Below are 231,813 nucleotides of genomic sequence, written 5' to 3'. Positions count from 1 at the left end.
AAAGTTGACTTAAGATTATGTATGACTTAAATGATTATATCATTTATACTCTTTATTACAGAAATGCACCATGTTGAACATACAGTATTTAGGCAGTTTGTGAACCCTGTTTTGTTTTCAACAGGTTAATATAACTTTCAAAAAAGTCCAGTACAAACGTTACTGCCACTCATCAACGGCAGCTGTCACAGGTACTGTCGAGAAGAAAAATCTTCCTTAGGCTAAACTCCCATTAACAACGCTCGGTTTGACCTTCATGGCCTTCGTCATGGGTGCAACTGCAACCTCTAAATCAGGACACGGGTTACACCTCTGCATAGCTGATGACGTGTGATGTCTGCGCGAGCATGGTGTGCGGAGGTACGGCAAATAATACAGGTTGACAGGCCGGTAGGACATCCGGATGCAATGATTGGATGAACATTTTTTGTTCCTGAGACTTCCACAGAAGATATATGCAAAAAAAATATATACACCACTTCTATTAATTGCTATCAGAATGTGAAGAGAGTTTCAATCAGTATACCAAAAAGTGTTTATGAAAAAAATTTGCCTACCCTACCTTTAATGAGTATGATAACCTTTATGTATGCGGATTGGATTAGGACCACCCTTGTGAAAAAGAAGTGCGCTTAAATGTTTTGAATGTTTACTTGTACTTCAAATTGTAAAAGTGTATACTTGCACATAATACAACATTAATAAAATATAAGGCCACTTGATTGTGCTTAAATATAGTAGGCTACACTTTCATGACTACATTTCTTAACACACTTAAACTACAAAATTGACACGTACACTCAATCTGAGTACTTCAGCACATCCACATTAAATACAACAAATCACACATTTCATAGTGTTCAACACTGCAGTGTTGCATATGAGATGTATTTTAGTGCACACCTCCACTGAAAATTCTTTGACAAATATAGATATAAATTCCTGCAAGTTTCCTGCATGGTTTTGAACATGTATCAGCATGAATAGTGGTGTCTGCTGCTGCTAACAGTGTGTGGAGGCTTCGGATGAGCGAGGTTGTAAATATTTTTTATTTTTTAGTTGTCTCTCATTGTTTGCATGTCCTCTTCCAAATGTTTCATCTCACTCTTAAATACACATGACAAATTGATTGACAATTTTTTTTCCTCCTCTGTTTTTAGCAATAGAGCCAACTCTTGATCATAATAAAAGCACAAACAAGTACTCATAACATTATTATGACAATGATGACCATAAAACATTTTAGGGAGACAGAGGTATGAGTAGCACATGCAAAAAAATATGAAACCCATTATTATTATTTTTAATAATGATTATTATTGGTTTAAAAGCATAGCGATTAAGACAATTTTTAAATATTTGTTCCAAACTAAAATAAAATATAGAAATTAACAGATTATTCACAATTCGTAAAAATATTAGTATGAGATGCTCTATAAAAGTGAGAATCAGGCAGTAGCTATAAGAACTGAAAGATGGGAATGATAGAAACTCTCAATAGGACAAGGCCAAACTGAACATTGCCATCCTGCTTACCAGTATATACATTTATGCAAGATGAACAACACCAAAACCACGCTTCTCAAGGATTCTTCTTTTATAATATCAGACTATTTCCTTTCATCACCATTATAATTACAAAAAAATTTTTTTTAATAAAACGGCACGTGGCACGTTACCTGAGAATGACCCAAAGTTTCCAGTAATATTCCATTCTCTAAGCAGTGACCTGAGAGGGGTTATAATGTAATTAGAGAGTTTGGTTTGAATAAAGCACCTGAGATTTTAGTATATATTAAGAATATATATGATGATATTCACTCACAGGCCATCCAGAGTTCTGTAGGCTACTGTTGATGCTTATCAGCTAACAGATTGATATTCTGAGATTCATAATGACCTGCCAGAGGGAAGAAACCTGAAATAGACATAATGCAATTTATGTAATACTAAAGATTCAATTTATGTAGCCCAGAAGATTATAATAGCTTGGATTCACCAGTCCATGATCTCACTGCCCTGCACATGACCTAGACGCTATCTGAGCACAAATCATAATGCAAGTTTTTTTTTAAACCACTACATAAATAAATATAAATTAGAACTGTTGAGTCTTGAGAACATACCTTGAATTCATTTTATTTATATATTTATTTTTCATATTTGATTTAAAACTCACTTTCTGGATGCAGTTATTGTGAGTCTTGTCAGCGCAGCCTCCAGCTCAAAAACGAATGAATCATTCCCGTGTCATTAGACTGGTCAGTATTTCACAGGGCTTTATTGATGTATCTACAAGTAAATGTTTTGTAGTGACATCAATACTTACTCTTTCCCCGCTATTGACGGAATTTTCCGTCATTTATGAGACAACACTTCCCTGCCATTGACCGAAATTGCACTGTTATACGGTAGGGGGCGCTATTACGCATCTTTTGAAAGAGTACAGAATTCCCCGATCAAAATACAGGCAAAAGGAGCAGAAACAAGTGATAAAAGTATTAATTTTGCACGTTGTACATTAGAACATTCGATTTTTTGGGAAACGATTAAAAATGTTGGCGGCGGCGGCTGACAATTTATTATTTATTTGTGATGGACATTAAACTATTGCCCGATGTCATGAGTTCTGTCTTGTGTTCCCCTTGTCTTGTGTGAAGTTTTATGTTATTTTCTGGTCTCTGCCATGTTTTGTAGTCCTTTGTAGTTTTTCTTGTTGATTAGTTCATGATTGTTCTCATGTCTTGTTCGCCAATCTCCCCTTGAGTGTATATAATATACCCAAGTGTTTCTCATGTTCTTCTGGTGTTGTCCTTCTATGGATGTTATGTGTGCGTGCTTATTGTCAGTTTTGTTTGCCTTCCTTGCCTGTGTCTGCATTTATCAGTTTTGTCTGGATTTACTTTTAAATTTACCTGGATTATGTTTTGTTTGAATAAATGTTTGCTTCATCTGGATCCAATTATTATTTTTTAAGGCACGTTTATAAAAGCTACTTAAATGTCCTAATTTAACTAAGGCCTAATATAAGCATGTATATGTATTATGCAAAAGCAGCAGTTTTCAGATACCAACACCATTGTAGAAATGCACTTTTCAAAGTCAAGTCAACCATGATTAATTCAGTCCACGAGCAAAGGTGTTCTGCTGGTCTCAACATGTCGACCCCCATGAGGTTACCCGCTCTGTGCAAAGTTTATTTAGCTAATAGCCACGATGACTGAAGCAACCATAACAAGTGAATGTACAAGATTTTAAACATATTTTACAAAAAATATATAGATATTTATGTGTAAAACACTTTCTAATGAGGGTAAAAGTACCATTAACCTTTACAAGGCAAAGTGAAGACAGGTCAGTGGTGTTATATCTCTCTAGCAAGAGTGGAATGAGGCCACAAAGTATGAGAGAACTTCAGTCAAAGCAGAGGATCTGAAAAGTAGATTTAGGGTTGAATCTTATACTAAAGCTCCCGAAAGCAACATGAAAAGGTGATCTTAAGGATATGGGGAGGAAATCCACAACTGAAATGGATATAATGTTTCTGTTTTCTTTTCATAAAGTACAACCTGGAGGACATTTCAATATTTTAATGAACAAAATCATGAACACACACACACAGCTTTTAAAGTTTACCTGCATTACTGAATTGGTGCTAATAATGTTGAAACAGCATGTGTAACATTGCAGATCATGTGAAAATTCACAGGAATAATTCACCGTATAGTAAATAAAAAAGGCAAAAGCAGCTGTGAATATAGGTGACTAAGGCATTCATATCAAGATATGCTGGACTCATTTGCCACTTTCCTTATTCCACATATAAAACAACTCAACGCTATTAGACATTGTAGTTCTACGCAATCTGTTGTCTTACAAAACAAGTCCTGTGAAGACATACACTAAAACAAAAAGCACTTTTCTGAAGCCATCATACAGTTAATAAGCACAATGTGTCAAATGTGACAGGGTGTGAAATTGATTTGACAAGTTAACATGGCATTCAGTGGATGTCTATACTTAAATGCTAAATTATGGTTTAAGGCTGCGTTTCAGTGAAAACATGACATAAAAAACAGGATGTCAGACATCAGAGTTCTTAACAACCAAATTGGGAGAACTGTGTCTATCTTTGGAGGGTAAACAAATGCCCTTTAAATAATTGTGGCATGCTTTAATTATCCAGTAGAGATGTTACAACAGCATCTGGTTGCACAGGAATGTGTGAACCAATGTGAAAATGAACAGTTGTTTCTTCAAGTCTTCACGACGAGATGAACTGAAGGTGGACGGGCGATGATGTCTCACCTCAGCCCTGCAGCAAGTTTTTGCATGGCTGCTTCCCGCTCTTCTGATTTCTGCTGTGAGCGACGCAATATGTTGCGCAGTTCCTCCAGGTGGTCCAGCGTGCCCACGAGCTCACCTCGAACCGTCTTCATCTGACTCTCCAGCAGCTGTGTGCGGTGCAGGGAGTTACGGCGGTCTCGCTTGCTGCGCTGGACCTTCTGCTCCAGATCTGACACTAAGACCAGAGCCAAAACACAACAGTCAGACTCAATACACATTCATTTGTCAAAATGGAAATCATGGATATAGCCTTTATAAAAAGTAGCTACCAAGCTAATAAAAACGTTTTCCCACATTTCCAGGAAGTTTACAATTCAAAATGTCCAGTTTATTAAAGACACCATGAAATCAAAATGGACAGTTCTTATTTTCAATGGAATATCGTCCCCTCCCTCTAGCAGCGACATCTCTTCTCTTCTCTTCTCTTCTCTGGTGATGCGTTTGCTGGCATGAGGGCGGGACAATCTGTCACTCACATGAGATTGACCAATAGCAAACCACAACAATCTAATGATCCAATCAAATCCCTTTCACTCAGATATACGTCACAATAGGGAAGAAAAGACTATTGCGATTTCTGTTTCCTGACGACTTAAAAAAAAAATCATTTTGGTTATACGGATAATAATGGAACATTCCATATTATCATTTTGCAAACATTATGGGAACGTTACTTTTACATGGTCTCAGAGCATTCTGAAACAAGTAGTGTCATTTTAAAAACGTCAAACGGACGTCCAGCTAAACCGTTTCAGGAAAAAAGTTCCATGGAGAATGTATAAATAACGTTTTTGTGCTAAAACATACGTTTGAACAGATATTCTATTAACATTATTGGAACAATGTTTCTACATAACTTTGAGAGACCTTTGTGAGAATGTTAGCCAAAGTTCTGAGAATGTCCGCTGTTAGCTGGGTAGCCTAAGAGTGGAATGCAGTGCAAAAATTGTTTTTAAATAACATACATCTTCTAGTAAAAACATGAAAACATACCTAAAACAATAAGAAGTACATAAGAAGTAAATATTTATATATAATATATAAGACATTAGAATTTAGAACGGTTGTATTATTAATAGAGCATGTTTTGTGTTTTTGTCTTGAGAAAGAAAATGTGTTTAGAAGTTTTGTTTAAAAAGAGAGAAAAAAAAGTCAATTGGATAAGAACAATGAATTCAAGATATATTTTCCAGAAACAGATTATTTAACAATGTTGAAATATTTTAAGAATGTTTAGATATATACAGTATATACATCTAAAATGTTTTAACAGATATTATGTTTTAACGATGTCTACATATTTATACTGTAAAGGTACATTATTTTGACTCAGCAATGCAAGGTTCACATTCAGAGACATTCCATTTGAAGATCATAAACACATACCCATAGTGTCGCCACATGCTTGGCTTTCTGAATGCGTCTCAGTCTTCTTCTCCAGCAGGCCTTTGGTTTCGTGCAGCATCTTCTCCATGTGAGCCAGCTGAGACGCGTTGGCTCCGCTGACCCTGCGGATGAGCAACCGCTCTCTCTCTTTCTCACTCAACTCTTTCTTACACTTACTCATCCTCTCCACAATGCTAATAGAAACAAGAAGAAGACCCCAGATGGATTTAAACGAAATTGTGACCTATATTAAACCTGATTTTCCTGCTACTTAGCACAAACTAATACAAGAAAAACAAAGCTATGCTGTTCAACCGAACACAACCTCGTCATTCTGGTTTCTTTGATAGTTTCCCATTGCATTTTTTTCAAATGCTTGTCTATTTCTCGTCTTTTAGTTAATAAAGTCTTCTGTATCATCCGGTCTGTAACTGTAAGTATCCTCTTGAATAGGAAGGAGAAGATGGTGTTCTTTTATACTTGTTATCAAGATCAAATTTAGCCAGCAGGCAAACAAACAAAGAGTGAACAGAGAGTCATGAGACCAGCCTGATTCACAGCCTTCAGCAACACGGCCTTTTACACTTCACCACACACTGATGGACAATGCAAGGCATTCTGGTTAACTCAACATTAAAAACACTTTTGGTCAACAAATGCTCCTGTTACATGTCAAATGATTGACATGTGATGAAAGAGACTCACTTTCACAGCACTTCTCCATCTACTTTTGAACACATTTCTTCTTCAACCGTTTATTGATCATAAACTACGCACAGAACCTGATTTAAGTGCAACATGTTCCTGGAACAACATTCCAATCAACCAATCAGGTTTTCAACATTCCAATCAACCAGATACGTTTACAGTTAATGTCAAGTTTACTTACAACTGCAGGGTTATGTGCGCATACACCTATCATTTCCCTCTGATTTTAGGGATAACTTATGGATAGGGTTGGGTTTGGGGGTGGGGATATGGTTAGGATTAAATTTTCGGACAGGAATGTTGTTCCAGGATCAACAAATATGCTGACCCAGGAACGCGTCTAATTCGGCAAAATCATGCCTGTCAGACATCAACAGAAGATAACCAGGCCTTTTGTCTGTTCTCAAGAGACTTCAGGAGATAAATCATCATTTAACGAGGAGTTTAAAATGTTTAAAAATACGGTGTGTGTCTCTCACATACAGTTCTTATGAAGATCTGAACAGGACTTTAAGACTCTCTCGTCTACCCGAGGGCACCACAGCACAGAGCACAGCAGCTTTTCATGTCAATATGAACAACAAATAAATGTTCTTAACCATAGGCTATTTATCAAAGAAGCCCTGGCTCTGTCGTGCTTTCTTCTATATTCGACAGTGCAGTCAGTAATAAAACAGTCTTGTGATGAATCACGAACACTGTTGATAGCATGGTCAGCAGGAGACAAAGGATGGGTGTCCTCACATGCTGGGACAAGAATTTCGGGATCTGGGACACCACGAGCACTTTATAGGCTCAATTATGTAAGTAATTGCTGAATAATACAGTTTAATAATTAGATTATGGAGCTCTGCCATACTTTTAGTAATGTGAAAGTTGTTTACTTACTGTGGTGTCAAGTAGACAGGGTTGTTATTGTTAACTAAAACTAAAACAATTTCCGGTAATTGAAATAAAGCCGAAATTAAATAAATATAAATATTAGATGGAAAAACTTGAATGAAAATTAGACACTAAAATGTGAAACAAAATGAAGTAGCATACAAAAATTACTGACATAAAAAAATAATTAAAGCTATGGCCTAGTGAAATATGAATAAAAAAATGACAAAAAAGCGTACACTAAAATTAATCAGAAAATACAGAAATAAAAGCTAACTCAAAATATACTAATATAATACTAAAATCAAGCAAGTGAATATTTGACATTTTTGTTTCGTGAACAAACTGTGAACAATACTGTTTACCTGTTACCACACACACACACACACACACACACACACACACACACACACACACACACACACACACACACACACACACACACACACACACACACACACACACACACACACACACACACACACACACACACACACACACACACACACACACACACACACACACACACACACAGTATTGTTCACATTTTGTTCTTTACACACACACAATACATTTAAATAAATATAAAATAGTCTAATTAATTCAGGCCTCCCAGAGCTTTGGGTTATTCTGACTTCCTGATATGAACTGCAATTGTGTTTGTGCGATTGTGATTTTTGTAACCCAAACACACATTGACATAGATTTACCTTTAAAGCCATAACCATTCAGATTAATTTCCTTATGGATGATGATATTGTTATTGTTGTCCATAAGCTAACCTAAGAAAATGTTGAGAGGGTGAACCAACAAATATGTCTATTGATTCCTTGACTTTTCAGCTGAACACTAGGAGTATTATGCCATCACAAATGAGATCTATGATTAAAGGAAAATATTCACATTTAGACTCAGGGCCTCAGGCTTGTGCTTTCCTGTAAAAAGCTGCCTTTATTTACTCTGATAACATTATAATATCAAGTTCTAGTTAAAACTGACTGCACATACAAGGCAAAATATTTTGAGATGTTGAAAAAAATTGTTAAGGCAAATATATCATCTTGGAGTTTAACATTGACACTGACCAATCTAAACGGTCACGTGTCCAATATGTGAAACTCTCTCCATTGCACATATAACACACCTAATGTCTCATCCTTATCGACATCACAGCTGAAATGTGATTCTTTTGAAAGAACTTGAATGCTTTATAGGCTGGTTTATTATTTTCGCATTATCTGAACTTTCTGAAATGAGGGATAAATAAGGATGTCCACTTTATTCTTCTCAAGACTGCAGCTGCTCCAATCTTCATCCCATCTGACTCAATTCCTCCTGACAGCGAAACAATGTGGACTTCACAAACTTCACATGCAATTAATAAGACAAATGGGTTTAGCCGAACGGCAGCGGGTGTCGCAGTCTTAAAGAGGATTACTGTGTTTTGCAAGAGAACAGATGAGATGGAGATTATGTAACTTGCCCCATCAGACTCCTCAGTTGCTCCTGGTTGCGGCTGCTAAAGGGACGATGTCTCATTGTCATATTAGGGAGGTGTCATTACATTCAATTATAAATCTAAGTTCTAAAGAGAAAGGATCAGCGACACTTTAAATGATCTTGTTGTACAATAAGAACATCCAGTTTTTACACTGAATCCACCGTGAGTGAACGATTGCACTGAGAATAATCTCTGCTATTCTCACTAAAAGTTTGAACACTGCATTCTTATAAAAAGATACCTTGCAAAATAACATGGGATGGTCTCCATGGATCTCCTAACATTATAACTTTGTTTTGAGTCATTACACTAGATTTTGGATAAGCACATGGATTTTTCCCCATTACCAGTGTATAGTCAGAGCATTTCTCTCAAACTATCTGCCACAAGCTGCCATTCTTGTGGTCTTCCTGTATAACTGTTAGTAGTAAAGAACTCCACTAGGTGGAGACAAAGATAGATAAGACCAGATACACTCTAAACAAAAATGGTGCTTAATAGCACTAAAAGTGGTTCATTGGCTTGTAATCAGGAACCACTTTAAGTGCCATATAGCCCCTCACCTTTGTCAAGTGGTGCTATGTAGAACCATAAGAGCACCTTAACCACCCAGAAGAACCGCTGAAGAACCAAACTGGGCTTAACAGGTTCTTAAAATGGCAGTGGTGCTATATAGCACCATAAGCACTGCAAAGAACCCCTGAAGAACCGCTGAAGAAACACTTTTTTTTAGAGTGTAGGTAAGGTCATTTTACAGTTTTTTACAGTCGCTAAGACACATTTCTCAATACTTAGGTCACTTTTTCAAAACTCTTCACACAGTGAGCACAACAGAAGTATATGTGGGCTAAACTGTGGATCATTTATCATTGCTTTGGCACAAAATTCATTCAATGACTACATCTTTCAAATTAAATTAACTCTTTTCTCACTTTGACACAACAACTGCCAAAACTCTGCGTACAGGCGAATTTGCACATGCTTACATACTGATTTCAAAACTGTTAAACTTAAGTTCAAAACAATAACATAATACAAAACTCAATAAGACAGCATTTTGCTAAATTTCTACAGTAATATTGTAATGAAATATATTTTAAATCTAAAAATGAAATGCTATAAAACAATTGGACCAACCACAGCTGATTGTATCTGTATCAGTGGATGGTGTGTATGATTGTATTTTGGAATTACAAAACAGAGAGATGTCCTTGTTTTACAGAAGAAAACATTGAAAACATGATGCTCCTGTTGTTAGTGTTTTTAGGTCGTTGTTTTGTGGGTGACAAATTGTGTTTGTTGGCTGTCAACCTTTGCTAGTGTGTTATGGAAGAATGTGTTGATTTGAGATATGAAGTGATTTTTTTAGTCTGAAGTGGTAGTTTTAGTGCATTTTGAATGTGAAATGAACTGCTGTGCCGAGCTGAAAGTTGGTTAGGAGAACTGTGTGAAGAAGAGTTTTGAAAAAGTGACCTAAGTATTGAGAAATGTGTCCTAGCGACTTTAAAAAAACTGTAATGTTAATCATAAAATGGACCCGTTAAAAACATTGCATGTTTGAAATATAATATAATATCCTGCGCCAGTCGAAAAGTGAATAAGAATGCTTTCTGCAGATTTGTGTCTATTTAAGGATCTACCTGAAGCTTGTCCAGTGTTTTTGCAGATTTATGCACATTTAGCCAAAAGCACATTAACAAATGAGACATTCCAGCCAGTCTAACTCTGACCCGATTATGAGTAATTAACCGTGTAGTCGCACAACCTGTTATGTTTCATTTATTGTTATTCGTCACCTGAGCCAGATTTTTAGTTGACGTCGTACTTCTTTCCAAAATTAAGTGAACACGAATTGCACACGAAAAAAATAAATAGGCCTACAAATAAAATAAGAATTGCACACTTTCCCACACTCATTTGAGTGAACTTAATATTTAATACATATTTAACTATACAAAATGTGTGCTGGTCATTTTAGGAGGGCCTGATGCATATTCTTCTCAAGACACTTTTACTTTTGCAAGGACACAGAATGATTCTCCCTTCAGCGCTTCATCTGTCACAGTCAGCTAATCGGAGCAATGGAGAACAGACTCATCTTTTTTTGTCCTCAAAGTCCAGTGTCCTGATTTAGCCTAACTATCCAAGAGATACAGAAATACACCAGCCTTAAAATGACATTTTCATGTTCAAAGTGACAAGGTAAGGTTTTGAAGCATTGTTAGAAGACAATATCTAAGGGTATAAGTATAGCACAGTGTAGTATTATAAAAAATTTCAGGCATTTTTGTCAAATCCAAATCATGTATTGGCTGTTTTAATTTCTGCTTTTATTTGCCGTCACAGAATAATGTAACTGCAGATTTATTTCCAACTCTTCCTGTAAGGTACAATTTATTTTTGATTCAATAAATGATGTAAAAAATAAAATGGGTTATAAATACATTAAACAATATAAGTTATAATCCATAACTCAAAATGTCATTGTCATACTCTTTTAAATGAGTGGTTATAGTAGATGTATGTGTAATCACAGCTTTTTACCATTTGCACTCGAAATTCGTTTTAATGTACTCTCAGGATGTTGGGGTCTGCAGTGTTGGGGGGGGGGGGGGGGGGGGATTTAAGGTATTTTAAAAAATTTATATAAATAAATATATACAAAATAAAAATATACTGAAAAAAATAATATCTAATATATATATGATTTTTAAAGAAAAAACAACAACTTTTATGTAAAAGTAATTCACTTTAAAAATATGGAGAGAACATGGACAATGTGCCATGGTTTGATTGCTGCCATCAACTGGAGAACAGATACTTAAAAAATTAAAATTACATGAAATTTCAAAACAGATGCTTTAAATCATTACTCAATGGTTCATTTGCCATTTCCTCATGGGTATAACGTTTATTCATTTAGATTTATGTTTAGACATTCTAAAATAATTATTATAACAATAAAAAAAGCTTTTTTATCAATTATAATTTTTGCAATAATGAGACATTATTTCAGTCAAACCTGAACGTGTTATGTGTTATACTTGTTTATGTTGTGTGTATATTTGCATTTGTTCTTCATTGTGGATGTGTTGTGGTGTCACTCCATGTCACATGTGGATGTGATAGGGTTGCCACTTCACTTCTGTGTATTTGTGTTGTGGCTGATTTAGTTTTTTCTGTATTTGACAAAATAGTATCGTGTTTTTCTTCTTTTCCCCATTCATCCTATTTAAAAATAGATATAATTTTTTTTTTTATATATAAATGTAAAAAAAAACTTAAATCCCCCAACACTATACACATGTAGAGTGAAAACATTAATAATAAGTGAGTGATATTACATTTGTTCTGAAAAAAAAAAAATACATTAGTATGTTACAACATCACATTTTATTGTCTGGAGTCTTGAGAGAACCCGAACATCCTGAGAGGGACTAACATCAGGCTAACATACAACCAGATATCATTCCAATTCATTTGTTTGTTTGTAGCAAAGGTCATTTGGGGTCAAAAAGTCCCAGAATAATGGATCTAATTTACTTTGATTTATTGCATGATTATTTATAAAAAATGTCACCATTTAAATAGACTAAATTATTGTTTTTCTATTCAAAACAATATTATAGGCAGATAAAATTATTAAAATGTATCAATCTATATACCTTACAAAGAAAAAAGCAACAAAATTCAAACAACACGGCTTTTATTGTTTTAAAACAACAAATGTAAACCAGAACCACTTACGTACTCTCTACACTCTGTTCAAAACATTTTAGAAGCGTCATCATTCAGAGACAAAAAGAGCAACAAGAAAATGCATTTTTTGGTATTCTACAAAGATTCGAGCAACACCCATCAAGTAAACAATACAACTTATAAAATCGCCCACATGCAAAACAACTGCACTGAGGTCATTATTCCAGTCCTTCGTATAGTACCTGTACAATGAGTACAAAATGCCATGTAACTTCGCTCAACTTAAGCTGCAACTGATCTGTCTTTCTCCCCAAAACAAATAAGAAGCACAGAAAGGAGGAAAGGATGCCATAATCCAAAGAGTCCTATCAAAACATTGGCTGTATTCCAGTCCAGGATGCCATCAGTGATGCGTTTCCAGCTCTACAATAGTCCACTCGCCCTGTGGAGAGGCAGCGTCCTCGGGGGAGAAACTGGTCACAGTGATGCTGGTGGTGGAGTCCTCCAGTGGAGAAATAAGCTCGGCCCAGCGCTTAAACGTGTCCTTCTCGTGATACAAGTAGTCCTGTTCATTCAAGCAGTCTCGAGACAAGGACAGCGTCTGCTTTATCAGGTACTGTGCAAGGTTTAAATCCTCTGGGACTGAGTTTATGATGCCCAGATTGGACTCTTGGTCAGACAGTAGCTGTCGAAGCAGACTCCAGTCTTTCTCTGCGAACTTTCCGACTTCATTGTCCACTGTCTCTACTTCTTTACCATTCCAATGTGACTCCTCCTGTTGGGGATCATTGCTCTTGTCTGCATCCATTCTTTGTTCGAGGGCTTCTCCCAGGTCCATCTCGTAAATGGGGGACAGGGCTTTAGACGACCGCCGGTCATGTGTGCAGGTTTGATCCAATGTGTCACAACCATCAATGTCCCCTAAAAATAATTGACAATACTGCACAATGACCAAGTGTTTTATCCGTATGTGGGCTTTAAAAACAAAAAAACCCAACATTTTCTTGAAGACATGCGTTGTTTCTAGCTCCACATGATGTACAGAATCACCCCTAGTGCAACTGTGTCCTCCATGATGCAGTTAAGACGAGCTTGAAGTATGAATCATTTTAAAGACTAAATAGATGAAAAAATATATTCTGTCTTAGGCAGTAATAACTTTTTAATTGTCATCAATCAAGATTTGATTCAATGACGCATGCATTACAATTAAGCAGATGTGCAAATCCAAAGTTTTCCATGGAGCAACTCTTGACTTTCCATGAAGTTTCCATGTTATCCATGGAACAACTTCTGAATTTAGGATAAGGATGGACAGATGCCATAAAGGTGATGCACAGAGGAAAACCTACACTGAATGTGTCTCTTTTGTTCACAAGTGCTATAACAGTAAAAGGCATGTTTTTGCCAGTCACTGCATCTCCAGCATAACTTATGTTTTGTTCACACACAAAATATATGGATTCTCTGGTTCTGATCAAACTGAGCATTTTCTCTTAAATATACACATTGAAACGTAAGCAAGCACGAGAGCTTTTTAGATTGTTTCTTAATTTTTAACTTAAAGCTACACTGAAAATATGAGGGACATGCTGGCAAAAGAGTGCTTATTGCTTTACTCGGCAAACTCAAGATATGCTTCTTGTCAAGAAAAACTCAAGCAAAACCATTAACAGTGATTGGAATCATTATACAAGTGTGAAAAAAGAGAGACACAAGGAGGACCGTTTTAGATTTGTTTTCTTTAAAAACACAACATACAGAAAAACGACTAATTCTACAGAAACACACTGAATAAAATGAAATCTACAATGTAAAAATCTAGAGTTGAGAAAATGGTTAACTACTACAGAACTACAAATGGCTTGATATATTGTGAATGAGAAATAAAAGAAAAAAAAATAGCACACACGAAGATGGATACAAACATAGATGGGATTTGAACAAAATCAATAAAGTCTAGCATTAGCATGCAAGATTCCCTGGTTTGGATGACTAAACAGACAGAGTCTTGAAAAGTAAGACAGCAACACTCAACATCAATATTGAGTATAAAAAACATCTAGATCTAACACATTCAAAGCATCATGACCTCTATAAGGTGTGGTCCTTTATGGGCAGTATTAAAAGGAAGCTTAGCTCACTGTATGTTTGTGCATCTATATATATATATATTTATATATTTAAAGGCCAAGTCACATGGTGCTTGTCTTTTGCATAAATATCTCTTATGGAAAAGTCAACGTATAAAGGACTTGGCCTATGAGGAAGAAGCTTACTATTCAGCATGGATAATAACAAACAAACAAAAATGATTGAGGACTTGGGTGCCTATATATTAAGTGCAATAGTACAACTGAGACTTCCCAGCCACACCACATAACAGATGTTCTACACCACAAGCATATCGATATATTACTGTAAAAATTAAGCTTGTAAACTTGTTTGTTGAGTTCCTATAGCGCCTCAGAGAAGGCATTTTAGTTGTGTTTATAGCTTTTTGAAGTATTAGATAGCAAACAATAGACAATTAAAGAAAAGGATTACATGAAGGGAAGAGGGGAGGCAGTAGTGTGCTACTTTCTAAATCAATGAACTATCAGGATTTACCCCACTGGATTTACCTCACTGAAAAATAATTGTCTGAAAATTTGAGTTGAATGTGTCAGGATGGGAAACTGAGTGGATGTTTCTGAGACTGCAGTCAGGGGGGATGGGCTCTAACATTATACATTACCTGCTGGAGAGTGTGCAGGTGAGCTCACATTCAGCTGCGGCTCAGGTAAGTCTAGCCGCAAGTCAGCTTTCCTGCTGTCTATATGTTTGGTCTGGAGATTGCCATACTGTTCTGCCAGCCGGAGGTCCAGGTGACTAGGACGCTCCTGAGCAGGAACGTCACTGGTGTCTTTATCTTGCACAGGGGCATCTGATTGATTGTATGCACAATTCTCCTGTGGAGATCCCCGGACCTCTGTCAGGAATACCACAGGTTTGGGCTCCTTTTCCTTTTCTTGGTGGTTAGATATCACTGTGTTTGTGGATTGCAGGGAGCAATAGTCTGTCTGAGAATTGTGAGATTCACTGTCAAAGACATCACCTGTCGAAGTCTGGGTACCTCCTTCTTCGCATCCAAGCTCCTCACACTCATCCACCGAGAGCAAAACAGAGCGACGGAAGTTAGAAGCTGACTGGTACTCTGGTTGCTCATTCTCTTGGTCCGCAGCATCTTCAAATGCGAGGTTGACAATACCTTGGAACTGTGGAGGTGGCTCGTTTATTGGGGGAGCCATTCCTCTCGGTAGCACCTCAACTTCCGATCTTTCATCTTCAGTCTCTTCCTCTTCTTCTTCCTCCTCCTCCTCTTCTTCTTCTTCTTCCTCAGTGGAGAATAGTTGGTGGTTCTGTACACTCTTCAAGTTTTTTAATGCGGAATCCATTTCACATGGTTCCTCCTCCACTGGCACTTCATCTTTTCTAATCCACGATCGTGGTCTTTGACGCCCTACCTCATCTTCACTTGTAGTCTCTGCCTCCCGTCCTCTGAGCCGTACCTCCACACGCAGTCCAGCCCCGCTTTCGTAGATCTTGAGCTCCTCAGGTGTGCTGGTGTCACTGCTGCTGCGGCCTAGAAAGTCAGAGCAACGCATGGTCCCACACTTTGAATTGCCACGCTCATGAGAGCAACAGTCATCATCCTGTGAGCCTCCAGCATCATAATCCTCCGACCGTGGCTTTATGTCATCAGAAGAAGTGGTGGCACTGCCAGTCTCTGACTCTGGGCTAACCTGGGGATGAAGCCCATTCCAAGAGTCCTCTTGGGGTGTCTCAATGCTCCCTAGACTGAGAGGTGTATCAGGAGGGAAATCCTTTGAGGAGTTCATGGAATTGAGGCCCCGGTCTGATCCAGTGACATGGGGTGGAACGGCATGAGCTGTGGCCAGTTTACTCCCGCTCACCTCACTCTGTTCAGAAGTATATGTATGCATGTCTGGAGTTCGAGTCTTCATCTCTGTGTTATGTAATTTACTCACTGGATCACTGTTTTTCTCCATATCATGAACCTTAGTGGAAGTTGCTGATATACACTTGGGAACCACTTCTGGCTGGTCTAGTATAGCCTGGCTGACTAGTGAATGCTGCTCTATGGACGAAGGAACTTTGGAACTCTCTAGACAAGATGCAACTACTTCCTTGCTTCTTGTCTTACCTTCGGTAGAAGCTGGATTCTTCTGAGTAACCTTTTTTAAGTGTTTGGGGCTAGATATTGAATCTTTCACAGCAGTGCCTGGTTTTTTAGAGACAGTAGGAGTTGAGTTTTTGACTGCTCCAAATGATTTAAGAGATGATTTTGTTGAAAGTGTTTCTGGAGCCTTCTGTTTAAGTCCCGTTTTGTTTGGGGTAGCAAGCGACTGCTTAGAGGAAGACGTGGAAGCTTTAATGCTCTGCCTTGACTCAGAGATGGCCTTTGTTGTCTTCTTAATAGTTGAAGGTTTGGATATATCTTTCTCTACCTCTTTTCTTGGGGAGGCAGGCTTTTTAGAGCTAAGGGCTGAACCAGGTCTAGATGAAGCTGTTTAAAAGAGGGAACAGAAAAGACTCTCATTAGTGTAATAACAGTTTACCATTAGATCCATTCTGAAACCGGACTGTTTCTTACCATGGTTCTCTGAAAGGCCTGACACAGTGCTCTTGCTCTTTGGATCTGAGCGGGATGCAGGAATTACAGGTACTGCACGGCTAGTTGTGGAAGGTTTAGTCTTGCTTAATTTATTAGTGGGGCTGTAGCAAAAAAATGAAGGACCAAAGTTTGACTATCAACTGGAAGAAATAGACATAGTAAAAAAGTCTAAGGATCGCAGGCTGGTTGCGTTCATAGAACAACTCACCTGCTAGTCTTTTCAGTGTCTGTTTTTTGGGCAGGTTTGGTCAGAGGAGATTTTGTTGTTGCCTTGGCTTGAAGTTTTGACCTGAGACCTACAATGTAAAAGGATTATTCAGTCTTTATAACAACGCAAACATGTTTTTATAAATGACATTGCATAATGACGACATAGAATGTAGTTATTTAAAAACAATTCCAAGCACATCATATAAAACATTTGTGTGTATATTTTAAATGTATAGCCTATTAATCTAATTAAACGGATCATTATCATTTACAATCCTGTTCTCAACACGGTCTACTCAAGAAAATGTATTGTGTTTATTTCAAATGTATTAAGTTTTGATATTTGTTGTACCTCATAGTACACTGGCATATCCTGCAGTATCCCTGTGGTATCTAAACCCACATTCCTTAAGAACTGTGAGCAAGGTAACAGGCATGTGCAATTTTAGAAGTGCTAAGCAGCTTAATGACAAGCTAACTCTGACATACCCTGCTAAAACCTACTCTGCTGAGCACAGACTCTCTGACTCACAGGGGAGTCAGTACCAGGCAAACACTAGCTAATAAGCAAAGAAAAGGGGCGAAATACTGGATTTCAAGATTCAGAACTATAGTACATTCCTTCTCTCTCTATCCTTCCTTTCCCATTCTAATTTTCTAACTTTTATTAAAACTCAGAAGCACACATACATACTGTAGATTTTACTTACAGTGACAGACGCTTCTTGACTTCCATGGACCTAAAGCTCTGGTTTGCTTATTTAATAATAGTGCTGTTTTTAGGGCTGATTTTCTGCTTAGACAATTTTACTAAATCTGACTTTGCTGGAAGCAAAGCCAAAAACATTTTTTGCTGGAAGCCTCCACTTTTCACAGTAAAAAAAGGGACTGGCTCGAGATGAAGTAGAGTATCGAAAGGGACGTGTGTGGTGTGAAGGTAAATTCACCTGTTGGTGTACTGTGGCCATTGTTGCGAGGACTCCCAATGCTGTTGTCTGGTGAGGTGCTGCCAGAGTTAGATGGAGTATTCTGAGCATTGCTGGCTGATTCCTGAGGCAGATCTTTCCCTGACATAGTGTTCTTCTGCAATTTTCCTCCTTTAGCATGGCCTGTTGAGAGATCAGACCCAGCAGAGGAAGACTTTGGCCTTGCTCCTGGGTTTGGCTTCCTGTCCAGCACCGTCTTCCCTGCAGGTGAACCACGGGCACCTGAAGTGGAGGAATTCTCCCGTGGAGCACTACCACTAGTGCCATTCAATACTGGTTTAACAGTAGATGAAGTCTTGGTTTTAGCTGGCGTGTGAGTTGGCTTAACTTTATCATTCTTGCTTCCAAGTGAGGTGTTGTTACTAGATTTTGTTTTCCCAGAAGGAACCGTGTGAGCTGTTGGCCCTAGAGCATCAGACTTCATGGTGCCTGATGCTGCAGCTACAGATCTTGCAGGGGAAGCACGTGGACCCTGTGATGCCTTAATGGGACGATGAGTAGAGCTATCACATGGAGATGAAGTGGCCGAGAGGCATTTCGTAGGTTTCTGTTGCAGTGAGAAATATGGAAAAGAGAATGAAAGACTATGATGGCTTTGTAAAATATTAATCAGATCAGCAACCCATTTGATGGTAATCTCAGACATATAGGAACAAAGCACTATACCACGACCTTTGGATTAAAAGGCTAAAAAGCATATACTTGCAAGTCAAAGAAAATCATAACTGAAGGACAGCTGTTTCCTTAGCCCAATGTCTTTATATCCATCTCACTTAGGTCATATATACATATTTTATTTTATTGTAGCTCAATAATAAGACCAAAAAACAGATATTCACATCCTCTCAAAGACCACAAATCTCAAATCCAATCCAACTATGTTTTCAGGATCAGTAATTCTGCAGCACAGATTCCCTGAATCAACCGTAAGGTGTGTAGGTGAGCTCACATTCATCTGCGTCTCAGGTAAGTCCAGCCGCGCTCATCTAACACCCATTTAATGTCAGTTCAATCAGCTTGTCTATCAGTAAAAGAAAACCTTACAAAATCAGAACTCACAGCAGAGCCTATGCCAGTAAATCACATTATGGTGGTCAACCGATATTGTTTTTTTTAATGGCTGATGCTGATACAGATATCTAGAAAGTAGGTTGGCTGAAATAATACGAATTAATACACATTACAATCTGTCTTTAGCCAGACATTTCTCACAGTTTCACCAAAATAAGTAACAGAATAAAAGATCACCTGAGAGCTGGTGAGCACAGGTTTTTTTCCAAGCCTTCTGCAGTCACCTTTATCAAGAGCAGCTGAGAGGGTTGGAGGAGGGAGGAAGAAAATAAAAACTAATTTTAGATTACAGACAGCTTCAGTTTAATTAGAACATCCACTCCTGCATAATCAACATTTGCCAAACATTTCCTCAATCAGACACACACATACTTGCACACTTACAATCAGTCACAACCCCAATCAGTAAAATAGGCAGTGCAGCTCTGCGGAGAGCCACTGATTTCCTGCCCCTTCATCTCAGATAGACAGCGCAGATCTAGCCTTTGATCATCTCACTGCATCCTTAATATCATCATAAAAAAACTAAGATCTAGCCTTTCTTCCCAGCAATACAACTGAGCTCTGATTTCACTGCTGTCATGCCAGAAAACAATCCAAATCATGGATCAAATATCTCCTGTGAAGGAATGCAGCTTGAGTGTTTGTGTTCGTTGTTGCACAGCGAATGCTTTGCGTATGAGGCACCACATTTGCATATGTGGTGGAATCTTTAGAAAGCAGAATGTAAGCATAATCTTGACACCCAAAGCAATGCATCATTTATTGACGAGATCACAATATTTACAACACAAATCACATTTATTAACAACACAAAATCCATTGTATCTAATTGTGGACCCCATTCCCCAGCCCCCTCTGTAAATAATGTTTTGATGTGTTTGGAGTCTTCTAGCCTTAATGGTCAAAGCATCACAGGATCATATTAAAAAGATCCGTTCTGATGGCTGTGTTGATGGACTGACAGGAGCTGGAGGTTATCCAGCAGGGTTTCTCTCACCAGCACTGGCGTCCCACTATCCATGCAAAGGAGGGCTCTTCATCACTGCACTGGACCATTAAAATAAATAAATAAAATAACACCCCCTATTCCTCCTCCTCACAAGCGCAGTCTGCCTTATGTTCTTCTCTCTCCTCTGATTTATTCTGTACTTCTCTTCCCACATTATTTACATTTAATTTCCATTCCTCTTTCTGTTGCTATTGCTAAAGTCTTACCTTTTCTCATTCGCCTCCTTACCTGCAAGTATTTGTTCCCGATATCTGGGTTGTAGAGTGTCCCATCCTTGAGTGTGCCGCACTGCAAAGAAGGACTGAAACAGGAAGGTCCAGAGCCTCGTGCGCAGCAAACACAGCTCACGCCTGAATGGCTACCAGAGGGACAGAAGGAGTGAGAGAGGGTGAGCGAGTCAGTCAGAGAAAGAGAGAGAGCGAAGGAGGGAGGGTGGGTACAACAGCAGGAGAAGAGAAGCGAATCAGCAGCTGCTTCAAAGGCTGGTTGTCTTAGCAACGATTGCCGTTGCCTCCCTCTACCGTTAACAGGATCCTCTCCAGCTAAATGGATGATGTCACTAGCAGAGGCTTGTGTTCACGCCTTCTGCATCGAATGTTCATTAAAAAAAAAAGAACCTCTGTATTTTTCAGATCCTGCCTCAGTCTTTCCATCCGCAATTCATTTCTCCCCCTGCCCCTCCCTGCTTCCCGCTATAATGGACATAGAGCCAGATTAGACATGGCCACACCCATGACTCTTGGTCTTTCTCAGACTAATCCATTCTGCTATTTCCCCTGGGATATGAATTAAATCACAAAGAGACAGGAAGCGACAGTGATGGCCAGAGAGAAATAAAGAAAAACATCAAATGACAGAGTGAGACCATGAGCATGCATGAGAGGTGAGGTTGTTTACTATGAGCTTTTCTATTTGTAGTGTCACTTTACAGTAATCCGGCCCAGGCCTGGCCGCGTACATTATAGTGAGTTTAAATCCCAGGATCAGATGAAGCACTTTGTACATTAAAAAACATGGGAAAGTGCTCAGCAGACCTATTGCTGCAGGCATGCTTGATGAAGCATATGGGATCTATTCATCAAGTATATTAATAACTTCAACACTGCTTCAGTTAAAATATTCAGATAAACATGTACATTGTAATGCATATATTTATTAGTGCATGTTATCCCAACTTAAAAAAGTTCTAGTATCTAGTATGAAAAATTAATAACTGAAACGGCTGTTCTTTTCAGTCAATGTCACAAATCCTTCTTACTTTTACAACAACTTAAATCCAAACATCCAACCACAATTCTGGTATGTAACACGCAATGGACAGAAGTGCCACCATACTTTGAATGTCCTGTTTCAATAGGAAATTAGATTATAGAAGTAAAAACGTATGTACATATTGTAATTCCAGAAGTAAATCCAAAAGTAAACATCTTTGTATATGCAAATCCATACAAGATTAATTATAATTATGTATTCCTCACATTTACTTTATATATTGACCATAATACAACAGACAGTTTTGATCCTGGATTGTTTAAAGTCCCCCTGTGGTGAAAATCAAGTTGTTGTCTTCCTGCTTCGGGACTACAGGTGAAAATTAGCATTTATGCTATAACCTGGCTCATTTACAGTCTGTACAGAAATGTTAGATTGTTCATTAATGTGCACTGTCCCGAATAAAAAAAAAATAAAAATAAAAAAATCAAGCTTTTAAATGTTGTTTATATGTCTATGTGGTGTTTTTAATATGCTTAAGACAAATGTGTAAATTCATAAGTCAACACCATTGCTGAGTATTTTCTACTTAAAACTGCAGTGAACCAAAGTTTTTCCTCAAAAACGCGGGTACAACTACCTTGCAACCAATCATGTCAACTTGTGATCATCAAAAAGTGGATCTCTGAGCTGGTGTGAGTGAGTGGAGGCGGGGCTAATTTGCACATTCATATAACTGCGTATATACTAAATAAGGCAAGGGTGTGTAGAGTTACATCCAAGCTATTTTAAGGCATGACAAATTTGTTTGAGGAAAAAAACGTTTTAAATATGTCATTTTGGTGATCAAAGATTAGTTTTAAAGGGATGGTAAAATGCCCTTTTCACAAGATTTAAAATAAATCTCTGATGTCCCTAGAGTGTGTGTGTGTGTGTGTTTGAAGTTTTAGCTCAAAATACCTCACAGATATTTTTATATAGCATGTTAAAGTTGTCACTTTTTGAGGGTTAGCAAAAACTAACCGTTTTGTGTCCGGCCCTTTAAATGCAAATTAGCTGCTCCCAACACAGAGGGTGGAGTTTCAAGAGCTCCTGTGTGTTAGCAGCTCGATTACCTCACGCAGACACACACTAAAATGACAGAAACTGTTCTGCCTTTTATGTTTAAACGGAGTCAGACAATGATGGAGAGACTCAAGAAGAAGTGACAACAAGTAGAATGCAACAGGACGTCTCTGAATGGTTAGTTGGTGAATTTATGTTGCTGATGTGGCGTTAACTATCTTCAATTAGCATATTCTGTCATGGCAATCTATAAATCGCTTGTATAGGAACTGTTGTAAGATGCACACAGAGTGACTTTCTATTGCATGTGAAAAGACAGATGATACAGTTTGAGCTGACTCACAAATGTGCTGGACTACAACAACTCTCCCTCTTCTCAACATGGACTGCGTGTTCCCGGGGGCGGGGTTTATGTAAATTTAAAGGGGGTCACACACCGGACGAGAAGCGCAGTGCAGCGTCTAGGACAACTCGAGGTATCGCACACCGGACGCGCACTTTCTCAGTTTATGGCCAGCAATATTGTTATGTTTAAGTACATTATGGAATTAAGATAATGTTTGTACTATGTTATGATTGTACTGTACAATTAAATGCAATCGTTGCTAAGTCTGCAGTCTGAACACTTTATCTCAGAGCGTCCGTTAACTGAATTAATTGAGCATATCACCTGAAAATACGATAACATCAGCCATTTTCATTCAAGCAGCGGATTTCTGTAAATGAATGTAAAACTAAATGTATATTGCAGCACAGGGTGAAGTCTATGTATACTACATTAACGACGATTTGAGAAATAAATGTAAATTTAATATACAACTATGTAAATGGCGCTCTGGCGCAGCAGGATTTTGAACACGGTCCTGACTCCTGAGCCGTTGCTGAGTGCCGCGGACAGACGTCGAATGGCGCCGCCGGTGTGTGTACACACATAGAGAATAATCTGTTCGAATTTTAAAAACGTGGCGCGACTCGGCGCTGTGCTTCTCGTCCGGTGTGCGACCTCCTTTAGGGTTGGTGATGTCACTAACCCGTGATGAATGTCGTGTAATCCCTACCAGCCGTTTGTTGTAGTCCTTAAAAAACTATTTCTTTAAAAGCAAATATCTCCCTTTGCTTTGAACTTTGAGCGTTGTAACTTTGCAGATGTTGTTTATGCTCAAACAGCAACATTACACACTAACTAAAGTTAGAAAAGTGAAATCATACTCAACCACCCCTTTAAGGGATACAATTATTGACTACAGGGGGACTTTAATAAAATAAATGTTTGAATGAAAACTATGTAACCATGTTATAAAATAATGCATCCAGGACTGTGGTATATTTTTTATATAGTCAAGGCTGAAGTGGTTGCAGGTACTCCTCTGAACATAAGCATACATGTAATTTTCGGATCAGATTTGAGCTTCGGGTGGGTCCAAATAGTTTAACTTTTGCGGTTAGACCGTATGCGACTGTTTTAACCTAATGTGATGTATTTGAATCTAAACTATAAAAGCAAGGTGAAAAGTTCCAATATATTTTGCACTAAAACGTTATTCTTTAAACATTATGAATAATTATATCCAAAATAATTATTTTATATATATTTTTTTTAACATATCAGTTATTTGCGTTGTGGGGATATAATCATACATTCAGTATCATTGGAAAAGTTGCCAAAATGCAACAATCGTATGTGATTGTCAGAGATTATGGAAAGATAGCTTAACAATTTCCTTTAGCTGTGTGACTGCATTTACAATATAGTCATGGTGTGTTTGTTTAGATAAATATAATGTATCAATATCCATCTAAAGTCCGATGGAGAAATATAATATAATTAATAATATTATAATATATTGTATCACTTTTTATAATTACCGGTAATATAAACAATTTATTATTAAAATAAATATGATAAATCACACTAAATGAATGTGTTAAACTGACCTCAACTTTGTTGCACTGATTGAATTAAAAGGCTCAGTTAAGATTAGTTGAAATAAATGATTAATTTACTAAATGATGTGTAATGAAATGCTGGCTTTTAGTGTCCTGGTTTGTTTACCTCCACTTCCTCCTGATTGGCTTGGTCTTCTGTGATAATGTCTACCTCACTCGGGTCACCACTCAGCCGATTGACAGCAGTAAAGAGGTCACAGCAGTTCTCCACAGTAAGACCCTCCCGCACAGCAAAGCACACCTTCCTCAGTATAGTGGGGTCACGTGTAAACTCCTCTCTCTGAAACAGTACACGTCTGACGGTCATAGCTGACAAGACATCTTATATCTTACGTCTAAACTTCATCGATTGGTCGTACCCTTCGGAGATCGTGGAAGGCAGCGGTGTGTGTGACCTGGGCCAGGTGTGTGACAATCATCTGCAGACACTCCTCTTGCAGTTCGCTGGCCAGACTCAGCACCTGCTTGGCCCATTTCACCTCCGGCAGGCTACCGATCAGCTGCTCGCAGCCACACAGCACAGATACGACACTCTGCACTGTCTGAAAATCAGAAACACACACTCTCATTCATAGATCCATCTTCCATAGTTCTTCTGACACATAGTGGCAGCACTGTTAGTGACTGCAAATTTTCGAGTGGAATCCAATATGCCTCAGCGGTGGTTTACACCAAGGCTGGAAGTCAGGCGAGGGAAAACCCAATGTTACAACTACACTTGGCAGCCGCTGAAGGTCTAGGTCTGTGTGAGTGAGTGAGAAATTTAGGGGACTGCCAGACTATGGATGAAGTTAATGAAGTTAAGTTAATGAGCTGTTTGAGGCTTTGCCACGCACACGCACACACACGCGCACACACACACACTAGTCAATGGCCCAGCAGCAGAAAGACAGTGAACAAAAATAGTTGTCCATGTTGTTTCCCATGAGGAAACCGGCATACAGTATAAAAATACTAAAGTATTGTCTTAATGCAAAAAAAGTAATTGTGAGAAATAGTTTTACAGTAAGATTAGTGGGTCAGAAAATATTATTAGCTCAAAATATAAACAAAGTCAAAGGGAAGTCCCCACCAAAATAGAAAACATATTTTACACACCATGTTTTTGCTGACTGTATTAAGGCAATCTTTCTGTAGTTCTGGAGGGAGGAGGGCAAAATTCCTTTCGGACCAGCACTTCACGAAATGCTCAGCAACCCATCTGTGGATTGAAACGCACATCCATGAGTGTACGCTGTTTTCATTCTTTCTTTAAAATCCTTTACTAATAAGCAAAAGTCAAAAAATGATTTCCTAGCAATTCCTACTGACATACAAATGCAGTTATAAGAAAAAACAACACGTCTTCTCCTTTTTGGAGTGTATCAGCATAAATGTGTGTCAGTATAACAAAGAGCAGCCCAAATATTGATAAATATTCATGCTAAAAATATGTGTGCAACAAAATAATTGTTATTTTTGGACTAAATATCCAAATGATCTAGGTTAGTAACACAAGGACAGTAGAGGTTCAACTGATGCTCTGAACGGAAAGCAGCAGTATATCTTATACCATCAGATCCTGATGCGTGATTCTTCACCCTCCTACCCGCAGCCGAGGCGGTGGCAAAACATCAGAGAAACAACACACACACACACACACAGTCTCTCTCTTTCTGTCTCTGAGGCACTGGAAAAATCCCAACCTACATTCACACGCCTCCCTGAGCTGGTTTACCGCAGTGCACTGAGTTTAGAGCAAACTGAATTAAATGACAGAGTTGGGTAATTAAGTAAGGGTGATGGTACGAAATGATTAAAGGTCAAAGATTTCTTTTTTTCCCTGCTATTCACGTTGTCAATCAAAGAATCTTTGGACATCTAGTCATTCATTTTTTACATCTATCTGTGTTACCAGTACAAAATTAGAGAAAAATAGAGGAACGATTGTATTGGAAATATTTTATTTCATTCAAAACAATCTTTTTTGCATTGCCTAGAGGTCCTTTCACACCAAATGTGAAACGAACAAATTGTTGACGAACAGTCTAATATACCAAGAGCGATGTCAATATTTGTTGGTACAATACAGGGTGCAAATACTTTTCAGTTGGTCTGCCATGCGGCAATCACAAACAGCTCTGCTAGAGAAATATAGGATGCAAAATAATATTTACTTACTTTTGTGAAGAAACCCTTTATGAAACTTTAATGATTGAAAGAAATCAATTTAAATCCACACTTGGTAAAGATGTTCATAAAGAGTTGGTGGAAATTTTTGTAAAATAGATTTTCTTTGCTGGTTTGCAAAATTTTGTTTCACATCATTTTTGAGGTATTGAGAAAAACAGAAATGATTCTGTGCGAGTGAGCATAAACAGCATAATCTGCTTCTGTCTGGTGTAGCACATTTATTTTACTGACAGTCAAATAAATTGCTTGACCCAACCCTTGCAAGTTTTTGTTTTGATCAGTTTTTTAGGGCCGTCAATATGAACGCGCTAACGCATGTGATAATTTTTTTCCAGTTTAACACGTTAAAAATATTTAACGCAATTAACACACCATCCGTTTTTCCATCATCCTAGCGTGGTCATGTTACATAACATGACCACGCTCTTATTCATGCAAATGCTTTTAAATCATTCAAGCACGATAAGACATAAAAGAGAACTCAGTGCGGTACAGCGCGCCAGCCCTATTGAGATTTCTTTAGCGCCTGGACAGACAAAAAACACACAAAATAAGTCGAGTATTCTTGTAAGCACACCCTTAAATCAGTTAAATAAAGTCTTAAATGGACGTAAAGAGTTATGAGAAAATAGGACGTGTCAGCTCCACGTCTTGTGCGTCAGGTCTTAAAGTGACATCAGCCTAATAAACCTGCTGTAGGCTGTCATTAATGTTAATCAAAGAACAAAAGAAAATCACTCACTGCTCTTAACTGTATAACTTTAGTAGCTTTAAGATAAATTATGCAGTGAAAACTATGAAGTGTTTGATAACTTTATTCAATTTCTGGATATTTCCTACCTGTTAGATCAAATATTTGAAATATACTGTATGTTGTTTCTACATTAATTCGGAGATTAAATGTGAAATTATTACAATATAAAAATATATGAAAAAAAACGTTAATATTAGGTGTGATTAATCACGATTAATTACAGAAATATTTATGATTAAGGAGTTAATTTTTTTTTTATCGCTTGACAGCAATCTTTTTCTTTCCTTATAAGTTAACTGTATGTGTTAACAAACAATCTGGTGTTCAAGATTATATTCAAGTCTATATTCAAGATTATTTGTCTTTGGTATTTAAAGGCAGTTGGCCTTCAGTATATTGTTTGACGACAAAATCCACCCACTCAACAAAAATTTAACTTTGCTTTTTGATGCAAATGCTCGTCCACTCCGGTCAAATGTTTGTTTCCTTTTTCTTTTCTTTTTTGTCAAACAATTATGCCAAATATTAACATTTGATGTGCAACTGAAAAGATCTCAAAAATGGGTTTGTTTTAAATGTTGAATACATATCTGCAAAACTGATTGCATCCACATTTGGACAGAAGCATAACCTCAGGAATAGAAAGCATTTTGGAACATGTATTATTTATTGATTTATTTAGTCATTTATTATTTAGTGATTCATTTGCACTGTTCAGTATGCATATGACAGTAGATGGAGGAAATAACTCTAAAGGGGCAATGCAATCAGAACAGTCATTTTAAAAACCATCATTAAAAGCAGAAGCATCCATACGTGCAGAAAATGCCTCACCTCACACAGGAGCTGTAGAGATCGTGCAGGCCTATAGAGTGGGTAATGGCAAGGCACTCCAGTATGGATCTCTGAACTCCATCAACAGGCTGCAGAAAATGAGAAGAGGGATATTCACACCTCATCTCACTGTCTTTAGTGGTTCAATAGCCTGGAACTCTAATTTACAGTATAGAGTTAAGCTACCTTTTCGGTTTCGCGTATCTACCCCGAAGTGATACAAATCTGTATCAAAAAAAGGCCAGACAAGTAGTTTGTTAAGGCTTGGTTTATAGGGAATTACAAACCTGCGCACATGTATTCAAATGCGCATAACTATAGAATTGATTCTTAATGCGCACGTGAGCGCCATCAGCGTTTCTCACAGGTTCGCGTTTAAAGTCTGTGTAGAGAGAACGGTGTCGTCTTAGCGGCCTCTAATTTAATAACTAATGATCCTTGCGACGGAAGTGAAACAATCACAACTAACTTTAGCTGGAAAATATCTTTATTCAAGAACCGCTATAAAGCCAAAACAATCTGTTACCAAAGGGATAGTTCACTTTAAAATGAAAATTATGTCATACTCACCCTCAAGTTGTTTCAAACCTGTATGAATTTCTTTCTTCTGCTGAACACAAAGGAAGGTATTTTGAATAATGTCAGTAACCAAACAGTTAACTGTTCCCATTGACTGCCATAGTAGGAAAAAAAAAATACTATGGCAGTCAATGGGACCAGTTAACTGTCCAGTTACCGACATTCTTCAAAATATCTTCGTTTGTGTTCAGCAGAAGAAAGAAATTCATACAGGTTTGAAACAACTTGAGGGTGATTATATGATGACATCATTTTCATTTTAAAGTGAACTATCCCTTTAAATGATCCGTTTATTACTGTAAAGCCGCTTTGAAACAATCTACATTGTTAAAAGCGCTATATAAATGAAGATGACGAGACTTGACTACCTAAACTTGTTGAGTTTACTTTCATTTTATACAACTGAAATCACTCTTAATCTGAACAACTTCCTGAAAGCTACAATTTGCTAACTTTTTTGGATAACACAGATTATTTATACAAAAGTTACCATCGCAAAGCACCTGATTACCAGAGTAAATAATGGAGAAGTACCTCTTTATGGGTTATTTATAAATTATTCATAATAAGATGAAATTAAAGCCATTGGTACTCTTTGTATAATGAAATTGCATGGTCATGGTATATGTATATATATATATATATATATATATATATACATACATACATATATATACACGCAAATATATATATATATATATATTAAAGAATGCATTTAATGCTTTGAAATAAACTGAATAAATTAATCATTTTATTCAGTAAGGGCACATTAAACTTTAAAAGTGACAGTTAAGACTATTCACGTTGTAAAGACAGTTAAGACCGTAAGTAATTAAAAAAAAATGCTGCTCTTTTGAAATTTCTATTCATCAAAAAATACTGACAGTTTCACAGTTTCCACGTAAATATTAGCAGCAATGTTTAAACTGTTTAAACATTGATAATAATAACAACTGTAGGACGAGCACATTAAGGATTTTAGAAGTGTGACACTTAAGACAGGAGTAATGGATGTTGAAAATTCAGCTTTATCATCCTAGGCATAAAATACATTTGACTGAAATAGATTCAATGAATAAAACAGTTGTTTTAAATTGTAGAAATATTTAACAACATTACTGATTTTACTGTATTTTGGATCAAATACAGGCAGCCTTGGTGAACATAAGAGACTTCTTTCTAAAAAAATCTTAGCGACCCCAAATTTTTTAACCGTAGTGTGTAAATCTGTCAAAAGTACTATTCATTTCTTTAGGGGGAAAACTAATTCCTCAGCATACCTTGAATCTTTCCTACACTTAAACAGATGCTAATTATTTTGAAAGAAGAGGGGGAGTGAACGGATTCCTCTTTCATCTCTGTGTACAGTAGGATGAAATTACAGGCTGAAAGGACACAAACTGGACTGGTCTCAAAGCATTTTTGAAAGGTGGGAGTAAGAATGAGAGACTCAAAGCACAAACAAAACAGCCCTTCACGAATTGCAAGAGGGATGTCAAACACAACGCTTCCTGACTTCCTCTGCCTCCCACTACTGCTTTTGTATCAGAGAGCGCATGTTCGCGACGATCTGCAGTTACTGTGTAAACATGAGTTGAGTCTGCTGCAGTACTTCAGTACAGTAGTTCTCTATAGTAATTCTAATGGCGCTTTTCCATTACCAGTATCAGCTCGACTCGCCTCGGCTCGTGTTTCGCTCCGTTTTCCATTGCAGATAGTACCTTCACAATAGTACCTGGTCGTCATAGCGACGCGACACACCCCCGCTACCCACACACACAGGACAATGGAGGAATTCGAGTGTGTGCTGTTTTACATAATATTAGTAATGGGTATATCACGCAATCTCTGGCAAAACTATTTAAAAATGCCGGGGTTATTCAGGATACTCCGTCTGGCGCGTGCAATGATGACGCAGTGAATGACAATTCTCTCTGACCAATCAGCCGTCTGCCGTGTTTCACGTCATATTTTAGTATCGCCTCAGCTCGCTTAGAACCTCGCTGAAGGTGATACGAAAAAAAGTACCTGGAAGCAGGTACCGGTACAACTTTTACACAGTGGAAAACCAAACAAAGGCGAGTCGAGGCGAGGCGAGCTGGTACTGTGTAGTGGAAAAGCGCCATAAGAGAAGTAGAAAAATGCCTGACAAAAAAAGATGTTACACCTGCATCTGAGGAACTTAAATGGGAGGATTCTTCTTTTGGCGCAACACCAGAAGGATAGGGCCATGTATTTTGGCTGACAAATTAAATGCTCTACAAAAGCTGAACCAATGCCCAGACTTTACTCGCTCACAAATACAAATCACATAATGTTTCCCTAAAGGGTAATAAACGACAAGATGATAGTACTATTGGCACAATCTGACAACAGACTCACTGTTTAACAGGACTATTTACACTCCACACCACAAATAGACTGAATGTGTAAGCCGTGACTCCTCCCTCTGCTCTTACCTTGGGAAAAAAGCGGCAGTAGTCCCGAGTCAGGACCATCTCGGCCACATCTTTTAGCCCCTCCAGGCCCAACATGTCTGCTGCTAACACAACCTGACTAAGATCAGAGACAAACATACACACATCTTGACCTGACAAAGATATTGGATTTTTGTATTTATCACATTGGAAGATAGGAAATGTCACTACAGAGCGTGCTTACCTGACATTTGTTCCTGGTGGGAAGTCTAGGATGGCACCGTACATGAAATGAAGCAGAATCTCCATCTCATCTGGACCCAGACTGATTGATGGACAAAACAAAAAACAGACACACATTATTTTGACAAAATACAAACTCAGTCCACAGTTAAAATCAGTCCAATGGCGAAACAGAATGTCACGGGCGGGTGATGATGCACATCACATCCGGAAAGCACATCCGGAATGACCGGCGTTAGCTTCTGTGCCTCAGCAAGCGCTCTGTGTTGAAACTGTGCGTCTTATTTAGTGTTGTCTGTCCCGATATAGTTCAGAATCATTATTTCTCGCTTGGCACTCTTTGAGGAGGGTGTTCAGGCTTGCGTTCCCCATGGTTCTGGCCCTACTGCTGCTGAGGCAGCGCGGCGATTGAGATTGTGGGGTTCGCAGATGGATCTCGCGAAGGGGCTAGAGACGGGCTCCGCCTTTTCTCTGCCTTTAACTGAGGGATCCAGCGCTCTCTTGCTGGGATCGGAAGCCTGTGCTGTGGCTTCTTGTTCTTCTTTTTTTTAAGGCTTTCTGACCCCAAGACTCAACTAATCTCTGTAATTCTCCATCTGTGATCTTTGGAGAGTCTTTGGCCTCCAGGGATCCAGCGCTCTCTTGCTGGGATCAGAAGCCTGTGATGTGGCTTCTTCCACCTGGGGAGAGAGCCAGGTTCTTCCACCTGGGGAGAGAGCCAGGTTCTTCAGCTGTCCAGGAGTTGGATGTGCTGAGCATCGAAGCGGGGGATTTTGAGAACTCGTCATCTCTATCCCCCGAGTAATGACCGATGCCGTAGCTAAATTAAACCGAGAATTGGTCGACCGAGAAGCAAGGCGCTCATCCTAGAAACAAACTGGATGAGCGTGTCTGCACATGACATGTACTTGTAAGCATGGCAGTTTGGGTATTATCGTTCCCAGAGCGAGTGTCAATAATATGAGGCAGCCCAAGTTCACTCGAAAGGGAACATCTTAGGTTACGACTGTAACCCTTGTTCCCAGAGAAGGGAACAAGACGCTGCATCGCCCTGCCATACTTGCTGCATCCCTGTGATTGACTTGCTTTGGCTCTTTTGAAGCTAACGCCGGTCATACTGGATAAGCTTTTATGCTTTCCTAATCATGACGTCACCCGCCTGTGACATTCTGTTTCGTCATTGGACTGATTTCACACATGCTTCAGACTTCAGACAAATGCTTAATGTCCCAGACGCAATAACAAAGAAGCGTCCCGAAAGCGTCAATACTATGACGCAGCGTCTCGTTCCCTTCTCAGGGAACAAGGGTAACAGTCGTAACCCAAACGTTTTACAGAACCAAAATCTGATGTGGTTGTTTTTGAATCACAACTGATTCATCCATAATCATTTGAGCTGTTAGTCGCTGTGAGCTGTTAGTGCCTTTGTTGCATACTAGTATGTTCATGTTTGGGGGGAGGAGCAATGAAGGGAGGGGTGTGTTTCTTTTGGGGAGAGTTGTGTTTGTTTGAGAGTTGATTTTCAAATATCAACAGTGTTTCTCATAAATCGTTTACTGTACCTTTAATGCGTTTACATGGTAACATTACTTAATACAACATTTTTATAGCATTTATCTAGCTTTGTTAAAAGTGCTGTATGTAACTTTTTTACTCTACTAAAGCATAAAAATACCATAATATGTTTGCAGATATTTAGGAAACATGCTAAGTTCTCATACTCTTTACAGCCTATTATTTTACACGTCCGAGGTTGTTAGTCGGGTTTTGTTTTGGTCTGTGTGATCATGCCCACTGCCTGTTCACCAAATAGTATTTCAACACCCCGGGATGCCAGTTGGCAGGAAACACAGCGTATCGCAGCCTTGGAAACGAGCAAACAAACTGGCCAGAGATTGCAGATTCCACACAACCTAAAAAAGCCTAGGTATCCATCTAAAAATCTCTATGAACGACAGCATATTAAAACGCGGATAAATCAACTCATTAACATACAATCTCGAAGTCTCCTCGGTTTTCGTCGTCAATTGTGCTCGTTCTGTTGCGTGTCCTAAAACTGGCAACTCTCATGAGCGTCGAGTCTGAGGAGGAGGGGGCGGGGGAAACAACGGTCTCTGATATTTAGAATTAGGACTGCAGTACCTATTTCGACCACTAGGTCATTCTTACATACAGCACCTTTAATGTCAAATTAAAAAATTATATTGAAATGTTACAAATAACATTAACTAAGATTAATAAATACCACTATGTGTTTTTGAAAATTTGCTGTGATAGACCCCATGAAATTATTTACAGAACATCATTTTCAGTTCTGTGTTGACATAATTTCTATTGAAAAACAAAGTTTAGGTGGACATAGTCTAGTTTATGTCGATGCCTGGCAAAACAAAGACAATTTAGATTCAATAATTGGCACTACCTACTCTTCACCTACACTTGTAGAACAGCCAGAATCAAAGATCAAACTATGAGAAAAAGATCCAAAGATGTAGGCCTAAATTTTCTAATAAAGAATGAATTATCAAAATAAAAAAAACTATCAAATTTAATAAAATAAAAGGGCATTTACGTTTTGTCTCACAGAGGTCAGAAAAATCAGCATCAGGTATTTTATTCTTCTCAATATTGTGTTTTGACAATAGTATAGTAAAAGCTAAATGCGGTTTTAGAATAGACAGACTGGTGTACCCTCAGTGCAAGAGGGAGTGCTACCGCAGGTCCTTCCTTCCAACAGCAGTTAGACTCTTTAATTGCAGAAACAACACTATGTAACACTTATTATATCTATTACTTCTATCTAGTATTTTTATACAATGTGTTTTTCCGTACTTTTTTTTTTTTTTTTTTTTTGGAGCTGCTGTAATAAGGGAATTTCCCCAGTGTGGGATTAATAAAATCTACTTACTTATGTCTATTTTTGATACAAATCATGGATTGAACTGCCCAGCATGAGACACTACACACAGTATCCTGGTTTTCCCAGACACAGACTGAGCAATGAATAATTTATTGCTGGTGGCTGGAATATCCTCCTCCGGGAGAAGGTCTGACTAAGAACTCACGCTGAACTCTGCGACAAGTCAGATCACACACATGACCTATTAACTTAACACACAGAGTATGGATTTTTAAAGGACATGGACTGCAAGCACAAGGGCCACAAAATATTATTAAAAGAAATATATATGTGACCCTTGATCACAAATCCAGTCACAAGGGCAATTTTTTTATAGAGATGTATACATATTTACGGTAGGAAGTTTACAAAATATCTTTATGGAACATGATCTTTACTTAATATCCTAATGATTTTTGGCATAAAAGAAAAATCGATCCGTTTGACCCATACAATGTATTGTTGGCTATTGCCACAAATACCCGTGCGACTTGTGACTGGTTTTGTGATCCAGGGTCACATATGAACTATATATCTTGTTAAATTAAAGCCCTGCTTTGTCATCTAAAATGCAGGAAGTCCCAGGCTCTCAGAGATAGGCTCTTACTAAAAAAAAATTCTTTTACTTCAATGAAAGGTTAGATTTTTGTGAATTGTTTTAATTAAAGATCAAAAGGATAAACAATGCCGAGTTATTTTTACAGTCATCTTTGATCATATTTACCAGGGGTGCCAATAATTCTGACCACAACTGTACACATATACCCGGAACCGGTAAAAGAGGAAACAGCAAGAGCTACATAGAGTTTAAGATAATGACTGGCTTGCTGTACATTATCCTTTACATACCTTTGAATGATGACAAAAACTAAACATGACTGAGTTTTTGATACTTGTATTTGTACTGTGTTTGTGTATGTGTGTTGTCTTTGGAGGCTAGATGATGAGTTGCAGTGATTTGTCCCGTTTTGATGGTTATACGGCATAACCTACCCCTGCAGAGTGATACACTGACGCAAACTCTCCATCCAACTGCCACACAACATCGCTCGGAAATACTGCGAGCGTGCGCACAGAATTGCCCTGTGGGAAAGGAAAAAAACATACACACAGACAATGTCAGTATCCCCTATCACTCACACACGCTTCACGCCACATTACCCAGGATCGATATTTGTAAAACACCCACAGGAAAACTGTGTGTGCGTGCTTGTGTGTGTTATTCACTGCATGATATGTTTGGGGATGTAGAAAAAAAGAATATAAAGAGGACTTTGAAATGGAGGGAGAAAGATGTAATGGTTTGTTGAATATTTTAGAAGATGGTGATGACTGTGGGTCTGACTCAAACCTAGTGAGCTGATTACCTTCACAGACACATCCCGATGTTCCAAGTTCTTAGAAAAGTACTCTTTGTAATGGCAATTGTCTTCTGTAGAGCTGATGTATAGCTGAATTGAATTTGTTTCATAATTGATGAACTCTGCAACACCAGCACTGTTATTGAACACTGAACTGACTTGAGCTGAATAATGACACTATTGCTGTCTGTAAAGCTGCTTACAGCTGAATTTAGCGTATTGCATAATTGAATATACTTTTTAGTTATTTAACTAAATTGAATAAATCAACAGTGAACTAATTTAGCTGAAAATTGACACTATTGTATTTTTAGAACTGCTTTCCAGCTAAAATTGTATTTGTTTCATAATTAAAGAAATTCAAGAAGTTTGCAACATTAACACTGTTATTTTCTTATTACTGTGAAGCTGCTTTGAGAAAATCTATATTGTATGACGTGCCATATAAATAAATTTGACTTGACTAATCATGTGGATTTCATTTGGGTTTGAAAAACTTACTGTTTATCATGTTATTGTCATAATTAAACAGTTTTAAATGTTGCTATCATGACATCTAGTATGGTACAATGTTAATGTATGGTCTTGGAGGATCAGATCTGATGGTATGCTGCTGCAGAGCAAGTATGGAGACTTGCTACTGCCAAAACATTCAGACGCTGCTGTGAGCATGTAGCACATACTGATAGCATACACGAAATTACCCATAGCAGATCTACACAGGTGGAGGGACTATATATATATACGATTGGTGTAACGGTTCGCAAAATTCACGGTTCGGTTCGATACGACACAGTGGTGTCACAGTTCGGTATGTTTTCGATACAGTAAAAAGAAAGAAATGCCAGAGAAATTTCCTTGATTTTGAATTCATAAAAAAAATTATAATAATAAATAAGGGTGAGTTTTCCTACATCTTGAAACTTTTAGTTCTATAAATGGGGGTAATCTTTGAAGGATGAACAAATAATGTTTTGGTCATCACATTAAAAATAACATTATATGATAATATTTGAGTTTTGAAGTGCTGGAAAAAGATGTGTGAAGTACCTGAAAGCATTTCACTATTCCTGCCAAACTTCCATGGTTACAGTTTGTGTTACTACATTAAATCGATGGTGAATGTTGCTGATTTGTGGACTTAAAGCCTATAACTAGTTCATTCAAGGCACAATGTTTCTCCTGGTTTCCACGTCAGCGCTGTTTGATCTAATAGAGATCTACGGTTAATAACAGAGAAATTTGAATGCTTCTCACTAGATCTCGCAGCGATGCTACTTCTGTGGCGAATTCCAATGCTTTCAAACGCGCTGCACTGATACTGGTCCAAACTGATAAACGGTCCGTAAAGCACAAAATAATGAGTAGCGCAGTTTCGTTCCAAAACTTGGGCAACGTTGTGGTGTCAGCGCAACTACTAACAAAATTTTGGTCGCACCGAATCGTTCGGTTTGTAATGCGTAACGAACCGAAAGTCTCGTACTGAACGGTTCAATACGAATACGTGTATCGTTACAGCCCTAAATATATAAATATAATATGCATTTAAGAGGATCTTCAAGTCATGTTGATTATAAAATAAACTTGTATGTACTTTTGAACAAATGAAAAGAACCGGATAAAAAAAAAATTTGAATAGCATAAAAGCATAAAAATAGCATAAAGGCATAAAGAGGCAACAGGCTTGTGCTAGCAAACTACATGTCCCATTATTCTCCGAGGCAAAACAAGAATGATAAATTACATAGATAACATATAAATGACACACTAAATGCACATCCTTTGCTCTTAATTTGTTGCACCAAATCATAATTACGATTTCCGAAGCCACAAATAAAACCTTCCCTGAAGGCAGCATTAGACACAGCTGGTGACACTTCATATGATCTACAGTCTTACGCTCTCTTATGTCCCTCATCTTCTCCCTCTCAGTCCTCCCTTATCTCTCTCAACCAACAGCCCCATTATTCTCTATCTGCCATAAACATTCGCTATAAATAGATTCTTATTTTACAACGCGTCACTTCTGGTCTCCTCTCAGAACAAACTGACTGAGGGAGGCTAAGAATAACGCTTACAAAAAAAATGGTATAACATTATTATTCGGAAAGATCTGCATGCCCCTGCTAATAGGGGTCTTATACAGTAAGGGCCTTTTTTGTCATGGTCAATTTTGTAGCCACTTTCACATGACGGCAGTGACGGATCTATTTCAGAGGAAGCATCTCCATTTGTAGAGCATTTCGTTCATGTGTCATACAGTCCACATACATGCACTCCATTCAATTGATTTTCCGCAGCTTTTCCATTTCCATTGAAATTATAAACTTGACATATATGCTATTTTCGGTTCTATATTTTGGTTACATTAAGACAGCCTAAACGTCTAACATTCAAAGAGGAAATACCACAGATCCAACAATTCATATTTTATACAGTATTCAACTGATGATGACACACATTTATCGACTGACCTACAAAAGTCAGGGACTGTCAGCAGCTGTGGATGATGTTGTACAATTAAATATGTCACAAGTTTATTTATTAAGCACTTTAACTAGCTAATAGGATTTATTTCTCACTCTAAAATATATTTAAGTTGCTTTATGTTGAAATATAGCAATTCAATTTGCCATAGAAGTTGTTCAAATTAATTTTGCAGTTCTAATTGTACTGTTATCATTTCAGTTTCCAGTCATAAAAATCCATATTAATAAATTATCTATTTTAAACCGGGATTTTAAATGATAATATTCATAAGCTAGCCATGTGTGAAGTCATAACTAGCACACCTGTGCCAATGACCAGTGCTGTTCTGGTGTGTGTATATCCTGCAGTGAGACTGACAGATCTGCAGCAGTCACCTCAAGCCTGACATACTGATCAGGACTGCAGATGTCTCTCTCTCTCTCTCCATCCATACAACCTAAACCCGCAGAGATGCAGCTCCTGGATGATGATGACGATGGAGAGCCTGTTGCTATAGTAACAGGTCATGGCAACTGCTCTAACCTCTGCAGCACCAAACAAAGGTGCTAACTAGATAATGAATGACAGAAAACTACACAAATACAACAATGCTGTAATTCATCTTCATAACACGATCGTACATCGCTAATATCATCAGGAATCACTACAAATTGGTGTGTTGTATGCAAAATATCATGTTTGGTATTTTGGTTTTCAATGTCAGATTATATTCAGTTAGTTTCTCTCGGATTAGCTTTGATTTTGCTGTTTCACGTAGGAGAAACTGTAATTCTGCCACCTCCTGGGAATTTATGATACAGCAACTTTAGCTGGTTCCACTTACAGTAAGCCAGACCTTCCAGAACTGAATATCAGAGATGCACAGTACCATATATCGGCTGATACTGGGCATTTTTTAACTTTTTAATTGGTATCAAGCTATATTGCAGGGGTGTCCAAACTCGGTCCAGTAGAGCTCCAACTTGCGAGTAAACGAGTAAATGGCCATTTATCTCGTGGATGGACATTAGCGGAAGATAGTGATTACAGTTTATAAAGTTATAATTATGGATATTTTTCTTACAAAAATTGCTTCGCTTCAGAAGCTCTTTATCAAGGAGCTGTATGGATTACTTTTATGATGGATGAAATCAGTTTTTTGGGCTTCAAAAAATAAAAAAATTGGTACCATTCACTCCCATTACAAGGCCAGGAAGAGCAAGGATATTTTTAGTATAACTCCGATTGTGTTTGGCTGAAAAGAAGAAAGTCATATTCACCTAGGATGGCTTGAGTACAATCCTTGAGTACAATCATTATGGAATAATTTTCCTTTTTGGGTGAACTAATACTTTAACATATCGGAGATAATTTTTATTTTAGCACATCTCTATTTAAAATACAAAAGTACTTTGTAATTCTTTTTAGTTTGTTATAGTATGAGTTTAGCGTGGGACTACCCAACAGTAGACCGCAGTAGGGATGTGCTGCTAGTAGCGTAACAATAGATTTTTGTTACTGTTCATCTATTTTTTTTATGTTTTCATTAAAAAAAATTGTTGACAAGTGTCTTCATGCGGGTGTTGAATCTCTGCATAAAGTACTGTAATATCACTGGGTTTGAATGAAAAACCATAGTGTGTTGAATTTTCACACAGAAACAGTGAAACTGAAAGAGTGAAAGAGAAAGAGAATGTCATGGTTGAACAGCTGGTTAAATGATACATTCAGAATTAGTGAAAATCCATGTCATAGAGACCAAATGTCTAAGACCACTACAGTGAAAATACTTCTATTTTGCATTATTTCCATTCTTTTCAAATGTAAATCTTTTTAGACAGGCATATTCTCTTTAGTTTTTCATTTTTAAAGGATGCATTGAGTGTTTTATTGTTGATTTTGTAAGGTGACCTTGAGTGTTGAGAAAGGCGCCTATAAATAAAATACATTATTACTATTATAATTAAATGAAAATTTCAATTGTCAGGATTTTAATTTTTTACATGTATTTAGAATGTATGACTATTTGGTATGTATCACTTTTGCTTTATTGACAGCAGCACTCAAGCTGCATGAACGCCACAAGTTTGGGTAAAACCTGATGATCATGTTATTCAATATAGCCTAATTTGAGAATGTTTCAAGAAGCATCTTGTGGTTCAATGGTAAAAATGAAAAAAAAAAAAAAAAACGAGTTGCCATGGTCAATGGTCACACATTTGCTTATTTGATTACTATGAAAGAATTTTTAACTCTTAAAAATCGCTTCATGATTTTACATCACAAGTTTTAATTTGTCCAAAATCCTAGAACTGTTTATTTCCTTGTTTAATTTAGCTGTCACCCCCCTTTTTGAGAATGGACATTAAAGGAGAACTCCAGCGCAAAATGAACCTTTGGTCTAATTACACATTGTTACCTAGTCAACCGTTATCTGAGATTTGTTTTCATGATTATCGAATGTAAATAGTTTTATCTCTAAAAACAGTTTAGCCTATAACGCTAGTATAACGCTAGTATATGGGGCATGGAGTAATGACAAATACAAATTGCGTGTTAATACCACTAACAAGGCTCAAAATAGCCCCACACTAACACGGTAGCATAATGAGGGTCCCTACATGCAAACCGAAGCATTGAGAACTTTGACAGTGTCCAGACAGTTTAATAAGAAGATATTTTATACATACAGTCAACTTCACGTATACAAGCAGAAGCCATCTTTGAAAAACAGACTCGATCAGTCGATCAACGAAACGCCGATCCAAATGCGCTGAACTGTGTAGAATCTCATATGGTCCAGCGCATTTGGATCGGCGTTTCGTTGATCGACTGATAGAGTCTGTTTTTCAAAAATGGCTTCTGCTTGTATACGTGAAGTTGACTGTATGTATAAAATATCTTCTTATTAAACTGTCTGGACACTTACACAGTTCTCAATGCTTCGGTTTGAAGGTAGGGACCCTCATTATGCTACCGTGTTAGTGTGGGGCTATTTTGAGCCTTGTTAGTGGTATTAACAAGCGATTTGTATTTGTCATTACTCCATGCCCCATATACTAGCGTTATACTAGCGTTATAGGCTAAACTGTTTTTAGAGATAAACCTATTTACATTCGATAATCATGAAAACAAATCTCAGATAACGGTTGACTAGGTAACAATGTGTAATTAGACCAAAGGTTCATTTTGCGCAGGAGTTCTCCTTTAAAATGCACTATTCAAGCTTAAATGGCTGTAATTCAAGAATGCTAAGTTTGGTCTTGTTTTAAAGGGAAAAAAATCCAGATTATTTCTGAAGTGAAAGCACTTAAAAAAATTTAAGTATGAAAAAGTTATGGAAGTTTAAATTTACATTAAATCAAATATAATTTATTTAATATTTTTCTTTTATATAAAATATATATTTTACAAAATATTTTTTACTATAAAATTACTATAAAATCAAAGCCATAAATCTAACCAAGTTGTGTTCCAAATTTGAAGTTGATATCATAAAAATTGAAGTTCCCATGAGATTTTGTTGAGGCGTAATACCAAAAATAGCCTCCGGTTGTCATTGAATTCCATTGAATTTAACTGTATGCATTCTGCCATAAAAATTTTTATACATTTCTGTCCAAATATCACTTCTGTCACAAAATATGGAACCTTGAGACTCAGACCTTTCTGACAATATATAATATTGTAATATTATTTTATCATTTTTTTTAGTGACAAATACTAGATTATATGTTTTATTATTAATTTTTAGCATGAAAACCAACATTTCAATTATTAAAAGTGTGTGCGTCTACTTTTTGTGACAAAGGTCAGAACTCCTGTTATGATGTCGATTTTTTTGAGGTGCGCTCTTGTCATAAATTCATCTATTACTGTTCCTGCCTAATTTGTAACAGAAAACAGTGCTGAAATATCTATTAAGGAGTCTTAGACCTTTCCAACGATATATAGTTTGTCATGATTAATTAAGGATTTAATTGTAATATAGTGAGGTAAACGTAGGCGTCCCGTATACGGGACGGTGACAGCTTAATAGAAAAACATACAACATTTTCAAAATGTTCTGCAACTTCTGAACCCCGCTACATAAACGATTTAAAGGGGTCATGACATGGTTTTTTTTATTTTATTATTATGTTCCCTTAGGTGCAATTATAGTATTACTATAGTTTTTTTTACAAAAAACTTTTAAAATGTAGTGATTTATGACCTTTTCCCACCCTGTTTCTCATCCTCAGAGTCAAACAGTCTGTTTTGGGGGTGTTTCCCCTTTAAGAGTTCAGTGTTAACGCCCACTGTTATGATTGGCTAACGTCAGTGCCTATGCATCAATTATTAACGCCCCCAGCCAGAACATTGCGGATTCAGCGTATTTAAAAAGTAGTTTAAAGTTTTAAATACATTACTTACAGTTTGCGTCGTCGTTGTTGAGGCCAGAATAGTCGACACGGACTTATCTTTGAGCAACAGCAAAGCCAGCATCATTTTGGGATTTGTTCTTCAGAACAAACGCTTAAATTAACACTGCCGTGACTGAGAGACGTCCGCAAAAAATAAAGTGCATCCATTTTTCCCTGACGACTGGATCTTTCGCAGCGTATTCACAGATGTTGTTTGTCCACAGCCAGGAACAGCACATCTGTGGCATCGTAATTTCCCTGTACACAGACCCACTCGCTGTCCGTCGACTGAACACTTGAGAGGCGCGCAGCGCGCGGGCGCGACAATGATACGAAATGAGCGTAGTTGTCTTGCGCTTAAAGCGTAGTTGTCTTTTGCCGGAGGCGGTCATATGCAAACGCTGGTACGTCACTTCGTACCGTGACGTCACTTCTTACCATGGATCCAGAACGAGCTGTATTTAGAGCTTGATTAAATAAATGATTCGTTTATAATGGGGAGGAAGTCTTAAGCTATGAAACTTGCAGGACGTTTTAATGGTACAAAGACCTCTTATATACCAAAAGATCAAGGCAAATTTGGTTTCTCATGTCATGACCCCTTTAAGAAAAGCGAGACATGGGCACATTGGTAAATGTATGCAAAAGCTGCAGAAAGCTGGTCATGATGATTTTACCTGTGTGCTGAGAAGACTCGATCTGCCACCTGAATGCTGATGTCAGACATATCAGCCATGTGATACAGAGCCAAAAGATCTGCCCCAAGCCCAGATGCTGACTCGAAATTCTCTGAACCTGACAAACGAAGAGAAATTAAGCAGAATGAGTAACAAAGCCACAACGTGTAATCGTGTGGCTATTACTATGCATAAAAAGAGAGCAGCACTAATGCAGCTCCAGTAAAGAACAGGAAGATTTCTGCATAGATCTGCAGAGAAACAAATCAGTAAAATGTAACTGTTGTCCTTACCTGAGTCAGAGCTGACCTGAGAGTCAACATCAGGGCAGATTTCAGCAGTGCCGTTCACTACCGGCGTATGGCCGTTGTGTATATTTAAGGCAGTACTTTCCTTTGCAAGGCACTTGTCATCTGAGTACACGTTTCTGTTATAGCAAGAACAACATGTAACATTTTCGAAACACGTAGCTCAACTCTTTTACAGTTACAACATTGATCCATGGTTTTATTTTACATTTTGATGAACATTTTTAAAAAACAGCTTTAGCTTAACTGCAATAATAATACTGCTTAAGTTGGTTGTGAAGAGTAATACAGAAATGGCATTATGTACTGTATGATGTCCTTGAGGGCTGCAGGTTCAATCCCCTGCAGGTGTATGACAGGTGTGGTTGGTTGGGTTCCCAGCAGGAGGTGAGGAGCTCGGGCCAGCAGCACCGCTCTGTGGGCCTTCAGCCGAACAACAGAACCCACACACAGAGTGACGTCAGTCTCCTGCTCCTCCTGCAGCAGCCTGTTGCACAAACAGATCACAATTATTGCAGGAGGGGTGTGTGTGTGTGTGTGTGTGTGTGTGTGTGTGTGTGTGTGAGACCCTGGATCACAAAACCAGTCATAAGTAGCACGGTTATATTTGTGGCAGTAGCCAACAATACATTGTATGGGTCAAAATGATCTTTAATGCCAAACATCATTATATTAAGTAAAGATCATGTTCCATGAAGATATTTTGTAAATTTCCTACCATAAATACATAAAACATTTATTTTTGTGAGTGAATGCAGCACAATCGCTGGATAAATGGACAACTTTAAAAGCGATTTTCTCGCCAAATACTGTCCTATCCTAACAAACTGGAAAGCTTATTTATTCAGCTTTCAGATTATGTATAGCCTAAATCTCAATTTCAAAAAAATGTACCCCTGTGACTGGTTATGTGGTCCAGGTTCACATATATTAAAAAATATGTGGTAGTGGACTCTAGTGGCTGAAGATCTGAGATGGAAACTAAAAGGACTGAACCCCAGAAAGACTAATGCCGACTAACATTTTTCCCCCCTAAATATACATGCATTGCTTTTCTAAGGGATAAAAAAGGTAATCCTATGATAATGTGTAAAATAAGAAATAAAGTCACACTATGATATATAGAGTCGCTATATCTAGTCTCTCTCAATTAATAAATAAAAAAATAAGAGATAAAGTCACAATTGTGAGATATAAATCCGCAATTACCTTTTCATTATTTATTATTATTTATTTTTTTACACTTCTCATAATTGCAATGTCAGTGACGTTATCTCTTTTAAACGTTTTAAACGTTCTATCTCAGTTAGCAAAATATTTTACTGAAACAGGCTTTCAGCGTTAAAACAGGCTGACTTACTATACAATAAAAACACACAGCATCACTAATGTGTCTCAAGAGAATACAAGAACTATCACTAAAGCATCACTGAGGCACCACATTTAAAAAGAGACTCTTTACTGATGGACCACTTCCTCCAACTTCACATCCACATCAACATCACTGTCAGCATCATTTTGGCATCTTCTGCTGCAGTGCGCTGAATCTGGGTGACCCAGAATCCTCTGTTGCCCTAGGCCTTTGTGCCGGACATTGGTGTGAGAAGTCCTCTATTCTCCGATGTGAGCACAGAGAGATGAAGAAGTGGGAGAAAGAGAGTTGCATTTCCTTCCTAAATAAAACTGTGGTGAGGACCATCAGTAATAACTACAGTTCCCGTGATGCCACAAGCTTCAGATGGCAGAAGTGCACAGTACACTACAGGTTGGAATGAAAAGGAGGACATAACCTTTTAAAAGTTTAGTTAATATGTTTGCTTTCTTCTTTCAAGACTAGTAGTGCATTAAGTACCGGTAGACCTCATCTCGCAAAACAACAATATCAGGGATGCATTACAGTTCTGGGCGATACTGATTCAATATCGATTAGTCGATAATAATTTTCATGTTATGGGCAATATTTAATAAATGGACAATATTACAGTTTAAATACTAATTTTGTCTAAATAAATAAAAAATAAAACACTGAAAAAAAAATCTAAAAATCAATTCCAATTGAATTTAGGCATCACAGCATATTAATGTGGCGTATCAAAAAATTATAATTCTGAGATTCGCTTAAAATTACAATTCAACAATTATTACAAATAATAAAAATTTTAGTGGTTTTAAAGAATAACTTAAATGAGTGCCAAATGGCGGAAAAAGTAAATCTAAAAATAGAGAATAAATGAGAATGCACAAATAAATCCAATGCTGACAAAATAAACTGTAATATCAGATGTTTGTGCCAATATATTGTGCATCCATAAACAAAATAACTATTTTTCTAGATAAATTTTTCTTTTTAGATTCTGACAGCAGTTTTGATCAATGCTATAAACAGAATTATCCATTTCTTTTAAAAAATGTTTAAAATATTTTTGTTAAAAAATAAAAATGTATTTTTATTTAATTCACACTTTGGAATGGTAGCGTATGTTCACATAAAGCAAATGATCAGAGTTTGCATACAGTATGAAATCAGCAAAGGGAGTGGCATAAGCTGTGCAAACATTAAAGCAGGTCGGCGTGATTTGACTACACTGGTGCGTCATATAACAACAGTGATGCTCTATGCTACTATGAGCGGTTCATACAAGTTTTGAAAAAGCATAACAAATGTCTTTCATGTTGAAGGTGATAATTACCGGTTCAGGTCTCCTGACAAAGCGTTTGCCAGTCGCTTCTTCAGCTGGTTTCTGCATTTGCGCTCTTTAGCTTGGAACTCCCTGGCAGCCTCGGTGGATGACATGTTATTGCCAAACTGCTGAGCACAAACGTCAGCACATTTCTGTCATGACGAACATCTAATGAGAGAAATAAGAAACACAATTCAGTCTCCTAACCACATCTTCACTATCTTTTTTTCCTACAACAAAATAAATGAGGGACGCTTTTGTCTAAAGTGTCCTAGTGCACTACACTTACAACAATAACAATGTTCATGGTAATAGCCTATAATAATAAAAAAACCTAGCCCCATATAGGATAAAACAAAAGATATTACCAATGTTCCAATGTGGAAAAAATATCTATGAAATAAATAAATCAAATAAACAACTATTGCAAGTAAGCCGAGAAACAATATTAACACTGAATAATTTTTTATTTTAATGTTGAATACTGTAAAAGTAAATGTAACCGACATCAAACAACATGTTTGGATGCAGTCAATATATGGGTTTTCTGAAGCTAATATTAAGAAGCAGAATGGGGTATGGTATAAATATGGACATTTTAATTTGCATGTTCTCCTAAACCCAATCATATTTAATTGTTTATTATTTATGTGGACAATTAGGTGTGCATGTGCAAAAGACATGCTATGCCCAATATTTCTGTCATTATATTAAGTTTTCCAGATAGGGTTGAGGTATGGTTATTATGATAATAAGAAGTGAAAGGGTTGCACAATACATGGGAATATATATATATATATATAGTGGGGAGAACAAGTATTTGATACACTGCCGATTTTGCAGATTTTCCCACTTACAAAGCATGTAGAGGTCTGTAATTTTTATCATAGTACACTTTAACTGTGAGTGACGGAATCTAAAACAAAAATCCAGAAGATCACATTGTATGATTTTTAAGTACCGGTAATAATTAATTTGCATTTTATTGCATGACATAAGTATTTGATACATCAGAAAAGCAGAATTGAATATTTGGTACAGAAACCTTTGTTTGCAATTACAGAGATCATACGTTTCCTGTAGTTCTTGATCAGGTTTGCACACACTGCAGGGATTTTGGCCCACTCCTCCACACAGACCTTCTCCAGATCCTTCAGGTTTCGGGGCTGTCGCTGGGCAATACAGACTTTCAGCTCCCTCCAAACATTTTTAGTTGCCCTGGCTGTGTGTTTCGGGTCGTTGTCATGCTTGGAAGACCCAGTCACGACCCATCTTCAATGCTCTTACTGAGGGAAGGATGTTGTTGGCCAAGATCTCGCGATACATGGCCCCATCCATCCTCCCCTCAATACGGTGAAGTTGTCCTGTCCCCTTTGCAGAAAAGCATCCCCAAAGAATGATGTTTCCACCTCCATGCTTCACGGTTGGGATGGTGTTCTTGGGGTTGTACTCATCCTTCTTCTTCCTCCAAACAGGGCGAGTGGAGTTTAGACCAAAAAGCTCTATTTTTGTCTCATCAGACCACATGACCTTCTCCCATTCCTCCTCTGGATCATCCAGATGGTCATTGGCAAACTTCAGAGGGGCCTGGACATGCACTGGCTTGAGTAGGGGAACCTTGCGTGCGCTGCAGGATTTTAATCAATGACAGCGTAGTGTGTTACTAATGGTTTTCTTTGAGACTGTGGTCCCAGCTCTCTTCAGGTCATTGACCAGGTCCTGCCTTGTAGTTCCGGGCTGATCCCTCACCTTCCTCGTGATCATTGATGCCCCACGAGATCTTGCATGGTGCCCCAGACCGAGGGAGATTGACCGTCATCTTGAACTTCTTCCATTTTCGAATAATTGCGCCAATAGTTGTTGCCTTCTCACCAAGCTGCTTGCCTATTGTCCTGTAACCCATCCCAGCCTTGTGCAGGTCTACAATTTTATACCTGATGTCCTTACACAGCTCTCTGGTCTTGGCCATTGTGGAGACGTTGGAGTCTGTTTGATTGTGTGAGTGGACAGGTGTCTTTAATACAGGTAACGAGTGGAGAACAGGAGGGCTTCTTAAAGAAAAACTAACAGGTCTGTGAGAGCCAGAATTCTTTCTGGTTGGTAGGTGATCAAATACTTATGTCATGCAATAAAATGCAAATTAATTATTTAAAAATCATACAATGTTATTTTCTGGATTTTTGTTTTAGATTCCGTCTCTCACATTTGAAGTGTACCCATGATAAAAATTACAGACCCCTACATGCTTTGTAAGTAGGAAAACCTGCAAAATCAGCAGTGTATCAAATACTTGTTCTCCCCACTGTGTGTGTGTGTGTGTGTGTGTATATTATATATATATATATATATATATATATATATATATATATATATATATATATATATATATATATATATATATATATATATAGGAAAACGCTTAATACGCTTAATTATCCATTGACAGGGCTTTTAGATTTAGAACTGACACATGGGTTTTGTTTGAACGCCTACACCTTCAGATCCCGTCAGATCTTTGACCACCAAGTCAAACATGGATCATAAGCTGTGAGTATGCACAATTATAATCAAGTAAATTATTGGTTATTAAAGGTTAGGCTTAACTGACGTAAAGTCACGATATATAATAAAGCGTAGCGATGGACAAATCTAATCTGTTAGCATGATTAGCATTCACACCTTTGAGTTTTCATATAACGTTAGAGAACTATCAAAACAAGCGTGCTTTCATAAACCAGTCATAAAATAATAATATTTACACAAAATCACTTCATCTATCACATCCCGTGTGCTAAATGTTTAAATAAAGGGTGTGGGTGTGTATTTAATGATCCATCCCAGACTGCTAGCCATTAGCCTATAAACTGTCATTAACCACAAAGAGATGAACTTCGCTATGAATAATATAAATATGATCTGAATTTTCCTACAAGAAAAAATAATATTCATATCGCGCTGGAGAAGATAAAACTATCAGACCACTCACTGAGGCACAATGACATTTCAAAAGCATCATGAGAATGTCGTGTTGTCAATGACAACTGGATGACACTTACCTCACACTTTATCAAACTGAACAACGCGTCATCCTCACAGTTAAACATCCGCATCTGCACTTAAACGTTCACAAATGATTCTGATAGCGAAAGTAAATTTGAACCGTACATTGAAAGCAGACACTACCTTTACAATTTACACGAGGAGTGCTGTCTGGGAGTTTGGAGTATTTCTGACTTTGTTATGCTGCCCTCATGCGGTGCAGATGTGAAATGTAGCCTATGGCATGCAAAGTAGGTGAAGGTTGTGTGAGGTTATTAGATGTGTGCCAGTCAACTGTATTACATTATAGAATGCAACTTTTCAAGAAACAAAGCAAATTATAAGTTAAAAAATATCTAGGCTATGGAGAAATCTAGACCTAGTCTTAAATCAAAATGGACTATCTTAAAGTTGGACTATTGGAGTATTTATAAATTATTTATCCGAGCACATATTAAAATTAATGTACCCTAATCTTAATCTTAAAGTCCCCCTGTGGTAAAAATCTAAATTTTAATGTTGTTTTATGTCTATGTGGTGTTTTTAATATGCTTTAAGACAAACCATGTGCAAATTTACAAGTCAACACCATTGCAATGCTGGGTATTTATTTTCTCTTTAAAACTAGTGAACCAAAGACAGTCTCAAAAATGCGGTTTGAAATCACTGCTGTTTCTGACGTCACAAACTACCTTGTAACCAATCACGTCAACGTGTGATCATCAACAAATGGATCTCTGAGCTGGTGTGAGTAAGTGGAAGCAGGGCTAATTTGCATATTCATAGAACCGAGTATATGCTAAATGAGGCAATAGTGTAGAGTTACATTCTAGCTATTTTAAAGCATGAAGAATTTTTTTTTTCAAGGAAAAAACGTTTAGGCCTAAATAGGCCTATGCCATTTTGGTGATCAAAGATGAGTTCTAAGGGATACAATTATTGACAGGGGGACTTTACCTAAAACATTCCCTGATATGCTTGCAACGACATCTCCTCTCTTCTCAGATGACGTGTTTACCGGCACAAAGAAGGGGCAAGCTGTCACTCAGATCGCAGCAAAAACACAACGATCCAATCAGTTATCGATGGACAAAATCAAATCCCGCCTTATATATGTATATAGGCCTATATATATATATATTTTGCCTTATATTTTTATAATCCGAGAAGCCGTTTCACTTGGATACGTCACCAGGGCTCTCAAGTTTTATCAAAAGTTTGGAGTGAGAAGTGGATCTGTTAGGGGAGAGCCACCAAAATATTTGCAGCAGCAGCCCCTCGGCCCCACCAAATTCGCTTAGATTTTTGCTTACAGTTAAATTTTCAATTTTGCCTATTGTTCATAATTGACCAGCACAAATGGAAATTATAACAATTGGTAAATCTGATATGTGTGTGTGTGTGTGTGTGTGTGTGTGTGTGTGTGTGTGTGTGTGTGTGTGTGTACACATCTAGCTTATGAATGGTGTTTTGTGTTGTAAGTGTTTGTTGCACATTTTGATGGCAGGGGTAGGGGGCTCCCACTTAAGGCACTGTGGCTCAAGGCCAGCCATTTTCACAGTCATGATGGATGATAGCGCTCCATCCAGAGCCAAACTAACGTTACTCCTAGTTTTGGTTTTGATCAAACCCACCATGGAGAACACTCTCTCTGCATCTGCATGTGAGTGGGGAAGAACTAAAACCATTTTGACAAACGGAGACAGGCTAAGACAGCCTTCCAAATCTGCTCAAACCGGTCACCTTTAAAGGGGTCATTATATATACTATAGGCAGATAACTTCCCTCCGTTTGCCCGCGCCTCGTCCATTAAAGGCACACTATGTAAGAATTGTACCTTAATTTAACAGCTTCAAAATTGGAAATTCCTGTTAATAAAGTATCTGGTAAGAATATATTCTATATTAACAATGCATTAAATTACATTACACATTAAAAAATAAACCACAATAAATAAAACAAATTAAGTGATGTCTCATGTCTCAAGTCAAGTGAACTACGGGTCATTGGACAGGCGTCCAATTGCAACTGACTTCCGGAAAAGGGGAAGTAACCAATGACATTTGATTTGAGGTTATTAAAACAGTAAGTCCCGCCCCTCGACTGCAAAAAATAAAAGTATTGTATCTCTTATTTTTTTATTTAATAATGTAGATTGACCAATCACAGCGCAGCCAAGAACGAGCTCCCACAGAGGTCAGACACTTTTTCACAGCGCTCCATTGACTTTAACACAGGCGTCTCATATTTTTGGTCTCGGTAGGCTATTACCGTCGTAGTTTTATCAAAAATATGGTTAAACGTTGTGCCTGGGGCATTTGTAACATAGATACACGTTTCCCAGAGAGGTTGGAGGGGGGTGTCCGTTTTTTTCCCTTTTACAGTTTTATTCAGAAAATTAAACACTGCCTTCAACTAAGATATGCTATGCTATGTTTACTAGGACCTCTATTAGAAATCTGTTTATATTATATCTAAAAATAAAATGTAAATTTAAAATGTAAAAAAAAAAAGTGTCAAAAGTAATAATAAAGAAAATGTGACATTTTATACAATTGGTAGATGATTTATTTAGTAGAGACTGTGCACGAATTTGAATAAACTGGAAGTGCTTGGCTGCTAACTTTGGTCTGGCAATATGAGTAGAGTTTATTGCATTACCCTACTAACTTGGACTGAAAACATGGTTGAGTGTGTTATGTTTAATGGGATTTGTTGGATAAACCTATTACAGAATAAGAATGATTTTTTTAAAACATCCTTAAATAAATGCAATATAAAAGTGTCGTTTTTGGATTAAACTGTGTGGACGTCCTCTCAGTCAGCAAAACCCCTCAAGGATCAACAAGCACACTTTTGTGTGCTCTAATAAATTTAGCTTTTAACCTTACTGTGAAGTTATGCTAGTTAGACAGTTTTATGTTGTTTTAGGTTATGATTTCAGTTCTCTACCCTAATTATTGATACGCTAGCACACGCTGCTAATAAATACAACTTTATACTCACATAGTCCGTTTGCTTTGTAATAACGATTATAGAAGTGAATAGAGTTGTTTTAATGTGATTCGCAAGTGTTTCAATGTGATTCGCAAGTGTTTCAATGTGATTCGCAAGTGTTTCAATGTGTTTCACAAGTGTTTCAATGTGATTCGCAAGTGTTTCAATGTGATTCGCAAGTGTTTCAATGTGATTCGCAAGTGTTTTAATGTGATTCGCAAGTGTTTCAATGTGATTCGCAAGTGTTTCAATGTGATTCGCAAGTGTTTCAATGTGTTTCACAAGTGTTTCAATGTGTTTCGCAAGTGTTTCAATGTGATTCGCAAGTGTTTCAATGTGATTCGCAAGTGTTTCAATGGGATTCACAAGTGTTTCAATGTGATTCGCAAGTGTTTCAATGTGTTTCACAAGTGTTTCAATGTGATTCACAAGTGTTTCAATGTGATTCACAAGTGTTTCAGTGTGTTTCCCAAGTGTTTCACATGTCTTGACAAGTCGAATGTGAACGCGCAAGTGTTTCAATGTGTTTCGTCCCATCCGGCCTCACATACTCCTTTCCCACAGGGAGCACCCATGCACATCAGGTCCCCACACTCGTTCCTTCCCTTATCCCACAGGGAATACCCGTGTCCACCTCCTTTCCACAGGAAACACCTGTGCCCCCGTTTTCTCCACAGGGAGCACCCATGCCCAGTTGAATAGGAGGAGGGGCTGCGGCAATGGAGCAAAGGAGCTGTGGTTATTTCCTCCCATCTCTTGTTTTTACTTTAGTTGGTAACACTTTATATCGATGGTCCGCTTTAGACATTCTACTAACTTTGCAACTACATGTCAACTTCTACTTACACCTAACACTAACCTAGTCTAAAACGTCTAAAGTTGAGCATCAAAAAAATAAAGTGTGTAACCCTTTAGTTTTATTCAGAAAATTAAACACTGCCTCAACTAAGATAGGCCTATGCTATGTTTACTAGGACCTCTATTAGAAATCTGTTTATATTATATCTAAAAAATTAAATGTAAATTTAAAATGTAAAAAAAAAAGTGTCAAAAGTAATAATAAAGAAAATGTGACATTTTATACTTAGTAGATGATTTATTTAGTAGAGACTGTGCACGAATTTGATTAAACTGCTTGGCTGCTAACTTTGGTCTGGCAATATGAGTAGAGTTTATTGCATTACCCTAACTTAGACTGAAAACATGGTTGAGTGTGTTATGTTTAATGGGATTTGTTGGATAAACCAATTACAGAATAAGAATGATTTTTTTTAAACATCCTTAAATAAATGCAATATACTTACTGACCACATTCCAATGTTATAAGCAGCATTAAACTAAAAAAGGGAGGTTCTGCCCTCCTTTTTTAAATTTCTCTTATTTTAAATCATTTTAAATACTTTTGAAACAAGGATGTCTGTATAGTGACAAATATGTTTAGTGAAATATTCAACATCTTAAAATATGCTGCATCTTGTTGAATATATACATATTGCACATTACATATAAAGTAATACCCCACTGAAAACTTCACACCTTTTATTTTTGGTTTAATGCCATCAACAAATATTGTTGTTTAACAAAATATTAAATAATAATAAAAAAGTTTGATCAACTTAAATTAATAATATCAGAATTGTATCATTATTGAAAGATTACTTTTGAAATATTGCTTTATTGAAAATATTTACTACTAAATAAACAAAGTGTCAATTTAAGAACAAAGCCTTAAAAAAATTATAATGATTGCTATGTAATTGACCAAGGCGGTACTAAGTATGAAATATTAATTTAAAATGTAATTAAAGTGTCTATGAATTCTGGAAATGCTCTCTGAAAATTTGGTAGATGCAGTTACAGATTATTCTGGCAAGACTTTTTGACTCCACAATAATTATTTCCGCAATCCTACACCTACATTTGTAGATATTTCTTATCAATAACCAAAGGTAACAGAGTTCAAGTGAGTAAGTTTCCACTATAGGCCTATTTATTTGCTTATAAAATCAAAATGTCACAGAGCTGGTTCTATTGTCTCAGATGCAGTGTTTAGGAAGAGATACAAAAAAAGTGCACAATATTGAAACATCACTTTGTTTTATCATACAGGAGGATCAAAATAATGACATTCTCAAACGTTTAAGCCAAATATTGTCAAAAATACAAAAAAGAAGAGGAACAATATTTTCCACTAAGACGACACTACCTGATAGAGATGTGGAGGGGTTTAGGACTCCCTTAAGACTGTGTTACGTGTTAGAGAGTATCAAAACTGATGATACGAATGGCTGACAACCTCACTGCTCGGTCTCAAAAAGACATGGCACAACTTTTACGCTGCAAAATGGTATGTTGAAAGGCACCACACTTTACAACTTACAGATATTTTGCAACACACTTTTTAAACACTGTCACCAAGAAACCTTAAGGCGAATGTCATGTGCAAACTTGAGAAAAAAATAGATTAAACGTACTACTCTCTACGTAACCCCTCCAATTAAAATGTGCTTTTGTTCTTTTCCGCTTCACTGAAGTTCGATTTGTTTCTATATCTTAATTGTATCAAATTTAAAACGAGGATTGCATTAATCATTACATTGGTTTTTGTTCACAGGCATTTCCCTGGTCCCCCTCTTCAGACAAGCTCAGAGGGCGAAGGACCCTATTATAAGTTCCTGTAGTTTTTCCGGCCTTCTCCCTCCTTAATGAAAGTCCATATGAGTGTATTGACGATGTCGGGCTGGTCTTGTTGCAGCCAGTGACTGGCTCCAGAGATGATGTTGAGACGGAAATGGTTTCTGATGTACAGGCGGCAGGCCTCGGCCATGTCCTGCTCCAGGAAGGCATCTCTCTCTCCCCACAGCAGCAATACAGGAGACTTCACCTCACTCTGACTCAGTGGGAGGACACTGCCGAATACAAATAACACAAAAATTAGGACTGTCAATTGATTCAAAATGTTAAATGATATGATGATTCAATAATCGATAACATTTTACAACAAGGTCTCGTTAATGTTAGTTAATGCATTTATTAACATCAATATTTTTGCTACAGTATTTATTAATATGTGTTAACTGTTCATTGATAGTTCATGTTAGCTCGGGTCCATTAAATAATATAAACAAATACAACTTAATGAATTACTAAATGCTGAAATTAACATGCTAATTAACATGCTTAATATTTGTAAAAGGAGCCATTCCAAGGCACTGAGCTGCTAGCATGTAGTGTTACTGCCACACTTCACTCTTCACTCTGTCCCGCACACAGCCACTAGATGATGCTGATCGTTTTTTCAGTGCTGTCGGAAGCAATTAATGCATTAAATGAATGTATTTGAGAATGCAGCATTTTGCAGTTTGTTTAGTAATTGTTTAATGCCATTTGATGACTCACATGGGCCATACTTCTCAGAAAATATGGAAATCCATGAATATGAAATAATCACATTCCTCAAAATGTCACACCTTTTTATTTTAGTTTCAAATTATGTTTAACAAAATATGTATAATAACATATAATAACATATTTTTAATAAATAATCATAATAATAATAAAGTGACAAACAGAAAAAGCTTCTGACAAGGTTCATCATTTTTGTCTACCAATACAAACTGGCTCTGACATAAGGATGACGAAAGCGATGAACAACAACACTAGGTAAGTTTATTGAGGCAGCAGGAACAGACACAGCAGAAGGTAAGTCATGACATTGGTAAATGACAAGTCTTCTCTTTGATGGCAGGAGGAGGGTGACCCACACACACTTAGGGATCAGACGAGAAGAGAAGACCAGACGACTTCGATGACTAGACGATGACTAAGATGACTTGAAGGCTTGAGGATAAAACTAGATGCTTACGATTGTTATCCAAAGTTAAGTAATCCAGGTAAGTGAGTCCGTGTTTTCTTGACGAGGCCAGACAACTTGTGATGGTGTGTGTGTGCTATAGTGCTTATGATGAGGGCTGATGAGTGACAGGTGTGTGTGGTTAAGTGCCAAGGAGGCCCAGGCGTAGCCAAAGATCCGGGGTGACACAGATGGACTGGAAGGCCGAGGAGTACCCACAGGCTCGTGGGACCAAGGTGGAGACGGGGGCTTGGCAGACCGGGGTTGAGCCAGTGGGAGTGATGACAACGTGGAGCAGAGGGAAAGAAGAGCCCGATGGAGCCGAAGGGGTGGAGTGATGAGGTGTAGCCGGAGGATCGGAAGTCCATGGCACAACCGGGGTGATGACTGACCAAGGCGGAGCCGGAGGGACCCTGGCAGAGCCTGAAGGATGACGGACCATGGTGGAGCAGAGGGAGCGTTGAGCCAAGGTGGAGCTGATGGGTCGGAAGGGCGAGGTGGAGCCGGGAGCTCGGAGGCTAGAGGTGGAGCTGGAGCTGAGGGATTCATGCACCAAGGCGGAGCTGATGACTGGGAAGCCCAAGGAGGATCCGAGCAACACGTCGGAAACACCGGAGGAGCCACAGGACTGAAAGGAGACAGCAGAGGCAAGGCAGAAGAACTGGATGGTTTTGCCAGAGGAGGAGAGAGTGGGATGCTGAGTTGGACCATCTATGGCTAAAGAGTCTTGGTGCAGACTTGACTCAATGGCCACAAAGACCACTTGGAACTGGGCTTAACCAACAATGACAAACACTACTTTGATCCAGACGGAACCAAAGTGGAAACAAGGCTTGTATGTATCAGGGAATCTCAGGGAACGAGGAGGAATATACTTCAGGTGTAGGCAAATGAGTGGAATGATTTCCAACTCCACCAGCACTCTCTGAGGGGTGAACATCGATACCAGCTCACACACCTGTCGTCAGACATGGCAGGGTTCGGATCTGGGTTTGCGGTGGGCTCTGGCTTGTGGTTCATGTACATGGTGAGTCCAGGTAAGGGCTCCAGGACAAACACTGGCTCAGGCTCGAGCTCCAGGACGGATGTTGTGGCCAGCTCATAAACCTGGACAGACTCGACAGGCTCAGGCTTTAGGCCCTTAGTGGGCTTTGGCACTGGCTCTGGGTTTGTTGTTGCGGACATGAGGATGAGTGAGGACATAGGGAGGAGTTCTGAGAGTATATAAGACGAGAGTGATACAGGTTGAAGCACGTGGCGATGAACACTACGCACGGCACTATGCCCAGACAGTCACTGGATACAAGCTGTTTTTCAAGTGTTGTTTTTGTTGTCTTTGATCTAATGCATATATTGTTGACTTCTCCCTTTAAGGGAGAAGTTTGTGAAGTTGTCTTGGTTTTGGTTTGGTCAATTTGATCTCATTTGTATTTTTCTCTTTGTTTGAATGTTAGGAAATGGGAGTTTGTGTGCATTCATTATTTTTGATCTATAATAAATGTTATTGGCTAGATTGCGTCTCATTTAATGTGTCCTTTTTAAGTTGCTTACCCCCAAGTGTTTTATTGGGGATTCGTAACAACTCTGATTGTGTTTGGCTTACAGAAGAAAGTCATATACACCTAGGATGGCTTGAGGGTGTATAAATTATTGGATAATTTTCAGATGACAGAATGATCATAGGGAAAGCAGTCTGTAACATATACAAATTTCAGTAAACATGCAATTGTTATATGTATGGTCTGTCTCCTATGTTTTCATTGTGTTTTTGGTTTAGTCCCGTGACCTAGTTTTCCCCGCTCTGTTTAATTAGTTATGTCATTAACCTTTGCACTGTTAATTTACTAATTAGGTTCCTTCGTTTGCTCTGTATACTTAAACCATCAGCTCTCCCTTAGTCTCTGCCCGTTCTCATTAATGTTTGTGTGGTTTTCCCCTGGTTTCTGAGTGTTTGTGATTAAAGTCTGTTTCCTGCAAGTTTCTCATATACCAAGTTACGTAACAGAAATATTACATTTGACAAATATCAGTGCCATTTTAAGATTTGTCTATATCTGAGGTTTTCAAACTTTTTGATGGTATGGATCCACATACATGATGATTCCCTTGCAAGAGACCCCTTTCCTAAAATATGAAGGCCGCTAGAATATGTATAAAGACCTATTTGTACTATGTGAGAAAAAGTGTGCTATTATGCTAAATTAAATAATTAGCTTTTATATTATTACTGCACTGAAGTCAAAGCAAAATATTATCTGACTTTATCTTGTATCTTTTTTTCTACGCTCTATAAGATGTATTGTAAGGTTTCCATATATCTTCAATTCAGCTAAATATTTGTATATTGTTTTTCATACTAAATATCATTCCACATTGACAGTCCTAATAATGTTTCCACTGACTTCCTAGAACCCTGCGGCTTTCTGACAGCCCTAAAAACGCACCATGGACACACCAGCTGGTTAAAGAGGTAAAGACATGTTTAAAGGTTTGGACACCTTAGGCTCCTCTCCTCAGTTCTCTGAAATGGACTTAAAAGTTTCTGGTTTCCGTAGAAACTGTTATGTCAGCGCCCTCCTACACACACACCCACCTGCCCACCTAAACACCCACTCGCACACACAAACACAGTCAGCGCAGCTCTGCCCTGAGACATAATCAAAGTGTGCTTCAGGAGCAGATGGAGGGCTCAGTCATGCGTGCACGTCTCACATGTTTCAAACACATGCACTCCGCAAGCAGATTAAAGCAAGAGTATATCCACAAATTTCAGAGGTATATTAAAATGAACTGAAACACCAATGTTGATCGTTTAGTACGCTCAGAGATGCACCCAGCAGTTGATCTGTATCTGATATGAACTCAATATGAATGAATATCATTACTAGATCAGCAGTGAGTTAATGGCTGCTCATGCACAGATCAGAGAGCATGAAATCAATCTCTTGACAGGGATACATGCACTTATGAAATGAGTTCCCATTCTGTCCACCTAAATCACGATGATACCGATTTCTTTTATGTCTATAACATTTTGAAATAATTATATAATCTTTTTTCTTTATAAGCAAGAAAACAATGATGTTATAGGAATTACTGCTGCAATAGCTGGAAAAAAAAAACAGCTACTCAAGCTACTACAGTTAAAAAGTTGCTAAGTAAATAATATTATTTAAAAAACAAAACAAATATGCATTTCAGGCACTAGAGGGCGATATTTTCTGACAGTAACTAAGCAGCATTTTTTGCGTGTTAAGATACCAACAAACCTAAACTGGTTCTACCAGACTCTCGTACATTTCATTTGTACAGAGAGTCTGGCCCCTCTCTATTGACAAGCGTTAACTTCCTTGAAGGTGGGTACTCTGTTAAAGTTTAAAACTATTGGATCTGCCCAGATCCACTCTGGATCTACAGTAACCAATAGCTAACGTTTGGTCGTGACGTATATGTCAACTCAAACTAGCGCACTATCCTCAACGTCATCGTTCTCAGCCACTCCCTCTGTTCGCTGATTGGACCGGTTAAAAATTGACTGGGGAAAACCCAAGAATATACTACAATCCCAGACGTAGTTCTGAAGGAAAATGAAAATTGAGCGAAAGTACGTAGGAGGGCGGAGCCAGGCTACAACAAACCAGTTAAAAGACATAATTTGTTATACGATTTTTAAAATAAGAAACACAAGTACCTGAAGACATTTCTGAAGTAGTTGAGGGCCCCTGTGAGGGCCCCTGGCTGTGAGAGGGCATACAGGTATGCTTCAAGGTCTTCTGTGGTGAGCCAGCGCCCTTTACAACTGATGCCTGTGCTGCGGCTGGTGAATAGATTCTTCAGCGCCTGTAAATCCACATTAGCAAGCAATGAGAATGAAGTCACATAATTTGGTCTCACTTTATATGAGGTGTCTTTAAAATCCCATGAACCGGAAGTAACAAACGACTTTCTCCAGTGTTGTGACGTATTTCTAACGGTTTGAGGGGAGTTGCAACGCCCTCGCGGTCACGGCATAGCACATGACAGGAAGAGAAGAGAAGTCGTTTCGAGGGGGGAAGGAGGGATAACGTATTTGATTAAAGATTATAAGGGTACATGAATTCTTAAAAATTAATGAAGTGGACAGATAAATCATTTATAATAAACACTACAATATTACATATAAAAATACGAATTGTAAAATTTGATTTCATGGCGACTTTAACTACTGTGTACTTACAGGGTTTGGATAACAAAACTGAAAGACCTGGTTTTAGACCACAATCATTTATTAGTTTATTATTATTCATTTTGCAGCCAACGCAGCATGAATTCATCTTGTAAATGACAGATACAAGTCCTGCACAGTGGCCAGAGCGATTTTTAGCCATTCCTGTGGGTCACTACGTGATGCTGGTGGAGGAAAACGTTTCCTTACTTGCTCATCCAAAACAAGCCAAAGTGTTAGTTAAAGAGCTAATACATAATGACTGAGCTGTGTGTGTTGAAGACAGATGGATAAACTTGGCCTACTGATTTACTCTGTATTAGTTATTCTGACAAACAAATTTACATGCTGGACCGAAAAGCTGTTCAGTTATGAAGAATCATCCAGAATGATGGGTAATTAAAACAATAGAGATCAACCCACACTCTAGAAATTTAGCATTTCTAATACATAGTTCCCATATGAAATTGTCAAATCAGTCCAGAAATTCAGAATCTATTGTTTGCTGTACATTCATTTATTACAGTAAGGTTTATCAAGTAACAAAAGTATATACAACTATTTTGAGTCACTAAGATTTTTTAGTAGTCTCTTATGCCCACCAAGGGTGTTATTTGCTTTATTTGTTCAAACACATAGTGTTTTAATAATTTTATGTTTTCTATTTGCATATATTTTGCAGCTAAATTTGTTCATGTGACACCAAAACAGCCATTACTCAAGTCTTCAGTGTCACACGACCCTTCCGAAATCATTCTAAAATGCTGATTTGCTGTTTAAGAAATATTTTTTCATTATTATCACATTTAAAAATGTTTTGCTGCTTAATATTTTTGTGAAAACCGAGATAAAAAAATGTTCAGGATTATTTGCTGAAAGTACAATAGAACAGATCATTTATTTGACTTTTTTTTGTAACAATGTCTTTACTGTAACTTTAAATCAATTTAATGCATATGCATATTTACTGAATAGTATGCTATTAATTTCTAAAAAAAAAAAAAAAACGTACTGACCCTAACGTTTAAACAGTATTGTATTCTGTCAAGCTCACCTTGAAATCGTTGATGGAGAGCATTAGCTCTGGAAAATGTGGCAACTGGAAGAAAAAGTAGTAACTTGACTTGAGCATCTGGCTGGGGTGACGAAGGGCATAATCTGGACAGAGAAGGGAGAAAATTAAGAAAAAGTACTTGCGTTACCAGTTTCAGTTCCCATTGACTTGTCCATACAGTGGAATTCAATGGAAACCAAAACTGTTTGGATACCAACATTCTTCAAAATATCTTCTTTTGTGTCTTGCAGAAAATAAAAAAAGTCACAGGTTTGGAACAACATAAGTGTGAGTAAATGATACCAGATTTTTCTGGTGGAGTATCCCTTTAACTCTCCATTGTACAGGGTGGCCACAGGCTAGAGACCCGCACTCCCGCGGGACAAGGTTTGATAAGCTGGAGGAGGCAGGAAGACACTTCTGTGTGGGAAGCGGGAAGCGCGGGTCTCTACCTCACAAATCCTTTTTTTAAGCACATGAGTCTTATATAAAATGGCAATGAAATGGTTTTGGATTTAGATTTTAAATGAGTAAAGAGATTTTTTGGTCACACTACATCCTGGCAGTCGTTTTAAAATAATTTAAAATCTGGCATGGTGCACTGCATGGAGGACACACATTTTTACTCCGGAGAACTGCTCTCAGAGAAGCAAATTGCATTGATTTTTCAGCCATCATAAAATACGCTTCACTTTTGTTAGTAGATAAACCTAATTAAGTCTATTACATTATCTACGTGCTAAAAATATGTTATATAGATAATATCTACCTTTTAAGTATTTCAATTGTTTTTAATTGCAAAATGAGCTAGGAGCCAATTTTGTTTAATTCTGTCATGTTGCAGGTAGTTTTTATTATCAGTCTTTGATTTTTTTTCCACAGTGTTGTATCTAGGCAACATACCTTTTGATTTCAGTAATGAGACCCAGTTTATGTAAGAAAATTGAATCAAACGTGCTTCATAACGTGCATTACAGGGTTGAGATTGAAGACACGCATTTAGAGGAGATACATTTCAAAATAACAAGAAAATCAAAAGGTGTATTCGTGTATGTGTTACTCTACGCAGGTACTGAGTGTTATTATAAGAGGGTCCCGTGTCTCTGCCAAAAGCCAGCCTGTAATTACCTCCTCCTCCAGGCTGGAGTGCACAAGACAGATGGAGGGCAAAGCCCCATGATTCCCTGGGCAAAACCACAATATTTCATTGTGAATGATGCAGGGTCATACTAATGAGCCCTTAAAACAAAGCAGAGCCTCTGGAACTGGCACATTTGAACAGGAAGTCTGTTTGTCTGGTGTATAGGGCTCTTACCAGTGAACACACAGGGGTGCGGACTGTTCAGCACTATGAGTTTTGTCACCATTTCAGGATAGTGAATTGCACAGAGCCATGCGATGATGCCGCCCCAGTCATGCCCCACGAGAAAACATCTGTTGTATCCTGAGGAGAGGATCAGAAGGAGGAAGCTGACATGTTTGTGTTTGTTGTGCATGCCTCATAATTAACAGGAAAAGTGAGAGACAGGATGGGAAATGATAGCGAAAACAGGGGGAATAGGATTGAGATGACTCAAGCCAAACTCAAACTCATATTTTCCAAATAAGCACCATAACCATTTTATTGTGAAATAAAATTGATATTTGGGATTTAAGTTAAAACAGTTCTACTTCAGAGTTTATTTATAATTGGTATTCAGTGACATTTAATATGATTTCATATATTTCATGAAATGCAGGGATTAGAAAAAGACCATTTTTGTTGCCAAGAATTAAGCATTGAACCATGACTTATTAATAGGATCGGGAAATTACACAAGCTAAACTCAAACTCATATTTTCCAATTGAGCACCATAGCATAATGTCTAACCACTAGGCCACAGTTCCAACCTAAAATTGTGTCCTCTAATTTGAAAGCCCAAAATGATGTGAAATTAGGAATTCGTTCCTGCATCTTATTAATTCCTGTACAATTGTATTATTAATTTGTTTCCTTGTTTTAGCTAAAACATGGTTATGTTTTAAAGGATGGGGAATGGTAGGGAATGAATACAATGTGGCCACGATTGACCTGAAAAGAGGGAACAAATTATTAAAACATGAATTACTTTTTACCCACATGTCATATGGGGTTCCATAATTTTGAACTTAAAAATAAACATTTTAATTTACATTCAGCATTTAATTTTAAGCTGGAACTGTGGCTTAGACACATTGCACAATGGTGCTCATTCGGACAATAGTTTCAGTTTGTGTAATTTGTCGTGGACAAATTCTTAAATCATAGCCACAATATCTTGTATCCCCCAACCCCCGCATTTCGTGTGTGAGGATCTGTAGATTAGAATATAAATGAAATCATATAAAATATGGCACAGAAAGCCAATTAATTAAAATCTAGAAATCTAGAAATATTTATTATTTTTTATGAAACAATATAACAAAACAATAATTATGTTGGGCCTAATGTTTTACTTAGCAATACTGTTTACACTGTCCTCTTTTTTGCAATAATATCACGTTGCAGTTCATTTAGTGTCATATCAAGGACTGACTAAGGATGAATGACAGCATTGCTGTGAGCCAGGGTGAAAGTTTCCACCGTCTGCAATATAGTGATTCCAATGTCAAGGAGCTGAGACCCTGGAGCAAGACATCATCATGCATCCTAATAACGTGCCGTTGACGGCCTGTCATAATACACCACCAATCCGCTTGCACACATGCCGCTGTGTGCAAGCAGACAGATGAATTTAACTTTGACATACAGTGTTCATCCACAATTCTCCTTGAGTCACACTGTAACGTAGCTCAACTAATTCTGTATTTGAAATCTAGAGACAGTTAATTAGACTTCACGTTAAGCAGCCTAAACTGACAATACGCATCTAAAAAGCCAAGGACATCTGTGAACGGGTCACCTTCGCATTACAGACTATTGGGAAGAGCGCTGCATTAGCATTCACCACTACAGCAGCCTTATCAGAACCTCTAGACAGGCTGGAATGTGAAATGGAAATGGGACTGGGATAATGGAGGCCGTCTGTTCTTACCCAGATACTCCACAATGTCCTTGATGTCGGTGACAAGGTAGTCCAGTCGGTAGCTCTCAGCGGAGGAGGGCAGGTCAGACTCCCCGTAGCCTCGCATATCCACGGCAACGACACGGAACTCGCTCTTAAATTCCCTCAGCTGGTGACGCCAGGAGAACCTGGAGAAACATGGGGACATTTTAGTTTTGTATGATTTCTACAAGTTACACAAGCATATAGTTTGCTATTCAATTTAGATCAAAAGGTGGAGATGTCTGAACACTCACTCTCTCTTTTCTACATTCTTTATTTTTTTTTGTTAAATCCATAAGATAGTATAGAGCAGGGATTTTCAAAGTGGGTCCCAGGGAGTCACAATGGGGAGCTGGGGAGTCCATGGAAAAGTAAGAAAAGAAAAAAAAGAAAGAAAAATTAGTGAATGAATGAATGAATGAATAAACGAATGAATAAACGAATAATCACAATTATTTTACTGTAGTCAGTTTCATATTTCAGTTTTATTCACTACCATTCAAAAGTCTGGCGTCAGAAAAAAAGAAAAAAAAGGAATTAATACTTTTTTTATATGAGGATGCACTAAATTGATCTAAAGTGACAGTAAAAACTATGTTTAATGTTTAAAAAACACTTCTACTTTTCTGTTCATAAAAAAAAAGCGACAACTATTTTCAACATTGGTTACTGTAATAAGAAATGTTTCTTGAGCAATAAATCAGCATATTAGAATGATTTCTGAGGGATCATGTGACACTGTAATGATGCTGAAAATTCAGCTTTGCATCACAGAAAAAAAAATACATTTTTAAAATATTTCAAATATATTAAAATTGACAGTTACAGTTGTTTTAATTATATTTTACAATATTACAGCTTTTACTGTATACCTGCATAGCATAAGAGACTTATTTGAAAAATGTTTTTACACATTTTACAGAAAACATTTTACAACTTTTAAACAGTTGTGCACATGTAACAAGTCTCTAATAACGGGTTAAAAAATACAGTGTAAACCTAATAAGAAGTAAATATTTAATTACAGGTATAAAATAATATTTCTAATATTTTACTTTCCCCTCCCCCATAGTATTAATGTAAATATAGCTCATAAACGTAAATACAACTGCCTTTATATTTTAGAGGATCTTGCAAGTTCTGTGCAAAAGACAAGGTGGTGTCAGACAGACAGACGAATGATAAAGTTCAAACGCAAGTCTTTAATCGTAATCCACAGCATAAAAACAGGAAGTTGCTGATGCCTACAAGACCAGACACCAAACACAGGAGAAGGCTGAACTTATGTGCTGTCAAACGAGGTAATTAATGTAACGCAGCTGAACTAAACAAATAATGACATTAGTGACCATGAAAACAGAGGAGAAATGGGAAAAGAACAATGGAACACAGGAAACTCATGAATACAAGTCCATGAAAACGAAACTAAGGACAAACACAACTGAATATTTGTAACAGGAGGTAGGGAACTACTATAGACTGACCAGATTTCTGCCACATTTTTTTTAAACCTACGATAATAGTACAAATTAAAATTATGCGTGTTGAAATCCACTTGGGCCAAGAATCTGAAGGAGCAGAGGCTATAGCACTTTAACTGAAATGGCTTGTTAAAAAGCTAATTTATGGAGTGAAAGTACCCTGAAATTAGTTTGACCACACTGGCAGCACTCCCTAAGGGTATTTGTCTTAAAGATGGAGAAGAAAGAGGGAGAGAGAGAGAGAAAGTTGAGTAAAAAGAAGAAGGAAGCCTACAATTCTGACGAGTCAGGAGACACACACAGACACACACACACACACACACACACACACACACACACACACACACACACACACACACACACACACACACACACACACACACACACACACACACACACACACACAATAATAAGCAATTTTGAATGCAGCAAACTAAAGTGGAGTAGATGTCAGAAAAAAGGGCGTCCTCCAGGTCTCCTCTACTCGTCCAAGAGTTCATCACTGATTCTGGAGCAGTAGAATGGCTAGTGAAGCAGAAAGGAGCCATGCCACATTAATTAGGCACAGTCCTGTCCTGTCTGGCAGCTCACTCAGACGACAGCTTCACTGGTCCCAAGATAGTCTGTATGTCACGGCACTCCATATCACAATATATCAGCCGTTTTACATTTCATAACAATAGTACAGCACACCTCGGAATCTCAATAGATTATTAATAGCATTAGGTTGATATTTTTAGACATTGTGTCTTAAAAAGAGAGAAGTTTGTGTTGAAAGGAAAGGTTTGTGTCTCAGATTTATTATCTCTGACTCCATGTGTATAATGTGGACTGATTCCACAACAACATATTTCCGTTCTGTGTCTGGCAGCATCCCAGTAGAGAAGTGTTTCCCTCGTGTGTGTGTGTGTGTGTGTGCGAGTGTGTTTTGAGTCTCACCAAAACTCAGGGAATCCATGCAGAAACAGCATAAGTGGCTTTCCTCGTTCTCCGGCAGCAACATAGTGAAATCTGAGCCCAGACTCCTAAAACCATACAGAGACCACAGGCAGTTATTCTTCACCGTTCAACGGAGGATTTCATAAAAGCTGCCCGGTTTCTTTAATCACTCGGGCCTGTCCATCCTGATGGAAAATCCATTCTCACATCACTCTCTGCTTTATAGAGCCATAAAATGTATCAGGAGAGAGGGAGCGTTGTCCGCAGGCTTCAGCTAATATTAAAGCTATATCTTCCATTGACATTTATGAGAAAATTCATACCCTGTTAAATGACAGCCTGCATCAAATTGCATGTGAAAGTATCCCCGGGTTGTGTGGCTATTTAAAGAGGACGTTGTTAGCAGGGCAAAATGTTCCTTTTGAAAACAAACAAGTTGTGTGTTCCTGTAGAAAACAACCCAATACCTGATAACTATGTAAAGTTCTTGTTTTTTAACTCTATGGGAAAATAACTTATTATTTTCCAGCACATTTGGATATTACTTATTTAAGGTCAGTTATTATTTTACTTGCAAGAGTTTTTTATACCAAATCCCTCAGAAGTTGCAGGGACCGTTTTACAATACTTTTTTAACAAAAAGGGTTACACATACTTGAAAAACTTGAAGAGGTTGGATGCCGCTTTCTAGAGAAAGGTATATAGAATTAAAATAACATTTGAAAGCTATAAAGCTCTGCAGGTATATACATCACAGATATCTTGAGACTGCGTAATGAAATGTTTTCAGCACCACTTGGGTGGACAGCAAAGTCCAGGCAATGACTGTTATTTTGTGGGAAATTGATCACACTGCTGTCCACCCAAATGGTGCTGAATTTATGTTCACTGATGGTCACTGCTTTCTTCCAGGAGAAAACCCATTAGGACAAAAATCACAAATGCAATCTCTTTAAATGGATTTCTTATGAAAAATATGAACATTATATCACCATACCCTCATGGCACTCCAAACCGGCATTACTTTTTTTTCTGCAGAACACAAAATAAGATTTTTTTTAGTTACCATAAACTTCCATTGTATGGACAAAAGTCATACAGTTTTGGAATTACATGAGGGTGAGTATGACAGAATTTTCATTTTGTGTGATTATATCACTTTAATGTCTCAAATGTTTCTCAATGAGATTAAAAGCAGTTAAAATTCTGAAAACTCGTAATTTCACACATCTTCTCAACAATTTTAACATTGTTCTCAACAATGTCTCAAACTGTAGGTTTGGCAAGATACAAAATCTGCAAATATGTTCTGAATACACAAATATTTGTCATCAACTGTATCATCAAGGTGATTTTTTCTTGTTCATATTCTCTTACTGTGCGAATGAGACAATAAAGTTAATATTTTTTAAAGAAATATAACTGAGGAGGACTTTGCAACAGAGCAATAACAAATCTTATGGGAAGCACCGAAGGGCAAAGTTACACATTCTTACATATAGACTACTGTCATGCATCCATCTTACACCGATGCTTAACGAAATCTCTTACCTTGATTCTAACATAACAGTGGGTTCCCAAGGACGTGTCATTCAGGCACGCGGGGGGTGTCTCACGAACCGTCCACTGAAAGGTTGTTGACGGTCGTAGGATGATATTCCAGCCAAGTTTGAGCAGCGCTACGCCCGTGCATAGCGCGCAATATCCATAGATGAGAGACCAGTATCCCATAACTCTGATCTTCAGCGTCAGCGCGACTGTCAACAACAGCAAGTTATGAAGCAGTCTCGCCATCTTTACATTACTGCAGGGAAACGCTTGTTGATCACGGCTTCTATTGATTTGTTTACTCTGCCTGTGTTTCAAAAACGACGTGCATCGTAATATCTGTCGCACCGTCACGAGCGCATCCTGACAGGGGAGGATCCCTGATTCCCTGTGTAGACGGTACGGAGACGTCGCGCTTACGTGACAGGAGAGATGGTCAGTCAGTCCCGAAGGTGTTTGCACCTCGGACTAAACCATTACACCCCATATACACTGACAAACAAAACTAGAAGGTTCCCATAATAGTCAACGCAGCAACCTGGGCCCACCTCGCGCTCAAGCGCGAGCTCATGACTGTCCGCGCGCAGAGTTCTCTGGACTCTAGCGAACGCGCGGTAATAATGAGCAGAAGCTTCGTCAATCATGGGGGAGAGATCTCATTTTAGTCGCGCTCGCAGTGTTAACGAGGTTTACCTCTCTTTCTATATTTTACCTAGAATACAAAAGTAGACAGTGCCAGCCTCATCATGATGCATAGAAATAACGATGGTTTGAGACCAATTTAAGGTCCGCCTAGACTAGAGCATATTTATTCTTGGTCTTACTAAATAAGATGTATGGACACAAAGTTGTAGGCTACAATCTTACTTTTCTGCTGTTGACTTACAGTTACGAAACAAAATATCGTTAAAGACAAGGACAGTCCAAATATGAACATTTTATTAATTAGGCTACTGGTTGATGATTATTTATATGAACTGGATGGAACCTGATACGGAAAAGGAACCAAAGTTATGCAGTGAAACACTTGGATAAATGTTTATATTTCTAATATTTCGAAATTTCATAGGCCTATACCATTTTTTGTGTGATTTTAGGCTATCTTATATATTTTTTATGTAATAGAATCCAAGGAAATCATTATTAGTTAGAACAATATTCTCTAAAAATAGTTTTGTTTGGAATACGTTTTAAAATAAACCTGGGGAATCTCTTAATTGCTTTTCACGTTGTGACAACAGATTGTCAAACCAAAGTTAATTTCCATGTTAAAAAATATCAGTAAAAACAGTAATATAGTGAAATATAAAAATGTAAAATAACTTTTCTATTTTAATACATTACAAAATGTAATTTATTCCTGTGATGACAAGCTGAATTTTACTCCAGTGTCACGTGATCCTTCAAAAAACATTATAACATGGTGATTTGCTCAGGGAACATTTCTTCTAATTAACCAATGTTGATAAAACAGCTTTTCTGCTTTACTATTTGTTGCAGAAACTGTAATCCCTTTTTCTCAGGATCATTTGATGAATAAAAAGTTCAGAAGAACAGCATTGATATGATATATTCACGTTTTTTATAACATAAATGTCATCACTGTCATTTACATATGTCCTTGCAGAATAGTAGTATTAATTTCCTAAACTTTTGAACAGTATAGTGATTATATGATGAGGACGAATATGTACTGGGAAACAAGAATGATCCAAATATAAATATTTCTCATAATTATATTAATAATTGTAATATAATTATGAAAACATAATTTGTATATAATTATAAATGACCACAACACAAATTGTAATGAAAATACTTATTTTTCTTTTATTGATTTAACTTTTAGAATGTGATTTCTTTGAAATAATGTCCCTCGCTAGCCTCAGCATGGTGGTGTAATGAATAAAGTGCTTGGGATGAAAACTGTCACAACCATCATAGTCAGAGAAATGATTTTGAACATGTTTTCAGTGCAGTTACAATCACCAGATCACACATCGGAATCAACATGGCTCTGGAGAACCCACTAACTTTAGGCACAGAGAACTGCCTATCATCTTCAAGAGAGAAACATATGGCACTGCACTTCCAAGTGGATACAAATAGAAATACAGGAAGTGCAATAACTCCTCTAAATAAGTCTGATTCGTCTAAGATAGACACCTGAAATAATAATAAAAAAAATTGTCCCCCAGTAAAAAAACGCTAAATATTTATACACACATGCTTACATTACATTTCTGACACTACAGAAATATTTTTATATATATATATATAAAACTTAAACAGGACAAGTTGAACGCAGCCAGCACATTTTCTGTTTAAATTGCTGCATTAAGTCAAATATATGAAATACTAGCTATAGGATAAACAGGACGGGGCCCAGCACAGGAATATCCTTTACAGTTCTGACAACAGCTAGCGCAAGACGACCAGCTATGCAATATTCATACAGCAGAAGGGGTGATGGAATGTGTCAAAGATTCAGATGGCAATAATAATCAATAGAAGTAAACATTCTTCTTTATAAACAAAAATACAGCATAACAAAAACTGTTGTGAAACGTCAAGACGTGTTTCTCTTTCAAAACTGCCTCAGACAATCAGCAGCGTTTCAGTGCAGGCATTTCTGGATCCAAGCATCAAACTTATCGAAATATTTAAAAAAAAAAAAAAACCTCAAAAAATATACACAACACTGTTAATGGTGCAAATATTGGTCTTACAACATTGTACACTGTCCACTACTGTATTCTTATTTTTACAAGAGCTAATTTAGTACAAATGTCAAGTGATGCAGCTGTATTGCAGTATTTTTTGCCTGTCAAAACACCAAGACCCGTTTCAGTCACCAGGACTCATGGAGCAAGTATGAAGGGAAAAGACGGCCTGCACTGTTCACTGAACAGAAGCGCAACACAAACAAGCACATGTTTTATTTGTTTATATCTCAGTCCAAGTTCTTCTCAAAGGTGGCCATTATGTCACTCTGCATGGTCATGTCAATGACTCCTGACATCTAGAGAAAGAACATTAAAAAGATAAGTATGTGTCAATAAAACGTCATCATAAAACATATTGTTAATAACCATTTCTGTTACTGCATAACATTCATTATTAATCATAGTGATAAACGACTTTTAATCATATAGTAATAACAACAGCAACAATGTTTTTAAATAGTTATGAATAATAATCTGGTTAAGAAAACAAATAAAATCCCTGAAGATATATTACAAAAAGGTTAATTAGTTAACTAACTTAGTCAAACTAAGAATGAACAATACTTTTTCAGCATTTATTAATATTAGTTCATATTCATTTCAACATTTACTATACGTTATTAAAATCAAAGGTTGTATTTGTTAGCATTAGTTAATGCACTGTGAATTAACATGAACCGCTGTATTTTTATTAACTAACATTTACTAATGAACCTTATTGTAAACTATATTACTTAATATAATTAAGCGTTGTTTGTTGTAATTAATAATACCAATAATCATAATGCAGTTATAATGGGATTTTGGCAATATTATTATAAGATACAAACAGGTACTATTTTAAAAGTTTAATCTGAAATCAGTATCTCTCTCTTATCTCCATAATTATTTATGTGGTGAAATGCTGTGTAATAAGCTGTATGACTGTAAACCGTATCTCTTAAATGTCCGTCTAGTTTGAACTTGCCGCGCTGCAACTGCTCTCTCCGCGGAAGCTTTACGTTTAAAGACCTAATAAAACATTTCAACTCAAGTAAATAATTAGACAAGAAATACTGATCCTTGTACAAGTAGCCGTGTAATAAGCGGGATAATGTACATCCAGCCGGTTGTGATCTCAGAATAAACCCCGACAGGGTGATGAGGACCCCGACGCGAAGCTTTTATAAGCTACAGTACATGTCAAATCTTCTAAAGGAGAAAAACAATTCTCAACTAATACTGTAAACTATACAGGGAGTCAGTTGGTACTACATAATAATATTGAACGATTTGTATACAAACACAATTTTTTTCATAATAATAAGTTACTAACTTTAGAATGACATAATAATGTTTCCACTCCAATTAGTTTTTTTTTTAAAAATAAACATTTAAAGTCCCCCTGTAGTCAATAATTGTATCTCTTAAAACTCCTCTGATCACCAAAATTACAAAATTCTTAAAATAGCTTGAATGTAACGCTACACCCTTGCCTCATTTAGTATTATGCGGTTCTATGAATATGCAAATTAACCCCTCCTCCACTCACTTACACCAGCTCAGAGATTTGGTTTGATTGGTTACAAGTTTGTGACGTCAGAAACACCAGTGAATTCAAACCACATTTTTGAGACTGTCTTTGGTTCACTGCAGTTTTAAGAAAAACATACTCAGCAATGGTCTTGACTTATGAATTCACACATGGTTTGTCTTAAAGCATTAAAAACACCACATAGACAAATAAACAACATTAACCACTTTTTTTTCACCACAGGGGGACTTTAAATGGTGGCTGTCATAAAAACTGGACAGATTTATTCAAAAATATTAAATATTGAAAAACAGTCAAAATATATATATGTAATAAGGTGCATACATTTTGCAAAATGCTCCTCTCTAGAGTTTATTTTTGTAGCTGACTAACATGTTCATGGTCACTGAATGGCTTTTCGGAGTTAAACATAACATTATTATTATTATAAATAATACTAATAAAAAAACATAACATTAATAATCAAAACAAACAATAAAGGACAATTCTTTGATTCATAAAATATTTGAATCACTATTTGGATTAAATATTTTCAAATAGTTTAAATATTTTAACATTTTGAATTGAATATATAAATACTTAGTGTGTGAAGTACTTACGGCCTCTCTTCTGCGGCGTTCCTGCTCTCTCCTGCGGGCCTTCTCTCGTTCTCTGTCTACAGAGCTCTGCGGAAGAGAGCAGGGCTCAGGCGCTTTGGGGGGATCCAAGATGGCTGCCATCAGAGGCAGCTCTGCTGACTCCACTTCTGGCTTTGAGGGCTGGCAGTCTAGCTTAGTCTTTTGGAGCTGCTGCGTCAGACTAGAAATCATTAAAAGGCCACATTGTCAGCTAGTTCAGTGAGAACAGTCGTACAATAATCAAATGTGGGCTATGGGGATACGAGTGTAAATTAATAATAGAAATTAAATTTTGAATGCATATTACGCAAACTCGCTAGGTTTTGAAACAGAGCCATGGGAAGCTGTGGTCAGCTGGAATCATGTCTCCAGCCAGCCAGGCAGAGATTGAAATTTACATAACACAACTTTATACACTGTGTTGCCTGAAAACTAAGATTCTGTTAATACCTGCTTTTGTCTGTGCCGCTCTTCTCTCGACCAGCCTCCAGCTGCAGTTTTCGAGCTCTCTCTCGTTCCTCTTTTTCAATGGCAACTTTGCGAAACTGCTGGAAACTTTCCTTTGATGATTTGATGGGGCAAGGAGTTTGAGTAGCCATCTTACCCAGGCTTGTCCAGGAGTCGGCATGCTTTAGGACAATATCCTTGAACGCATATGAATAGGTCCAGGTTATCAGAGAGAACTGAAGATTGAGTGCATATTTAGCTTGGTACCCATGTAAAGCATCTGTACCTTTTTAGGCAGGGAGGATTTGGCATCTTGAATAGACTTGCATAGTTCACTGGAATCGTGTTTCGCTCCTAGAAAATGTGACAATAACTCATTTTCAAGAAACCATTGAGAAAAAGGAAAAGAGAAAGGACTCCGGAGGAAAACGGCAGAGGAAATGCTGACCGTGCATTTTGTGCAGCTGAACAGAGGGCTCTTCCAGTGTCTCAGGGCTGCTCTGCTCATCCCTCACATTTGTTAACGGACTCTCGTGCAGAGGTGACAACAATGTACATTGCTGCAGAGAGAAAGACAAAAAGTCATTTGTGGTTGAACATGATTTTTCAGTAGAACCGCAGCATACCATGAGTGTATATTAGCACTGTTTGTTGTTTTCTTTTGGGATCTGATCAGCGTTTGAACCCAGAAATGGTGACGAATCTTAACCAGATTGTTCTAATGAGAATAGAGAAGGCCAAACCACAGCTATGCACCTTAATTTGCAACAGTGTATGTGTAAGATTATATTAGCGGCTACAGACAAATATCTAGAAGAATAACAAAATGTAGTAAATGGTAAAACTATTTGCTACAAACCAGTGTGTTTATAATTATGACAATACATCCAAATTAGGGGTGTAACAGTTCACAAAATTGAATATAATACAAGAATTACCAGTTTGCAATTACAAGCAGCATATATATATATAAAAATTTTTTTTACAGCTAAATATAACTGAAAGCGTATGCCACCGGAAGCCTCGCACATTCAAGTTACAAATGGCCGCACCCACTCTTACGTTACAAACAAAGTGGATAACGATAACAACAGAGTAATGATATCGCTGGAATCACATTTAGAATAATAAAAAAAACACGCTGTTAATAACAATTACAGATACCGGTAATCAGAATAAACCTGACCCAAAAAAGCTTGAGCGTCCATTGGCGTGGATGCTAATATAGGGCTCTGGATAAGCACCGCCCATTTAGACAGGTGGACTCCTCCTAACTGACACAGTGATCAACCACATTTTTTATTGTTAGGTCATATTTATTGGTAGGTATATCAGAAATAGATAAAAAGATAGACAGCGCTGCACCATTATTTGAGCTACCACTGTTGCACAACAGTCAAACAAATATTCTACAGGCTTTGAATGTAGTCAGAATTTATTTTTTTATTTTATTTAACCTTTATTTAACCAGGTTAGTCTCATTGAGATATAGAATCTCTTTTTCAAGAGAGACCTGGCCAAGATAGCAGAACAAATTAGATCACACAATCACAAAACAAACACAAAAAGGGCAAAGACTACTCAAGTACATTTCAAAATAAAAGTGCCATTACTTAAAACATTTGCACATGTGGATGGACTCATGTTCTATAGATTTAACATAACGTTTAAAATCATTCAATGAAACTAGACACTGTAGTTTAAGTGTTTTCTGTAGGTCATTCCAAGTCGAAGGTCCAAAAAACATGAAAGCCTTTTTGAAAAACTCTGTCCGGGCTTGAGGTACATTCAATGAGAGAATTTTCTGGGACCGTAAACCATAAGTACTCTGTGTAAAAGAAAGAAATTCGGATATGTAGCATGGTAGTCTGCCTATGATGCCCTTATAAATAAAAATATAAAGGTGAGTAAGCCGGCGATTTGACAGAGAGGGCAAATTCACTGTGGAGTAAAGTGTACAGTGATGAGTGAGGGGTCTGCAATTTGAAATAAACCTTAAAGCTCCATGAAACACAGCATCCAACATCTGAAGACACTTTGATGGGGCATTCATATACAACAGATCACCATAGTCAATCATTGAGAGAAATGTGGCCTCGACTATCCTTTTTCTGGCAGAATAAGTAAAACAAGATTTGTTCCTAAAGAAAAAACCTAGCTTCAATTTCAACTTTTTCACTAAATTCTGTATATGAAGCTTAAAAGAAAGATGATCATCAATTAAAAATCCTAAATATTTATAAGATGAAACTACCTCAATTGTTTTACCCTGATAAGTAACAATATTTAGATCCAACTCATTTTTCCTTGAGTTTGAAAAGACCATTACTTTGGTCTTCTCTGCATTAAGCACAAGCTTTAAATGATAAAGCTGTGCTTGCACTCTATCAAAAGCAGTTTGCAAGCATTCATAGGCCTTCCTAATGGTAGCTGCACAACAATAAATGACTGTATCATCTGCATAAAAATGGAAAGATGCATGTTGGACATTTTCCCCAAGACAGTTTATATAAATAGTAAATAAAAGTGGCCCAAGAATGGAGCCCTGCGGGACCCCTTTACAGATTGATACATATTTTGACGTTAGGCCATCAACTTGTGTAGCTTGAGTCCTATCAGCGAGGTAGTTGATAAACCAGCCCACAGAGTGCTGAGACATACCTATACTGATCAGTCTCTGAACTAGTATACTATGGTCAACAGTGTCAAATGCTTTGGACAAATCAATGAACATAGACACACAGTGTTTCTTATCATCAAGCGCTTTGACTATATCATTAATTACTTTTATAGCAGCAGTGGTAGTGCTGTGTTTTTTCCTAAAACCAGATTGATGCTTAGATAAAACTGATTGAGCATTTAAATAATCTTTCACTTGTTCACCAACCAAAGATTCCAACACTTTGGCCAAAGCTGAAAGTTTGGAAATGGGTCTGTAATTATTTGGCAAAGTAGGGTCACCTCCTTTCAAAAGTGGTAAAACATAAGCAGACTTCCATACCTTGGGAATTTTGTTCGTGACCAGTGAAAGATTAAAAAGATGAGTCAGAGGTTCAGCTAGTATATCTGCAGCCAATTTCAAAAAGAAAGGTTCTAAGTGATCAGGGCCCGCAGGTTTTCGAGGATTCAATTGTTTCAGGGCTTTATGAACATCAGCAACAGAGAAGGAGCTAAAACTGAAAGTTTTGTCGGCAGTAATAAAGGTGTCATTTAAAGACTCTGACACTATAGGGGCAACAGAATTAAACAAAAATCCAGATGATATGAAATGCTCATTAAAACAATTTAACATTTCTACTTTGTCAGATATAGATGCACCATTCTTAACTAGAGACAATGGAAAGCCTGTTGGTTTAGTTGATGAAGATAATGACTTAATAGTTTTCCAGAATTTTTTGGGGTTATTTAGATTCTCTGTGGTTTCAGATAAATAAAATTCAGCTTTAGCTTTTCTGAAAAGTGAAGTGAATCTGTTTCGCAACCGTCTGAACACAACCCAGTCAGCATCAGTATCCGAACTCCTTGCTTTTGCCCAGGCTACATTTCTTTCGTGGAGCAAATTAGAAATCTCAGGAGTAAACCAGGGATTGTCCCGACCCTTAATTCTAAATTTACGAATAGGTGCATGTCTGTTCAGAATATCAAGAAAACTGTTTTGAAAAAAAGTCAGGGCTAATTCCACATCATCAATCAAGGCAATTCTACTCCAGTCAAAATAAAATAAATCATATAAAAAACCCTGCTCAACAAACATTTTCATATTTCGCCTTTCAACAATACGAGGTGCAGACTTGGGCACCTTAGTATCTCTAACAGCAGCAATCACACAGTGATCACTCACATCATTAGCAAAAACACCTATTGCAGAGTACTTAAAAGGGACATTGGTCAGGATTAAATCAATGAGTGATGATTTCTCCGGACATTTAGGATTTGGCCGAGTAGGAGTGTTAATTAATTGAGTCAAATTTAAACTGTCACACTGCTCTTTAAAAGCATCCGATATCGGCCTTAGCCAGTCCCAGTTCAAATCACCAACAACAATAGTGTCATTACAAATAACTTGACTTAACAAATTTGATAATGTAGATGAAGAGTCATTTGACGCAGACGGAGTTCTATAACAACCAACCAACCTGGTTTGGTGGTCTTTTGAGACTTCAAGGTTCAAGGCCAAAAACTCAAATTGTTTACACACCGATTTTGAGAGCACTAAACTAGAATTAAATTTGCATTTGATATAAATAGCAACACCTCCCCCTCTTTTTGGGCGATCTGAACGATACACATTATAACCATCGATGCCAATATCTTTATCAAGGACAGATTTAGTCAGCCAGGTTTCAGATAAAACAACAATGTCAGCATCAGTTGACTTGACCCATAAATTGACCATATCCAGTTTGGACATTAAACTCCGAACATTGAGATGAATAATACCCAGGCCAGACCTTGATTTAAAATCTTCAGGTGTATCACATATCGTAAGGCTATCAGGGCCAGGATTAGGCTGAACATTTCCAGAGATTAGTAATAAAATAATAACAAGGAGTCTGGACTTAGCTGATTTGCAGCAGAAAGTCCCAGATCTAGAATTTAATGATATAAAAAAAGCAGGAAGTGAGTCTGCAGAGACAATAAACCAATCCTTCAAAATGGAGAGGCAGTGAACGTGGAGTAGATTTGTAGCCTTATAAACAAACATAAATGAATGACTTGGCCCCTGTGATTTAAATTGGACCGTGGAAAAGATTTCAGGCCTTGAGACTACATAAGGGAACTCCATTTGGATGGACTCATTTTCTGACTGTAAATGGACAACCCCACTATTAAGGGGAATCAGAAAGATAAACAAGACTAAATAAAACTTCATTTTTAAAAACACTAGACAGACAGCTTTATATAACAAAAGGTAAAATAGAAAAAAGTTAAAAAGTAGTTAACAGAAGACCGTTAAGTTGAAACAACAACTTAACGAATTCCTATGCAACCCTCCAAAAGCAGTAAGACTGGACTTACTCTTTTTATTAACATCTGGGCAGGCAGCAGATTTTCATTAGCTCTTGACAATTTTTCAAGTCATTTTAATAGGGCTGTAACGATTTACGATATTAAACCGAAATCGCGACACTCAGATCCACGAACCTGTGTAGCGGTATGAGAAGGCAGATCGCGATCGACACACCCCTTCCCAGACTTATCTTTCTCGTCCAGAATAGATCCTAGGGCTGTGACGGGGTCTTTTACATATTAGGTATGGGAATTTCAAGCAAAAATAATATTCGAAGATTGCTGGGTATCATTTGATTATTATTCAAAAATCGCACCTCTCCCCACACGCACACACGCGCGAGCGAGCACACACACAAGCAAACACTAGAGCAAGTGAGCAAAGCGCGCGGTGTTTGCTTGTATGTGTGTGTGTGTGGCACCGGCACGCGCGTGAACTGGAGCTCACCTCGAATCGAAACTTAGAAAGCTTGAAATACTTTTACTTGATTTAACGTTAATTCAAAACATAAAGAAATGGCGGCTTAGGCTAATTCGTAGGAAGTGTGCATTTCTCTATATAGGCGCGTTCACTTTGTGGCAAGCGTTATTCCTGCGCTTGAGATGCGGGTCATGCGGAATAGGCAATATATTATTAGTGGTTTACAGCACAGACAGTAAGCCTCGGTTACCTCAGAATAATTTTTAACATGCTCGAGCTCGAATCATCTCCACAATGGAGTATAGTTCTGTTTGTTTTTCAAAAGTATTTTGTTACAAGAAAACAGAGTTATAGCTTTAGCTATTTATTTATTTATTTGGCTTTTAAAATCCTCCCTCCTCACAAGAATCGCGGTTTGTATCAAATCGTGGGTCAGAAATCGGGATACGAACCGAATCGTGGGTTTGCTGTATCGTTACAGCCCTACATTTTAACCATTATCAGAAACAAAGCCTCAGTCTTTAAAGTCTCCGCCGTTGACTGTGGGATACAAGGAACAATGCTTTGACCGCTTCTTTTCTCAGCTACACCAATTACTTTGAATAATCATACAATTGCAGATGACCTTTTCGATTTCTTCTATTACCGTCACCTGTCTAGTCCGTTCCCTTCATCAAACCATGTAAAAATGTTACAGTCAGCCACTCCTCATGGGCCCTATAAATGTCAGCTAGCTTGAAAACAACATTATATTACCAAAAGCCTGACACATCTTGGTCACATATTAGGTAGTGACATAGTTATAGCTATAAGCCCCAAAAAGATTTGGTTTACAGTGAATTGAACAGCTAAGAGGCGTTGTTAGGTACAGCGCAAAGTATTCTGAACGCTGTAAACCACGGCTTTAGAGGACTTATTGCTGTTATTAAACTGATACATAACTGCCAAAGTTTCATAAAATGAACGCATCGCAGCAACAACAACACACTAAAAATATTGATAACATAATTCTTTTGCCAAGCAATGTTTAGCAGAATGGCTGCCAAGGAAAACACAGACACAGCACAACTCCGTTTTTTTAGAGGTGCCGACAACAAGGATTTAAAACTGAGCCAGAAATGGCCTTTATCTCGCTCAACAGGTAAGATATACATCTATCATTTTATTGAATGTCAGTGTTGCCTTTATGTTATTTATTGAAACAGTTTTCAAGAAGTCAAAACAGTGGAGGGCAGTTAACTGCTGAAAATAAATGTACTCATTTTCCTCATGTCCTTATAGAAAGGAACAAGTTTTGACTTGATAACTTTTACTCTGATAAAATGTTTGCTGGTAACCAAATACGCCACAAGTCATAATTCAAGCTGTAGGGCTTGAGACAAATCCCAATTTACATAATTACCATCAAAGGTTGTGTAGCGTACCTTTAAGAAAGTGTCTGCAACAAACCACTATATTTTAAAGACCCTTTTCCTTTAATGACAATAACCTAATTTAACTAAATGAATGAGAAACTGTACAAAATAGTGTCTCTCCATATGGATATGTTCAGCAGAAAGAGAATTACCTCGAACAGAGAGCTGGAGGTAGGCTGGGATCCTGTGACAGGCATGGCTGCAGGAGGTGAGGTCAGTGGTGACAGAAGAGGAAGGATGTCTGCAAGATTGAGAAGGAGAGATAAACCGAGAGAGAGAGATGAGAGTTTACCTTGAATGGTATCCTGTTTTATACGTACATTCAAGCGGAGACAGCAATGACATGCAGCTTGGGAGAGAAAAACTAAATCGATGACAAGACTCGGCGACAAACCACCAGTTAAAGACGAACATACAATGCTAACCTACAATGGAAGGGGAAAGTTGCAGATGTACATTGTTAACAGAGCGAGGGAAGAGAGAGTGAGGGACGGCGATCGGCGGGGTCGAGTCGACACATCAAGCGACCTCTTACCTTCCTGCTCAGACTTATGTGGAGGCTTCTCTGCAGCAGAAGGTGATGGGGGGCCAACCTGAGATACCTGCGGGTCAAGGGGACTGAGCGTGGGACTACAGGGGAACAATGGGTCTGGAAGGAGTGTGGCGGGTGGGTGTGGGGTGATGTAAACGTGGGAAACTTTGGGTGGGGTGGATGTGTTGTCTTTACAGGGGGAGGTGGCGGAAATGTTGCGTAAAGGGCTGAGAGCCTGGTCGGGAGGTGGGCTGAGCGGTATGTGGGCAGTGCAGGTTTTACGAGGTAGCGGGGCAGCTTTGCCACTAGGTCTGGATGGCTGAGGTGGCAGCCGGCTGTGTAACGCTGTTGTGGAAGCAGAGGGATGGACAGAAAGGTGTTAAACTGATAAATCACAGTTGCAGATATCAATCTGGTCTCCAAATGCAGTTTTAGATTTAGACGAGGCATTAAAAAAAAAGAAACCGTTTTCATTTTTGGAGGTCATTTCATTCTTTTTGTGCAGTGTGGCCACAGAAAACACATTAACATGAACTGAAGTGTGAACAAAGGCACTGAGCCAAACCTGGGAATGCTGTGATGGTGTCCTCGGCAGGATGATTAGCTTGCTGTGACGCAAGCAGGTCTTTGGAGTCTGCCTCTGAGACTAGTGACGCTAGGCGAGACTGGCACGTCACGACTGAGGCAGAAAAAGAGTCCTTTACCTCAGCAACGGCCTGCCGCATTGCCTGTTTGGGGAGGGGGACAATGGGGCAATATTTCACACAGGAAAAATCTGGCCCTACATGAAGTGAAATGCTCCATGTGCCATCATCAAAGATTAAATGAGTGGGAGTAGGCCATTTAATAATGGTTGTGGACTCTTTGTTGGCTTGTGTGTTTTATTTTTTTTACCTTGTTTTTATTTTTGTTGGCATGACCAGGGGCTTTGCTTTGCTTCCTCTTAGCTTTCTTTTCTGTAAGACACGCACAATGCACACTGAGGTCATTTCACTTCAGTCGTGGCTGAGGGAAAGGCCAACCCCATCCCATGGGCATTTCTGCTGATTTACCCAGTTTGTCTGAGCTCCACTAATAAAAAATAAACTATGCATATTAAGTGCTATAAGTGTCAATCACTGAAATAATAATAAATACAAATGATAATCAACAAGTTTAATTTCAAGTGGTTGAAATTTGGCTATTTTCAAGTGAAATGTGCACAAAGTGTGAGAAGTGTTTTGTGGCGGGAGCAAAAGTGGAATAAAAATGTGAAATGACAAAAGGGGAAGAAATCACAACACTAATCTTAATATACAACAGTTGTCTAGAAAAATGCGTTTTATTTAAATCTCTGGGTGTCGAACACCAAGCTCAATGGGAAAGCTTTATACCCGTTTAGGTAAATAAAATGCACACATCTACAAAATATGCAATAGATTTAAAACAAGACAAGTGGTTGCTTATGACAAGCTCGTTTTGGTCCTAGATTCATGTTCCAACTATAGTTTACAATCCAAGTACCTCACATACAACATATTGACGTATGCTTTTACAATCTATTGTAGATTATCATTACATATACATCTCTGCATAACCTATCACACAAGTACAAAAGGTGAAATTACAACGCAATGGAATCACATAATAATGAATGAGTGCAGCAGTTTAAAACAGACCAGCTGTACCTCTTAGCCGGGACAATAGCATGGCACAAACTACTGTGCCCTCAGCTATGTTTGATGAAGGTCTGAATTGAAAACTGGCCTTTCTTCTAAGTGTTTTTAACCTAAATGCTAAATCAACTTCAGGAAAATGCCACACTAAGATCCAACTGGTCTCGATCTTAAACTACAGCACCAACATAAATAAGTGATTGTGATGAAAACAAGAACAAAACATCAAACACAGGAAAACAACAAATAAATAATAGCACCCAAATAAAAAACAACTGAAAGAGTGAGGGACCCCTTACGTGACTAATAATTTTATCATTATTTGGAGCCAAAAGTGCACAATTTTATGAAAAAAAAAGAAAAAAAGAGATGGGACAAGTAGTGAAAAAAGGAACAAACACCAATTTTTTTTAATTGAGTAGGAAAAAAAAAAAAACGTTTCATGTACTTTGTTGTCCAGTAGTGAAATAAATTGAAGAGTTTATAACAATAGGGATGTCCAAGTAAGCTTTACAATTTTTGGTTTGTTTTCTGCATCAGTGGCCAGATAGATAGCGGGGGGCACAGACTGGCCTGAGAGACAGTGAGTGAATAAAAGGGTTGGTGGGTAGGTGTGAAGCAGCTAACCTGAATCAGAGTCACAGCTATCAGAGGAGCTAGAGTCACTACTACTGCTGTCAGAGCTGGACGAGCTGCTGCTGCTTTCACTCAGACGAGACGGACGGCTCGTGTCTCTAAACTCACCTTCCGCTTCAACTGCACAGAGAAAGAAAAATACATGTTTATATTTGCATTTATACAATTAAATTTTTATTAAAAAATAAATACATATATACAGCTCTGGAAAAAATTAAGAGACCACTGCAAAATTATCAGTTTATCTGGGTTTATTATTTATAGATATGTGTTTGGGTAAAATGAAAATTTTAGTTTTTTCTCCCAAATCTAAATATTGTAATTTAGAGCATTTATTTGCAGAAACTGACAACTGGTCAAAATAACAAAAAAGATGCAGTGTTGTCAGACCTCGAATAATGGAAAGAAAAAAAGTTCATATTCATTTTCAAACGACACAATACTAATGTTTTAATTTAGGAAGGGTTCAGAAATCAATATTTGGTGGAATAACCCTGATTTTCAATCACAGCTTTTATGCGTCTTCACAAAGACAAATCTGCCCGATCGCAGCCTTGCTGAAGCACCCCCAGATTACAAATAAGAACAAATAAGGTCTGACAACACCTGACCAGTTATTTTGACCAGTTGTCGTTTTCTGCAAATAAAAGCTCTAAATGACAATATTTTTCTTTGGAATTTGGGAGAAATGTTGTCAGTAGTTTATAAAATAAAACTAAAATGATAAAATTTTACCCAAAAACACACACACATACATAAATACACACACATATATATATATAGTAAACTGAGAATTTTGCAGTGGTCTCTTAATTTTTTCCAGAGCTATATATATATATATATATATATATTTTAAAATAAATATACTCACTTTTGGCCTTTTTATTGGAGTTTGGTTCTCCAGTTGTGTGTTGCAGCTCTTTATCCATTTCCTTGATTTTAGACTTCTTTTGTGACTTCGTTTCTACAAATGTAAATAGATTACCCAATAAATTTAAGCTACACTTTTTCACTTTACACAAATAAATTTGTATTTCTTGAAGTCTGTTTTACAGTGTGTTTTTTTATGTACAACCAAATTAGAAATGAAGAGCATAAGGCACTGCTGCTCTACAAAATTGTAAAACAGGGTTACAGGGTTGTAACCTTGTCTTTTCAAATAATGAGAAGGAAAATAAACCAATAAATAAATAGAAATTATCTAGAGTAAGTGCCCGTTTTGTACAGAAAAATAGCCCTCGTTGTGCAAATTCAGAATACATGGAGGCCAAAACGGTTCAACAAAGATTTCTGGGTTTGTTTTCTTATAATGATTACTTTTTTTTTTTGTATTCCTCAGAACGCATATTTTACATTTGCATGCGTTTAGTCATAACAGGCTTTTAGTACTACTACTCACATAATTTCATTTACATAGATTTCCATAAAATATGTGCCAGCATATTAAAGCTGTTAATTATAATGACTGAATATTACTCACTGTCTGTTTCTTTCGGTTTCTTCCGAAGGCAAGTAACAACGTAGCACTCAAGAGCTCGAAGAGTTGAAGGTTTAAGAGTCTCAAAGTCGATCTCAATCTCCTCAGGGTCAGTGTCCCTGAGCAGGGGTTCTCGAGCCTTGATGATGTTCACTATTTTGCCAAGCTTGTCCCCAGGAAGCTTGTTAATGTCTAGACTCAGTTGCCGTTTCTCCTCATAAGACATGGGTACTGTGTTCATCTCTTCTTCGGAGTCACATGCTTTACTCTCCTTCCGCCTGAGAACAGAGTTTACATAATTTTGATTTCTCTGAGAAAATGAGTAAAACATTTTTTTAATGCCATACATTATTTTTAGTGTGGAGACAGCCAGGAAAGATATGCGCACTAACACACAAAAATAAAACATATTCTTACCCAGATGACTTGCTGCTGTTTGACCTTTTCTGTATTTTTGCAGATTTCTTCGTTTCTTCACCTTTTCGCTTACTGGACTCTCTCTCTTTCTTCCTTTTCTTCTTGGACTTTTCCCTTTTCTTTGGCTTCAAGAGAGGTGTTTGGGTCAGTAACTGCAGCTGCTCTCGTACTGCTTTCAGCTGGAGAGTAAAAACCGAAATGGCATAAAGAATAAATTTGCCCAATCTATAGTTCAAAACCCTGCAACCTACCTCTCACTGCCTACAGTACAAATGCATCCAAACCATCATGAAACTTCATAACTGACTAATTTTGAATGCTCACATTGGCATATAAGTTTCTATATAACTTTCTAAATTCTATACGAATACTAAATTTCAACCGTGTTTGACATTAACAGCACAATAGCTAAGCTAACCGCACAAAACTGTAATAAGCATAATGCACAGAAGGGGTGTATGTGCACGACATCACGATTTTAGATTGTGAACAATGTCTTCACGATCTGCTTCTGTAGCATGATACTAACAGTCTCTCTTCAGGGCACATTCTATCAGCTGCAGTTCTTTGCCATCACAAAAGTTTATTAATTGCATGCGTTTAACCTGCCAGTTATACCCTCAAATGACGTTACTCGCACACTGTTCTGCAATGGATCATAAAACTTACGCTTCGTATCATATTACGGTTTTTGAGTCAAGGATTGGATAATTTTACGGATCAGCAAAAAGAAAAGATAAAGTGTTTTAATTCTACAATATATGGTGTAAAAACGTCTGAGTGCTGCCCTCTTCAGGTTGAACGGTGGCTACTGCAGTTGAATTTTCCTATTGGATGTTGTGGTACCAGCTCACCACGCCCTTGCCTACAGAGACAGGTCTCAGTTGCACCCCAGTTGTGGTGTAACAATTTAATCGATACAGTAGTTACTTTCAAAAAGTGATGCTCTATTTTGATCATAATTTAGACCGTTTATGCAGTAAAACTGCATACACGTCTATGAAGTTTCATTTTTACATTTGCTTTTTTTCTCTTAATTTCTTGCTTGAATGCTACTATTAAATAGATCTACAGCAGCTGAAAAAAAGTAAAGCACGGTTTGTTTCATTTGTATCTTGTATTTTACTTATTATTTGTATCTTTGATCTTATTTTTAATAACAAAGATAAAATATCAAGTGAAATAAGATTTTGACCCAGCCCTACTTTTGCCTAAATAGTCTATCATTGTTTTTTCTTCTATATTTTGTTCACTTGTAAGGATAAATTTTAGCTTTACATAAAAGCTTATGCTTGCTATTGAGTCTGGGATGCGGATCCGTCTCTCATCTCTGTGCACCTCGGTGTCGGACAAAGAAAAGAAGAGAGGTATATATTTAGCATTTAACAGCAGCGGTGATGATGAGGTGAGCGCCCTAAACGCGTGGCAGCGATCAAATGGACAGGGTGCCGCTGTCAAGAGGGAAGATAGACACTCAGCAAATCATGCCAGTTTTTTTTCTTACCTCGGTTGTTTTGTCATAAGTTATGCTGCCATATTACTCCATTAATTGATACTATAAATATATTTCCAGGCTTATGAAATCTGTACACGCTGCCACAATGTTTTCATTGCCTGCTTGATCAGCCCTTTATTCTAATGGTCTCTCTACGTAGCGGTTTATAAGGCAGCTGACATTTTAGAAGTTTATTTCCTTTGTCGGCAAAAGCTACTTGTGTCAGAGAGAGATAGACTTTCTGGTGGTCAATAAAGAAGGAAATGGATTTAATTACAATGGCGAATCCATCATGGCGGAGAAAATCCCAGTTTAGAATTATATTCCCTGATTTGTTAATCTTTGTTTAAAATTAAGTGGTGCAACAGTGGATTTAACATAAAACCCAGATCAACAAATCCTTGATTAGCTCTGAACGTTGCTTAATTTAATCCTTATAGGTGCAAACCACCTTTAAAAAAACTAAAATAAATAAATAAAAGATTGTGGATCGTGATCCTGCATGAAAAAAACAAAAACAATTTATGATATTTTTTTTGCCACATTGTCCACTCCTCTACACAAGTAAAAATGTATCCTGTAATTCCGGATACTTATTTGTGAAGACTTATCAGTTTAGAGTGTACAGTATAAGCATATTCATAAACACCTCTTTCGCTTCTTGGCGAAGAACATCTGGAATGGCTTTTGCTACCAAGGATGCATTCAACATAGAATTTGTTGGAGGCAGCTTAATGTTGATACAAACCTTTTGCAAGAGTCGTCACATCGGGAGTGTGCCAATGATGAACGGTTTTGGAACAGCAAATGTATGCATGAAAGGACTCAAATGTCTACATGCATGTCTCACCTGTTCCTCCAGGTTGACGAGCCTCTGCGCTCTCTCCTCTTCATCCTCTGAGGAGTTTTCTGATGGAGACGATGATTCGCTGTCACTGCTCTCAGAGCTGGACGGACTGTGTGGTCTCTCCTTCTTTACTCTGTTCTGACTCGAGGTTGGAGCTGCATTCCTCGGCTCGGCAGGAATCTTAGAGAAGCGAAACTCAAAAACATCCTGAAAAGAAAAAAGAAAAAAGACCAACATTAAGCCTGTGAGGAAAAATTTCCTGAGAACAATATGCAGATATTGCATTTCTAAAAGGAAACAGGAAGATAAGACAAGCAATGGTTTTGAAGAACGATCAAACCACCAAAAGACACACCTGGAGTTTCCTTGCCATTCCCACAACCTCATGGCCTGGTGGATTGTATTTGTAGCAGTTTGAGAACATGAGCCGCATATCTGCAGCAAATTGCAATGCATCCATGTACTCACGGGTTTCTATCTTTTTCTGTAAAAAAAAAAAAAAGAGAAGCCAATTACATAGCACAATAATAGTGAGCAAAGATGTTCCAGTTATATTAACACAATAGTGGTACTCACTTTTATGGTACTCATATCCATGGGTTGGTGAATGATTTCATGATAATCATCAAGGCCCAGTGACTTAGCATCCACAGGCTTATAAAAGGGCCAGGCATAAGCGGAATGCTTTTTGGCAAACATCTCTTTTAGGATGACACAGCAGTATTTGAGTCTCTCAGAGAGTTTGGTCCTTCTGCCCACTTGATGCTGTGGTGGTGATTCAGGAAGGTCTTTACAGGGAGGTTTGATGGGTCGGCCACTGCCTCGCCTGGAGAATAACTTTAGGACTTTTGGTTCAGTTACACAAGGGGATGACTCACAGCTGGTGATGGAAGAGGCAGTAGGGGTCGTAGTGTCCGCTTTTCTTTTCACGCCATTTTTCAACTGAAAGAAAATGAGACCATTAAAGGATTAGTTCACTTTTAAAGTGAAAATTCTGTCATCATATACTCACCCTTAAGTTGTTTCAAACCTGTATGAATTTCTTTCCTCTGCTGAACACAAAGGAAGATATTTAGAAGAATGTCAGTAACCAGACAGTTTTTGGTTCCCATTGACTTCCATAGTAGGAAAAATATATACTATGGAAGTCAATGGGAACCAAAAACTGTCTGGTTACTGACATTCTTCTAAAAATCTTCCTTTGTGTTCAGCAGAGGAAAGAAATTCATACAGGTTTGAAACAACTTAAGGGTGAGTATATGATGACAGAATTCTCATTTTAAAAGTGAACTAATCCTTTAATTTAGATAGATGTGGATTACAGTTAAAACTAGGGATGTTAACCGATGACTGTTTGACCGATGGTTGACCGTATCAACATTAACCAATCAAAGTTGTTGATAGTCGGTTAAAAAAAAAAAAAATCTCTAAATTAGTTTATTATAGACAGTGGACTAAACGCTACTACAGTTAGCCGTCACATTCCAAGATCTTTTTGTGTGAAGTGAACAAATCCCTCTCACTCAATTTTTCATAACTCGCCCGTTTGTACTTAAACCAATAAAAACATTTGGCGCGAGGTCACAGCGTTTGGGTTCACGCGCTCACAAGGTTTGTAAACAGTAAAGGCTACAGGCTAACACACTCGAGGTTAGAGCCAGGGCAGACGACAGGAGGAAGCGTGCAAAGAAAAGTAGTGTCTGGGACCATTTCACCAAACAGAATGACACAGATGTAAATTGCAACTTGTGTGATACAGTGCTTAAATATGAAAATACATTACATCTACATTTCAGTGGTAACAGATAAGGTGATGATCATCATCTTTCTTTATTATTGTTAGCACCACCTCAAGCTAAAGCGGCGTCTCTTCGGTTCGGAGCTGTCATTTTCTTAAATGAGCCGCGGCAATGTTTCAAATGAGCTTCTAACGCTAGAAAAACGCCTTTATTTTCAACGCGATCACCTTGTACCCAAACCATTCCGAAACTAAGGAGCCATTTGTCCACCGATTACATACAAGCTCATCGGCGCCGGGTTTGCGGGACTTTCGCGCTGTTGGGGATTTTAAAAAAGTGACGTGAGTGGAAGGGCTGCGCCGGTGGGTGTGTGTGTGAGCGGGAGGCAGAGCAGCAGAGAAGATGCGACAGAGTTGCGAAATTGCAGGCGCGGCTCGAAATGGTTGTTATTTCAAATAGCGTAGCATATTTTAAACTAATCGGTTAACCGGTTTCAACCGGCTAATGAGGCTCGGTGGTCGGTCAAGAATTTTTTTAGTTTTCGCCATCCCTAGTTAAAACAACTAATGCTCAAATATTTTCTCCTAATATAGATATTTGTCAATGATTGCTCAGGATCTGTTGTCCACCAAATCCTACGCCATCCTTTTTTGAGACATCTCCCCTTGATCTTGTCACATAAGTGAAATCTGACTAAGTTAAGTTTTAGGCTTGGAGCAGGTTTTTTTTTAGATCAAATTAATCCCTTTGTGGGAGACTATGAGCTTTGTAATTGCAGACCTTGTACATGCGCAAACAGATACATTGCACATTAAAAGAAAAGACAAACATTAAAAAGCATCATGACACCTTTGATGATTGGGAGTATTCTAACTGAGAAACCGCATGCCCAATAGGCTTCCTGTGGTAGTCTGTGTTACACGGAGTTCGGCCATACACAGATTAAAGTGACTGTTGTTTTGCTTTATTTATAGAAATAAAAACAATTTACTTCAGTTGGACAATGGATGCTACAATTTTAAACGGCTCTGCTCAAAACAGCACAAGCTGCACAGTGCAGCAGGAGTCAGATTTAACTTATGTGACAAGATCAAGGGGAGATGACTCAAAAGAGGATGGCGGATGATTTGGTGGACAACAGATCCTGAGCAATCATTGACAAATATCTTATTGTTTACATTTTATCTTGTAAATCGTATAGCCAGTAAAGCTGCTCCCTATGCACAGAGACCATGTGATCATGAATTCTAAAGCGAAAGTAAAAAGCATCCTCCCCCACCCGTTGTTATCGGAAATGGCAGTGCTGTCAAGTTTATTTACCGGTCTGAAAATGTCTTCACCGTGACATCCCTAATGCCCAAGGTTGGTAATTTGCATAAAACACACCCAATAAGACCAAATATTCTTAATTCTTTGCATTATATCATACATTTTTGTGAAATTCAGGAAGTAATATGATATTCTGATCAAATCACTGAAATTAAAGGATTAGTTCACTTTTAAAGTGAAAATTCTGTCATCATATACTCACTCTTAAGTTGTTTCAAACCTGTATGAATTTCTTTCCTCTGCTGAACACAAAGGAAGATATTAAGAAGAATGTCGGTAACCAGACAGTTTTTGGTTCCCAATGACTGCCATAGTAGGAAAAAAATATACTATGGCAGTCATTGGGAACCAAAAACTGTCTGGTTACCGACATTCTTCTAAATATCTTCCTTTGTGTTCAGCAGAGGAAAGAAATTCATACAGGTTTGAAACAACTTAAGGGTGAGTATATGATGACAGAATTTTAATTTTAAAAGTGAACTAATCCTTTAAGAGGCTTACAAAGTAACAATGTCTTGAGTTCTAGGAGTTCACTTGGTAAGGACCAAAATGATACTAAGACATGACATGGTAAAAGTGCAGGTGGTGTGGAACTGACTTTGGCTGTTAGTTGTGCAGACAAAGGAGCAGAGGGAATTGTGTGTAGAGCATCTGGAGGAATGACAGTCACTGTTTGCTGGAAAACAACCTCAGACACAGGAGACTGCGGCCTCATCTTTAACCCTGCAGAAACATGCAAAGGTACATTTAGTTTCCACTGTCAACTGCCAAACACAATGCAAAAACCTGAAACGTATAGTAATTTGGCATCAATCTATTTAAATAGAAAAATCATAGGGTGAGAATACCTGTCGTAGACTTCCTTCCTCCTTTTAGAGGAGCTTTAGTTGTCAGAGCAGAGATCTCAAACTCATCTTGAGGCATCTGTGCCACCTTCTCCAAAAAATACTTCTCAATGTCTTGAGCCATCTTAACAATATCATCTCCTGGCTGGAACCACACACATACACAACATGTCTGAGACCAAATGTCGAAAATCAAATCTTTAACTTACTTTTTTTTTTTTACACAGAACAAGACCAAGGTCCTCACCCGATTGTACACGTAACAGTTTGTGAACATGGTGTTGAAGTCATCTACACACTCCATAGCTTTCCAGTAGTAATTGTTCTCAAGACGCTTTCTAATGGTAGTCAAGTCCATTGGCTTCTTGATGATTGCATAATAATCCTAAATTAAATATAAATACCATTTTAAAGCATGTTACTAAAGATTAGTACATACAAACTGTAATCAGTAAAATAGCTATAAATAAATAAAATTTTGTAGTAAAAGTAGAAAAGAAGGGGGAAAAAAGAGCACCGCGAGACTTACTGGCAAATTGAGTCTGACTGCATCCACAGGCTGTCTGAAAGGCCATGAGAAGTGGTGTCTCCACAGGGACTTAATCACCACTTTTTCTAGATACTGCAACTGATTGGTGAGGCGTCCAGGCTTTTTGGGGTTCTTGAACTGGGGGGGAGGGGGGTTCCCATTCATGGTGAAATTCTGTGGGGGTTTCGCAGCAGACATCGCCAGAACTGATCCAGGGAGCGGTGACCAGTATGGAAAGGGTTTTCGCAGCTACGCCTAGGCAGCTCAGCGAGCATTACACATCCACTGTCAGTGCCACTGTAAACAGGGAGAGCAGTGTCAACATACTCATGGAATTCTGCACTGCTGTTTATTATCTCTAGGCAAATCAGAACAAGCCTATTTAAATCACACATGTATAAAAGTCAATGTAATAGCTTTGAAATTGTCTAGTTAATGCACTGAAGTCCAGTGCTCGGGACTATTGCAGGTTTGCTGCGGTATGCACTGCCCTCTATTGCCTAATAAACAAATATTACACTGCCTTTTAGCTCCACTAGACATCAAGTCATCTTTACAAGTTGAAGTACAAGATCAGTCTTACTCCACCCAAAATAACTTTTAAAATAAATAAAACATATCCGTATAGAAACCTGACAGTTAAAATGCAGTAAATCAAAGTTTGAACATGCTGACTATTTTTTCTCCCACAAGATTATCCAGCACATTAAAAATATATACCAGTGCTGTTTAGCTAATGTGACATTTATACAAAAAAATAAAACTCAAAAATGTATATTACTGCAAAAAAAAAAAAAAAAAAAAATCCAAGGCAAATAGAACAAAAAGCAAGTAGTACTAGATATGTATCCCAAATTAATTTTCACTTCACTTACCAACTTAAAATGCTCTTCAAGACTTAAGTTACCCATTAATAAAACGATAAATGAAAACACCTTTAGATATAGTGAAAAACGTGTGCTTAAAAGTTAGATTATTTTAATAGTCTCTGAGCAAGCTTTATTCAGCTCAACTGCAGAGGTAATGATTCATCACACTTACCCCCAAACTAAAAGGCCATCGTCCCGCTCAGTAAAATAATATTTTGTTTGCTCATACTCAAAAACATTTACAAGTAACATTGATCATTATGTGTACTTTATTTAGATAAAAGAAAAAGGGGGAAAAAATCATTGTACATGAAACCTAAGGACTTACAAATTTATTTATACAAGAAAAACAATTTGAAAAAAAAAAGTTAAATGCCATTTTATTTATTTTTTTGTAAGCTATATAAAAACATTTAGATTCACATTGGTTTGCTTATGATTGGGAAGGGAGTATTTATGTTTCTGGTGGGGAGAGAAGAAGAGAAGGAAAGGTTGTCCATTGGAAGGAAAATAATTGTTTCGTGATTATTTTCTAACAAATTTTACAATTTGTCTATACAAATGTAACGACGTTGTGACAATTTGTATGTTTATTGTGGTCAAGAGCATGCAAATTGGACAAATTTTAGACTGCACACAAAGAGAATAACATTCATCTAACGTTATTCAGGCCAGAAAGAGACTTCGTATGTTAACAAAATTGTCCAGCAATATAATATTGAACAGCTCCCTATACTCAGAGTGAAATATGCAGTGTGGTGTTTATATGCAAAATGTTGTTTGTTCCTTCAATCCAGGGACATGCGTTACATAAACCCGATGACCTTCTTATGGATGACGCAATACCAACTTCCGGCTCAATACGAATGCCACATACGTGTCGCATCTGCTTAAATTGTAAGTATTAGGAACTTATACAAGCATATAACACAATTTAGGTAATTAAGACACAGGTTTACATTAACTTCCCGCTAACAGAGTTATCAAGCCTCGAGCTACAAAATGGCGCCTGGCTAGCTTTAGCACGGCTAGCCACACATTACCCCGCCCCGTCAGATGCTGACATTGAGCTCAGTTAACAGTCCCTCCCCTAACCATTCCGCAAGCTAAATGAAGCTAGTTCAACTTGGACCCAAAATTTTACCTTTCCGTCTCGGGCACAACAAAGAAAGTTTAAACTGCCGAACTGAGACAGACGCTGCAGTGCAGGAGGAGCTCTGCTGGAAAACTTCACCAATCGAAGAATCTTGTTGATGCGTTGCGCCCGAAAAACCCTCTTAGAAAACGACTGAAAGATTTTTGAGCTTAGTTTTCAACGCCAACAGAACAAATTAACATAATATATATTTGCAATAACTCTGTTTCTTTGAAAGGTTAGTCATCAATGGCGGATGTCTCTCACGGCAACCGCCTGGTATTTATACCCTCCTGCTGAAAGCGCCCAATCCCATTGGACAAGACCCCTCACGTGCTCTCTTCTTCCCCCTCGCGCCTCTAACACCGAGAAAATATTCCTTTAAAATGTATCCCACGGAAACCTCACTCTGTTTTATACCCGAAATAACTCCGAAACGCTGTTTTACAGTTGATCACGTTTATTTTTACGACGACGAACGAACTCCTGTAAGAAACAGACACGTACGTCAGATTTTTTTTTTTTAAAGTGCGACATAACTGGTCTCCGGACATCACATGACCATTCTAGAACATTCTGTCGATTGCTATAACTCAATTCCCCTTTTAATGTCTGTTAAATGGTTACATTGTGGCTCTTTTCCGTAGCTTTGGTTGTCAGCTTCTGGCGACTGTCGGACATCGGTCATCTCTGCAGCATGAAAATCTCTCAAAGAGAACTATGATATGATAGAGCAAGAGCACTGAGCAATGCTGAGGGGAGGCGAACACGAACTAATACGCATGCGTACATTCTTGACAGCGATTGGTTTCTCAATTGACGCTGTCCTCGTCTTTTGTGGAAGAATCTCCGTTTTTAATAAATACAAAAAGTTATAAAGTAAAGTAATAATCAGGCATTATCATTGTTAAACACAAACACATTTTTAAATTAAACCTCTTCAAGTAATAATCAGGAATTATCATCGTCAAACCCAAGTACATAGCCTACAGCCTTATAAAAGTTATATATATCACTGACTGTAAAATTCCTTTTTCAGCTGTTTTAACGATCGAAAAAAAATTGTGTATTGAAATGCCACAAACCGTGGAGCGAGAATCGTTGTACATGGCATACCTTTTTATGTACAAATATATATTGATATTGTGAGGGGCCCGCCCTTTGTTTTTTAGTGACCGGGGCCCAACATTTGGTGCTACCAAATCAAACTGGTTTGTGCCATTGTTGGAAAAATGTTTAATTTAGCTTGGTGGTTGAAAGTTTGGTTGTGCATGCTAGTTTTGGGAAGCATATTATTTAAACAATGTGTTGCCTACTACATTCTCTAAATTATATAAACTTTTTTTGTCAACATATCGTAATTGATCTTTGAGGAACATTATGACCTACTGTTATGGAAGAGTGAAGGTCTGAATATATTTTATGAATTGCTTTAAATATAAGTTTTCCCAAAAATGAAAATTTGCACCCTCTTGTTGCTGCAAACACTTTTCCTTCTCAGAGAAGACTTTTGTGGCAGCCTCGGTCACTATTCACTTTCAATGCATCTTTTATCCATACAATGGAAGTAAGTGACAGAACATTATTATATTGTATTTCAAAAAAGAAAGAAAAATCATAAGGATTTGATTGGAACGACTTGGGAGTGAGAAAGAGATGACAGATTGTCCTTTTATTTTACTAAATTAAAAACATGATTCAAAATAAACCTTCCACAAGAGGGCAGCAAATGACTTATTTTGGATTAAAAAAAAACTTCCATTATGTTTTCTAGCTTGCAGTGCCTGCATAAGCTTACATATGGTAAAGACACATTTACCAAAAGGTAAAAAAAGAAATTGCGTGAACGCCGTCCCCTGTTTATCTTTGCTTTTATAAATAGTGAGAGCTATAACTTATGTCATATGTGTTGATTCATGTTTGTTTTTTCATTCTCATTTTTGTCTTTAAGAAAACTTTAAGGGAATCTGAAGTAACTATATATAAACATCCCTGTATTTGCTCATACTTCAGATGAAAGGCTTCATCATACCATGTGGCTCCAAGGTCAAGAGTTCGGCACCCGACATTCCTCATGGGTCACTTCTCATACATGAGAAAGTGTTATACATGAAAGCACTTTCACAACTAAAGATTAAGAGAGATCAGGCCATGACCAAGACGGGAGAAGGGATATACGTGTCTTTGCAGCTATTACATGTAGAAGATGTGGTGAGCCATTCCATTTTTAAACGCAATACAACCAGTGCATTGTCATAGGCTTTACAAAGCATTGTGTTAAAAACAAAATCTACAGATGGGTTTCTTATTTTCTTTTCATTTTTTTAAAGAACAATTTAATGCAAAGGGTTTGACAAAGATCACACCTGCAAGCAAAACAAAGGAAATCAAAGAATTAGGGCAGAGATTCATGTTCAGGACTAGATTTTGTCACGTCTCTCTCCCCGTCTGTGCGGATGCTTTGAGTATAGGCCTGGTTCTAAGGCATACATATGTATGAGAAGTGAAAAATGACATGAAGCTTCTGAGTACATCTTCATTGACACTCAAAAGCAGCATATCACTGTTTTCAAGACAGCAAGAAGCTCCGAATCAAAGTTTTCAATCTTGCAAGGCTGCTGTCTCATTAGTGGCAAATCACGACTCTGACATTTACACTGTAAGCAATGGTAATGCATTTCCATTTCCTTTAGAGCGGAGCGGAACATTTCAGTCAGACAGCGTAAGTCTGTTTGTTCGGGAAAACAAGCCAGGGGAGGAGGCAGAGAAGAAAAAGAAAAAAGTAAACAAAAATATCCTGCAAATACAAATACACAAACATACATCTGCAGGAGTTTAACTCACAGACAACCATACAAAGGATCTTGTATTTTTTTATTTGTTCATGTTTAAAACTATATGTATGCAGCTGACCAAATGCAATTAAATGGAAAACAACAGGACAATACGATTCTTCTTTTATGGCAGTTAATTGTTGATTGTCAATGGCTTAGTTAATCCCACAATCAACAACTCTTTAGTAAACTAAAGGCAGCTTTTGGTCCAGAAAGAGGTGTTAGTCCCTACAAGGAAAGGTCTAAGTCAGGACAGCATGTTCTTTGCCTTGAGTCAAATCAGTTGGCAATGACAGAGTGATACTGCTATCACTAAATCATTTAAGATAAGATAAAACACAGATACTACGGCGGAAGATATTATTTAGTTCTATATCTATATCAAAGAAGAAAAAAAAATCTGGTCTGGTGAAAGATATGAGTTTGAATTTCACTCCGAATTTCATCTTAATTCATGAGAACAGCATTTTTCATAAAGTCTTGAATATCAGCTAAATTCTGATCTGAATTTATACACTCTCAGAAAAAAGGTACAAAAAGCTGTCACTGGGGCAGAAACTTTGTACTTAACCATAAAGGGTGCATGGGGGGCTCAAGCACGCATGGAAATTAATGAAATTCATTAATTTTATCCAATCAAAAAAGATTCAAGAGCCTCTCTAATTGGTGGATCTCACATACCATTATGTTTAGAGTTACAAAATAACAACCTGACAACCTGTTTTTTATTTATTTATTTTTTAATGATAAATTGCATTTTAACTCAAAAATCATCAGGTATCAGCAAGAGAGCGACTCACGACAACACTCATGGAAATTATTTGTGCTTTAGTTTGGTTGGTAATCTAATGGCTTCATTGCTCAATGCTGCAAATACTTTGTAAATACACTAAAACATTCTGGGTTATTTTAACCAATTTTTTGGGGGTAAAATATGAACAAACTCAATTGTTGGATTAAAAATGTAACCCAACGGCTGTTTTTTTGCATGAATACTTTTTAAGTATATTTCACACGCATATTTTTTAAGTCAATTTCACATATGAAATTAAGTAAACTCTACCTAACCCTAAGTAACAAAGGAAATAAGTAATTTTAACTTAGCTAGTAAAAGGTTGAGTAATACTATATAGTTGAAGTTTCCTTTGCAATACATTTCACTCAAAAAAATATAACATTGAATTAAAACACTTTTAAAATATATGCTTTACTTAGAAACATCTAAGTAATTAATGCAATAGATATCCTACATCTAACTAAGGAGTAACATAAATGCAGAGACCTCAATACTTGGTAGACTATACACAATGACGGTAACATTTGATGAATCGGTTTTGTGTTTGAATGTGTCACTTTGTGTGGAAAACTCCAAATGTCACAAAATGTCAAGTTACGAATCCTAACAACAAAAGCAATGATGAAACAGTGTAAATACAGCTGAAAAACAGGGAAAAATCAACCTCATTCATTATTCAAGGCCAAGTGCATGATGGGAACACCAGTATCAGAAAAGTTGAGTCATTTTACTTAATTTTATAACATTTATATTTACGATTTAATTTATACACGCTTGAATTGAGTACTAATATAGAATTTACTTAGTTTTTTTTTAAATTCTTGCCTGAACTAACTTTTTCATGTAAATTACATTGTAGTATTTACTTCACCACAAAATACAAATGTATACAAATGTATCATATTGACCCAAAATTGGGTTAAAAAAACACAGATAGGCACTGGATAAGTTGCTAAATATTTTTCACCAAAATAGTATTATTTTAGAGAAAACTGATCCTAGACCAGCAGTTTACGCCAGAGTGTAAGTGTAATGAATTACCGTAATCAAGCGCACCATCGCAAGGAGAACTGGGGACTGGGATGGAGTGTGGCATCCATCAGCAGAAACATAAATCACAGCCTATAGCTAAAACTCTTAAAAGGGAAACATCTCACACATGGATATAGGGCTTTCAAATGAATAAATGAGAAATAATAAAATAATAACCTTATAATAATAGTGTTAATTAAATTGTAAAACATTGCTTAACAGAACAAAAATGCATTCAAATATGAATAAATACACTTTTTAAATGTTGCTTGTTCAGTGAACATTTTAACATTTACAAAACATGGGCACTTTACTTTGTTTTTAATCTCTAAAATTATCTAAAATTTAAAACCAATTTGTGTAGAGTGCAAAATCCATTTCTAAATGGCTCCTGAATGGACAATCTTGGAAATGTTGCTATGATTAAAGGTGCAATATGTGATCTGAGAAATGCTAACTTTAGCCCACTAGCATTCAAAGCATACGATCCCACCCTCCCTGCAAATCGAGATGACCAGAGACAATGTTATTGGATTACATTATGTATGATTCCCGGTGAGAAAACTTTACTGGCCTACAGTGAGTAACAGTACCACAATAATGAACGTAAACAACTTTGCCTGCAATTCTCACTCTGTGTGCACAGCGTACGTAAAACGCGCTGATGACTTATGACGTCTGCGTGAACAGGCGCGCAGTGGTATACAAACACACGTTGACTGATAGGGAATGCATGCTTTAATTTCAGACAATATATACTTATAAAAATACAATTAGACCGCTTAACATAGTGATTGCTATCAAGATATGAGGAGACTTTCAACCAGCATAACAATTTTTTTTTTTTTGTAGAGAATCACCTATTGCACCTTTAACACAAAAAGCTTGGAAGAACGTGAGTTTGCCTCTTTCGGTTTTAGCTATTGTATAAAGTAGCCTAATGTGGAAGTATTACTATGTAGATTAATATTCGGTTTTACAGTCTGACACCTCCACATAATAGAAAGAGACATTTTCAGCATTATAGCCCTAAGCGTAAAAGGTAAAAGCTTGTTAGTGCAGATGCTAGGTGGGAGCCAGCAAGTTGTGATATATTACACTCATTTCAAATTTAAACAGCTTTGTTCTAACACTAAGCTTCATTATCATTTTTATGACCTCATTTTAATTGAGAGACTTCATGGAATATGCTATGTGTAAAAATTAAGGAAATATTAAAATAATTATATGCTATATATTTAAAAATGTAAAAAATACATGGATCTTTTTTAAATACTGTCAATACCCTACAATTTCATAGCAATAATAATAATAATAATAATAACAACAGTAATAATTATGATAATAACAATAACAACAACAATATGTATTATTATTATTATTATTATTTTAAAAGTAAACTCACGTGTCATCATGGCTGCGGAAGTTGATGGGGTTTCAAGCCCACTTCATCCTCCTCTTATTCTTGATAGATGTGAATCGCAGCCTCCTCCTACTGGCCCCTCCCACTGAAACACACACAGACACACAGAAAGCGGGAGAGGTATTTAAAACTTTTTGAGATCTGTCACAAGCTTTGTCATCCTGAAAATCGTGGTGTTTGTCGCACGGTTAATCACTATCCTGACAGAAGAGTTTGCGCAGGTCCTTTTACTATACCAGCCGAAGGAAACGTTACCGTGAACTCCCTGAGAAAGTTTTCCTCAGCATTACTGAAGATTCGCTGGTATGTCACTTTGTTTCTATCGTTGCTTCAGTTTTGACGTGTACATTGTATCAGGATTGTAGCAAGACCAGTTTAGGGTCCTTGTTAAAATGTTGTTTTATAGCATGTTTACAGTCGCATGCTCATTCCATTGACGCGCATGCACGTTTCAGAGCAGCATGTTGAGTCTGAGTCTCGCGACGAGACAAAACCAGAACTCTTCTATAATCTATGAAGTTGTTGTCTTTTATGCAAAGTGACGTTCTTCAAGTGCAGGATTTAAATCCCATTAGAATTCAATGTGATTGTAAAATGTGTAAAAACAAACAAACTGCATTCTAAAGAGTTTTGTAAGTCTGCACGAGCTCTGCAGATGTTGTGATGTGGTCGGGATGAGCTGTGAAGCTTGTGGTGCCTTCTGACAGCTGAACTGCTATGTGCTGTCCAACAGAGAACAACGTTTTTGTCCATTAACTTCAAGTCTGACTCTTTTTCAGGATGAGTGGACTGCCCTGCACAGGAATTTCATTTAATCAAATTAATGTACATAGTTCACATAACACTGGAGGTACAGTCATGACATGAATCTCTTTCAGTGCATGTAAAGACAAAAGCCTCTTCCATGTACTAGTTGCAGGTATTGTGAAATTCTCAAGCAGGCCTGTGAGTAGGCTATATTACACAATTGGGAATAGTATAATGTAAAACATCACAATACTTCAAGGTATACCTTTCTTGGATTTCTGTCACTGAACTTGATACTATGACTGATACTTAAACAACAGGAAACACTCATAAATATGATGTCCTGTGTCATCATTTGGCTGTGTGCATGGCTATTGTCTTCTGTAGATGCAGTTCTTCAGCAAAATTAACAGCAGAGAAGTTCTTACATTGTTGATCATTTTCAGCAGATGTAGAAGACTAGTGGTTCATATCTGCAGACTAAAATGTTTTATGACTGGGTTGCAGTCGCAGACAACAAATAAAACAATGCAAATAACAAAATGCACCTAAAGTAGGTAGTTTGTATGTCATTGTCAACTTTTAATAGGGAGGACAAACCGCTTCCCATATCTTTTGGTATGGCGTCTAATAACGTGCAAAAAAATAAAAATCAAACCTTTGTAGAGCTGCTTTGGTCTCATACTTTGGTCTCATATTTGATGAAGTTTGCATTATTGATTCGGTTCTATCTATCTATCTATCTATCTATCTATCTATCTATCTATCTATCTATCTATCTATCTATCTATCTATCTATCTATCTATCTATCTATCTATCTATCTATCTAAATGTGTTTATTAATATAGCTTTGCTGTTTATTAAACAGCATTAGTATTTATTAAACATTGTATTAAACTAGTATTAGGCAAAACAACTTTCTAACCATTAAACAATGGACGTCCTTGTTGTTTTGCTTCTATGTTTGTTTACCAGAGAGACAGTTTTCACCTTATCAGTTTGGCAAAGTGTCTTAATTTAATATTTTATAACCTAATACATAACCTATTTGTGTTTACTTGTTACAAATTTATAAAAGTAATATCTTTAGTTAAGTCTGTTCGCTGTAAGTCACTTTGATTATTGGTGCGTGGCTGATCTCCTCAGGGGGATTTGTTCTGGGTCCTGGTCAGACATTAGATGATCTCTGCAAGTGTCTTGTGTGAGAAAACAAGGGTTTCTGGGCAGTGAGTTCCATGAGAAAGGCTAATCAGAGCTCTCGAAAGTACTTTAAAACTGTTCATATAGTGATTATTGTAGTGGAGAATGAGATGAGGTGTAGACGAGTGAAGGGGGTTTCATGAGAACAACAACAGACACGTGACTGTTATCTGATTCAAGACCCCTGTGACATGTTGATTCGGGTCCTCAGGGTTCGCGATCACTCACTCCCAACTTATTACTTTCTAGTCTCAAAGATAGAGGGAGACAGAGAAAGTTCAGTGCTTTTTGGAGGGAACTAAATTCACTGTACATAGCTGAGTAGATGAACACGAGATGATGTGTTTTAAGTTTTTCATCTTCTTCTCTGTCTTTGTCACATTGCCGTTCTGTGAGTAGAGCCAGTGATTCATAACTAGAGGCGTATGAGTAAAAATGCATGTTGGTGCAAGTGTATATGTGTTACTTTGCATGCTCTGATGTGACTCACAAATAGAGATTACATATATGCAGATCTGCAGATGTTCCGTGTGTGTATCAGTGTGTGCTCTGTGGTGTTAGCGGCCGCCCCGAGGTGTGATTTAGTGTGTGTTTGTGTGCATGCTGTGTGAATGAATGTGTCCGGTGCTAAATATGTGCAATTGGCCCAGTGAGCCGATTAGATTGATCCATTTGTATCACTGTTGGAGGTTGTGGTTTTGTTTTAGAGCAGCTGGCCACTTCATGTCCCTAGTGTGTCACTGTTTGACACGTGGCCACGCTCGCAGCCAACACGGAGTGGATCCATTTGGGCCGACGAGCACATCTTCCATTATAAACATGTCAAAGAGGCTCCCGTCACCGTTGACTTACGCAAACGGGAAACCACACTCTGTTTAGGCTGAATGACTCAATCCAAATAAGATTCATTAGCAGGCAGCCAAGAGGCCCGTGCTGGACTGGACATCATTATAGCTTTCGGTAGGCCTCCACTACCAAAGTGGCCCTATATATGATGCACTCACACTCAGGTACCCACATTTTCATAGAAACTCATGCCATGTTTCTTAGCTTGAACAATGTGAGTGAGTTATGTTTTATATATACATGGCTGGAAATAGTTGTGGTGTTATTCTCTAGAGGTCATGATGTATTCTGGTCGACCCTCTCATGCTGAGATGGTTTTTAGAAGGACACGGTCAAACATACCGTAAAGACCTTGTGAAATGTTTATTTTTTTTTTACTTTTAGTCTATGTCTGTTAGCTTTGACGTTGTCTATAAACCTGTGTACTTTTAAAGATTGTAAATTACAAATATAAAAAAAACTTTTTCTTTGAAGAAAATGGATCATAAATATGAATAAATCGCCTTGTTTGGAAGGGTGAATGCAAATCTGTCTTTACACTCTTAAGCTTAAGGTTCTTTATTGGCATATGTGACCCTGGATCACAAAACCAGTCGCATGTCGCACGGGTATATTTGTGGCAGTAGCCAACAATACATTGCATGGGTCAAAATTCTAGATTTTTCTTTTATGGTAAAAATCATTAGGATATTAAGTAAAGATCATGTTCCATAAAGATATTTAGTACATTTTTTACCGTAAACAAATAAAATATTTATTTTTGTGAGTGAATGCAGCACAATCACGAACATAGATGGACAATTTTAAAGGTGGTTTTCTCAATGTTTCAATGTTTTTTGCACCCTCAGATTCCAGATTTGCAAATAGTTGTATCTCGACCAAATATTGTCCTATCCTAACAAACCGTACATCAATGGAAAGCTTATTTATGCAACTTTCATATGATGTATTAATCTCAATTTCAAAAAAATTACCCATTTGACTGGTTTTGTGGTCCAGGGTCACATATATGATTCCATGAAGTTACTTTAACATCCATAGACCCTTTCCATTGCAGAAAAGATGCCTTGTGGAAAAAAAGGTTCTTTGGATTATTACAATGTTCTTTACACTAAAGAGAAAAAATAGTCTGCGTAAAAACATAACTGTTCAATGAAAGGTTCTTTGGGGAACCCAGAATGTTTCTTATATGGTGTCATCGTGAAAACCCCATTTTGGAACCATTATTTTTAAGAGTATTGAATGAGCCTAATATGAGCCTAATACCACTTGTAGAAAATAGCCTATCATGTTGAAAACCATGGTACAAAAAAAGTCATACACGTTTGTAATTTAAATGAGGAACATTTAATTGCAAACTTGTTTGTAACAAAACATGAGAAATGTATGTACTATCTCTAAGTCTATTGGAAACTTAAAAAAAGAAGGAAGCCATTTGAAATGTGGCATCCCAACTTATTGTTTCAGTAGGAAATACATTAACAAAGGAAAGAAAAAGGCATTCATCAAACCCTTTCATGCACCATGCAACTTTAAAGCATAACATTTGACTTTGGATGGATAGATTGGCCTGGGAACAGTTTGCCCTTGAGTTTATACAGAATATACGTTTCCACAAGAAACCGAATATGATCAAAACTAATTCTTTGAGCTTGATTGTGAATGATCTTTATCTTTCATTAAGTCAGTTTCTCATTTTGAACTGAATATGGATATAGTTTTAAGGCACGCTTCTTCTTCCAGAGTGAAGTGGCTCTTTGAGTTCAGACCGAGGCTGCGTATTAAACCATATGGTGTTCGACACTCCACCTACACAGTAATAGTGTGTGGAGTAGCTACTTATTATGTTCAGTCTGGGGTCTGCTGCCTTGAATTTGCTAATGACTTTTCCAGAGTTTCTGAATGTTATTGTACTATATCTTTCTACCGAGATATAGAGGGAGAGACACGATCTTTCAACGGGAGTCATATGAGGTGATCGGTCTCTAAACTGAAACAAATACACTTTTATTTTATATTTTAAGTTATATAGAGTCCACCTGCCCACATTTCCATGATTTTAAGTTTGCTTCCTCACTGGTCTGCTTTTGGTTGACATGCTAAGAAAGTTCAAGTTTAGTTTTGTATTTTGTTTTGCTCTAACCAGGCCTGGAGAAAATGATTTCCTGTTAAGCTATAGCTAGCTATTTATTTATGTATTTATTTAACTAGGACAGCTGAAAAATATTGTTGGTTTTTTGTTCTTGTTTATTTTGTATTTTTTTCTGTTTTATCTTTTTAATTTGTTTTGGTTTGCCCCAACTAGGCCAGCAGAAGAACTCTTATTTAGTTTTTTTCCAGATGTTAGTTTAATTTAGCTTTGCCCCATTTTTTTTTTATTGGTTTAAGTGCTTTTATTTATTTTATTTTTTTTGTTTTTGCTTTGATTTCTGGTTTACTTTGTTTTGCCCTTGATGATGTCCTCTTTGATCTCAGAAATCCAAAATGCTCCTATACCATCAGTGTGAGAATGGCAAGAGAGGGGGACATCATATCAAAGGCAGAGGGGCACTGGCTTGGGGCCCCTGTGCTGGAAGTGCAATATTTGTTGAGATCCTCCAAAATGACTTCCCAGCCTCAGCAGCTGCCCGTGTGTGAATGGCTCTTTGTTCCTGCAGCTGTTTGCCGAGAGAGAGAGAGAGAGAGCGAGAGAGAGAGAGAGAGAGAGAGAGAGAGAGAGAGAGAGCACCTTAGTGAGAGAGAATGAGAGAAAGGCAGAAGGAAGGAAGTGGAGAGAGTGAGCTAGTGACAGTTTCAGATACTGAACCCCTCCCCCCCCCCCATGTGGTTGTTCTTAACCATTGATGTTTTCATTGACTTTTGAGGTTTTAATCCACCTGTGCCACTGTGCATCTTTGTGTAAATTTGACACATTGATTCCCCATAATGCACTTTAGTAGCCTGTGGTTGTGGGTTCAGGGACCGTGCCTCATCCGTTGCTGCACGGTTGGATGCTTGCTCTGAATGTAACTGCTAAACCCATTAGTGAAATGCTTCTGTAAACTAGCGTGAAAAACCTGTGATGTTGTTTGGTCTGGATAATAAAGTGTTATTGGCCTGTGTATATGCGTATCTACGCACAATGTGTGGCATGGTGATGTATGCCTCTTAAAATCTGCTACTTTCATTATAGGTAATATTTACAAGCTGATGAAAAAAACAGGCGAAACTGGCGAGTTGTGCGACCTGCGACAAAGTGTAAATTCTTAGAAATATGACACTTTAAGGTGATGTTGTCACTGTGTAATTACAATAAATACTGAGTAATATGAATTAACTACATGTTCTTACTATAAGGTATAGCTTAGGGTTTGGTTTAGGGTTAGTTACCTGTAATTACGCATAATCTACTGTTATTACCATAGTAAGTAACTAGTAATATTGTAACATACTGTACATCACCTTAACATACAGTAAAGTGTTACCATACTAAACATCCTTAAAAAAGCAATTTCCAATTGTTTTTAGACTATGTTTTTGCTGACGTTTGCCTTCAGAAGGACTTGATTTTAACCTAAACCACCATTATTTACTCCAAAAAGAAAACCCTGAACCTCTATCTCAGATTTGGGACGATGGCCATGGAAAACTAAACTATTAATTTAGTCAGAATGGAATTAATCAAACTGAATCGAGTCTGATGTGACATTTCAGGCTCTCTGGGCAGACGTAAATGTTTAAATGCCAGTGTAGATTTGTTTGAAAGGTTTTTAATTTGATGACTCAATATCTGTCACGATGCAGATGCTAAGTTTATTACTGTGCCGTTTGGTCAGGTAGTGGAGTGAAACTTCGTGTGGATATTGCATGTTGTATTTAAGCTCTGTTGGTGTGGCATGTGTTGGCATTAGCCCACCCTGCAGTGAACTCGGGTCGGCTTCTTCATCTCTCGAGTTCAGTTGTGGTCGTGTTAATCAGCTGTCGTCTGTTAATGCTCTTAGAGGCAAACTCCAGGTGTCTAATCGGACCGTTATCTTCACTTCGGCATTTCTTTTATTGTCTTGTTATCCATTTGAAACTGGCCTTTTTCATACAGCAGTTGAAATTGTTAGATGATGAACCATTCTCCTCATTTCCACCGTTCACATGATGCTTAATTAGCGGTTTGCGAATAACACCGCCGTCACATCAACCAGAACCCTGCTGTCTCGCCCCATCTAAACCCATAGGACGTGACCCTAATACCCTGCTGCTTTGTCACTGACTGACATCTTTCTCTCTCTCATTCTACAGAGTGTGTGGGAACCATTCAAGAAGACACCCCGCTGCTTCTGTTTCTGCCACGTCTGGCTTCAGGAAAGCGTTCTCTTCCAGCCATGCGTCTAACGGCACACATACACCCCTCCGCCATCCTGTTTTTGACCCTCAGCAGCTTGGCCTCTGCAGGTAAGCACTGTTATCCTTGTAACCCATCATCTCTCTCCTGGGCTTTTGGAATAACAGGTCAAGAGTGAGTGAATGTGGCATGACGTTGCATGAGCCTCTATATCATATGTTCCGTTTGCCTTATGAAGATGAAGGAAAGGCTGAGAATTAATGAGGGGTGTTTTAAACGCCTTTCAAAAGTGCTGCTATTTAATGGCTCATGATGAAGTGAATGCCAGAGCTCAAGCTCCCTTGGCTAATTTTGATGTTTTAAAGTGTGTGTTTATAGGTAAAATGTACATTTCTGGTCACCAAGCAGTGCCAAATGGATACCATTTGGCTTTTTTTTTTTTACAAAAAGTTAGTCTGGCAAAGTTAGTTAGGCAAAAGATGGCATGTCAGACAGTTGAACATGCTTAACATGTATTGTGGGGTGGCTGTGACAGGGACAAGCCTCAGTGCTTAAAGGGGAAGTTCACACAAAAATGAAAATTCTGTCATCATTTGCTCACCCTCAAGTTGTTCCAAACCTGTATGATGCTCTTTCTTTTTGGTTATGATGAACACAAAAGAAGATATTTTGAAGAATATGGGTAACCAAACAGTTAACGGGCCCCATTGACTTCTATAGTATGGAAAAAATACAATGGAAGTCAATGGGGCCCATTAACTGTTTGGGTACTGACATTCTTCAAAATATATTCTTTTGTGTTCAGCAGAAGAAAGAAATTCATACAGGTTTGGAACAACTTGAGCGCGAGTAAATCGCTGATGACAGAATTTGAGTAAAGTAAATGATGACAGAATTTGAGTAAAGTAAATGATGACAGAATTTTCATTTTTGAGTGAACTATCCCTTTAAGTTTCAAGATTCAAGTTACCTTCAAACGTTTGTTTTATTTAAATCCAATATTTTCTGTTTCATGTTGCTACAATTGTGGTCAGAATTATTGGCACCCCTGGTAAATATGATCAAAGATGGCTGTAAAAATAAATCTGCGTTGTTTATCCTTATGATCTTTCATCCAAAAAAATTTGCCAAAAATCAAACCTTTCATTGAAGTAATATAATTGAAAGTGGGGGGAAATCACATTATGAAATAAATGCTTTTATGAACCTTCAGAAATCATTCTAACATACTGATTTCGTTCTCAATACATATTTCTCATTATCAATATTGTGAAAACTTGCGCAGTCTTTGATGAATAAAAAGTTCAAAAGAACAGAATTTATTTAAAATATTTTGTGACGTTATAAATGCCTTTACTGTCACTTTTGATCAATTTAATTGAAACCGTAGTAGTGTATCTGATTAATGTGAATGTATATATATGATGTGTTACTAGCTCTTCAGTTTAATTATTTTGATGTGCTTGCTGCCTCATCGATTACGAAATCAAAGACATAGCGTTGTTTAATGATATGAAGGGTCATTAACCAACATATTCATCAATAATATGATGAAATAACACTATAATTGACCGTAAGCGTGCCTGCATCTAGTCTAACACAGAAAACGGGGCATGTTCTTTGCCGGGACTCTTCGCAGGGCGTGTTCTCGATAAGCTGTGCCTCGGCGCTCATTGTCTTGACAGAGTGAGGCAGTGTTGCCTGTTTTGTCAGGCAATCACGATTCGCCCCCTGTGTTCGGAATTTCCCCGGTTCCTCCCAGCATGAGTCTTCTAGATCTGGCTGTCAGAGAGCAAAGGCCGGGGGGATTTGCATTAAGAAAGTGCTGACAGCCTCAATCTCTCAGCCCGAAACACCAGTGCCGCACGTCAGCTATGCGTCCTCTAACCCGACTCATGCAGCTCTATCTGTGTGATTGATCAGGGCTTGTTGGCTCAGTCTCTTCAGAAGAGTGATGATTTGTTCCCCTCTGGCACAACAGCCTGGCAGATAGTTGCATGCCAAGAGAAAAAGGGAAAAGAAAACAATATGGCAGCAACCAAACAAACAGAAGGAACAGGCAAAATGATGACAGTCATCAAGTCTGGGTTGTCGGAATGGAGTGTTATGACTTAAGAGTGCACATATTTCACACCGTTCTATGATTTTACTTCCACTTGTTCTGTCGAATGTCTCTTTGTTGGTAACAGATCCCACTGGCCATTCTCAGCAGTTTTGTGATTTCTCTGTCACTCAAACCAAATGCTTTTCTTCTCGAGGAAAAAAGAAAGGAAAGTATTTGATGGAAAGACATTCATTTATTGTGGAGGGGGCATGATTAAATCAATGCTTTTTACACTTTTTTTTTTCTTGTACATCAAAACAGTTGATGTGTTAAATTCACAACCCTACTAATTATATGAAGTATACAGATGTCAGACAGCTGATGTTAAATGGCTATAAAAGTATACAATTCCCATAGGTGATAATGCTGCCATATATAAGCTAAGAAAGTAGAGGAGTTTTTAATAACGTTATCTGAATTGTTGGTCAGCGTACCGCTAACATAGGACAAACAGCTCCATCAACACGGCTGGTAAAGCGAGATGTTTGACCCGAGTCTCGAGCTGCTCAAAGCGGAACGGTTCCTGTTAGTGATGGTAAAGCAGGAGGACAAAGGCTACTGTGTCAGAATGTCCCTTGAGTTTAGTGAAATTTGGCCAGAATACAATCCTACCTACCCTTTACTTTAATACTCTTGAGCGAGCATTGTTGCTTTGGACTATATATTTGCTTCTTAGAGCCTCAGACATGTTGGCACATTTACCTGGAGCACATTTATTGAGGCTCTGCCTTCTTTTAATTTTTTTTGTTTGTTATGGTTGATGAAGCTGTTCCAAACCCTTGATTTGGGTGATGCTGATTTTGATCAAATTGGAGTCAAAACAAACTTTATGGGTGTCATATCTGGGCATGCTCAATATTTTCCTTGTACTCCATTTTTTTCCTTTTGTTTTAGAGCATAGCGGCCTCCCTGATGTCTCTTGTTTTCTAAAAAAAACTAGGACATTATCTAATCTGCAGCATCAGAGTGTCTGCAGCCCTGAGCCCTTTCCACATGGACTTCAAATCACTTCCAGTCATAACCTGTGTTCAGCTGGAGTCATCTGATTCTAGAGATGATGAGGTGTGATATATGAACATCTCCATGTCTTCTGAGACCTTGTCATCAGAACGTCTCTTCCACAACACTGAATCTCCTGTGACAGTGGAGAAATGTGTAATCTATATAATAGATTAGAAAGAAGATCTGTCCCACTGTGTCCCAGGATGGTTCTCTCTCATGTGACGTGACTGATACAGCAGGAATAGTGTTTCACAGGTGACATGTATTATTTTTAGGTCTATACATGATGAGCACAAGTTAATGAGACTCGCATTTAAAAGGTCATGAAACCCTGAACTAAATTTTCTGAGGTTTTAACAGAGGTTGAACATCATGGCAGACAATGTTAGCATGTTAGATATAATTGTAAAACTGGGTAATTTTGAGGTTTTCTCACGGAACATTTTTTCGTCTTCCGGATTTAAAATCTACATCGTGTCCACGTCACAGGTTGTGATGTGGCAGTACACTATAATACTTCGATGATGCGTCGGTGTCTCATAATTATTCATGAGACTTTGTTTTCTTATCCTATGAGAAGACACATTCTTATAATTATTCATGATATAATAGGCCAGGATATTAATGAAGGATAATTATGTAATGTTAAATGTTTAGTTTTTTTCCTTCAACTCATCTTATTTATCTTGTGCAAACTCTTTAAACTTGTATCTACATGTTTTTCAATTTTGACAGAGGTTCTAATTTCTTTTCTATCAAACTGCTACTAAAGCTGGCCAACCAACTAGATTCACACAATTGGTCACATGCCCAGAGCCGCCGGTGTTACATAAAACGTGGGTGGCGGGATTTATGTTGGTCCGTACAGGTATTATGGGGGAGGAAAATAAGGGTTATCGCTTGAAAATCAATAACTACAGGTGTTGTAGTCCTTAGCGCTATGCATCATGGGTAATGTAGTTCACATCAAGCGTGCTCGTGTGAGGGACGTGAATACTCTCGCTGTGCTTTGCAAGAAAGTTTCTGTGTTGCTTTTCTGTTCGTTTATTTGAGTCAATCCACCCGGGAGTTATCGTGAACTGTAATTCTGACAACTTTACCCTGCAAGAATGAGTAAAATGGCATGCATTGGCAAACTTTGTCCCTCTCATCATTGCCCGAACGTGAACTAAAGAGTTGTTGCGCTGCGGCTGTGAATGTCCAAAGCGGTGAATGAAACACAAGCTTTAAGATTTTGAATAATGTTAAAATAGTCTGATTAATATGTTCAAATAGTACACCAACATTTTGAATTCTGTCATTTACTCACCCGCATGTCATTCAGCCATGGCCCATGGCTGTCACACATGATTTTCAAGGCAAGATTAAAGTGAATAGCAATTTAAATTTCTGTCTGTTTATATGAAGCTCTCTTATGTATTTAGAGGATGCTCACAGGTCATATGAAGGACTTTTATAGTGCTTTTTGTGCTTTTTTTTCTCAGTGGTCCCCATCCACTTTCATTGTATGGGAAAATATCAACTGTTACATATCTCTGTTGATGTTCCATGGAGGTGAAAAGGTACACAGATTTGAAAGGTTGAATATATGATGCTAGAATTTTCATTTTTCTGGATGAACTTTCTCTTTAATAAGTATTTTTAAATAAGCTGTCTGTTTTTCAATACATTTTCTCTCTCTCACTGCGTCTTTCATCCCTTCATTTGTCAGACATTCCTTTCGAAGCACTTTTTGTACATCTGAGTTGCCTTTTTTTGGTCTCTCATTTTGCCAAGCGGTTGATTCTCAGTACGGTCTGTTATTATGGGATGGCAGGGCTTTTGGAAGCCCTCAAGTTTCACTGGTGAAGTGGAGAATGGAGCAGAAATCCTGCCAGATATTAATTTGCAGCACTTGCCAAAAACAGCTCTTGCAGGATGCTGGTTACGCCGAGGGCCGAGCGTGTGGCCTGTGGGGCGGCTGCAGGAACACGCGTTGGCTCATGTACACGGGTGAAACGCCTCACTTTCCCCTCAGCGCTCCATGGTTTTTACCCTCCCACAGCTCACGAGTGAGGGATGAGTGACAGTCTCGTCATGCCTGTAGGCCCCATACAGATTGTTCGTCTATCCTTCCATTCTGTCATGTGACAAAGACATAGAATTAGTGATGAAAGGTGAGTTTACAGAAATATACCTGCAGTTATATTCAGCTTAATGACACGCTTTAAAGGGGATCAGTCCTTCGTCCTCATTTTAAAACAGTAAAGGCACTGCTTTGTGGAGATAAATGACCCTAAACACTGAATAAACCATATCAAGGCAGGGCTCAACATTAGGCATGGCTCAGGGCCAGTGTGAGAAAGATTCAGGTCTGTTGATGGATCTGGTGTTGTGTGTGTTTTACTGTATCTTAGGTTCATTGACAATATGCATGTGCTTAAATGATTTTTAGGATGTTTTTGAGTTATACGTGAATTTTGAATAATACCTGTTCTTGTCGTAGGACATCTTTGATTAACGTTTTTGATCCATTTTAAATGTTGATTGTGTATATATATATATATATATATTTTTTTTTTTTCAAATGTAATTTATTCCTGTCATAGCAAAGCTGAATAATCAATTGGCATTACTCTTCATGATTCTTTATAAATGACCACACGTCATCCTTCTGAAATCGTTCTAATATGCTGATTTGGTACTCAAGGAACATTTCTTATTATCAATGTTGAAAACGGTGCTGCTTAATATTTTTTTGCGGTAACTCTCTGTGACTTATTTGACGAATAGAAAGCTCAAAAGAAAAGCATTTATTTGAAATATAGGCTACTTTTTTTGTAACGATGTAAAAGTCTTTACTGTCACTTTTTTTTTAATAGAAGTATTTTTTTGAATAGTAGAATTTAATGATATTCAACTTTAATGTAAACATTTTATTAAGTTTATCACTATTGGTCAACCAAGTTAAAACGTTGGCAAGGCAAGTAAAATATATGGAGAAAAAAAATCCTTATTGTTGAGCCCTGCAATGTAAGAGACATGTTTGTTTAGTCTCTTGCTCTGAGAAACGACCCCAAACAACATTTTATTTTCATATTCTCATTTAAAATGACTCGTCTGCTTTTCCTCTATTAAGATCCAGGCACAGAATCAGACAGACTATAATAGTGCCTCTCCAAATGTTTGAGGTCAAATGATCTATGTGCTGTTTTATGGTTTGTGTGAAGGACTACGTCTGAATGTGCGTACGTCTGTGTGTGTGTGTGTATGTATGAGGGCCTCCAAATTGTATTACGCAACCGCTGCAATCTGAGCCGTGGTGCTGTGGAGGCAGTGAGATCCAAACCACCACACGACTCCAAACTGGAAGGACCGAGAGCGAGAGAGATCTCCTTCCTAAACCAGATGTTGCTCGGTGATTTAAGTGTTAGTAACCAGACTCCTTCACTGCTCTTGGGTTGGCACGAGGGAGAGGTGTAGGGATGTTTACATAGCAACAGCAACCCGCCATTGGCTTAATTACAGGTTACTGCAATCTACACCACGGCTCGCAATCTCTTCGAGTCGGTCTGATACTCTCTCTCTCTCTCTCTCTCTCTCTCTCTCTCTCTCTCTCTCTCTCTCTCTCTCTCTCTCTCTATCTCTTTCCCCTCCACCACAACCGTTATGCCAGTAAGTGAGTGTGTAGACAACCTCAGCCAGCAACCTAATGGAGAACAGCTGGGGTGACCCTGCATTTTCCATTGTGTTTCATAGAGTGCTGGAAAAAGAAAAGAAAACGAAAAACACAGGCCACAAGATTTGGAGAGGTCTAGGGAGCGTGCCGTGAATTCATTGAAAAAGACGAGAAGAATCGTATCGCTACAGTTAACTCCTTTTGTGCTGGTTGTGCGAAAAACAAATAGATAAAACTGGCGGATGAAATGTGAAATAATTATCTTTACACAATTGTGTTAATATATTTACCTACCCTTAAGAGGAGAGATAAAATCATAATGTGTGTGTATGTGTATATATATATATATTTGTCCTCAGTACTATTTGAAGTCCAGACACTAGTTTCTGTAAATAAACACGCATGGAGCTGAATGTTCTTCAGGAGTCACACACTTTTTAACCAATGAATTTACATGACTGTTCCAGTTGTTCATGATTTACTGAATAAATATTAAGGATAACTATTTTTAAGAATATAGAGCTTGGCATAATGAGAAAAAAATTATAGTCATTATAAAAATGTAGGCTACCATGTTTGTGTAGGCGACAATGTTTGTCAAACAGATATTAAAAACTAAACATGTTATTTTTATCGGTCTAATACGTTTACATAACCCGTACAGAATTTTTTTTTAAAATAATGAACAAAACTATGTATTATATTGCACAGGTGTACGTGATCCATTAGCATAATGAAGTTTATTATGGCCACAACTTTGCAAACTTTGCATGCATATTTAACTTTAGATACATTTTTCCCCCATTCGATCCAGTCCAATACATAGTCCTGTTTACTGAGCTCAGTTCTCTCTGCACTTCAGCATAGGTTATAAGGAGTCTCTCGCTCAGATGTTAGAGGGTCCTGAAATATTTACTGTGCTGCAGCTCGCTTTTCCCTTTCTTCTTACTTTCCTTTTTTCCTCTTTCCTACCTTTAAGATATGTTTCAGAAAAACAACCTCAAAGATAGAAAATCACGTTTCCAGGACTCATTGATCTGTGCAGTAAATGCTTGATAAGGGATGCTCGGGTTAGACATTTGAACAAACCCCTAAAGTGTTAAAGGATAATTCCGGTATTTAACACCTTGAGTCTATATTGTAGTTTGTTTTGGATGAACAAGAGTGGTGGACACATTTTTTTTGACAATGGTTCCTCTCTCGAGTTTTTGACTATAATAGAATTGGCCATGGACCCATTTAACATTGGAGTCAATGGGCATGTCTGAAAATGTCATTAAAACAGCCAATAATGTTCGTTTACAAAACTGTTAAACTCACCGAGTGGTTAGTGGTGTTCGTTGATGATTATAAACAATATATCGTCGCAATATATGATTCCAATCCGTTTATTTTGCTATAGTGGAACTATTTTTTCAGACACTTCACAACTGTGTAACTTCCGCTCAATATTTGAATCTGAAGCGTTAGCACACTCCCGACCACTTGATGGCGATAACTGATGTTTATGTCTCGCGGGACACTCACGGTCACAGTCGAGTTCAACTTCATATTGCACTGGTCAGTGGTCACGTCTTTCAATATTTTCAAGGTTTTGTTTGTTTATTTCGCTTACTCTCCCGGAGCACAGTTGCTCTGCTCGCTAGCCTTATGAGAAACGGAAGTGAGCAAAAAGACTACATCGACCAAATGTAAACAGCCCCCTTTCCGTTTCCGGTAGCGCATTTATATTAACGAGCACTCAGTCCTTCAACAGAATTCAATGGGATTTTACAAAATGACGAATAAAACACGACAGAAACTATTTCGCAACACTTTTTGTTTCTGGAACATCAACTAACATCACTAATCACTCGGTGAGTTGCACAGTTTTGAAAACTAATGTTAAAGGTTGTTTTAATTACATATTCGGACATGCCCATTGACTCCAATGTTAAATGGGTCCATGGCCAATTCTTTTATAGTCAAAAATTCGAGAGAGGAACCATTGTCAAAAAAATGTTGTCCACCACTCTTGTTCATCCAAAACAAACTACAATATAGACTCAAGGTGTTAAATACCGGAATTATCCTTTAAGTGTTAAGTGTTACTTACTTCAGTGCAGGATTTTATTACATTGGTTGTTGTGCATACCGTGACAGTTAAAAATGACATGTCTGATACTGTAAGTAGCACTAAAAGGTAATGCTCTTGCGTTAAAAAATAACAGACCACTTACTGTAAATCCTACCCTAAACCTTACCAATAGTGTTACCAAAAGCAAATAAAAATGCATTTGTTGAATAACCATGCCATTTTAGCTTGCTTCTGCAAGTCTTTTAGCTCTTTTAACGAGACTCTTGTTTAACAGCACTCGTACTCGGAAGCTTTGCATCGCAAGTGCAACGCTGTACCAGATGTCAGAAAATGTATATGGAGATGGTTATGTGATGCAAACATCAAAATGTATTAGATTGCAAATCATACACTATGGTTAAAGCATATTGTGCAAGGATCCGTACTAAACTAGTTCTGTATTAATTGAAAATCTGTAAAAGTGAATAAAAGTTGTTGTTTTACTGCCTCTAATGTTAACTAAATTATATGGACGTTTTGGGGAATTTTGTACAATTGTGCAAAAAAATGCATGTTTTTTTCCAATGTGACTTTCAAGTGACCACTTGGGCAAGTAAACAACAGTTTAGCGATCACCTATAACACCCTAGCTACCACATAGCAGTATGCTAAAAATGATATTGTAAAAAAAAAAAAAAAAAAGCTTGTCACCCTTTTTTTGACTGTTTTTTTGCAATAAAAAGCCCTAGTTTGCAGCACATGTCCTTTAGTCGCAGATAACACAACAGGTTCCAAACTGAAATTTCAAACTGATCTGAAATCTAGCTGATCATTCCTCAGCGTTACGTCGATAAAGTATGGACTCGTAGGAAGGGTTTAGGGTGCATTTGGGACAGGGCCTATCATCTAACCCTTTGTACCTTGTTCTGCTGAGTACCAAAGACTATTATGTGCTTGGAAGAAGGAGGGCTGACTTTTGACTTGTCTTCCATTGACAGCCTGCCCTCTGACCTGAAAAGGGCCGATGGTATGCCCTCTGAGTGTTTTACAGCTTGTGAAACACTGATTCAACATGCTCATGCCCTCAGCTTGCCCTTCCTGACTCACACGTACAGAATGGTCTTTATTTCCTGTGTGCCCACTCTGGCAGGCTTGTCATTGGTGCCATCAATCAGTAAGACAGGTGGGAGAAAAAAAAACGCTTCTATAGATTTTCATATATATATATATATATATACGTATATATATATATATATATATATATATATATATATATATATATATATATATATATATATATATATATATATATATATATATATTTAACTTTGGGTTGCTACACCCAAATACAGTATCCAATTTGTAGATAATTTAAAATATATAACACACATTTACCGATAAGCCTGTTTAGCTTGAGCCTGAAGGAGTCAAGATGAACTTCTAAAACGAATGATCAGGCCCATACGAATGCTAAGTTTTTTGTTGTTGTTTTGTTGTTTTTGCATTTTCTGTGCTGATTTTGTGAGAAAAATCTAAGTAGTCACAGAACTCTCTTATTAGTAGCTGAAAACAAAAATATTAATATATATTATTAACCCTTAAACGCATACCTCGGGTCTTTAGTGATCCAGGACGTCATTCACCTTGAGGATTCATTTTTTTAAAGTTAGACATCAACCTTCTTAGTATTTCTCAATCAATTCATTACAAACAATATAACAATAATTATTTTTTTTTATAAAAGAATCCCTGTTTTCCCATTCATTTTTTGTTAAAATTTTATAAATATGGAAGGTTTGGAGCATATCTTCAGAGAGGATGTGGCGGCTTTCACCGATGACTCGAGAAACATGACGTCTTTGTTTATCCGGGGAGAGTCCTGAAGAAGAATCGCTGTCCAAATAGCCACAGGACTTGAAGTGTTTACTTTGATATTGGACCCTCTCTTTCCCTGTTTATGTGCTACAGACAACAGTTGCCTCAAGTTTATTCAGGTGCTATTACAGAAGAGACTCTTCTACATGTGCATGTGTGTTTCTTTGTGAACATAACTGATGAAATTTACTCATTCATGAACTTCTTCATGAAGAATTTTAGTCTTGGCTTGAATTCATTGTATGTTAAAACAAGAAAACTATACATGAAGTATATCCAAAGACCTCAAAGAGGGACTGTTGTCTGATTGAAAAAATAAAAAGTATCTGCTAAAACTAGTGAGAAGGCACGTTCCCCTTTGTGCACCCCATTTTCGAGGAGTCAGCCAGTAGTTGTGCTGTGCTGTTCTTATGCTGACAATGCAGTGAGGTCAGAGGAATGTTTAGTTTGCCATTATGGTAAGAGGCACTACAGGGAACAAGCTGTACAAGTATCATTGAAAAGCACTCTTCCCTGCCTGACTGAATGGAAGACCATTTTCTACCAATCAAACACCGTGAATGCTTTTGATGGTGCTTTTGATTGATAAACTATTGATTTTGATCATGTGACTGCCAAATCAATAGCATTCTTAGAGAGATTGTGTGTCTGTTATTGTCTTTTCTCTATTGATCTTGGTGATCTATTGCGATCATTTGTATTTGTCTGCTTCTTCATCTTTGGGCACTTTTAAGGGTTTATATTTATTAAAATGTAACAGATTTCAAGACATTACATAGTCTTGGAAATTTTAACCATGCCTTCATCATTCATTTTTGCCACTTTTCAAATGACTATGTGTAGCTCTGATTGTTTTGCTTTTGTTGCAGACCCAGACGTGAAAATTCATCATAAAATAAAATGATTATTCTGTCATGTAGTTGTTGAGTTATTCCCTTTACACTAAACAACTGTTCCCTTAAAGGGTTATTTTATTTTTATTTTTTTATAAAAGTTAGTGTACCTGTTTACCAATGCCATTTTATTCCACCACATAATGTCATGGGAATTTGCCAGTTCGCCAAAACTTATAATAGTTACGATTTTCCATGAAAATTGTTGGATGCATCTTTCCTGTGCTCTTGCTGTTGTAATGTTAGCTAAGCTGCTCTCTATCTCCCTTGTAATGTGGATGTTGATGTATGAAGCATACATTCCTGTTTCTTTACGTGTGTGTCAGCAGTCAGACTGTATGTTTCGGCAGGTCGGACATTAAAGCCGGTCGTGCACACACATGTGCAGGTCTGTATGGAGCAGCTGTCGACCTGTTTGTTGAAAGTCTTCCTCTCCTCTTTTCTTCTCCTGTCCTCTGGGAAATGGCCATGTCATCTTTTACTTCAAAGACCATTGATTTATACCTACCTTAGGAGTACCGATGAGAGAGAGAGAGAGGGAAACAAAATGAGAGCAGGACGGAGGAAAAGTCTTATGTGAGCTTTGCCGTCTCTCTAGACTAGTAACGGTGGCCATGAATTTTACTCTGACCCCGGAGTTGCCTCTTCCTCTCTCTCCTCCTGCCTGAGAAATGAAAGATGTGTCCCCATCGATACGCGCTTTAACATCTGAGGTTCAATGCCACGATTGTCCCTGAACCTTTTGCCCCGACACTGATTTACAGCTCTTTATCCATACACAAAAATACACCTGGTAACATATTTGGACATGGAACAAAGGGTTGCTCATTCTGAAGGATTTTGTTCAAGGCAAGCTCACACTACACAACTTTTGGCTGGATTTTGCTGTCTCAGACAGATTTCCAAGGTCTGTGACAAAGCTCCGGATCTCGGCCAAATCTGTGTTTGTTGCGGTCTCCTGTCTCAAGCAGTCACTAGCCGCGTTTCCATTACCCTTCAAATTGTGCAAATTGTGAATTGAAAATACGCCCAATGGAAACACGTCAATTTCACAAAAACTCCCATTTATCGCAAAAAAGTTTTTACGCTCCCATGAGGTTGTTTTTCAGGCAATTCGAAAAATAAATATTTCGCAAACCTGCAATGGAAACCGTTTTTGCGCATTTACAGGTCAGAGGTCACCTGACGTAAATGACGCGGTATGTTTGGACAGAATACGAGACTTTATCAAATTCATAAAAGACAAAAGAATTACAGGAATAATGGATAATGAATAATGGATTCTAAACCTCAAATAAATGGCACAATCAAGACCTCGAAGCAGATATGAGGGAGAAACACCCAGAAACAGCTCATATGTGCCGCTCACAAGTAAGGGTCTTTCCTTACCATTAATGCTTGGAAAACACACATACATATCCTTCGATTAATAATAATGGCTAGTGCAGTGGCTGGGATATACATAAACCTAAAAAAAAATAGTTTTAGTCGCATAACATCGGTTAATGGAAACGGCGTCAGTTCGCAATATTTTTTTGTCGACATTTAGAAAAAATCGCAAATCTGTAATGGAACCGCGGCGCGCCTACAGACGGTGTGATATTTTAGAAAGTAGTTATTCGCCATTAGGTCAGTAACTTTATAAGAAACATAAATTAATTGGGAAAAAAATAATTTTGGACCCTAGATGCATAAGTAGGTGTATGGCAAGACAAAGTCATTGCCATACCATGATCAGCCCTCTACTCTCCTAGACATGAATGTTTTTCATGCCCTCATGTTTTCGAAAAAGAACTGTAACTGAGAATTTAGTTGTTTAAAACCAAACAATGTTAAAATAGCTTCTTCTGGCATTTGATAGATGCTGGTTTAACATCACACTGATGTTGAAGTTTATGACATCTGCTAACAGCATGCAGAATTACCTCCCACTACCTTTTCGTGTCTTTCGTCCATATTCTCTCCCCCTCTCTTCACCTACATGTTGCTCCTCAATGGCATTCTGTGAAACCATATTTCATCCACAGACAGATGAACTTAACTCCCTCTATTCCCTGCTAAGGAGTACATTGGCTTCCTGTATTTGTGGCCTCTTGCTGGAATGGGAGTCAGTTACAGTAGGATGAGCAGCGTAGGTCTAGTGATTACAAGCAGGGAGAATATTGTGTTCATTAAATGTGCTTGAAGTAGCTTCATAGAGCCTGGGAATTTCATAGAGCAGCAAAGACGCAGAAGGTTTGGAGGATTGGCCTTAATCCCTCATTCTATATGAGAACAAAGATTTGTTTCCTTATGGTTTATGTAGATAGAGTCCACCATGCTGAATCTGTGACCCCTCAGAGCCTACATCCTCCTCTGTTCCTCTGTCATGAGACTAGACTTACGGTGGTTTAGTTTAATTAAAAACATATTCTTTATAGCTTTGCTGCACATGATCAGGTTTCAGGTTATGTAACATAGCTCAGCATGGTTGGAACGTTGTTTCTCTTCTAGGTATGTCTGAAAATACTGATGATGTATTTAATGTTAAATGTTGCTCATAAACCATTTTAGTTTATTAATTTAATGCTTTTGAAGTGGAAGCGGATATTCAATGAGAATACATGTAGGGTGGCAATTGGTGTTATCTATTGTAAATTGATTGGATTGTAACAGGCTAAAAAATATTTCACATCCAGGTACAATGAGAATGAAAAGTACATTGTAGTTTTGTGTATGTTGAGCTTTAGAAAAGCTGTATCAGATTTGGTTTTGCTGGCAATTAGGGACTGACATCACTTCCTGTGCCCAAATCCAGGCCCTTGGCCTTTTACCAAAAGTGTCTGAATCAAGTATTTTTCTTGGAAGTTTCTAGCTTCATTTTAAGTGGGCACTTTAGAAAGTAATTTGAGTACCCTCAATGCCAGAAATGTTCTTGTTTTGAATTTCTACAAGAGCATTTCCTGCCTCTCCATGTGACCTTAGCCATGTTTCACTCACTCTTTAAATTCAATAATGCTCAAAAACAGCTTTGAGTATCTGCGGTTTGAGATAACTTTCTGTTATTTTACCCTTGAGGATTTAATCTGCATGAAAGCAAAAATATTTTTTAGAAGATCCGAGGACATAAAAGCAAACTGTGACGAATTAAACGTGAAGTGAGAGGGAAGTGCTAGAGTCCCTCTTAATTTTCTGCTTCTGTAAAAGCAATACTTCACCAAAAAATTTAAAGTCTTAATTTAGCCTCCCCCCCTTGCATTGTTCAAAACCTATATGAGTTTCTTTTGTGGAACACAAATTGAGAAACTTTGAAGACTGAGGTGGTTTCTCATTTCTGCCAAATTACAATAAATGGGGACTGAAGCTTTAAAGCTTAAAAAATTATGCAAAAGCACCATAAAAGAGTTGTCTGGGCTACTTTGCGCTCTACTAACGTTACTAAGTCATACAATAACTTTGTGTTATTGCTTAGAATTGAAATTGAATGTAGTTATTTCATGAAAAACTACTCCTTTGGAGTTAAATCTTTTGAAATAATCACTTTATCGAGTTGCTGGTCTGAAATTGATTCATTCACAAATTAGATTGATTGAGTTGATTTAAAGGGATAGTTTGTAAATTTCCTTAGCATTTTCTGCTTATTGATTCCGATTCTTATCGATTGGTTTAAAAATACCATAGCAAAAACAACTAGCCTAATATATATTTCTGGTATTATTAAAGGCATGTCAACAATGAATACATTTTTTTTTTGAAATCGCACAAATAATTACAACTGAACAAATACACAATTGAAATAAACAGTGTTTTAAGATTTTCAGGTACTCAGATACAGAAACTATTATCAAATGTAAAATAACACTGCAATTTATAAATAAAAATATACATTACAAATATAGTTGATAAAAGTTATTCAGTCAAGCTAATTAATTTTCTCTTTGTCATTTATTGTTTGATTAACGTTATTATAGGGACGGCAGCAGAACTATTAGGCCGCTGTCACTTTAAGAGCTGCACGGATCCAATATACTGCTATGCGCTGTCTTTGTCAACTTAAGACATAAACTTTATGTTCACTTAAGACTGAGCCAACTGTGTTCACGGGGATATTTTAACATATTTTGTGTGTATTTGTCCGTTCAAGTGCAAAAAGATGGGGAAGAGAACTTTAATATCGCGCACTATTAAGTATTAGTGACGGATTGCTCACTTTTTGGATGTGTGAGCAGCACAGAAAACTGCAGGTCTTCTTGAGCTTAAATGGTTTAAAGTCATATTAAAATGCACACAAAGGAATTGATAAGAGGAATTGATATTTTAATTGTAACAAGTATCCGATTCCTGACCTTAAAGGTGCATTAAGCAACTTTTAATGTTAAAAAATACCCGTTTTCTAACCCATACATGCTTAAACAATTGCCTGATGGGCTGAATGAGCCCTTCTCTGATCACTGAGATTGTCTCTATAATTCTGTAAAGTAAAATAAATAAGAGGGATTCGGGCCTAATTTTAGACTGGGCGTGACGTCATGCGCGTTCACGGCACGCTCACATAGCTATGTCTGGCAGGTTTGTCTATTCGCCGGCATTCTCAGTAGAAGATGGATTGTAAGAGACCTGCTGGTAGTTCATTTCAAACACCAACGCAAACTCCACGTAAGATTAAAAAAAAGAAAACTTTTGTCTAGTGCGTGCACATCTCTGGCTGCAGTTTCGCTTGCCGCCAGAAGTGGCATAGTTCTGCAAAAACTCAGAAAGTTGCTCTATGCACCTTAAATATCCAATATAATATTGGATATCCAATATAATATCGATTTTCGATTTCCAATATGTATAACTATCTTTCTACTCTGTAACAAGAAGATATTTTCAAAAATGTGCTTTCTTACCAAAACAATTAAATTCAGTGGGGTCCAATGTCTTTCCAGTCATTAGGGTCCAAACATTGTTTGGACCCTAATGTTCTTCAAAATATCTTTGAACTTAAAAAGTGACTTTTTTGACTTAAAAAGTGCAGGTTTGGAACTACCTGAGGGTGAGTGAATTTTCAATTCGAATGAACTATTCCTTTACACTTTGATCTGTTCCTCACACAAAATTACATTAGAAGACTTATATGCACTTATGGACTACTTTTATAATATTTGAATGGGGCTTTTACCCCCTTTTGAAGCTTGAAATATTCAGGACCCATTCATTGTTATTGCATGGAAAAGAGCAACCAGCACAATCTACAAAATTACTCCTTTTGTGCTCCACTGAAGAAAATAAGTCAGATTTGGAACGACATGAGAAAGAAAAAGATGACAGAGCTTTCATTTTGGTGTGAACTATTCCTGTAAAGCTCTCAAGAGCAGAAAAAAGGTTTTTGAGCCTCATCAGATGCATGGGTTCTTCTTTTCACATCTTTCACTCTTTCCCTTTCAGTGAGCACTCTGAATAGTTTCTGTGTTGTACAGTATGGAAGCTCAAACACGTGGTCCCACGTAAAGCTCCGGAAAGTTATGCATCGACGCTTCTCGCTGTATGAGCTCAGCGGGGGCGGCACACGTGCTTGTGTGGACACACTCTTACACTCTCACTTTTGTACACACTCTACTGTGCTATCATCTCTATTTTCTGCTGTATCGTCTCATTTGGACAGAACAGTGTGGGATTTTTTTTTTCTTTTCTCTCGGTTTTACCCACAACCTGCCATTCAGGTCATTTAATTGGCAAGTGTGAGTTTGGACACTGTTTGTATTTCCCCACCTCAGAATTTTTGACAAGATGTGTGTGTGTGTGTGTGTGTGTTTTCTTTGTTCAGAGGTGCAAATGCAATATTTTTACAAGTAAGCAAGATAATGACAATGGCTGGTGGAGATAGAAGTGAATTTACTGTAAATGGCAGGGAGCTGTGTGTGTGTTGTCAGAAATGTATGGTGTAGACCCAGTTACAGATGTGGTGTGGGTTTGTCACTGAGCATCAATGAAACAGGTGCATGTGGGCGTTAGTAACATTTTGTCTTTGCAAGGCAGCAGAGGCTTTGGCAGGTTGTCACACTGTTTTTGTTTTTGTTGTTTTTTTTGCAGCACAGTATGTGTTTTGATTACACAGTTTATCTGGAGCTAGAAAAGGCATTTGTTGGAAGTAAATATTGTTTATGGCGTTAATGGCTCTCATTGGGTCAGTGACAAATAAGAGTGTTCATGATAAAAAACATTTTTAAGACTTTTTTTAAGAAAAGTTCACGTCACAATCTAGCAATTATATATTTACCTTACACATTGAATACATATGAGTGTACCGTACACACCTTAATTGTTCTTTTCAAAAAATGTCATTAATTATTTATTTAGAAATATTGTTATATTTTTTGGGGAGTTATCACCTAAATTGTGATTTCCAGTCATTAAAGGTAGGGTAGGTCAGAATTGTCTAAAAAAAACTTTTATTCAAATTTGTTTAATCTGTCTTTATATACCAATACATAATTAAAATGCAAGTACTCTGAAATAGAGAGTATAAAAAACTGAGTGACTCTAGTGTATTTAATCTTCAATAAACACAGCTCATTAATTCCATTCCCTCCCACCTAAAAATGGGTGCGCGACTGCGCGCACGTGGGCAGAGCCAATAATAGTGGCGGTAGTCATGGCGACGGAGAGTGACAGTCGCGCAAGCCAATCACTTGTTTCGTCCCGAATGGAATTAATGAGCTGTTTTTTAAAGATTAAATACACTATAGTCACTCAATTTTTATACTCTCTTTTTCAAAGTACTTACATTTTAATTATGTATTGGTATATAAAGACAGTTTAAGCCAATTTGAAAAAAAGTTCTTTAGACAATTTTTACCTACACAACCTTTAAGGTCATTCAAATTGGTTGACAAAACTTTTTTGAGCTCTCAAAGTTTGATAATGTTTTCATAGTACAATGAACTTTTATTTCTCAAGATCAAGGATAATAACATTTTTCATGCTATAACAACTTACATTTTTTACCTATTTAGCACTTTTTGGACTCATAGACATTATCACAAAGTAGCTTTCCTGGGTGTCAGACCTAAAACCCCTCAAAGAGGTGACACAAGACAACGAAACCTCCATGAGCATAAAGAAGAAGCCTTTGGAGGAACCAAGGATGAAAGTGCAGAGCTGGTAGAATACGACATTGGAAGAAAGATCAGAGGTGTATCTGAAGTGTGGGGATTTGAAGCTGAGCTCTTTAAGGTGCGAGAGTGCTGTGCTGCTTTTCAAGCCTTTAGGCCTGCTGAACTGAACAACGGTGTCTCTCATTCTTGTATTTCTGTGGGCGTCCAGCCTGGAGCTAGCAGACAGCCACAGACCCTAACAGCTGCCAGATAGGACCAGTTTGTCCTCTACTCACTGAAAGAGGGAGCACAGACACACAAAGGGGAAAAAAACATGGAGATATGTAGAACAGTGATTCTCAACCAGGGGGAGTGGAAAGACTTAAATTTTAGCTTTCATAAACCGATAAATTATGACCATAAACAGTAAAAGGGGTACAAGATGCACCACTTGTAGGAAAATGAATAGGAGAAATCAAAAGCAACTTTAGCAATAAATGTCCTGCCTTCAAGTTAACAGAGCCAATACGTTTGCACAACTAATTGCTAATTATTTAGCAATTAGCATGAGAATTAGCATTTGAGCTGTTGTGCAGTTGTGGACAGTAATCACACCTGACACGTTTATTTGCAGTGAGAGGCACCTTTTTTCAATTGTTTTCCTATGGCAGTGAGCGTTCTGCGTGTTGTTTATGCTCCCCAGTCGCCTCGCGTTTTACCGCCTGCTGCGCCTCACGTTTTTGAAGTTGAAAAAAAAAAATCAACTCCGATCGAAAAAGCGCCCGACGTCATCGCGTTTTTTTCCACTGTCCAATCGAATGAATGGAGAGGCTGGCCTTCCGTTGTGGCGATGAAAGCTACAGTTGCTTTGAACGCCCGGAGAGTGCGATGATGGAGGATAAACTTGTGGTGCTCTCGCGGGTTAGCAGGAGCTAACGACTTAATGGACCGTAACTACCACAATGCTAACAGAAAGTAAATAAAGTTCATAAAAATCTGATTTGATGTTTACTTGACTGAGTTTCAGTGGTTGCCTAGCAACATAAAAAATGCATCTCACCGCTCGTTCTGTGTGATTGGCCAGTGCTGTGTGCCTCGTGTTTTTGAACCTGAAAAACACGTCTGGTGTGATCAGGGCTTTACAAGTATTTCCGCTATAAGTAAATTTTTCGGTGAGACACTTTTACATTGACTTTCCTATGTTTCAAAGCATAACATTGCACTTTTTACTCCACTACATTTAATAAAAACATACAGTTCTTTTGTTATTTTGAACTGATGAAATCAACACCCCACTCCGAGATGTCTTATTAATGGACGAGACGATTATTTTTGTCTTTTACACTGTCTACACCGGACAAGGCTTGTGTTGCGCCGCAACAGCTAGAAGCTGTCCACACTGTATGCGACAGCAATCATTGCAAATCCATTTGTCCTTCATTTTAGAAGTAGCACAAGCACAAAAGAACGGGGTGACAGTTTACTGTCGGAAATGTTGTAGTGTGGTCCCGCATCCATTGTAGACAGCATCACTGATTATATTGGGTTATATTTGCTTTTGTCACAGCGCACAGCTCGTGTCTGTAGGTGTTCACCAAGGCTGCATTTGAAACCGTAATATTGTGAAATATTGTTAAAATTGGAAATAAGCAATTACTCCAGTCATCAGTGTCACAGAAATCATTCTAATATGACGGGAGCCTCAGACAGCTTTGGTTGTCTTTCTAGATGTGAAAGGACAGTCCATTTGGCCCAGTTAAGAGAATGTAATGAAATGTTTATTAACTGTTATTGGTCTTGTGTTGGACTAAATGCTTCTCAACAAGCTCAACAGGAAACCAAGCTCAAAAGCTCAACAGGAAACCAAGGATGGCACATATTAATATTAAAAGTTTTATATTCCTCAAAAGATTTAGTGTTTTCCAGATAATTTGAAAGAATAATCTTACCTCGTCAACTTAGAATAAAACTCTCCCACAGAAGACCTATTTTTAAAATAAATATCTCTCTTGAAATATACACTATACAAAATGAATGTATTGAAAGCATTCAGGTTCATTTTCTTCTTCATGGGAACGCACTTTTGTTTATGGCCCCTGATTTCAATTCCATTATTGTTGGAGAATCACACAACAAATGCTCGGCTTCCCTCTATTATTCTCCAAATCATCCGTATTTTCTTTCCCCGAAGCACTTTGTCTTGTGGGCCCTTTTCCCTAAGCAGTTAAATAAAGAAACAACATGGCTGCCCAATAAGAGCTGTAATCTTTTGGCCGTCTTCCAGACTCTGGCTGGCTGGTGCTTGTTATTCCTCTGTTCACTCTGTGAAGGAAAAAGTGAGTTTGAGTGATCTCAGCCTTTGGTGAGGGACGAAGGCGTGATGCCGTCGGTTAGACAGGCAACAAACTCTGTTCCGCTGGGAGGAAGAGGGAGGTAGTGGAGGAGGATGGAGTATTGAAGTCACACAAGTGACTGTTAACCTCTTTATCTGTGATTTTAAAACCTTTCATTCTTGATCTACGCGTTTTCCCAAAATGGCTGTTTTATTAGAGCACATCAAAGTGCAGTTTCCTTGCGCACTTACGACATGACGTCAAGGGTTGCGTGAGATTGATAGAGCCTGTAGAAAGGAAACAAAAAAAAAAACATTTGAAATTCAGAGGTCATTCGAGCCTTGAATGCAAGCGTTTCTGTCGTCACTACAAATACCGACTGTTCAAAAGGCCTGTACGATTATTTTATGTTTTTGAAAGAAGTCTATGCTCACCGGCGGCATTTAATTGATCAAAAAATATACAGTAAAATCTGTAATATTGTAAATATTAATTTACAAAAAGAACAAAATAACTATCCATGTGAAATAAACATTATAAATTCTTTATTGTCACTTTTTTAAATCAATTGTGTCTGACTGACTGACCCCAAATGGCAATGGCAGTGTATATAGGAATTCACCTAAATATCTTGATTCTGATATTATTTACATAATGTAGGTCATTCCTAACTATTATGACTTACTTTCTGCTGTAGAACACTGAGTAAAAAAAAAGTAAAACAAAAGAAGATTTCTGAAGACTTGGAATATAGTGCTATATATATAGTGAAATATAGTCTTGTGGGACATTTTTTTATGATTCTTTTGTGGTACCTTTTGTTATTATAGAGCCCCTGTCTTCAGTTACTTAAAATATATGGAAAATAGTGACTATGATATTCTGTAGTAACAATATTCACAATAAACTTTATTCACAATAAGTCAGCGTACGCCGATTTTAATCACAATAAACAGGCATGTAAACACCTCAATCACATTACGGGTAATGTACGAGTTGTGTTGTATGCAAGAAATAAAGTATTTGGAACTACATGAGAGGGCACAAAATATCGCCAAATCTTAATTTTTGGAGGAACAGCTAAAATCGGTCTTTGCATAACACTTTACCTGCAGACATACATAAGACAGTTTGAAGAGAGGAATCTCCCTCTCACACACTATAATAGTTTCCAAATGTTTTTCTGATCATTATCGCAGTGTGGTTGTGTGTTTGTCGTGTTGGAGTTGAAATATGAGTGGTGTGGTGGACACGGAGAGAAAGACAGACCTGCAAGAGGACTTAACCTCAAGCTCTCTCACGGGAGCTTACTTCCTCAGGAAAGGACTTTGTACGTTTACATGTGTCACTCAGTGTGGTTGAGGAATGTGTGCAATAAAGTGACCATTTCTAAAACAAATCAGTCAGTCAGCTCGAAGAATGATTGGCTACATTCAGGGTTAGTGGGCAGTTCCCCACTGCTGCAACAATTCCACTGCATGATGATTCAGTATTCATATTATAGATGATTATCTAGCTGCCACTCTGAACTAAAAACTCATCCTCCTGCATATTGCTTGGTAAAATTACTGTCTCTGATGAAATCTGCAAAATCAAATTTTGGGTAGTCAGCTAGCCATGCTGCTGCATCCGAAACTGTGTGCTGTCAAAGTAGGAAATGCACTTGCAAAGTAGGAAATGCACTTGCAAAGTAGGAAATGCACTTGCAAGTATTTAAGAGCATTCTTCTTACAAGTTCAAAGGTATACTCTATTAGTATGCATGTGTTTAGACATACTACATTGATTATTACGGCAATAAAAAAACCTTGCAGCTGTAGTTAGCAGACATTTACTGTAAAAAATACAGTAGTAACATTTGAAGTTTTCACCGTACATTTACAATAAAATAAAACATATATTTCAAAAGCTGAGGTACTAGGTGCACAATCACATTGTCATACACATAAACAAAAACATTACATTACAAACATTAACAATAAGTTATTATATAAGATATTTATGTACTTATTATATAAAATAAGATGTAACATAAAACCCTAATGTACATAACTAAGAAGAAAACAGTTTTCAATGAAAAACCATAGAGTGGTTTCAAACTGAATTGTGGGAATGTCAATTTATGTTTGTTTTTTTTACTGTAAATTCCCAAAATGCTTTGTTCTTTTTTTACTTCCAATATCTGTAAAATTGCGTTAAAACAAAACAAAGATGCAGTTAATCGAATATTTAAAAAAATCTGATTCTATAAAGATATTGTCTTTATGTTGCTTCCACATTAATTTGAAGATACGCTGACTATAAAATTTTATGTCGTGTCATACAGAAACCTGTGATTTAAAGGGGTGGTATAATGCCCCTTTTCACAAGATGTAAAATATGTCTCTGATGTCCCTAGAGTGTGTATGTGAAGTTTTAGCTCAAAATACCCCACATATATTTTTATATAGCATAAAATTGCCACTTTTTGAGGGTGAGCAAAAACGAACCATTTGTGTGTGTCCCTTTAAATGCAAATGAGCTGCTGCTCCCGGCACAAGGGACGGAGCTTCAAGAGCTTGTGATCTTTTACATCTCACACACACACATGCACTGTTATTTTCAAACCGGAGTCAGACAATGATGGAGAGACTCAAGAAGAAGTGACCACATATAGAAGCAACAGGACATTTCTGAATGGTTAGTTGATGAATTTATGTAGCTTATGTGTAATTTTCTTTTAGTCATTGATTAGTATATTCTGTCATGATAATCTATATATTGTGTTCCGGGGTTTATGTAAATTATAGGGTTGGTGATGTCACTAACCCGGGAGGAATGTCCCTACCAGGCGTTTGTTTTAGTTCTTAAAAAGCAATTTCTTTAAAAGCAAATATCTCCCTTTGCTTTAAACTTTGAGCATTGTAACTTTGCAGATGTTGTTTATGTTTAAACAGCAACATTACACACTAACTAAAGTTAGAAAAGTAAAAATCATACTCAACCACCCCTTTAATTAGTTTTAGTCACAGTTGAAATGAATTCAAATGAAAAGTTTCCCTACTGTATCTTTTTTATTCTTTCTTTCTTCGAGACTCATTGGAGACACACTGGCTTTACTGTCTGAGTCTGCTCATCTGCCCAGGTTGTCCTGAGCTTTATCGGCTGATGGGCAAATGCAATCATCCCATGCTCCTTCGCTTTCTCTTGGCAGGAGAGACATAAGCCTAGCTGTAGGGACCTCTGTCCACACACACACACACACACACACACACACACACACACACACACACACACACACACACACACACACACACACACACACACACACACACACACACACACACACGCACACACACACACACACACGCACACACACACACCCTTATGGGTCCTTCATCTACTAGATTTGGTAGCTGATTACCCTCTGAGCTCGAGAGAAACATTCTTCATTCATCCTCCCTTGTGATCTTGCTGCCATTTGGCATGTCTGTTGTGAAAGCTGACCTTCAGCTGGAAGGTGCACAACTTATTAAAGCACAACCTAAACATAAATGGAGATCTAATGACCTGCGGTGAATTAGACCAGACAAGTCTTGTGACCATTCGGAACAGAACTGCACCTTGAACCTTTCGCCATCATTTCAATGTAGCTGCCAAGAGGGTCCTGTTTAACATTCATCACCGATGGCTGAACAGTATCATTAGGTGCTGTTATCTTCACACAGTGCTTGTTTTTCTCCTCATTATTTCATGATCTCTTTCTCTGTTGTGTTTCAAGGTCATGGCTCAGAGCGTGTGTCCGTTCCAATTCTACGGTACAAACACATCACTGCTCGCTTAGTTTCTGTGGTGAGAGCCTCACTGACCTCCTCGAATGTGGGCCAATTAAACGAGTCTCTGACATAGGAGGGCACTAACGTGTGAAGCCTTTTTGCTTTGTGAAAGTGATTAAGAGGGTAAATCTTCCCATTTAGGGAGAGAGAGAGAAAACTGCAGAGAGAGTAGAGGCTATTAAAGAGGACAGATGGGTAGAAAGAGTCTTGGTAATGAGCAGGACGTATTCTGTGTGCCAGCTTGTGTGTTTGTGACTTGTGTGAAATCTTTATTATAAATAATAATAATAATTAATGCATATATAATTATACACATTATTTATTCATTATTTATTTATTTATTAATTGATGTATTTAAAAAAATATATACAATATATTTTATTGTTACTATTATTAATAATGTAAATGATTTAAAAATATTGTTTAAAAATTAAATTTATACATGATGTATTTTTTTATTTAATATTGCATTTGGGTATTTTCTATATGTTAATCAGAATGCAATAGTAAATAAAATATATTAGTTAATAAATACATTTTAAATAAATAATCATTAATAATGTGTATCATTTTATTTATTATTATTGTTTTACCTGCATATCATATAAGCAAATTTATATTTTCAGTATTACCTTTTACAATGCAGTGAAATTCATTGCAAAGCAAATTCCACAATAAAGAGCGTGAATGACAAACCCATATGGATTTAATTTATGTATAATTTGTTTATGTATATAATAATATATTAATTATTATGATGTAGAATATGTAAACCTATTTGTAAACAATCTCATGTTCTGAACTGTGCTTAATAAAAGTGCATTGTTATGCTGGGGCAGCTACCGAAATTCTCAAAATTATATTGCTGTATTTTTTTTTCCAAACTTTTTTTATTTTTATGGTTGTACCACACAATTAATTTTATCTGTACTTAATTTATTGTCTGTTTTGTCTATTTACATGGTTGCATAATGGTTGACCCTTATCATTTAATACGAAAACACTGCTTTAATTTTTAACTGTGTAGATTTGTTGCTAAAGGTTTTTATTATAACTGGCTTGAACATAGCCATACGGGATGCTTTGATCTTCTGCATACTTATGGCATGGATTTGAAGTGACTTTACAGAGTTCTATGTAAAAGCCTGTACTAGTGATAAAATGTAAACAGTCAAACAATGTATCATAAGTAAAACACAGAATGCAGAATGTATATGTAGCATGTGTGTTCACGCCATGTTTTCTATTATTTGCAGGTCCATTGTCTCGGAGTCCTTGTGAACTTTTGCCAGTTGGGGTGGGTCACCCGGTTCAGGCCATGTTAAAGAGTTTTACTGCCCTATCAGGCTGCGCTAGCCGAGGAACCACCAGTCTTCCTCAAGAGGTGCACATCATCAACCTACGAAAAGGCAATGCACAAGGATCCAGAGAGAAACCAGCAGAGGTACAGTAAGGTTCCTTCACTAGGCCTCAAATCCTGCAACGGATCCTTATGTGCACTAAGCCCGTTTCATATGCATCGATTAGCTCATTTCAGTTATGTCATAATTAAGCATTTGAACACGAGAGGGATGTATACTATCAAAAAACAGCATGACCCTAAATGTGCTCTTAGTAAATAAAAATGAATCAAACTAACCCCAAACATATTTAGGTATTAGTATTAACAATCTCTTGTAACAGCAGTTACCACAAAATAACATACATGCTAACTTAACTAGTGACTAACTTATTAATGCATTCATTAAATCAATGAACACATAAATGCATTGATGCTATATTGTGTAGAATTAACTGCATAATGAATATGTTTTTCAGTTGCGCATTTTTAGATAGGTGTAGTTTTTCCAGTAAGCTATTTTTTTCCATTACTATCTATTATGTTTGATAAATTGTTACTTCACTGTATCATGCCATTGTATTGTACTGTTTCTCATATGTAGCACTGGGGAGTCTGATTCAGTCGATTCATCGGTCCGTTCGCACTGTTTGCATGTTATTTTATGATTCACTGGTCAAACTAAGGATTCACAGATCAAATGAATGATTCCATTTGAACCACTTCCAATTACAAGTCCCTTAAGCTCACCAAGGCTGCATTTATTTAAGTAATAATACAGTAAAAACAGTTATCTTATGAATTACTATTACAATTGAAAATAACTGTTTTCTATTTCTATTTTAAACTGTAGTTTATTAGTGGGCAGCTTGACTATATTCAAACCATATTAAAGGAGTAGTTCACTTTAAAATGAAAATTATGTCATCATAATATACTCACCCTCAAGTTGTTTCAAACCTGTATGAATTTCTTTCTTCTGCTGAACACAAAGGAAGGTATTTTGAAGAATGTCAGTAACCAAACAGTTAACTGGTCCCATTGACTTCCATAGTAGGATAAAAAATACTATGGAAGTCAATGGGACCAGTTAACTGTTTGGTTTTTCATTTTAAAGTGAACTATCCCTTTAAATTGAGATGAGATTGTTGCTTCGCAAGCTACATTTTCAGCTTTCCCAACTCTGATTTGCACTTTAGTTATGTCTTTCAGTATTTTCATGCAGACTTAAACACAGACCAGCAGAAATGTTGTCCGACAAAAGGGATGTTAAGGACCCCTTGTGAGCACTATTTTAGATCGTTCAAATAGCAATTTCCCTGTTATGAAACATCAAACCACTAAACCTGGGAAACATAGTTGTTTAAATGGCTTCATGGCAGAGCGGTTTCTTGTAAGTTTAACTTGCAATGATGAAGTGGTTATAAACATGCTTTGATTTTGAACTTGGCTGAGGTGAGGTGAGTTGGCTGGATTGTTAAGTTGTTAGTTAGTGGGGGTGTTGTAGAAACAGCGTGGGGTGCGTCCAGAGTTTGAGTATGAATTGATGTTGTAATTGCTGGAAGAACTTTTTGGCCGAGAGCATTGCTGACTCTAGATGTTCGCAGCGAGACGGTACAATCTCATGTTTGCGTTATCATTTCTGTAATTAGAGCATAGTGCTTTAAGCACATGCACAAAAGCGATTCTGATATGAACTCTTCTTGCCCAAGTTGTGTGCTTTTTATTCTGATTAGTAACCAATGAGTATGGAAAGAAAATATGTACTTGGAGAAAGATTGGCCTTCAAGTTTTCAGCCCTCACATATCCCCAAAAATAACGGCATTGGGCCTCAGGAAAGTTTGTGGTACGTTTTTGAGGCTCTGTCTGGACTTTTGTGAGCGAAAAGGGAGGAATAAAGAGGCAGTGAGAGGGGCCAGAAGAAGAAAGAAATACAGAAAGAGTGCAAATGGATGCAGTTGTCGGGCACTATCAGCCACGCGGATCGAGAAAGGCTTTTTTTCCCCCTCTGGACTTTGTGAGGCTTGGGCTCACAGCTCTATTGAAATACAATATTGGTCCCTGCCGGCACAGACAATGATGGCTTTAAACCGCCTCGCTTTCACTGTTGTGTGTTTTTTGCATCAGGGAGCAAGTATCACTCAACTGGGTCGGCGCAGACAAAAGGCTCTCTTCTTCACCCCTGCCAGGGTTCAAAGCCCACTTGGATTTTACTCTGTGGCGCTCCATTAGACTGCTGCTCATATCCATACCATGTACTGTGTGCCCTCACGCATTGTAATCAGGATCGCCGTTGTTCCCTCCACCCTGACATACAGGAAGCAGAAGAAAAGCGCACTGGCCAAAGCACAAGAGCGGACCGCTGTAAACATCCGTGCCAGAGAGATCAGATTGTTGTTGGTGGCTTCAGTATGTGAAACAAAAGCCTGAGGAATGCTATCTGACATATCTCAGAAGAGTAAGCAACATGAAGTGAGCGAGCGAGCCTGAAAGAGCATCTTTTGTTTGCAAGTTGTCAATCCCAAAGTCATTTGCAAAGAGAAGATTCAAGTGTTTGATAAACAAAATAAATGCTTTTATAGGCAGAATTCACTCAACTTTTTTTGCCAGCTGCTTGCTGAAATTCACTTTAGTCTCATGCTCAATATGTCTCAATCAAGGTTTTCAGTCTTTATTTTCTATATATCTATACAGTGTCTAAAAACCAAGCAAATGCAATGGTGAGTAAATCAAATAAAGCTATCTAGCTGGAACTTTATTAGCATCTAGCTACTGTAACATGCATCAAGTTTATCTCCAGAACTCCATGTGATGACACGTACTGTATGTGTAATATATCTCACATTAAGCCACTAAAATGAAAATATGAGGAGAAAAATCACTGTAGATCTTAATTTTGCTGTTTGCCAGTGAGCCTTAGACTGGCTCATTACTGTTTATCACTAATATATATTTTAAATAATACAATAAAATAAAGTTACTTGAAAAAAAATATATTGACCATGAAATTGCATTTTTAATGTTAAAGTGGCTATAGTAGCCTATGTAATATTTTTTTATGAATTAATCAGGTTTTTTTTTTATTGCCAATGTGTGAACAGCTTGTAACGAAACTTAAGAAACGAGAGCTTCCCCAACCTCCTAGGTTGTCTATAAAAGCCTGTAGACTGATTTTTATGTGAAGGACTCGGGATGTTTTTGCTGAGAAAATCAAAAGGATGTGATATTAACACGTGCTATCGAAAGCCTCTCTTCTATTCAATGACACAAGAAATTAATACTTATATAATGTTCAGGATGATGGCAAAAGAGCCATTCTGAACTGTAATGTCAATGTGTCATGCAAAGAAAAGGGATAAATTCAAACTGTCGCACATAGCCAGATCATTGAATCACGTTTAGTCTCTTGTATCTTACGTTTGCACGAGTGTGTTGTTTTAAAAATTTGTGTAAAACCAATAAAAAAATTAATCTAAAAAACAAACAAACCACTTTTCACAATAAAGGCTGTTCTTTTGAACTTTTGAAATATTCATCAGAGAATCCTGACAAAAGGTGTATACCGGTTTCCCAAAAAAATATTAAGATGATAAAAAAAAATATATTAAACCGTTTTCAACGCTAATAATAAATGTTTCTTGAGCACCAAGAAACAGCTGGAGCTGGTTGGGTAGTCAGTCTGAGCACTGCCCAAAACTGTTTTAAAACCAGCTAACTAGTCCAGCACGGGAGACCAGCTTTTTTTCAGCAGGATTTCTGAGTGTGTAAGCGTCTCTAGGCGATTGATCCAAACAGCAGGTCATGGATAAACACCAGCACGTCTGATAGCATGACTCCTCTGTGCACGAGCACCATGAGTCACAGGTCGTGCTATTGGATCCCATCCTCGAAATGTGCTTTGTCAGGACTTTGCAGTGGCCTGAAACCATGTCCTGGAGATGTGTGAAAATCAACATGTCTCAACTAGCCATCAGAATTCCAGCAGCCTACAGCGAAAAGCGGACTGGAGCTCTGCCCATGATGAATGAGACATGTCATTTTCTGCTATGCTATAGTGCCATTAGCACTTTGTTTTTGTTGGCAAATGGCTGAAGAGCTCAATTCCCTATGATGCTATTGTTGTGGTTTTGTATCAGTATCTTGGTAACAGATTTGCCATTTTTTTTGCTATTTGCGTGCACACAACTGGTTAACAATTGGATGGAGGCCAAGGCTGTGTTTACTCAGCACATTCTAGGGCCTTGTTGGAGTCATGACTGCAATATGTCTTGGTTCGTTTTCCTTATGCAGATTTATTATGTAATTTTTTCTTCATTTTAGTGGAAAAAGGGAGAATAGGATATGTATAACATGAATAATACAAAGCAAATGCTGCGAGCTTGGCAAGTACAAATGCAACAAAATAGAATTACAAGTTTCCATGTAGCTTCCTGACATATGTAAAAAGCTTGTGGAGATGTAATTGCAGCGCCACTAGTGGCACCAAACGAAATGGCAAAAATAAAGACAAACTGTCAATCCAAAAAAATGCTATACTTAAAATTATCTCTTTACATTAAACCGGAGAAAGTATAACATCACAAAAATGAACAGTTACGTGCTCTGCATGCACCGTGCATATGAGCGGATTTTAAGCTTTCCCCTTAAGCCTCATATGAGGGGAGTTTTGTCTACAAACACAGGAAGATAACACCGTTCCTCTCACTGCATTCCAAGCCGCAGATCTTTCAAAGATCGGTCCAGATATTGTGCCCAGTGATCGGAAGAGAAGATTAAGGATTCACTGAACAAAAGTATAATGACAGCTGTTGATGTAGACACATCCAGACTGGCGATCTTTACTACCTGACTATGGATCAGAATATAATCATACACACATATTTGGAAAATGCAGGACCATGTTGTTAACACATGCACACCGATTTTTCTGATGTTTGTCTTATCTGTTTTTTTCTTTAAAGAAATAAATATGTAAACATCCATAAAACAACACAAATGTACTTAAGACTTCATATTTAGTAGGAATTCACAATAACAGTACCATATTGGATATTGGTCAATATTTGAGTTTTTATTATTATTACCTATTGATCTGTATCAAATAGTATTGCATATTTATTGTGCATGCACATTGTCCCAATTTTTATATTTAGATTTCCTTTGCTCTCAACTAACACTCACTTTATTTTTAATAACTCTAAGTAAATAACAGTGTTAAATGTTTAGCAAAATTTTTATTAATATCCATATTACTGTACATTGTACAGTGTAAACTGTACATTTGAATGTTTTGATGGCTGGCTTTTAGTTTTTAGCGTTTTAGTTTAGAAAATAAATATTAATATCGACCATATTCAGTATGATTCAAATACTATTATAGTATATTAATATTTTGAATTTGCTTTGATTTTTTAAATTCTATTTTAATTTGAATTTTAGTTGTGCTTTTGTCATTTTTATGTTGTTTGAGTTTTTTTTATATATAGTTATATTTAGCTTTAATTTGTTTTTATTTTAGTTTTAATTTTAATTAATTTTTTATTACTTTTTTCAGCTTTATTTTTTGTAGTTTTTCAGTTAATTTATTTTATTTCAGTTAGTTGCCATGACAAGTTTTTGTCAAGTCTTTTAAGTTAGACATTTGACATATATTGTCTTATGTTGTCTTGCTGTAAGTATAGGCCTAACTATATTTTATAATTCTAATGAAAAAAAGAAGAAAAAACCCCCTTAATATGTTCTTTGAAAACAAAGCTTAATATCTCAGCCAATTTTTTCTTTCCAAATAACGATACTTTTTGAGAATGGTTATGATGGAAGTCAAAAGTACAGATCAAGCTAATTACTTTTTTCTTTTTTTTCTTTTTTTTTTTACACTGTTACCATGTGTCCAAAGTGCCCTTTGCGGTCGGATGTTTCTTTTAAAAACCACGACTCCAGTTACTGGTCTCGAATTCAGCTTGTGTGGCTCAGAAACCAATAAACAATAACATCCCAAAGGGGAACTGTAGGGTCATTCTAATGGTGAAATTCTCAGAAGACTCTCATTCACTTAATATCTGTTTCTCACTGTGGTTGAAGTTCATGTTTTTGTCCATTGTGGTTCTCTGCAAGATTAAAAAAAAAGCATTGTCTTGCTAATCACACAGAATGCTGAGCCCGGGCATTGTCTTCCTTCCTTTGGGATTGCAGACTTTAAAAGTGTCCTAATGTCATGCAAGTCTATTTGTCCTTGACACGTTTGTGCAGCCGAGAGCGCCGCATTTCTTATGGTTTACATATGAACCCCTCTTGACTATTTTTTTTGGACTACTTCCAGATGTTCTCCATTTTTCTTCGTGGCCGTGTGCTCAGCGTGTACAGTATTCGTTTGCTTGCTTCACCGTGCTAATGAAGGAGTGCTGGGTTACCCGGCACGCCAAAACTTTCCTCACCAGTTATATTTAAGAGATTTTATGTATTGACGAAACTCGACTCTTTCCTAACACCTAGCTCAGTGTCTCTCAGGCCTTGTTCACCTGTGTGGTCCCTGGCTGGATGGTTGGAGGACAGATAAATCTGCCTGTCCGTGACTCCTTGGCAGCACAGAGGAGGTTTGGAAGGGGCTGAGGCCGGTTTGTGGGGTCATGGCTGTGAGAGAGAAAGTTTGGCCCTGCTTCTTAAATGGAGAAAGATAAGCACCCAAGGACAACTGGCTGAACCACAATGAGCCTTGAAATTAACAACCAGCTACCTGGGGCATTGGCACATATGTGGCCTTCTGGACTCACACACCCACACTTAAATCGCTAAACGTTCAACCAAAACCTTCCTTCTCTCTTTTTTTTCACAGATAAACACACACATACACACACTGTCCTTCAGTTTTAATCCAGCATGGAGACTGTTGGAGGGTCGTGTTTCATGTGCCCAGGCGCCACCGGCCTTCAACGACAGATGGATCAGATCCCAAGACATAAACAATTCAGCAAAGCCCTGATTTACTGCTCCTAAATACAATGTTGAAAACCTAGAGGGGCGATAGGGTTACTGGCCATCCCGGTTCCGCCAACTAGCGGGACTTAGCTTGTCCGTAATACACTACGCAGCATTAAGATTTGCTCTGATTTGCAAAGGTAATGAATTGATACAACTAGGGTTGCCACCTTCAGTGTGGCAAAATAGGGGACACCCATTCATTTGATTCTAATCATAATGTAACATTATTGAAAAACAGATTTTTGTCAGTACAAAAAATGCTAAACTTTGACAAAAAGTCATTTTTATTGTTATAATTGTTATTTCATAATATGTAGATATGAATCCAACTAAAAACTTGTGAAAATATGTCTTTCTGTCAAATAGGAGTAGAGAGAGTGGCTAGCCGCACACTGATCCACTTGAGACAAAATGTCTACGAAAACATAATTTTATTAATAAAGTGCAAAGTGCAGGTGAATTTAAAAACAGACAAGGCGAGCAAACGTTTCAGCACATGCTTTCCTCAGTGCTTCTGTCAAATAGCAAATGGTGTAGCTCTGCAGCCATCAGACACGACTAAAGTGATGATCATTTTTTTTTACTTTTAAAACTGCATTTTCCAAAAGATGGGCAAAAATCTTACACGACTTAACCATGTCAAATTATCCATATCCATGACCGTTAGAAATCTGGGTCTTTTATAAAGTGAATTTTACTTAAAAAAAAACCTACAGTTTTTGTATAAAATATATTTATTTATTTATTTATATAGCCTAAATAAAAAAAATATAATAATATATATCCAGAAAACATATACCGAGAACTAGCAATACAAATAGATCGGTAATTAAACATGGATACATTTTTACCCAATATGTGTCACTATATCAGCACACTAAGACTATTCCCAGAAAATGTACTTATTGATGTTTTAACAACTGCTGTTGAAAGCAACTTGCACTGTAATATCTTAAAATATGTCAGTGCCATTGGTTTGTCTCAAGATTCACACCAGTAATGTTTCATCTACTTAAGTCATCAAGCTACTTAAATGTCCTAATTGAACTAAGGCCTAATCCTGTCTTAATCTAAGCCCTGTCTGTGAAACCAGGCCTAAGTTCTGGAACAGAGTTCATTGTAGGAAACCAGTTTAATTCTGGCTTGGAACATTTCAATAAATAAATCAATAAATTACCTGAAAGCTTATTTAAGCATATCTTAAAATATGTCAGTGCCATTGTTTTGTCTCAAGATGTACACAAGTAATGTGTTTTTCTAAGGCACGTTTATAAAAACTACTTAAATGTCCTAATTGAACTATCTAAGCCCTGTCTTTGAAACCAGGCATAAATGTATTAAACTATTTAAAATAATGATAAGCCATGACTTAGTGCTCTGTTATGATGATGGATCCTGTGTTCATTTATATTTTTGCCTCTGAGTTCAGAAACTGAGCAAATATGCGCACTGTCTTTCTAACGTCCTCCTGTTAGAAATAACAGCATCACTTGCCCTTCATATTGTGTGAATTTTGCAAGCTGTTTGTCATGCAACCTCTTGGAATGTAAGTCAGGTCACAGAGTTCATAAATTCATCTAATTTTGTTTGAAGCGGCCATTCTCCTGTTTGCTTTGGACTGGGTCTTGGATGCTTGTTTACAGAGTCAGCATGAATGCAACCGGTCAGTCAGCAATTACGGCAAGGTTAGTCTCTGAACGCTCCAAGTCCTCCACGTCCCCTCACAGGCTTAACTCTGTCAGGTAGAGGTGAACACACTGGTCTGAATTGTGAGGAAGAGTGTTTTGGGGTCATAGTCAAAACTCAAGAACATAGTAATTGTACCTCATTGCTGTCTTTAAGTATTATTTTTGGGAATGTGTACTTTATCCAAGTACTGTTGCAACTAAAGCTTGAAGTCTTACTCAATAACGTTTTAACGGCAGCTGTTTGGGTTAAGTAATACTTTTATTCAGCTAGGACGCATTAAATTGACCAAAAGTGACAGTAAAGACATGTTGCAAAAGTTTTCTACTGATTAAACACTGTTCTTTTGAACTTTCTATTCATCAAAGAATCCTGAAAACATGTGTCACAGTTTCCATAGAAATATTAAGCATCAAACTGCTTAGTTCTTAATAAGCAGTTTTCAGCACTGATAATAACCATAATTGAGTATCAATAAAAATTAAGATTTAATAAATGATTTCTGAAGGATCATGTGACACGGAAGATGGGAGTAATGGCTGCAGGAATAAATTACATTTTTAAAATATTCAAATTGCATCAATATATCTCACAACATTACCGTTTTACTGTATTTTTAATAAAGTAAATGCAGCCTCTGTGAGCATTAAATACTTTTTTCAACAACATTTTTAAATATCCTGTTTACATACATGTATATGCATTTAATGTCAGTCCAAATGTAAGAGTTTGTGCACGACATTTCGGTGCAGTTTGTTTGTTCACAATGTAATACAGGGAAATGAAAACCGTGATTTGCACTTTTGCTTTAGACAAATTGAGCCATTGCAGGTTCGAGTCCTGCTTGTAATGTCCAGTTCCATTTCTTCTCTTTTCACCAATGTTTCAATTCAATTCAAAAATATGCACGTAAAATGTAATTATTTCTGATTTGGCACAAAAACCTTGACTAAAATTAAAAGTGGACCTAGGAAAAAAAAGAAATTTGTCGAAAAAGTATGATATGAACAATTGTTTATTGTATATTGCACAGAAATACATTCCCACTCACACAGACAGCAGCTGCAAGGTGTCAGTGCTGCCCTCTTATGCACACTGAACTAACATCCTTGTGTAAAATCTTTCCCAAGCACAGCCTCCCTCCTTCTGCTCCCCGCACTCATACACACATTTCCATTTTACTGCCCAAATCATAAGGAACTGTTTCCTGTCCCTCTCTCTTTTCCCAGTGCCAGTGTGTTGTACAGTGTTACTGTAGACGGGCTGTGTTATCCTCTCAATAATAGAGAGAAGTGCACAGCTGCGATTTGCTCTGTAATGGCCGTGGCACTGGTCCAGACTGAACCGCAGCACTGGTAATTAAGTGAAACTGAACACCTAGCAGTGACTGTGCAAACTGCTTTCACTTCCTCATGCAATATTTTCTCTTCCCATGAAGAATTTGTCAGAGCTGTGGTGCATTGGCCATATTGAGCGATGGTGCACCTGTGGGAGATTCAAGTTTGAGTTCTGCCTGCGACATGCCGTGGATCCCATTCCCTCTCTCCCTAGTATATTTTTGTGCCTCCATGCTAGATACCGGTCAAGGATAAAGTGCAAAAAAAAAAAAAAGACTCTTTAGAGACCCCAAGAAAGAGTCTGACCATCTCAGTTCTTTCCTGTGTTTGAGTATTTATTGAAACAGGAATTTGTCAGGACATATCATATAACTTGTCCTTTTTTTTTAACCAGCCAATAGCCTTCAGTTTATATCAAATCAGCAAAATTCAGCTGTGGTCGACCAATATTTTGAAGCTTTTTCCCAATATATATTTTTTAATCAGTTTTAATTTTTTAATTTTAACAGTTATCTAGTTCTAAATATTTTTGGTTGATTTATTATTTATTTTCAAATTATTTATTAGTTGATAAATTGTCAAATTATTTCAAATTATTTTAATAAATATAAGGTAATATAAAGATTAATTATTAATTAAAGTAAAATATTAATTATTAATGAAAAAAAAACATGAATTAAATTAAACACACACACACGTACACACACACACAAACACACACACACAGACACACACACACACACAATTCAATTTAAATAATCATATATCAACATTATTTATTTATTTTTTAAGAAATCGCCATTGACCATTTAAAATATTTAGCCCTGCTAAAAGATTTTGTCAGCTTTTGGCCTTAAATATAATGGACATGGTCTTGGGGTTTTAATCGGAATGCATTAGTTACGACACATTGTCTTTTCTGGGAATATACAGTGCTATGCATAAGTTTAGACACCCATGCTAAAGTTGACTAAAAAGAGGAATAATGTATCGTAAATAAATAAATGTTCTTCCTTAAAATACAGGGTGCATAAGTTTGGACAACCCTATGTTAAATTCCCATAGAGGCAGGCATATTTTTATTTTTAAAGGCCAGTTACTATATGGATCCAGGATACTGTGCATCCTGATAAAGTTCCCTTGGCCTCTGGAATTAAAATATCCCCACATCATCACACACCCTTCACCATACCTGGAGATTGGCATGGAGTACTTTCCATAAGATCATCTCTCAATGCAAATCAAACCAGCTGTTAGGCTAACTGAAATAAAACCATGCCAATCTCCAGGTATGGTGAAGGGTGTGTGATGATGTGGGGATATTTTAATTCCAGAGGCCAAGGGAACTTTATCAGGATGCAGAGTATCCTGGATCCATATAGTAACTGGCCTTTAAAAATAAAAATATGCCTGCCTCTATGGGAATTTAACATAGGGGTGTCCAAACTTATGCACCCTGTATTTTAAGGAAGAACATTTATTTATTTACGATACATTATTCATTCACAAAGAAAATTGGTGTCCTTAAAGGTTGGATTTTTCCTATTTTTTTTAATTAATGCATAAAGTTCAATTACCAAAAGATGATTTTTTATTCCTCTTTTTAGTCAACTTTAGCATGGGTGTCTAAACTTATGCATAGCACTGTAGGTTAGGATGACGTTAGATGATGCAGTGGAATGCTCTTTTGGCAGAGCAGTGAGATCTCGACTCATTAAGGAGGCTTGCTTCTGTGCTTTTGATTAAGAGCTGTGTCTGTGACCATCCCTGCAGCCCTGTACATCAAGACAGATTTTTCCTCGCTGTGAGAGCTGAGACATAAGAGATATTTCCATGGATCTCAGTGTCCTTATCTAAAGGGTTCAGGGAGACGGATTCTCTCGACTTCAAACACACACACTTGCATTGAAAGCGCTGCTGCAGACAGCAAACCAGCCCAGTCAGAGAGGCCCTTTCAAGCCTGCAATCTGCTCCCTCCATCACTGCCACCTCCACAAAGGCCTGGCTGGAAGGTGGTAGTCTGATACCCTTGCGGCAGGCGGCAGAGAATGGTCGTGTTTTGACACGGGCCGCTTGGGCGGTAATCCTTTAGTTCCAAGTTAACTCACTCCTTCATCTCAATGGACAAAACTGCAATGATCTCATCAGTCTCTGCAGTGACCTAAGGATCAAAGTGCCAGAACCTTTCCCTCTGCCGGCAGGCCTATATGTGTGTGCGTGTGCATGGATGGAGCGTCTCAAAGAGAGGGGAAACAAAGCATTCATTCTGTGGCAGTAGATGTGATAAGGGCTATAAGTATAGCGTGTTCTGTAGAGGAACTCTGTAGGCAGATAAGAGAAGAATTACTCTATGGCACATTTACACTAGATTAGATGCACTACTCAGAATGAGAATAAATATACCAGCTGGAGGAGATTGGAGCTGTGGTTCTCAACTGGTTTTGCAGAGTTGCAAATTTAACTCCTGCACTACCATATGTTGTTGAAAGAAGTCTTATGCTCACCAAGGCTGCATTTAGTTGATCATAAATACAGTAAAAATAGTAATATTTTGAAATATTATTACAAATTAAAATAACCTATTTCTATTTCAGTGTATTTAAAAATGTTATTGCTGTGATGGTAAAGCTGAATTTTCTGCCAAAAGCTGCCATTACTCCAGTCTTTAGTGTCACATGATCCTTCAGAACTAAGGAACATTCAAAACATTTTTAATATGATTTTGTGTTCAAGAAACATTTATTAACATTGATACTAATACTGCTTAATATTTTTGCGAAAAGCTTGATATTTTTCACGATTGATGTATTGGAAGTTCAAAAGAAGAAATATAATCATTTTAAAAGTCTTTACAGTCAATTTGGATCAAATGAATGCTTAAGTATTAATTTAAAAAAATACATATTGACCCCACATGTTTGAATGGGTGTTCATGAAGGCATGTCATGCAAACTGTGCAGGTTTTAGCTCAATTTTACAAGTCACAGATGCATTTGATGCAATTTGTGTTGGTCCAAGTCTATGGTTTAACATCAACAACAAAAAAACAATATTACAAACATTATTTACTTCCCTTCTAAAAGTTGATAAGCCTTTTGTTTTTCAGTCTTAAACTGGTTTACAAGTATGGGGTTTTCAATGGCTGTTGCTGATTGTAAAAGCAAAATATTTGGTTCTTGACCCACCAGTTGAAAACCACCAGATTAAAGGAAGCTAGCAAGAGCAAAAAAGCCACATAAATGTATAAAGAGAGGCAAACAAAATAAGAATAACTTGAAAAATAGTAAACAATTGTACAGGTGAATAAATACCAGTAATAAAAACAGTTAGATAAAGATGTTTGTGGTCAGAACTCAAGTTATCTAAAGTTATATTAACGTGACAACAGGTGAAATCTTAGTTGTGGTCTACTACTCTATGCAAACCAGTATCGGCATACTTTTGGTCTTTCACCATCCGGTACAGTGCAGAGCCATGGGACTTATCAGACGTTTACAGGGTGTGGCATTTCCCTTGTCAAAACTGTTTGTGTCACAAAAATAACCATGTTCTATCTTTTGACAAACAAGCGTAATTTTCTCTTAGCAACATGAGAGCAAACAGCGGATAGCCCGTGTCTCTTATCCCTCCCTGAGTGTGTGATTCCACAGCAGGGCTGAAAATAAACAAAGTCAAGCCAGTTTAATCTAACTCACAGGCCATCTTTGTCTAATCAATTTAGCGAAAGTTAAACATCAAACACCAGCTCTTGGCCGCGGCTCAGCGTGAGGCAGAGCGGATGATTGTTTTATCAGGTGGAATTCATAGATAGAGGGACTGGAGCCTCGCAAACCCAAACAGGAGATTTTGAAGAGGTGAAGGGGACAGAGGCAACATTGCCACTTCCAGCCTGAGAATCTATCGTAACGATTGGCAATTGAATCTAATGCTATTCGCCATTATTTTAACATAGGTTTATAAATTGAAAATACACACACAATATCTTTTTTTGTGTTTTGATTGTTTTATCATAATTATGCACATTCTGCATTAACAACACAATGTTTGGTTGCAGCACAATGTTTGAACCAGGCAAGTGCTGAGTTTTGTGCACTGCAAAAAAAAAGGCTTCTTAATGAATTTTAAGGCATCTTTCTGTTAATTGACCCTTCGCAGGGAGCTTGATTGACAGGTGATCTGACCAATCATACTTCGCCATCCGCCATTTTGTCCGACAAAGCAGTCAGGAGAGTTAGTAGATTAACATGGGAGGATTTGAAATTGAAAAACGGAGTGTACTGACGCCTTTCCCGCGGTTAAAACAACATTCTTTCTTATGTTCATTCATGTTTATTTGATGCTATAAATTAACTAGAAGGAAGAGGTCATCGGTTCACGAGCAGCTTTAACTGAGGCTCTACAGCGATCTGTCACGACACATTAAAGAGCCACAAAACGGTATTTATTGTTTAAATTTCTTTAAAAAAATGACCAAATTTGAAAGGTGAGACTTTGTTTAATGTCAAAAGTAACCGAAAAGTAACCTGGTCTGTCCTGTTTGTCAGCGCGTTGTCAGGAAGTGGGCGTTCCATTCAGCTCGCTGTCAAAGTTCGCAGCTGACTGACAGCTGGAGGGAATGTTCTACCCAGGCCAGAGAAGGAAGACCATTCATTTTCATAATTTTAGTGTCTTTTGTTGTAACAACTTGTTTGCGCTTGGTTTTGTGCGCTGCAAAAAAATATTTTTAAATACATTTATAAATGCTTATTCTGTTATTTTTTAAATATATTTGAAGTTTTATATTAGACATATTTAGAAATCCATAAAAGAAGATATATGTACTTGTTTTGTCTCATCTTTTTTTACGTGTTTATACTTAAAACAATTGAGAAAATCAGTGCAGTAAGATACAGTACACTCAAATACACAGTGTAATGGTGCGTTCACACCGGACGCGAATAGCGCGTCAGGCGCGAGTGATTTCAATGTTAAGTCAATGCAAAGACGGGTTACGCGCGTAAAATGCGTTTAACGCGTCTTTGCATTGACTTAACATTGAAATCACTCGCGCCTGACGCGCTATTCGCGTCCGGTGTGAACGCACCATTAGTATACATACACTATTAAATATATATTCTCTAAAAACAAGAGAACTTACTATATTACATTTTTATCTCATCTCATGAAAAATATATTTTGACGAGAATTCTGTTTAGATATTTTACATTTCAAAAGCATTAATTTTATTTGGAATTAAATCATTTACAAAAATACCTGTTAGGAAAATAGGAGTTTTTGCATTTTTTTTTAATAGCAAATCTATAATGGGTCTTTGGCAACTGTGACGGCAAAAAAACAGAGACAAAAAAGTGCATATTCATCATAAAACGAAAACTCTCTGTTTTCTTTAATGAGGTCAAGTGTGTTTTTGTGCACATAACACACAGAGGCTTAGGGCTATCAGATTTTTCTTCCAAACTTGCCCCTAAATTCATACAAGCACTGTAAGCACACACAAACACACAGCGTGATGGCTATCGGTTACCCACGTGCACTGATGTGTCTGCACAGAGGGCTGATGAGGTAGACATATCTGTGTGTTTGCACGCTTAGATACCGGCAGATAGACATCACAGTGCAGTAAATGGGCTTTAGGTTGAGGTTACAGATCACTGAGCAGTGGTGATAACAGCACACAACAGATTGATCTGACCCTCAATCTTTACCTCATTTCTTCTTCTTCAGCCATGCAGAAAGAACCAAGATGCACAACACACACAGAAAGATTTGTGTTTATAACAGTGCCAAACGCTCGCATAGCTCTACATTGTTTCAAACAGAGTGCAGTCAAATTGAGTCGTAGCGGAGATCATGTACAGACACATGTCAGCGATTTTATCAAATTTACAAGAAAATCTCTTGACAGCACAAATGTCTGCTTTGCTAAGCAAAGTTAAGTGTGTTGCTCTGACACAGTCACAGAGAATGTGCAAACATTGCATTATTTCGAGAAAGCAAACTTTATAACTGACAGTTGTTATCGAGATCTAATTCGTGAATTTGTGCAGTTAAATATGGAAGACTGTTTCCACATCTGAGATACAGTTTCAAATAGATTGCAATCACAATTCAGATTCAGTATATATACAAAAAATATCAAAAACAGCTTGTCACTGGGGCAGTATCATCAAAGAAACATCTTTGTAGCTCATTTTTCTTTATACCTTGCCATATTTGCAAGAAAAACGTGCAATTTTGAGATATTTAGTCATAGTGTAAGAAATAAAGTCACAGTTGTGAGATATAAAGTTCCAATTGGAAGAAATAAAATCACAATTAATGTCAATGGCAGTGCAAATTATCAAGAGCAATTTCGATACCACATTAAAAAAAAAACTATTATGGTCACATTCTTTAGGTACAATATGTAACACTAATTCAAATAAGTAAATCCTTCTCTTATTCAAGTAATGGTTAAAGATTGTAATTCAATAAAAGGTAAAATCTCTGCCTAATTGGTACTTTATATTAACCAAACTGTAGCAAGACTGTTATTGTTAGTATTTATTTGTATTTTAGTCCCAAATTTGTAGCAACGTACCAGTACGTTTGACATCCCTAAAAGGGACTAGTTATCTGATCACCAACTTTTTCTCAGTTTCCCCATTTCTCCACAAATTAATCCATATCGTTTCTCCATCATCTTCTTCCGTTTCCCACGTACATCTTCCATTCCCCGAAACCTCACATGGCCCAAGTGAAAACTGTGAATGCTATGTTCATCAAGGCTTAATGTTTAGCTTATCTTGCATTATTTGGCATCTAATTAGAGGATGTTTAGTGAACTAAAAGTTTGGGAGGACTATCGGTCACATAACAAGCTCTGTCAATGGAGTCAACACCCTTCCCTCTGAGCAAGGAATTGCTGTCAGCAATAAAAGAGAAAGATTTGCGGTACATAATGAGTTGACAGAGTTGAATAATTATTGCTTTGCACAAGAAAGCAGGAATTATGAAGGTTTCACAGACAAATAGACAGGAACAGCATGGTCTCCGCACAGGAACTCTCACCGAGGTTGATTTGTTGATTTGAATGATAGGTTGCTTGTGTGTTAAATGACATGGTGTGATCGGTTTCCCATCACCCCCTGCAGCGATGCTAGCCTCTGGGATGGGTTTGTACGGGGAGGTGCAGCTGTCTCCTATCAGAACCTGTAGTTTCTTTGTAACTCAATCTGGCCCGACGGGCCCATGCAGCACCATCAGAGAGCGGTTAGTGCAGTGACCTGTGAAATCAGGTCCAGACTCATACTCTGGGCTTCACACTGGCCATGCCTCACTTTTTATCTCTTGAAACATGATCATTTCAACCAGTCCGTTCTTCTGAGGGCTTGATTTGGTGAGTTTAACAACTCTGTTTGCAATTCAGCGTTAGTTCCAGTGGTGACACTGAGATTGAAGAGGGCTGTAATGTGTTTTCCACTGCTACGGCGCTGTTGCTGGTGCCATAGCCAGTACTTGACCGGGGGATCGTCTCGTATTTCTGCTGACTTGACAATGATGACCTAATCAAGTATCTTACCACAATCTGCCAGTCACCTGGTTCTATCCATCGGTTGTTGATTGGATTTTGAGATGTGGGCATTGTACCAAAAATGGGAGGCAGATGAATGCAACTTCACAGCATTCTAATGTTAGTTAGGAACAACTAACTAAAATCAGTAGTAGCTGGTAGAGGACCAGCAGGTATAAGAAAAACCTTTATTTAAGTGGAACCTTGTCAGTGGAAAGAGATATGTGTGTTTGCATGTCTGAACATGCAATATAGAAGGATGAACTCATTTCTTTGTGAACGTATATTATATTCAAATACTGTAGAAATCCTTTGTAAACCATGTTGTATTGTTCAGTTTAGTGCATGCATTACAGAGGCATTACAGCATCCCAGATGGAGTTTCACAGAACCTGTGCGATGTGGGACTAATCAACGCTCCCAATTCCCAGCATTGCCAATGTGTGATGCGGAGTATGTGAGCTCACCCTGGAGAGCTGGGTTTTTAGCTCATGCCTAGCCAAGGTAATTTGCTTCTCACCTTGGAGCAGTTTTGGAACGGCAGCACGACTGTGTTTGTGCCTCCTCTTAATGACTCACTTTTTTGGAATTGTTTCTGTCTGATTCTGAAATTCCACGATTTTTACAACCAGGAGAGTTTGTGCTTGCGCCCCTCTCCTTATAACTCCCTGCATCCCTTTATTCAGACAAATCTTTCTTCGATTTTCTTTCTCTGTTTCTTGCTGAAAAGCATAGTTCACCCAAAATGGAAATTTGTCATAATTTACTCACTCATGTCTTTCCCAAACTCGTAAGACTTTTATTTATCACAGGTTGCTGTGCTTGACGTGCAAGAACAAACCTCATTGGTTCGCACATCTAGCATGTTTGAGCTCTTGCTTAACATATTTGCATTAGGTTTGTACATTTATCAATGTTTATATTTGAATAAAATCCTGATATAAATCTGTTCATAATATAAAGTATGTGTCATGTCTCTTCAGAATGCATGGATTAAACCACTCGATTTATATGCATTTCTTTTACAGTCTCTATGCACTTCTCGAAGCATCAACATTTTGATGTAATAAACTTTCTTTGGAGGGAGAGACATCTCTTAGGTTTGTGTTTCAAAGATGAATTAAAGTCTTATGGGTTAAGAACAAAATGAAGATGAGTAAATGGTGACATAATTTTCATTTTGGGGTGAATAACTCCTTTAATTATTCAGCAAATTGATCCATTTATCAGTTTAGTTTTTTCCTCCCCACTCAAAATCTTTCCATGCAGGTAGGATTTGTTTGTGAACGTCTGCGCAGACTGAGCCAAGCGGGAGGCTTGGGTAGATAGGCCTATTGGATGCTTATTGAAATTTTTCCACTGAGTACAGACTTAGGAAGGCAAGTGAGCGGGAAAAAAAACAGTGGAACGAAAAGCGAGGGTCTCTTGCTTGTGCGTCTGAGTTTGCTCTGTGCCCTTTGTGATACGCACTCTGTAATATCTTCCATTCTCTGCTCTCCAAAGACCCCACTGTTATGATTATTGCCACACTTTTATTTTGCTCGTTGCTAAACACTCTTATTTACTCCAGCGTCCTCCCTACGGGCTCAAATCTGCGGGGGAGATGCTCATTACGCAGCTCCAAACCTTGGTCAGAGCTCACTTAAGATGTCATTGTCATTTTGGGCAGACCGTAAACACATCGCAGTTCAAACCAGGAACACATCTGCTTCCTCTAAAACGGACATCTTGAAATGGCAAGGTTTATTGCTCTTTTTTAATTCAGTTTTGTTGGACTAGGTACGCACTGATCTTGTCCCAAATGGCATCCTCGGCCCTAACAAAGTTTGCCAGTAAGGTGTATTGAGCGCACATTTCATAGGACATTGCGTAGGAGGAAAATGTGGCATATCCACATCAGGTGTTCCATTTGGGACGTGTCCATTTTACCATGCAGAAGAGGTCTCCGTTGCCCAGAGTCACACACACTAATGCACAGTAAATTACTTTACCAAATTGTAAACTTGATGTAGTAATTTACAATGTAGTTTTGCGAAAGGCAGATCAAGAGCACACTGTGGCTACATAGAGGGCGCTATTGAGCACCATTTGCACCATAATATGAAAATGTGACAGCCTGTGATCTTGTGGATAGATGCACACAAGAGAAAGTCATAAGGCCGCATGTCCACATCAAGTGTCTCATTTAGGACATGTCGATTGAGCTACCCTGAGTTACCCTTAATAATGTACAGTAAATAAATGGGGGCATAAGGCATTTCAACAAGAAGTTTGGTTCTCCGCCATAAACATAATTAACAAAGTTTATTATAATAATAAACAATTAGTATTAGTTATAAGAAATGGTTTGGTTGGACATGACCTTCTGGATTTGAATGTTGCACTCAAGAGTAAAAATAAAATGATTCAATGTTTCAGTTAAAAATAATAATAAATAAATGAATAAAGTTTTCATATGCAGTTCAATTGAACTTTTCCTTATCTTACACACTAAGTAACTGCATCATAGCAACGTCTTTGTAGATGTGTTTTGACTGGATCTAAGATAATATAATTTCCAAATTAAGTTTACAGTGTCTGATTGCTTAACTGACTAATTTGTTAAGTCAATAATTTGACACTGGCTGTTCTGATGTAGTCGTGGGAATATGTTCTCAAGTGTGTAATAGTATTAGCCTGAGAAAGGGCCAACTGTGAAAGGAACTATTTCAAACTATATTAAAAAAATATCCTGGATGTCCTTTGAGAGTTTGAAAGAAGGGTTCACTCCAAAAGAAAAATTATCATCATGTAACTCACCATAATTTAATTCCAGATATAAATATAAATGATTCTGCAATTTGACATTTTGACCACATGACTTTGTTGACCACAATAAAAACTGTTTCAAACTATATGAAATATACATGGTGACCTCAGAGTTTAAAATAATGGTTCACCTCAATATAATAATAATGATAATAAAGTCTGTCATCATTTACTCATTTACCAGCACCAGGAGAAATATTGAAGAATGTTCCATGCAAATACAACGAATGCAACTTCCAAGCTTCCAAAGAACACACAAAATCATAAAAGTGTCAAAATTGTGATCTTTTGAAGCAGTATTAAAGCCTTGTGTGAGGAAAAAACAAGATATTTAAAAAAATATATATATTTTGAAAGATTGCTGATTGAAGTGTAGGTAATCGGTCAGTGCCCGATGGATGAAGAGGATGAGTAATAAAGCTCTAAAGGTGATGAGGCAGTGCTTGTTTGTCAGGTCAGTGTTGAGAGGTAGTTAATCAAACCACGTCTGGAATGGAGTTTGGTTTCGACCCCACTGCAGGCCCTAAATCAGCAGGTTATATTTGGCCCACTGGGCCCCGTCAGAAGCTGTGAGACCGGGTATAATGCAACAAAACACCGGCTAAATACCTCCTTAGAATCTGAAACAGATTTATGAATATTTGAAATGACAGAATCCAAATCCACAGCTTTCTTTGACTCTTTTTTTCTCTGTATGTTGGGAAATTCAATATACTGTATGTATGTATATATATATATATATATATATATATATATATATATATATATATATATATATATATATATATATATATATATATATATATATATATATTATTAGTTTTCACCCACTAACAAGACTAATAATTATTTTAAATGCATTTTAAAAGCCTTAATCTGCATTCATATGCCAGCATTTAAAAATAACCCAGATTCTGTGATTGTGTAGCCATTAAGTCGTGTTACCGGCAGATATTCAACAAATATATAGGCTAAACATCTGTACCATTTTATTTTCCAAAAATGAAATTGTGTAAATAAGCTGAAAGTAAAGCTAAAACCAAAAATAGAAACACATCTATATAAAGTCTTCAACCTCATTAATCGACCGATCCATGCTGTGTAGCTCTATATTTCTCTCTCCTCTCGCTCCATTACTATCACCATCTTTTTTTTTTAACAAAAGAGCTTGTGTGTGAAAGTTCAAATACCAGTGTGGCCACATATTGTGTCCTTCCAAAGAAAAACATGGCTTTCTCAGTCGCTGTGCGATTATCAGTGGGGTGGAGACATAAATAGCACACATTCTGATAAGGAGTAACAGGCATCCACAGTGCTTCTGTAGTCATGTTTTTGGCACTTACATTACTGCAATAACAACAGAATGCAACTGAGGAGGGGATGGAATAGAAAGAGAAAAGAGGACAGGAGAGACGTTTGGAGAAATTATTTATGACAGTGATGTTCTCATCATTGGGCCCGCAAGCTCACGTAGGGTCACCATAAATGCAAATAGAGTCGAGGGAAGGATTTCAGTTTCAACTGTTGTAGCAGGATTTTATTTATGATATAAACAAAAGCTTTGCTAGCATGATTTTTAGCCATACTTATGGGTGCACACTTATGGGTGCTCTATAATCGGATACGATCCCATATATAAATATAAGCAGCTTTAGTTGTGCTTAAAATATTATTTGAGATGTAGGCTACAATGAGCAAAGGTGAACTCAGTGTTCGCGAGTCAATGACAAATAAGAGTGACCAAATGAAGAAAATGAAAAATATATAAAAAATTCTAGTTATAAATGCATGTTTTTAGAAATGCATAAAAAAAAGTAGGTTCAATTTGGAAAAATAATTTTCATAAATTGTTTTCTAAAAATGTCACAGTATAAACATCAAATAAAAAGTAACAACATTTTATTGATTGCAAAAGATAATGACTGCCGTTTTTCAAAATTATATATACAATTTTCATTTCACAAATGGTGAATATTAAAAAGTGTCACTGAATTCCCTAAAATTGTAGTAGATCAAATGTGAACCTACTGAACCAAAACGTTGTACTTTAAAAAGGCCAAAAAATGTCTGAGAATTCCTAACAGCAGAAGCTCTGTGGAATTTATACAGTTCAGAGCTCCATGTGTCCTTCCTGTCTTTAGTGAAAGTCTTCATTGTCTTCAGCACTCTATGCATTTCATGTCTTTTTCCTTCTCTCTCGCTCTCATTTGACCCCTTTCTTTGCTGTGTTCAGGTGGCGTTACATCTGCGGCCCATCCAGTCCCTGCAAATGCACCAGAAACCACTGGTCTTTGTGCTGAACTCCCCTCAGCCCGTCCTCTGGAAGCTTCGGACAGAGAAACTGGTCTCAGGAGTCAAACGCATCTTCCATGTGAGTCTGACCTGCTTTATGACTCTCAAACCGTCTCTCTATCACCCGCCCTGTCTCTCTCTCCTTCCTCCCCAGCACTGCTTCTGAGCCAACTCCATCTACATTTTCTCAGTAATGCATATTCAGATTCTCATTCATTCCAAATCAACAAGCATCTTTAAACACACAATTCATTTACACTCTCTTTGGCTCGTCTTACCTTCCTCAAACAAACTTCTCCACTCTCCTGTCAGCAGAGGTCTTAGTCGCTCAAAGATGCATTCAGGTGTGTGTACCCAGAGGAAACACAAACACGCTCACACGCACACGTATACACACGTAAACACACCCCATGCCAACACAACCATCTTTCAGACAGAGGCTTGTGTAATTGCATCTGGCACAGGCTCACAGGTTTATATTGACTGCTGTTGATGTTCACCACGCTGCCTAAAGGATGTTTGGTGTCGAGACGCTTGTGGCTTCGCTCTGTTTCACACTGCTTTAACCATCGCTTTGGCCACAGAAACACTTATTGCTCAGTGGGTGCTCTTTCATAGCTCATGAGACTTAGAGTTCTCAGATATGCATACACTTTTTGGACACAAATGGGACAATTGCTGACATAGAGTAAGAGTGTAGAGTTATTAATGTGTATTGCATGGCTCAGATTATTTGGTCTGGGAAAACTTTAATGAGAAATGTTCATGTTGAGGTCTCTGACGTTGGATTTGCAGAATTTTATATCTTGGCAAATTTAAAAGTCTGCAGAGATCTCTACTAAAACTCTAGAGGAGACACGTGTGAGACGACTGGACGCTTTCAGTAGAAAAATCTGAGCAGCAGGAGAGCCTCATTTATGAAACACAAGCTGAACAAATTTTTTTTGGGAGCCCATGTGCATAGTTTTGGGAATTGATGCGTCCCCTCAATAGCTATGTTTACATGCACCCTAATAATCAGTTTATAATCGGATTGATGGCTCAATCGAACTGAAAAGCCTTCATGTAAACACTTCAATTGATCCGATTTAGCTCAATCAGAATGAAATTACGATTGAAAGGGGGTGGTGTCCAATCAATAGGAAGAAATAAGCATGTAAATGCTTGAATACGTTTAACGTCATATGAACATGCGTCTATTTATTTACACACATTGTAGACTGAATGTTTACTTGATTTATGCTAAAAAGCTCTTTTGACATGTATCTAAAAAGAAAGCTGGCATGTCATCAAGGCAAAAATGACAATTATACTTGCGGTAGAGTGACTTGCGGTAATGGTACAGTGTAATTGTATTGCGTCGTTTAGGGTTCATATAAACAGTACTTACAGAATCTGGAATCAGATTGGATGCATTCTGATTGGTATGGATTCATGCTTCTGAATTTATTAGCAACAATGATTTAATGTGAGATGCTGGTAAAAATTTTTTTACCAAGTAACCAAAAATAGTGCATGTTCTGAACTTAATAAACAAATTTTAAAACGATCAAATATCTGGATGTTATTTCCGGACTGAACATATTACTGTGTATATTCATCCATCTTTTTTATATTAAGCATACAGTCTACTAATCCTCTAATGACAGTTAGTTGACATGTAGCTGCAAAGTTACTTATAGTTAGTAGAATGTCTAAAGTGGACTATCAAAATAAAGTGTTACCCCATGTCCATTATATATATATATCACTGCATAAGACAGTGTACCTTAGAATGCTCTTACATACGATTTATACAAATTCATTAATTTGTATGAGTTTTATGAATGAGGCCTATTATTATTTAATATAGGACAAACTATAGAGATACTAAAAATATCTCCTTTGAGAGATTCTGTGTGCTTTCAAAACATCTCGCCTGGAACATAATCAGAATCCATCTCTACACACCTATTTTAAATCCAAACCATTTAGTATTTACTGCACAGCAGATGACATTCACAGCCAGGAAAAAAATAACAAAAAACAAAACAAAAGAATCTCTCTTTTGGTTGTCATGGAGTTGTTTATGCATGGAAACCATTGAAATGCCTTTTTGTTTGAAGCAACATTACTCACAAATAAATGAAGGACCAAATGAGATCAGCAACAACGATTCTCCCTGACAACATTATTATTTTCCAGCCATCCTGTGAAACAGAGCAGCGTTACTTCACTCCTCTTCACCCCAAAATAACAAGATGACAAGATCCAGGGAGTTCCTCTTTTGCGCTGAGGGAGCTCAGAGGAGAGCTGGAGGAGCGTGGGGTTGGGTGTGTGTGTGTGTGTGTGTGTGTGTGTGTGTGGTGGGGGTGTGGGTGTGTGTGTGTGTGTGTGTGTGGGGGGGGTTAAGTAAAGAAAGCCACCCACTGAATAGCCAACCACATTTAGTCAGGCTTAATGAGAAAATAAAAGTGGGCTGGGAAGTATCTCTGATCATAAGCATTGCTATTGAATTAGTTAATTTAGCATTGAATGGGAAATGGACTTTTATAATGGATTTTTTTCAGCGATAGGATGTTCTTCTCTTATTCAGTGTTAATTTCATATTTATATACTGTTGTAGAATTTATTCAGTTTTAATTAGCTTTTATTTTGTTTTATTTTTCATGTTAGTTTTAGTTTGGGTTATTTTGTCATTTTTATTAAAATTATTTGTATATATTTCTATTTAGCTTTAACTTATTTTTATGTCAGGTTTAGTTTTCGTAATTTTAGTCTGCAACTTATTTTATTTCAGTTAACATTTCAGTTTTTATTTTTATTTTTTATTTTTTATTTGTCATCTAATATTTATATATTTTTCAGATTTTTTTTTTTTCAGATTTAGTTTTAAGGCACCCACCTATTGCAAGATAATAGGGCTGATTTTGGGCTCAATTCTCCTCTTCCAAAAATCCTAGGTAAAGTCCCGATTATCTTGATGGTTCTACAGATTATCTCTTCAGATTTCCCCTTGGTGTGAGGTGTGTTAAGAATGATTGAATCTGCTCGGAAGAACGTCAGGGCCGCACCGATCTCAAACCGGAAATATCCATAATGTTGAATGTTTACGATCAGAAATCCTGTTGTGTAGGGGGAACCCTGAGGACAAACGCACACGCACTCTGTAGATTGTCACGTGGAACGAAACAATATCAGAAGGCAAGCTGACGGAAGACGGAAGCATAACACGACTTCATCCAAACCCGAATTTTCTGTAAAAAGCAGTCCAAACTCTATTATCGCCATTTCCATTTCCCCTCGTCCGCCATGTTTGTTTACTCTAAAGTCACGTTTGACCATGAGATATTTTGCGAGATTTCCCATGTTCACTGTCGGGACTCTGGTTGTTTGTGAATAGAATCTGTTAGTGTGTGGTGTGCTGTCTTCTTCACATCGCGTATTAAATCACACACAAAAAAAAGTGGTCTCTCACAATTTGAAAATCTAAAAAGATTAACGTTAACAATAACGGCACTGCTCTTATCTATGGCTGCCTGCAACCAATAATGTTTTGCGAGTGTTGTTAATTTACTAGTTTGAACATGTATAAAGGCTCATTCACACTGCACCAACAGACGCATTCGTTGGGTTGTGTTGTATCAGTGTGTCTTGTGGTGCAGTGTGAATTAGCCATAGCGAACAAAATGATTTGGAATTACGCATATAAAGTGAACATGGGAGATGCATTTAAATAACATATAATACACAATTCTGCTCTTAGAAACGTACATGTGCATGCCGTTGTTACAAAGAATTCCTTGTACCACAGTTTAATTGTACCACCACAGTTGCTGGTAAATAAGTTAACACCAAAATACCCAAATTTGGCTGGTAGTGGGTGTTAATTTCCCATCATGTCCCTATCACATGAGAAAATCACAATGAAATGAGAGCAAGAGGCCTCACTGGTTTAACTCTGTCATACTCTTCCTGCCTTATGTACACTGTAAATACCTTTATGTAGCTAGCGGTTCTATGCAATAATCATTTTCAAATGTGTTTTAAAACCATAGCATTCCAGAGGAATGTAGTGCTGAGAGCCACTATTATTTCCACGTGTGTAGATAAGTTCTGCTCTCCTGCTTGTGCTGTACATGCGGTTGTACAGAGACTCTGTATGTGCAAATAAAATACATGCTTTATTTCATTGTCTATGTAAGGGACTTTCTTAAACATGCATACTGACAAGTATAATGATATCTTGATATCTCCTTTAGTGGCCACAGAGAGATCTCCAACTCTACTACACCCTGCATTCTCTTTGTGTGAGTCAGTCCACTTTTACCATGTTAGATTCGGTGTTTCCTCCAGAATTCAGAACGCTGGTAGTTGTCATTCATCACCTGGCTGTGGGAAGGGACTATTTATTCTGTAAAACTGCCCGTCAACACATATCACTTGTTGCATGGCACAAAATGAGCACAGAATGAATCCGAAACACAGCGGACCCTGTTTTTTTGGTTTGTAACCAAGGCTCTGGTTACAGATACTTTTGAGATTATGGATGAGAAAAATGTAATACTGTGCTAGACCGCAAATTGAGTTATGTCCTGTAGAGACAGAATGTGTTCTCATGTCAACTTCATGTAATTACATGCAGATGACTATATGGCCAAAATGTATTTCAGAGGAGAATGTGCTGAGGTCATCCTTGGATGTTTATTAGCAAGTAAACACTCTTTTAAATGTCTAGCTTCGTATGCAGTGCTAATAAAGAGCATGTTTATGCTTTTGGCAGAGCTACCTGCTAAAGTATCTGTCATAAACACAATGTTTACCCTTTCTTGTAATGTGCCCTAGCATTATGAGAAAGGGTAAACATTGTGTTTATGACAGATACTTTAGCAGGTAGCTACAGTTAGGTCAAGACAAATACTCAAAGTACTCACAAACAATATGATTGACTTGATAAATGAAAGCTGAGTGACTAAAATTTCAGTAGCGAACCCTGACTCTTGAATCTTGGCCCCCTCACCTCTTCCCTTATTGGTAACCAAGTAACCAATAATAGTGCATGTTCTGAACTTAATAAACACATTTTAAAACGAACAAATATCTGGATGTTATTTCCGGACTGAACATAGTACTGTATAGTCATCCACCTTTTTTATATTAAAGTTGACATGAAATAGAATTTCGCCATACAGTATCTTCTATATGCATCCTGATGATCTTATTGTGAACAATTCATCAATGCATGTGCCATTTAAAAAATATATATATTTTGGGTTACACTTTATTTTGCTAGTCCACTTTAGCCTAGCTTGGTAAATTCATAGCTTACCGTATCTTCTTCTATAGTACTGTATAAGTTAACTTTGACAAAAAAAAATGCAACAAGCAATCCGCATAGTGAGTTTGAGAGTGATCACCAAAATAAAATAAAGTAATACATCCTCATTATTCTAAAATCCTTATTACAAATAATTGACAACCGGTGTGAGAATTTCTGAAGAATATGGTGACACACAAAACCAACAAAATGTAATGTAAGCCGAAACATCATGACCACACCAAGACCAAAGAAAAATTAGCGACAGAAACTTCTGCATCATAGACAGTGAACAGCGATCATTACATTTTCACAGCAGCCGTTAAATAAATGTAACAGACATAGTAATAATCTTATGATCTTATGATAAAGTTGATGCAAATCTATTGTAAAAAAAAATCTTTATATAAAAGAAAAATATTTATATATTTATTATATTGGCCACCCTGCACTCTACATAGTGGATTAGCATTAAACATCAGCCATATTGAAAAGCCAACTGACCATTCGTTTTGACTGATAGCACATAAATGCTAATGCCGTGTGTGAGCTGATGATGTAATCTGTTGGCCCTTTTGATGCAAATGGGAATTTTACTCCTCAAGCCCTCTTTCTCCACTGGAAGTTCTGGAACATCTCAATAATGAGTCAGGACTGTGAAAAAAACAGAGACGTGATCCCATTGTTGAGCTGTCAGCACGTACCTTCATCCCTCACTTCACATCTTCCTTTTGCTCTTGGCTTTGATTTTATTAGCCCATGTCTAATGATGACATCACCTGAATACACATACAGCCTTCACAGTTAGTGTGAGATCAGCCAAGCCAATGAGCTCACACTTTTTTATTATTATTATTATATATATATATTTTTTTACTACAAGAACCTCCTTACCAGGCATCCTGACACACTGACAGAATTCATCCTTTCGTAGCGCAGCTCTTCTAAACTCTCACACACACCCTGTTTAATGCGAAACTATTTCCGGCTCAATGCTCCGTGAACTGATCTCAGTTCCAGCACATAGCTGGAGCAGATGGCTTAAGTAGCATCGTAGCCAAGTCATGTGCGATTTTGTTTAAAATTTACAAACATGGTTGGAGAGGAAGCAGAGGGTTTACATCTGCTCATGTCTAGGCACAAATCAACCCAGCTAGTTTAACCCAACTACTCTAGGGTCAATGACATGATGCTCTTTTTCTTTTTGGCTAGATCTGTTTTTTTTAAAAGAAAGTTTAGTTAATTTATTTAAAGAAAGATCATAAAAAGTGCATTCATACAATGACTTCCGTAAAATAAAAATAATCACAGAATAAAGTTAAACATGGTGTTACAGCTGTCCTGATATAATAATAATAATAGTAATAAAAAAACACTTTAAGGTTAGCCTCATGTTTTTAGCGAAGTTCAAAAATATATATTTTAAAGAAAATTATTACTCTTTACTTGATGGTTACACCACATCACATTACAAGTAAACTTTTGATGAAAATGGCAGACTCTTTTTTTCAAAACCAACTTGACAACAAATACTGTAATACATTTCTAAGAACTTGGTTCATCCATTTTAAACTATGTTTTGAAATAATTTTTCCATCTCTTTATTTTGGACACTGTTATTTGTCATTGACCCTGGAAGCAAGTTTCTACCTCTCAGTCCCTCAGTGCTGGCCCTATATTTTTACAGTTGAGTAATGGCTTTATAAGGCTGGTTGTCTGTGGATTAGCCCTGCCAACCCTTGTTTCCTGGTTCCAGCACTTGGAGGTCCAAAGAGGCAGATGGGAGTCCTGGAGTCTGAGCAGAAAGCTGGTGTTGGCTGCTTTTACCAACCGCCCTAAAACAAAAGCCCTGAAATCCAAACATCTCATTGTAAAACACAATCCCTGTGAAGCCATTGCCAATCTTCCACCAGTTGTGAAAGAGTCTGAAGGGGGCTATGGGTAGATACTTGTATATCAGAATGATCTCAAAAAATTGTTTTTGTCAAGAGAGGTCTGAAGAAGACCAGAATAGTTGGCATATGTTGAACTTTCATTGTTTGTGACCAGCATGGGAAATCGGTATCTTCATCGTGCTGCTTAGATTTTTTTTGGTCACCAGAAAGTTGCTTCACCAAAAAGAAAGTTTTTCTGGTGAACAACAGCTGTTATGATCCACAAACTAGACCAGCACCAAACCAGAACTAACCAGACTGCACATTCGTTCTGGTCTAATCTGTGATCTTCAGCAGGGTCTGTTTTTGGGGGACTGTTTTCGATCTGGCAAGCGTTTCTGAAATAATGGATGGTGCAAGATTAAAAAAAAAGTTTGGCTGTTGTAAATTTGTTGCTCTTTCTGTATTTGCCAAGTGGCTGTTTTCCTGATTTTTATTGCCTTGGGAGGTTAGCACAAACAGTCTCCCTCTCCCTCTGATTTTTAATTGAAACCATTGCGGGATCAGTATTGGTTTTTGCGATGGAGGTTGATCTACAGGAACGCTCTTCTGTGGCGCTTGCAGACAGATGGTGTTGTTTGTTCCACGACAGTCTCTCTCTACAGCTCACAGGAAAACGACCATGGAACGTTGCCAGGAACTTGATTAGCTTTCTGGAGTAAGCAGAACAAATCACCCACAAATTTATTTACTGCCTTCATCTCTTCAGCACGTCATGGCACGTTTGTTTCCCGCCATCTCAGGAGCTCACGTCGGATCTCTTTCCTCCTCTCTCACGCCTGTTTTGAGCAGTTCATCATCTCCTACAGATATTTGTGCTTTCTCAAGTAGAGAGTGTTTCATTGTGAACGTTTTGGAGATTAGTGTGTGCTTATAATTGATATAAACCATTTGGCATGCCGTCTTTTTTTCCCCCCTTAACATATGGTTGTAATATGTAGATGCTGATAGGCGGAAGGTGCAGGAAATCCAGTGAAATATGCTTGTAGTTTACTAGTTGGAGGACAGATGTTAATGGGGCATATTAGGAGAACACAGGTGTGATGGAAATGGTGCATATGTTGCCGTCGTTGGCTGAGGCGTAAACGTAGGTAGTAGGTACCATTACAAAACCAGTGCGAAAACCATGGCAGCAGTGGGGTGTAAAATTTCATAACCCAATTTTTCAAACCCTTGGATCAGCAAATGCCAGATGTCAAGCTGTTCTTGCTTTCTCAGAAGAAGTAGATACAACATTTTGGTTTGACTGGATGGTGTGATATTTGGTTGGGTTGTGTAAGACTCAGCAACTCTGGACATTTCTGAATTCGCCAGGTTACCTCACAGGGTCTTTCAGTGATCCTATGGGCCTGAACACAGACTCAGACGGAGTCAGACTCCTGAGAGCAGAGCATGTACATTAGCTCATATCTCTGAGCAAACCCAGGGCTAAGCTCCAATCTGGACCTGTTTACTGACAGATAAGGCATAAACAGGACGATTTATGCAGGGCTAAGCCTGCTGAAATGTTCCAGACGGGTTATTGTGAGTGTGAGAAGAGCAGGACTGAGAAATGATGACACTCAAGACACTGAGGGAAACGTCATTCTTTTCAAATGAGACTTCTCCAACATAGACACTTTGCAGTGGATATAAAATTTATTTATGACTTTTTTTTTTTGTCGTTTGGCATCTTTTAGTTTCAGTGGAAAGCTGTGCAGTATCACTCAACAACAGGTCATGTTCACTAATAATCGCGTGCCAATGTTCTTGGTGTCTGTGTTCAGAAAAGGTTCTCACGCTAAACTTTCTTCTGGAACAGGTGCGTACACATTTAAATTGGTTCTTACCCTCTAATTTTGATATATCTGGATTACTAAATGAGGGGCTGTGTTAACACAGTTTGTAATTGGAATAGTACACACCCAAACCATATCCATTTAAGGACTTCCAATGCTTTTGCCCTTAAGATGCACTCTCACATAGGAAAACATTTGAAATATTTAAACGAATACGTTATATGCATTGCTTATATAATTTTTTTTTTCCAATTCAATTAAAAACACAAGCTACATTTGGGATGCTCTGATTAAAAGGGTATATAGGGATATCAAATATAATCATAATCTAATAGACAGAACAAAATAACAAAAATAAAGAGGGTTTTATTTTCTTATTTACCCTGGAACCCGTTTCACATAGATGCACAAATAAAAACTGACTTGTAATTTGGATTGAGATGAGGGTTTACAGCGTGAGGTAACTGCCTCCCATTTAGTGATTTGTGTTTTAACACACACCACTAATTATGCTCAATAAAGGTGAGCAGCAGCTTTCAACACACTTTACCGACACTTACCACATCATTCACAAGACACATCGTTAAAGAGAAACTTGCCTTTTAATTGTTCTCTGTTTTATAGTAACTGCCCTGTGTTCTTACTTACCTTTCACTCTGTAATCACTCTGAAGTCATTATTACCTCATATATTTTTTAAATGTACATTGTGCATCATTGTCAGGTACAAGTGTTGCAGAGTCAAGCCAATTCTTTTCTATAGCAGGCAATATTATGGTATGTTACTTCGATATATTTTATGGTTCTGAATGTCTGTGTGATATACTTGTACCATGGTATTTACATGATTATGCCAAGTTTCTACTGTTGTACATGTCCTTCTTTTATACAACAGCTTTATAAACAAGAAGTTAATATTAATATTGCTTCACTCACATTTCAACATTTTGCACATTAGTTTGTTTTCTTTCTCTGCCAACAAAAATAGTTCCAAAAGTAGTCAAAGTATCAAGCTTTGCATGACACCATGAGCCGATTGTGTGAGTTAGGTGGAGTGACAGCTTTTTTCTCTCCCAAAATGTATTGTAATGACTTGGGATCCACTCCACATTTTCATTTTCTTGCTGGTAAACCCCACACTGAGCGATCCTAATTATTATTATGTTTTGCTTATGTAGGATGCATTGTTGAAGGGTGGGTGCTCTGTTTAATTTATTTTGAGATTCGATGGCAGTCATATAGCTAGTACTTTTGATGCCTTTGCTAAAAGTTAGACTTGTGTTTTATTATTTGCCATAATCTTTTAAAAACATGTATGTCCATCTGTATGCTGGCATTGAGTTTGATGGCTTTGGAAAGGATGAAGATGGTTTGGGGTTGGGGGCTGGGGGTCTGGCTGAACTCCAGAGTGGGTTTATTGCTTTCATATTCCCTTTAGAAATTCTTGAGGTTTGAAACTCTTCCCAAAGCCTGGAGCTAATTTAGTTTTTAGGCTTTTCCTTCTAATTCCTCAAGACTAATTACAGCCCTATTCCCGCAATTAAATCGATAAACTCCTCTGTGCTCAGTTGGGCTTGCCAACAGAAGCCCCAACTCCTCTCCTCTCCTCTCCTCTCCTCTCCTCTCCTCTCCTCTCCTCTCCTCTCCTCTCCTCTCCTCTCCTCTCCTCTCCTCTCCTCTCATCTACTCTACTCTACTCTACTCTACTCTCCTCTACTCTGCAACTCCTCTCCTTTGCAACTCCTCTCCTCTCCAACTCCAACTCCTCTCCAACTCCTCTCCTCTCCTCTCCTCTCCTCTCCTCTCCTCTCCTCTCCTCTCCTCTCCTCTCCTCTCCTCTCCTCTCCTCTCCTCTCCTCTCCTCTCCTCTCCAACTCCTCTCCTCTCCAACTCCTCTCCTCTCCAACTCCTCTCCAACTCCTCTCCTCTCCTCTCCTCTCCTCTCCTCTCCTCTCCTCTCCTCTCCTCTCCTCTCCTCTCCTCTCCTCTCCTCTCCTCTCCTCTCCTCTCCTCTCCTCTCCAACTCCTCTCCAACTCCTCTCCAACTCCTCTCCTCTCCTCTCCTCTCCTCTTCCTCTCCTCTCCAACTCCTCTCCTCTCCTCTCCTCTCCTCCTCCTCTCCTCTCCTCTCCTCTCCTCTCCTCTCCAACTCCTCTCCTCTCCTCTCCTCTCCTCTCCTCTCCTCTCCTCTCCTCTCCTCTCCTCCTCCTCTCCTCTCCAACTCCTCTCCTCTCCTCTCCTCTCCTCTCCTCTCCTCTCCTCTCCTCTCCAACTCCTCTCCAACTCCTCTCCTCTGCAACTCCTCTCCTCTCCTCTCCTCTCCAACTCCTCTCCTCCTCCTCTCCTCTCCTCTCCAACTCCTCTCCTCTCCTCTCCTCTTCCTCTCCTCTCCTCTCCTCTCCTCTCCTCTCCTCTCCAACTCCTCTCCTCTGCAACTCCTCTCCAACTCCTCTCCTCTCCTCTCCTCTCCTCTCCTCTCCTCTCCTCTCCTCTCCTCTCCTCTCCTCTCCTCTCCTCTCCTCTCCTCTCCTCTTCCTCTCCTCTACAACTCATCTCCTCTGCAACTCCTCTCCTCTCCTCTTCCTCTCCTCTCCTCTCCTCTCCTCTCCTCTCCTCTTCCTCTCCTCTACAACTCCTCTCCTCTGCAACTCCTCTCCTCTCCTCTTCAACTCCTCTCCTCTCCTCTCCTCTTCCTCCTCCTCTCCTCTCCAACTCCTCTCCTCTGCAACTCCTCTCCAACTCCTCTCCTCTCCTCTCCTCTCCTCTCCTCTCCTCTCCTCTCCTCTCCTCTCCTCTCCTCTCCTCTCCTCTCCTCTCCTCTCCTCTCCTCTCCAACTCCTCTCCTCTCCTCTCATCTCATCTCCTCTCCTCTCCTCTCCTCCTCTCCTCTCCTCTCCAACTCCTCTCCTCTCCAACTCCTCTCCTCTCCTCTCCTCTCCTCTCCAACTCCTCTCCTCTCCTCTCATCTCATCTCCTCTCCTCTCCTCTCCTCTCCTCTCCTCTCCTCTCCTCCTCTCCTCTCCTCTCCAACTCCTCTCCTCTCCAACTCCTCTCCTCTCAACCGAAAAACTTTGGAGTCTTCGGAACTTTTTTTGGGTTGAATGGTGGTCGTTTCGCACCCCCCTATCGCATGTGAGCGGAAAAAACACACTTGCAACTTTGAGCCGGCGGACCGCCGGACGCGGCGTCAGGAAGTTCCGCGTGATATCAGGTCTCACGATGTAAAGAATTGCTTTACGGCAAAAAGAAATCTGCTAAAATTCTATCATTATTGCGCTCCCTCACGCTGTTCGAACACGATACCCTCTGGTATCTGAGAGTCGACAAGTTTTTCGACAGTGTTGTCAAATATCTATTCCGAAGCTGTAGGGGGAGCTCTATAGCGAAACATGCTAGCAAAAAGCGAGAATATAGCAAAGAAATCCCCGAAACTGCATAGCTCTGCTTTAAGCACTAAATCAGCATGATTTCCGAAGGATCATGTGACACTGAAGACTAGAGTAATGGCTTTAGAAAATTCATCTTTGCCATTGCAGGAATAAATTACATTTTAAAATATTTTAAAATAAAAAACTTAAGGCCTTTATGCATAATGCAGTATCAAGGTATTCATAATGTTCGTTAAATAATGCATTATATATTTTCATGATTATTTGTAAAGTTAAAAATGCATTATAATATTCACATAATCCTTGTTACATCTGAAATTGGTTGTTTGTCATGTTTTAATGCATTATACTTTCCAAAGGTGTATTATAATCTATTATAACTGTGATTACAATTATTCATGAGACCATTAAATGAATTATAAGGTGCATTACAAGGCATAAATAATGCATTCAAAATACTTTTATACATAAAGGCTTTAAGTAAAGTATGAATTAGTTGTTTTTCTAAATTGTAATAATTTGTTCACAATTTCACGGTTCTTTTTTACTGAATTTTTATCAAATAAATGCAGCCTTGGCGAGCATAAGAGACTTCTTTCAAAACATCAAAAATCTATTCATACAATCAATAGTCGACCCCAGACTATTGAACTAAAGTGTATTTCAACTTCATACACCAAAAATGGTCAGTTCCCTCTATTGAACTGAACTTGTCAAACCCTCAATATTTCTTACAAAAAACATGGTCTACAATACGGAGGAACCCTAAAAATAACCTTCAACCGAGACCAAAATTATTTGCCGGCCTCCATGCCTTTCTCATGTTTTTTCTCTTTCTTTTTGAAATTTATCACTCCTGGCAAGGATGGGGCGTTTGCCTGGGGAGCCGTCCAGAGGTCAAGCAGATGTTCCTCATGGTGCTGGGTCGTGCACCAGGACAGATCTCAGCTCATTCAGCACGTCATATACCTCGCTTTATCTCTCCCTCTCCCTCACTCCACCTCTTCTGTCTGTCACCGCACAATAGTACACAGGTCTCTGGCTGTAGTTCAGATTGGCTGTCTGGCTCTCTGCGCAGCTCGTATGGGGTCCATCAAAGCTGTGGTGTGATATAATGGTTTAATTGGGTTTGCCAGCACAGAGCCCACTGAGAGTAGAGAGAACACCTTTGGGAGAATGAGAGAGAGAAGTGAATGGAACAAAACCTCACTAGCATGGAAATGTAATGAGTCTGGGCTGTCTAGACCGTGTGCTTGGCTGTGTGGAGCTGTACGGCGAGTTTTTCAACATATGTGAATGTTTATCCCTCTGAAATGGAGCATGTGGACCCAGGGTCCATTTGGAGCCAAAAGGGAGGACTTTCAGAGCAAAGCCCGCCCAAGTCAAGCAAGACGACATGCAGAGAAACTCACAACGCAATGCTTTATACATTTGCAAGAGCGTACACACATTTGCCAGCAATCAAATGAAACTTAAACACATTTTCTTATTTTTCATATTTACTTTTGCTTGCCTCTTGGCCATGTTACTTTAATATTTTGCTCACTTCAAAGCTTGCTTTAACTCTCTGTCATTTCTATAATTTGCAACTCATTCTTTAAACATAGCATTTGAAGGAAATCAAGCACATAACACGTATTTAGAGTATCCTGGATGAAAGGTTAGCTGGCAGAAGCTGACAAGACTCCTCAGAGTTGCTATGACAGCTGTGAAGTGTACATACTGTGTTATTCTTCCTGTCCACAACAAGACTAACACTACTCTGATTATGTTTGCATGTAGAATAATAATCTGTTTATAATCAGAATGATAGCTCAATCACAATGAAAAGTACTACAATAAAAACACCAGATAAATCGTGATTTGGATTCGAAACGAAACTTGTATGTGATTTGAAGAAGCATATTCTGAAGATGCATATTTGAAAATGATTTGTTACACTTTGTAAACCTTTAAATTCAGCTGGTTTCAACGTACATATATGCACAAGGCAGTGTGTTTCTTTGCAGAATAACTAAGCACTTTTTATTGTGTTTTTATAAATAAACATAAAACACATATTATTGGGGTAGAGGGGCTCTTATTGTATTTTCTGCAAGAGCCATGTTTTCTTTAATAAAATCCATAGCACAAAAAACATGCCATGTTATCCTGAATCTGTAAATTCCAAAACTGTGAATTCCAGCAGGATATCTCTCTCCCACCAATCTTTGCTACATACTTTTACCCGATCTTCACATGCACAGATATTGTATGCGGAATACATGTGATGCAGATCTGCACATAATCAGTTTGAATGTATTCACATCATAAGGTCTGTGCATGTAAACAATCACTGTCTGCTAAACATTAAAGTTATAATGACTTAAAATTTAAAATGACTTAAAATTAAACTGACTGTATGCTACCTACTTTTTAAAGTATGCATTATCCTAACTTTATTAATGCTAACCATTTAAAACCTTAGAATGCAAATTTTTTGCCATTTTGGGTTCAATATGTACACTCCGCTGAGTCTGCATACTGCATGACACAGTATTTGATCCCCTTAAAGTCTGACTTTGATGGTCTGCATTGCTTTTGCATGTGTGAAAGTGTGTACATATGTTGTCTATAAGGCTAATCGCAGCCGTTAGCTCTCTACTCTACCTCCTGCCCATCTCCTCTGATGCACAGCAGTGTCTTATATAAACAGTGGAAAGCCGACACCTTATTGTGTTAGAGGGCCATGTGTAAAAATATGGTGCATAGCACATTCAAAGAGGATTTGAAAACCATCAGGACAGAGTGTTAAAGATGTGTTTTGGCAAAGGTCGTGTGGAAGGTTTCATTTTGGAAAGGCCTGTTGTGATACTCTTTTTCCTTTCCTCCTGAATCTGTAGTCTTGCCCTTAAACTTTATTACCTCAGATTTTCTCCCTGTGAAATGGGATGTGCATATCAATACAGCTCCGAGTTTTATGGGCCTGTCTTCATTGACAGAGAGATCTTTGTTTCTTGAACTGTCAAGTGGGAAAAACACTCCACCAGTTAACAAAAGGGGTTTGTATTGTACATCGGGGTAGCTCCGACAGAAAAAACATCTGCCAATTTCTTTTTGTAATACGATTGTTAAAAATCATGCGCACTTATGAATTATTGTGTTGACAAAAAACAGAATTACTAGTCAAAGTGATATGGAACTGGAGTTATCAAACCTGGAACTTCTGCATACTTGTTTAGTTATTGAAAAATGAATCTATCAACCTATCAGAATGAAGAATTTAACAACACTGTGGTAGAAAAGACAATAACCATTTTATTTTGTTGATTTTTCTTAGGTTGCAGAGGGATCTGAAGTGCATTTTGAGGCAGGAAAAAATGAGTCATGTGAGGTGAATATGGAAAATCTTCCTCATGGCAATGAACACCTGCTTTCCTGGGCCCATCAACGCTACAGTGCTGTTACCTCTTTCAGCGAGCTCAAGATGGCCCATGACATCTACATCAAGGTTGGAGAGGGTATGTATCTCTGAGCATGGACAGTTTTTACTTATCCCTCAAAACCTTTTTTTTAAATAACTGTTATTAATATTTTTTTCTGATCTACTGACACTTTTTAAAAATCAGTATTTTTTGTAAAAAAAAAGAAAAAAGAAAAGAAAAAGTATTTAGCTTGTTTATTTGGCCTAAAACAAAGGTTGTGCCATTACTTTCTGCCGCCTCTGAACTTCAATCATGTCCCTGCACATGCTAATTCACTCTCAATGCTGCCTTTTGACTGTGTTTAGTAACTGGACCCATGGGTAATAAAAGCAAATCCCAGTGAAGCCACCTCTAGTCATTCTAATTTCCACTGGGCAACATTCGGGTTTCATTTAAATACAACATGGCAAAATCTGTGGGCTTTCTCTGACTTTTACTCGTAATCATTTGATTTGCTTGCATGTCAGGCTCATAAGCAGCCGCAAGATAGAGAATTGATGGAAAGGCCAAGTAAACATACGGGAAGAGTTTCAGATGAAAGCCCCGACTGCCAGCTTGTGCGTATGGGCCCTTTGCCAAATCTGAAGCCTTTCACAACAGTCCTTTTAAAAAGAGAAGGATGAGGGAGAATAGCAAACCTAGAAGAAAAAGGGAATGAGCAAAAGGAAAGTTTGGCAGGGAGGGTATAGAAGAAGCATAAAAGAAAATAGAGCCCAAAACAGAAAGTCCAAATTTAAAGCAGTACCAGGAAGCCTTGCAAGATTCTCCTAAGAAAGTATCTTAGCCATCTGCCCAATGACATGAGCCTGTAGGGCGGGAATTTGGCTTATTCTCGACGGAAACGGTTTAGGGGGATTCAACTTGAAACCGACGCTTGGACTTTGATATGATGTTTGAGTCAGACAGGGCTGCCACATTCAAATAGTTTGTTGTTTACTCGTTGAGAGCATGAAACGGAGAAAGCAGAAACAGATACTTGCAAATACGCGCCATTAGCGCAGCAAGCCGCAGGGATTGTTTAAAGAAAGAAGAAAAGGACAGATCCGGCTGTGTGTTTCACCCAGGGCTCCGTCGTGTTTCCCCCGCTGAGTTCTAAGACCAAACCAGCAACACGTCTGACTTCAGCATCTATCAGCTGTCAGGTTGCCCGGTTAAACTGCTGGTGCTCATTTTTCAGTCCGTAAAAGAACACAAGATTCCAGTACTGGAAGAAAGTAATGACTGCATCATTCAAAGTAGGCTTTCCAGTCTCTAAGCTTGTTTCAGTCAGTCCCGTAAAACATTTGGCCCAGCGGTGTTTGAGTTTGAGGTTTGGCAGTGACTCAAAAGGCTGTGTTTACCTCTACAGGAGAGTTCTGGCCTTCTACTCTATCTCTACCCTTTGTAGCACCGCATGAGAGCGGACATGCTTCCGATCTGTTTGCTGTAGAGCACAGGCAACCCTCTTTCCCCCAGCACCTCAAAGAGCCAGGAAGAGCAGAGAGAAAGATGCCAGCCTTTCATGAGGAGTTGACACTCATCACACTTGCGCTTTGTCCAAAAACGTAATGGCCAAATAAGGAAGCATCTGTCTTGTGTTTCTCTGGGGCAAAGAGAAGAGCCGTCATCTCTTTTGTGGAGGAGCAAAGAAAACAGTGTTCAAGAGTAGAGAGGATTTTTTTAGGAAGTAATTAATCTGCAACAGGACAGATCAGGTCAAGCTGTGTTTTTGATTGAATGATGATGGTTTTAATTTATATAAGTGATTAAAGTGCCAGTGTTTGGCCATTTTCAAGATTATAAACATCAACTGGTAACCATGTCCTATTGGTTGGTCAGAAGTGTCTCCCTACTTTGACAGTTCCATTTTTTACTGACAGTTTTGTCAATGAATGCAGATTTTTTTGGAAGGGAATTTTGAGTAAATGTTGTGTACAACTAATTTGCCATCATTTAATTATATTTTACACAACTTTTCAAAAGTTTGGGGTCAGTAAGTAATTTTTTTTTTTTTTTAAAGAATTGAATACTTTTATTCAACAAGGATGTGTTCAATTGATCAAGAGTGACAGGAAAGAGTGTTACATTGTTACAAAATATTTCAGTTTCAAATAAATTATTTTTTTTGCATAAAAATATTAAGCATCACAACTGTTTTCAAAATTGATAATAAGAAAAGTTTCCTGAGCACCAAATTCAGTATATTAGAATTAGAATCACGTGACACTGAAGGCTAGAGTAATGCCTACTTAAAATGCAGCTTTTAAATTTTAAAATTTAAATGTAAGAGAGAATCCACATGCAAATATAGCTGCAAGCAGCAATCACCGGGGCCAAGCGCAAGCAAGACGACAAGACATGCCAAAGTGGCTGGGAGTGTGAGACCCACTGCAGCAAGGAGCAATTAAAGACATTTGAAGATGAATTTTGGCAAAATGGTTGAAAAATCACATACAATAACTAAAAATATGATTATCACTTTCGACCAATAGGTGGCGCAGTTACGAAACTGATGTGATGTGGTCAGAGTGAAGTGACAATGACACATACAAAGTTTGGTGTCAATATGTCAAGGCATTGCAGATATAAAGCCTGAATAGTCATTTTGGCATCATGCCTCAACTTTGCCACTGCGGTATACGAAAACGGTTTTGTCTATCGACACGAAATCCATAACTTTTACTCGGCACAGTCTGGAGATGACACGATCCGATTTTGGTGAAAATCGGACGTTCGGTCTAGGAGGAGTTCGAAAAAGTAGGTTTTAAAAGAAAATAAAGATGGCGGACAGGAACTTTGATTGACTATGGCAAAATTGGTATCTATGTTTTCAGCATAACCCAAGGAATCTATTGAGATCAGTGTCATTACTATAGGCAAATTTATTCAAAAGTTATTAGCATTTTTGGAAATTTCATTATAACTTTTGACCAAAAGGTGGCGCTGTCTCATAAATTTTTGAGTACTTTTAGGGCGTTGTACTGATGACCCATACTGAGTTTCGTAACGATACGTTCATGCGTTCATAAAATACAGCATTTTAGCACATAATTCAAAATGGCCGACAGCCAAAATGGCTGATATGGGAAAATTGAATATCAGTCAACTCAGCACGACGCCCTGAATCTAACGAGACCACTTTTGTGATTTTTGGACAAACCGTTCAGAAGTTATAAGCAAAAACATAAATTATTCATATCTCCGGACCAGTAGGTGGCGCTGCGCCGAAACGCAGCAAGTAACCTCAGGTCATGCTTGTGACGACATGTACCAAATTTGATCTGAATCCGATAAAGCGTTGTGGAGATACGGCCTTACGTCTGTTTTTGCAAGCGCTACGTAAAATTTGTTTGCAAGGTATTCGAGAACGGTAATTCGAATCAACTTGAATTCCATAACTTTTGGTCGTCATAGTCTGGAGATGATCTGGTTCATTTTTCGTGAAATTCGGAGCAACGGCCTAGGAGGAGTTCGAAAAAGTAGGTTTTTCGGAAAATTCAAAATGGCGGGAAAACTATTATGACGGAAAATGACGTCATAGGGTGCAGTCGAATCGTCGTGAGCTCAGGAATCAGAGGAAAAAAGAATGTTGTTTCTAGCCCTTGTGGTTCAAAAGTTATTAGCATAAACATGAGTGAAACTTTGGACAGCTGGTGGCGCTAGAGGGAATGAGTTGGAGACTCCAAATTTGCTATGGTGATAGTTCAGGCTGTCCTCTATCACTGTGCCAATTTGTATAAGTTTCCCGCAAACGGTTCTATAGGCTGCCATAGACGCCCAGTCGGAAGAAAAAGAAAAAAAAGAAAAAGAATATAGCTGCAAGCAGCAATCACCGGGGCCAAGCGCAAGCAAGACGACAAGACATGCCAAAGTGGCTGGGAGTGTGAGACCAACTGCAGCTAGGAGCAATTGAAGACATTTAAAGAAGAATTTTGGCAAAATGGTTGAAAAATCACATACATTAACTAAAAATATGATTATCACTTTCGACCAATAGGTGGCGCAGTTACGAAACTGATGTGATGTGGTCAGAGTGAAGTGACAATGACATATACAAAGTTTGGTGTCAATATGGCAAGGCATTGCAGATATAAAGCCTGAATAGTTATTTTGGCATCATGCCTCAAATTTGCCACTGCGGTATACAAAAACGGTTTCGTCTATCGACACGAAATCCATAACTTTTACTCGGCACGGTCTGGAGATGACACGATCCGATTTTGGTGAAAATCGGACGTTCGGTCTAGGAGGAGTTCGAAAAAGTAGGTTTTAAAAGAAAATAAAGATGGCGGACAGGAAGTTTGGCTGACTATGGCAAAATTGGTATCTATGTTTTCAGCATAACCCAAGGAATCTATTGAGATCAGTGTCATTACTATAGGCAAATTTATTCAAAAGTTATTAGCATTTTTGGAAATTTCATTATAACTTTTGACCAAAAGGTGGCGCTGTCTCATAAATTTTTGAGTACCTTTAGGGCGTTGTACTGATGACCCATACTGAGTTTCGTAACGATACGTTCATGCGTTCATAAAATACAGCATTTTAGCACATAATTCAAAATGGCCGACAGCCAAAATGGCCGATATGGGAAAATTGGATATCAGTCAACTCAACACGACGCCCTGAATCTAACGAGACCACTTTTGTGATTTTTGGACAAACCGTTCAGAAGTTATAAGCAAAAACATAAATTCTTCATATCTCCGGACCAGTAGGTGGCGCTGCGCCGAAACGCAGCATGTAGCCTCAGGTCATGCTTGTGATGACATGTACCAAATTTGGTCTGAATCCAACAAAGCGTTGTGGAGATACGGCCTTACGTCTGTTTTCGCAAGCGCTACGTAAAATTTATTTGCGCGGTATTCGAGAACGGTAATTCGAATAAACTTGAATTCCATAACTTTTGGTCGTCAAGGTCTGGAGATGATCTGGTTCATTTTTCGTGAAATTCGGATCAACGGCCTAGGAGGAGTTCGAAAAAGTAGGTTTTTTGGAAAATTCAAAATGGCGGGAAAACTATTATGACGGAAAATGACGTCATAGGGTGCAGTCGAATCGTCATGAGCTCAGGAATCAGAGGAAAAAAGAATTTTGTTTCTAGCCCTTGTGGTTCAAAAGTTATTAGCATAAACATGAGTGAAACTTTGGACAGCTGGTGGCGCTAGAGGGAATTAGTCGGAGACTCCAAATTTGCTATGGTGATAGTTCAGGCTGTCCTCTATCACTGTGCCAATTTTCATAAGTTTCCCGCAAACGGTTCTATAGGCTGCCATAGACGCCCAGTCGGAAGAAAAAGAAAAAGAAAAAAAAGAAAAAGAAGAATAAGAACGGGAACAGATACAATAGGTGCCCGCACCTTCAGTGCTTGGCCCCTAACAAGCAGCCATTACGGGGCCAAGCGCAAAAGCAGACGATGAGATATGCCTACATGGCTGAAAGTGTGAGACAAACTGCAGCAAGGAGCAATTAAAGACATTTGAAGATGAATTTTGGCAAAATGGTTGAAAAATCACATACAATAACAAAAAATATGATTATCACTTTCGACCAGTAGGTGGCGCAGTTACGAAACTGATGTGATGTGGTCAGAGTGAAGTGACAATGACACATACAAAGTTTGGTGTCAATCTGTCAAGGCATTGCAGATATAAAGCCTGAATAGTCATTTTGGCATCATGCCTCAACTTTGCCACTGCGGTATACGAAAACGGTTTTGTCTATCGACACGAAATCCATAACTTTTACTCGGCACGGTCTGGAGATGACACGATCCGATTTTGGTGAAAATCGGACCTTCGGTCTAGGAGGAGTTCGAAAAAGTAGGTTTTAAAAGAAAATAAAGATGGCGGACAGGAAGTTTGGCTGACTATGGCAAAATTGGTATCTATGTTTTCAGCATAACCCAAGGAATCTATTGAGATCAGTGTCATTACTATAGGCAAATTTATTCAAAAGTTATTAGCATTTTTGGAAATTTCATTATAACTTTTGACCAAAAGGTGGCGCTGTCTCATAATCTTTTGAGTACCTTTAGGGCTTTGTACTGATGACCCATACTGAGTTTCGTAACGATACGTTCATGCGTTCATAAAATACAGCATTTTAGCACATAATTCAAAATGGCCGACAGCCAAAATGGCCGATATGGAAAAATTGGATATCAGTCAACTCAACATGACGCCCTGAATCTATCGAGACCACTTTTGTGATTTTTGGACAAACCGTTCAGAAGTTATAAGCAAAAATAGCCTTTTTTCATATCTCCAGACCAGTAGGTGGCGCTGCGCCGAAACGCAGCATGTAGCCTCAGGTCATGCTTGTGATGACATGTAGGAAGTTTGGTTTGAATACGATTAAGCGATGCGGAGATACAGCCTTATGTCTGTTTTCGCAAGCGCTACGTAAAATTTGTTTGCGCGTTTATCGAAAACGGTTTGACGAATCAACTTGAATTCCATAACTTTTTGTCCCCACAGCCTGAAGATGATCTGGTGCAATTTTGGTGCAAATCGGACAAACCGTCTAGGACGAGTTCGCAAAAGAAGGTTTTTTGGACAATTCAAAATGGCGGCCATATTTTTATGACGGAAAATGACGTCATAGGGTCCAGTCGAATCGTCGTGAGCTCAGGAATCAGAGGAAAAAAAGAATTTTGTTGATAGGCCTTACGGTTTAAAAGTTATTAGCATAATATAAGTGAAACTTTGGACAGGTGGTGGCGCTAGAGGGAATGAGTTAGAGACACCAAAATTGGTGCAATTACTGTTGGGAATGTCCTCTATCAGAATGTCAAACCGGAACAACTTTCCCGCATACGCTTCTATGGGCTGCCATAGACGCCCAGTCGGAAGAAGCAGAATAATAATAATAAATATAGCTGCAAGCAGCAATCACCGGGGCCAAGCGCAAGCAAGACGACAAGACATGCCAAAGTGGCTGGGAGTGTGAGACCCACTGCAGCAAGGAGCAATTAAAGACATTTGAAGATGAATTTTGGCAAAATGGTTGAAAAATCACATACAATAACTAAAAATATGATTATCACTTTCGACCAATAGGTGGCGCAGTTACGAAACTGATGTGATGTGGTCAGAGTGAAGTGACAATGACACATACAAAGTTTGGTGTCAATATGTCAAGGCATTGCAGATATAAAGCCTGAATAGTCATTTTGGCATCATGCCTCAACTTTGCCACTGCGGTATACAAAAACGGTTTTGTCTATCGACACGAAATCCATAACTTTTACTCGGCACAGTCTGGAGATGACACGATCCGATTTTGGTGAAAATCGGACGTTCGGTCTAGGAGGAGTTCGAAAAAGTAGGTTTTAAAAGAAAATAAAGATGGCGGACAGGAAGTTTGGCTGACTATGGCAAAATTGGTATCTATGTTTTCAGCATGACCCAAGGAATCTACTGAGATCAGTGTCATTACTATAGGCAAATTTATTCAAAAGTTATTAGCATTTTTGGAAATTTCATTATAACTTTTGACCAAAAGGTGGCGCTGTCTCATAATCTTTTGAGTACCTTTAGGGCTTTGTACTGATGACCCATACTGAGTTTCGTAACGATACGTTCATGCGTTCATAAAATACAGCATTTTAGCACATAATTCAAAATGGCCGACAGCCAAAATGGCCGATATGGAAAAATTGGATATCAGTCAACTCAACATGACGCCCTGAATCTATCGAGACCACTTTTGTGATTTTTGGACAAACCGTTCAGAAGTTATAAGCAAAAATAGCCTTTTTTCATATCTCCAGACCAGTAGGTGGCGCTGCGCCGAAACGCAGCATGTAGCCTCAGGTCATGCTTGTGATGACATGTAGGAAGTTTGGTTTGAATACGATTAAGCGATGCGGAGATACAGCCTTATGTCTGTTTTCGCAAGCGCTACGTAAAATTTGTTTGCGCGTTTATCGAAAACGGTTTGACGAATCAACTTGAATTCCATAACTTTTTGTCCCCACAGCCTGAAGATGATCTGGTGCAATTTTGGTGCAAATCGGACAAACCGTCTAGGACGAGTTCGCAAAAGAAGGTTTTTTGGACAATTCAAAATGGCGGCCATATTTTTATGACGGAAAATGACGTCATAGGGTCCAGTCGAATCGTCGTGAGCTCAGGAATCAGAGGAAAAAAGAATTTTGTTGATAGGCCTTACGGTTTAAAAGTTATTAGCATAATATAAGTGAAACTTTGGACAGGTGGTGGCGCTAGAGGGAATGAGTTAGAGACACCAAAATTGGTGCAATTACTGTTGGGAATGTCCTCTATCAGAATGTCAAACCGGAACAACTTTCCCGCATACGCTTCTATGGGCTGCCATAGACGCCCAGTCGGAAGAAGCAGAATAATAATAAATATAGCTGCAAGCAGCAATCACCGGGGCCAAGCGCAAGCAAGACGACAAGACATGCCAAAGTGGCTGGGAGTGTGAGACCCACTGCAGCAAGGAGCAATTAAAGACATTTGAAGATGAATTTTGGCAAAATGGTTGAAAAATCACATACAATAACTAAAAATATGATTATCACTTTCGACCAATAGGTGGCGCAGTTACGAAACTGATGTGATGTGGTCAGAGTGAAGTGACAATGACACATACAAAGTTTGGTGTCAATATGTCAAGGCATTGCAGATATAAAGCCTGAATAGTCATTTTGGCATCATGCCTCAACTTTGCCACTGCGGTATACGAAAACGGTTTTGTCTATCGACACCAAATCCATAACTTTTACTCGGCACGGTCTGGAGATGACACGATCCAATTTTGGTGAAAATCGGACGTTCGGTCTAGGAGGAGTTTGAAAAAGTAGGTTTTAAAAGAAAATAAAGATGGCGGACAGGAAGTTTGGCTGACTATGGCAAAATTGGTATCTATGTTTTCAGCATAACCCAAGGAATCTATTGAGATCAGTGTCATTACTATAGGCAAATTTATTCAAAAGTTATTAGCATTTTTGGAAATTTCATTATAACTTTTGACCAAAAGGTGGCGCTGTCTCATAAATTTTTGAGTACTTTTAGGGCGTTGTACTGATGACCCATACTGAGTTTCGTAACGATACGTTCATGCGTTCATAAAATACAGCATTTTAGCACATAATTCAAAATGGCCGACAGCCAAAATGGCCGATATGGGAAAATTGGATATCAGTCGACTCAGCACGATGCCCTGAATCTAACGAGACCACTTTTGTGATTTTTGGACAAACCGTTCAGAAGTTATAAGCAAAAATATAAATTCTTCATATCTCCGGACCAGTAGGTGGCGCTGCGCCGAAACGCAGCATGTAGCCTCAGGTCATGCTTGTGATGACATGTACCAAATTTGGTCTGAATCCGATAAAGCGTTGTGGAGATACGGCCTTACGTCTGTTTTTGCAAGCGCTACGTAAAATTTATTTGCGCGGTATTCGAGAACGGTAATTCGAATCAACTTGAATTCCATAACTTTTGGTCGTCAAGGTCTGGAGATGATCTGGTTCAATTTTCGTGAAATTCGAAGCAACGGCCTAGGAGGAGTTCGAAAAAGTAGGTTTTTCAGAAAATTCAAAATGGCGGAAAAACTATTATGACGGAAAATGACGTCATAGGGTGCAGTCGAATCGTCATGAGCTCAGGAATCAGAGGAAAAAAGAATTTTGTTTCTAGCCCTTGTGGTTCAAAAGTTATTAGCATAAACATGAGTGAAACTTTGGACAGCTGGTGGCGCTAGAGGGAATAAGTTGGAGACTCCAAATTTGCTATGGTGATAGTTCAGGCTGTCCTCTATCACTCTGCCAATTTTCATAAGTTTCCCGCAAACGGTTCTATAGGCTGCCATAGACGCCCAGTCGGAAGAAAAAAAAGAAAAAGAAAAAGAAAAAGAAAAAGAAGCAGAATAAGAACGGGAACAGATACAATAGGTGCCCGCACCTTCAGTGCTTGGCCCCTAAATATAGCTGCAAGCAGCAATCACCGGGGCCAAGCGCAAGCAAGACGACAAGACATGCCAAAGTGGCTGGGAGTGTGAGACCCACTGCAGCAAGGAGCAATTAAAGACATTTGAAGATGAATTTGGGCAAAATGGTTGAAAAATCACATACAATAACTAAAAATATGATTATCACTTTCGACCAATAGGTGGCGCAGTTACGAAACTGATGTGATGTGGTCAGAGTGAAGTGACAATGACACATACAAAGTTTGGTGTCAATATGTCAAGGCATTGCAGATATAAAGCCTGAATAGTCATTTTGGCATCATGCCTCAACTTTGCCACTGCGGTATACGAAAACGGTTTCGTCTATCGACACGAAATCCATAACTTTTACTCGGCACGGTCTGGAGATGACACGATCCGATTTTGGTGAAAATCGGACGTTCGGTCTAGGAGGAGTTCGAAAAAGTAGGTTTTAAAAGAAAATAAAGATGGCGGACAGGAAGTTTGGCTGACTATGGCAAAATTGGTATCTATGTTTTCAGCATAACCCAAGGAATCTATTGAGATCAGTGTCATTACTATAGGCAAATTTATTCAAAAGTTATTAGCATTTTTGGAAATTTCATTATAACTTTTGACCAAAAGGTGGCGCTGTCTCATAATCTTTTGAGTACCTTTAGGGCTTTGTACTGATGACCCATACTGAGTTTCGTAACGATACGTTCATGCGTTCATAAAATACAGCATTTTAGCACATAATTCAAAATGGCCGACAGCCAAAATGGCCGATATGGAAAAATTGGATATCAGTCAACTCAACATGACGCCCTGAATCTATCGAGACCACTTTTGTGATTTTTGGACAAACCGTTCAGAAGTTATAAGCAAAAATAGCCTTTTTTCATATCTCCAGACCAGTAGGTGGCGCTGCGCCGAAACGCAGCATGTAGCCTCAGGTCATGCTTGTGATGACATGTAGGAAGTTTGGTTTGAATACGATTAAGCGATGCGGAGATACAGCCTTATGTCTGTTTTCGCAAGCGCTACGTAAAATTTGTTTGCGCGTTTATCGAAAACGGTTTGACGAATCAACTTGAATTCCATAACTTTTTGTCCCCACAGCCTGAAGATGATCTGGTGCAATTTTGGTGCAAATCGGACAAACCGTCTAGGACGAGTTCGCAAAAGAAGGTTTTTTGGACAATTCAAAATGGCGGCCATATTTTTATGACGGAAAATGACGTCATAGGGTCCAGTCGAATCGTCGTGAACTCAGGAATCAGAGGAAAAAAGAATTTTGTTGATAGGCCTTACGGTTTAAAAGTTATTAGCATAATATAAGTGAAACTTTGGACAGGTGGTGGCGCTAGAGGGAATGAGTTAGAGACACCAAAATTGGTGCAATTACTGTTGGGAATGTCCTCTATCAGAATGTCAAACCGGAACAACTTTCCCGCATACGCTTCTATGGGCTGCCATAGACGCCCAGTCGGAAGAAGCAGAATAATAATAATAATAATAATAATAATAAGAACCGGAACGAAAACAATAGGTGCCTCCGCACTTTCAGTGCTTGGCCCCTAAATATAGCTGCAAGCAGCAATCACCGGGGCCAAGCGCAAGCAAGACGACAAGACATGCCAAAGTGGCTGGGAGTGTGAGACCCACTGCAGCAAGGAGCAATTAAAGACATTTGAAGATGAATTTTGGCAAAATGGTTGAAAAATCACATACAATAACTAAAAATATGATTATCACTTTCGACCAATAGGTGGCGCAGTTACGAAACTGATGTGATGTGGTCAGAGTGAAGTGACAATGACACATACAAAGTTTGGTGTCAATATGTCAAGGCATTGCAGATATAAAGCCTGAATAGTCATTTTGGCATCATGCCTCAACTTTGCCACAGCGGTATACGAAAACGGTTTCGTCTATCGACACGAAATCCATAACTTTTACTCGGCACGGTCTGGAGATGACACGATCCGATTTTGGTGAAAATCGGACGTTCGGTCTAGGAGGAGTTCGAAAAAGTAGGTTTTAAAAGAAAATAAAGATGGCGGACAGGAACTTTGATTGACTATGGCAAAATTGGTATCTATGTTTTCAGCATAACCCAAGGAATCTATTGAGATCAGTGTCATTACTATAGGCAAATTTAATCAAAAGTTATTAGCATTTTTGGAAATTTCATTATAACTTTTGACCAAAAGGTGGCGCTGTCTCATAAATTTTTGAGTACTTTTAGGGCGTTGTACTGATGACCCATACTGAGTTTCGTAACGATACGTTCATGCGTTCATAAAATACAGCATTTTAGCACATAATTCAAAATGGCCGACAGCCAAAATGGCCGATATGGGAAAATTGGATATCAGTCGACTCAGCACGATGCCCTGAATCTAACGAGACCACTTTTGTGATTTTTGGACAAACCGTTCAGAAGTTATAAGCAAAAATATAAATTCTTCATATCTCCGGACCAGTAGGTGGCGCTGCGCCGAAACGCTGCATGTAGCCTCAAGTCATGCTTATGATGACATGTACCAAGTTTGGTCTGAATACAATAAAGCGTTGCGGAGATACAGCCTTACGTCTGTTTTCGCAAGTGCTATGTAAAATTTGTTTGTACGTTTATCAAAAACGGTTAAGCGAAACAACTTGAATTCCATAACTTTTTGTCGGCACTGCCTGAAGATGATCTGGTGCAATTTTGGTGAGAATCGGACAAACCGTCTAGGACGAGTTCGAAAAAGTAGGTTTTTCGGAAAATTCAAAATGGCGGGAAAACTATTATGACGGAAAATGACGTCATAGGGTCCAGGCAAGTCGTCATGAGCTCAGGAATCAGAGGAAAAAAGAATTTTGTTTCTAGCCCGTGTGGTTCAAAAGTTATTAGCATAAACATGAGTGCAACTTTGGACAGCTGGTGGCGCTAGAGGGAATGAGTTGGAGACTCCAAATTTGCTATGGTGATAGTTCAGGCTGTCCTCTATCACTCTGCCAATTTTCATAAGTTTCCCGCAAACGGTTCTATAGGCTGCCATAGACGCCCAGTCGGAAGAAAAAAAAGAAAAAAAAAAGAAAAAGAAAAAGAAGCAGAATAAGAACGGGAACAGATACAATAGGTGCCCGCACCTTCAGTGCTTGGCCCCTAATAATAATAGGAACGCCAACAAAAACAATAGGTGCCTCCGCACTTTCAGTGCTTGGCCCCTAAATATAGCTGCAAGCAGCAATCACCGGGGCCAAGCGCAAGCAAGACGACAAGACATGCCAAAGTGGCTGGGAGTGTGAGACCCACTGCAGCAAGGAGCAATTAAAGACATTTGAAGATGAATTTTGGCAAAATGGTTGAAAAATCACATACAATAACTAAAAATATGATTATCACTTTCGACCAATAGGTGGCGCAGTTACGAAACTGATGTGATGTGGTCAGAGTGAAGTGACAATGACACATACAAAGTTTGGTGTCAATATGTCAAGGCATTGCAGATATAAAGCCTGAATAGTCATTTTGGCATCATGCCTCAACTTTGCCACTGCGGTATACGAAAACGGTTTTGTCTATCGACACGAAATCCATAACTTTTACTCGGCACAGTCTGGAGATGACACGATCCGATTTTGGTGAAAATCGGACGTTCGGTCTAGGAGGAGTTCGAAAAAGTAGGTTTTAAAAGAAAATAAAGATGGCGGACAGGAACTTTGATTGACTATGGCAAAATTGGTATCTATGTTTTCAGCATAACCCAAGGAATCTATTGAGATCAGTGTCATTACTATAGGCAAATTTATTCAAAAGTTATTAGCATTTTTGGAAATTTCATTATAACTTTTGACCAAAAGGTGGCGCTGTCTCATAAATTTTTGAGTACTTTTAGGGCGTTGTACTGATGACCCATACTGAGTTTCGTAACGATACGTTCATGCGTTCATAAAATACAGCATTTTAGCACATAATTCAAAATGGCCGACAGCCAAAATGGCCGATATGGGAAAATTGGATATCAGTCGACTCAGCACGATGCCCTGAATCTAACGAGACCACTTTTGTGATTTTTGGACAAACCGTTCAGAAGTTATAAGCAAAAATATAAATTCTTAATATCTCCGGACCAGTAGGTGGCGCTGCGCCGAAACGCAGCATGTAGCCTCAGGTCATGCTTGTGATGACATGTACCAAATTTGGTCTGAATCCGATAAAGCGTTGTGGAGATACGGCCTTACGTCTGTTTTTGCAAGCGCTACGTAAAATTTATTTGCGCGGTATTCGAGAACGGTAATTCGAATCAACTTGAATTCCATAACTTTTTGTCGTCATGGTCTGGAGTTGATCTGGTTCAATTTTCGTGAAATTCGGAGCAACGGCCTAGGAGGAGTTCGAAAAAGTAGGTTTTTTGGAAAATTCAAAATGGCGGGAAAACTATTATGACGGAAAATGACGTCATAGGGTGCAATCGAATCGTCGTGAGCTCAGGAATCAGAGGAAAAAAGAATTTTGATTCTAGCCCTTACGGTTCAAAAGTTATCAGCATAGACATGAGTGAAACTTTGGACTGTTGGTGGCGCTAGAGGGAATGAGTTGGAGACACCAAAATTGGTGTATTTAATGTTGGGACTGTCCTCTATCAGAATGTCAAATAAAATCAACTTTCCCGCAAGCGGTTCATAGGGCTGCCATAGACTTCAATGGCGGAAGAAGAAGAAGAAGAAGAAGAAGAAGAAATATAGCTGCAAGCAGCAATCACCGGGGCCAAGCGCAAGCAAGACGACAAGACATGCCAAAGTGGCTGGGAGTGTGAGACCCACTGCAGCAAGGAGCAATTAAAGACATTTGAAGATGAATTTTGGCAAAATGGTTGAAAAATCACATACAATAACTAAAAATATGATTATCACTTTCGACCAATAGGTGGCGCAGTTACGAAACTGATGTGATGTGGTCAGAGTGAAGTGACAATGACACATACAAAGTTTGGTGTCAATATGTCAAGGCATTGCAGATATAAAGCCTGAATAGTCATTTTGGCATCATGCCTCAACTTTGCCACTGCGGTATACGAAAACGGTTTTGTCTATCGACACGAAATCCATAACTTTTACTCGGCACGGTCTGGAGATGACACGATCCGATTTTGGTGAAAATCGGACGTTCGGTCTAGGAGGAGTTCGAAAAAGTAGGTTTTAAAAAAAAATAAAGATGGCGGACAGGAAGTTTGGCTGACTATGGCAAAATTGGTATCTATGTTTTCAGCATAACCCAAGGAATCTATTGAGACCAGTGTCATTACTATAGGCAAATTTATTCAAAAGTTATTAGCATTTTTGGAAATTTCATTATAACTTTTGACCAAAAGGTGGCGCTGTCTCATAAATTTTTGAGTACCTTTAGGGCGTTGTACTGATGACCCATACTGAGTTTCGTAACGATACGTTCATGCGTTCATAAAATACAGCATTTTAGCACATAATTCAAAATGGCCGACAGCCAAAATGGCCGATATGGGAAAATTGGATATCAGTCAACTCAACACGACGCCCTGAATCTAACGAGACCACTTTTGTGATTTTTGGACAAACCGTTCAGAAGTTATAAGCAAAAACATAAATTCTTCATATCTCCGGACCAGTAGGTGGCGCTGCGCCGAAACGCAGCATGTAGCCTCAGGTCATGCTTGTGATGACATGTACCAAATTTGGTCTGAATCCAACAAAGCGTTGTGGAGATACGGCCTTACGTCTGTTTTCGCAAGCGCTACGTAAAATTTATTTGCGCGGTATTCGAGAACGGTAATTCGAATAAACTTGAATTCCATAACTTTTGGTCGTCAAGGTCTGGAGATGATCTGGTTCATTTTTCGTGAAATTCGGATCAACGGCCTAGGAGGAGTTCGAAAAAGTAGGTTTTTTGGAAAATTCAAAATGGCGGGAAAACTATTATGACGGAAAATGACGTCATAGGGTGCAGTCGAATCGTCATGAGCTCAGGAATCAGAGGAAAAAAGAATTTTGTTTCTAGCCCTTGTGGTTCAAAAGTTATTAGCATAAACATGAGTGAAACTTTGGACAGCTGGTGGCGCTAGAGGGAATGAGTCGGAGACTCCAAATTTGCTATGGTGATAGTTCAGGCTGTCCTCTATCACTGTGCCAATTTTCATAAGTTTCCCGCAAACGGTTCTATAGGCTGCCATAGACGCCCAGTCGGAAGAAAAAGAAAAAGAAAAAAAAGAAATATAGCTGCAAGCAGCAATCACCGGGGCCAAGCGCAAGCAAGACGACAAGACATGCCAAAGTGGCTGGGAGTGTGAGACCCACTGCAGCAAGGAGCAATTGAAGACATTTAAAGATGAATTTTGGCACAATGGTTGATACATTAACTAAAAATATGATTATCACTTTCGACCAATAGGTGGCGCAGTTACGAAACTGATGTGATAATGTCAGAGTGAAGTGACAATGACACATACAAAGTTTGGTGTCAATCTGTCAAGGCATTGCAGATATAAAGCCTGAATAGTCATTTTGGCATCATGCCTCAACTTTGCCACTGCGGTATACAAAAACGGTTTTGTCTATCGACACGAAATCCATAACTTTTACTCGGCACGGTCTGGAGATGACACGATCCGATTTTGGTGAAAATCGGACGTTCGGTCTAGGAGGAGTTCGAAAAAGTAGGTTTTAAAAGAAAATAAAGATGGCGGACAGGAAGTTTGGCTGACTATGGCAAAATTGGTATCTATGATTTCAGCATAACCCAAGGAATCTATTGAGATCAGTGTCATTACTATAGGCAAATTTATTCAAAAGTTATTAGCATTTTTGGAAATTTCATTATAACTTTTGACCAAAAGGTGGCGCTGTCTCATAATCTTTTGAGTACCTTTAGGGCTTTGTACTGATGACCCATACTGAGTTTCGTAACGATACGTTCATGCGTTCATAAAATACAGCATTTTAGCACATAATTCAAAATGGCCGACAGCCAAAATGGCCGATATGGAAAAATTGGATATCAGTCAACTCAACATGACGCCCTGAATCTAACGAGACCACTTTTGTGATTTTTGGACAAACCGTTCAGAAGTTATAAGCAAAAATAGCCTTTTTTCATATCTCCAGACCAGTAGGTGGCGCTGCGCCGAAACGCAGCATGTAGCCTCAAGTCATGCTTGTGATGACATGTAGGAAGTTTGGTTTGAATACGATTAAGCGATGCGGAGATACAGCCTTATGTCTGTTTTCGCAAGCGCTACGTAAAATTTGTTTGCGCGTTTATCGAAAACGGTTTGACGAATCAACTTGAATTCCATAACTTTTTGTCCCCACAGCCTGAAGATGATCTGGTGCAATTTTGGTGCAAATCGGACAAACCGTCTAGGACGAGTTCGCAAAAGAAGGTTTTTTGGACAATTCAAAATGGCGGCCATATTTTTATGACGGAAAATGACGTCATAGGGTCCAGTCGAATCGTCGTGAGCTCAGGAATCAGAGGAAAAAAGAATTTTGTTGATAGGCCTTACGGTTTAAAAGTTATTAGCATAATATAAGTGAAACTTTGGACAGGTGGTGGCGCTAGAGGGAATGAGTTAGAGACACCAAAATTGGTGCAATTACTGTTGGGAATGTCCTCTATCAGAATGTCAAACCGGAACAACTTTCCCGCATACGCTTCTATGGGCTGCCATAGACGCCCAGTCGGAAGAAGCAGAATAATAATAATAATAATAAGAACCGGAACGAAAACAATAGGTGCCTCCGCACTTTCAGTGCTTGGCCCCTAATAACAAGCAGCCATTACGGGGCCAAGCGCAAAAGCAGACGACGAGATATGCCTACATGGCTGAAAGTGTGAGACAAACTGCAGCAAGGAGCAATTAAAGACATTTGAAGATGAATTTTGGCAAAATGGTTGAAAAATCACATACAATAACTAAAAATATGATTATCACTTTCGACCAATAGGTGGCGCAGTTACGAAACTGATGTGATGTGGTCAGAGTGAAGTGACAATGACACATACAAAGTTTGGTGTCAATATGTCAAGGCATTGCAGATATAAAGCCTGAATAGTCATTTTGGCATCATGCCTCAACTTTGCCACTGCGGTATACAAAAACGGTTTCGTCTATCGACACGAAATCCATAACTTTTACTCGGCACGGTCTGGAGATGACACGATCCGATTTTGGTGAAAATCGGACGTTCGGTCTAGGAGGAGTTCGAAAAAGTAGGTTTTAAAAGAAAATAAAGATGGCGGACAGGAAGTTTGGCTGACTATGGCAAAATTGGTATCTATGTTTTCAGCATAACCCAAGGAATCTATTGAGATCAGTGTCATTACTATAGGCAAATTTCTTCAAAAGTTATTAGCATTTTTGGAAATTTCATTATAACTTTTGACCAAAAGGTGGCGCTGTCTCATACATTTTTGAGTACCTTTAGGGCGTTGTACTGATGACCCATACTGAGTTTCGTAACGATACGTTCATGCGTTCATAAAATACAGCATTTTAGCACATAATTCAAAATGGCCGACAGCCAAAATGGCCGATATGGGAAAATTGGATATCAGTCAACTCAGCACGACGCCTTGAATCTAACGAGACCATTTTTGTGATTTTTGGACAAACCGTTCAGAAGTTATAAGCAAAAACATAAATTCTTCATATCTCCGGACCAGTAGGTGGCGTTGCGCCGAAACGCAGCATGTAGCCTCAGGTCATGCTTGTGATGACATGTACCAAATTTGGTCTGAATCCGATAAAGCGTTGTGGAGATACGGCCTTACGTCTGTTTTCGCAAGCGCTACGTAAAATTTATTTGCGCGGTATTCGAGAACGGTAATTCGAATCAACTTGAATTCCATAACTTTTGGTTGTCAAGGTCTGGAGATGATCTGGTTCATTTTTCGTGAAATTCGGAGCAACGGCCTAGGAGGAGTTCGAAAAAGTAGGTTTTTCGGAAAATTCAAAATGGCGGGAAAACTATTATGACGGAAAATTACGTCATAGGGTGCAGTCGATTTGTCATGAGCTCAGGAATCAGAGGAAAAAAGAATTTTGTTTCTAGCCCTTGTGGTTCAAAAGTTATTAGCATAAACATGAGTGAAACTTTGGACAGCTGGTGGCGCTAGAGGGAATGAGTTGGAGACTCCAAATTTGCTATGGTGATAGTTCAGGCTGTCCTCTATTACTGTGCCAATTTGTATAAGTTTCCCGCAAACGGTTCTATAGGCTGCCATAGACGCCCAGTCGGAAGAAAAAGAAAAAAAAGAAAAAGAAGAATAAGAACGGGAACAGATACAATAGGTGCCCGCACCTTCAGTGCTTGGCCCCTAACAAGCAGCCATTACGGGGCCAAGCGCAAAAGCAGACGACGAGATATGCCTACATGGCTGAAAGTGTGAGACAAACTGCAGCAAGAAGCAATTAAAGACATTTGAAGATGAATTTTGGCAAAATGGTTGAAAAATCACATACAATAACTAAAAATATGATTATCACTTTCGACCAATAGGTGGCGCAGTTACGAAACTGATGTGATGTGGTCAGAGTGAAGTGACAATGACACATACAAAGTTTGGTGTCAATATGTCAAGGCATTGCAGATATAAAGCCTGAATAGTCATTTTGGCATCATGCCTCAACTTTGCCACTGCGGTATACGAAAACGGTTTCGTCTATCGACACGAAATCCATAACTTTTACTCGGCACGGTCTGGAGATGACACGATCCGATTTTGGTGAAAATCGGACGTTCGGTCTAGGAGGAGTTTGAAAAAGTAGGTTTTAAAAGAAAATAAAGATGGCAGAAAGGAAGTTTGGCTGACTATGGCAAAATTGGTATCTATGTTTTCAGCATAACCCAAGGAATCTATTGAGGTCAGTGTCATTACTATAGGCAAATTTATTCAAAAGTTATTAGCATTTTTGGAAATTTCATTATAACTTTTGACCAAAAGGTGGCGCTGTCTCATAATCTTTTGAGTACTTTTAGGGTCTTGTACTGATGACCCATACGGAGTTTCATAACGATACGTTCATGCGTTCATAAAATACAGCATTTTAGCACATAATTCAAAATGGCCGACAGACAAAATGGCCGATATGGAAAAATTGGATATCAGTCAACTCAACACGACGCCCTGAATCTAACGAGACCACTTTTGTGATTTTTGGACAAACCGTTCAGAAGTTATAAGCAAAAACATAAATTATTCATATCTCCGGACCAGTAGGTGGCGCTGCGCCGAAACGCAGCATGTAGCCTCAGGTCATGCTTGTGATGACATGTACCAAATTTGGTCTGAATCCGATAAAGCGTTGTGGAGATACGGCCTTACGTCTGTTTTTGCAAGCGCTACGTAAAATTTATTTGCGCGGTATTCGAGAACGGTAATTCGAATCGACTTGAATTCCATAACTTTTTGTCGTCAAGGTCTGGAGATGATCTGGTTCATTTTTCGTGAAATTCGGAGCAATGGCCTAGGAGGAGTTTGAAAAAGTAGGTTTTTCGGAAAATTCAAAATGGCGGGAAAACTATTATGACGGAAAATGACGTCATAGGGTGCAGTCGAATCGTCGTGAGCTCAGGAATCAGAGGAAAAAAGAATTTTGTTTCTAGCCCTTGTGGTTCAAAAGTTATTAGCATAAACATGAGTGAAACTTTGGACAGCTGGTGGCGCTAGAGGGAATGAGTTGGAGACTCCAAATTTGCTATGGTGATAGTTCAGGCTGTCCTCTATCACTGTGCCAATTTGTATAAGTTTCCCGCAAACGGTTCTATAGGCTGCCATAGACGCCCAGTCGGAAGAAAAAAAAGAAAAAAAAGAAAAAAAAGAAGAAGAATAAGAACGGGAACAGATACAATAGGTGCCCGCACCTTCAGTGCTTGGCCCCTAAATATAGCTGCAAGCAGCAATCACCGGGGCCAAGCGCAAGCAAGACGACAAGACATGCCAAAGTGGCTGGGAGTGTGAGACCCACTGCAGCAAGGAGCAATTAAAGACATTTGAAGATGAATTTTGGCAAAATGGTTGAAAAATCACATACATTAACTAAAAATATGATTATCACTTTCGACCAATAGGTGGCGCAGTTACGAAACTGATGTGATGTGGTCAGAGTGAAGTGACAATGACACTTACAAAGTTTGGTGTCAATATGTCAAGGCATTGCAGATATAAAGCCTGAATAGTCATTTTGGCATCATGCCTCAACTTTGCCACTGCGGTATACGAAAACGGTTTCGTCTATCGACACGAAATCCATAACTTTTACTCGGCACGGTCTGGAGATGACACGATCCAATTTTGGTGAAAATCGGACCTTCGGTCTAGGAGGAGTTCGAAAAAGTAGGTTTTAAAAGAAAATAAAGATGGCGGACAGGAAGTTTGGCTGACTATGGCAAAATTGGTATCTATGTTTTCAGCATAACCCAAGGAATCTATTGAGATCAGTGTCATTACTATAGGCAAATTTATTCAAAAGTTATTAGCATTTTTGGAAATTTCATTATAACTTTTGACCAAAAGGTGGCGCTGTCTCATAAATTTTTGAGTACCTTTAGGGCGTTGTACTGATGACCCATACTGAGTTTCGTAACGATACGTTCATGCGTTCATAAAATACAGCATTTTAGCACATAATTCAAAATGGCCGACAGCCAAAATGGCCGATATGGGAAAATTGGATATCAGTCAACTCAGCACGACGCCCTGAATCTAACGAGACCACTTTTGTGATTTTTGGACAAACCGTTCAGAAGTTATAAGCAAAAACATAAATTCTTCATATCTCCGGACCAGTAGGTGGCGCTGTGCCGAAACGCAGTATGTAGCCTCAAGTCATGCTTGTGATGACATGTACCAAATTTGGTCTGAATCCGATAAAGCGTTGTGGAGATACGGCCTTACGTCTGTTTTCGCAAGCGCTACGTAAAATTTATTTGCGCGGTATTCGAGAACGGTAATTCGAATCAACTTGAATTCCATAACTTTTGGTCGTCAAGGTCTGGAGATGATCTGGTTCATTTTTCGTGAAATTCGGAGCAACGGCCTAGGAGGAGTTCGAAAAAGTAGGTTTTTCGGAAAATTCAAAATGGCGGGAAAACTATTATGACGGAAAATGACGTCATAGGGTGCAGTCGAATCGTCATGAGCTCAGGAATCAGAGGAAAAAAGAATTTTGTTTCTAGCCCTTGTGGTTCAAAAGTTATTAGCATAAACATGAGTGAAACTTTGGACAGCTGGTGGCGCTAGAGGGAATGAGTTGGAGACTCCAAATTTGCTATGGTGATAGTTCAGGCTGTCCTCTATCACTGTGCCAATTTGTATAAGTTTCCCGCAAACGGTTCTATAGGCTGCCATAGACGCCCAGTCGGAAGAAAAAAAAGAAAAAAAAGAAAAAGAAAAAGAAGAAGAATAAGAACGGGAACAGATACAATAGGTGCCCGCACCTTCAGTGCTTGGCCCCTAAATATAGCTGCAAGCAGCAATCACCGGGGCCAAGCGCAAGCAAGACGACAAGACATGCCAAAGTGGCTGGGAGTGTGAGACCCACTGCAGCAAGGAGCAATTAAAGACATTTGAAGATGAATTTTGGCAAAATGGTTGAAAAATCACATACAATAACTAAAAATATGATTATCACTTTCGACCAATAGGTGGCGCAGTTACGAAACTGATGTGATGTGGTCAGAGTGAAGTGACAATGACACATACAAAGTTTGGTGTCAATATGTCAAGGCATTGCAGATATAAAGCCTGAATAGTCATTTTGGCATCATGCCTCAACTTTGCCACTGCGGTATACGAAAACGGTTTTGTCTATCGACACGAAATCCATAACTTTTACTCGGCACAGTCTGGAGATGACACGATCCGATTTTGGTGAAAATCGGACGTTCGGTCTAGGAGGAGTTCGAAAAAGTAGGTTTTAAAAGAAAATAAAGATTGCGGACAGGAACTTTGATTGACTATGGCAAAATTGGTATCTATGTTTTCAGCATAACCCAAGGAATCTATTGAGATCAGTGTCATTACTATAGGCAAATTTATTCAAAAGTTATTAGCATTTTTGGAAATTTCATTATAACTTTTGACCAAAAGGTGGCGCTGTCTCATAAATTTTTTAGTACTTTTAGGGCGTTGTACTGATGACCCATACTGAGTTTCGTAACGATACGTTCATGCGTTCATAAAATACAGCATTTTAGCACATAATTCAAAATGGCCGACAGCCAAAATGGCCGATATGGGAAAATTGGATATCAGTCGACTCAGCACGATGCCCTGAATCTAACGAGACCACTTTTGTGATTTTTGGACAAACCGTTCAGAAGTTATAAGCAAAAATATAAATTCTTCATATCTCCGGACCAGTAGGTGGCGCTGCGCCGAAACGCAGCATGTAGCCTCAGGTCATGCTTGTGATGACATGTACCAAATTTGGTCTGAATCCGATAAAGCGTTGTGGAGATACGGCCTTACGTCTGTTTTTGCAAGCGCTACGTAAAATTTATTTGCGCGGTATTCGAGAACGGTAATTCGAATCAACTTGAATTCCATAACTTTTTGTCGTCATGGTCTGGAGTTGATCTGGTTAAATTTTCGTGAAATTCGGAGCAACGGCCTAGGAGGAGTTCGAAAAAGTAGGTTTTTTGGAAAATTCAAAATGGCGGGAAAACTATTATGACGGAAAATGACGTCATAGGGTGCAATCGAATCGTCGTGAGCTCAGGAATCAGAGGAAAAAAGAATTTTGTTGATAGGCCTTACGGTTCAAAAGTTATTAGCATACAATTTCTGAAACTTTGGACAGGTGGTGGCGCTAGAGGGAATGAGTTAGAAACACCAAAATTGGTGTATTTGATGTTGGGAATGTCCTCTGTCAGAATGTCAAACCAAAACAACTTTCCCGCATACGCTTCTATGGGCTGCCATAGACGCCCAGTCGGAAGAAAAAGAAGAAGAAGAAGAACCGGAACAGATACAATAGGTGCCCGCACCTTCAGTGCTTGGCCCCTAATAATAAATATAGCTGCAAGCAGCCATTACGGGGCCAAGCGCAAGCAAGACGACAAGACATGCCAAACTGGCTGGGAGTGTGAGACCAACTGCAGCAAGGATCAATTGAAGACATTTAAAGATGAATTTTGGCAAAATGGTTGAAAAATCACATACAATAACTAAAAATATGATTATCACCTTCGACCAATAGGTGGCGCAGTTACGAAACTGATGTGATGTGGTCAGAGTGAAGTGACAATGACACATACAAAGTTTGGTGTCAATATGTCGAGGCATTGCATATATAAAGCCTGAATAGTCATTTTGGCATCATGCCTCAATTTTGCCACTGCGGTATACAAAAACGGTTTCGTCTATCGACACGAAATCCATAACTTTTACTCGGCACCGTCTGGAGATGACACGATCCGATTTTGGTGAAAATCGGACGTTCGGTCTAGGAGGAGTTCGAAAAAGTAGGTTTTAAAAGAAAATAAAGATGGCGGACAGGAAGTTTGACTGACTACACCAAAATTGGTATCTATGTTTTCAGCATAACCCAAGGAATCTATTGAGATCAGTGTCATTACTATAGGCAAATTTATTCAAAAGTTATTAGCATTTTTGGAAATTTCATTATAACTTTTGACCAAAAGGTGGCGCTGTCTCATAATCTTTTGAGTACCTTTAGGGCGTTGTACTGATGACCCATACTGAGTTTCGTAACGATACGTTCATGCATTCATAAAATACAGCATTTTAGCACATAATTCAAAATGGCCGACAGCCAAAATGGCCGATATGGACAAATTGGATATCAGTCAACTCAAAATGACGCCCTGAATCTATCGAGACCACTTTTATGATTTTTGGACAAACCGTTCAGAAGTTATAAGCAAAAATAGCCTTTTTTCATATCTCCGGACCAGTAGGTGGCGCTGCGCCGAAACGGAGCATGTAGCCTCAGGTCACGCTTGTGATGACATGTAGGAAGTTTGGTTTGAATACGATTAAGCGTTGCGGAGATACAGCCTTACGTCTGTTTTCGCAAGCGCTACGTATAATTTGTTTGTGGGTTTTTTCGAAAATTGCTAAGCGAATCAACTTGAATTCCATAACTTTTTGTCGGCATGGTCTGTAGATGATCTGATTCAATTTTCATGGAAATTGGAGCAACGGCCTAGGAGGAGTTCGAAAAAGTAGCTTTTTCGGAAAATTCAAAATGGCGGAAAACTTTTCATGGCGCAAAATGACGTCATTGGGTGCAATCGAATCGTCACGAGGTCAGGAATCAGAGGAAAAAAGAATTTTGTTTCTAGCCCTTGTGGTTCAAAAGTTATTAGAATAAACATGAGTGAAACTTTGGACAGTTGGTGGCGCTAGAGGGAATGACTTAGACACACCAAAATTGGTGTATTTAATGTTGGGACTGTCCTCTATCCGAATGTCAAACCATTACAACTTTCCCGCGATCGGTTCTATGGGCTGCCATAGACTCCCAGAGCGGAAGAAGAAGAAGAATTATTTTTGGTACGGGAACAGATACAATAGGTGCCCGCACCTTCAGTGCTTGGCCCCTAATAATAAGAACCGGAACGAAAACAATAGGTGCCTCCGCACTTTCAGTGCTTGGCCCCTAATAACTACTTTATTAACAAAACAAACCAAGGAATCCAGGCCAAACATCACATGAACTAATGACTGACCAACCACAAGAGAAACACAAGGGCAATTATAACACAGGCTAACAAGGTAACAAGAGGACATGGTAAAAAAAACCCAAGGGAACTAACGAGACACACCAGGGGGGACTAATCAACATGGAAAAACTACAAAAAAACTACAAAACATGGCACAAGACAGGAAATAACACAAAAGTCCTCACACAAGACAGGGGAGCACAGGCTGGGATCATGACTGACAGTACTATTTTCCTATATTACTCTTTTATTGTATTTTTGATCAAATAAATGCAGCCTTGGTCCGCATAAGAAGCTTTCCAAATCATACAAAAATCTGGGGCCACTCCTAAAACATTTTTTTAACTCCAGTCTGCTTCCATTACTGCTCATGTACAGTGGTCTGAAACACAGACAAGTCAAACAGCAAAACGTTGCAGTGCTTTTATACTAAATATAAGATTACAGGACTGTAAGTAAATGTTGGTTAATTTGTCAGTCAAACTTTTCTGTCCTCAAAGTTTCTATCACCCCTTGGCCTAAACATTTCTCATATTTGTTTCAGACCCCGTCTTCTCCGAGACTTGTAAGATTGATAACAAGTTCCTGTCTCTGAACTACCTGGCCAGCTACGTCCAGCCCCAGCCATCCACAGGGTGTGTTCTCTCAGGTCCTGATCATGACCAGGAGGTCCACATCATTGAGCTCCAGGCACCAAACTCCAGCAGGTGAGGAGAAGACTGTTGTACTGTTGTACAAGTCAAGGATTAAGACATTTCTGTAATACAGCAGTACAATACAGTCACATTCAAATTATTTAATTATATTATTTATTTATATTATTTTCTCTTTAAAAGACAGCTTTTTAGAGCTTGTACAGCAAAATTAAGAGCAAAGAAAGTGCATGATTACGAAGACTTGCTCTGCTAAACCCTATGAGTGTATGATAGTGAAACGTTCTGGTGCAAGACAAAGCTGAACCCCGTAGCAGATCTAGACAGATGGTGCTGGGGAGGAGGGGGGCTATAGACATAGTGTGCAGAACTGAGCTCCATTTAGTTGGACTGCAAAATAAAAGCGAGTGAAGATAGGAAGAGGCAGTTGATTGGCTGCAAAACCGGTGACGAGACAGCCAATCAGCGTCACGGTTTCATGACTGAACTTGGTATTAAATAAACAAAAGTGCATTAAATGCTGAAAATGCTGGGAAATGTACACAATTGTTCAAAAGTTTGGGGTCAGTAGGATTTTATTTATTTATTTATTCATTCACTTCAAAGACATTAAAACAGCAAGGACTGATTCAATTAAGAGATGTACTGGTCGACCAGTCATTAATCAGAAACGGCTGGTTTTTGCATTTTATTTTGGCTGATCTGTGTTCCAGAAGTACACCCATGCACACAAACTGCACTGGAATCATTTCCCAATATGTCGCTGTGTGAAAATATTATGAAGCTGTAATGTCTGCAAAGCACAAAAGAAAGGTCACTCGAAAGACCATGAGTAATTTAAAAGTGCTAATGGCTAAACAGACGCAAACACCAAAAAGCAAACAGGCATTCGTCTTCTGCCATATAAATAAGAGGCACTTTCCTGTGCTTGCTGAAGCTGCGTGAGCGTATACCTGTGTGATAGTGAACATTTGGTCAGCTCAGTTGGTCATGTGGTGGACGAGAAAAGAGACAGACTAGCTTGTGACAAATGCTGCATTCATGCCATGTCGTAATTACCATAGTCTCGAGATGACAGAACATGACATTCTATTCGGAGCGTTTCATGTCTTCGGACTGGAAATTATGCATTTTTTATGGCAACACTATCAACGGCTAAATGAATCCACAGCGGTCACGTGGTACAGGTGGGAGCTCTCCGAAAATTCCCATCTTACAAGCTCTAATTACGAGCTGTACGAGGACGTAAACGCTTTTTACAAGTTGAAATATTGTAATTACGGCAATAACAACATGGCGTGAACGCACCTCAAGCTAAAATGCTTCTTTTTGTAAAAATAACTTTCATACACTGTATAAAACCTATAAATAAAGGCAATGTAGCTAGTTCTGTATAGGATTGTCATTTCATTTTATCTTAAAACTGCATGGACATACTGTAATAATTCGATTAAAACAAACAACTGCTCTAGCATCTTTGTTTTACTCATTGCATGAACTGATTTCTTAATGTTTTAAATTATTTTATTTACTTTGTTTTTTGTTGTTTTTCAATGCTAAAGTCAGACCATTTACTTTTTGCTCTAATCTAAAAAAAATTGACAGCAGTTTATATCATTTAATCTGCTTTTGAAGGCTTGAAGACCTTACCAGACAACAATTTCATGTAGAAAAAAAAACTTTCAAACTATGAATAATTGTGTTGCTGAGCATACTGTTCAGGATATTTTTGTTAATATGGGTGTGTTTAGTATACCATGGTGTGTATATATACACATGAGTGTACATGGATGGGTGTGTTTGCTTTCGTGTGTAAATGTACGTGCATGTCTCTCTGTATTTGTCATTTTAGGTTGTCATTGTGTTTCCTCCGGTTTTGTACAGTTTATTTGGAAATAGGCAGGAACTGGGGTATTGTTGATATTGGAAAACTCTGCAGGGTAAAACTGTCTCCGCCCACAACAATATCACTCACTGTTGCGTAATAGTGACTTAAAAAATGAAAAACAGATCTAAAGATATGCAAGCATCATGATGGATCCCTGCACTGCGTTATGTGGTCTGTTTCACATGTGTCCAGCTTTGTTTTCTAGGAAACGATCCAGTTTTTTAATCAATTGGCCAGACGCAAAGCATGTTAAAGCTGAAGTTTAAATTTTCCAAGATTCTTATGGCCTTCCTTCCATTTTTCTCTCTCTCTCTCTCTCTCTCTCTCTCTCTCTCTCTCTCTCTCTCTCTCTCTCTCTCTCTCTCTCTCTCTCTCTCTCCTCTCTCTCCTCTCTCTCCTCTCTCTCCTCTCTCTCTCTCTCTCTCTCTCTCTCTCTCTCTCTCTCTCTCGTAGTGCATTCCAAGTGGATGTGATCGTGGATTTGAGGCCGCTGGATGGTGACGCCCCACTCCATCGTGACATTGTGTTGCTTCTGAAATGTGAGAAGTCGGTGAATTGGGTAATCAAAGCCCACAGCATCATCGGCAAACTGGACATTGTGGTATGATGTTTAAATTTTTTTTAGCCACATGCAATATGGGGGAAACACATGTTTGTGTGTGTTTTTTTAGGTACACTATGTATATATGTTCAAAAGTTTGGGATCAGTTCGATTATTTTAAGTTTTTGAAAGCATTCTTATGTTCACTAAAGCAATGCTTATTTTATCATTTTGATTTTATGTTTAATCGCAGCCAGAAATGGTAATATTGTGAGATATTATTAGTTTGAAATAAGTATTTCAAGTATTTACTTATTTCGAACTGTAATGCTGTACTTATTTCAAAGTATTTTCTAAGTGATTTATTCCTGTGATGGTAAAGCTGAAGTTTCAGGAGCCATTACTCCACTTCAGTGTCTTCAGTGTCACATGATCCTTCAGAAATCATTCTAACATGCTAATTCAGTACTCAAGAAACCTTTTAATATTATTGTCACGGTTGTTCTGCTTAATTAAGCAAACCATAATTCAGTGTATTTTTTTTCAGGATTATGAAAAGAAAGTATAAATGACAATTGAAATTATGTTATTTATTTTGATCAAGTGAATATATCCTTGCTAAATAAAAGTATCACATTCTTCTTAAAAAACAAAACAACAATCATAGCGATGATCCCAAAAATGTCATTAAACTATACGTAATGCTTACTCCTCAATCTGTGTGAAAAGTCTGAGCAAAGGATAGCAGGTTGATCCAATGAATTGTGTGATCTGGAGGCCTGTTATGAGATGGAGTAATAACAGAAGGAGGGGTGTAGTGAGTTTTTCTTCAGCCAGAGCCTTTGGAGTGTTTTTATTGTAGCATTGGCCTGGCACTTCAGAATATGAATTATGAGAGCGTCTGTCTGCTGGTTTCAGATAGCACAGCATAACATTCACACCACTGAAACTGTCACTACACTGCGCAGCTCTTGGAGAGCGACTTGCGCACACTGTGTGTAATTTATTGCTAAATATTTGTGCGTTTTTATGTGCTGCTTATAAGGAAAAAATCCACACTGTCGTCAGGATAAGTCACATTAGTTTAAGAGTTTTTAAGGTGTTTATATGATCATTTATATATGTTTTTTCTAAGGTGGAAAAGTGTAATGTAGAGTACAGTACTTTATATACAACTGCAATGCAATTCTTTTACAAACTGACCTCTCACTGCATATACAAAGATAAACACCAAAATAGTACTGTCACGCTTAGTCCAAGGGAAGAAGACGATGCTGGAATTCCAATATAAATGTAGTTTATAATCCAAGTGAAGAAACACAAACAAACAGTGTGCAAAGCACAAACAATACTCGACGATGAATGAAAGGAAATGAGGAACTTAAATACACAATAATGATTAACTCAAAGACTAACAGGTGTGATCGTAAATGAGTGACCATTTATATATATATATATATATATATATATAAATAAATAAATTATATAGATATATTGAGATCCTTGATCTACAGTAGATGGACAATATGTAGATCAAACTTTTAGGAGTGGTCCTGCATTATGGTATGATGTTCTGGCATTGACAGTCAAACAGTCATAAAGTTAATTAGAGAATTTTAATATGAATGTCTAAGTGTGTGTATAACGCATCTATCGCCACGAATGTGTTGCACTTGCCCGTGTCCGAGTGAATCAGTTTCAGTGTAGGAGAATGTTATGTGTAAGTTATGTGTGTGATACGATCCACAACCTTGTAAAACCAAAGCCCTGCTACTGTTGGCATATTGGCTCAAGCTCGTTGTCTCGCCTGGTGAGGCATTTGTGGGAAACACGGCTAGGAATGAGGAACATCTGTTCTTCACACCCAATAGAGAACAAACTGAAGCTAACTTTTAATTCCTATGTAATTTGACCAAGATATAAAACCATTATTTAAGTTGAACCTGGAAAATGGTCTCACTTTGTTGAAACTCCAAATGTATGATGATGAGCCCTAATATGACTTTTTTTGTCATACTTGCCAATGGCATGGTGTTCATTTTGAACCTTAAAATAAGGTATTAGATCAGAATATGTTGTCAGTGAAAACAAGAAGAACCTTGGCTTATAGTTAAAGAGTTGTGAAATGTGAATAAAACAGAAGTAGATATCATTTTAGACTATTCATTTTTCTGTTCTAAACTACAGTAAAGAATGAACACGTGTGAATGCATTCCTCTGTTTTTGCATGTGAAGTGAATGTGTTATCTTATTATTTCCCTTTGTCCTTCTCAGACGTCAGATACTGTCGGCCTGAATGATGACACTGAAAGGCTTATGCAGGTATCAAAGACGGTCAAACAGAAGCTGCCCGCCGGATCTCAGGCTCTGATCCAGTGGGCAGAGGAAAACGGATACAACCCCGTCACTTCCTACACCAACACCCCTGTCGCCAACCACTTCAAACTGCGCCTCAGAGAACAAGGCAAGAGCAACAACCGAAGATATGAATTAATGAGCTTAATTCATTTAAAATATAAAATATAAACAAGTTCAATACCCACACCGATAAGGCTTGTTTACACCTGAGATAGATATCCGATCAGTGAAATCGCATGAAGTGACCAGGTGTAAACAAGCCAATACATTTTTTTTTTCAAAAACTATTTTTTTTTTTGGTTCCGAAGTAAATCTCATAATACAATTTTTAACTGGAAAACAAGACAAACATATTTTTTTACTGAAGAATGTTTTTTTGTTTTGTTAGTACTGATATATACTGTTAATGTCAGTTGGTTCTAACTGTGTTTGCTTTGTGTGTGATTTTCTTGCATCTACATTACCAAGAAGTTGTCAGGCAGATTGAGGTTTAAATCTCTTCTTTCTTGATCAGTTCCAGATCTAGGGAACATTGATGAGGGAATGTTCCCACCTGAGCTGTCCATTCTCCGCAATATCAACCCACTTTCAAAGCCCAGCGCCCGGAATTCCCCTGAACGGACCGGGTTCCCGTTCCCCTTTCTGCCATCCTTGGAGCAGGGTCTGTCATTTCCACCTCCGATGCCATCTCTTGAGGAGCGGGTCTATCAGGCTGGGGGTCCCGAGGAGCATCAGGGATCTCCAAATGTAGGATTCAGCGTGCAGTGTGAGAAGAACAAAATGGTGGTCAGCATTGACAAGGAAACTCTACAGGTAGATATTGCAGAGTAACTAACTAAAAGTAGTGGGACTACTAACGCAACTACATTTTTAAGTAGCTCTTATGTTTGTTATGTTTTTCAAGACTGCATATATTTGATAGAAAATACAGTAAACGTATTGTGAAATAGTATTATTAATATTTCAAACTGGTTTCTATTTTAATATATTTTGTAATGTAATTTACATGTGATTTTCAGCATCATTACTCCAGTCTTCAGTCATATGATCCTTCAGAAATCATTCTAATATGCTAATTTGGTGCTCAAGAAACATTTCTTACTATTATCAATGTTTAAAACAGTCGTGCTGCCTAATATTTTTGTGGAAACCATGGTACATGGTTAAAAATACAATAAAATGATATATTTATATAAAAAAAAAAACCTTCAATGAAAATCTTTTGATGTATTTTTTGTATTCTTTTGTTGTTTTATTTGTAGTTTGTAGTGTAGCCAACTACTTATTTAAAAGGGTAGCTTGAGTAAAAAAAGTAGCTTCCCTAACACTGGTAAGAACCAGACGTTAAATGAGTGCAGAAGTGCTGTGTGAGAGACACCTTTTTTTCCCCTCAAGCTGATGCAGTGTGAATATTCCCAGAATGTGTGGGCCATATGCACTGACGTCAGAAACCAGAAGTGGTTTAATATACCACTTCAGAGAGAGAGAGAGAAAACCCTCATTCTACAATCAAAATGCTTTTGAGCAAAGTTAGACCAGCTTGCAAGTCTTGTTTGTCACTGTATGTAAAAAGTTGAAACACACAATAGATCTCGACAGCGCAATCGATTTAGAAAGCAATATCTTGAGGACTGATAATAGATCTTGCTTGATATGTTGTCAAAGGTCGAGATTTTTTCTGTGAAGTCATGTTTTTCTAATGTCCTCACAGGCCAATGGGTTTGGAAAACCCAATATCACTCTTCAGGACTCCCAATGCAAAGCAACCTCCAACACCACACACTATATACTGGAGACGCCCCTGTCTGGCTGCCAAACCACCAAAATCCCCTCACACCCCAGCCCAGTGGTCCTCTATATCAATTCAGTGAGTACTAAAGCCATATACAATCAATATTATCAGATGTGAAATCTAGTCCTAGGGTCAGTTGGAGTGTCCCCTTCAACACGCTGTATCTGTTTTCTGTGTTTCCTGGTCCCGCATGTGTGTTTTCACCCAGCAGGGATGATTCACTTCCACACGGATTTTTTGCGATAATTTCTAGCGGAAAATCCTAAAAAACACTTTTAGCCTTGAACCCATTAAAAAAAACTGGGCAACCTCCCAAATATGTATATTTTACTCTGAACTCTGAGCCTCAAGGGCAATTAAAACGATGTGACCCGTATGGTCAGAGCACAGTATTGGCTCACAGAGCGAGATCCACAGAGCATCAAAGGAGGATGTTGTTGCAATGACAATCCTATGACAAATTGGCAAGTCTTGTGTGAATCAATTTCACCTCCATTAGACAATGTTCACAGGCCTTTCACCTTTGAACCCATAATCTGTCCTGAGCTCAAGGAGGCGATTCTCATATCATAATGTGAATGGATTTTTTTTCCGATGAGAAAAACTGAGAGTTTTTTTTTTTTTTTTTGTTCATCTGCCTTGGGAGTTACATTGCTGAAATTGTGCATTCCCATGTATTAAATCAAGTTTTCTCATCTGTTTTGGCAGACCTTTGGCAAGTATAGCTTTCGATTATCTCTGACTGTATCTGTGTGCACCAGAGTGAAGCAATGTCATTTCTAAGAAAAGTGTTGTAGAGGAAATTGTATGATTGTTAGGAAATTGTTGGGTTTACCTTACCTTATTACTGAGAAGTCATGAACTAAGTGTGTCTGTGATTGGCAGATTGTTATTAGCCAATCGGAACAGAAGGATGGAAGCGGCTGGCCCGTTGACGATGAAGATCTGGAGTCAGGAGATGTTGTATTACCAGGAGATCCGGAGGTGACTGGAAGAATTTTACCAGAAAGTGGACCTCGTGCGACTATCTTGGTATGATATTCACATAAAAACTATATTATTTATAAATGGTACTATTGGAATAGAAACAACAAATGTACAATACAACATATGTATTGTATCCTCATACAAACAATATATTTGTATGGGGATAAGAACACATTTTAAATCTTCCTCACTGCGACTCTCAGATGTGGCGAATATTATAACTGATGTCTGATTAGAAATCCTAAAATACAGTTAATTAATCTATGTTGTTATAATCATCAATGCATCAGTTAATGCATTATAATAATATGTAACGCATATTTATCTGTGCTACATATCATAATATCATATTCTCTTAAATTATATATTGAATTGTTTGAATGGTCATTTTTTTATTCTTTTTGGCGTCACCATAGAAAGATAACATTTATAATATGCTAATATTATGATAATATATGTAAGTTTAATTAGGACTGTATTTACTGTATGTGATCAAATACATCAGGATAACAATAACCTATTCGGTCTCTCTCACCTTCACATTTCCCTTCAATTGAGTTGAAAATTCACTTACATTAAAGATGCATATTAATATTTTTCCAATTCTCTGTTTCTCTGTCCTTAGTTCAACTGCACATACCGTAAGAGCCAGGGCACCCCATTTGACCATGATATTGGATCTGAAGATTTCGTTGTAGATTCTCTAGACAATGTTACCTTTAACATGGAGCTGTATAACAATCCCTTCCACTTCCCCATCACTCAATCATTCCTCACCATCACTGAGAACAGGCCCATCTATGTGGAGGTAAGCATATACATATACATATGTATATACACAGGGTTTGAAATAAACACCCGCCAACCCACCAAATGCGGGTAAAAATCTACTATATTGATGTCAAATCAGTAGCCAATTTGGCGGGTTGTTTCCACAAATTACGTTCACTCAATTTGCTTGCGAAGTTTATGTAATTGCGCAAATTTGTTTGCTTTGAAGGGAATAGCTCAGACCCAAGAAACATAATAATGTGGGTTATCTAACCCCAGTGTGAAAAGGACAGAACCACCTAGCTATGTCTCTCGTGCGTCCTCTGAGCCCGTCGAGTTTAAACAGAAAACAGAACCCCTAAAGTGTGCGGTGGTTCAGTGGGGGGTAATTGAGAATGAATGGGGTAAAGTCACATGAGATAAGGCAATGCCTCCATCTCACTATGATGATTGGATATGATAGGTTATAATTGGATATGATTCGTGTAATAAATGGCGCCTCTTGTTTTTGTGCGCATTCTCGAATCGGCCTGAATGCAGACAATGCAATCGGAAGACTAATTAAAAAGAAAGTAAACAACTCAGCCATTTAGATATCACCGCTTTGTCACGTTAAAATCAAACTGGAAATGGACTGAAAACAAGATGACTGTGTTTTTTTGTTTTTTTTGTGAGCAATCAGCTTGGTGAAATTAAATGTAGGCTACATCTTCGTCTCTGATCGGTGTGTACAAGCTTGATGACTGCTGAAAATAAGTTGACTATTGAAAATGAAATGTTTACGAAATGTATACTTTGCATTGGTACGATTTTTTTTATGTTTTTGAAGGAGGTTTCTTATGTTCACCAAGACTGCATTTATTTGATCAAAAATAAAAGTAATTTTAAATAACAGTAATATTGTGAAATTTTATTACAATGTGAAGACTGTGCTGCTTAATATTTTTGTGGAAACTGTGCTAGACTTTTTCAGGATCCGTTGATTAATAGAAAGTTCACCAAAAGAACACATTTACTTGATATATAATTGCTTTTGTAACAATGTAAAAGTCTCTACTGTCACTTTTGATCAGATCAGTTTAATGCATCCCTGCTGAATAATAGTATTATAAAAAAAAAAACAGTAGTGTACATGTGGAAACCATGGGGCATTATATTGTGCAATACATACATTCTGTGTGTGCGTTATTATGGAAAAGATTCCTTTGGGGTTCAATAAAACCATTTCCAGTGTAGTAACCACATTAGAAATCTAATGTAGTAATTGAATGAGAAACCATATACACAAATATAGTCACTGCCAAAAGCTCTTGAAATACAAGATCTGCTTTTACCCTTTAACCATAATGTGTGGTTCTCATTGTGCATGGTTTCATGTTTCTAATACCATAAGCGCCTGGTGTCTGTCTGTCTGATCAGACATTGTCTTGAGTATGAGCATTTACAGCTGCAAAAGTACACACGTGTGTTTAGATGTCAATCGCTGTGAAAGAAGTCAGCAGTCTGCTGTGTGTGTGTGTGTGCACATTTTGTCTGGTCCGGGAGAATGTCATATTGCCATTAATCAGTGAGGTTTCAAGGGGGCAAGGCTGACAATATTTGATCTCTGAGTGGAATGCTCAGGTAACTCTTTCTCTTCCAGGGTTAGAGTCTTTGATTAAATGTGTTCCACTGAAGGTCTTCCTCATATGCCATATGAGAACATCAGATCAGTGCAGATTGTTTTTGATTTATAGCCACATTTATGGTGGATCTGCTGTGTCAATCAGACAGCAGAACACAAAGAGGGTTCACACTCTTTTTGGACTCTTTTTGGGCTTTTCCCCCCCCCATTTGTTTTAATTTGGTTACCGTATACAAGTCTGCCAGTGAGTTGAGAACACGCACTCATAGTAATATAGCTGATCACACACGGAACAAAAAGTGCCACACTGCATGCTAGCGTGAGTTCAAGGTGGCAGAACAATAACAGTGAATCTAATCACTCTACAGTTATTTATTAAGAATGAGCAAAGTGGCATGGACAATTTTAAAGTATGGTGTATGAAATAACAGAAAGGGCATCATACAGTTTCCCTATATGTAGCATACACTTTAGTTAAGCTGTCAAACCACAAAAAGACGAGCTTGTTTCTCAAGTAAATCTATCCTTGTTTCACAGATTTTTGTTGTTATTTTATTTGGAAAATTCAACAAAATCTTTGGCAATAGGATTTTTAGCAGTCTATTCGTATCAAAGGGTTCACCCAATAATAACATTTCTGATGTTCATGTTGTTCGAAATGTAGATTCCAGCTTTTTCTAAATTTTAGACAGTGATCACTGACTGTAAATCCAAGTCTTCTGAGCTATTACCATAAATGCTTCACACCAGACTTGACATCAGTGATGCTATTGGTTCTCCCTTATCTTTTAACCAAATGTGTTGCTCAATTTGAATATGAATCTGAATATTGAGTGGAATATGTCTTAAACGTTGGACTGTTCTCAGACAAAGCTAATTTACGCCTTTAGAAATCTAGCAAGTCAGTTTTGTGGTGTGACAGCCCGTCATTAAAAGTCCATATTATTTCTGCATCTTTCGCATTATTGTTCGAGGATCGTAGTCTGCCTCCCTGAAATGATTTGGCCACTTTCCTGAGTTTGACACCCCTTTGGCACAGTTATATTGAGGAAATGGGATGTGATGTTTTTCGTGGCAGCTCTCGTCTGTAATGCGTGCTTTTACAACATCAGATGGCCAAACTATTACAACTGAATGATCCTCAAAGATTTATTCTAGGCACAGAAATCTGACGTCAGAATTTGTGATTCTTGGAACGGTGAACACTTTGACGATCTTTCTTTAGACAGTGTGCCGTGTTAAAACAAATGGACAGCCTCTCTGCGCTATTTGCTGATTTTAAGCGATGCCTGAGATAGTCTGTGGGGAAGAAAAAAATCACAAAGACCGATCAAAAAAGATAGACTGAGCGTGTCTGGCAAAGGACTAGACATAATATATAGCATCTAAGCATCACTCTGCTGATCCATCTCATACTATATGAATCATCTCATACTATATGAATCATGTTTGATCATATTTATGAAAAATTGTCAAAAAGTTGTATTAATCAAGATAAAGAAAGCTGTTTTTCTTTCTCTCTTTGTCTTGCTGTCTCTATTTTTTATTGTTTGCAGCAGATGCATATTTTGTCTCACAGAAAAATGACTTTTCCTTTATTAACAGAGACATGTGACCTTTCTCTGCAGATTTCCGCCACAAAAGCCGACCCTAACCTTGGGTTCATGATCCAGACCTGCTTCATATCTCCAGAATCCAATCCTCTCATGCCGTCAGACTACGTTGTCATAGAGAACATATGTCCCAAGGACGACTCTGTTCTCTATTACCCTCAGCGAATCGATTTCCCCATCCCTCACGCCCAGATGGACAAAAAACGCTTCAGTTTCACCTACAGATCAAAGTTCAACGCGTCATTGCTCTTCCTGCACTGTGAGATGTCCCTATGCTCCAGAAGAAATGACCAGGAGACGAACCTGCCAGAGGTAGAAACCATCATCTAACATATCAGTTCTGTTCCAAGATCTAGTGAGCTGCCTTTGTGGGCAGTATTTTAAGGGCGTCACACTATACATTAGGTGTGTTCATAATGCAATTGCTGTTTTAAAAGTTGGGCAGTGGCATTATGCTGCCTTCTAAGATACACTGTACCTTGTTTTCATAAATTATAAAGCATAATAACTTGTATCGTTCACAGCGAGGGTAATATAATGAAAAGATATACCCAAGATGGCAGAAGCAAGAGAAATGTTCATTCAATACTGAACAAATAATTGAAAATTGTGTAACATAATTAAAAACACCAAATAATGCGGTTTACTATGTGTAGTATGCTTATGTGAGTATTGCTTAGCCACATGCTAAAATCAAACTATATTTTAATTAAGTTTGGATGGGTCTATGCTCTTTTTCGTGTTGATTTGCAGTAAAAAAAAAATCCTGAAATCAGTTGTGGCCTATCCATTCCTGCTCATTGTTACGATATAATTCACTGTAATTCAGTTAAACACATAATGATTTGTTTGCATTCAGAGTTATGGATTTTAATAGCTAATATTGCTTTACCGCCCTCTGGTTAACTTTTTTTTTTTTTTGTGGCATGCAAAATTGTGTAAATAAGACAAAGAATCCAAACTGCAAAATGGTTTTGAATTTGCAGTAATTATTACATTCAAGATAGCAAAATCCTGTAGGAACTGCTATGCAGAACCTTCCAAATGGGTTCCTCATGAAGTTCTATTTCGGTTATGATGTTGCCTTAGAAGGAAGCTTCCTTTTTTGGCTGCTCACTAGGTTTTGGAACACTGCCTTTATCTCCTTTATCTTTGCTTTCATCATACACACATGCTTCCCTCATTTCTTTGTATTATTTATAAAGATCTTTATAGATGACTCTGTGGTAACACAGTTCCAATTCTTAAAACTATTTAACTCCAGTTCTAATCAATTTAAGCTGATTCATATAAACTGCAGGTGTGTGTTAGCTTTCACACAATCAGATTGAAAATCATTCTATCGCATTATCATTTATATAATCAAAAGTTGCTGCATTGTGCATGATTGTTTTATTTTAGACTCCACAGGGTTATCTCATTAAGTCAGAGTACAGGAACGCAGATAACTTATTGACCCTAGCACATATTTTCAGAGTAGTTGCTTTATTATATGGATAACATGAACACACTCTTTTATCCATTTATATAATCTGTTTGACTTTGCTGTCCATCCTAAGAGTTGCTTTTTGATTCATTGCCTTGGCACGGGTCACTATATGCCATCTGCCAGCATCAATCCACTCTCTCTGAGTGCGGGATGCATAAATCTCAGGTTACTTCAGTTACCATCCACAGAGGAAAAACAAATCTCCAACTTTCACTGTCCTTTTTCAAATTACCTTCCTCCCTCACTTCTAGTCATAATCATTTTAATCTCCTGCATTTTCAGCCACTCTAATCATCATATTGAACGTTAAGGTTGTATATGTCTCGCCTAACATGATCTTGAAAGTGACTCATCGTTTGGTCGTAGATGTTTACAGTTCAGTTATAATCTGGATGAGGATAAGAGATGTGACGCGTCAAACCGTATAAACTGTGTATGAAATTATATGTGCTTTCACTTCGAAGAGCGTGTGTTCAGTTTGGCTCAGGCACAATTTCTGCTACGAATGGGATGGTTTTAATGGCTTGAAATACACACTAATCCATGCTAATGAAGAACAAAGTGAAAATTTTAAACATCACATGGCTTAACAATATGGTCAGATGGGGGTCACTGTGAGAGTGTTTCAGACCAGTTGATATTACAAATCAGTAATGTGTTGCAACCAATGTTATTGGTTGCAACACTCTCAGAAAAAAGGTAATTAACCTTTAAAGCAGTGGTTCTACCCCCTTAAAATTACATTAAAACTGAGCATGTATTTCTAAAAGGCAAAATTCTGCCTCTAGTGTAAAAACTGGAAACATGGTAGTGTTGTAAATGGTAAAATACATGATACACAACCTTATCTTTTACGGTAAAAAAATGACTGCATCCACACAAGCAGTACTATATAAATAAAGGTGAAGAATAAATAGACACAGATTGTGCATAGAGATCACTTTAAGACTCTATTCGATACGAAAACATACCCTGTGTGAGTTCTTGTTTTTAATGTCGATAATATATTATATGAGCAAGAATATTTTTTTCCCCCGAAAATCAACACGATTGCAAATGTCACTGAATTTATACAACAGTTCAACAAACAAAAAGATAATATTAAGTAGCGTACATTTTAAACAGAGCATTATCAATATAGTGTGCTCTTTTTGCAATTATTGCCTCTCCAAGCAACACACAGTGGTGTTTCTTTAGTGAACGAATCTGCGGCTTTGAACAAATCGGGAGAGTCAATGATTCAATGACCAATTCATAAATGTTTGTTTCGAAAATTAGTTTCGTTATTGAATAAATTAATGGCTCGATGACTTACTCCTTAAGACGTGACTTGCCACTACCTACTGTCAGTTTTAGTTTAACATTTAAAAATACTGTTACCATAATTTCATATTTCTCTAATGAACTTTTTTAATTAAAACATTATCTCATAACATTATTTATGCCATTGTAATTGCATTAATGCCACCTCTGTGCAACATTAAACAATGTTTAAATACATCTAGATGCAGCTTGTACCACTGCAGTGCAAAGACGGCTTTTGTTGATAAAGATTTCATTTGATTGAAATTACTGATTTAGTTTAATTTATTGCTTTTTATAAAACGGATAGTTCCAGTCCTTGATTCTGATTGGTTGAGCCGCGTTCAAAGCCGTAGTAAATTATTCTACAAACATACACCTATGACCGCATTACATTAGTATTACTGCGCACCTGCCGTTTGTGATTCTTTGTTGCTGCATGTGTTGCTTAGCAACCTCTTTGGAACTACATTGCTTGGCTGAGGAATAAATGTGTTAATAACGTTAAATGTTTGTTGCTGGTGTTTATTTTATGAATCGTGCCGCGTCGTGCCTAACAATGCCCTTTTGCTCTTCTAAATCCGCTGTAAAACAGGGCTCTTATGGCTTTAATTTATTACATTAATAATTATATAAATGGAATTTTAAGAATTTGACAAAACATAACAAATACATTTAATATAGGGTTAGAAAAACTTCCCAACTGCTTCAAGGTAGCCTTTAGGGGTAAATAATATACAAAGGTGTACCTTTTGAAAGGGAAAATAAATGAATGTTGATATATAATATATAATGAATAACAACCTTTTTATACATTCAGAATATCTGTTTTTTTCTGTTTGCCAAGCTACAACAGACTCCAAAATCTGGCCTCATAATAAAGGATGTGCAGTTGTAAGCCTGTTTATTATAATACGCTCTTTTATCTCACAAGGGAGGTTCATTCTGTTTTTTGAGGGTTGTGGCGCCCATATGCCAACGATTACAGTTGGATCTTATCCTAACATTTCTGCTTTTTTTCTTTGTAGTGTATGTTACCAGATGAAGCTTGCACTTCCCTCAGTGTTGAGAACATCCTACTCATGATGATGAACACCAAAACCATCACCAAGCCAATGGTGGTCATCTCCGACAACACACCTGTCACTGTTAAGGTCCCTGAGGAGAAAATTCCACCACAACTAGGTAAAGATCACAAGTCAATACAACATCCAACTTTAGACATTAAAGGTGCCCTTTTTTGGATTTTTTGTTTTGTTTGTTTTTGCAAACCTCAGTCAAAATAGTCATTTCAGTTTTTGTTTTTTGCTGATTTTAATATCTTAGCCTTAGATATTCTGAAGAACATCTTGCTGTGATTGGCATATATGGAGCATCATGGGAAAATGTGCGTGTCTGAGGTTGTATATGTGTGTCAGTCACTCAGATCACAGGTCAGAGTTCCTGTCTTGTCTCACTTTGTGGCGCATTACACCCATCTGGAGTATCTTAGTATGTGGCAATTGAGTTGAGTATGTGTGCATTTGCATGTGTGTGTTTATTGTGCTTTCAATGTGGTTTGGTTTTAAAGTGTGTGATTCATTAGAGATGTGGGACAAGGGACTCATAGATGCACCAGAGGAGAGGAAAAAGACCAGCTTTCCAATTCTGTATAGCATTTGTTTTCACTTAAACATTCTTTTTGTACAGAGAGAGAATGAAATTCAGAGAGCGGGAAAAGGGAGAGAATGAAGATAAGGAAGAAACTTGACCATGATAAACAACTATATACAAATGCACTATATATCTGCAGTCTGCATTTGCCATAGATGGATTGTGTAGTATACAAGAGGACACTAGGGTGTTGTCTAAACTTTTTTTTACAAAGAAACTTAATTTGACCATGACTGATTTGTTCTGTTCCCTGCATCCTCTTGGCAATATTGCACCTATTGCGGTTAGAGTGAATCAACTTTACTGACTCGCAACTCTAATGAAAATCATTCCGGTTTAATAACACAATGTTGCTGTGTTGCGTGTAGCAAATGGAGCATGCATCTATTAGTCACACTTGATTAGGTAAATGATTGCCACTCCTGAAAGGATGCAAGCTGGGATTTTATTGCCACAAGTCAAGTTTTATGTAGGTTTAGTTGTTTCTGAGTGGAAACAAAATAACAATTATGTTCCAAAGAAAGCAGATGACACATACCTGGGAAATATGGAGTGAATCCAGATTGTATGTGAATTCAGTGTGAATCCAGTGTTGGCTCACTCTTGATGAACAAGCTTGTGTGTGTTTCCAATGTCAGGTTTATTCTCTCTGGTGTGAATTAAGTAAACTCAGATATGCCATAAAAGTAATGAAAACAGGCTTTTCGTCTCATTTTGAACACAAAGACAACTCTTGTACAGACATGGCAGAAAAGCAAAAAGGCTTTCAAAAAGGCTCAAAGCGCCGCTCTGGACAGGATCCCAAAATGTTTGGCTTAATCTACAAATCAAAGAGGGCAGTTAATGGGAGTGCCATGCTTGAGAAGAACATGGCAGAACAAAACATTGCCATCCGAAAAAAGATTCATGATCAGAAAACATCAATACTTCCCTACCTTTTTTGGTCTAAAGCAGATGTACAACCTCGCATAGAATTTTTTTAAATGTTTTTATTTTATTTTGCTGTGCTGATAATCACACAGTTGCTGACTTATTACAGAAATAAAAATACTGTAAATGACTGAGGATCACACACTAGACATAAAAGTTATTCCGAACACATACCGTACAACTTTACTAGGGGATGCATGACAAATGAAACCAATGTGTTTTAAAATAATCTCAAAATATCAAACATGTATGATATCCTCCAACTGGAAGCTAAAAAATCGTGTTCTCTTCCCATCATAAACCATGCGATTTTCAGCAAAATCTGTCAACTCGGACTGCCCAAAATCTGCAGAGCGGTTCTGACTTCCTACCGTGTGTTTCAAATGTATAAGTTGGCTGAGAGTTTAGAGAGACTGGGTACTCAGGGTAGGTCTGTCTTCAAAGATTTATGTTTTGCTTAAATTATTTAATTATGAATAAAATAAATGGGATAATGGGACCCCGAAGTCCAGCGGTCAGAAAGTAAAAGTCCTGCCATATTTTTGTACCACCCATGAACTCAGTCAGCTGATTTCACTAATTAGTTCTATCTCCTGGCTGAAAACTCTGCTAATTGGCAAATCCAGGTGATTGGAACAAAATACTGAGGAGGACTTTTACTTTCTGAACCTGGACTTTACACCTCTGCTCTTTACTGCTGAATCAGGCAAACATCATCTTGTTGAAGTTTGTCCAATGCTTGTCCAAAAAATACACACAAGAGTACTGTTCTTGTGTTCATACTTCCTTTGAGAAACCCAGCTAGCCCTAAAAAGGGCGAAGTAAAGAACAGCCCAAATATGTTCTGACACCCAGGAGGAGATCTTGGGCGGTGGTGACTACATACAATGTTGTCCAAGTTGTCCAAGTCCAAGTTCATTTACTTCCCTCCAAGATACTTTACAGCGTTTTTGGGTGGAGTAGCTCACACAAACCTATGGCAACGGCGGAGCAAACCACATCCCTTGCTTTGAGCTGACATAGCTTCTCCCAGGAATCCTCTAACCGTACAAGCTTTTGTTCTCGGTTCTGTTTTGCTTACGAAAGCCATAAATACAGTACATTGTGAGATTTTATTTTATTATTAATTTTCTATAGTTCACCCAAAAATGAAATTCTGTATTTCTGTATTCTGTGGAACACAAAACAAGATATTCTGATAGTCAATGGAGTCCAAGCAACATTGGATCTCAATACATTTTTATAAAAATATTAAAAAAATTACATTTCCCATTGCATGAAAAAAAAAAAAAAAAAATTATCAAAGATATGCTACCATTTAAAAGTTAACAAGTATGTTTTTTTAATAAGAAATGAACAATTCATATTCAGATTAATACTTTATTCAGAAAGAATGCATTTCAATTATTTTGACCAATAAAGACATTTAGATTTCCATTTCAAAGTTATTTTTAACTTTCTATTCATCAAAGAAACAGCACAACTCTTTAAATGCTGAAAGTTAAACTTTACCATCACAAGAATAAATAGCTTTGTAATATATTAAAACAGAAAATAGTTAAATTCTAATATTTCACAATATTACTGTTCTTAGCCTCTTCTTTCTTTTTTTTAATCAAATAAATGCAGCTTTGGTGAGCATAAGAGACATATCTTACCGAATGCAAACTTTTTAACTTTCGTGTTTTATTTTGTTTACTGTTTCTGTGCCCTTTGCTTATGCCTCAAAACATGTACATAGACAGAAGTGTTGATGACAAGCTTTATGTTTTTGAGCTGCCCTGCACAGATATGATATAGGGGTTGGTTCTGGTGGTGATTTGGGGTAAAGGGTAAAAGCCTGAGGTGGGAGCCGTTACATAGCACTCGCTCTTGTTTTAACAGAGCGCTCCAGTGATAGTCTGTCATCAGTCTGTCAGAGGGGATGAAAATCTGAAGGTGCTCTCTCTGAGAATAGCCTCTATTGTGCTTGAGATGTTGGCGCTAGACCAGCTGGGCTATGAAGCTGGTGGCCACACAGGGTCTATTGTGCTGTGTGATCAGTGATCATTAGAGCTAATTAGAGCTCTGAAAGTCATTCGGCCTGTGGCGCGAGTCCAAGGAAACTCTCAGATGCTTGGCTTGCTCTCGGATGCCACTGCAAATCCCATACCAAGCATGTGCTCTCACTTTATACGTGGTCACCAAACACTTGCACCACACAGCATGTACACATCATGAACTGCATCATGTACAGAATACAGACATTAGAAGTGAAATGTTTATGGTTAAAAAATGCAGTTGTGGTAGCCAGAAATACAAGTATTCTGTAAAGAATACAGTAGCAATTTTTCAGGTATTACAAGGTATTTGTGCTTGTATACTTTAACTTATAATCATGTTTCATCAAGTAATATAATGTTAATATACCAAGCTAAAGGCAACTTTTACCTCAGCTTTTAAAATGTACTGATAATGGCCATATGGCCACATAATGAAGTCTCAGTTTACGAATGTAATAATGGTTCCCTGAGAAGGGGAACGAGACACTCCATCTTGGAACGATGAAATAGGGAATGCTATCAGTTTGACCGGTGTCTGAAGCACGTGTAGTATACCTACACAAATTTAATTGATGAAAGACAGTCCATGGCGTCACTACCGAGCGCCTGCCCGTATAAGACGGCGTGTGCAATAGACGTCATCACCTTTTTAAAAATTTTCTGAAGGAGACAGGCAGGTAAATCCGAGGCATGGTATCGAGACAGTGTCCCCTTTTCACAGAATGCTCTCTTTCGAAGTGGAACTCATGATGAAAAAGTGGAGTGAAAAAGTTACTTTGAAAAATAAATACCAGTAATTGGATTGGTTTACTCACATTCCTTACATTTTCAAAATTGATGCACTCCAAATTGCGGTGTACCAAATATTTACCAAACTGTACTGTAACCCTGACCACAGAGTGCAAAATCTGAACTGTTACATGCTTAACGGAGATACTTTAATCTATATTTTGACTTCTTTCTCACAGACATCATATATGTGTTGGACACCCCGACTGTGGTGGGCATTGCTTTTGCTGCCTTTGTGATCGGAGCCCTTCTGACTGGAGCTCTCTGGTTCATCTACTCGCATACAGGTGAGCAAATATCCCTGCATATTCACATCCGAACACCCTTGAACTCATCTGACCCTTGTTCTTATTACCTGCCTCACGCTAATTAGTATTGAGAGAGTTATACATCATGTAATTTATCATATTGTCAAAATAAGCAAGGAAACATGCTCATTTTTGATCGTCGGAAGGGCTTGCTGTTAACAGCAATATATTAACAATAGCATATTGACTCCCAGCCCGTAAATATATCCCGTTCGTCAGCAGAAGCGCATCTGTCTTTTCCGTTCTTTCAAGCATTGGTGGGGGTGGGAGGGGGGGTGCTGGATGGTCGGCAGTATTTTGGGTACAATAGCCCAAAAGGGACTGGAATTCCCCCTATCCATGAGGGTGTCTCCAGGCCTCACAGGAAAATGCATATACAATCCTCCAGCTGAATGCCAAGATTCACTCCACCCCTCCTCCCTGCATTGCCCTGTTGTCGCCAGGCCGACGACCTCTGTTGACCCTTCAGAGGAAGCGCATGCTCTTTCTTAGCCCCCATTTCCGCCCATTTGCATTCACCCATAGTCTGGCCTCTGGTTTATGTCCTCAGTGCCGTTGACCTGCTACCGTTTTATGGCACACATTTGAAGGGATTTTCCTTCTGAACACTGTTCCAGAATCTGTAGTTGTGTAGGCCAATGAGTATCAATATGTAGACTGAGGATCAAAGCCATTCTGGATTTGAGATATTTCTATTTTTTGGACATGGGTATCTTGGATATGTCCGTGTCTTGACATAAAAGGAGTCATGTTTAGCTTTTATTAGCTTTCATTTTTATTCTAGAGTTTGTTCAAAAACATAAATCAGTATAATTTTGATTAATATTGCCTGTGGTATTCAGCTGGGATGACATTATCCAGCTGTGTTCTTGCTCATTGTTGTTGTTACGTGAGACTGAATAGTTTAGATCAGGTAACCCCAGAGACCGAGTTTGTTGTTATTTGCCAGTTTATGCTTGTGTTACTGGTAAGACTCAGTGTTTCATTTGACTCCCTCTACGTTAATTTAAGGTCAAAACTGTGACTTTTTCAAGTCAGAAACAGGTGTAAAATGTTGAAATTTTAGTTTTGGCGTGTTCTAAGCTCTGATCATTCCAGCCATGTGTTTCTCATAATGGCATTGATTACTTTAACCACAATATTGTAAAGTATTTAATCATATTACTAAAATAGCCCTGCATGGAATATTTTTTGGATACCGACGTTAACCCCAAGTGCTTTTCATGTTTGGAACAGCCTAAATTATTGACTCAGAGCCTCTTGAAAAAAAAAATGCTAAAAGACGAAAAATATCGAAATACTGTGGTGCTTTTCTTAACTGTGAAGTGTAGGAAAATGCCAAATAAAGGCTTTGGTGAAATTAAAGGCAACATCTTCCATTTCTCTCTCTGTCAGTTAGATCCACAGAATGATTCTGTTTTTTCCCCAGTATGATACTTCAGTTCTCAAAAAATAGCAAATAATATAATGTATAGTGTACTGTGGTGTATTAGTGCATAACTGGGGTTTAAATACTTTTTGATGCCAATAACCCCTAATTTGTCTATTGTTCTAAAGAAAACATGTTGTTTGCAAAATCAGCCAAAAATGTATTGATTAAATTGATTAAAATATTATATGTAAATTATTTACTTGATTTGATTTGATTTAATTAAAAGCATATTTCTTCTACTCACTATACAGCTAAATGTATAAATCTAATATATACAATTTTTTTTTCTTTTTTACAAATATATTAATAAATATATATATAGTATTTATTAATATATTTGTAAAAAAAAAAATCGTTTAATTTAATCTTATGTTATTTTGTCATTGTTATTATTTTATATTTAATTTATTTTTATTTCAGTTTTAGTTTCAGTACTTTTATTAATTTACAGTTCTAGTAATTTTTTTTAAATTGTTCGTCTAATATGTATATTTTATTTCAGCTTCATTTCAATGAACTAAAATGATTTAGATACATTTTAGTTGTACTTTTTTACTTCACAATAACAACACTTTACTTTCACACTAAAAGAGTGATGTGTATAACGATTATGAGTACATGATTGTTCCATACATTAGGGATGCTTACTATTTTAGGGAAAGCTACGTGTGGAATGTTGCGGGGGTCTGTTAAAAAACAGCTCCTGTAATCCTGTCACCGTCCCTGTCGTAGATCACACTGATAGGTTAAGGACGTTGCCCCTGTGCGCACAGAGTGGGAGTTACACAACGAAATGACACACTCGAGTGGATAAGGTCAACAAGCTGCCATCAAACTCTTTCTCACACAAACAACAAAATGCATATATGATTGGAGCACTGTTTCATTTAACTAAAACTAGCATGTTGTTAGTCTGTGTATGTTCGCAAGATGAGTGTCCGTAAGTGAGATGTACGGAGGCAGATAAGCGGGCCTAGTACACAGCGCTGTATGAGGAAATAGGCTGTTTTTAGCTGGAGCTCTTGGCAGCACATCTCTGGCACATATTAGCAGCAGAGGGGCCTAAAACAGGGAAGCAGAGACGCGTCCAGTTGAGCTGAGAAGAGAAGCACACAGACATAAACACACTCACAATTTACAATGCTGGGTTGGTGGAAATGATTTACAGACGTTTTACAGAGAATTCAGATGTATGTAGTGTAAGAGAGCAGAGTGCTTAATTCATATTTGTGTTTTAGTCAAATGCCAAGTATGTAAAGCAAACCTGGAATTTGATTAAAAACTCTAATCTAGGGTTGAGTCCTCTGATAGAGGAATGTTTAAGTCTATCTAGAACAACAATCAGTGAAGACAATGACAGAAGAATGAGATCGATGAGATCGAACCTCCAAAATAACCTTTCAATGAACAATGGTTAAAAGATTTTTTTCCCTTTGTGTGTAGATTTCAATTATGATCCCTTTTCCACTATGAACAACCTTTTGTGAAATGGAAAGGTCAGAATGAATGTACTGTAAGTGCACCAGCCAAAGAAAAAACATTTATGAAATAAATGTGTCTGTGCCTGAAAGTGTTATGCTTTCATGACTTCGGGGTTAACAACTTCTGCCATTCTGAAAGACTCTAATCACAGAAAGTCCTTTCATTTTGTCCCTCATCATTTTATTATATCCACGCATGTGGTTACAGTCCTGTCTTGCCTGCACTCGAGACGGTGACGTGAGAGCTCCACTGACACTCTTCACTCCTATTGGTTGGTGTCACCATTGTCCTGTGCATTGGGTTACCAGCACCAAGTCCAAGCCTATTCATTTCCACCCGAATTTAGCATTTTAATCAACAGTAAATTTTTGTTAACCTTTTACCATGTCTTGGAGTATCGCAATAATATCGTATCGTGATATGTATTGAATCGTGACATGAGGGTATCGTTACACTAGCCTGGAAATCCAGACTTAAATCTGAAAGATTAATGGTCAGGCGTCGACTAATGAAAATCGTCCAGCTCGAGGGGCGGCACCAAGCATGCGTTTGAAAATCTCACTGCACGCAATTGGATAACACTACAACCAATCACAACGATACACAGTCTAAGCCGCATACGCTTAGCTACTAGCAGAGCCAACTGGTAGATTAGAGTCTTGCCGTATACAGTCGGCAAAACAGCAAAAACGCTCTTCTTGCAAAGGAACGATTCAAGCGCCGTCTTCTGTTCCTCTTTTAGAGAAACAAGTCTAAATATTTCATTGTAGTGCCCAAAGCCGTTTCAAACAACTGGTGTTCATCCATAGCCATCTTGCAATGTTTACTAATGACTTTGACGTCGCTGCGCTGTCGTCATCTCGCCTCTGGCCCGCCTATATCAGATAACCCGATGTGATTGGTGCAGCTCAGATGCAAGGGCATATTTAATGAGCATCATTACTCGATAACTCGCTGAGCAAATTCAACTTGTGCTCTCGCGAGAACTCTGGATTTCCAGGGTATCGTTACACCCCTAGTTTATATACATTTGAGGGGGCAGTGCTTAGAAATGAAGTATACAGTTATAGCAGCAACCCACCCCAGACTCTGGAGTGTCACCAGTCCTAATCCAATCAGCTCCAAGAGCCTTTAAAGATCTGATGTCATCATACCATTAAATGCTAAATACAATGTACTTCCCTTGGTTTTTCATTTGATTTATGTCAGAGCATAGGATCATCAGATCTTAAACAGATCCTTAAATGTGTTATCTCACAGTAATCTTAAGGTATTCTTGATCAATCTCCCTCTTCAGGTGGCACGGGAGCGAGGCAGCAGGTGCCGAAGTCGCAGCCGGTGTCTGAGAACAGCAGTGCGGCTCACAGTATCGGCAGCACACAGAGCACGCCGTGTTCAAGCAGCAGCAACGCATAGAGCAGCTGGACCGGCTGCTGCTTACAGCGCTATTATGCTTCGTAGAAGAATGGAAGAATACGTGATTAAGTAGCATACCTTGAGAACACAATGCCTTATTATTTTCACTATTTGAACTGAAATGTTTAGGCTGAATATACAACCGGATGAAATAAGCTACATTTAGAGGTGAGGGACAGAACAAAATCAAGATCCCAGATGGTTTTTAAATGTTGCTTTTTTTTTTCTTTTTTTTAACCCCACAAGAGAGTGTTGTTTTGCCTTATATGGTTGGGATCAGTGTGAAAATAACAAAGGCTGTTTACACCAGCCATTATGGCATGAAGGCGGTCCAGAGGAACAGTTAGTACTCGGCGAGGTTACGCAAGGGTTCTGTCTGCGCTAAACAATGATCAGTGCCTTTCCCCATCGAGCTTACATAATATATTAGACAAGAGAAATACATTTAAAGATCTTAATGGTCAGTTTGTCCATATCTGACTTTTAATACCCAGATGCCAATCATTTAATTCTACATTATGGTATATAGTTTTCTTTAAGACCAGCCGTCTTCAGGTGTTTTTGGCATATTGTAAAATAATGTATATTCTGTGAATATTAAATTGAATGCATAGAGATTTCAAGTGGAAATAACTCCATAAAAAAAGCTTTAACTAAAACCAAATATTTAACAAATGTTTATACATCATTAAGAAGATCATTTTAAAATTACACAATTAATCATAAAGGCTAATATAAATGAATGTACATATATACATGCATAATCTCTTTCCCAGAATTGGCCTTTAAAAGATAGTTGCAAAATAATAAGACGGAGAATAAAACTTAAATTATGATGTTCATTTTCCCTCCCATATTTTGTTGTTTGATAGCCACTATTAAAGTCTCTGTACAGATAATTACAGAAAATAAGCATTTTATGAGTAAAAAAATTATTGACTTACCGGTATATATTTTATAGAATGTTATTTTTAAATGCTGGGCATTATTATTCAACATTACTATAAGCGGTAATGATTTCAGAAAACAGCAGACTGTTACATTTTAATATTTCATCCTTAAAGTACTCAATCAAAATGAGTATTTGTTGAGGATGATTTAAACAGTCTCTTCGCAAGAGATGTACATAATCTGAGGCCAAAGAATGGGCATTTACTTTCCAGTCTTTTTTGGGTTATGTTTAGGTACTAACCTTCCACTAAAGTCAACACAAAATCAACTTTTCTCAACAACAAAACAAATCATTACTTTATTTCTGCTGTGTATGTGAAGTTAACATTTTGGGATTGTGTTTAAACATACATACATACATACAGACGCACTTGTGAAGTGCAATAAATGTATGAATGCAAAGCCAGAGTAATCCCACCGTCAAAACTTTACATGAATGTCAATACATTATAAGTGCCTTAACTTTGAGTATATGCTTAATTTCAGAGATAAAATGAGGCAAGAAGGGAAGTGGTGTTTGCTTTGCTTTAAGCACAGTATATACCCTCTGATGTGAAAATCTGCCAAACCTGTGCATCTAGTTGTTTGTTTGGTTGTTTTTAGTATCTAATGTTGCTTTTTATGGTTTGTGTTGCTTGCTACAGACTGTACCTATAGAATGTACTTTATTTCGAACCTTAGTTTCATTGTAAACATGTATAAATGTCTCCTGTAAGAGAAAAGAGAGTAAGAATTTAAACATTTATTTGTGTATAGTTGTATTTTTTCCAGAGATATATATACATATATATATATACATAGAGCCACCCTATAATTCTATCTGCATACTGTGAATTTTTTTGAGTGTTTTCTCTAAATCTAAACATAGTCCATAATGCTGAAGTGAGCTGCAATTCACTTATATTCTCCTGACATAGTCATATAAAATAAGATTGTATTATATATATATATTTTTATGAGAACACTATATTATTTGGAATACAAAATATATTTTGATGACACAAATGTTTTTATCTCTCTTTTAAGCTCTTCACCATTTAAGTGTCTGCGTGTGTTTGGTCACACTATAGCTCTATGTAACCATGTATGTGGGTTTAAATGAATGTTTATATGTATAGTCCTTGTTGTGTTGTGTCTTTTGGGAATGTTTAAAACAATGCTGTCACGTCTAACAGAGTTTGAATCTCTATATGTGTAATCAAGAGTCATTAAATGGCTGTAACGGAGGCCTTTTATCTGAAGGTCTTTCTCTCATTCCAGTAAACGCTCTGTCTTGAGATAAACTTTTTTTATTCTAAAATGTAAGTTCACACTGCTGTGTTTGACACGGTGGTTTTCCTGTACGTTGAATGGTGAAATTGATTGTGCTGTCTTTCTGTTTATCTACCTCATTTGAGTGTGTGTCTGTGTGTGTATAAGGTTTCATTGTCTTGACATCAAGAATATGTTACTGTACATATTGTGTGGATCTTGATGTGACGGTTCACGACGTATCAGTCACCGGGGCTTTCCGACAAAAGAGGAAAGTCTGAAAGATGTAAATGTGAACCTATCAGAATTAGACTTCAACATTTTCAGGCTGTCTTGCTCTGAAACTACACACTATTCGTGAATATTTTGTATTTGTTTGTTTGTTTGTTTCTCCAATGGTATGTGAAACCTTGTAGTGTTTGTAAATAAAATGTGGTGTAAATATGCATGCTTTATGTATGCTCTGTATATACCAAATAAATTCTTGTAATCTTTTGGGAGTTTGTTTGTGTGCTTATTTAAAATATTCACTGGGCAACACATTTCACCACCTTGGAATTATAAGGTTCTATCTGCATTCTGACTGGTTTTGAGATATTGAGCTTTAAAGTTTTTTGCATTCCATTCGACTGTGTAGGAAGAACCTTTTTATTTTCTAAATAAAAGTTCCAAAATGTACACAACTTAAAAAACAACATCACATAATGTAAAGAAGTGGTCACATAATAAGAATATGTGAATAACTAAATTTTTACAAAAATGTCAGATAGAACCTTATAATTCCAAGGGGACGATTTCTTCCAATAAGTGGGTCAATGAGAACATTTTATTGGGTATGTTTACACGACAACTATGTACTAAAAACGTAAATGTTTTTCTTTTGCTTTTCCCCGTTTGCACGGATCCCCAAAAATGACTAAATGCGCTGTATTATTCATGCCAGGCCAGTAGTTGGCGATGTTACTTTGTAAAGAAACACTACGAGCCTGACTGAACAAGTAATGCTCACTAACATGACGTCACCATTTTCACAAATTCGCGTTTTTGTTGTGTACATGGAGACGATAGATGTATTGTTTTCAAAAACTTGCACTTTGAAACCCGTTTTCAAAGCTTGCGTTTTAAGGCCACCCAAACGCCGTTGTTGTTTAAATGAGCGGCGGCATAAAGGATCTAAGTGCATGCTCTTAAGCGCGGGGCGCAAGTTCACTTGGGGCGTGTCCGAATCCACTTTTGCTAGTTTAACAACAGGAAAGATGGTCAGCGCCAGTCGCATGGTCTTAAAGGGGTTTCCATATTTTCTTAATGAGTAATGGGTGTGTTTTGGTATTTCTGTGTGTTAAACCAATCAGAGTCTCATCTCCCATTGCCTTTAAATGCCAGTTGCGTTAGCGCTATTTACATGACGGAATTTGATAGTGGAAAGACCGAACGCGTCTCCAGAGCACAAACGGATCTCCTCGCAGACCATCTACGGGAAGACGGATTTCACCATATCATTATGTACACAATAATAATCTTTTACATTGTAATCCTTTTTATTTTAAATATTTGGCATGTTTGTGTGCTGCTGCGCGTCCCTGTGTGTATGCGCGTTGTGGACCCGCCAACAGGCGCACATAACTAATGCCTCTTTAAATAACAAAACAAAAAATTGCACCATTGACTTTAGATAAGGTTTCAGTTGGTCAATGTCGCAGTCTATTTCTGTTGCCTCAAAATAGCCACATGCCAACAATGCGCCTGAACACACCTCGTTTGCAGACCAGCGCGCCCATGGGCGCACAAATGGGTGCAAATGCATTTGCTAATTAAACAACGTTGCGCAGGACGTGAAAATGATAACTGCGTCGGACTGAAACTAGCAACAAACACTTGCGTCGCGCTTGGCACTGCAGTGCGCCGGGGGTAAGATAGGCCCAAAAAGTTTTCCGCTTTTAGTTAAAAACAGTGTTGTGTAAACTGCCCCTAATTCAAAGCACATTGTTTTGTAAAAATCCTCAAATATAAAAAGGAATGGAAATAAAGCCAATTACAATGATTATGGTCACACTTTAGATCAGGGTCCAATCCTCACTATTAACTATGACTTTTGCCTCCATAAACTCATAATTACTGCTTATTAATAGGTAAGGTAGTTGTTAAATTTAGGTATTGGGTAGGATTAAGGGATGTAGAATATGGTCATATAAATCATTAATATGTGCTTTATAAGTACTAGTAAACAGCCAATATCCTAGTAATATGCATGCTATAAGCATTAGTGAGAATTGGGCCCTAAACTAAAGTGTTACAGAAAAAAACAGCCCTGAGAGAAATGGAAAGTGATGACATAATTTTAAACTGGCCAACACTGGCCAGTGTGGGGCAATGGACATTCAGTATGACATCACCTTCCCAAGAAGAGTCTACTTGATCAACTGAATGTGTCATTTATGGAAAGTTTCCATAAAGTTTATTTTCCAGAGAAACAGTACTTGCAATGTAATGTGTCAAATTGTTTATCAACTTTTAAAAAAGAAAAAAAAATATCCCAGGTTAAAATGATGATGATGAAATGATCAAGTCATAATAGTGAGGGAGGGATTTACTCGATAATGGAAACAACAATGACTCAATGTAGGTCATCAGAGTTTATTTGGGGTTTAGGTGATGTTTCAAAAGAGAGTGAGGTAAAGGGCTGACTTTGAGGTTGAGGCCCATTGTTGATATTAACAGTTGAACCACTTAACATTGTCAAGTGGAATATATAAAGTGGAATATGAATAATGTACTATATACAGACACAGAATGTTGCCTTGACCGGGGTCTAACTGCAGGATGTTTTAGTCCATGAAGAAAGAAACTATATTCTTGATCCTTATCTAAACTTCATTCCGCTTTAAACATAGTTTACAAAATAAAATAAAATATGTATTAGCCTTTATGTGTGGTCAGGCAGGAACGTACAGTAATAACATTTCACAAATATGAAATTAATTTAACTCATCTTTTAGCAAGCAAATAAGGTGAGGTATGATGATTATTTTCTCGGAATATCACTTTGGGTTCTTTGTTGCATTGATGGTCCCATGAGTAAAGAAATGAATATGGTTTAGTTTACAGTCTGACACCTGCACCTGAGATTCTATAAACTGTTGGCAAAGAAATCTCCACAGATGTGTGGTAGGGTCTCAGTTCAGTCCCACTCCAACAGCTGGCCAATTTGCCACATGAGAGTTTAAATATACAGCATTAAATATGGCAGTATCAATAAAAAGCATTTAATTTTGCTGAGTCGCCAACTCTGTTTTGATGACAGCACTGGGGTGGCTGTATATTTAGCCGAAGAGGGAGAAGGAGCTCAGTATTTATGGCTGGAAACACTGGAGAGTCTCCAGCGCTGAAATCTATAGCCATAAAATTATACCAAATATAATGAAACTGCTCTGTCATGATTGTGTGCCAACACAAACCAACACTCAACTACACACATCTGCACATAGTGCACGTGTGTATTCTTATGAAATGCATCATACATATCCTAAGTCTATGCATGCATACATATCAGTTCATTTATTCTCCCACACATTTGTGTTTGCCAATGTATTGAAACATGCTTTTGCATTTTTCTTCATAAACAACTTTTTTACAGTAAAGTTCCCTTAATATATTAGGTATATTGAGCTAACCGTGAAAAAAACTTCTTTTTTTAGCATTTGTTAATCTAGGTTATGTTTAATATTTGTTTTTGCATGAATGAACATTGAACAATTTTATATTTATAAATTTAAATGAACAAATGCTGTAAAATGTTTCTTTATTGTTAGGTAATAAACATGTCTTTTTTCTTTATGAGAACACACACACATACACACGTTATTTTAAAGTATTTTTAGGTGTTTAAATCCATATAATGAAAGTCAACGGCATCCAAAACTTTCAAGCTCCAAAAAGGAAATTAAATCATATGACTCTAAATCTTCTAAGGCATCACAATAACTTTGTACAGTATGGTGAACAGATTTAAATTTAAGTAAACCAATGATGGTTGACTTTAGTTGGGTCGTATTGATTTATTGCATACCTTTATGTCCTTTTTGGAGCTTGTTTATTGGACCCCATTGACTTAATATGCATAATATGCAGCTGAAAGCATTATTTAAAATATGTTCTTCTGTGTTTCAGAAGAAAGTTAAACGAGTTTAGAGTGACATGATGGTGATCCATCGATGATCTAATGGATTATATAATTGTTGTTTTTCAGGTTAACTATTCCTGCAACAAACTTAACTTAACCAGAAAAACTAAACAGGGAATGTTAAAAGGGAGAAAAAACAACAACAAAATAAACAAGACTTTCTTTATCCTGTGTCACCATCCAGCATGTGTAGATATTTATGTAATAGCTCTTAACTGTTAAAAGTGTTTATACATCGTTTTATCGTTCAAATTACCGGAGACCCCAGACTTCTTAACTGCACTAGAGGAATAATGGAATGCCACCCGTGGGCCACACACCAACATCAACAACCATATCGCCATGGAGACCAAACTGTGCCCCAAATTGTAGCCTCAGCCCCAAATGAGAACCAAATGCTTCAAGCCCCTCACACATCCAATATCTGGGGAGAGATGAAAATGACTTAATATTTCTATGTACACATAATGGAAAAATTGGACACAGATTACTTTTAACTCAGGGATGCAATATGAGTGGAGGTGGAGATGGGAAGAGTGTGAGGATCATTTCGTCCTCATTACATGTAAACTATAATGATTGCACTATGACCAATAGTAAAACACTGCTGGTGATGAATTGTATTTTCTGTCATGGACATTTGGCTCTTTACCAGTGAAACTGCACTTGTGGCTGACTCCTACAGTCCATGAGAGAGAGAGAGAGAGAGAGAGAGAGAGAGAGAGAGAGAGAGAGAGAGAGAGAGAGAGAGAGAGAGAGAGAGGGGAGGATTATTATTCATCCGCTGCTCTTTTTGTTTTGCTCGTTGAAGGGCCCCTGCTGAGTTAAAAGTCAAAATACACAAATCCCTTCCTTTCCTTTTGTCAATTTTCATCAAAAACATGAATCTATTTTTCTTTCTTTGCAATTTCAAATACGATTTATCAAAACCAGATTGCCATTACTCGATAATAGGCTACTAAAGATGATTCATATTTTTAAGATTTTCTCAAGCTTGCATGTTTATGATTTGAGACTTAAAGGTAGGGCAGACAATTTTGGAGAGGCTAGCAATAGCAAGCTTGCTTTGAAAGCATTAAGATCACACCTGCACTTCAGAGCATCTCCAAAGCCATGCGTCCTTCAAAACACAAACACACACAGCTAGAGCAGATTCTGCAAAGTGTCATGAGACGAGAGACTGCGTTACATTACCTCGTCTCAAAGCATATAGCATTTCAATAATAATGAACGTAAACAACTTACAGAGCTCAGACTTGTTTTGGTTCAGGAGGAACTGTCAAATGTGGCTGATGTTTGTTTGTGATGCGCAGAGGTATGAAAATACATTGACAGGTAGGTTGTACTGAATGCAATGACTGGACAAACATTTTATGGTCCTGAGACTTCCACAGAAGATATACATGTCTTAAAGGGATAGTTCACGCAAAAATTAAACTTCTGTCATGTCATTAATAATTACTCACCCTCATGTTCTTCCAAACCTGTAATTGATGAACACTTTTTGATGAAATCTGAAACTTGTCTATACTCGCCATACACAGCTACGCAACTACCACTTTGACGCTACAAAAAGTTCACAAAGAGATCGCAAAACTAATCCATTGTGAATTTTCTGAAGAGACACGAGACACGATTTGCTTGTTGTGCGATAACCAATCAGGTTCATTCTCGTGTTACTCAGCATGCTTGAGCTTCTGCAAGAGGTTTGTTCTGGCCCGTCCAGCAGGTTCGGATGAGCTTCTGTTCTCTAATCAATGTTTAAATGTGAATAAAAGAAGTTAAAGGAACACTCCGACTTTTTGGGACTTTAGCCTATTCAACTTATCCCCCAGAGTTAGATAAGTCCATACACACCTTTTTCATCTCCGTGCGTGCTATAAGTCTGTTTGACGCACCCACCGCTAGCCTAGCTTAGCACAAAGACTGGATGTAAATGTTTGCAGCTAGCATACTAATCCAAATAAGTGACAAAATAACGCAAACATTTTCCTATTTACATGTTGTGATTTGTATAGTCACAGAGTGTACAAAAAACAAAGTCACATGAGACAGACATATTTTAACCGTATAAATACTGGGAACTATATTCTCTGAAGGCGAAGCACTGCTACTTGGGCGGAGTGATAACCGCAGCACCTAAGACGCGCCGTGGTGAGGAGCAGAGAGTTCGTTCAGAGCGCGTCTCAGGTGATGCGGTTATCACTCCGCCCAAGTAGCAGTGCTTTGCCTTCAGAGAATATAGTTCCCAGTATTTATACGGTTAAAATATGTCTGTGTCTCATGTGACTTTGTTTTTTGTTTGCGTTATTTTGTCACTTATTTGGATTAGTATGCTAGCTGCAACCATTTACATCCAGTCTTTGTGCTAAGCTAGGCTAGCGGTGGGTGCGTCAAACAGACTTATAGCACGCACGGAGATGAAAAAGGTATGTATGGACTTATCTAACTCTGGGGGATAAGGGGAATAGGCTAAAGTCCCAAAAAGTCGGAGTGTTCCTTTAAATCTGGTCATCATATAAAACGATC

The 231,813-nt window shown here is 37.9% G+C and overlaps 5 protein-coding genes across 10 annotated transcripts; 1 reads left to right on the top strand and 4 right to left on the bottom strand.

The window, feature by feature from the left end:
- Positions 1-3,575: 3,575 nt before the first annotated feature.
- LOC307007262 (uncharacterized protein) lies at positions 3,576-6,306 on the bottom strand. 2 transcript variants are annotated; one of them, XM_079629058.1, is made up of 3 exons: positions 6,059-6,214; positions 5,734-5,927; positions 3,576-4,522 (listed from the first exon to the last, which is right to left on the bottom strand). In XM_079629058.1, the coding sequence occupies exons 1-3, from the start codon at positions 6,151-6,153 to the stop codon at positions 4,305-4,307; spliced, it is 507 nt and encodes a 168-aa protein (XP_079485184.1). In that variant the 5' UTR covers positions 6,154-6,214; the 3' UTR covers positions 3,576-4,304. The 2 variants fall into 2 exon arrangements, with proteins under 2 accessions (XP_079485184.1, XP_079485185.1); XM_079629059.1 differs by having other exon boundaries at positions 5,734-6,306.
- Positions 6,307-12,513: 6,207 nt separating this feature from the next.
- On the bottom strand, positions 12,514-49,761 carry btbd8 (BTB domain containing 8). Its single transcript, XM_079627329.1, has 19 exons — positions 49,558-49,761; positions 46,511-46,669; positions 44,128-44,307; positions 43,806-43,939; positions 43,513-43,630; positions 35,596-35,685; positions 31,705-31,785; positions 31,503-31,599; positions 28,465-28,553; positions 25,803-25,905; positions 25,064-25,246; positions 24,811-24,984; positions 20,709-20,838; positions 19,646-19,707; positions 18,359-18,944; positions 17,410-17,497; positions 17,181-17,302; positions 15,261-17,093; positions 12,514-13,444 (listed from the first exon to the last, which is right to left on the bottom strand). Exons 2-19 carry the CDS (start codon positions 46,612-46,614, stop codon positions 12,927-12,929), a joined length of 4,692 nt encoding a protein of 1,563 aa, XP_079483455.1. The 5' UTR covers positions 46,615-46,669; positions 49,558-49,761; the 3' UTR covers positions 12,514-12,926.
- A 4,745-nt stretch (positions 49,762-54,506) lies between these two features.
- On the bottom strand, positions 54,507-69,355 carry ephx4 (epoxide hydrolase 4). 2 transcript variants are annotated; one of them, XM_079627331.1, is made up of 8 exons: positions 68,686-68,722; positions 68,132-68,166; positions 67,135-67,220; positions 64,703-64,860; positions 62,964-63,092; positions 61,649-61,752; positions 60,082-60,230; positions 55,064-55,446 (listed from the first exon to the last, which is right to left on the bottom strand). In XM_079627331.1, exons 2-8 carry the CDS (start codon positions 68,153-68,155, stop codon positions 55,203-55,205), a joined length of 894 nt encoding a protein of 297 aa, XP_079483457.1. In that variant the 5' UTR covers positions 68,156-68,166; positions 68,686-68,722; the 3' UTR covers positions 55,064-55,202. The 2 variants fall into 2 exon arrangements, with proteins under 2 accessions (XP_079483456.1, XP_079483457.1); XM_079627330.1 differs by lacking the exon at positions 68,132-68,166 and having other exon boundaries at positions 54,507-55,446; positions 68,686-69,355.
- Positions 69,356-70,939: 1,584 nt separating this feature from the next.
- brdt (bromodomain, testis-specific) lies at positions 70,940-95,125 on the bottom strand. Of its 4 annotated transcripts, none has more exons than XM_079627726.1 (21): positions 94,985-95,120; positions 92,354-92,650; positions 92,072-92,209; positions 91,828-91,969; positions 91,578-91,702; positions 88,488-88,853; positions 88,267-88,395; positions 87,915-88,118; positions 85,570-85,748; positions 85,156-85,430; positions 84,547-84,639; positions 83,667-83,795; positions 82,279-82,340; positions 81,950-82,112; positions 81,388-81,729; positions 81,005-81,093; positions 74,455-74,566; positions 74,293-74,360; positions 74,010-74,203; positions 73,542-73,740; positions 70,940-71,704 (listed from the first exon to the last, which is right to left on the bottom strand). In XM_079627726.1, the coding sequence occupies exons 2-21, from the start codon at positions 92,549-92,551 to the stop codon at positions 71,636-71,638; spliced, it is 3,276 nt and encodes a 1,091-aa protein (XP_079483852.1). In that variant the 5' UTR covers positions 92,552-92,650; positions 94,985-95,120; the 3' UTR covers positions 70,940-71,635. The 4 variants fall into 4 exon arrangements, with proteins under 4 accessions (XP_079483852.1, XP_079483851.1, XP_079483854.1 ...); XM_079627725.1 differs by lacking the exon at positions 94,985-95,120 and adding an exon at positions 94,367-94,887; XM_079627728.1 differs by lacking the exon at positions 81,388-81,729 and having other exon boundaries at positions 94,985-95,125.
- A 5,409-nt stretch (positions 95,126-100,534) lies between these two features.
- On the top strand, positions 100,535-224,015 carry tgfbr3 (transforming growth factor, beta receptor III). The gene is made up of 16 exons (XM_079627919.1): positions 100,535-100,745; positions 107,509-107,661; positions 133,598-133,785; positions 156,276-156,413; positions 172,050-172,230; positions 198,377-198,539; positions 200,827-200,974; positions 203,189-203,378; positions 203,787-204,085; positions 204,984-205,139; positions 205,950-206,096; positions 206,677-206,859; positions 210,075-210,371; positions 213,879-214,035; positions 218,444-218,551; positions 222,784-224,015. Exons 2-16 carry the CDS (start codon positions 107,592-107,594, stop codon positions 222,900-222,902), a joined length of 2,544 nt encoding a protein of 847 aa, XP_079484045.1. The 5' UTR covers positions 100,535-100,745; positions 107,509-107,591; the 3' UTR covers positions 222,903-224,015.
- Positions 224,016-231,813: the final 7,798 nt, after the last annotated feature.

Source organism: Phoxinus phoxinus (genome assembly GCF_949152265.1).
Source record: "Phoxinus phoxinus genome assembly, chromosome: 11".
In the NCBI taxonomy this organism is placed as follows: Eukaryota; Metazoa; Chordata; class Actinopteri; order Cypriniformes; family Leuciscidae; genus Phoxinus; species Phoxinus phoxinus.
The sequence above is the reverse complement of the archived record's forward strand: the minus strand, read 5'-3'. Positions and strand labels throughout refer to the sequence as shown.

Coding starts and splice junctions, on each gene's coding strand:
- LOC307007262 (XM_079629058.1), bottom strand. CDS start 6,153: ATGATACAGAAGACTTTATTAACTAAAAGACGAGAAATAGACAAGCAT. Junction 5,928..6,058: donor AAAGAAACCAGAATGACGAG/GTTGTGTTCGGT, acceptor TGTTTCTATTAG/CATTGTGGAGAGGATGAGTA. Junction 4,523..5,733: donor AGCATGTGGCGACACTATGG/GTATGTGTTTAT, acceptor CTCTGGTCTTAG/TGTCAGATCTGGAGCAGAAG.
- btbd8 (XM_079627329.1), bottom strand. CDS start 46,614: ATGTCATCCACCGAGGCTGCCAGGGAGTTCCAAGCTAAAGAGCGCAAA. Junction 28,554..31,502: donor ACTGCCGCTTTTTTCCCAAG/GTAAGAGCAGAG, acceptor CATTTTCTGCAG/CCTGTTGATGGAGTTCAGAG. Junction 24,985..25,063: donor CCTTCCACGATCTCCGAAGG/GTACGACCAATC, acceptor GTACTGTTTCAG/AGAGAGGAGTTTACACGTGA.
- ephx4 (XM_079627330.1), bottom strand. CDS start 68,928: ATGGCGAGACTGCTTCATAACTTGCTGTTGTTGACAGTCGCGCTGACG. Junction 63,093..64,702: donor GGACATTGTGGAGTATCTGG/GTAAGAACAGAC, acceptor TCCTCTCCTCAG/GATACAACAGATGTTTTCTC. Junction 55,447..60,081: donor TACTTCAGAAATGTCTTCAG/GTACTTGTGTTT, acceptor TGTATTCGGCAG/TGTCCTCCCACTGAGTCAGA.
- brdt (XM_079627726.1), bottom strand. CDS start 92,551: ATGTCTGCTGCGAAACCCCCACAGAATTTCACCATGAATGGGAACCCC. Junction 82,341..83,666: donor TAGCTGTGACTCTGATTCAG/GTTAGCTGCTTC, acceptor CGTGTCTTACAG/AAAAGAAAGCTAAGAGGAAG. Junction 81,730..81,949: donor CACCATCACAGCATTCCCAG/GTTTGGCTCAGT, acceptor CTTCCACAACAG/CGTTACACAGCCGGCTGCCA.
- tgfbr3 (XM_079627919.1), top strand. CDS start 107,592: ATGCGTCTAACGGCACACATACACCCCTCCGCCATCCTGTTTTTGACC. Junction 133,786..156,275: donor CCAGAGAGAAACCAGCAGAG/GTACAGTAAGGT, acceptor TGCTGTGTTCAG/GTGGCGTTACATCTGCGGCC. Junction 214,036..218,443: donor GAAAATTCCACCACAACTAG/GTAAAGATCACA, acceptor TCTTTCTCACAG/ACATCATATATGTGTTGGAC.